The following is a 205,540-nucleotide window of genomic DNA, read 5'->3' on the forward strand; positions in this document are numbered from 1 at the left end:
CCCACCTCAGCCTCTCAAAGTGCTGGGATTACAGGCATGATCCACTGCACCCAGCCAGAAATGAACTCTTTTTGAACTTCATGCTCAGTTATTCTTGTTTAATTCACACAACCATTCTGACAGGTATTTATTATTATGACCACTTCTGTGGATTTCATAATTTCTTGTGTTTATAGCCTCACGTAACAGGCCATGTGTTTATAATATCCAGTCTGCTGGTGATATGGTTTGGATCTGTGTCTCCACAAAATCTCATGTCAAATTATCGTCCCCAGTGTTGGAGGTGGTACCTGGTGGGACATGATTGCATCGTTGGGGTGGATTTCTCATGAATGGTTTAGCACCATCCTCTTGGTGCTGTTCTTGTGATAGTGAGTTAGTTATGAGATTTGATTGTTCAAAAGTGTGCAGCACCTCCTCCCTCTCTCTCTTGCTTCTGCTCCCACCACGTGAGACACCTCGCTCCCCCTTTGCCTTCCACTATGATTGGAAGTTTCCTGAGGCCTCACTAGAAGCAGAAACCACTATGCTTCCTGTACAGCCTGCAGAACAGTGAGCCAATTAAACCTCTTTTCTTTATAAATTACCCAGTCTCAGATATTTCTTAATAGCAATGCAAGAATGGACTAATACAGCTGTTATGCTCTGTTTGTCCGAGTACTATGAAAAAAGTCTTATTACTCATAAGCAGTAGAGCTGTAATGCAAAACGATGTCCTGTATCTTAACTTTTTGAAGAGAATATGTCGCAGACAGCAGGATAAGGCAAGATGCAGAAATTTATTCTGCAAAAAAAAGTGTCCTTATTCTGAAGAGACAGATGCCTTCATAGTGTGAGAGACTAACCTAGTCCTCCAAAGATAACCAGGAAGAAAAAAACCACACTACCTAAAGTAATAAGTAGTTGTGATTAGTGGCAGTTATGGAAGAATGTATAGCTCAGCCAACAAATATTTACCACATGAGGAGATTTAGTTTAAGGCAAATACATTTGCTTAACTGACAATGTATTCTAATAAATTGAACACAGTAGGATGTTTTTACGGAAAGATGAAAACTTGCCACGAAAGCAGAAATGAGACTATATAGAGCAGTTTCACAGGATTTGCCCAACACTGTCTGGAGGAGAGAGACCCTGTATCTGACAGCCTTTAGCTTTCTGGTCATTGTGGCATGGGCTAGTTCATAAAGCTCTTCTGGGGCATTGATGAAACATCCCTCAAGACCACTTGCTTCTCTTTACTCTGATTAAATAATCTTCATACAGCATTTTGATAACTGGTCTATCCTCACCAGTACTACTGTGTATTACTAGCACAGAAGACAAAATATTGAAATAGAGAGTCTTCAGAAGTAAACTATGAACAATGGCGATTTAGTAAATCTCATAATGCTGGCGTTTCTAACTGGTGAGGAAATAATGAATTGTTCAATCAATAGCACTTAGAATATTGGTGATCCATTTAAAAAAATAAGACTATATCCCTCTCTGATAACACAGAGTTTTTTTGTTCTGTTTTGTTTTGTTTTGTTTTGCTTTCTTTTTTGAGACTGACTCTCACTCTATTGCCTAGGCTGGAGTGCAGTGGCTTGATCTTGGCTCATTGTAACCTCTGCCTCCTGGGTTCAAGAGATTCTCATGCCTCAGTCTTCCGAGTAGCTGAGACTACAGGCATGAGCCACCATGACTGGCTAATTTGCATTTTTGGTAAGGATACGTTTTCACCATGTTTGTCAGGCTGGTCTCGAACTCCTTACCTCAGGTGATCCATCCCACTCGGTCTACCAAAGTGCTGGGATTTACAGGCATGAGCCACCGTGCCTGGCCATCATAGAATTTTAAAATTGGAAAAGAGGAAACAAAACTGTCACTATTTACAGATATAATAGTGTACATTGAAAAATCTAAAAACAATGTGTCGGGACTCAGAAACAATACTTCAAACTGTGGTGCTTTGGAATGAGGAGCACTCTGGGCTTTTTCTGTTGCTTGTTTTTAAATTTTTTAACAATATTTGTGTGGGTACAAATTTGGTGTATATATTTATGGAGTACATGAGCTATTTTGATACAGGCATCCAGGGCCTAATCACATCAGGGTAAATGGGGTATCCATCCCCTCAAGCATTTATCCTTTATGTTACAAAGAAGCCAATCATACTCTTTTAGTTATTTTAAAACGTACAATAAAATTATTATTGATGAATGTCACCCTATATTTGTGCTATCAAATACTAAATCTTATTCATTCTTTTTTTTTCTTTTTTTTATTTTAATTTTTTTTGAGACAGAGTCTTCCTCTGTCACCCAGGCTGGAGTGTAGTGCCGTGATCTCGGCTAACTGCAACCTCTGACTCCTGGGTTCAAGTGATTCTCCTGCCTCAGTCTCTCAAGTAACTGGGATTACAGGCATGTACCACCATGCCCAGCTAATTTTTGTATTTTTAGTAGGAACGATGTTTAGCCATGTTGGCCAGGCTGGTCTCCAACACCTGACCTCAGGTGGTCTGCCCGCTTCAACCTCCCAAAGTGCTGGGATTACAGGTGTAAGCCACCACGCCCGGCCTAATCATTCTATTTTTTTACTCATTAACCATTCACTTCCCTCTCACCCTCCAATGCTAAGGTCTTTGAACTAAAGAAAATGAAAGGGTGTTAGAATCAGCCTCAGAACCACGGACTTTCTTAACTTCTCCTGTTTTGCCCCCAAGTGCAGGATGAAACTCTTCCTCTCTGAAGTTACCTTATCCGAAGCTCCTCCAGAAAGAATCCAGTGGTCTTTGGTCAGCTCCCTGAGACTTTCTTAACCAGGGAAGATTAAACTCATGGCAGAAGGTAAGACTGAGGGATGTCACCACACCTAAGCAGACTTTGTCAGAAGCTGTTGTCTATTCTTTGTCATAATCCAAAGAGTTTCCAAAGAGAATAATTCACAAACTATGGTCAATTCTTTGGGCCCATTCAACTCTCCTAAAAACAATTTCCTACTCCTCAAAATTGCCTACATTCCCCCATCTCTCTCTCTCCTGTGAAGAAGGGTATATAGATTCTGAACCTCGCTGGGTTACTGGGTAGTCACTCTCTCGTCATTCCCCCATGAATACAATAAACTTGCCTTTTTCTCCAGTGAATCTACCGTCGGTTAATTTCAGCAAACTCAAACCTTAAAGGGAAAGGGAAATTCCCCTTTGCCCCTAACATGCAAATTAATTATTTAGATTAATAATTGCTAGATATAAAATTGGCATATGGTTTATTTATTTTTATATTTCAGCACAGGGGAGGGAAAAATGACTTCCTTCCACCCTTTTAGGTTTTTTGTGGCTGGGCTACAAGTTAAATTACATAAGACGGATTAACACAAGAAAAACTGTATTAAAGTATGTGTGTATACATAGGAGTCCCACAAAAATATAAGACTCAAAGAAAGGCCAGATGAATAAAGCTTATATAGCATCTTAAGCTACAGAAAGAAACAGAGGCTTGGGGCTTCTGGAGGGTGGTGGTGCAAGTTACCGGAGCGTGAGAGGAGGAAACATATAGTAAATACATGGTAAATAAAGGTTGCCTTGTTATGCAGATAAGAGTCTCTCAGGGGATAAAAATTGCCTTGGAGCAGCTCTCTTCCTGATCAAAAACACCTTTACCAGTGAAAATTTATTGTATACATCTGAATTTCTTTTACAAAAGGGCAGCTTTTCAGAGCTAACTCCTGTGCAGGCAGTTTTTCTAAATAAATAGTTAATAATCAATATGCTAGAGAGGAATATTTTGGAGTGGTGCATTCTGAGCCCTAACCCCAGCAACAGGCAGAAACTGAAATGTTAAAATGATACAATTTGCAATACTATTAAAAATATTAAGTTCATAAGGAGAAAAATTGGGAAAAGATAAAGAACTTTATGGACAAAAGTACAAAACTTTATTGTGAGACATTAAGGTAAATAGAAAGGTATAGCATGTTTATAGATTGTAAGACTCACTAATTTAGATACATCAATTTTTCTGCAAATCGACCTATAGATTGGTAATTGCCTGATGGGTTGTTCCTGCCTGCTGCACAGACAAAATCAGTTCACTGAGACCACGGAGACAGAGTTTTTACTCAAATCACTCTCCCAGCAGTCTTGGAGACTAGGGGTTTTTTGGTTTTTTCCTTTTTCGTTTTTTGTTTTTTTTTTTTTTTGAGAGAAAGTCTCACTCTCTCACCAGGCTGGAGTGTAGTGGCATGATCTTGGCTCCCTGCAACCTCCCCCTCCCGGGTTCAAGTGATTCCCCTGCCTCAGCCTCTGAAGTAGCTGGGACTACAGGCACGCACCAACACACCTGGCTATTTTTAGGTATTTTAGTAGAGACGGGGTTTCATCATGTTGACCAGGCTGATCTAAAACTCCTGACTTTGTGATCCACCCGCCTCGGCCTCCCACAGTGCTGGAATTATAGGTGTGAGCCACCACGCCCGGCCAGGAAGTTAGGGTTTTTCAAGGATAGTTTGGTGAGCAGGTGGCTAGAGAATGGGTGCTGCTGACTGGCTGGGGATGAATTCATAGGGATGTGAAAAACAATCCTCGTGGGCTGAGTCTGCCTCTGGGTGGAACCACAGGACTGGTTGAGTTATGAGCCCTGGTTCCATAGGTTGCCGGAATGCAAAAGTCTGAAAAAAAATCTCAAAAGACCAACCTCAGGTTCCACAGTAGTGATGTTACCTATAGGAGCAATTGGAGAAGTGACAAATCTTGTGACCTCTGGCCATGTGACCCTTGAGCAGTAAGGGATTATAGAAAATACATTTTATAAGAATTCAGGCACATCTCATAATCCTAACTTTGCAGACTTTCATTAGTTTTACAAAGTTTTGGGAAGTGCTACTATCATCCTCACTTTAAATTTGAACTATAACTTCCACCCGAAGTAGCTTGGCCTATGCCCAGGAATGACCAAGGACAGCTTGGAGGTTAAAAGCAAGACAGAGTCAACTATGTCAGATTTCTCTTACTGTCATAATCTTTGCAAGGGCAGTTTCAGATTTAGAACAATTCCAATCAAATTCTCAACCAAGTCTTTGTTTACTTATTTTGGGAACTTACTGATTCTAGAGGATATATAGATGTATAAGAATAGCAAAGACACCTCCAAAAAAACAAACTAAAAAACAAGCTGAGAGAGTTTGTTCTACCAGAATATATATAAAATGGAAAACAATATCTTGTTACATAAAAGCCTAGTATTGCTCGTTGACGGGCAGCCTTGTTCCATGTGTTATTCAGAGACACAGATTACTTCCATCTTCTGATTCTGTCATCTCCTCATCCATTTCATATAGCTGGCAAACAGAATAGAAGGTGGAGAAGCACACTTTCTTAACTGCCTTGGCCATTTTTCACTGGCATCACCTTCAGGTAGGGAACTATAGTTCCTACCTGAGCTGTCGCTTCTCAGCATCAACTCTACACCATGCAAGGGTGAGCATAAGCCTGAGGGCAGCTAGTTACTACAGCTACAGCAATGTAAATGGTGTTGCCAGTTTCATCTTTGTCACAGATGAGATAAGAACAGATGCAATACAGTTGAAATATGAAAGTAGAGAGAAATCTAACACAGAGTTTCCCAAAAATGAGTTAGATGAGACCCAGGAACTTGTACAAACTCTCATCAGTGATTGACACCAGTGTCAACAAACTTGCAAGGAGAAAAAATGGTCAGTCCCAAAACTGGACCTAAAACACTTTATCTTCTTATTAGAAAACAGCAGCAGCATTAATAATACTATACTGCAATATCATATTTAGACTTATGGGCCAGAGAAGTGGGATGTGGAAATTAGCAATGAGTCCTAGAAGGACTATGATAATTGGATATTGGCTGCTCAAGAGATGCTGAGTAACCAAAAGAAGAGCTAACATGCGGGACAGCCTAAAAATATCATGTGAGCACACATTTAAGGAAGTCTACCCTGTGCCACAACGGTGCTGGGAGATGGACACAAAGATAACCAAGACATAGCCCCTTTCTCTCAGGAACTGTCAGTCCAGTGGTTCTGGTACCAGAGGGGGAGGACCCCCCCTTAGCAGGTGCAAAGGTGGGTAAAGTGATGATGGAGCTGTGGCCCACTAGAGGATGTTGCAAGTACAGACATCGGGATGGGGAATACTGGTTGTGTGGAGATGAGCTAGTCTTTTTGAAAATCATATTCCTGTTTTATTTGAAAAACCAATCCTCCACCTTGCTCCCGTCTGTGGCTTGGATGGACTGGCTCCACCCCAGCTCCAGTAATGAGCTACTCAGTGTGTGTGTCTCATTAGATGAGATGGGCACTTGTCCCAGTCAGAGACCTTTGCTAGGAATATTGGGGGATGAAGGCAGGACTTCATCTTGAGAGAATGGAAGATGTGGAGTTGCTGCTGTCATCTTACAGATATACAAGGAACATCTGCCTGATAGTGGGACTATGATAGAGGAGAAAGAAACAGGAAAATATAGAGAAACCATGTACTGTTTTCATCATCTAAGTTCTGATAAGCTGCTCATTAAGCCATAACAGTGTGTTATGGCTTAGGATAGTTTAACTGTACATTCAGGTTCTTAGGCCCTCAGAAGAGATCAAGTTCTCGGGGGTAAGGGGTTTCAGTTGTGCTAAGTGGCCGAAAGAAGATTCTAGAGAATTTTGTCTTAGAAATCCATGAGTGTCATTTATTCATTTCCATACTGGTAGCCTTTAATTTAATATAATTTTTATTTATTTATTATTATTATTATTTGTAGAGACAAGGTCTTGCTATATTACCCAGACCATTCTTGAACTCCTGGGCTCAAGTGATCCTCCCAACTTGGTCGCCCAAAGTGCTGGGTTTACAGCATGAGCCACCATACCTAGCCATGGGTAACATTTTAAAATAAAGTAGTCAAAATAGATCTCCTTGAGAAAATTATTATTATTATTATTATTATTATTATTATTATTATTATTTGAGATGGAGTCTAGCTCTGTTGCCAGGCTGGAGTGCAGTGGCGCGATCTCGGCTCACCACAACCTCTGCCTCCCAGGTACAAGTGATTCTCCTGCTTCAGCCTCCGGAGTAGCTGGGATTACAGGCATGCACCACCATGCCTGGCTAATTTTGTATTTTTAGTACAACAGGGGTTCCACCATGTTGGCCGGATGATCTCCATCTCCTGACCTCATGATGTGCCCACCTTGCTCTCCCAAAGTGCTAGGATTACAGGCGTGAGCCACCGCACCCAGCCGAGAAAATTATTTTTAAGCAAAGACTTAGAGAGAGAGAGGAAGTTAGCTATGCACATTGTGGGTGCGGTGTGGTTAGGGTGGCCCTGAGATAGGGATATGCCTGGTGTGTTTACGGAACAGCTAAGAGGCCAGGGAACTAGAGGAAATTGAGTGGGAAGGGGAAGAGTAGGAGATTAGTTTTGAAAAGCAAATGGTTTGGGAATATGGATCATGTAAGAGCACATGAGATTTTATAAGGATTTCATTTTACTCAGGGTGAAATGAAGAAGCACTAAAAGATTTTGAGTAGAGTTTCATGATCTGACTTATGTTTTAAAAGGACCCTCTAGCTGCTTGGGCTATCAGTGGTGGAAGCAGGAAGGCCAATGAGAATGCTTTTCCAGTAATTCTAGCGAAAGGTGATGGTGGCTCAGAATGGTGGTAGCAGTGAAGGCCATGAGAAGTGGCCAGATTCTGTGTGTGATTTGAAGGCAGAAAAAGACTTCCCTGACAGGTTGGATGTGGGATATAAGAGAAAAGAAGGTTATTCAACAATTAGAGAAAATGGACTTACCTTCTCTTGAGATGAGGAATACTGAGGGAGGAACAACTTCGGGGGAAGAGTAGGAAAAGATGATCAGTGTTTCCTGGGGACATGCTAGGTTTGATATACTTATTAGACATTTAAGAAGAAATGTCACATAGAAAGTTGCTGTACAAGTATAGGGTTCAGGAGAGAGAGGTGTACTGAAGATTTGGGCATTGTTAGAAAATTAATGATATTAAAAGTGTAGAGGTAGAAAAAGTATGATATCTCTCCTCTCCCCTCATAAGGGTCTGACACTCCTATAGCAAAAGACAGGTTAACAAGAGAAAAACATAACAAATTTACTTAAAGTTTTATGTGACTCAGAAACCTTCAGAATGAAGACCCAAAGACCCAGGCAAAACTGTCTAGATTTATGCTCAGGTTCAGTGAAGGATGGACAGCCATGTAGCAATGTAATTGGACAAAAAGGGTATGAGTTGATAGTAATAGGCTGAGGGAGGAACCCAGCACGGCCTGTCTGTTTAGATTTTTCTTGGACTCTCTGTATAGGAATTCTCCCTCCCAGCTATACAGCAAGACCCCCTCTGGAATCAGTCTTATGACCTACTATCAGACAAGGTAGGTCAGGTAATTTCTTTATGGCCAGCTCCTACACAGAATGGCAGAGGGAAGACTAGAGTAATATTTCTAGATTTTATGGGTGATTTGGGGAGAGGGGAGCAAGAGACTGGAAGACAGGAGAAGGTCAGAGAGACCTTGGTTCTGGAGGCTACTTCACGGAAAGTTAAGCCTGTTGGGGAGAAATGTCTTACTCCAAGTGCAAAGCTTCCCTCATGACCACTGTTGATGGGGTGGAAGAGTCTGGGGAATTCATTGAAGAGATATCCACATTACTGGATCTAGAGAAAGAAAATCTTGTCCTGGAGGTGAACAGGAAGAGGGTCCACATCTGTGTCACGTTTTCATCTCAGTGGAGGGAATAAGGAGAAGGAGAGTAGGGCATTGGTGTCTCAATGCCCGGAGATATTGTTCTCCTCTTAAGCATACCCCAGACCTCAGTACTTCTCGCATTTGTCTCCATCTCTCTTCGCTCCTCTAAGGACCCATCTGAGCTATTCACTTTACCACATCCTCCTTCCCTCTTACACATTCATCTCCGTATCACTCTCTTTTCTTTTCTTTCTTTTTTTTTTTTTTTTTTTGACATGGAGTCTCGTCCTCTTGCCCAGGCTAGAGTGCACTGGCGTGATCTTGGGTCACTGCAACCTCCACCTTCCGGGTTCAGGCGATTCTCCTGCCTCAGCCTCCCGAGTAGCTGGGATTACAGGCATCTGCCATCATGCTCAGCTAATTTTTGTATTTTTAGTAGAGATGGGATTTCACCATGCTGACCAGGCTAGTATCAAACTCCTGACCTCAACTGATCCACTCACCTTGGCCTCCCAAAGTGCTGGGATTACAGGGGTGAGCCACCATGCCCAGCCCCTCTCTCTTTTCTTCCTTCCCATTTCACTACTCTGGCCCTGCAGGTTTTCTTGGAAGTTTAGAGAGATTACAGACACACTCATCACATTTTTTACAGCTTTAATTGAGGTATAATTTACAAATAAAACTTGTATATATTTAAGTTTTACAACTTCATGTTTTGATATACAAAAGCACTGTGAGATAATCATCACAATCAAGCTAATTGACATATCTGTCATCTCACATAGTTACCATTTTCTTTTCTTTTTCTTTTTTTTCGTGGTGAGAACACTTGTGGTCTATCCTTTTAGTAAATTTCAAATGTGCAATACAAAATTGCTAACTCTATTCATCTTGCTAAACACTGCATCTCCTGACCCATCTCAGTTTTGAATTGTACTAATAGAATACACATAGTACTAATATAATTCTCAAAGCAAAAATATATTTTCTTTTTTTTTCTTTTTCTTTCTTTTTTTTTTTTTTATGAGACTGAGTGTCTCTTTATCACCCAGGCTGGAGTCCAAGGGCGCGATCTCGGCTCACTGCAACCTCCACCTCCCGAGTTCAAGCAATTCTCGTGCCTCAGCCTCTCGAGTAGCTGGGATTACAGGCACCCACTACCATGCCCGGCTAATTTTTGTATTATTACTAGGGAAGGGTTTCAATATGTTGGCCAGGCTGGTCTCAAACTCTTGACCTCAAGTGAACACCTACCTCGGCCTCTGAAAGTGCTGAGATTACAGGCATGAGCCACTGCGCCCAGCCACAAAAAGATATTTTCTAATACTCAGTTCTATCATTAATTTTTTTAGTGTGCTTAACAGATCACTCTACCATTACTCTTCCTCAGCTGGAAAGTGAGGGGTTGGTATAAATGTCTTTAGGAGTTCCTTCCAGCTCAGACTATTTAGAAATCCGATACTCTGGAGCATAGGTATGTGTGTATGCATGTGTATGTGTGTGTGTGTGTGTGTGTGTGTGTGCGTGCATGTGTGTGTGTAGGAAAAAATGTAAAGGAAATTTGGTTGATATTTTTGTATTGTTGGTCTATGTATATCTGATTTTCCTAAATCATTATGAATTTAGGCAGAAACAGGCATAATTATCTGAAATAAAATTATTATATACAGATTACATCATTATTTTTAAACTATGAAAAAAAACCACGCTTGTAATCTATCTTATTGTAGAGAAGATATGAGGTCCTGTCATTTAGAACTGTCATTTAATGGAGCAAGAGAAAACATTAGCGCAAACACTATGGGATGAGCTCAAGCCCCTGAGATCTAGATTAGAGGACTGGTTAATAGCCTGGGAGATAACACTCAGTCAACAAACAATAATGTAGTCATTCCTCTTCTTGGCTATCTCCCTTCCCTTCACCTACCTGTAGTCTAATAGGTGATCGGGGGCCCAAAACTCATTACATCCAAGAGGAAGCTTTGTTTGGCAGGTGCTATCTAGCCAAGAAAATCTCAGCATCACTGAACATTTACATACATTGTAATTTTTCCCTAAGCATTGGAAAAAAGAAAGAACCCAACACCACATGGGGGTCGCCATTTCATTCAAGGCATTTTTATTAAGGCTCAAAACAGGACTGTCTTGTAGGTAACCCTCGCTTCTACTGTTTTAGAGACACCGTAGACTTTCACCTGTGCTCAGGATGCAGGGTGTCCCACCACCAGACTTACTAAGTTTGTGTATTTGTGATATAAGAAACAAAGAATGTTAGCATTTCCCTGGTAGAAAAGAGAAGATAAGTGCCTTGTTTGAGGTCCCGTGTTGGTGAATAGCAGAGTTTGTGAAGTGAAACTCTAATCTTTTTTTAAGTCCATTACTTTAGATGGACAACCAAGCTTGTTCCTCTTAAGGGAAGGATGTGAGCCAAATAGGAGATTCAAAGAGATGGAGTAAGGGATGATGCTCCATGAAGGAAAATATCTGGTTTCAAAGGAAGAGCATGTCTTGACAGGGTAAGAGACCAAGAATCCCTTTGAAGAAAAGGTACCATTTACTAAAAAATATCAGTCATAGTGACTATAGTTGAGAAATAAATGAACGCTCACAAATTGAGAAATGTAGGCAAGTAGGCTATTGACTTCGGCAAGCCCGACTCTCTATCTCAGGGTTTCCCAGACATCAGGCATCCCTGGACCATGCCCCCATTCCATTTGTACTATTGACTAATATTATCTGTTTTATTCACTCTTGCATTTATACAACATGGTCCTAAGCAATAATATGCATAACATTATGGACTAATGTGTTAATTATTCACTCCCATTAAAAGAAATGCATAACAGTGAACAATTTTTACTATTTACATGTACTTTCTAACATCAGTAACTTCACTTTCCACCTGTTGTACATATTTCATAATTTTGTGTTCAGTTTCATCTATGGCTGTAAATTAAACAATTCTACCTTGGAAAATATTTTCACAGAAGAATAAAGGATCCAAGGACAGTAGAAAAAAATGAAGCTCAAGGTCAATGATTTGGCCAAGTTCATCAAATTCTGTATAAAAGAGACTAAATCATGCAAGTACTGCATTTTTATCATGAAAAGGTGCTCTAACTGTTTGCTAAGACAGTTCCTCAAATTTACCACCAAATTGATGGAAAACCTAGTTTTCATGATGATCTAGTTCCCTTTGTTCTGACTTCACAACTAAATGCAAGATGTTAAAACGTGATTTCTTCTATCTCAGATTGGGAAGGGTCCCTGAGAAACAGCGGCCCTGTCAAAATGACTTGCTGTCCACCTAAGCAGCACTTGATCAAAAGGAGACAAAAACCTGAGCTCTAGTTCTAATGCCTTCACTATGGGAAATAAGGAAAGGAAACAAGCATACTGTCTCATCGTAAATACCACAGAGAAGATAGCGCAGTAATGGAAACTACGCTAACACCTTGATGTATAAGACTGATCGTCCTCATCAAGACTTTTTTTTCCTTTTGCAATGTTTTATGCTACATATTTAATTATTTCATACATACACACACACACAAATTACCACATTAAACTTCCCCTACAAACCAATGTATGTGTTGTTGTATTTTACAGGTTATAAAACAGAGGCATAGCAAGGATGAATAACCGTCCAACTCTTTTGTTGTTGTTGTTGTTTCTTTTTAAAGAGACAGGATCTTACTCTGTCTCCCAGGCTGGAGGGCAGTGGCGCAGTATCGGCTAACTGCAGACTCTGACTCCCAGGTTCAAGTGATCCTCCTACCTCAGCCTCCTGAGTAGTTGGGATTACAGGTGCACTCCACCATGCCTGGTTAATTTGTGTGTGTGTCTGTGTGTGTGTGTGTTTTGTTTGTTTGTTTGTTTGTTTGTTTTGAGATGGAGTCTCACTCTGTCACCCAGGCTGGAGTGCAGGTGATCTCGGCTCACTGCAACCTCTGCCTCCTGAGTTCAAGCGATTCTCCTGCCTCAGCCACCCGAGTAGCTGGGACTATAGGCCCGTGCCACCACGCCTGGCTAATTTTTTGTATTTTTAGTAGAGACAGGGTTTCAACATGTTAGCCAGGATGGTCTCGATCTCCTGACCTCATGATCCGCCCACCTCAGCCTCCCAAAGTGCTGAGATTACAGGCATGAGCCACCGCGCCCGACCTAATTTTTGTGGTTTTGGTAGAGGCAGGATTTCTCCATGTTGGCCAGGCAGGTCTCAAACTCCTCGCCTGAAGTGACCCCTCTACCTTGGCCTCCGAAAGTGCTGGGATTACAGGCATGAGTCACAGCACCTGGCCCTGTACAACTCTTATAGTAAGAGCCTCAAATAGAAAATGTCAGAGCTGGTATCTGGACAAGACTATACAAAATCTATACCCGACATCGCTGTAACACAAAACTTATATAACAACTTCATTTAAAGAGACACTAACCTATATAATAATTCATTTTGTGTGAGCTCTGAAATCTTAGCAAATGCATCTGTGTGCTCAAAATGCAATGGGGATGAACAGAGGATGTTTAAGGGGTACAAATATAAGAAATGATATAAGAAATAAGGCCTAGTGTTTGATAGATCAGGAGGATGACTATAGTTAATGATAATCTACTGTATGCTTCAAAATAGCTAGAAGAGAATAATTTGAATGTTTCTAACATAAAGAAGAGGCAAATATTTAAGGTACTCGATATCCCAGTTTCCCCGATGTGATCTTTACACATTATGTGAATATATTAAATTATCACATGTACCCTGAAAGTATGTACCTCTATTATGTATCAATAAAAAGAAATAAGGCCAGGCGCCGTGGCTCACGCCTGTAATCCTAGCACTTTGGGAGGCTGAGGTGTGCGAATCACCTGAGGTCAGGAGTTCAAGACCAGCTTGGCCAACGTGGTGAAACCCTATCTCTACAAACATAGAAAAATTAGCTGGACGTGGTGGTGCACGCCTGTAATCCCAGCTACTCGGGAGGCTGAGAAAGGAGAATCATTTGAACCCGGTAGGCAGAGGTTGCAGTGAGCTGAGATCTTGCCACTGCACTACAGCGTGGGTGACAGAGTGAGACTCCATCTGAAAGAGAAAGAAAGAAAGAAGGAAAGAATGAAAGAAAGAAAGAAAGAAAGAAAGAAAGAAAGAAAGGAAGGAAGGAAGGAAGGAAGGAAGGAAGGAAGGAAGAAAGAAAGAAAGAAAGAAAGAAAGAAAGAAAGAAAGAAAGAAAGAAAGAAAAAGAAAAAGAAAGAAAGAAAGATTTTAAAAATATGCAATGGGACACGAATGCAATTTTCCAGTTTCTTAGGAAACACACTTTATTTCATCCCTCCTAAGACACACCTCTCCATAATTCCATCGGGGCTCTATTCCCATTTCTTCCCTTTCCAGAGAAGTAAAGGACTTGTTATAGTTGAGGAAAAAGGAGAAGGCTTACTTCTTTCCTCTTTCATGCCAGAAACTTAATCGAAGGGGTCAGATCTACTTATTCAATGGCTTTCAGAGGAGACATGCAGGAGGCCCCACATAAGAGGGAAGGCCTAGGGCCACCTTTCTGAGGTTTAAGAGACCAGGAAGAGCTCAGTACACCAAATATCTTTAGAAATTAGGTAAGTAAAATATTACTCAATTTGGTGCAATTTAACCTGCACCATATTATTATGACAATCTTGTATTACTTTTAATGGCAAAAATTGCAATTACTTTGGCACCAACCTAATAAATAGTGTGCATTGTCTTTCCCATAGATAGCCACTGCTGCATTAGGGAAATCTGTGTGCAGGAAGGTATCTATGGTTTGGTACCTCCCTGTCAGCAGGTTAAGAGCAAATATTGCAAGGGTACCCTGGGGCTGAAGAAATTGCAAGTGTTAAACATTATATTTTTGCACATAAATGCTATGCAAAAAGTCATTGATCAATGCAGTGTACTCAACAGTGGTTTTTACCATAAATGGAGAAGTCTTTGTCTGGGACAATATTTTACAATGTTCATCGGTTTCCAAAAAATGACTTAATACTGGGGCATAATTCTGACTATTCCTCTGAGTGGAAGTGTGCATTGGGTCTGAAAATGTGTCGTTAAATTAGGCTGCAAGACAAGTTATGCTAATAAAGAACCCGGGAGAAGTGGCTTGTGTCTGTTCAAGACAAAATCATGCTGAAGTCACAGAGAATTTTGTTTACCGTTGGCTTATACTTTATTATTCCTGCTTCATATAAAACAGTCTTCTCCCAAAGCTCGTAAATATCAAAGTAGATCTTTTCTAAAGTTCTGCAGGCAAATGAAAGTAGTTGGAAATGTACACAGGAAATCTACACAAGGGAGAATCAGAAAAATCTTATGAGCATGTTCTCAATACAATTTTAGTGATCAGGAGTGGTGGCTCATGCCTATAATCCCAGCACTTTGGGAAGTCCAGGGGGGCGGATCACTTGAGGTCAGGAGTTTGAGACCAGCCTGGCCAACATGGTGAAACCCTGTCTCTACCAAAAGTACAAAATTTAGCCGGGCATTGTGAAGGGTGCCTGTAATCCCAGCTAATCGAGATGCTGAGGCAGGAGAACTCGGGAGGCAGAGGTTGCAATGACCCAAGATCGCGCCACTGCACTCCAGCCTGGGCAACAACAGCAAGACTCCATCTCAAAAAAAAAAAAAAAACCACAATTTTAAAGGATGAATATGGTTGCAAATTGGGCAGGTTATGTATGGTCTGAGTTATTTCTTAAGACACTGCAACAAGTCTGATGCGTCATAAGCACAGATGTCTCCAGAAGCCAGGCAGGTGTCATTACTGAACAGACAGGATGAAAGTCAGGAGGCAGAGATGGAGTCAGAGAACAGCCCCGAGCTAGAGCCCCTTCCACAGAGGCAGCTTTACCCAGCTCTAATTGATACCACACAGCAACGGAGACACAGTGCACCAACCAACATCATGTGATTTTTAAAGATAAGACAGTAATGAAAACTTTTAGTGAACTATTCCAATGTCAAACTTTACCTTCCAAACCAAACATTATAAATAGCACTGTATATGCTGAAAAGAGGCACTGTTTAGCCAGGTACCTGCCCTGGGGCTGCAGTCTATGTCTTTTGCCTCATACTATAGACACTTGAGTGCAAGTCTTTCTACCCAGTGTGTCTGTCAGCATCACAGAGCGGATACTCTACGTATCATTCACCTTTACATTCTCATCACCTGCAAAAATGATCTCCACACAATATACATGAAAAAAGAATTTGCTTCATGATAAAGCTGCTAATGAATGTCGGCCAGAAGAGGACTTCAAGGCAGAGCAATATTAGCTGCGCATTGAGTCCTCACTGGGTCACCATTGTGTCCACATTTACCTAAGGACCCCAGTGATAAAATTATTGCATTTCTAAATGACAGGAAAATTGGATGGTAGTAAAAATTATGTAGATTAACTGTTGGAAGGTATATTATATCATTTAAGGGTCTAATATCAATTTTCTAATCTGAAAGCTAGACCAGATTTAACATCTCTTAGTACTCAGGTCTTACCACTGCAATTCACTTCCCACCTCTGTACAATTTCCCCACATCATCCCCTGTGCCCAGAATGCTCATCTCTTCCCTAAAGTCCCTGAAAACTCCCTGCTTATCTTTTAGGGCCCTGCTGAAATCAAACTTTTTTTTTTGAAGTCTTCCTTGTCCCTCAAGCCAAGTGATTTCCTTCACCCTCGGCGTCCCCATGAAACCATGTTCACACAAGTGTAATACAATTATGTGTCTACAATTACTTTCCTGTATGTCTCTGAGGGCCAAGAATAAATGTATGCTTTGTGTATCAAACTGTACACTTGACCTCTATACTTTCAGGAATACAGTGCTCTGTCCTTAAATGTTCATTTGTAAATACAGAACCATTTTCTTGTTAATATCACAAAATGAAACTTACCAGGAAGATGAATGACAACCCCAGAACACAGTGTTTTGTAGAAAATACCATAGGCTGAAAAGATCACAGGAATACCGAGTGCTAGGTTGGAATCTTTCATGACACCAAATGTTCATTCATTCTCTGCCAGACTTTACAACTGTCCTCGGTGTGTTTTTAGGTTGTGTAACTTTACACAAAGTGGAAGCAATAATCAGGGCAAGACTTAAGAGAAAGTGGATCCAATGCAAGAGGAGTAAAGAAAAAAATCCCTCAAGTATGTGTAGCAGATTGTTTTAATTATCTACAGAATCTTGTGCCCTAAGAAATTAATAGCTCAAGTTTCCAGCAAGAGTGGTGGATGAGATGGAGAGCATTTGTGTGAGAGAGAACCAAGGATATTACTAAAAATGAAAGGGAAGCTGGGTTTCTCCTGGGCAAACAGCCCTCAGTGGCTCTATTTGTTCTAACTACTATGCCTGCCTTCATGTACTTTGGTCATTTAGTGGCCTGCCAGAGGACAGTTATAAAATCTGTGGTCATTCTGCAGGCAGCATATAGTTTTCATCCAGAGTTTGGATCTAACCAGCAAAACTCTGTCTTACACAGGATGACTTGGAATTAGAGTCCTTATAGCAGAAAGAGCAGCAGGGCTGTCCTTGGGTATCCGTTGCTCAGCCAAGTCATCAAATAAAAAGGATGATTGCACAAGTGGACTATGTACCAATCTGTGGGTTTCTGCATGGCCAAGAGCCAGACCCTCCCTCTGGGCTCTGCTGGCCCAACCCACCAAGGGATGCTTTATTTAAACAGTTCCAAGTAGGGGAGACCAGCTGCCCCTGAACCCCAGAACAACCAGCTGGATCAGTTCTCACAGGAGCTACAGCGCGGAGACTGGGTAAGTCAACGATCCCCAGAGCTGGGACAGAAGGGGCAGCAATGGGGCAGCAACTGAGGGAGAAGAGAGCTGACGTTAGTGCTTAGGAGACGTTGCACACTTTGCAGACAGGAAGTAAAGGAAATGGGACCCCAGAGTGGCCGCAGAGGGGCCTGTGGGGTAAGACACTACAGTGTGTGTCATAACCAAGACCCGATCAGGGAGTAGTTACTTCTCTTCTTTTCTTACAGGAAACATGGTTCCAAAACTGTTCACTTCCCAAATTTGTCTGCTTCTTCTGTTGGGGCTTCTGGCTGTGGAGGGCTCACTCCATGTCAAACCTCCACAGTTTACCTGGGCTCAATGGTTTGAAACCCAGCACATCAATATGACCTCCCAGCAATGCACCAATGCAATGCAGGTCATTAACAATTATCAACGGCGATGCAAAAACCAAAATACTTTCCTTCTTACAACTTTTGCTAACGTAGTTAATGTTTGTGGTAACCCAAATATGACCTGTCCTAGTAACAAAACTCGCAAAAATTGTCACCACAGTGGAAGCCAGGTGCCTTTAATCCACTGTAACCTCACAACTCCAAGTCCACAGAATATTTCAAACTGCAGGTATGCGCAGACACCAGCAAACATGTTCTATATAGTTGCATGTGACAACAGAGATCAACGACGAGACCCTCCACAGTATCCGGTGGTTCCAGTTCACCTGGATAGAATCATCTAAGCTCCTGTATCAGCACTCCTCATCATCACTCATCTGCCAAGCTCCTCAATCATAGCCAAGATCCCATCTCTCCATATACTTTGGGTATCAGCATCTGTCCTCATCAGTCTCCATACCCCTTCAGCTTTCCTGAGCTGAAGTGCCTTGTGAACCCTGCAATAAACTGCTTTGCAAATTCATCTGAAAGTGTCTGTGTGTCTTCATTAGCCGCTCTGCTGTCATTTAGTGACAATCTACTCTAGAGATTTTTCTTCCTCTAACCTGAGACTTCCGGGAAACAGAGAGATTTGAAGATAAGAGACGCTTTCTGTCATGAAACAGCACAGTCTTATCCCTCTCCCTGCTTTAGGCTGAGAAGCTGAGGTCTCAACCGATATCTAGCAACTGTCGAAGACTCTTGCTTTGATCAAGCTTTAGTCATCTCCTCTAAACCCTCTTCACAACTAGGTCATCCTGTTGGGCTTCCTAGTCCTTCCTTGTAGAGTCATTTGTATTTATTTTTTATTTTATTTTATTTTATTTTATTTTATTTTATTTTATTTTATTTATTTTATTTTTTGAGACAGAGTCCCGCTCTGTCGCCCAGACTGGAGTGCGTGGCGAGATCTCAGCTCACTGCAAACTCCACCTCCCAGGTTCAAGCTATTCTCCTTCCTCCGCCTCCCGAGTAGCTGGGATTACAGTTATGCACCATCATACCCAGCCAATTTTTGTAATTTTTAGAGAGGGGGTTTCAAGATGTTGGCCAGGCTGGTCTCCAGCTCCTGACCTCAGGCAATCCGCCCTCCTCAGCCTCCCAAAGTGCTGGGATTAGAGGCATGAGCCACCAGTGCCAGACCTAAAGTCAGGTTTAACAGAAGTCCTCCTAACTTGGTTTATCATGAGTCTCTCACCCTCAATATTTGACCAAATTCCTTAATTCCCCCATCATCCTCCATGTGATAACTGATTCCTGACCTACCTTCAAAAAACAAAAATCCAATTACATCAACTTAGCATTGGTCTCCCTAGCCTTGATATCTCCTCTAGGTAATTTTCCATCCACTGACCCCTTCCCGACACCAACCTATAACGAGTATAGATCTCCACTTGTTTTAGTTGTATTTCACAATTGAGCCCAATTTGATACTGAGGTCCTATATGATGCTCTATGGTTGAAGTCTGGTTTTTATTGACATGATTTCTATCCCAAGAGATATAGGGGCTGCAGTGAAAAAGCTGAAAATGCACATGTTTCATTATGATTTATGAATGATAAATTTTGATAGGATTGAATGTTACAATAGAAAACACAAAAACAGAAAGTAGAAAAAGTGAAGAATGCTATAAACATGGTGAAACCAAGATAAAAATAAGTTTAGCCTCAGAGATATTCCTTTTAAATGAGCACATCAAATCTCCAGCTATTAGCAATTGTACTAGAGGTACAACCAGGGTTTGAGTCAAATGTGCAATTAGATAAATTGTTCAGACAGCAATATGGACAGATTGTAATGCTGCCTGGAGGAGAGGTGGACATCTTTCCCAAAACTTCCATACTGGGATACTCATAATCAATCCCTAATGACTAATAACCAATTTTTGATAATAATAAACTACATAATCAAATATTATACACAAATTCATTGATAGTGTTTTCTGCCAGCCTGTAAGTGCCACACCTAAAAAACTTCAAACTTTAGTGTAGTTCCCATTCGGATCACCTGGGGGAATTTTTGCACTATGGATTCGTGGGCTCCATTCCGGATATACTCACACAGAACATCTGCACATGGAGCTCAGGATTCTGCATTTTCAAGCATTTCCTCAAGTGGTTCTGAAACAACCTGTCTCCAGCCCAACTTTGAGATCCATTTTTTACCAAACTCTGGCTTCAGAAGTCTTCAAGTACATCAGAAGTAATCTCGGTGTGGGGAAATTCCAAAGCACAGGAAGCGATGATACCATTTGCATTATTACCCAGACAATTTTAGCCACACACACCTATTATCCAGCATTTATGTCTTGATTTGAGGCTTCTATTCAGTTGACCCTATTGATATCCAAGTGTACACAACTGACCTGTCAGGCTATAGCAACACTCTTCACTTATATGTAGGGAGAATTTGTACAGGGCTTAGCCGAAGTTCATCATGGGGTATGAATTGACTTGGTCTCATTGCTGTAACCCTTGGGTTCAGAAGACACTGAACAAACGCTTAAGAAACTGTTTTAGGTTAATGCATGAGGAGATATTTAACGCCTCAGATAGCCAAAGAATCATGGAGAAGGGGTTGAGGTAGATGGCCCAATAGAAGTGTCCATTGATTGCACCCCCACACATACCAGCAGAAACACCACATTTAACAACTATCTACACACAAAAAAGCACCTACATAGGAAATGAAAATCAAGTCAACAATCATAGTACCTATTTTAACTTCATATCACTGAAAGAGGCACTGAAGAGGTTAGGAAAGACAATTTTGAATCACTGAGGCCACCACTCCCCCATCTCCCAACAGCCGCCACATGGAGCTGAGACAGAATCTGAGAGCGTGGGGGAGGGACAGTGCAGCAATTGTGGAAATCTGCATTGAACTCAGTGCTGCCCTGTCACAGCCCACCCACAGAAGGAGCATTTAGACCACCTTAGCAAAAGGGGAATCGCCTATCCCAGCGGTCAGACACTGAGTTTGGGAAAGCCTTGCCACAGTAGGCTAAAGTGCTCTGGGGTCCTAAATATATTTGAAACTCAATCTAGGCCACAAGAACTACAACTACAAGGCAAGTCCCAGTGCTGTGCTGGGCTCAGAGCCAGTGGACCTAGACACCACTAGTGTGACACTTGTCAGGGCAGCTAAGGGAGTGCTTGCACAACTGCTCCCCCAACCCCAGGCAGCACAGCTCACAGCAATGAAAGTGACTCCTTCCTTCTGCTTGAGGAAAGGAGAGGAAAGAGTAACTAGGACTTTGTCTTACATCATAAAGATCAGCTCAGCCACAGTAGGATACAGCACCAGTCAGAGTCATGAAGCTGCCATTCCAGGCACTAGACACACCCTGCACCAGAAGAAAACCCACTGCCTAGAAGGAAAGGACCCAGTCCTGCCAGGATTCATCACCTGCTGACTGAAGAACCCTCAGGCCCTAAATAACCAGCAGCAATACCCAGTAGTACACTCCATGGGCCTTGGGTGAGACTCTGAGATATGCTGACTTCAGATGAGACCCACCATATTCACAGCTGGGGCAGTCATGAAGGGACAATTCTTCCGCTCGAGAAAAGCAGAGGGAAAAGTAAAGGGGACTCTGTCTTGCAGCTTAGGTAGCAGCTCAGCTACAGCAGGGTAGAGCACGAAGCAGGCTCTTGGAGTCCCCAATTCCAGATCTTGGCTCGTGGTTGGCATTTCTGGACCTGCCGTGGGTCAGAGGGGAACCCACTGTCCTGAAGCGTGAGTCCCAGGCCAGGCAGCATTCACCACAAGCTGACTGCAGAGCTCTGGGGCCTTAAGGGAACATTGGCGGTAGCCTGGCAATACTCCCCTTGAGCCTGTGGTGGAGGTAGCCACAGGGAGAGGCTCCTCTGCCCGTGGAAAGGTAAGGGAAGAGTGAAAGGACTCCATCTCATGGCTTGAGTGCAAGCTCAGCCACAGTACAACAGAACAGCACGTAAACTTCTCAGGTTTTTTACTTTGGTCCCTGGCTCTCAGATAGTACCTCTGGACATGCCTAGGCCTAGAGGAACTCATCATCCTGAAGGGAAGGACACAAGCCCGACGGGTATTGTCACCTGCTAATTGTAGACCTCTAGGGCCTTCAGTGACCATAGGCAATAGCCAGGTAGTAGTTACAGAGGGCCTTGGGTGAGCCAGAGCTATGCTGGATTCAGGTCTGACCCAGCACAGTCCCAGTGGTGGTGACCACAGGGGTGTTTGTGTCACCCCACCACCAGCTCCAGGCAGCTCAACACACAGAGAGAAACATCATTTGTTTGAGAGAAACATCATTTGTTTGAGCGAAAGTAAGGAAAGAAAACAAGAGTCTCTGCTTTGTAATGCAGAGAATTCTGAAAAAATTCTGGAGTTTAAAATGCAATCGACACACTGAAGAATTTCATGAGAATATCTTAATAGTAGAATTGATCAAGCAGAAGAAAAACTTCGTGAGCTTGAAGATAGATGAGTTGAAAAATACATTATCAAAGGACACAAAAGAAAAAATAATGAAGCACAGCTACAAGATCTGGAACATAGCCTTCAAAAGGGCAAATTTAAGAATTATTTATCTTAAAGAGGCAGTAGAGAAAGAGATGGGGTAGAAAGTTTATTCAAAGGGAAAATAACAGTGAACTTCCCAAAGGTACCAATATTTGAGAAAGATACCAGTGTTTGAGTGCAAAAAGATTAGAGAACACCAAGCAGATTTAACCCAAAGAAGACTACATCAATGCATTTAATAATCAAATTCAAGAAGTCAAGGATAAAGAAAAGATCCTAAAAGCAGCAAGAGAAAAGAAACAAATAATACACAATGGAGCTCCAATATGTCTGGTGGCAGACTTTTCAGCGGAAGCCCTACAGGCCAGGAGAGAGTAGCATGACATATTTAAAGTGCTGAGAAAAAAAAATTACCCTAGAATAAAATATCCAGTGAAAATATCCTTCAAACATGAAGGAAAAGTAAAGGCTTTCCCAGACAAACAAAAGCTGAGAAATTTTATCAACATTAAACCTTTCCTATAAGAAATGATAAAGGGAATACTTCAATCAGAAAGAAAAAGACATTAATGAGCAATAAATAATCACCTGAAAGTATAAAACTCACTGGTAACAGCAAGTACATAGAAAACACAGACTATTATAACACTGTAATTGTGATGTATAAATCACTATTATCTTAAGTGGAAAGAAAAACACGAACTGATCAAAAGTAACTACAACAACTTTTCAAGACATAGTACAATAAGACATAAATAGAAAAACAAAATGGTAAAAAGTGAGGGAATGAAGTATAGGGCTTTTTTTTTTTTTTTTTTTTTTTCTGAGACGGAGTCTCGCTCTGTCCTCCAGGCTGGAGTGCAGTGGCGCGATCTCGGCTCACTGCAAGCTCCGCCTCCCGGGTTCGCGCCATTCTCCTGGCTCAGCCTCCCGAGTAGCTGGGACTACAGGCGCCCTCTACCGCGCCCGACTAATTTTTTTGTATTTTCAGTAGAGACACGGTTTCACCGTGTTAACCAGGATGGTTTCCATCTCCTGACCTCGTGATCCGCCCGCCTCGGCCTCACAGAAGTATAGGGTTTTTATTAATTTTCTTTTTGCTTGTTTATCCATCTGTTTGTTTAAGCAATCAGTGCTAAATTGTCATCAGTTTAAAATAATGGGTTATAAGATATTGTTTGGGGGCCTCATAATAACTTCAAATCAAAAAACATAAAACAGATACTAAAAAATTAAAAGCAAGAAATTAAATCATACACCAGAGAAACTCAATTTCACGAAAAGAAAGACAGGAATCAAAGAAAGAAGGAGAAGACAACAAAACAACCATAAAACAAATAACAAAATGGGAGGAGTTAGTCCTTACCTATTAATAGCAACATTGAATGCTAATGGACTATCCTCTCCAATCAAAAGATATAGAATGGCTGAATGGTTTAAAAAAAAAGACTCAATGATCTATTGCCTACAAGAAACACACTTCACCTATAAAGACACACAGAGACTGAAAATAAAGTGATGGAAAAAGATATTCCATGCCAATGGAAACCAAAAAAGAGCAGGAGTAGTTATATCAGACAAAATAGATTTCAAGACAAAACCTATTAGAATAGACAAAGAAGGTCATTATATAATGATAAAGGAGTCATTCAGCAAGACGATATAACAATTGCAAATATATATGCATCCAACTCTGGAACACCCAGATATATAAAGCAAATATTATTAGAGCTAAAAAGGGAGATTGGCCCCAAATACTGGATAGCTGCAACACCCCAATTTCACCATTGGACAGATCTTCCAGACAGAAAATCAACAAAGAAACATTGGGCTAAATCTTCACTATAGACCAACTGAACCTAGTAGATATTTATAGAACATTTCATTCAATGGCTGCAGAATACACATTCTTCTCAGCCACATGGATCATTGTCAAGGATAGACCATATGTTAGGTCACAAACAAAATCTTAAAACTTTCGAAAGCATTCAAATAATAACAAACATCTTCTCTGACCACAATGGAATAAAACTGGAAATCAATAACAAGAGGAGTTTTAGAAACTATACAACTATACAAACACATGGAAATTAAACAATATGCTCCTGAGGCTGAGGCTGCAGTGAACTATGATCACGCCACTGCACTCCAGCCTGGGTAACAGAGTGAGACTCTGTCTCCCCAAAAAATAAACTAATAATAAAATAAATAAACAAATAATGGGCAAGATATCTGAATAGACATTTCTCAAAATAAGACATATAAGTGGCAAACAGCCATATGGAAAGGTGCTCAACATCACTGATCATCAGAGAAACACAAACCAATACTACAATGAGATATCATCTCACCTCAGTGAAAACAGCTTTTATCCAAAAGACATGCAAAAAAGAATGCTGGCCAGGATGTGGAGAAAAGGGAACTCTCGTACACTGTTGGTAGAAATGTAAATTAGTACAACCACTATGGAGAACAGTTTGGAAGTCCCCGAAAAAACTAAAAATAGAGCTACCACAAAATCCAGCAATCCGACTGCTAGGTATATACCCAAAAGAAAGAAAATCAGTAGATCACACTATTCAGCCACAAAAAAAGAATGAGATCCTGTCATTTGCAACAACATGGATAGAACGGGAGGCCATTATGTTAAGTGAAATAAGTCAGGCACAGGAAGACAAACTTTGCATGTTCTTACTTCTTTGTGGGAGCTAAAAACAAAAACAACTGAATTCATGGAGATAGAGTAGAAGAATGGTTACCGGAGGCCGGGAAGGGTAGTGGGGTGATGCGGAGGAAGCGAGGATGGTTAATGGGTACAAAAAAAATAGAAAAAAAGAATAAGACCTAGTATTTGTTAGCGCAACAGAGTGAGTATAGTCAATAATAATTTTATTGTACATTTAAAAATAAGAGTATAATTGGATTGTTTGTAACACAAAGGATAAATGCTTGAGGGGATGAGTACCCCATTTAACCTGATATGATTATTACACATTGCATGCCTGTATCAAAATATCTAATGTACTCCATAAGCACATATTCTTACTAGGTACACACAAAACTTAAAATTTTTTTTAAAAAGAATCAAAGGAACTGGTTTGAACAGTCAAAAGACAGTTGTTGCCGGCTTCTGTAGTCTAAGCCACTGAGGAGGCAGAGGCAGGATGATCACTTGAGCCCAGGAGATGTGGGCTATAAGTGCGCTTAAGCCGATGGGGGTGTTCATATTAAGTTAAGCATCAATATGGTGACCTCCTAGCAGGAAGGGACAACCAGGTGGCCTAAGAAGAGTTGAACCAGCCCAAATCAGAAACAGAGCAGGTCAAATCTTCTGTGCTAATCAGTAGTGGGATCATGCCTATGAATAGCCACTGCACTCCGGCCTGGACAAGATAGTGAGACTCCATCTCTAAAGATCAAAACAAAACAAAAACCACAGCTACTGCCAAACAATTTATAAAAGATACACTGAAGGATTAACCAAGATCCCAAAAGATAATGGTGTTTTACAAGCGGCAGGAAAATGCCATTAGTAGACTGAATCTATCGTATAATTTCTCACTATTCTCTGGGATTGCTCACTCAACTTGCTTTGGCTCCACGTAGTATCAGCTGCACTGGCTACAGCAAGTGTAATCTAGGCTAGAGATTTCAAGAGAACCTCATTCCATGTCTAGTTGATCTGCTGAGATGACCAGAACACTGGGGCCTCCATCTACTCTATCTTCACCATCCAGAGCCTGTGCTTAGACTCTTCTGCAGCTATAACAGAATACTTGAAACTTGGTGATTTAAAAAGAAAAGAGGTTTATTTGACTCAGGTTGCTGGAGGCTTGTAAGTTCAAGCAGCACAGCACCAGCATTTGCTTGGCTTCTGGTGAGGACCTCCTGTTGCGTCACAACATGGCAAAGAAGTGGAAGGGGTAGCAAACAAGCTGGAAAAGGGATGAAACAAAAGACATAACCTGGCTTTATAACAACTCTTTCTCAGCCCGGGTGCAGAGGCTCATGCGTGCAATCCCAGCACTTTGGAAGCCCAGGAGTTCCAGATCAGCCTGGTTAACATGGTGAAACCCCACCTCTGCCCCCAGAAAAACAAAAATTAGCCAAGCATGGTGGCACATGTCTATAGTCCCAGCTACTTGAGAGGCTGAGGTGGGAAGATCATTTGAGTCTAAGAGGCAGAGGTTGTAGTGCGGAGGGATCGTGCCACTGCACTCCAGCATGGAGACAGAGTGAGACCCTGTCTCAAAACAAACAAACAAACAAACAAACAAAAAAACTCCTTCTCATAGTAACTAATCCATTACTAGGAAAACTAACCCAGTCTTCCAAAAATGCATTCATTCGTTTATGAGAGTGGAGCTCCCATGACCCAAATATTTCTTAAAAGATCCACTACCTCTCTATACTGTTAAAATTGTAATTAAATTTCAACATGAGTTTTAGCAGGAATAAACCACATCCAAACCATACCAACCTCTCCCTCTATGTGGTCTCTCCAGTAACAGAGCCCAATCTTCCTTTACATGCTGCTCAAGGCTCCAAGGCAGCTTGGAATAGTCCAAGCAGCAGCAAGGACTATACTTAGGGGTGTACATGGTCACCCTTTACTGAAGTCAAAGTAACCCCAAAGTCTTTGGGTCCGAGTAAGTCACAAAGTCAAGCCAGGGTCACTGTAACAAGGGAATCACAGAAAGGGATGGATGATAGGAGGCATTAATGATTGGGGCCATTCTGTAATAATTTGCAACAAACTAAGTCAACTTCATGGACGTGTGAACAGTGAAGTCACACGGGACGGAGCCCATGCTTGATTTAATGTTTCAATGTCATCATTTGAAATTTCTAAACACTTTTTGAAGAAGAGAACCCACATTTTCATTCTGCACTAGGTCCAACCAATTGTTTAGCATGTCTGACCACGGATATGTTATTATGCATTACCCTAGGTGCACCCCACCCCTACATTATGGGTCCTTCTCAACACAGGCTCTATTCATGGTTCTCTTGTCAATGAAGGATGGATGTAGCATAGGGCAAGAATACTGATTCTGGCTGCAGGAACCTGGAGGCCAGCCTGCTTGAGTTCAACTCTTGTCACTGAAGACTCCACCCTCACTTTTTTGATCCCAGTCAAGCAGGAGATTCCTATTGACAGATGCTCTGAACCACCTGATGTTACAAGTTATAACAGGGCTGACTCATCATATAGAAAATATATTAAAATCAAAGCCATGATTGACAAAGGGAGCATAGGCTGGGCACAGTGGCTCACGCCTATAATCTCAGCACTTTGGGAGGCTGGGCGGGGGTGGTGGATCACGAGGTCAGGAGTTCGAGACCAGCCTTACCAACATGGTGAAACCCCATCTTTACTAAAAATACAAAAATTAGCCAGGCGTGGTGGTGGGCATCTGTAATCCCAGCTACTCAGGAGGCTGAGGCAGGAGAATCAGTTGAACCCAGGAGGCAGAGGTTGCAGTGAGCTGAGATTGTGCCATTGCATTCCAGCCTGGGCGACAGTGCCAGACTCTGTCTCAAAAAAAAAAAAGAAAAAGAAAAAGAAAGAAAAGAAAAAGAAAACAGAAAAAAAAGAAAAAGGGGGCATCATAAATGAGGTGTCTCTCATACTTAGAGATGGCAGGGCAATAACAGAAAATACTTCTATGGATCTCAAATCTGCAGTTTGCTAAAGGCAAACGCATAGGCAAGATTCACTGAGTTGGACACAAGAATGAGGCATCAGTGATCACCACATAGGCTTAGTTTCTTCTAAGGCATCTTAACAGACAACACAGAAAATCCTCACTCAATATGACCTTATGGGACTGCTCAGTACAAGAGCCCCATTCTGAGATTCTGAGGAATCATTCTGGGTCATTGATTGAGGGACCAAATGTAGATGTTTTGACATGACAAATCAGCTCCAACCAACATCCCCTTCCCACTGCCTAGGATATTAGCCTGATACTGGGACAATCTGTCACAAAGTCAAAGCACAGCAGTAGCTGCAGGGTGAGTAAGAACTCTGTTTCATCAGGGGACAAACCCCATCTCATCCACACACCCTGACCCTCCACCCAGTATTCTTTAGGATCAGGTGAGTAAGAACTCTGTTTCAGTGGGGGACAAACCCCATCTCATCCACACACCCCCACCCTCCACCCAGTGTTCTTTAGGATCACCTTACCACCTGAAAGTTTCTAAGAACCATAAAAAACCTTTGTTTATGTTGATTATTCATATTTACTTATCTCATTAGAAATTAGAACTATTTTTTAAATAACTATTAATCATAAACCAGTTAATACAATTATTACGTGTAAATATAAAGATCATACTTTTTGAAAAGTAACTCTGTTTTTTAAAACAAAAAAAATTAAAAGGAATGGCATTGTTTTACATTTTCAAAATTTCTTTAATGTCTGAGTCTATGTAGACATCTGGACACTCATGTCTGCCTGGCGTTCAGTCTGTTACACTATGTCGTTTTGCTGAATTGTATAAAGAGAATCTAGCCTCACACAAATGGGTGGTTAGGAAGGAAGCACCCCATGGATACCCCAAAAAGGGTTTGAAGACCACCAGCATTCTTGGGCCACACTTGACCTAATCAGAGCATTCATCCCATTTCAGAGGTCCTGGTGGGTTATGAGATGGGCCCTCGAAATAATCAGACATTGGCTGGGAATGTTGGGGGAAGAAGGCAGGAGACTTTTTCTCCTCTGCTTATTTCTGAGATAATATAAGGTTTTGGGGCTGTTGCAACCATCTTGCCAATATGTAAAGGACGTATGCCTGAAAAGTGAACTAAGATAGAGCATAGAGGGGTACGGAGAAAGAGTGTATAACTGGTTTCTCTTTTCATCATCTGAGTTCTGATAAGCTGCTCATTAAGCCATAACTGTCCCTTACTGTTTATAACAGTTTAACTATACTTTCAGATTCTTAGGTCTTGAGAAAGACCAAGTACTTGGAGGGAAGGTGTTTCAGGGTACTAAAAAGCAGCAAAGAAATCATAAAGAATTTAAGATATAAATCCATGCTCTGTTATTTGTTCATTTTAATATGACAATCATTTTATATAGGTATCCTTGAGAAAATTACTTTTGAGCAAAGACTTACAGGGGATGAAGAACTTAGCCCGGCACATGCAGGTGGGGTGGGACTAAAGTAGCCATGAAGCAGGCACATGCCAGGTATCCTCAAGGAACAGTAAAAGGTCAGGAAACTAGAGGGGAGTGACTGAGAGGCAAAAGAGTAGAAGGTGTGTCCTGAAAAGTGCGTAGGAGGACACATTACATTAGGGCACAGGAGATTGTAGGGATCCCAGCTTTTACTTAGTGAAATGTGGAAGCTCTATGGGGTTCTGAGCAGAGCAGCAGGACCTGAGTTATGGTGTAAAAGGATCACTGTGGCCACTGTGGTTGATGAAGGTGGAAGAAGGGCACAGTGACGGGGTTTTGCAGTTCTGCCAGTGGGAGGTGTTGGTGTCTCAGACTTGGCGGTTGTAGGGGAACCAAGAATCAGTAATCAGATCCAGGCATGTTTTGAAGGTAGAAACAACAGTATTTTCCCATAGATTAGCTGGAGTATGTTAGAGAATGAAAGCGTAAAGAATTATTTCAAACCACTTTGGTTTTCACTGAAAACGATGGAGTTATCTTCAACTGAGATAGGAATTCCGAGGAAGGAACTGGTAGATGAGGGGATTTGGGGAGATGATCAGTGTTTCCACTTGGGATGTAAAAAGTCTGCAACATACATGACACATCCATGTGGTGTTATCAAATAACAAATTGGATGCAAGAGTCTGCAGTTCAACCAAGAGAGCTGGGCTGAAGATTGGTTTGGGAGTTGATGGCATTTCATCCATTGATCCCACTGATGAAAACCAAGAGATGTCATGTGGATCAAGAAGAAGCCCACCACTGACCCTTAGGAAGCTCCAACAACAAAATTCCAGGGGGAAGAGGAGGGACTCACATAGGAGACTGAGAATGAAAGCCCTGTAGGGTAGGGGACAGGCCAGGGGACAGCAGTGTCCTACACACTGAGAGGCAGCCTGACTATCTGCCTTAAGGGCACCACGACTGAACTTGATGCTTTTCATCCCTGTTTCTATCACAGGAAGCTCATTCCCAGATCATCCCAGGTGGAGGCAGTGATACTATGTTAAATGCTTCTGATAGATCAGTAAAGTAAGAATGGAAAATTGACCCAGACAGAGGCTGGGGCTGTGGGGAATGGTCTCATTCCAAATGTCAGGGATCCCCATGACCCAAACTGTTGGAGGACAGGAGTCTGGGCAGTGGATTGAGGAGACTTTTCCAAGTTCTTGACCTAGAGAAGACAGTCTCCTCCAGGAGGTGAGAAGAAAGAGCGTCCACACTGGAGTCATATTTTCCTCCCAGAGGAGGGAATGAAAAGGAGGAGAGTAGAGCATGTATGTCTCCCTTCCCCTGAGACGCTGGTCCTCCTTTTCCATTACCCCGGCCCTCCATACTTCACATGAACTGTTTTTGTCTCCATCTCTCCTCACTCTTCTACAGACTCATCAGATCAACTCACTTGACAATTCCTCCCTCCCTCTGAAGCACCCATCTCCAGTACCTTCCTTCTCTCTAATCCCCCTCTTCTGCCCTGCCCTTTCTTGTGGAGACCTCTACAGATTACCCATTCTATTTCCTTCCTGGGGCTGCTAGAATGAAATACCACAGACTAGGTGGCTTATACAAGAGAAACTTATTTTTTCACAGTTCTAGAAACCAGAAATCCAAGGTGTATTAGACAGGGTTCTCTAGAGGGACAGAATATTAAGGATATATATATATTTATGTATATATCTGACCCACCCCACCTTCCATGTCCATGCTAATGGCAGGGTGACCTACTCAGAGCAGTCTTCAGTAAGTGACTACTTGAAATGCCTTACTGCAGTTCTCCTCAGTGACCTGTAAGAGGGATTAAGGGACTCCCCTGTGGCTGCATCCACAGCCATCAAACCTACCTTCGCTGGGCCTCACCAGTCTCTGCTTGGCCTTTCCAGATGGTCATGGCCCCAGGCTTGTGAATCATGTCTGAGTTCCTCTGTTGTTTTTCCAGGAAGCTGGCATCATAAGGCTAGTCTCTGTCTGACAAACTAACGCCTCCAGTCACCTCCCTGGATATGCCTTTCCATCCCTGCACTGACATCCCAGGCCCAGACCAGAGCTTCACCCTCAGTCCGTTGCACCCTACCTGCTTATAAAGGTTGACTAACTGACTTGTATCATACAGTTAGAGTTAGGGCTGGCACTCTCAAAATGCTGTCCGCAGTCTAAGCACTGTGCCAAGGAACTTTTGTTTACAGAAATGCAAACGTACAGATGTACGAACTCTATTTCCCGTGAGCTCTCAGGTCTCAATGGCCACCTTCAATATAACTGTTACATGCACTGGGAAACAAAAAAATGTGTGTTTTAAAAAATAAAAATTGTGGCCGGGCGCTGTGGCTCACGCCTGTAATCCCAGCACTTTGGGAGGCCGAGGCGGGCAGATCACGAGGTCAGGAGATCGAGCCCATCCTGGCTAACACGGTGAAACCCCGTCTCTACTAAAAATACAAAAAATTAGCTGGGCGTGGTGGCCGGCGCCTGTAATCTCAGCTACTCAGGAGGCTGAGGCAGGAGAATGGCACGAACCCGGGAGGCGGAGCTTGCAGTGAGCAGAGATCGCGCCACTGCACTCCAGCCTGGGCGACAGAGCGAGACTCCGTCTCAAAATAAATAAATAAATAAATAAATAAATAAATAAAAATAAAAATTGCAGTGGTCTAGTACCAAACCCACAACATCTCTGAGGTATGCCTGTAGTATGCAGACATCAAAATAGAATGAGGTATACTCTTGCTACTAGCGTGAAATATGTCTAAAATACATTGTTAGTGGAAAAGAGGTAATGTGTAGAACGTTGTGTATAGAATGTTACTATTTGTGGGGGGGGGGAATAGGAAATAAACACTCATCTATATATATATGTCAATGAGTTTATGAATATAACATGTAGATATGCATAGACAGTAAAAAGATATAAACAAACTGCAAATTGTTGCATCTGGAAAAGAAAAGTAGGATGTCTTCATCCTTTTCGCTACATTTGCCCTCCTAATATTTGAATTTACCTCTGCCATTTGCATTTACAACGTATCTGTATATGTAAAAGAAAAATCAAACAGCCTACCTCATTGTAGCCCTTTCTGAGCCTACTGAGGAATGGTCCCTGGTAATAGAAAGTTTAAGAACGAAGCTGTGAATTTCAATTTACAGTTGAATTTCACAACTGTAAACTACTCTAGCGATGCAGCATAGACTTGACCTCCAAACCCCAAGCCTGCAGCCCGCGGCAGACAGGCCGAGAGTGGGGCAGCCGTCTCTCCTTCCTCGCCCTGCCCTCCTTCTGCACATCCAGCCACCTCCGCAATGGAAAGCTCGTGGCATACAGCAGGCGCTCATTATTTGAAGCCTCTTCATTCTCCTGCTTCCTCGGTGGTTAAGGAGGCTTTTGGAAGTTCAAGTCCGTCTCAGCTAAGAACCAGGAGACACGGCTTTGGTGCCTCTCGGCCCGCTGGGTCTCGGCGGCGCAGCGTCCCCTGCCGGCCACTGTGGCGGCGGCTGGAATCAGCCTCAGCACTTAAGGGGCCGCGCGGGAGGAGTTGCCCCACCTCCAGGCAGCTCTTTCCAGAGCAGTGAGGGCAAGTCTGGGGATTATCTCCATAAAGGAAGCGAGGTGGCTCGGTGGAGGGGCTTCAGATCCCCTTCCCAGGACCCTGTGACCCGCCATCGGAAGAGAGTGGACCTCATTCTATTTCAATGTCTGCATAGTACAGACATTTGCTGTGGGCAAATCGGACCCATGAGCCCAGAGAGCATCATCCCGGGAAAGCTTTCCCGAAGCACAGGCTTCCCTGCACCACCATACACGCGCACACCCGCACGCGCTCACTCCCCCAGCCCTCCTCCCCTCCCTCACTCCCGCCCTGGAAGAAGCGGGGAGCTGAGGGGAGAGGTGGAACCAGCAGAGAAACGGGCCGGGCAGGAGCCCGCACCAGCCCGGCTTGGGACACCGCAGCCGCTCCTGCCCTCTGCTGGCTGGAAGGCGCACTTACACATTGCGGTCATCGCGGATCGCCGAGGGCCGCTGGTGCCGCTCTGCCGCCAAGGACGCTCAGCCATTGGAGTAGAAGTGAGAGAGGCCGCGGGCTGAGTAGAGAGGGGTGAGGATTCCGGAAAGGAAGCATCGTCAGGAAGCGCTGAAGTTCCTACTGATAAAGAGGGGGTTGGGCCACCAGCAACTTGTCACATGAGGAGTGGGGGTTTTCTGCATACCTTAGTGAACCTATCAGTCTAGGACTCGTGGATGGAGACTCGGCCACACCAGCAGCTGGTAAAGGCTGTCCTGGGGCCCAAATCCGTCAGTGACTCTGACATCTCAGGGACAGTGTGTGGTGGCTATAGTGCTTTGCGAAGTTGCTGCCGGGAGTTAGGCAGAAACCTCTTAGGCTGTTCAGATCCCTCTTAACTAAGGGGTTTTAGTGCTGTGAGTATTCCCACAAATGGGTCCCTGTAGTACAATTATTTTGCAGCATTCATACGGCCTACTGGGGCTCTTGATTTGAGGAGCCTTATTCAGCAAACATTTCTTGAGTACCTATGTGCCAGGTACGGTTAGAGGTATGGGAGTCATCAGAGAACGCAGGACATACGTACAAAAAAAATCTCTGCTTTCACGGAGGTCACATTCTAGTGACCTAGACACATAATGTATACTCACAGACAATAAACATATATGTAAATTACACAGACTGTTAAGGTGATAAGCTCTATGGAAAAAATAAAGCAGGAAGGAGAATGGGGGAAGCAATGGGTAGCTTTTTTTTTTCTCTCTTTGAGACAGTCTGGCTCTGTCACCCAGGCTGGAGTGCAGTGCAATCTCGGCTCACTGCAACCTCCACCTCCCGGGTTCAAGCGATTGTTGTGCCTCAGCTTCCCAAGTAGCTGGTGTTACAGGCGTGTGCCACCACACCCAGCTAATGTGGGACATGTTAAGTCTGAAGGGTCTATTAGACCTCCAAGTGAAGATGTCAAATAGACAGTCCGATGTACTAGTCCAAAGCAAGAGAGCTGGGCTGGAAGTATGTATTTGGGAGTTGTTAGAGAATCAACAGCATTTAAAACCTTGAGACTGGATAAGATCACCAAGGGATAGTGTGCAGATAGAGAAGAAGACCTATGACTGACTCCTGGGGACCTCTAACATCAAGTTACCAGAGGCAAGAGGAAAAACGTGTGAGGAGCCTAAGAATGAAAGGCCTGGATGGTAAGGAAAGAGCCAGGAGACAGGGGCATCCCAGAGACCATCACGCAGCCTCGACATGACTGCCTGCATTGAGGAACCAGGACTGATCTCACAACGCTTTTCGTCCCTATTCCTGTCACAAGAAGCCCCATTCTCAGGTCATCCTCATCAAAAAGGAGGGAATTATCCACTGTGCCTAATACTGCTGAGTGGAATATTAATCTGTTGGGGTGGGAGGTGTTACTTCCAATGCAAGGAGTGCCCCCACAACCCTCATAACTCCTACTGATGGAGCTGAGGAGTCCATTGAGAAGATTTTTTTTTTTCCGAGATGGAGTCTCGATTTGTCGCCCAGGTTGGAGTGCAATGGCGCAATCTCAGCTCACTGCAACCTCTGCCTCTCAGGTTCAAGTGATTCTCCTGCCTCAGCCTCCCCAGTATCTGGGATTACAGGTGTGTGCCACCATGCCTGGCTAATTTTTGTACTTTTAGTAGAGACGGGGTTTCACCGTGTTGGCCAGGCTGATCTCCAACTGCTGACCTCAAGTGATCCACCCGCCTCGGCCTCCCAAAGTGCTGGGATTATAGGCATGAACCAACATGCCCAGCCTGAGAAGGTTTTCTAAGTGCTGGGCCTTAGAAGAAGAGAATCTTGTCCAGGAGATGATTAGAAAGAGGGTCCACATATGAGCTGTGTTATTTGTTCTAGAGGAGGGAGTGAAGCGATGGAGAGGAGAGCATCTACATCCTTCAGATGAAAGGAAGCTCCCTTCCCCTGATCCCAGACCCCAGATCCTCAGGATTTCACATTCTCCCCATCTCTCCTCACTCCTCCAAGTACTCACCTGAGGAACTCACTCTGTCACATCCTTCTTCCTCTGACGCACCCAACACCATTGCCTCCCCGCTCTACCCTGAGTCTGCACATTCTCCTGAAGAGCTCCACAGCTTACACACAGACACACCTCATTTTTTTAACTGCCACATAGTACTAAGGGAATCCCAATAGTAAGGAATTATATGTTTAATTCCCAGTTCTAGCACTAATTTTCTATGAGGACTACCATTCTGGTCCTCAGCTATGAAATGTAGCTTGGAATAAAGGACCTCACAAATTCCTTCTAGCTCGGACTCTTGTAGTTCTTTGAAGCCCTCATAAGGAGTGTGTGTGTGTGTGTGTGTGTGTGTGTGTGTGTGTGTGTGTGTGTAGAGGAATGTCTACGGAAAATGCAATCTACATTTCTGAAATTTTTTACTATGTAGATCTGTTTTTCTTAAAATACTATACCTAAATCCAGAAAAAAATCACCTGATTAACTAAAATAAAATTATTGTCCTATATATACATGTATGTATGTATGTTATTATTGCTGTTGTTGCTACCTTAAGACTATCAAGAAAAACATTTAACTATTACATTGCAGTCAACACAGAAATCCCTATTTCTTTTCCCTTCTTCAATAGAGCAAGAGAAAATGTTAGCACAGAAGACAGTAAGATGATCTTACACCTCTGAGATTATTTAGGTTTGAGGTTAGTACACTGGGGGATATCAATCAGCAAACAGTAATGTAGTCATTCCCATCCTTAGCTGTCTCTATCAGCTTCACCTACCTCATCTAATAGGAAAACAGGAGACCTAAAAGTCATTAAACCTAAGAGGAAACTTTGATGAGTGCTTTACTGCCTAAAATATCTCAGCATCATTCAAAATGTTTATCCCTCATGGTTTTGCAAGGAGTGTTGGAAATAAGGAAGCCACTCCCTCTTTGGCACACCTATTTCACATAAGGTAATTGGGATTAAGCCTCACAACATGGTCCAGTAGGTAACACTCTACATACTTTTCTAGAGCTGATACAGGCTTTCGTCTGTGTCCACGATCTAAGGTCACCCACCATCAGGCTTATGTTTGCGTATCATGCAGGGTTTTAATGTTTCCCTTGTAGAAAAGAGAAAACGCCAGGCGTGGTGGCTCACGCCTGTAATCCCAGTACTTTGGGAGAACGAGGCGGGTGGATCACCTGAGGTCAGGAGTTTGAGACCAGCCTGGCCAACCTGGTGAAACCCCGTCTCTACTAAAAATACAAAAATTAGCTGGGTGTGTGGTGGTGGGTGCCTGTAATCCCAGCTACTCGGGAGGCTGAGGCAGGAGAATCATTTGAACCCAGGAGGCAGAGGTTGCAGTGAGCAGAGATCGCCCCATTGCACTCCAGCCTGGGTGACAGAGCGAGACTCCATCTCAAAAAAAAAAGAAAGAAAAGAAAAAAAAAAGAAAAGAGAAAACAAGGGCTGAGTCTGAGATCACAAGGTTGGTGAATAGCAGAGCTGTGAGTCAGACTCTGATATGTTTTTTTTTTTTTTTTTTTTGAAACGAGGTCGTGCTCTGTCACCCAGGCTGGAGTGCAGTAGTGGGATCATAGCTCACTGCAGCCTCAACCTCCCGGGCTCAAACAATTCTTCATTTAACCACAGATTTGATGTACTGATTATTCATTTACATTAAAATAAATATATAACAACGAACACTTTAAATGTGTATCTGCATACCCTAACATCGGCTATCTCACTTACCATCAGCTGTACATGCTTCATTTTTTCACATACAGCTTTATCTTGAACTTTAACTTAAAAAATTCCACCTGGAAAATGCTTTCACAGTAAAAGACCCAAGGACAGTATAAAAAAATGAATCCCAAGGCCAAAGATTTGGTCATATTTATCCAATTCTGTTCAAAAGAGAGGCTGAACAGGCAGGCTCTATATACTCATCATTGTGAAAATGACAAAATTGTTTACTAGGACAGTTCCTCATATTTTTCATGGAGTTAACAAAAAAAGTAATTCTTGTTTTTTCTTTTTGCTCTGATTCCTTGAATAAAGTAGTATATTAAAATGTGATTTTCAGCAGGGCATGGTGGCTCGTGCCTGTAATCCTAGCACCCTGGGAGGCTGAGGCAGGAGGATCACCTGAGGTCAGGAGTTTGAGACCACCCTGGCCAACATAGTAAAACCCCGTCTTTACTAAAAATACAAAAACTAGCCAGGTATGGTGGCGGGCGCCTGTAGTCCCAGCTACCTGGGAGCCTGAGGCATGAAGATCACTTGAACCTGGTAGGCGGAGGTTGCAGTGAGCCAAGATCATGCCACTGCACTCCAGCCTGGGTGACAGAGCGAGACTCTTTCTCAAAAAAAAACAAAAACAAAACAGGAGGTGATTCTCTGAGAGTCTCTCTGAGCCCACTCTGGTTCAGGAGGCTGCCCAGTTCAAAAACAAACAAAAAAAGGTGGTTTTCTGTGTCTCAGATTTAGTAAGTGTTCCCAATAAACAGGGCCCAATGGCCGGGCGCGGTGGCTCACACCTGTAATCCCACCACTTTGGGAGGCCGAGACAGGTGGATCACGGGTTCAAGAGATCAAGACCATCTTGGCCAACAGGGTGAAACCCCATCTCTACTAAAAATACAAAAATTAACTGGGCATGGTGGTGTGCGCCTTTAATCCCAGCTACTCAGGAGGCTGAGGCAGGAGAACCACTTGATCCTGGGAGGTGGAGGTTGCAGTAAGCCGAGATGGCACCACTGCACTCCAGCCTGGCAACAGAATAAGACTCCATCTCTAAATAAATAAATAAATAAATAAATAAATGCCAATGACTAACCTATCTCAAGTCAACCAAAGCAGGACTTGGTAAAAAGGAAGGAGATGAAATCTGTTTTGTGACCTTTGCTTGCTAGCCACCCCCAGTCTATAAAAGATCTTACAAAGGCCTAGACAGAGGTATGATTTTCCTCTGTCATACCTGATTACATGATAGTTACATTCCCAGCAAACTCTTTGCATTTTAAAACCATGCAAAATAAAAGGAGTTAGGGTAGAAGCTCAGATAATTCTAAGCTGTTTTCTTACCTACATCAGCAGCCAAGAAAACAGTGATAAATTGTGTAGGCCATGTACTAATTCTTTATTTTACTTTGCTATACTCTGAGCACACTTGTTCCCTATCCATTAAATACTAGCACTGATCTCCTCTCCACTTATTATAGTTACCAAAAATATCTCTAGAAATTTCAAAACCACAAAATCACTTAAAAAAAAACTGGTCTAGAAGTAAGATGAAAATCTGTGTAAAATTACATTTCCATTACTGTGTCGTTATGTGATGAAATAGGAATAGTTCAAATTGTATGTTAGCCATATCCTCACATCTGAACAGTATATATTTGATATCCTAAGTCTTCCACTTTTTTTTTTTTTAAGAGATCGGGTTTGGCTATGTTGCCCAAGCTGGTCTCAAACTCCTGGCCCCAAGCCACCCCTAACCCTGCCCCACCTTGGCCTCCCAAAGTGCTGTGATTACTTGAGCCACTGTGCCTGGCCAATCTTCGTTTACTTTTAAGGGATTCTAACAATGTTCAAGTATTTATTTATACAACATACATATTCCAAGTTTAACAATATGCCTGGCTTTCCTCTAGGCACTGGGGATACAAATCTGAATAGGGACAATTTGTGCCCTCGAGCCCTCTCTAATTAGAGGACTGGAAGCTTACAGGCAAATATGATATACAGAGATAAGTGAGCATTCATAGAGTTTTTTAAAACCTAAATGGCATAACACACACAAAATGTTCCTGTAACACAGCGAAGTGAGTTCCTTCCCATTACCTTTTGAATTACATAAAACTGGCAAAGAGATCCCCAGGACATCTCTAACAAGGCCTCCTATGCAACAGCCTTCCTCAATGAGGCCCAGCCACCGACCCATCCCACCTGCCCTATGCTCAGGGCAGGGGTGACCTGCTCAGTAAGTGATAACCTCAAATACCTTGCTGTAGTCTTGCCTCAGAAGCATCTAAGATGAGGAGGAAAGGACTGCTTTGTGGCCCAGATAGAATCAGACTATCTGTGTTCTTTGGTAGAAGGTGGTGTTGAAGACATTAATGCCTTATTTCCAGGAGAGAGTCCATGTCAGCATTGTTTGAGAGTTGAATTGACACTAGATTGAGGTAGAGCCTCATCTGGCAGGAGTGGAGTCAGGTCATTTGCCTGTTAGTGGGCAACAGAAAGACAACTAAAACTGATTGGAAGGAAAAAGCAGGGAGAACCAGGACTCTCCTTTCCCCTCTGCCCGTTATCCTGATCCTACTGTCCCAAAGGAATGTCTGATAAGTCATCTTCACAGCAGCCAGACTCAGGGCAGTGAGAGTCCATGAGGGATTCTAAGCTCCTTGTCTTTGAAGGGAGTGTGGGTAATCAAAGGAGAGTAAAAGTCCCTCCTGGAACATATTCTTTCCTGTCAATAACCAAATAGAGGATGCTTCCCCTTTATCACCCCGGCCCAGCTGCTGCTACTCTGAAAAGACCTAGGCGCATCCAGAAAGAAGTCTTTCAATAAACACAGTTTAAATAAATCTCTGATGTTGTAATAAGCAGCCTGATGCAGAAATCCCCAGTTCTGACTTGTGGTGCTTACTACAATATTATAAAAAGTCTGTAGCTTTGAAAAGGTGATGTGATCCCATTAAGATGTCATGAACTACGGAATTCTTTCCCCCATCTCTTCAGACATCCAGTTCTACAATTTTGCCTTGTTTTTTTGTCTGATGTCCCTCACATCCAACCTGGCCCCCCACAAGGTACTTCTTTCCACTCGGATCACACCAATTAGCCACTGAACTCTACATCCAACTATTCACACTGAGATGTAATCAAAGGTTAACTTTTACATGCTTGATTTTACAAGGTCAAGAAGAATTCTTAACCTAGTGATGGCTCGAGTACCTGAAGTATTTTTGAAAAAGTAGGAGGGAACTTACAAACTCTTCCGTTGTCTGCCATATCCATTCACTCACTTAAATTGTTTATAAGACAATAAAACACATAAAAGCAACATTTTCACCAGGCCAATCACCTCTCTCCAGCCTCATAATGATTAGCCTACATCCCTGTATCCAGATTTCCCTAAAATTAATAATGGTGCATTTTTACATTCACTTCTTGATTTTACTCAGCTCCATCCTGGAACATTAAATCTGCCTTGGCTTAGCTATGCTAGTTTGCACTTGGCCCTTCCTGATGGCCATGGTCCAGGCTTGTAAATTATGTCCAAGTTCCTCAGTTGCTGTTCCCGGGCCTGGGTGGCATGGAAGGTCCTGATATCTGCATCAGCCTTAGCTCATGCTGCTCCACATTGCCTGACTCTTTATCTTCAGAGCCATCCCTTACTGTCAACTTTCCTATTTAATTCCTGAAACATCATCAAACAGGCCAAGATATGCTTTCATTTGGTACCTTCAGGGAAGATATGCAAAAGGCCCCATACAATAAGGAAGGTCTAGGATCACCTTGCTGAACCCAAGAGACTAGGGAGAAGTCAGTACACGAGGTGTCTTTTTTTTGTTTTTAAAGACATGGGGTCTCATTATGTTGCCCAGCTTGGACTCAAACTCCTGAGCTCAATTGATTTTCCCGTGTCAGCCTCTTGCATAGCTGGGACTTAAGGTGTGTACCACCATGCCTAGCTCCCAAATGTCTTTTGAGCTAAGGTTAGTTAGCTCCCTCCATTCATTGCAATTACATTAACCTGTACCATGTTTTATGAAAAGCCTTCATATGGTACCCGCAAGTAGTATGTATTTGTCATTCCCATAGATAGCCACTGCATTAGGGAAAGATGTGTGAAAGAAGGTATTGACCGTTGGTACCTGCAGGTTAAGGGCAGATACTGCAAGGGTACTTCACAACTGAAGAAATTTCAAGTGGCAGACATCAAGGTGGCTTTGAGCAACCCTGTGGCCAATGTCCTCAACAGTTGTTTTTACCATAATGCAGAAGATCTTTCCCTGGGACTATATCTTACCACGTCCCTTGATTATAAATAATGGCGTAATGACATTATCTAATAATTTAGAGGCTGCTGTGACACTGATTTGATGCTAAAGCTAATGAAATAATAGAACAAGCCCATATTTAGCAGCCTTTTGATATTAAAGACAAACTCATGCTAAAAACCCAGGGTACTCTCCTGGGTTTTCAGCATGAGTTTATATTGATTCCTGTGTTTATATTGATTCCTGATTTAAACAAACAGGTCCTTAGCCCAAGATCTTTCCTATCATTTGGTTTTAATTTTGAGGCAGTGGAGGGCAGTTAAATATATGCAGAGGGACCTATAAAAGAAACAATCAGCCAGGCAAAGTGGCTCACACCTGTAATCCCAACACTTTGGGAGGCCACGGTGGGAGGATCACTTGAGCCCAGAAGTTCAAGATGAGCCTGGGCAACATAGCAAGATCCTGTCTCTACAAAAATAAAAACTGTAAATTAGCCATGCATGGTGGCATGCACCTATAGTCCCAGCTACTCAGGAGGCTGAGAGGAGATGATTGCTTGAGCCCAGGAGGTTGAGTCTACAGTGAACCATAATCATGCCACTGCACTCCAGCCTGGGTGACACAGCAAGACCCTGTCTCAAAAAAAAAAAAAAGGAACAATCAAAAAATCTGTTTGGAGGTGTGCTTTGAACACAATTCAAAGAAGAATGGTCAAGGATCAGGGAGAGTATTATCTGAGTCATTTCTCAGGATGCTACGATAAAAATCTAATGCATCTGGCCGGGTGCGGTGGCTCACGCCTATAATCCCAGCACTTTGTGAGGCCGAGGTCAGGAGATAGAGACCATCCTGGCTAACATGGTGATACCCCATCTCTACTAAAAAAAACAAAAAAATTAGCTAGGCATGGTAGCGGGCACCTGTAGTCCCAGCTACTCAGGAGGCTGAGGCAGGAGACTGGCGTGAACCCGGGAGGCAGAGCTTGCAGTGAGCCAAGATCGCGCCACTGCACTCCAGCCTGGGTGACAGAGCAAGACTCCAACTCAAAACAACAACAACAAAAAAAAAAAAATCTGATGCGTCATAAACAGAAATGTCTCCGGGAGCCAGGTAGGTGTTGTCACTGACTGAACGGACAGGAGAGAGGAGTGGAGTCAGTGGAGACCCCTGAGCTTTTGTCTTAAAAGCAGCAGTGGCTGCTACTTAAGAAGACATGACTGGCCAGGTGTCACTGCTCACACCTGTAATCCCAGCACTTTGGGAGGCCAAGGTGGGCAGACTGCTTGAGCCCAGGGGTTTGAGACCAGCCTGTGCAACATGGCAAAACCCCATATCTACAAAAAAATTACTAGTTGGGTGCCACCACACTACATGCCTGTAGTCCCAGCTACTAGGGAGGCTGAGCTGGGAAGATCACTTGAGCCTGGGAGGTGGAGGTTGCAGTAAGCTGAGATTGCACCACTACACTCTAGCCTGGGCAGCAGAGTGGAACTCTGTCTCAAAAGAAAAAAAAAAGAAGAAGAAGAAGACACGACTTAAGAAGTGACTGCTATTCAGCTTTAGTTGATCATCACATTGAGCTAATGGTGGCCCAGTATGGCCACATTTTTAGCTATTTTAAGGCAAGTCAGGAATCCAAATTTTTTGGTTTTTTGGTTTTTTGGTTTTTTTCTTTGAGATAGAGTCTCGCTCTGTCCCCCAGGCTGGAGTGCAGTGGCACAATCTCGGCTCACTGCAAGCTCCGCCTCCCAGGTTCACGCCATTCTCCTGCCTCAGCGACGAGTAGTTGGGACTACGTGCGCCCACTACCACACCCGGCTAATTTTTTGTATTTTTAGTAGAGATGGGGTTTCACCTGTTAGCTAGGATGTTCTCAATCTCCTGACCTTGTGATCTGCCCGCCTCGGCCTCCCAAAGTGCTGGGATTACAGGCATGAGCCACCACAGCCGGCCAGGAATCCAAATTCTTTATGTGAAAATCTCCATTTGGAAAGGTTGCCACCATATCCAAAAATTATTTTAAAAATAAATAAATAAAAGCAAACAAACAAAAAACACTGCATAGGCCAATCAGAATAGGTCTTGAGCCAGATATATCTGCTGTGACTGTAATATGTGAGTTTAGCCTCATGTTATAAACACTTGAGTACAGCTCGTTCTACCCATTGAGACTATATGCATCACAGAGGGACTACACTACACCTCAGTCCTGTTTACATCCTCATCACCTATAAAACTGCATCCCACACAACATATATTTTCAAACTTGCAGCCAGGCATGGTGGCTCATGCCTGTAATCCCAGCACTTTGAGAGACTAAAGCAGGAGGATCACTCAAGGCCAGGAGTTTGAGACACACCTGGCAACAAAGCAAGACCCCATTTTTCCAAAAAAATTAAAAAATTATCCTGGCATGGAGGCATGTTCCTATAGTCCCAGCTACTTGGGAGGCTGAGGCAGGAGGATCACTTGTGCCCAGGAGGTTGAGGCTGCAGTGAACTATGCTTGTGCCACTGTACTCCAGCCCGGGCAACAGGCTGATACCCTGTCTCTAATAAATAAATGAACGAATGAATAAACTAATTAATTAATTAATTAAAACTTGCTTAATAATTTAAGGAATTAAGGAATTCCACAGAATGAGATGGCTAAGTCCTATTAGCTCTACCTTCAGTCCTGTTCAGGTCAATATTTGTGTCCATATTCATATAAGGGCATTAACAACAACATTGCATTTTCAGATGACAAGAATGTAAAAATATAGTGAAAAATATGTGAATTAATTTTGTTGGAAGATTACATACAGTTCAAGGGTCTAATTCCAATGTTTCTCACCTAGAACTTGACCCAGTGATTTAACACCTCTAACCACTCACGCCTTCCCTACCTTCAATACACTTCCCCATCTCTGTACATTTTCCCATGCCAATCTTTTTGCATGCACTGTCCTTCCCTTCCTGAATGCCCCAGCAAACCCTTGCTCACCCTCATGACCCTGCTCAGGTGGAGCCTCCTTGTAGAAACCTTCCTAGACCCAATGGGCAAAGTAACTTCCTCCATCTCTGTGCTCCCAAAAAGCAATGTTCATATAAGTGTTATTGCTTCTATCACATATTTAGTTTCTCTGCTTCTCCATAAGCTACTTAAGGACCAAGACTACGTTTCATGTATCTTAATATATCCTGTGACTAACACAGTTTCAGGAATAGAGTGCGCAGTACATAAATGCCTCATTTATAAAGATTAAATTCCCATTTTACATAGTGAAATACAAGCCTAGGAATGTAAATGACAGCTGTGTAGAAAGAAGCACAAATGTGAATGAATGCAAGATTTTGGAAATCTAAGTTGGAGTTGTTTATACATTAGATATTCATTCTTTTTTTTTTAATCAAGAACAAACTTTGTTGAACTTTGTACCCTATTAACAGAAGTTAAAAAAAAAAAAAAAAAGAACAGACTCTGTTTTACTAAACCCTCAGCTGTTGTCCCTCCTTCCCAGCTGGGGCTGTGACTGGAGCCCTTTTCCACAGCCTTGCTGCATCTTCTCCTTAGCACCTGTTCCACCTGCCAGGAAGTAGCTAGTTTCCATGTCTCTGTGCTCCAGTTTATGGGCTCCTCCCAGGTCTGACCATCAGCAGCCTCCTCCTCATCTTCCTTTATACATAAGTCCTCAGGAAAAGGTATGCTGGCCTCTGGTTCTGAAGCCACCATACCCTTATCTGGCTTGCTATCTTGTAGCAGCTTCACGGTTCGTAGCTGCATGTTCAGAAGCTCTTACGGCTCCAGCCAGAGTAGTCACACACTCAAAAAGGGGGTCCAGCGGGGCCACCAGATTGTCCAGGTGCTGCTCTGCCTGGATCAGCTGTTGCTCCAACTGCAATGGGTGCTTCTTGCCTGACTCCTCTTGGAGAACTGCAGCTTCATCTTTCCCCTGTTGTGGAAGAAAAAAGGGGCAATACTGCAGCAAAATTGTTCTGCTCCATCACCTCAGTCTCCAAAGCCAGTAAAGAGAGGAGTGTCATTTAAGGTAGAGAATGCTATTGGGATTTTACCTCAGAGAATCACAATTACTTCTAGTCTAGTTCCTCACCCAGCACATGAAGCAACATGTCATCGTGTCCCACACATGGTCATTCGGTCTGCTGAAACACCTCCAGGAATGAGCAGCTCTCTCGCGTTTGATTGAGCTCTGGTTGTTAGACAGTTCATATACAAAGCCAGAATTTGTCCTTCATGTATCTTCTTTCCATAGCCCTGATTAGAGCCTTCCAAAATAATGGCTCTTCAACGTGATAGTTCCTCAGGAATTTGAAGACAATGGGCATACCCTTGCTCCCTTTCCTGAGTTTTTTCTGGTTTAATATCTTTGATCTTTTCAGTCAGGGCTCATTTTGCATAGTTTTCTCTGGTTGCTTTACTGAACATATAGCGCTCTTAAGGCAGTTCTGGGAGACAAAAATTCTCCAGGAATGTTCTGGTCAGTAGATAAAGCACAACACCTTGTTCCTACCATTGATTTGGGAAGTAGGTTGTTGGTTGTCACATCACACCATAAACTTATTAGTCAACGGGTAGGCCTAAGTCTCTCTCATAAGTGCTGCTGCTAAGAAATATCTTCTTCCAGACTGTACTCACGCCGAAGGATAGAATTTACTAAACTATCCTTGTTAAATTTCATTATTAAATCCAGTCACTCATCCTAGCCTGTCATGTCTACCTGGGATCATTATTAGCTATCTCTTCTAGTTTCATACATCAAAATTGGTTCAATCGGTTTTATTTTCTAATGCAAATAAACAATAGGGTCAGGGCTGAAGATACTGTCCTAGAAAGTTTACTTTCCAAAATGTACCATCAACTCATATTTAAGGGCCTCTCTCCCTAGGAGAACATGAGACCACTTGATGTCTTGAACTCTAGAAACACTATGGTTGCAGCAATCAACCCCTTGTGCCACAGTTGGCCCCACTTTAGTAGTATGAACACTAGCTGAGTGTCCAGCTCCACCAGTTGCTGCTCTGGGTGACCTCAAGCAAGTGGCTACTCTTTATCAGATTGTAGGAAAATTAAATGTGATGGTCATTATTCATTTACAGTTTACCACGTGCCTTCCACATTCAGCCTTACCTCGCTGAATCCTTAAAATTACTCTATAATGTTGGAGGCCAATCAACTATTATCTTCATTTTACAGACAGCGGAAACTGTATCTTGCTCTCAGTACTATGGTGCCCCCATGAGAGATGCAGACTCAGGGCACCCAGACCCCCAGCCATCTCTGCATCTGCAACACTTATACAACACAAAAGCCACAATGGCTGAAGTGTACAGCATTCCCAAAAGCAGCACCCTGGCCCTGGCCCCCTCATGCTGGTCCTTGAACAGCAGTTGCCCGCATTCTGTGGCCCCAGGGCCTACATGGGCCGGGTTCCCTGTGGAAGGAGGGCAAAGTAGATATTCATTCTTTTACAGATTTTACATAAAGATCTGTGTTTTTTTTTTTTTAGGTTTATGTTAGTTGACATGGAATGGAGGCATTAATCAGGTCAAGACTAAAATCTAGAGAAGATAAATCCAATGCATATGGAGCAGTGGAATCACTTCAGGAGGAACTGAACAGACTGCTTTAATTCACTGCAGAATTTTGAACAGCAAGAAATCCAAAGACTCAAGTTTCCAGCATAGAGGTGTGATGAGATGGAGAATGTTTGTATGAAGAGAGAAACAGGGGTGTTGCTAAAAACAAAAAAGAAGCTGGGTTCCTCCTTGGAATGGCCCTCCCTTGCTCTACTTGTTTTGGGTTTTAGGCTCCCCTTTATACAACATGGCTCTTTGGAGTGCTGGAGTAGGATTAAAAAGAAGAAAGAGGCCAGGCATGGTGGCTCACACCTGTAATCCTAGCACTTTAAGAGGCCGAGGCAGGTGGATCGCCTGAGGTCAGGAGTTTGAGACCAGCCTGGCCAACATAGAAAAATCCCATCTCTACTAAAAATACAAAAAAAAAATTAGCTGGGTATAGTGGCGCACGCCTGTAAACCCAGCTATTCAGGAGGCTGAGGCAGGAGAATCGCTTGAACCCAGAAGGCAGAGGTTGCAGTGAGCCGAGATCATGCCATTGCACTACAGCCTGGGCAACAAGAGTGAAACTCTGTCTTAAAAAAAAAAGAAGAAGAAGAGGAAGAGGAAGAAGAAAGAGGAGGAGGAGGAGGAGGGAGAGGAAGCTGAACTGGCTTGTAGAAGATTTCATAGATGTCTGATGCCCACAGTACTATCAGAGCTTGAACAAAAACAGCTCCACCAAATTCAAAGTAGAAATTTGGAACAAGATTTGAACAAGAAAAAAAATACCACTTCCCATAACACAGTCTCCTCCTCTCCTAGCTTTAGCCCTTAACACAGAGTGTGGCACATCTAACATGGTCAGTAAAGAATTCCACCAACTCAAGAACGAAAAATAAACTCCCTATCATGGATAAATGTCTTTCCCCATTATATATCTTTCTTTCCTCTTTATCTTCTCTTTCTTCATCCCTTTCTTCTCACATTTTTTCTTCATTTTCTGTATAATAGCAAGTCTCCTAGGCCAGGTGGCTGTGCTGGCCATTCCCAGTAGTTCTCAAAAACACAAACAGATCCTTCTGGAAAGTTCTGTCTTGAATTGGTCCCTGTTGCAGGACAGTACATTAGAAATGGTATTTCTAGAAGGCTTGGAGAAGTAGATGATAAGCCAGAGTTTCCTTCTTGGGATTCCTCTCCCGAGTCTGAACTGGAAACCATTGACCTAGTTGTTAAACAATGGAGGCCCCCAACCCAGAACATTTTAATGGGATAACTTTTAGATTTTCTTGAGAAACATGAACTGAGAATAGAAAGACTTCTACATTCTCTCACTGCCCTGGCCATTCCGGTCCCTATTTCAGGGTCTCAGTCCCTCAGGAGAGATATACGAGACCCCCAATGGGTGTCCAATCCTTGGATTTTCCTCTAAGACTTTATCCATGTGTTAAGAGTCCACAATGCACCTCCAAAGAAGCTCCTGTGTGACCACCATTCATCTTCTGAGGATATCAGCGATCCTTTCATGCCATCCCATGCCAAGACTAACACTGCTCTGTGGTGATCCCCCATCCTATATCTGTAGGAAGCCATGCTGGGTCTGCCCGAGCCAGAGTTTTCAAAATCTATAATCCCTCCAGAACCTCCTTGCTTTCCTCAACATAGATTTTTGCCAAAGGAGATCAGATCCAATTGGAAGATCCCTCCCCCGCAGCAGAATACTTTGTAATTGGATTAGTCTCAACAGCAACAGTAGTTCTGGCCTTGAATATGAGTTAATCAGCCAAGTCACAACACAAGAAAGCTGACTGCACCAGAAAACCCTGTACAATCCGTGAATTTCTTCATGGTTGAGACTCAGATGAATCATCATGTTGATCTGACTCATGCTTCTCCCTGCCTTAGGCCAAGAGACTGAGGCTTCACCTGGGATCTGCCTCTTTCCCACTCAAGAGTCAAATGAGCCCCCAAGGAGTAAGAAAAAAATGTGATTGATTCTGATTTGCACCCCAGTCTTTTTTTAATTTATCATAAAGAATCAAATATTTACATTAGAAGATATCTTGTGCTGTGAAAAAAAAGGAATAAAAGAAGGGAGGAAGAAAAGAAGTGGGAGGGTGGGAGAGAAAGGAAACAATAGAATAAGGCAGGCGCGGTGGCTTACGCCTGTAATCCCAACACTTTGGGAGGCCAAGGCCAGAGGATCGCTTGAGCTCAGGAGGTCAAGACCAGCCTGGGCAACGTGGAAAGACCCCATCTCTCGAAAAAAATAAAAAATTAGCCAGGCACAGTAGCATACACCTGTCGTCCCAGCTATTCAGGAGGCTGACGTAGGAGAATCGCTTGAACCTAGGATGTGTGGCTGCAGTGAGCCATGTTCTCACCACTGCACTCCAACCTGGGTGACAGAATGTCACCTGTCTTAAAAAGAAAACAATAGGCTAGAAAAAAAAGAAAAGAAAGCAGTAAGTGACATAAGACCAAGAGGAAAAAGGGAAACTTGAGCATCATCTGTCCTCCCAGTGGCCTACGGAGGGAAAAGAGTAGACACTTAGCTTCACAGTCCACCGCAAATCAGGCAGGGTCACTTCTGCAAACACTGGTAACCTACTAAAACCCAAGCACAGAATAAGACAGACACTGAGATTCAGAGATAAAGTCAAGATGGCTCCTACTGTTGCAGGGGAACTAGAATGACTCAGAATCCCAGACAGGTCATGTTTGAAGAGGCCATTCATTCACTCCCATTGAGGTGAAAGTTGCATCCCTTTCTCCCTTCTCTCCTTCTCTTATCCTGGAGCGCAAACATTGTGTGGAGTGCAAACATTGTGTGGAGCCCCTACATAGGCGCGGTGGCTTATGCGTTGGAGTTGAACTACTATGAAGGTACTTGAGATCTGGTGATTCCCTTGGATAAATTTCCTACAAGGAATCATTTCACAAAGTTTTATGGACAGAAAATGCCCATAATTTGGATGGTGGCTTTTGGAGCCGTGACATGATCTCAGCTATATGAATAGAATTATAAGGACAAGATGCTGAGGGATTTACTCAAGAGCTCTGACTAGCTGACAGTAGAATCTTGGCAGATCTTCCAACACACACATCTAGTATGGCCCAATCTTCAGAATTATCTGTGCATTTGGGCAAGAATAGGCCCCATCGCCAGCACCCTGGCATTTGGGCAAGACTCGCACAAAAAATGAGGGATGGCTTCAGGAGTAAGAACCTTTGAGACGGCCTGGGTTGTGGACTTAATAGTCTGGAGAGATATCAACAGGTATCAATTTAATTTAATGGTTCCATTCCTCAGATATCTCTAGGGCAGAGTCCTCAGCCCAGGGCACACACAGAATCACGACTCTGAACGTGAGCATTCTCACTGGAGGGGTAGAGGTCACTGTGGTGACCCTTTTGAGCACCCAGGAAAGATTCCCAGGTAAAAGGAGGACTGAGGAAAAGCTGGAAAAGAGGCAAGTGTCAGCCTAGGATGTGTCAGTGGGCCATGCATTCATCTACAGGAAGGGCGGTTCCGCCTGGAAGAGGCAGAGCGGCCCTTCTCCCCCTGTCCACCCATGTCTCCTCACCCCACCTCACCCCGAGATGAGGAGCCCTGAGAGAGCTGGCAGGCTGCAGTCGGTGAGGTCTGCAGATTTGGGGAAGAAGTCGAATAAGGTAGAGAACCACAGAAGGAAAGTCCAATTAGGGCGCTGGGGCCTGAGATCATCAGGCCCTAGCCTGATGACTCAGGAGTCTAGCCCTCCAGATGAACTGGCTGGTTCCACACACAGGTCAAGTGGATGTGCTGGGAGAACATCCTAAACCTGTAACGGAAATTAGGGGGCCAGGAGCCCACAGAAATCACACACTGGGTGAGCTCAAGTGTTCGGAGACTGAGGTAGCAGTTGTCCACTGTCAGGTCCCGAAAGTAGATATCGCCTTGCATATGCCATTTATCCTTCTGATGCTCTAGTGAATGAAGGTGTTGATGAGCTTGCAGACTCTGGAGACCATTCCCCTATGCTATATTATCACGTCACAATAGTGGCTGGACCCACCTGAGATTCTGCACCTCAGGTAATCAGACGGCTACTGTCTAAGTCCTGGGCCTGGGGGAAACACTCTGACGTAGCAGCAGACACAGGAGGGTCCCCGTCAGAACCATGTTTTCTGTGAAGTGGGGATCAGTCCTTTTCCCTGAAGTACCTAGCACATAGGTGTTCTCAGTAAGTGTTATGTTAGCTTACTAAGAAGACTGGTCTCATTTGAAGAGAAATTAACAAATGTAAAAAAATAAATAAACCTATTAACTAGGTTTAATATTTATCAAACTATTAACTATTCAATAATCATTTAACTATTAATTTCTGTTTTCTTCAGTCGCTTAAATCTGATTTTTCTCTTCTTTCCGTTACTGCAGTCTCCCTTTTTCACACAGGGAAACAACCCAAGACTCAGAGTTCTCCGCGGAGGAATGCAAAGAACACAGGAAGTCAGTACTCCCAGAAACAGTCTTTGCTGGCGCGCTCACACCCAACCCCATCCCGCCCCCGTCCCGTCCCGCCCCGCCCCACCCCACCCTCTTGATTTCTGGGGCCGGTGACCAGGCCCAACGCAGCCTTCAAGTCGGCCCAAACACGGTTTCTGCCTCAAGGATTATTTATATAACCATTGCTTATTGGCTGCTGGCAAACACTCGCTCTTCTCGTTGGCTGAAACTGTCGGGAGAAGTTCTGCGAAGGCTGCTCCTTGCGGCGTTGGGACTGAGGGTCACAGGCACCTGTATTTCCGTTTCCGGTTCGCCTCCGGAGCCATGGCGGCGGCACTGAAGTGTCTACTGACATTAGGAAGATGGTGCCCCGGCCTTGGAGTGGCTCCCCAGGCCCGGGTGAGTGCCTACATTCCCTGCTGTCGGAGAGACTCTGGATCTGCAGAGACATCTCCGCGCAGAGGAGGAGCGCTCCTGGCAGCCCCCGCCCTAGCGATTGCCAGCAACTTTCCTTTCTGCCAGGAAATCAACCTACCTTTCTCTGCCTGCAGGCGCTCGCCGCCTTAGTACCCGGAGTGACCCAGGTAGATAACAAGTCCGGTTTCCTGCAGAAGAGGCCTCATCGCCAGCACCCTGGCATCCTAAAGCTGCCGCACGTGCGGCTGCCACAGGCACTGGCTAACGGTGCCCAGTTATTGCTACTTGGTGAGTAACGGCGGGAAAGCGAGAAGAAACGGGACTGGACCTACATGCAAGTGATTCCGCTTTTCGTCTTTGGCCCATAGGGAGCGCTGGGCCCACTATGGAGAATCAGGTGCAAACACTGACCAGTTATCTCTGGAGCAGACATTTGCCTGTAGAGCCAGAGGAGTTGCAAAGACGGGCTAGGCATCTTGAGAAAAAATTCCTGGAAAACCCAGGTAGGACTTAAGAATAATTAAAAAGTGGGCGAGATTGAAATATCGGTTAGAAATGAAGAGTAAGAAATAATTCTACAATCTCTCAGATACTGAAGTCTCTTATTTGACTTTCTAACCAGAGCAGCAGTTGTTACAATGATGCCTTACTAAAAGAAGGTAGATTATTTTAGAGATTGCTTAGGTAAAGGTCAGAATGTCCCAGTATACTGTTTTTTGTTTGTTTGTTTGTTTTGTTGTTTTGTTTTTGCTTTGAGACAGAGTCTTGCTCTGTCACCCAGGCTGAAGTGTAATGCTCGATCTCGGCTCACTGCAACCTCCGCCTCCCGGGTTTAAGTGATTTTCCTGCCTCAGCCTCTTCAGTAGCTGGGATTACAGGCGTGCACCACCACACCCGGCTACTTGTATTTTTAGTAGAGACGGGGTTTCATCATGGTGGCCAGGCTAGTCTCGAACTTCTGACCTCAGGTGATCCGCCCACCTTGGCCTCCCAAAGTGCTAGGATTACAGGCATGAACCACCGCGCCTGGCTACCAATATACTGTTAAAATCTAGATATTTATTTTTTTCTGCAAGTCCACTGGATTAGGACCTTCTAAGTTTTTATTCAGGTAAAATAAAGTCCCTGGATGGTCCCTGCCCAGTACTGAAACCCTCTTCTGGGATAAGAGGGTAAATATAATTCATCAAGTTAGTTTCATGATTGTGAGCTCCTTGACACTACCATTTATTCATCTTGCATTCCCTGCACACCTCACAGTACCTGGCTCACAGTAGTTCAGTAGATACTTGCTAAATAGTACTGAACTGAACAGTCATGAGACGTAGATTTTCAGATTTCTTTCCTCTCCATAGGAATAGTGGAGATCATCAAAACCTTAAATTTTGGAGAAGTGAAGAAATCCAAAAAATAATGTCCTTGGCCTACCCTTTAAAAAAAATTTTTTTTTTTTGAGACAGAGTCTTGCTCTGTTGCCCAGGCTATAGTGCAGTGGTGCGATCTCAGCTCACCACAACCTCTGCCTCCCGGTTTCAAGTGATTCTCCTGCCTCAGCTTCCCAAGTAGCTGGGAATACAGGTGCACGCCACCACGCCTGGCTAATTTTTGTATTTTTCGTAGAGAAAGGTTTTCACCATGTTGGTCAGGCTGTTCTCAAACTCCTGACCTCGTGATCCGCCTGCCTCAGCCTCCCAAAGTGCTGAGCTTACAGGCGTGAGCCACCGCACCCAGCTTACCCTTTAAATTTGTATCACACTTTCCTTTAATATAAAACAAACCTGTGGGACAGGATTGGTTAAGCTGAATAAACCATTCTTATAAATAAAATGCTATCTGATACAATCTGTTAGTGGTAGTTGTTACCGTTAATTCTTGCCTGAAACTTTTCTCTAGGTTTGTCGTCTCCCTTGAGCTTTAAGGCTTTTCTTAGGTGGAGTCGGGGAGGACTGGGTGGGCAGTATATTCAGATATTGGATCTGAGCCCTGTTCTCCCTAGGTCCTGACTTCCAGTCCTTGTTCTCACCACAGACTTATCTCAGACAGAGGAGAAACTTCGTGGAGCAGTGCTACACGCACTACGTAAAACTACCTACCATTGGCAAGAACTGAGGTAAGGGGGCCCAGAAGAGGTGCACAAGAAAGCAAAGGTAGACTTTAGAAAGAGAGTTGGGGGAGTACAATTACACAATCAATTTAGTATTTTCTTTTATATCACCTGACCTTAAAAGGATCAATTTAGTATTTGAAAAAGCTAAAGTACAAAGTTTTGAACACTGAAGTTTGAAAATTTAGTGTTTGTAAGTCTCCCCAGGACCCTTTTGTATTGGGGAGTGAAAGGCCTGAGCTGGAAGAGCCCTTTCCAAGATGTCATTTTCTAAATCTAGAAGGTAATTATGGGATTAAGGTTATTTACTAGTATGTACAACTCTGTGATTTTAATGGCAGCTACACTGAGGGACTGAGCCTGGTGTATATGGCAGCAAGACTGGATGGTGGCTTTGCAGCAGTCTCCAGAGCATTCCATGAGGTGAAAGTCCCTTAACTTCCAACCTGAACTTTTTGACCATCAGTTCCCTATTCATAAAGTAGTTTTCTAGGATGGGGATTCTTGGGACATTGCATATGCATTTTTTTTTTAAAGAGGATCTCCGCTGGACATAGTGGGCTCCTGCCTGCAGTCCCAACTGTTTGGGAGGCTGAGGCAGGAGGATTGCTTGAGCCAGTTTGAGGCTGCAGTGAGCTGTGATCTCCACTGTACTCCAGCCTGGTGACAGAGTGAGACCTCATCTCTTAAAAAAAACACAAAATAAAGACGTTCTCTTTATCCTGTGAAAGCTTTCTGTGACCCAAGAAAGGTTTAGAATCACTATTTTAGGAGATTCTTATCCCATAAGGTATTTGTATTGAATCTCAAAAGGCATTCACATCTCACATCCTCTGTGATAGCCTCCTAATTCACATTTATCAAGGTCCTAAATAAGTATCTAATTACCCTACTGTGGGATGTTGTATATTTCTTCAGATCCGGGCTCGAAATCCAGCATTTCAGCCACAAACTTTGATGGACTTTGGCTCAGGTACTGGTTCTGTCACCTGGTGAGTAACTTTCTTCAGCCCTATCTTGGTCAATTTTAGCTCTAGAAAGCCATACTTACACCACTCCAAAATTAACAGACTGGAAAACCAGAGGGAGAATAGGCAAGTTGGGAATCTATAATGTTTCTTCCATCAGATTAGGCAAGGCAGAAGAAGGTATATGGATTGGGGCCAGAACTTAAAAGAAATGTCAAGTAAAAAAAGGCGCATGTGTAGAAAAATTAAAAAGAAAAGGAATTATCAATCAAAGTTGTTTTTGCCTACAAATAGTATTTTGAGTCTACCTTTTTTTTTTCTTTTTTGAAACGGTGTCTCACTCTGTCGCCCAGGCTGGAGTGCAGTGGCACAATCTCGGCTCACTGCAGCCTCCACTCCTGGGTTCAAGTGATTCTCCTGCCTCACCCTCCCGAGTAGCTGGGACTACAGGTGCACGCCACCACACCCAGCTAATTTTTGTATTTTTAGTAGAGACGGGGTTTCACCATATTGGCCAGGCTGGTCTCTAACTCCTGACCTTGTGATCCGCCCACCTTGGCCTCCCAAAGTGCTGGGATTACAAGCATGAGCCACTGTGCCCAGCTGAGTCTACCTTTTTTTTTTTAGGAGTTGTAAATAAAACAAGAAAATAACACTATTAGTTATTTTATTACTAACTATACAACTACTTTAACATAACACTCTCTTTTCCCAGGGGTGGGGTTGGGTGTAAATGGGCCTCTTGTAGAGATGACTCTTGGTCATGGGAATTGGTGATTTATAATAATTTTGCCATCTTAGGGCTGCTCACAGTATTTGGGGCCAGAGCCTACGTGAATATATGTGTGTGGACAGATCAGCTGCCATGTTGGTTTTGGCAGAAAAACTACTGAAAGGTGAGTGCAAGAGCACTTCCAAAGTTGAGGGAGTTAAGAAAGCAAAGGGGTACTAGTAAAAGTGTTTTACTGGGAAGTAGAGAAGAGGGTAAAAATTAAGATGAATCTGGTTTACTTTTAAAGTTATAGTCAAGCAAAGGGTGGTATTAGAGGTTTCTGCTGGACTGAGGATGGGTTGGGTAAGAATCAAAGGACAGGAGGCCTAATATTCTCCCTGCCCTTTTTTTTTTTTTTTTAATTAGAGGTAGGGTCTCCATATGTTACCCAGGCTGGTCTCAAACTCCTGGCCTCAAGCCATCCTCCCACTTCAGCCTCTAGGGTAGCTGGGATTACAGGCACGCACCGCCATACCTGGCTCATCCCTGCCCTTTTTGATATACACTTTACCTATTCTTGGGGCCATGTTTCTTATCTGGATATCTCTTCAGTTTATACCTAACTTCCTACACACTCACAGTTGCCTCTTCTTTTCTCCACAGGTGGTTCAGAATCTGGGGAGCCTTATATTCCAGGTGTCTTTTTCAGACAGTTTCTACCTGTATCACCCAAGGCAAGTGGCAGTGTTTAGAATATTCTAAATGTGGAATGTGGCAGATGGAAAACTATGGCTTGAGCTTTGCAGCCCAGCACTGAGTGTTAGAAGATAAAAGAAATTTAGCGGCTAGGACTTTGTTGTATTCTTGGGATGTAGAGATGTTGAGTCTGTCATGTTCCTTGTCTTGGTCCTCAGGTGCAGTTTGATGTAGTAGTGTCAGCTTTTTCCTTAAGTGAACTGCCCAGCAAGGCTGACCGCACTGAGGTAGTTCAAACCTTATGGCGTAAGACAGGTCATTTCCTGGTGAGTTAAAATTCCTTGTTCTCCTTAAGTCTTGAAGCAGCTTCATGGATTTCATGCCTTTGCTCCTCTCATTGTCTTTATTCTTCACCATTTTTCTCCTTCATGGGTTTCTTTATCCCTCTTTGAGGGTCTCCATCCTGATTATGTAATGCCTATTTCTTTTTAGGACTCCTTCTCCCTCTATGATTGCTCTTACACAGCTACTGACATTTATACTTTCGTGTAATTCAAGTCTTCTGCATATTTTCCCCTTTTGTGAACAGGTACTGGTGGAGAATGGAACAAAAGCTGGGCACAGCCTTCTCATGGATGCCAGGGATCTGGTCCTTAAGGTAAGGCTTCTTCTTCCCTCACTCCCCCACCCATATGGCACCAATTACTGTTACTCTCTTGAAAACGAAAGAGACTGTCATGTATTGACAAGGGTGGCTCTCAGGAAACTGGGCGTATGAAGTCATTATGATACAGAGCAGTGGTTGGCAAATGAGAGCCTGTGGATCAAATCCGACCTGCCACCTGTTTTTATATAAGCCATGCTTATTTGTGCCTCTGTTGTCTGTGACTGCTTTCACACTACAAACAGCAGAGTTGAGTAGTTGGGACAGAGATAGATTTTGCCTACTCTCTGGCCCTTTAAAAGAAACTTTGCGGACTCCTAATCTAGGGCATTGCTGAGCTAAGAACCTTGTCACTGGGGGAGAGTATGAGCCAGTGTATAATCATAAATTTAATTGTCCTGGAGTGGGATTTTTTTGAGAGTGGAGGTTGCTGACAAGGGAGAGCACCGTACTATGTGCCAAGTTCTTGCCTTTCTCCTGCAGCAAAGAGAAAGTTCTTTGTTTGGAGTATTAAAGATGCAGCCAGCTTAATTCAAAGGACATAGTCAATCGTTATTAGAATTGAGTGTTAAAGGAGTCCTCAGTTTACTGAGTGCAGAGATTGAATTATGAAAATAGACCCTTGGCCCAGCTTTATTTCTTTTATTTCCTTTGATTTCAGGGAAAAGAGAAGTCACCTTTGGACCCTCGACCTGGTTTTGTCTTTGCCCCGGTGAGTATTACTTCTGCCTGTCCCACCACACGGATCTGAACTTAGGCGTGGCCGGGAAATGTAAGATGGTAAAGCTAAGCCACTCTCCACTACTTTGTGTTCCTATCCAGTTCCTACCTAATGATTCCCCTGGCTCTTCCTACCCACTGCTCCTGTCCTCCCTTCTCCCTGGCCCCTTTTGACTCTATTATTCTCAGTTTTTAAGTTTTGTGATTGATGGCTCTTTTGTCTTACCTCATTTTTTTATGTGTTCACAGTGTCCCCATGAACTCCCTTGTCCCCAGTTGACCAACCTGGCCTGTAGCTTCTCACAGGCGTACCATCCCATCCCCTTCAGCTGGGTAGGTACCTGGGGATATTGCAGCAGGAAGCAAACATCCTGGAAAAACAGGAAGAAAAAGAATCAGAGTTAGGAGGAGTTGGATAATTTGTAGAATAGCCTGGAGACTTTAGGGCCTACATGTATATGATTTATACATTGTAAAAAAGGACTGCAGGAATGGGGAAGAAGGGACTGTACAAACTTTTTTCCCATATCTTTTTCTTCTAAACAGTCTCTATGTTCCTTATCTTAGAACAAGAAACCAAAGGAAGAAAAGTTCTCTATGGTGATCCTTGCTCGGGGGTCTCCAGAGGAGGCTCATCGCTGGCCCCGTATCACTCAGCCTGTCCTTAAACGGCCTCGCCATGTGCATTGTCACTTGTGCTGTCCAGATGGGCACATGCAGCATGCTGTGCTCACAGCCCGCCGGCACGGCAGGTATGGGGGGTGTGACCAAAATCAGTGGGATGTGGCAGGAAGCTGCAGCCCACGCCAGCATCTGTTTCCACAGGGATTTGTATCGTTGTGCCCGTGTCAGCTCCTGGGGAGATCTTTTACCTGTGCTTACTCCGTCTGCGTTTCCTCCATCTACGGCTCAGGATCCCTCTGAGAGTTGATGAGGATGTGTAACAAGTATTTTCTTCTATCGTGCCTGCCAGGGCTGAAGCTGCCTGGTATCCAGGAGGGGAATGCTGGTATCCCCATATGTCTGTGTTTGTTTGAGATTTTTAATAATAAATAATAAATTTTTGAAGAATGGAAGTGGATTTTGTGATTCTTAAAAAGTGTAGAAGCTGGGCACGGTGGCATGTGTCTGCATTTCCAGCCACTCAGGAAGCTGAGGCAAGAGGATCACTTGAGCCCAGGTGTTAAGGCTACAGTGAACTTTGATTGTAACACTGCACTTCAGCATAGGTAACAGAGCAAGACGTCCTCCCTTAAAAAAAAAAAAAAAAAAAAAACATGTAAAAGGTATAGTTAATTATCCTGGCCTATCCTGTAATGAAGAGCTTCCTCAGATTTTTGGTGCCAGGCTTCCCACACAAATCTCAAGCTCGCCCTCTCCTATTGTGGCAGTTCAGAGCTCCATAAGCTCTTCGCTGTAATGATGAATGTGTAAGCTGATCATTAAAGCAGAAGTAGAAAAACCAGATTTCCATAAGCCCTTTGCTATAATGATGAATGTACAAGTTAAACATTAAAGCAGAAGCAAGAAAAATGGATAAGGAATCGGGGGAAACTGGTGCCTGAGTACGAAAGCCAGAATACAAAAAAAGCAAGCCCTTTAAAGCCCCACCTATACTTTCTCTACCTCAGATCTAGCTGAGTGATAAAAGCATTCCTGCACATACAACCCATCCCAGGACCAACTTAAGATTAAGAAACTTCTGTCTGCAAGTACTCACTCACTATGGTGGGATCAGCTGCAAAGCGAACTGTCCCATGCTCATGTTGATGGTTTTCTAGATACTGCCAACATGTTAGCTCTTTCTGGTGCCGATGAATTTCAAACGCGAACAGACACCCTTGATGTGGGTTTGCTAAGAAAATAGAAGAACAGGAAGAAAAGTTGCCAGGTTCAGACATCCCAGGGAAAAAGAAGCGTAAACAGCATTAGCAATCAGTGACTGATGATAATGCTGCAATAATGGGAATGGTTTTATTTCTAAATCAAATCGTTTATTGCTTTGTTTCTAAAAAACAAAAAAAAAACTTCTACCTGCAGACCCCTAGTTTAGATTAATTAGGAAACATTCCCGCAGGTAGTCATAGAGCTTGAATTGTATATAAAAGCTAAAGAAAAGCTTGTAACTTTGAGTTGGTCTGGTGTGCTACTCCGACCTCCCTGTAATCAGTTGCAGAAATAAACTCCCGTCTTTCCCAGTCTGTCTGTCTGCATCTCATTACCGGACCACAAGAACAAGCAGCAGGACCAGTAACACTGTAAGAATCATCCAGTAACACTGTAAGAATACTGCTTCTACCAGAGGCCAGGACTTCCCTAGGAAAATAATCTGGAGTAGCAAGGAAAGCTGCCTCCAGAGCTCTGAGAACTGGCTCAACAGGTCTCAGGGTTGTTATGTGGGCCACCTGAATAGGGGAATCAGCAGCTGCCTGGCCTCTTGTACTAACGCCTTCCCTTCTGTCTTTCCCAGGGTCCCTCAGCTACCCTAGAGTATGTATGGGAAATGCCCCAGACATTTCCATCAAGAGTGATTCCCATCAGAACTGAATCTTCTACCCCCACCTCTCTATATCCAGGTAGAATCCTCCCATTCACTCAGTTCATTTCTGTTTTCCCCTAAGCCTTGCTGTTTCAGGGCTAGAGCAGCTTCCTTTGTCTTAAACCTTAAATGTCTTTTTTTCCACAGTTCTTACCAGGAAACAGGCACAGTTAGAAGTTGTAACAGTATAAATGTTGTAATACCAGACATCTCAACTCATTCCTCTCAAAACTGATCCCAATCAAAAGAGAAAGAAAAAAAACAAATCAACTTACCACTAGACATTTCCATGCCTGGAGCTATTTTTCTGGGGTTACAGGAAAGGGTAGTTCCCTCATGTGGGTACTAGTTCCCACAGAGTAGCACCAGCACCACCTCTCAGCCCCACCTCTTTACCTCCAGGTGGCCCCAAATCTCTGAAAGCGGGTGGTTCAAGTATCAGCATTGCAACCTATAAGACTTGGGATGAGGTGGAGAGGGTATGGAAGGCTTAGATCAAACGTCCTGAGTGAGACAGGACCAGATTGTCCCCAGTACAAAATAGCTGGGAAGCAGCTACCATAGACTTTCCTATTTTGGATTAGACCAACCCCAAGCACATGAACTAAGACTATCCGTAGCTCTTGGATTAGTCATGCCATTGAAGAGGAGGAGAAGACGCCACTGGGCTGTGCCTGGCAGGGAGTCTGGAGTTTCTGGTTTCCAAGCTCAGGAAGGCGTGAACCAGGGGAGGGGCCTCCATGCAGGGGGAGGGCTAGAAGCTGGGGCAGGATCTGTCAGCTCTGCAATGCTGCAGAAGCAGAAGCAACACAGAAAGAAGATACCAACAGCCTCCTGAAACTCACGAGAGTGGACACTCCAGTGTTGACCACCTAAGATACCACTCCTGCTCCAAAGATTACAGCTCCCTTGTCATTCTGACTCCTGGGCTTACCCTACACCCCAGAGATGGAGCAACTACTAGGAATAAAACTTGGCTGCCTGTTTGCCCTGTTGGCTCTCACTCTGGGCTGTGGCCTTACTCCCATCTGCTTCAAATGGTTCCAGATTGATGCAGCCAGAGGTATAGCCCTACCCCATCTTTGTTCCATAGCCTGAGTCTCACCTCAACCCTGTCCTGATACCTTGCTCTGATTCTCTCACCATCCCCAACCTTGGGATATTGAGTGCTGCCTGCTGCTCTTTACTCACCTTTGTCTGTCTCCTCAGTGTCAAGTGGGTTGTAACTTCTGCTTTTTATTAGGTCATCACCGGCTAGTCCTCAGACTCCTGGGCTGTATTTCTGCTGGTGTTTTCCTGGGAGCAGGGTTCATGCATATGACTGCTGAAGCCCTGGAGGAAATTGAATCACAGATTCAGAAGTTCATGGTGCAGGTGAGAGCAGAGATTTCAAGCCGCAGGTCTATGAGGCCAAAATGATAAACAGGACAAAGGGAAGAGAGCGGGAAAGTGATGGAGCCAAGGACATGGGTGGAACGACAAGGAAAATGACAGCTCTTGTGTGGGATGGTGAAAGCAAGTCAGATTAGGCTTTAAGGAAAACAGAATTGCTGAAGGGACAGCACAGGAAGCTGTGCTGCTCCATCCCACATCTAATTTCTGCTGCTTTCTTCTTAGAACAGATCAGCAAGTGAGAGAAATTCTTCTGGTGATGCTGATTCAGCTCATGTAAGTACCTCCCACCATCCCCTATCTGGAGAGTGAGGAGAACCAGAGAGGCCTTTCATATCCAGACCCTTTTGAGAGGAATACATGAGGAGTACCAAGAATCCCTTCTGCTCCCTAGCTCAGACATCGTAGAGGAAAAGAGGAGCAAATCCAATCCTTTTGAGTTTATAGAATGCCAGGGAAAGCCCTTGTTTTACTCTTTCATTCTTTCCCTGGATCCTCTGATATACCTCACATCATTTGCCCATGTTTTTAACTCTATTGAGATTCTGTCCCTTAGCCCCTCTGGCAGTCTTTTGTTGTTGTTGTTTTTCGTTTGTTTGTTGAGATGAAATCTCTCTGTCGCCCAGACTGGAGTACAGTGGCACAATCTCGGCTCACTGCAACCTCTGCCTTCCGAGTTCTAGTGATTTTCCTGCCTCAGCCTCCTGAGTAGCTGGGATTACAGGCACGTGCCACCACACCTGGCTAGTTTTTGTATTTTTAGTAGAGACGGGGTTTCATCATGTTGGCCAGGCTGGTCTCAATCTCCTGACCTCAAGTGATCTGCCCACTTCAGTCTCCCAAAGTGCTAGGATTACAGGCATGAGCCACTGTGTCCGGCCCACTCTGGCATTCTTGTTGTTGCATGGCCATGTCTACTCTTGGCTTCATTTCCCCTACCCTTTTTTGTGTTCTGTTACCACATTTTCTCATTCTCTTCAATCTCCCAATTCCATGTCCATCCAATGTATTGCCTACCCTTCCTTTCCATCTCACAGCCCTTCTTTTTGTTTCTAGATGGAGTATCCCTATGGAGAGCTCATCATCTCCCTGGGCTTCTTTTTTGTCTTCTTTTTGGAGTCGCTGGCATTGCAGTGCTGTCCTGGGGCTGCTGGAGGATCGACAGTGCAGGACGAAGAATGGGGTGGGGCTCATATCTTCGAACTCCACAGCCATGGACATTTACCCTCACCCTCAAAGGGTCCCCTCCGAGCCCTTGTCCTCTTGCTGTCACTCTCCTTTCACTCAGTGTTTGAAGGGCTAGCTGTGGGGCTGCAGCCGACAGTAGCAGCTACCGTGCAGCTCTGCCTTGCTGTCCTGGCTCATAAGGGGCTTGTGGTGTTTGGTGTAGGAATGCGGCTAGTGCATTTAGGTACCAGCTCACGATGGGCAGTGTTCTCCATACTATTATTAGCTCTCATGTCCCCCCTGGGCCTAGCCGTAGGGCTGGCTGTGACTGGAGGGGACTCTGAAGGAGGGCGGGGCTTAGCCCAGGCTGTGTTAGAGGGTGTGGCAGCTGGTACCTTCCTGTATGTCACCTTCCTAGAAATTCTTCCACGGGAGCTAGCTAGTCCTGAGGCCCCTCTAGCTAAGTGGAGCTGTGTAGCCGCTGGTTTTGCCTTCATGGCCTTTATTGCCTTGTGGGCCTGAGAGATTCCTGGCTTTTCTGATGGACCTATTTAGGACAACCTCTCTATCCCCAGGGAGACCTCCCAAATGGCTTTGACCCTCAGACATTTCTTTACTCAGACTAAATAGCATTCAGTAGGACTGGACTGGACCCCAGGTTTCCTTTACATGAGATCCCATTTCTCACCCTGGACTAAGACAAAGATATTTAGGTTGAGCAGCTATTAATTGGAGAATTGGTACAGAGACGCTCCAGATTTTATTCTTATCCCATTTATGCTACTGTGTGTAATAAAATGCCCATTTTACCCTCCTTCAGCCATTCTGGATTTCATTTCTCCTGGTTGCCTAGATGCTACCTGGCACAGGAAGTGGTGGAATGGGGAATGGGAAGGATGAGTGTTGAATGCAGTATTTTATTCTGGAATTAGGGCTCCTAGCCATCCTGTCAGTTGCAGCCACACCCCTAGACATGGCACCTTGCTAAAATTCCCCTCCCACCTTACCCACTGTAGTTGAGAAAATGAGCCAGTTCCCAGCATTTAAAAGGAAAGAAAGTTAAAAGCCAAAATGACGTGGATCGATTATGTTCCTACACTTACCATAACCACCCCATTCCCAGTACCCATTATCAGCCACCGATAACATGTCCAGGCTAAATGGAGATCAGGCAGAATGGAACCTATCTCCATTAGGTTCCTGTTTTTTCACACCGAGCCCTGTGTGGCCTCAGGGACACTATTGCTCTTCTTTGAGCTTCTATCTCCTTCCAGCTGCCTTGTGTTGAGGGATTAAAAAGCAGTGTGCTTGGAGAGGGAGAAAGGTGCTAGATATTAAAATAAATGCCTGGGATGATTACTTGGCTCTTGCAGGACTCACTGGCTTTTCTCCTGCCTGTCTTACCAATTGTCTTTCCATCTAAGTAACCCCTACAATGTGTTGTTTCTCTTAAAAACTGCTGAGGACAAATACGAAAGCAGGTTAGCTGGAATTGGTAGGAACAGGATGGCTATTGCATAGCCCCCAACTCATGAGGTGGAGGAATATCTCAAACTTAGTGGAGAAATGGGGAAAGAGAAAGTGTGCCCTGTGAGTTCAGTTACCCTCACAAGTTGGCCCTTTCTAGTATTTTCAGCATGGAAGCCCAAGTACCTTAACATGGACATTCATTCTTCTTCTCAGTCTCTGTCTCCTTTCCATCCTGTTCCCCTTCCTACAAAGTAAGAAATACAAGCCTCCTCATAAGCCCAGTTTACACACCCAGAGATCAGTGAGAAGGCCAGCTTCAGGCAAAAATGATACAGAGAGAGAGAGAGGGAGAGATGATAGATATGTCTAACGCAGGAAATCATTTCCCTAAAGCACCATAGTATTGTGTTTTCTTTCCATTTAGCGTTAAATGCAGTAACATGTAATACACTCAGAACAGTTGTCCAGTGTGTAGTAGTTTCTACTGTAATAGTTTCTACACTGAACAATGGCTATGTGCCAGGTACTATTGTGGCAGGCCAGGTTTCACTAACGCAGGCCTCCATCACATTTTCGTCTCACAGCCCTTCTTTTTGTTTCTAGATGGAGTATCCCTGTCACGGGCTTATTTTGTTTCCAGTCAAGCAAAACAAGGGGCTTATCTCCCTCACAGATCAGCATATGAGATATGCTTCAGATATGTTTGCCTGTCAGACCCATAAACACAACAAGATATGCCAGCTGCAATGGAAGAGAAGCCCTGTTTCAGTTCGTGGATTACAGACTGCAACTGGTTAGGTTAAATATTAAAAGCTAAAAAAAAAGCCGGTGCCTATACAAAGGCCGTCATGTAACAAAAGCCCATCAAGAGTTTTGATTAGGCCTTTCCTGGCAAAACTTAAAGCATGACAAAATAACGAAGGAATTCTTACCAGGACCCATTTAGGATTAAACAAGTTTTATTGAGGGTCTGAAGAAACTCCCCAGGCCTCCACAAACAAGTTTACTGGGCATCTGAAGGAACTCCCCAAACCTCTGTGATTTAGCAGAAGACAAGATAAGGGTAACCACCCCAGCATCTAGACCCATTTAGATTAAGCTTACTGAGGCTCCAGGAGTAGGTCTTCCGGACTCAGACCTTAGTTATAGATGAAAAGAAGTTAATCACTTATGTCTTTAGATGAATGCACGCTTACACGTAGACATATAGCTTAGAAGGTATATAAGCTCTGAAAAACTTTGTAATTTTGAGTTGGTCTGGTGATAATTTCCAGGCCTTCTCCCTGTAACCGATGACAGAAATAAAAACTCTCTTTCTGCCCAGTTCATCGGCATCTCATTATTGGGCCACGAGAAATAGCAGCGTGACCCTCTGTTTGGTCTGGGAACAAAATTTGGAGAGCCAGCCAGGAGATAAGGATAGTGCTGCCTTCAATGGCCGGCAGCTTGCGACGAGACAGTCTTCAGGAGGATCCCAGCAGCTGTGGGGTGAGGTTTCCCCCGGGGACCCTCCAGAGGGCTGGTCCATGTGCAAATCTGCACATCCCTTTCACTACTGGCGAAGAACAGAGGTCAGGAGCGGAGAGGCTCAAAGGGTGAGTTAACTGGATCATATGCCAGGAGCCTATTGTTTTCCTATCTGGGCTTGTGAAGCCATTTGTCCGGTACCACCAAGGGAAGCAATAGGGCTCGTTCATACGCCTGCTTTGCATTTTGGTCGAGATCAGGTTTTGAGTTAGTTTTGAGTCTCTTTTGCCTGACTGCACTCCCCCTTGAAATCTGTCTCCACTTGTTTGTGTGTCTGTCTTGTTCCTTTTGATACCATGTAAACTTGAAAACGGGAAGTATTGGGTCCATTCCTGCTGGGAGGCCTCTGGGAAGGAGAAAGGTTTTTTTAGAAGCTCAATAGTTGAGAGTCAGCTTAATTAAAAGCTACCATCCAAAATGTGTATGCGTATATATGTGTGTGTGCATGTTTGTATTTAAAAGGCCTTCATGTTTTTGTTTATTTCTCACCTAGGACCTTGTTTTTTTGAGCAAAAGTTTTTTCTTCACAGTTGACTGAATCCTGTTTTCTTCATTAATGGCTAGTACAACAGAACCTACTCTGAGATTTTTAAGATAAATGTAATTTAGATGCTAGAAATGTCTTTGTTTGAAAAAAAAATTAAGTGCACTGTAAAAGCATCAAATGGTCTAGCCTCATAATAATTCTCCCCTTTTGAAAACCCAGGATTCAGTGTGGGGTCTGCCCAGAGCTCAAAGGTCCAGTTAAAAAATAGGAAAAGGAAGGCTTATGAATTTATAAAATATACTTCTATTGGCATGACTAATACGTGTAGGTATTTATGTCTTGTGTACACCATGTTTCACTACTGAAAAATATAAAAGAGTTGTAATTTACTGACTCAAAGAAAAAATAAAAGCACTTACAAACTTTAACAGAAAAAAGGAAAGACTAGTCAAGTGCTTTTTCAAGTTTATGTGACTTAAGTAAAATCCTTAATAAATAAGCTAGCTTTAAAAATTATTGGTAAAGTAATATTAGAAATCTTAAGAGTTGCCAGCATACATTTTTGTTTGCATTTATTGATCAAGCAATTTCATACTTATCTCTGCCAAATACTATAAAGTGTCAAAATTTGGCATGGAGGCTACAAAACTATAACCCAGCCCAAAACAGAATGATCTTTGCTTGTGTAGTTTTTAAGAATAAAACATTAATATTGGTTTAATGAAGATAGCTACATCTTGAATTATTTAGTAAAATACTGTAACTTCTGATCTTGTGGCCTTAGGCAGTCTAGTCCACAGACATGAAGAAAGTTTGTTCTGGGAAAGGACTGTTATCGTCTTTGTTTCAAAGCTAAACTATAAACTAAGTTAATAAACAAGAATAGCTTGTAGATTAGACGCAAAATGGAGTCAGGTCAGATCATTTTCACTGTCTCAGTTATAATTTTGCAATGGCGGCTTCAAAACTTTAAATGATGACTATCGTAGTTTTCATAAATAATCCAGGTAAACGATTAAAATAATTAGATAAATGCAATTGGATAAATACTTGTAAATAACTTGTCAAAATTTAGAATCTAAAATTATATTAAACAACAGATATCTCATTATTTGGGTATTTTCCAATAACAATATATTGTAGGAAAACATTCTTTCTAAAGATTGTGTCTTTTTTAAAGGGTAACTAATTTTTGTCTAATTCAAAGCTTATTTAAAGATTATATACAAAACAAGGTAAAAGAAACCAGGGAATAAAAGAAATATAAAGAAAGCTATAAAAATAAATAGAGTTTTAAAGATTATTGGTGAAATAAAAATATTTTCAAAAATGTAAGCCTTTGGTCTAAATTATGCAGGTCAAATATTACGTTTGCGAAATGCTTTAGTCCATAAACTGCTTCTTTGACTTAAAAATTGTTCAATTTATTTTGGCGGGTTAAATTCTAGATAAGGCCTGGGGACATGTAAAATTAGCCATGCCCCCTAGCTGTGCAAAAAGGTATTAAAGAAAAGAGAATTTATATAAGAAAGGATCTTGTTCGTGCCACTGCACTCCAGCCTGGATGACAGAGCAAGACTCCGTCTCAAAAAAAAAAAAAAAGAAAAAAAAAGGATCTTGTATGGTACATTCTTGTCCTAAAGTAAAATAACTGCTTGTTTAAAGAGAGGGATGTTTAGGACAAGTCAGAAAGTCAAGACATGTCAGAGATTGTGTAAGTCATGAAAGTTTTTTGTTTTGTTTTGTTTTTGAGATGGAGTCTTGCTCTGTCACTCAGGCTGGAGTGCAATGGCACTATATCAGCTCACTGCAACCTCTGCCTCCCGGGTTCAAGTGATTCTCCTGCCCCAGCCTCCCGAGTAGCTGGGATTACAGGCACCTGCCATCATACCCAGATAATGTTTGTATTTTTATAGAGATGAGGTTTTACCATGTTGGCCAAGCTGGTATTGAACTCCTGACCTCAGGTGATCTGGCCACCTCAGCCTCCCAAAGTGCTGGGATTATAGGCATGAGCCACTGCACCTGGCCTGTGAAAGATTTATGAAAGGGAATTTATGCAAGAAATGTTGTACAATTTAAAGGTGATTAGGCCTCCTAAATGCTTTATAAAATGCTACTATGGCTCTTAGCTGTACAACTTGCCTGCTTTACACCTAGGTAAGGCCTGGGACACATGGAGTTAGATGCTGGAATAAGTCAGACCTTATCTGCACTTCTGTCTAGGTCCTAGGCTCCACACCTAGTACACAGTTAAAATCCCAGACTTACCAAGGTTTTCACCAAAAGTAAAGGTTGCTAAGAGTTAACGGTGTAACATGTATTTTAAGACTACTGAAGAAACAGTTTACATGCCAGGTGTGTAAGGAAAGTAAAATATACTTTTGGTAAAAGATTATAAGGATGCATGAGATTGTGGATTTCTGCCTAGATTAAAAGGTTAAAGGATTGTTTTAAATTGGATACAATAAAGATAAAGGTTTAAGCAAGTTGTGGAAGGTTAATTGTAGAGGAAATTCTGTGTGTAAAATATTGGCTAAAGTTAAAAGGGAATCATCCAGTTTTTTCTGTAAATCGAGCATTGAAATAAAAGCACAATGGGATTCTCTTAGAGCACTAACTTGCTCTTTAACAAAAATTGTAAAGGGTTATAAAAAGTCTATAAAAATCTTACCTTGTGGTGAAACATTAAAATTGGGTAAACATGTCTATAAGGATTTATTAAGAATTGGGTTTAACATCCATAGTACACTAATGTAAAGGTGAAGTTTGGCTTATTTGGTATGAAAATTATACAGGAAGCATTGTCAAATATGAAATGGTGTTTGGCTTTCTTTGGGTTATATTTGTGTAAATATGTTATTGGTATGTGTTCCAAAGTTATGGGAGACTCCTATAATTCTGATATATCTTAGTGTATGTTATCAGTAATAATTATAATTGTTATGTTAAATTATTGTGTGCCACAGAGGTAACAGATTTTCTTGTCAGTTGTGTCTCTTTTTTTTTTTCTTTTTTTTTTTTTTTGAGGCAGAGTCTCACTCTGTCACCCAGGCTGTAGTGCAGTGGTGAGATCTCGGCTCACTGAAACTTCTGCCGCCCAGGTTGAAGCAATTCTCCTGCTTCAGCCTCCTCAGTAGCTGGGACTACAGGCACATGCCACCACGCCCAGCTAATTTTTGTATTTTTAGTAGAGACAGGGTTTCACCATGTTGGCCAGGCTGGTCTCGAACTCCTGACCTCATGATCCACCCACCTCAGCCTCCCAAAGTGCTGGGATTACAGGCGTGAGCCACCGCGGCTGGCCGTCAATTGTGTCTTTAACTATGGCTACCCTAAACATTTTTGTTATCTGTAAGCAATTGTTGTCTTGTTTTCATCCTCTTTTGAAGGTGGTTTTATAATCAGCTATAAAGCTCTAACAAGGCTGAGCGCGGTAGCTCACGCCTGTAATCGCAGCACTTTGGGAGGCCAAGGAGCGTGGATCACCTGAGGTCAGAGTTCAAGACCAGCCTGGCCAACATGTTGAAACTCCGTCTCTACTAAAAATAACAAAAATTAGCCAGGCATGGTGGTACATGCCTGTAGTCCCAGCTACTCAGGAGGCTGAGGCAGGAGAATAGCTCAAACTCAGGAGGCAGAGGTTGCAGTGAGCTGAGATCACACCACTGCACTCCAGCCTGGGTGACAGAGTAAGACTCCATCTCAGAAAAAAAAAAAAAAAAAAAAAAAAAAAAAAGCTGTACTAGGTGCTCTTGATTGCAGATTTCTGATAACTTTTGAGATTGTGACATCAGAATAGAGGAAAACGTTCAGGACTCTTGAAGAGCTAAAATTTTCATTAATATCAAGCAGGATAGGAATTAACTGCATGAACTGAACTAAGAGGAGACTGGAGTGATTTTGTTGACATTTTGCTTAGAATATTGCTAATCTTTTGTTTTGCTTTTCAAAGTCGAAGAAACTTTTCTTTTGAGCTATTGACAGCTTTTAACAATTTAGTATACTCCCATGAACAAAATTTAGAGCATACTTTTTTCTCTCTACTTGATTTTCTCCAGAATTTGGAAACTGTCTGTGAGTATTCTTAAGTTATGGCAATAGAGTTATTCGCATAAGTGTAGTAAGAATCTGTTTTCTTTTGTAACAGGCCACAATTGGAAAAACGTTATTTTTACCAAGGCTTTGACTGGAATGATGCGCTTTCCTTTAAGGAATCAAACCTGACTTATGAACCCAATAAAGCCCTTGGGAAACTGCCCTCATATTTTGTGTACACAGTCCCTGTACAGGGTTTCTGACCTGTAGTAAGTAAAAAATGTCACTTTCTGACAGGGCAGGAACCCTAAGGTATCTTGGAACCTCAAGAGGAGAGGAATTCACCCAACTCATAGGTATTTGATGGTACAAATCCATGGCTGGGTTTGGCTTTAAAAAGGTCTTATGTCAGATTCCTTCTATGGAACAAAGTTCCATGAAAGCCAGTTCAAAAGGCCTATGTGAAAAATAATTATTCTTGCTGCACTTTATGCAAATAATCTGGCCAAGTATAATAAAGCTAACCAGTCCTATCATGATTTGTCTTTTAATAAAAATGGGAAACTGGAGAAAGAAAAATTGTTTCAAAACTATAGTACACCTGTTGTTAAATTCTAGTGTTGCCTGGTGTTTTTCAGTTTTTATTATTTTCTACAGTTTGGATTAAATTCTAATTTTTCTGACTACAAGTCTGCAGATAATGTTTTCAATTTTTTCCTTTTGCTTTTCCTTTGTCCCCATTTTTCCTAACTGAAAATCATTGAAACCTAAGCTGTGCTTTCTTAAAGCCCTGTGAACGGAAGACTAGACAACTTACATTTCAGAAGAAAACAGCAGCAACCTATTTATATGTATTGCTGTTGCATACTATTATGTTTCATCGGGCACTGCCTCTAATCCCCCCAAACAGAGAGCGCTACTGGGAACAAATCGACCTCTTCCACCCCAGTGCTGCGTTCAGTGCCCCATAACGATGACCCTCTCTCAGCAGGAAGTAGCCAGAAAGATTACAATGCCCCATCTCCCTACGATTCTCATGATAAATAAATATACAAGCATGATAGAAATCATGCACAAATTGACAGTGGGGATTGTAGCAGGCCAGGCTTCACTAATGCAGGCCTCCATCACAACTGTTTCAGTACTGACTGGGTAGTTAAGTTAAATATTAAAAGCCAGTGCCCTTATACAAAGGCTGTAATGTAACAAAAGCCCATCAAGAGTTTTGCTTAGGCCTTTCTTGGGCCTTAAAGCATGACAAAATAACGAAGGAATTCTTAACAGGACCCATTTAGGATTAAACAGGTTTTATTGGATGGCTGAAGAAATTTCCCAGGCCTCCACAAACAAGTTTATTGGAGGTCTGAAGGAACTCCCCAAACCTCTGTGATTTAGCAGGAGACAAGATAAGGGTAATCATCCCAGCATCTAGACCCATTTAGATTAAGTAAACTTACTGAAGCTCCAGAGGTAGGTTTTCCGGACTCAGACCTTAGTTATAGATTAAAAGAAGTTAATCACTTATGTCTTTAGACGAATGCATGCTTACACGTAGACATATAGCTTAGAAGGTATATAAGCTCTGAAAAACTTTGTAATTTTGAGTTGGTCTGGTGATAATTTCCAGGCCTTCTCCCTGTAACCGATGACAGAAATAAAAACTCTCTTTCTGCCCAGTTCATCGGCATCTCGTTATTGGGCCACAAGAAATAGCAGGCCAACCCTCAGTTTGGTCCAGGAACACTATAGTGTTGCTTTCACATACATTATCATTAAGAATGACACCAAACCAGGTGCTTATTTAAAGAAAGGAGGAGGCTGGGCATGGTGGCTCACGCCTGTAATCCCAGCACTTTGGGAGGCTGAGTCGAGCGGATCACTTGAGGTCAGGAGTTCAGCCCCAGCCTGGCCAACATGGTGAAACCCTGTCTCCACTAAAAATACAAAAAGTAGCCAGGCATGGTGGCGTGTGCCTGTAGTCCCAGCTACTCGGGAGGCTGAGGCAGGAGAATCGCTTGAACCCGGGAGGTGGAGGTCACAGTGAGCCGAGATCACGCCACTGCACTCCATACTGGGCAACAGACCGAGTGAGACTCTGTCTCAGAAAAATAGAATAAAAATAAAATAACGAAAGGAGGGGATGACCCCCTGTGTATAGAATGCTAAATACCACACAGCTACACACTCCCATTTGTTGCTTCTAGTTCTAGTCAAAGACTACTTGAAACTCCTAGAAAGCAATAATTTCCTTAGACAATCCACAATCCCTGGGGGCTTGGAATGTAAATGGATGAACAAATGCCTGAAGGTACCTGATAAACTCAATATTTCATAACCTCAACAGGTAGACATTATCTCCACAGTAAGTCCAGGGAAACTGGCATTCAGAAAAGTTAAATAATTTGATCACAGAGCTAGCTGGGTTTCAAGCCCATGTTTCCGTGATTCTAAGAAAACTTCAATGTATAGATTCTCTTCTCCCTCATTACCTTTTCCTTACCACATCCTCCCATCTCCCCAGCCTATATGTTAGGATCCCAGAAGAAAGCAGATAGTACATTAGATGATTGAGGTGATATTAATAAAGGGAGTATTTAGGAAGGTGTGGGTTTGAACAAAGCAACAAATCATGGGGCAACACCCTGGGACTGAATAAAAACAATGCTATTACCTAGGCTGAAGAGAAGGGAGCAGTTGTCAGAAACTAGACAGGGCCATCCAACACGAGCTGTGGCCTTTGGTGGAGGGATGCAGCCAACTTGCAGGGACCCAACAAGGAGGAACCAGGGGAAAAAATTTACTCTCCTACTCTTTGATCTCCTGCCAAACCCAAACAGAAGCCAGAGGACAAAAATCTCTGTTGGTGCATTGCAGCCAGGTAAGCCTCATGGGGCACAGAGCATAATACCCAGATGTAAAGGGGCAAGCAGGTGTTCCACATACCATCCATTCTCTGCTACTTTCAACTTGAGTGATCTTGCTAGGACTTTGGGAGGGGTGAATTGAAAGGTACAAATGTATGTGAAAGCTAGAGAGCTATTTCTAGTACAGAGGATTTGTATGGCTGCAGAAAGGAGACTTAAGGAGAAGTACATTAGACTGTTGGAGCTCCTCACCATGTTCTGGGTCTCTACCGGCATTTGAGGTAAATGAGGTAGAGCTTGGGATATGTCAGGCATAGGTGGATGAGTCCTGAACTTTCTGCCTCCTTCTATCCCAGGAGCCCTTGGATTCCTGCTTTAGTCTCCTCTGTCCTCAGCCATCAATGCTTTCTTTCCTTTCCATGGCTATTTCCTTTCCTTTTTCCAAAATTCTTACCAACCAGGAACAGAACCATCTTTAGTTTGAACCATATTGTTTCAAGAGCTAGAATAAAACTAGAGAATGGCTCATGTAGAGAATATCAGGGAGAACATCAGGACTAGGAAACTGAAATAACCTTTTGATTGTTTTCAGAAGATATGAATTCCCAGCAAGGAGCCAGAGAGGGTTATACGGAAGCAGAAGATGAATGTGATTTCTGAATGAGATTAAAACAAGAAAGGCTGGAATAAGAACAGGCATAAGAACCCTAGGACAGGAAGGAGAGCCGAGATGCCCAGGGCATGGTGACTGCAAACCTGATTCAGGAGTAAGCCTTGATTCACTCAGCCCTAAGAGATAGCTTATAACAAATGGTAACTAGAATGGTGAGAGCTGAAAAAATAAAAAAAGAAGGAAAAGGCGAGGCACAGTGGCACACGCCTGTAATCCCAGCACTTTGGGAGGCCAAGGCAGGCGTGTCGCTTGAGCTCAGGAGTTCAACACCAGCCCAGGCAATGTGGCAAAACCCCATCTCTACAAAAAAAAATAAAAAATATATATATACACACAAAAAATACAAAAAACTAGCTGGGTATGGTGGTGCACACCTGTAGTCCCAGCTACTTGGGAGGCTGAGGTGAGAGGATTGTTTGAGCCTGGGAGACGGAGGTTGCAATGAGCTGAGATTGCACCACTGCACTCCAGTCTGGGCAACAGAGTGAGGCTCTGTCTCCAAAAAAAAAAAATCAGAGGAAGGACGTGCAGGATGGGAAAAGGGATGAGGGAAAACCAATTGGAATAGTCAGGAGAGGATTTATGTAGAGCATTCTCAAGTCTCCCCAATCCCTGTCCTCTGTCCCTACCCCTCATTCTCCACTCCACACATGTACTTTGTATATACTTAAAGAGGAAGAATATAGAACAACGATACCTCCAACTGCCCTCCTAGAGCCAGCATTCCATTTCTGCCACCAGTACATTTTTCTCTAAAGTAACCCTTTGGAACTCATCTTTCCTTTGCTTTCAAGCTGAGGGTTTGATTTGAATATTGCAGTTGTAGGATGACAATGTGTAAAGAAAGAGAGATGGGGAATAGCATCAGAGAGAAACCAGAGTTTTGGGAGTAGTGTGGGAGGTCAGTCAGAGATCAACACACAAGGACAAGACACATCCAGGAACAAAAACCAAAGAGCTCCAGACAAACTCTTACAAGAGTTTGTGCCACTTCACCTCACCCTGAAGGACAATTTTAGAATGTCTTGCCACCCTCACTGCAAGAAACAGTCCCTTGCTCCTGCCTCTGGTCTGATAAGGTACAAGGAACAGCTGCCAGAGTGTGAGTGGGTTTGTATGTGTGAGTGTGACAACCAGCCAGACACCCTCACGTTCCCCCTGACTGACCTGAGCGGGGAGCCCATTGCCACTAGCAAGGGGGAAGCCAAAGAGGTGCAGAGAGGAATGACACCTGAAACCCCAGGCACCAGTGTGGGAATGCTTATAAAATGCTGGTTGTTGATTTTTAAAAATTTTAAATTGTGTTCTTTGTTACTGTCTTCACAGTTGTTGAATGTCAAGTACACAGGACATTCAACTTTTACTATGTATTTATCCAATTAGTGGGAAATTCTGATGTTAGTGAGGAGAGAGGGTACAAACAAATGACATTGCTCTGGGCACTATTTGCCCTCACCATACCCTGGCCTCTAGTCAGAACTGACTCTCACTTTCTAGTTAGTCCTAAAATTGCTCTAGAAAGGTGGTGTCTCCCAGCCAGGCACAGTGGCTCATGCCTGTAATCCCAGCACTTTGAGAGGCTGAGGCGGGCGGATCACTTGAACTCAGGAGTTTGAGACTAGCTTGGACAACATGGGGAAAACCTGTCTCTACCAAAAAAATAAATAAATACACACACACACACACATATATAGACACATATATTTACACTATATATACATATATACACATATATATACATAAATACACATCTATATATACACACACAAAAATATATATATTTATATATACACAAAAAGCTAGCTGGGCATGGTGGCGCACACCTGTGGTCCCAGCTACTCAGGAGGCTGAGATTGGAGAATTGCTTGAGCCCAGGAGGCAGATGTTGCACTGAGCAGAGATTGCACCACTGCACTCCAGCCTGGGTGACAGAGTGAGACCCTATCTGAAAAAAAACAAAGAGAAGAAAGAAGAAAAAGAAAAGAAAGAGATAAAGAGAGAAAGAAAGGAAGGAAGGAAGACAGAGAAAGAAAGAGAGAAGGAAAGAAAGAAGAAAAAGAAGGAAAGAAGAAAGAGAAAGAAAGAAAAAGAAAAGAAAGAAGAAAAAAAGAAAGAAGAAAGAAAGAAAGAAAGAAAGAAAGAAAGAAAGAAAGAAAGAAAGAAAGAAGGAAAGAAAGAAGAAAGAGAAGGAAAAAGAGGAAGGAAGGTGGTGTCTCCCACTCCAGTATTTTCCCTTACCATTCATATACTCTCTTATGGCTAACATCCATCCCTCCTACTGCAGGTTCAGTGTACCATCAGAGACTCACCCTTTAAAATCTCTTCGTGAAATCCAGAATTTTCAAGCTGAAACCATAAGGCTCTTTTCACTCTGTTCCGGTTTTACTCTCTTTCCCATTGAATCTTCTCTTAGCTGTCTTGGGATTTTGTCCCTAAAGTCTGGGAAGTACTCACGTTCCTTGACAATAAGGGGAAGAGAGAAACAGGGGTCCTAAACCTGAAGCAGAGACAAAAAGTAGGGAGTCTGTGGTTCTGCTTCTGTAAAATCACCTCTCCTCTCCTCTGAGAGGAGACCAGCTCTGATCTTGAAAATTTTGAAAATGGTCAAGATCAATGGCCAACCATGATATTAGGACCTCCTTCCTATAGAGCTACTACACAGAACCACAAAGCACAATGGAGCTGTAAGACCGAGGAAACACCAAGGGACCTGGGAACTGGGGAAAGTTATTAAGAACCATGTCAACCACAAGGGGGCACTGTGACCCCATGGGCTAAACTGGAATGTTTAGCTGATTGACATGGAAATGGGACATGGAATATGCTCTTGATTCTTGAGCTTTTCGTCGCTCTCCAACAGAGTAGAGAGGTCAGTCAAGGACAAAACCCCCACCCCACGACTAGCTCCCAGCAGAGGGCATCTTTCTCTCTACCAAACTCAGATTTCTTATGCAGAGACATCTATGGGAAAGACACACAGTCATCACCCATTTGACACACCCACCTACATGATAGATGTGTATGCACACACTCACCTATCTACACATACATGTAATGTGCTCCCATTTGTAGAGATTGCCCTGCTGACAGTGTTATCTATGTAGGCAGATATGCAGAAAAGACTTGCCTTCCCATCCATAATACACAACAGCAGCTATTGCCAGTAAAGATTGATGCTGGTTATAGGTTTTTGCCTTTTCCTTGTGTTTTTCCGAGAAGCTAGTTGGTCCCCACTGATTCCAATTATGCCGCTTCTTTTCTTCAGTGTGGTGCTTCGCACTCTGCTGCCTGCCCTGCGTGTGGTCACCCAACACCCTCAGCATCCAATAGCGAGCTCCATAACCCTGTTTGTTACCCAATACCTCCGCTTCCCCTTCTGACCCTGGCCTACCACATTTAAAATAGACCCAGTTCTATGAAGGACAGTGATGAAATGCTCAAGAATCAAGGGCATATTCCATATCCTATTTCCATGTCAATCAGTGTGTCAGCACCAGACATCAAGTGCATTAGTCCTCAGCTCAGTTTCATTGAGGAAAGGGTATAATTGCCTGTGGAGTTTCTGTAAAGCAATCTAGCAAAAGACCTTGTAATAGTCCATCACAGTAGTGTTGTCAATAATGCTACAAGGTGCCTCCTCATTTTTACTTCTTGTGCCTCAAGACCCTAAGAATCAGCCTGCAACAGCTGCAAAATAAGAATTCCTCTTCATTGTTCATAGTTGTGAAAAAGCTTCCTAATAAACCACAAACATAGACTTAATTAGCTCCCAGATCCCTTGGATTCCATGAGGGAAGAGGAATTCTCAAGATAAATCCTCCTTTTTGCTGCACCCCTCCTGAAAGAGTCTTCAGATCAGAATGAACTATGAGCAGCCCACCCCTTACAGTTAAGTTCATGCACCCTGGTCTACTGATTGCACTAAAACATCCAAAATGGAATCTAGGTGACCCCCTAGGGAGGATCCTACAGGAAGGTGGGTCTCAAGATATCCTTGGGCACTTCTGTCATCAGTCTTCTTCAATTTTTTTTTTTTTTTTTTTTGAGATGGAGTCTCACTCTGTCGCCCAGGCTGGAGTGCAGTGGTGTGACCGTGGCTCACTGCAACCTCCACCTCCTGGGCTCAAGTGATCCTCCCACCTCAGCCTCCCTAGTAGCTGGGACTACAGGTGTGCACCATCAAGCCCAGCTAATTTTTGTATTTTTTGCAGAGACGGGGTTTCACCATGTTCCCCAGGCTGGTCACAAACTTCTGAGCTCAAGTGGTCTGCCCACCTCAGCTTCTCAAGTGTGTTGGGATCACAGATGCGAGCCACCTTGCCCAGCCTCTTCAATTCTTTCTTAAAGGTGGTGATGTTGGTGGTATCTCTGAAATCCTGTGGCCTTTCTCAGTTACCCATAGTTGATAAGGAAGTCTCCTAAGATCTAAATGGTTCCTCTCTCCCAGGCTTAAAAATACTACAATATCAAGGCAACACCGTTGTATTGGAAAAGAGCCAGTTTCTATGTGGTCATATTTTGTGAAGTGCCTATGCCACAAAGGCCCTCTCCCAGGGTTTATATCACTTTGAGAAGAGAATATGAGACGTGGACAGGGAGAAGATAGGAAGAGGAGCATGATGCAGGCACACCTAGACAAAGAATAATAACGGTACTCAGATTCCTCTACAGTTTATTGTTATAGCAGAAGTTGTGGGAGACGGGAGGGCACCCTCCACACATACTACAGTGTGGTCAGAGCCCCAGGGTAGCCCTTTCCACCCTATGCCAAGCCCCAAGCAGCCCAGCCCAAGCTTAGCTCCCTCCCCAGTCCCACTCTAGATGCACACTGAGCTACCAAAGTTAGTGCAGCCAAACGGCCCCAGGCCCCTTCCTGTTGCCCCAGCACCAATCCTTCCCCACACTCGTTCACTGCCCGCCAACTCCCATTCCAACTTCCTTTTTACACTGGATGTTTCTATCACATCCTGAGGACCACTAACCCACCAGCAAGTCTCCCCCTGACACACATTCACGTAGGTCCATACCCTTCAGAGTCCTAAAGGGTTAATGAGAAGCCACCTCAGCTTTGGTGAATGGAGCCCCAGCCCCAAATCCCCTCCCCTTGCAAATATGGGACAAGTAGGGAGAGTCTGATGGAGGCACCAGGACAACTACAACAACCTCTTACCCCTCAGCTATAGACACCTAGATCAGGACAGAGGATGCATATGCCCTCTCCACCTTAACATCAAAATGGGGGAGGAGGAGAATTTAGGGGTCTGGGTCCCTAAGAGATATTAGGACATCTCTTCCAGGAGCTGGGGGGAATCACGGGTTAAAGGTCAAGGTTAGGGTAGCAATCAAAGATCAAGGTCATCTCCCCGCATGATCTGCCCTTTTTCCCTTGCTTACGGTGGCCCAATGCCCCTTCAGCACCTCCCAGGTTAGCTCTGGGGGAGGTGAGGGCTGGGTCCCACTCTAGGGCAACAAGGGCCATTCAACAGGAGACCTCCATGGTGTGCCCCGGGGGCCCCGAAGAAAGAGTTCCAGACTCGCTGCTCTGGGACAGGGTGCGAGAGCGGGACCGGTTGCCATCAACGGATGCTGCACTGGTCAGAGAGGCTGTACGAGACCGGGACAGGCGAGTCATGCAGGATGAGGCCACTGTGGAGACAGCACGATGCACAAGCAGTCAGAGAGGAAGTGGGGAAGGGGGGCTGGCGACTCAGGGTGTGGTCCTTGGATTATGGACTAGTTATAACTAAGCCAGGGGATCAACGAGCTCGATTGGGCAGATAGCGGTGAGTCCAGGCATTCACCTAAAACGGTTCCACCCCGTCAGTGCCTATCTCTCCTCTAGTGCAGCAAGCTCTTGTCCCGATACTCACTGTAGCCCATGCCTTGCAGGAAGTACTTGAAGGCCTCGGTCAGCTTGCCTGGCTGCGGAAGTAAGAAGAGGCGAGGGAGACGGTGAGATGAGGTTAGAGGAAGAGCTGGAGCCTGAGGCTGCGGCACTGTGGGGCCGGGTGTGTGGCAAAGGGCAGAGCCCAGTGCCACCGGTATCCTATGTCCCTTCCCCATCCCATGGACGGCAGCGGCACTCACCTGAGTCAGCTGGGGCTGACCTCCGGAGTCAGCCATCTGTTCAGGAGAGCACCACCCAGAAAAAGTGAAACACACATAAATGAGCCATGCAGAGAGGTGGAAAGGGTCTCTCTTCCCTAGCTTCTTCACTCTAGCCCCTTTGTTTTGTTCTTCGTTCACCCCATTTGCTCCCATGCCGGGCCCTGGAGGCTTAGCAGCTGCATGTAGAGAGGATATATGACTGTGGACGGGGGCCCAGGAACAGGTTACTGACCTTGAGGAACGAGGTCTGGGTGGGGTCCAGTTTTGAGTTACATTCCACCTGGAGTAAGCAGGAGGCTGAATGAATGAGGTCACGCCCACTGTGGCGCCTCCCCCGTAAGGGACCCAGGAACCCAGACCCCAGTCCCTTTTCTATCAGCTCCCTACCCAGTTCCTCCTTACCAGGAATCAAATTCTTAGTGCCCCAAAGTTGATCTCCCTGTGCCAAACAGGACATCCCCTTGGCAAGATACTCTTCTGACCACCACTTTAGGACCCCAACCCTCCTCCCTCACTCACCCCAAAATTCCCTACTAACCACTGCATCTTCATGAGGTGCTTGGTCTCCTACCACCAGCATCACAGGACACCTAAAGACACAGTGTTGGGGAGAAGGCAGTGAGCCCCTGGCACTCCCTCACTGGCCTCTGCCTAGGAGTGCAGCTGGAAAAATATCTGGCTCCAAAGAGGAAAGACACTTCTGTGTCTCCCTGCTGATGCCACCAAGAGGATTCAAAGGGGGAAGACCTAGAGGGAAGTGATTTACCAAATAGGATGGGGTGGGACATGACAAGGAAGTTCCCTGGCAAAAGATTCTCCTTCTTCTAAGGGACACAAGCTCCTAGGGAAGATCCAGGGAGACAGGCAATGCATTATCTCTTAAAGTCTTACCTGAGGGTGATATCACCTCCACGCTCAAAGTTCAGGTCTCGGCGGCTAGAAAGGGGTTAAAAGAGTAGGAATTTTAGGTGGGCAATGCTATCTAACCAGATATAAGCTATCTCTCCCATGATGGAACTATCTTTGTCTAAAAATTACGGTCAAATCTTGGTTATTAAAGGTGGAAACCAAAGGAGAAAGGGGCAGGCAGGCCCCAAGCACAGCCCCTATAGTCACTTGTGCCCTAGATCCCTGGTCAGAGGGCAACAAAAGGGGAGGAAGGACACAGGACACAAGATCATCTTACTTCTGGGAGTCCAATAATCCAAAGGAGGTAAACAAGAGAAGGGGGACAGCCCCTTGCAATCCTTCCCACTGACTCTGTCCTGAAGCTGCCCCCATTGCACACTAAATGCTGCATTCCTTGCACATTGCACACTACCCAGACTTCCCTCTCCTCCTCTGTGCCTCCCCCATGACGCCCAATTACTGCTTCTGCATTTCTCTCACATGCATACACACACAGCCCACCCACTTGTTGTAGCTGTTCCAGTACAATTCAATGTTATCCAGGTTGGGTGCATGTGTAATGATATTTCTGTACTTTTGTATCAACTCAGAATTTCCAGAGAGCTCTTCCTGAAGGAGAGAACAAGGAGAAAAATTAGGGATGGAAAGAGAAAACAACAATTACTGGAGGAAAAGAGGTAAGCCTTCTTCCTTCCCCAAATCCTGTCCCAGCTAAGGAAGTTAGCCCAAGCATTCAAGTTCCCTGCTGCTCCCGTCGACTCTTCTACATCTCCTACACCCACTTACCTGGCTGAAAAGATGTCCAAGGATCATCTCCGGAATGGAAGAGGTGAGGCCTGTTAGCTATGAGGAGAAGGCAGGTGAGAAAGTTCAGGGTATTGGCCAGGCACAGTGGCTCACGTCTGTAATCCCAGCACTTTGGGAGGCCGAGGCGGGTGGATCACGAGGTCAGGAGTTCAAGACCACCCTGGCCAAGATGGTGAAACCCCATCTCTACTAATAATACAAATATTAGCCAGGCGTGGTGGCGGGTGCCTGTAATCCCAGCTACTTGGGAGGCTGAGGCAGGAGAATCACTTGAACCCAGGAAGCAGAGGTTGCAGTGAGCCAAGATCAAGCCACTGCACTCCAGCCTTGGCAACAGAGTGAGACACCATCTCAAAAAAAAAAAAAAAAAGAAAAAGAAAAAGAAAGTTCAGGATATTATAAGAGACTCAGGCAAAGTGACAGCTTCACTTTCCTGCCCCTTTACTCCCTCCTTGAAGTTCAGAGTCCATCCAGTTAGGCTATCTACCAGAGCCTAACTGGATCCATACGAGGGGATCCCCAACCGTAGGTCTCAGCACACAGGCCCCTCCAAACCTTGTGGGCTGCCCAATCCATCCAACCCTTGGCATTGGGATCAATGTTGATGAGGACAAGACCTTCAACAGTGTCCGGGTGGTTAAGCTGAGGGACAGCAGAAGGAAGGAAATGAGAAACAGGGCATGGCCTTATCCCCTCCCCGCTAAGCTCGACCCACTCCTGGACTCCCACAGGGCCTGACTCCCCACCTAGTGCCCACTTCCTCCCCCAAACAGCACTAATAAACAGTATTCTCCTAATCAGTCTGGACCCTCCTTTCCCTCCTCTGGGCTTTTTATTTCTTACAGCATATCTCGCCAGGATGTAGGCTCCAGCTCCAACACCAACTCCAATTATTGTAGAGAAACTGTGAAAGGGAAAGAAATATACGCCTCATGGGATCTGCTGTCCAAAACCTGCCACAGCCCATCTCTTCAAACTCTTCACCCTCCCTCCTGAGTCCACGGGCACAAAGAAAGGCAGACACGGACCTTTCTTTGGAGGACGCGAAAAAGAAGGGCCCAAGAAGCCAAAGGTTGGCACGGGTAGTCAGGGTAGATACCTGAAGTCTATCCCCAGCTTTCTGCTGGAGAGCTAGTGTCTTAAAAACAAACACCCATCCACCAGCCAACCAACACACTGTTTTCCCATATAGATAGCTCTTTGTCCATTCTCAATTTTCAAGAGCCAGTTCAACTTGTTCTGCTTTAGTTCCTGGTTCCTCTAGAGGAACGGGAAGAATGGAACTTAAAGCAAATGTGAAAACAGACACAATTTTAGTGAACAATGGAGAGAATGAGGAAAAGAGTGGCAAAGTGGTGAACCAGAGCTGCTGAGCCCTGGTGCCTAGGAGAAGCTTAGCTAAGAACAGCACCCAGGGGCCAGCACCTCCCTCTGAATACCAAAGACACTTGGTCTGGTGTTCTCTTCCTTCCCCAACTCTCTCTCACCCGCAGAGCTCCCCATCCACCAGGTGTGGGCATGAAGGAGAGGGGAGTGGGAGAGAAAGAGACAGGTCTATCTGGTTCCTCAGGGATTATGTCACCCCCTTTCATTCCTCCCTGACTTTCTGATCAGAGAAGGCCCTCCTTAGCCTGAGGCAGGGCCAAGCATAGACCCTTTTCCTTCCCTCCACCCATTAGGGCTATTCTGTTGACTCTGGCCAATTTTCCAAACCCACCACCTTTTCTCAATAATCAAGGCGGGAGCATGAAGGAAGAAGATATATTGAGTTCAGAAGCTGAAACTGGCTCAGGAACCACGGTGAACCTGGAAGTTCTAAGGGTCTCCTTGTGCTGGAAAGAGAACTCTGGTTTGGAGGGGTTCCCAGGCCTCTCACTTTAGGTACTGCAGGACGCAAGGGATCATGTCTGCAAGCTGGTCCAGAGATGGGTACTGATATCTGGAAAAGAGAGGCATGTTAAGGAAGATACCAACCTGCCCTCACACCCCCCACCTCAGGATGTCCTACTCATTCTCTCCCAGAATAACCACTGCCCTCCCTTTCCTCCTCCCCAGTCGAACCTTTCCCGCACCTGTCCTGTTCCTCACAGTCTGGTGAAGCAGTAACGACCTAACTCTTACCCCAAAGGGAACACAGGGGCTCCCTCTTCCATTCCAGGGGCATCCACATGAACCCGCACAAAGTTCTGAATGATTTCCTGCATGTCCTCGAACTGAAACAGTGGCTGGAAGCAAGATTTATCTAAAGAGAACCCACATCACCTCAACAATAGAATCAGACAGGGACTCGTGTCCCCCAGTCAGAACTCACCCTTCCTTTCATGCCACAGTCAGACCAGGAGAGAACTTCTCCTTCCCACACTGACCCCTCCCCTCCCTCTGGGTTTCATTTCTACCCTTCCCCCACAGCCTCTTCCCAGACAGGAGTGGGAGATGAATGAAGGTCCTTACAGTTGAGTCCCACATCGTGGTAGGTAAGGATCGCTGGGCGTTTGGGTTTGGGGGTGCCATAGACAGTGAAAGTGACAGAGCCGTATGGTGTCTCCACAGAGTGAGTCTGCAGGAAAACAGGGCACCAAGAGCTAGGCTCAGAGGAGACGAGGCCAGAAAAGGAGCAACACCAAGGTCAGGGAGCTGGGAGTGGGTGGGCAAGAGGGAAAAGGGAACAAAGAATTAAAAACAGGATCAGCAAGAATTGAGGAAAACATGATACCGGAAGATGAGTTTGAGGATAAGAAAGAATAATGAAGATTAGAGAGAGAAGAGGAGGGGAAGGAAGGAGAGGGGAGAGATAGGGAAGGGAAAGGACTAGAATAGAAGGAAAGAAAGCAAAGAGAGAAGAGAGGGCCAAGCAGAGGCCATCCTTCTACTGGGGAAGAGGACAGCCCCTCCTCCCACCTTGGGACTGCCCCCACACTGTTACCTGTCCCTGGTCCAGGAGGATTCGGGCAGCTAACTCAGCCTCCTGGAGAGACACACACGGATTCACACAGAAACACATGACCATGTGGCGTCCCAGATGGAGAGACAAACAGACAAAGAGAGGCAAGTAAAGACAGACCAACAAATGACCAAAGACAGAAAGAGATTGACAAAGAGAGACACGGAAAGGATGAAGGTTAGTGTAGTGACGAGACAAGGGCCTGACTCCCAATTATAGTGTATGGGGAGAGAGACTAGGGTAGTGGTGAAGCAGTGGTGTGAGTTAGAATAAGATCAGTACGCTTGGGAAGTTAGAAGGCAAGGGGGATGCTTAGAGGTCTGGAATTTGGGCATGGGAGTCAAACGGTCTCTAATAACCTTGGCCGCCTCAGGCGTCTGTCCTGGCAACAGTGGCTTCTCCTCTGTGATCTGCACCTCCTGCAGCTCCGCCATGGTGGCCTGGCAGGATGAGGAAATGAGACTGGGAAGTTGTCTCTACATCCCCACATCGCCTCAAACACCAGGCTTCCTCTCTCAGCACAGGAAGATGCAGGGAACAGAGGGACCCAGGGGTTGAAGACTACTCTAGAACACACAGAGGGCCTTTCCTGCCCCCAGCTCCGTTTCCAGGCTGATCGGTGGAAGCTTTGGAAGAGGAATCAGGACAGCCCTTCTCTTGATACTCACCATCCCCACTGCCACCCTCAACACCACACCTCCAGACCCCTCCCTCCTCTGCCCTGGACCAAAATACCAGGGTGGGGCAGAAGTGTAGCTCAGATTTCTCGGGCTATATTTAGGGGCCACCCCACACTCTCAGGTAGGGAGTGAAACTTGTAGCTCAGTGACTGAGTATTCTAAAGGACAGGGTACCAAAAGACGGGACTGTGAGAGTTCACAATTGACCATGACCTTCAATTAAAGCCCCAAAGTCGGCAGCTCAAAGGGGGCTAAAAATGACCAAAGCAACATGACCAATGGGGGAGGTGGGGAAAACAACATAAAAGGGACATCTGTCCAACCAACCCAATGCCTCCCTTCCTCCCAAGACCCTTCCTCCCAACTCTGAATAAACTCCGCAAGTTCAACATTAGTGGGTGAGGAGCAGAGCACCTGGACAGACCTGCACAGGAAGGAGCCTGCAGCCTGCGGGGTGGGGTCACTTACTGGGCTCCTATTGGCTGGATGCAGTGGGATTAGGGGTCAGGGTTCTCACTCCTTCTGACTCTGGGGTCTGAGAAAACACAGCAACGAGGTGAATGACATGGGAGACAGACCTGGGGTCTTTCAGGGACGGAAAGCCTCAGCCAAGACCCAGACTCCCAGGGTCATCAACCTCCTCGGGTCACTAACCCTCCCCAGTGTCTGTCTACCCCTAAGTCCAGAGAACACGTCCTCTCTAGGCTCGAGCCGGAATCAATATAGGCTACAAGGGCATCAGTTCAGGCTGCGCGGAGGAGAGAAGGAAGTGCTGATGTGGAGGTAAGAGGGTGGCCCTGTCAGAACCTCCGGATTCGAATCCCGGCTCTGCCACTCCCAGTGTGACCTTGCCCCAGTTAGTTACTACATTTGGCCTCAATTTTCTATCTGCAGGGGGACTAAACGCGGGGGAATAGGGGATCCCCAAAATTTTTGACAGCTCTCCAGTAAGAGGAGGGTAGCAGAGCATGGCTGTTTCCCTCCACAATTTAAAAACAAACACAAAGATTGGTGCCGTCGCTTCTCTCCTCTACTCAGTCTCCGTGTAGGTCCCACGAGTGGAGAAAGGGAGAGGAGAGCGGTCCCACAATCTTCTCCCGTTCTCCCCCGACGGCCCGCGAAGGCAAGCGCCATCGGGAAGGGATGGGTAGGACAGAGGAGACCGGCCGGGCCCAGCACCCGGAACCCGTCCCTACGAGTCCCTACGCAGCCCGTCCGCGTGGAGACTGACACCCTTGCGTGGCCGGTGCCAAGCGCCCCGGACCTTGCACACAACCTCGCGCGCACCCCAAACACGCCCTGCAGCTCTTGGAGCCTCAGCCTTTGTGCGCAGCAACCGAGCGCCCGCTCCGTGCTGGCCCTTTCCCCCGAGCCTCCAGCTCCAGGGGACGCGGATCAATCACACCGCCCGCCGGCCCGGCTGGCGCCTTCCAGGCCCTACGGCCCCTCGCCTGCCCCTCCCCCTACCTGCTGCCGCCGCGGCCGCTTCCACCTTCACTTGCCTTTGACTCGGGCCCGCCCCGGCTCGGGCTTCCCGCAGACCCGCCCCCGGCCCGCCCCAGCCCGCCCACGGGCGCTAGGCTCCCCGCAGACCCGCCCCAGACCCCCAGTAAACACGCCCCCCCTTTCACCCCGCCCAGACTGCCGCTCAGGAAAGGGTTGTGCTGGGGCCGGGGGGCGAGGGGCGGGCGGCTGGACGCTTCCAGGCTCTGCTCGGCTCACCAAAACATTCCACCACCCCCTCCCCGCATTGGGGCGGTGTGGGGAGTGCGGGGATCCCTCAGCCCTGAGAGGGATCCCTCGGCTGCCCTCAGCACCGCCCCATCCACGACCTGGATCTGCAATTGCACTCTGGCTCCTTCCTTCGCCCCCAGACTCAGTGGTGGGAACCGGTAGTGGGGAGACGAACCCGGGATACTGACACCCCACGAGTTCGACTCCCCCCGCCCGAACACAGAGAACTAGATTAAGAAAGGAGGAGGTGGGCGGGACCGCCGCTGAGGAGGCGGGGGTCTCGCCGGCTGGCAGGGGCAGGTGTGCTGGCGCCGAAAGGGGGCACGGGGGAACGTCGAGGGCGCAGGAGTTCCGACTCCCTCGTGCCCAGAGTCCTGGTACCTCTCCTCTCTTTGCTGCGTCCCGACGCCTGCTCTCCGGCTGCTCCGGGAGAAGTTGGACAACAAGGCGGGGAGGTGGGGGCGGGGAATGCGGGGGGCCGCTATAAATAGAGGGCGATCGCGGGCAGGCGGGGGGTGGGGAGAGGATGGCCAACAGGGACTCTGGGGTCAATGCCTCAAGGGGCGCGGGGGAGGGGCCGGGGACCCCCAGAGGCTCTGACTCCTGGGTAAACAGGCGCAGGGGCGGAGTTAACCCTGCGGGGGTGGAGTAGGGGCTTGGGGAGGACGCAGTGTCCTGGGCTGGGACCCAAGAGACCCTGTGGCTTCGCCGCTAACCCCTCCCAGTCCGGCCCAGAATAGGAGACCAGCTCAGGCCCGCTGAATCGCAATGCCCGGGGGATGGTCTCAGGGTCTGCCGCGTCCCTCTCGGTGCCCGAGTGGGTTTGCCACTGTAGACTTTACACACACACGCACACGCACACACACACACACACCCTGGAATGAGCTCTCCTTGTGCCCCTCGGAGGAAGGCTCCCTGGAATGAGTTAGTTGATTAAAAATGTGGCTTAAGGGAATTCGAAGTTGTTTAGGCAAAAGGAAACCTGACTGAATTTCTCCCCACCTGCCCCCCTTGTAGCTCCCCCAATCCCAGGATCATATCCACCCCAACCCCCTTCAGACTGGTTCCTGAGTTGCCATTTCGGGGGCTGGGCGCCAGGCCAGTCAGGAACAATGGCCAATGGAACTTGAGCTGCCAACTGCAACACCAGCACCGACTGCCCCCCCAAGACCCCCAAGTTTCCCTGCCCCCTCCTGCCTGGGAACCACCCTCCCACCACCACCCTCACCACCCGCAATACCCCTCCCATCCAAGGAACATCAATGCCCCTTTCATCCCCACTTGGCAGGGTCTACTGGAAAGAAGGAGAGGCCAAGAGGGAGGAGGTGACCCACAGTAGGAAAACTGGTCGGGCTAAAACCCAGCCTTCAACAACCCCAAATCTAAGGAGCTCCCCCTACATCCCCCAATTTGGAGCACCCAACTTTTCTTCTGTTCCTTTCTCCCACTCCCTTTATAACTTTTTCCCCAGAAACTGGCACAGAAGCTGGGCACCCTGGCTCCTCTCCTAGTCCCCTCTTCCCTCTGGATGCCAGTTTAACACTCTCCTGGACAAGGAAAAGCCTGCTGGAATAAGGGTCACAGCCAAAGGTGCGCAAGACAGGAGAGATCTCATCAGCACCAGAGGAACCTGGGGAGAGGGAGAGCCTCGAGTGAGAACTTTTGCCTGCAGGCTTTTCTTTGTCAAAAGTCGTCTTACTTGGAGTGGGGGAGGGAAGGACCTGAAGGTTCCAGCATCTAAATTCGTCTCTGGGTCAGGATGACTCAGGGGGAACCTGATAAGGGGCCTACGCAGGGGCGCAGGGCAGGCAGGAGATGGGAAATTTCCACTGACATCCATTGGCTTCCTAGACCTTGGGGTCCCACCCAGCCTGCTGCAGGCAGAAGTAAGGCTGGTTCTCCCCTAAGATATGGTTCTTCCATGTCAGGGCAGCTCCCAGCCCAACCAGGGTGTAAGTGTTGCAAGGACAATCTCTGTCTAAACTCTTTCCCTTTGGCCAGAGCAGCTTCACACTATACCTTCAAGTAAGCAACAGTTTTAAGTATCTGTTATGTGCAAGCCACTGTGTAGATGAAATTCAAAGTGTGCATCTGGTCACACCCTCTCTAGACATTTGTGATGAGAAATGACATTTTGACATTTGTCAAGAGAAGGTACAAACACAGGACAAGTTATATATAAGATCAATCATTTGGACAGTAAGTCCTATAGCAGTAGTTTCCCACCCTTCTCAAGTGGGAGATTAGAGATTTCCAACCCCACATAATAGGTATAGTATCCCCTGATGGAGAAAATGCAAACTATGAATTCATCAATACTTTGAAGTAAGTTTCTGTCACAACATCTGTAAATGCGGTAATACCTACACATGCAAGGCATATTATTTACTCAGTTCACACTCACTCTTTATACATACAGATTCTAGGGCCCTTTGCAAGATTTCAGAAATCCTCACGCCAGGAGGCTGTGGCCCACAGTCTAGAAATCATTATCTTACTATAATTCAGAGAAGGAAAAGGGCTTTGTTCCTAGGATGAACCACCAAATGAGAAGTGCAACCATGGAATACTTGAGTGGGAGTGAGGGGCATTCTATCCAGGCACAGAGAGAGCATGAAGGACAGTTTGGAGGCAGAAACATTCAGGTTACTTTGGAGAACTGAATAGTAGCTTCCCATGTATTATCCCCTAATACCGTAAGGTTAGTGTTATCGTCCTCACTGTACAGATGAGAAAATTGAAACTCAGAAATGTTTAGTGAGTTGCCCAAGTCCACTCAGCTAGTAAATGACATATCTAGGATTCATTTCCCCACCCCGGTCCATTCCACTCCAGGGACTATGCTCCTTCCACTCCCAAGTAGCCTGTCAAGTGTATAGCAATTAGGCCATATGACCCCAGCTGCAGAATAATCTGGTTCTTAGGTTTTTTGTTTCTTGGGGTTCTTTTTGTTTTGTTTTGTTTTGTTTTGTTTTTGAGATGGGGTCTCTCTGTCAGCCAGGTGGGAGTGCGCTGACACAATCCTAGTTCACTGCAGCCCCAAACTCCCGGGCTCAAGCAATCCTCCCACTTCAGCCTCCTCAGTAGCTGGGACTACAGGTGCATGCCACCACTCCCAACTAATTTTTTTATTATTATTTATTTATCTAGAGACAAGGTCTCACTTTGTTGGCCTCCCAAAGTGCTGGAATTATAGGCATGAGCCACTGTGCCCTGCCCAAGAATAATGTTGATGAGAGGTGGGTGATGTTTGGTAGGGTAGATTGGGGCCTAGTTAGTTGTATAGGTCCTTGAATGCTAAGCAAAAAGATTTAGCAATGAGAAGCTATAGTATATCTTGAGCCACAGAATATTCTTGAGCAGGAGTAATAAAAAATACTGTTTTGTGAAAATTAATCTGATGGGGAGGAGGTAATAGAGATGGATTATGGGTGGGTGGGAGTGAAGAATTAGATTTAGAAAAGAGATCATTTAGAAACCAGAGTAGTCATCCAACTATGAGATGATAAGAACTTGAATAAGGGTGGAAGCAATAGGAATGGAAAGAAAGGCATAGATTTGTAAGACAAAGAAAAAAAATAGAAAGTGGTGGCATTATTAGATGGGAAAAGGAGGAAAGTCACCAGTCTCGTTGCTCTGTTTTAGGATCCGTGAGGTTCATCTATCTGTAGTGCTTCTGGCCAGAGAAAAGGCCGAAGAGAGAAAACCCTGAGGAACATCTTTGACCTGCATAGAAACTTATCTGAAGATTTTCAGAATCTGAGCCTCACCCTCAGTCTATCCCAGTTTTATCCTGACCTGTCCACATCTGTTATACTCCAAGGCTTGCTGGGCCCAACACTGGAAGCTATTTAATGTTTCTATTGCGACTGGCCTTTTAAAGCCAGTGGGATTCTCCATGCTACACTTGAGCCTGGAGACTAGAAAACATGACAGCCTGTTTTCATTAATCCGTTTTCATTAACTGCTGTGGTCTGAATGTTTATGTTGTCCACAGATTCATATATTAAAATCCTAACTCCCGGCTGGACGCAGTGGGTCACACCTGTAATCCCAGCACTTTGGGAGGCTGAGGCAGGTGGATCACTTGAGGTCAGGAGTTCGAAACCAGCCTGGCCAACATGGCAAAACCCCGTCTCTACTAAAAATGCAAAAATTAGCCAGGCATAGTGGCTGGGCTAATCCCAGCTACTGGGGAGGCTGAGGCATGAGAGTCGCTTGAATCCTGGGACTGGAGGTTGCAGTGCCCCAGGATCATGCCACTGCATTTCAGCCTGGGCAACAGACAGCGAGACTCCATCTCAAAATAAATACGCAAATAAATAAAATAAAATCCTAACTCCCAAAGTCATGGTATTAGGAGATGGGGCATTTTGGGGGGTGATTAAGTTTTATGAGGGCAGAGCCTTTCTGAATGGGATTCATACCCTTATAAATAGGCCCAAGGGAACTCATTCACCCCTTCTACCATGTGAGGACACAGCAAGAAGGTGCCATCTATGGACCGGAAAGCAGCCCTCACCAAACACTGAATCTGCCAGCACCTTGATCTTAGACTTCTCAGCCTTCAGAGCTCTGAGAAATAAATGTCTGTTGTTTATAAGCCACCCAGTTTGATATTTTGTTCTAGCAGCCCAAACAGACTACAACACCTTCCCTGGGCTCGCCTCAGCTTCTGTTGTGGGGCAGAGCATAAGGCAATTTGACTAGGACCCAGAGGATGGGTAAGCTTGGCTGAAATGATGGAAATGTGATCATCTGAAAAGGTCAGAAAGTTGGCAGTTTGCTCAATTCGGCATGCAAGGTAGGGAGACCAAAAGCCCCCTCCTTTGAAGGCAATGGCTGTAGCTGGGGCCAGAAGTGATGTCACATAACCACTGCTGAGGTCATAGAATCTTCCCTCTCCTCCCTCTGTCTCCTCATTGCCACAGCCAACCGGCTCCCACATATCTGCACACACTTAAATACAAAGGCCGGGAAGGGTCAGACCACCATCCGGGTACTCTAAGGTACATAAAAGAGGTAGGGGAAAGAGAGGATCATTCAGTAGGTAGGATCCACACTGGTATCTCCAATGCTGGGAATGGGAGACTCATGCTGTAGTTGCGTAGGTGCAATGGGAGCTGGGAGGGAGAAAGGAGAGAGCAACAGGGAAGAGGGGAGCTGTTCCTGTTGCTGACTGATTTTACCATAACACTCATCCTCATTACTCCACAGTCCTCCCTCCCCCTTCTCCTTCACCCCCAAGTGTCTCCCACGACTGCCCTCCCCGACCTCTAGCTGACCATGGCATCAGAGGCAGAAAAAACATTCCATCGGTTTGCTGCGTTTGGAGAATCATCAAGCAGTGGCACTGAAATGAACAACAAGAACTTCTCCAAGCTGTGCAAAGACTGTGGCATCATGGATGGCAAGACAGTCACCTCCACGGACGTGGACATCGTGTTCAGCAAAGTCAAGTGAGGAGCCAAAAATATGGAGGTGGGGGTGAGAAGAACCTGCGAGGTAGTTGGCCACGGAAGGGTTCACGTGGTGGAACATTTGCAGTGGGCCTACCAAGCACCACAGGGTACCTGGCGCTGTGCTATCCTTTGTCTTCGAGACACTCACTGATTGATAGGACAAAAGAGGCCAAATCTGAGTGAGGCAAGAGTTGGACCTTGGAAGGTAATGCATTCATGCTCCAAAGTTTCTGGATTTCTGTCTAACTGACCAGGGCCAAGAACGCCCGAACCATCACGTTTCAACAGTTCAAAGAGGCAGTGAAGGAACTGGGCCAGAAGCGCTTCAAAGGGAAGAGTCCAGATGAAGTCCTGGAGAACATTTATGGACTCATGGAGGGCAAAGACCCAGCCACCACTGGCGCTACTGTGAGTGACAGCCTTCATCCCCTTGACCCTACTTCCCTAAATCCCCATTGTTCCAGTCTACCCTCCCTAACCCTGCCAACTGTGTGACTGTAGAGACAGGGCCGAAACAGACTTTAGAGATCATCTAGACATTCCAGAAGTCAGGAAAATGTGGCCCAGAGAAGGGAAGTGACTTGCCCAAGGTCCATGGCTATTTTAATAGTAGATTTAGACTAATTTCCAAGTGTCTAGTATCTGAGCCAGGCAATTAGGGCTTGGTAGCTTTTGGAGGACATTAGTGTAGAGAATTTGGTACCTGATGCCCACTCCTCTTCCAATTCTTATTTAGGGTTTAATCTCAGGCCTCCTGCCTCTCACCTACTCCCTTTTTTAATTGTCCTGTCTGAACTAAAAGCTCTTTCTACAGTGGATATTGAGTCGGGGAGTGGGAGTGAAGTCCTCAGGCAGCAGCCTAGTCAGAATAACTCCTCTGGAAACAAAAAACCTACCCTCCCTCTGCACACGCCACACTCATTCCCACACCACACTCCTCCTCCCCCATGAGTGAACGGCTCTTACCAGAGTACCTGCCCACAGCTGTATCTGGGCCCTAAGAAAGCAGCACCCCATGCCAGTGGCAGAGCAAGAGCTCCAAGCACTTGTTCTAAGTATCTCGGGCCATCTTTGGGGAAGGGATATGACAGCGTAAGGAAAGGAAGAGAGCTCAAATCCATCCCTGGCTTGCAGAAAGCAACAACAGTGGGTGCAGTGGACCGTTTGACAGACACCAGCAAGTACACCGGCACCCACAAGGAGCGCTTTGATGAGAGTGGCAAGGGCAAGGGCATTGCGGGACGGGAAGAGATGACTGACAACACAGGCTATGTGAGTGGTTACAAGGGTTCTGGCACCTACGATAAGAAGACCAAGTAGAGAGGAGCTTCATCTCAGCCTGCTAGCCCCCTGACCCTGCATGTTTAACACCAGGGAGCTTGGAAAACAATAAACATCTGTGTGTGCAGCAGCCAAAATCTCTGTCTGTGAGGGACAGATGAGCCTACTAGTGTAGAGAGAGGGAGAAGAGGCAGCACAGGAGGGTGGGTTCTCCACCACACACCCTTCGCTCTGCTTAGCCTTATGCCTACCAGCCATCAGTTAGCATTCCTCCTCAACAGCTGCTTCCAAGAACAGGATGGAAGAATATATTTGGAGTAAAGAGATGAACCAGATGTGGAGGTAAAAGTATCTACTACTTGTGTTCACACATTACTGATATCCACCTCTCCACCCCCACCCCTCAAAAGGGTGTAGCAATTCCTCACGTGATGGACTATGACTATATCACATATTAGATCCTTCCCTGTCCCTCCACCTTCCTCATCTGTTGCAATTCAGGTTTTTTGGGTGGAGGAGTAGAAGCCAGCTAAGGTTGCCTGACTTCTATTACAAATTTGTTCCAGAGCTGGGGTAAGGGGAGAGTCTATTTTCAACACCCAGCCCAGAACTAAGTTTTACCCCACATCACCTCCATCATGGGGCACATGGGACAGAAGAGCTTACTGACTGCTAAGGGTAGCTCAGGAAGATGGCCAGATGAGGCAGGCTGCCAGGATTCCAAGAGCAGGAGTTCTGGTGCACTGAAGAAAAAGCAATTAAATCACAACAGAGTCAGATGTGTGTTATTAACTTTTTATTTTGAATTGATTATGGGTTGACAGGAAGTTACAAAAAATGGTACAGAGGGGGCTCGTGTGCCCTTCACCCAGTTTCCCCCAATGGTTACATCTTACATACTCAGATGTGGTTTTAGAAATTTATGTTCGATTAGAGCCGGGCCTGCCTCATTCGCTGCCTGGTCAGGGGCAGACTCTGGAGTCTGGGGGATTTGGGAGGAGCTTCTGGAAGAGAAGGGAAGCAGGAACCTCTGGGGAATGGGTGAGAGAAGATACCTTGAAATGCCAGTGAGCCAAGGTAAGAAGACTGGAAGAAAAAGAGGTTGGAAAAAGGAAGGCAGGGTGACTACGGTTGTTGGGAGTGTGGGGGAGACAGTCCTAGGCTCCATGGTAAGAGGAAGCAGGAGAGGACAGTTATATGAAGGGAGAAACCATGATTTCACAGAGAGAAGCAGGCTGGAAACTGGGGGTTGTGGGGAAGTGAGGCTAACATGAGTCTGAGGGCCTCAGGGAGGTTCCTATAGCTAGCCATATCCCCTGAGTAGGTGGGTGAGTGGAGGGAATTATAAGGGAACTGGGGGAGGCTGACATGAGAAGGCTGGTGGGGATGGGGAGGTGAGACTCGGAGCTGGTGCCTGTTGCCATGGTGTGAGCTGAGGCCCTGGGCCTCCATCCAGGACTTAGGATCTGGCCCAGTGGGTGGACAGTCACTGCCAACTGGACACAGTCAACTTCTTGGGTGGGTTTTACTGTCTCTGGGAGAGGAAGGATGATGAGGAGGTGGGGGCGAAGAGGGGGTAAACAAGCTGGAAAGAACCTAGAAGATAGCACCACTTTGCATGGTGATCAAAGCCCTGGACATTTTCGCACCCACCTGGTCTCTTGGGAGGGGACCCTGCCTGCCTCGTAAGTCAGGAAGGAAGTCTTGTTACAGGGATCAGAGTGTTGGAAATGGAGACAGCTGGCCTGTGGTGGTAGAGGTTGGGGAGTGGCTCAGGAATTAAATTCCCGAATAGAGACCAGCGATACCTATTGGATCAGCTTCATACTTGCGGGAGCAGAGTAGGTAGAGCTTCTGGTTGGTTAGGGTGCTATTGTAGTAGCAGCTAGTGGGTGGCTGTTGGTGGCTCAGGGAGCAGACCGTGATGGGGAGGGAATCCTGGGTGAGTGTGCAGTATTCATTGTAATTCTCACAGAAGCTGTCACTATACTTGCAGAACTTCTGGATGGCCTTCCAAGGGGCATGTATCACATAATGGATCTTTGGGCAATCTGAATTTTGCATCTTGCCTCGCATATAGGACATCAGACCATTACAATAGCCCCGGAAACCCTTTGGGTAGTTAACCCTGGGATAGTCAATGCTTAAGGTATAGAAGTTCCTGCTGCCAATCTGCATCTTGATGTCCATGACCAGAGTTGGCCCCAGAACAAGCTGGAGGAAAAGGAGCCGGGTCACAGCTGGTGCCATTCCTCCTGCTGGTAGAGTTAAGGTGGTTGGGGGCAGCAGTGGGCCTGAAGTGGCTGTCTGCCACATCCCAGAGCCTCCAGCATTCCCAACCCAACAGTACTTTAGAGATCATCTCACCCATAACCAAGTTCTCATGACCCAGAAAGAGGAGATGCTTGCCCAAGGCCACCCAGACAACCAGCCACCTTCAGCCAGCCCTGCTCCCCTGGTCCACCACAGAATCTCAGCCTCTGCAGAGTCCGTGAGCTACATTTGCAGAATAAGAGCTCTAACTGGTCCTTGGGTGAGAGACTCTTCCCAAGAGTCCTTGGGCCCCTGGCACTCCTGCTAGTAAAAAATGCAGAGAAGAAAGAAGGAGCAGGCTGACCTGACAATTCTCTGGCAGCTGGGAGGAAGGACAGGAGCTGAAGATAGCTGGGTAGGGACGTGTATTCTTCTTGCCAAGGCCAAGACAGTCAAGAGATGAGGAGAGGCTAGAAAGGTTTCTAGGTAAAAATCAGTCTGGGAGGAGGGAATGTCCCCGAGTTTGATGAGCCCCTGTGCTAAGAGGGTTGGATGGGTGGGAGGAAAGAGGCATTACTATCTGGTCTCCTCCTCTACAGTGTCATTGGAACACTTACTTCCAATCTCCTTGCCAAAAGTTCCTAAGTGCCTGGGCTTTCTTTGATGTTTTCTCTGTTCCATAGCCTGTGCTCTCGTGGCAAGGTGAGTAGGAAAGCACTGTTATGTTTCTGAGGAACAAAGTGCTTCTTATTCCTGACCCTCAGAGAACAGAGCATTCGCCACTTTGTCATCCCACTCACGGGAGCCCAGGAGGGCATGTACTCAGGGGCCTCCCACCAAAGTGCTGGGCTGAGAATCAAAGACCTCCATGTGGACTCCCCACGGTCCCTATCAGCCTTACTCCTGTCACACCCACAGCCTTCACCTGTGACCTCAGGCCCTGTCAGAGTTTGAGCACTACTGGAAATCTCTGCATGCTGACTCTGAAGCCTCAAACTTGGCAGTTTGGATTTGAAAGCATAACCTGAACATGAAAAGCTGTGGATGCCAGAGCCTGGCATGATCCGTTTCGTACTGTTGGTTGATCTCTGAGTGGTTTGCCATGCTGGGGAAAGGGCCACGCTCCTATCTTTTTCATCAACATCTTCCCTTTCATCAGAATCAAAGAGCCAGCTCCCTGGAAACTGCTAGCTCTTGCCCTTGACTTCCACAGGTCACTCAGCCTTGTTAGTCTGCAAGGTGTCTTCCAGATTTGGGGCCTCCTCTTAGGAGAGCCTTTTTACCTTTGCTGGGCAGCAGAAAAGGGGAGTCAGAACACAGAAAGCTGAGTGCTCCAACACCCTCAGTATAGCTCAGGAGGAGGGAGTAAGGCCGCAGAGAGAAAGATTGGTGTTCCTCATGTAGAGCCCCCTAAACTGGCACTTTCTGACAGCACAAACCACAGTCCAAAATGGAATCCATCCTCCCCATAACTTGTTTCTCTTCCTGTTTTGTCAACTCAGTTTCCCTGGTTACCTATGCAAGAAACCTGAAAGTGATCCTAGACCCCTCCACCTCCCCAATCCCAGCTACGGGGAGGCGGTCCTGCATGGTGGTTAAGATCAAGGCTTTTGAGTGAAACAGACCAGGAATTGAATCCTGCCTCTGCAGCTTACAAACTGCACACCATCTATCTGTTTACGAAACCACTGAAAGCTTCCTTGTTTCATCTGTTCATGAGGATAGTATTTTTTACCTCACGGCAGTATGAGGATCCATTAAGATGTATATCAAGAGTTTTTAGACCAGTGCCCGGCACATGGTGAGTCCTCAGTATGAGCCTGAGTCCATCAGTCACACAGCCCTGACAATCTTAAACTTTTCCCAAGCCCATCTCTTCCATTCTTATTTCTTCCTCAGTGGATGCTCTCGTCTCGCCTGGACAGCACACACACTCCAACTCCAGTAAGACTCAACTCAAATATATCTCTTATACAACTTCAAGAGAAAAAGTGTGATCCCTTCTTTCGTCTAAAAGTCTGCAATAGCTTGTTTCTCATAGGGTAGGGGTGCCCAGTCTTTTGGCTTCCCTGGGCCACATTGGAAGAAGAATTGTCTTGGGCCGCACATAAAATACACTATCACTAACGATAGCTGATGAGCTTAAAACATGCAAAAAAATTCATAATGTTTTAAGAAAGTTTACGAATTTGTGTTGGGCTGCATTCAAAGCCATCCTGGGCCACATGTGACCCGCGGGCCATGGGTTGGACAAGCTTGTCGTAGGGTATAGTCCAAACTACATCTCACAGGACATAAGACTTCCCATGATCTTGCACCTGCCCATGTGTACAACTGCATCTGCATCCCTGCCTGCTTCCCACCTTGTCCCCCACCTCCTCTATGCCCTATCTGCTGCTGTCTCCTCTACCTGGAACCCTGCTGCTGCACCGTTCCTCGCCCCCATCTATTCCATGGTGCTAGCTCATAGAAAGACTCAACCCAGAGGTCCCACTTAGAAAGCCTCTGCTGGGAAGACCTCGCCAAGGAAGTGGGCACCGTCAAGCAAGTGAGGATAGAGCCCACATGGGCAGGTGGCTCATCTGTATTCTTCAGGCTGCTCAACAAGACAACACTGAGCGGGTGCCAATGCAGGGTGTCGCCTGAGCCTGGCTGACTCAGGCCTTTGCTTTGAGGAAGCCAACCACATTGTGGTCCCTGCCTTGAATCATGCCACCTCTTCCCTGGTCCCTCAAGGCTGCAGCTTCCCTGAGAATAGAAAGGGACTTTTTATACCTTTTGTTCTTCCTCTTCCTTCATTCCCCAGCCACCCATCACCGCTCTTCGCTCCCCCCACCCAACACCACTCACTTCTGCCGCACAATTACAGAAACTGAACAGCACATTATAGAGGAAAGCATTCAGGACTTAAATGATTTAATGATGATGAGCCTTCGGCTTCCCAACTGCAATCCTGGTGATCTGTTCCCTAAAATCCTGTCCTAGAGGTGCTGATGCATAAGATTACTTCATCCATTCTGACAACCTCATCATGGTGTCATGTGCTCCGTAAGCCTGAGATTAGTGGGATTGTTACCCCATTACACCGGGTTTTACATACACAAGCATTTCCCTAGGGATGAAAAACTAAGTTCTAGAGTGACAGTGGCTTGCTCAAGGTCATATGTCTAATTCAGTAGTTCCAGGGACAATTGGATAATGTCTGGAGACATTTTTGGTTGTCACAACCAGGAGTTGCTACTGGCCTGTGGCCAGGGATATTGCTGAACATCCCACATTTCACAGGACAGCTCCCATAACAAAGAATTATCCAGACCAAGATGTAAATAACACTGAGGTTGTGAAGCCCTGGTCTAAATAATTAGCTAATCAAATTTCTTAACCAAAGCAGACTTACTTGTATCTTATGTATTAAAAAAATGATAAACATCTGGGACATCAAAATATTTTTGTTAAACAAATGTTGATTGTAATGGTGCTGATTCTACCAGAAAAATGTGTATTGATAGTTCACCATTGAAACAATAACTGAGTTGTTTTTCCTGTAAAGATGACCCTCTGCATGTAATCATTTACACATTCTCTCCCTTCCCTCCCCAATGGTAAGCATTTATAGAACAACTGGCTAGGGTGGCAGGTGCAAGGGTGACTCCCTATGACTGAGGAGAACCCCAAAATTTTGCTCTGAGTGGGCTCACCATGATCTCATTGGCATTATCTTTTGCCCTGTCCAATTCAAGTTGCTCAAACAATATACTGTGTCATGGACAGTTCCTGGGCTGTCCTTGAACCTGAAGGATTGCCTCAGCCATCTCAACCTTCTTCTCATAGCATCACCTCAAACCCAGGGCTGAAGTCTAGAAGCCGCATTGTCACTTCCTCATCTGTTAACCATCTCTGTGGGCTGGAGGCAATCCCACCTCAGACTGGGATCATTCAGGAGCAGACGGAATGCCTTCTAAAAGTTGAATCAGTTAGGGTCACTTATATGCAAGGCATTATGCTATATACTGTGAAATGTGCAAAAGAAATGTAACGGGTGGTCCTCATCTTGTGGGAATTGACAGTCTAAGAGAAAAATAATACATACACATGAAGAAATAACCAGTGATTCAAGGCAGAAAATTATACATTCTGAAGACAGTAAATGCTGTAGGAATTTAGAGGTGAGAAAGATGTCTCTGAATTGGGAGGGTCAGAGAAAGTTTTCCTGAAGGGTCACCCTGGCTTGGAAATGGATCTCATGGTGAAGTTAGAAGTTCAGTGGAGATAAAGAGGATTATGAAAGACATGCTTGAAAAATGGGGGGAAACCGGTCTGGCTGGGGTTGAGGCACTCAGTGGGAGAAAAATCAGAGATAAAGTTAGAAAGACAGGTTTGCCCGATTGTGACAGACCCTGATTACCAGGCTAAGGAAATGATACTTTGCTCTGTAGATAAATGGGGAGCTGGGAGGGCTTGTGAGACAAGGCCCCAGTGAACCCCCAAATCAGTTTCCTCTTTCCTCCATCCTGGCTTGTCTAAACGCATTGGTCTGGGAGCCAAGGATTCCAAATTTCTGTCAGTGCTGCCTCCTCCTGACCCACAGCTGTTCCAGGAAAGGTCATGGGAATTCAAGGACCTGAAGAAAGTCCCACATCTGACCTCAACTTGCTGTATGTTTCACTTTCTCAGTCTACAAAAATGAGCCCATTACCTTTATTTATCAAAGGACCAACAAAATTAGGATAACAGAACTTGGATCTGCTTTTGCTTGGAAGGGAACTCTCACGGGCTTTCCATTGGTATCCAGAGGCTGTGTGGAACTCCGGAAGGCAGAGAGGCTTGGCTCTGAAGGGTAGGCACCAATCCAGGCCCGGCCCTCCTCTCTCCCTTCCCCCTTCACTCCCTCCCAGCACAGGCGAGAGGAAGCAGCAGCTGTTGTCCTGTGGGGAAGACAGGCAGAGGTCCACCTGGCACTGTTGGGATTTTCACAACACCCGCCCCAACTTAAACACACACACAACAGCCTAAGGAGAAGCTGGGCCAACAGAAGTGACTTCGACGATAGAATGAGAAGGAAGCAGGGGTAGAGATTGCTGGTGTAAGGGACTTTTTCTTCCCTTCTGTCTTCTCTCCCACTGTTTTGTCTTCTGCTCTTGCTCTCTCTCTCAGAGTCTTTCTTCTCCTCCTGTGAAACTCCTGAACCAGTCCCTGGCCTGATGCCTGAATCTTTTTGTTCTTCCTAAACTTGTCCCCCTTCCTCCATCTTTTTCTGTTGCCCCATGAATGCAGTGAAGCCAAAATAGCAAAATCAGCCTACCAAGTACAAGGTGAAGCAGATCTTGGAAGCTGGATAATTTGGGCACACAAACAAAATCACCTCCCTTATCCAAATAATTGAGGCAAAACAAAGATTTCAGTTGAATTGCACGTATGGTAGGTACGACTCAATTTCGATTTTCATGTGCAAACTTAAAACCTTACTCTCTTTTCCCTTTGGACTGAAGCAGCAGGGCCATGTTTATTTCACTTTCACACAGTCCTAAGGCAGCCTTCTACGCAGCCCAGCATACTCGAGTTGAAGAGCAAACTAGGATAATTATAATATCAGGAAAACACAAGTGTAGAGGGAAATTTAAATCATGGCTTGAAAACATCCCACTCTAGGATAATGAGAAGTAGAAAGGAGACCAAGCTAGGCATTCAAATGAGCTTGCAGCCTTCCATCCAGCCTCCACTCCAAAGGCTAGACTGGCCTGTGCTGATACACATTTGATACACAGCCTGGTTTAAACCGTGGATTTTATCTCCTAACATTCATGTTTCTACGGCAGCAGGGGCATAATTCTCTATCCAGAACTTCTATCCAGAAGTTCAGCCTGCAAAGTTTGGGATACCTTAACAAAGAAGTGAACAGCTGCTCCCCCAACCAAGGCCTCGCTGAGGACAAACCAGAAGAGCCAGAGGCCTGTGTGAACTTGTTCTTGATTCTCTTTTGCCATCTAGTGGCATTTCTCATCTCCAGCACCACTTTTGCTTCTAAAGATCCTTCATCCTGACCCCCAACCCACAGCTGTGCTGTCCAGCTACTAAAATAATGTCCTCCTGGCCTCAAAACAAACTCCCCATCCTCCTGACTTAGAATCATAAATTCTGGACCAGAACACAAACTTTATGATCAGGATGGGTTGTGCGACTTCTCCACAGTTATAATCCACACAACAGCCAGGTAATCCTTTAAGCTGACACGTTCTTTATTCATCTACTTAGAACCCTTCCAGGGTTCCCTACTGTGCTTGGAGTAAAAGCCACAGGCCTTCAAATGGTCCGTAAGTCTTCCCAATGACCTGGTCTCTGGTCCCTCTCTGAACTCTCAGTTACCTGCTCCAGCCACACTGGACACACTGCTGTTCCTCCAACACCTCAGGCATCTGTCTGCTCTGGGGCTTTTGCAGTGCTAGTCTCTTCACTTGGAACATTCTTCCTCCGGATAATCACAAGTTCACTCTTATCTTCAAGTCTCTGCCCCAGAGTCAGCGATTTCAACGATGTTACGTAAAATTACTGACCACCAACCCCTATACTGTTCTACTTTTTTCCCTAGCCATTATCACTTTGAGCAAAGTATACGTATTTTTTTTTACTGTCTTTCTCCAATGGAATGTAAGCTCTACAAAGGCAGGGACTTTTGTCTTTGTTTTTTGTTGTTGTTTGTTTGTTTGTTTGTTTGTTTTTTGAGACAGGGTCTCACTCTGTGACCCAGGCTGGAGTGCAGTGGTGCAATCATGATTTTCACTGCAGATTTTATCTCTCAAGCTCAAGCAATCCTCCCTCCTCAGCCTCTGGAGTAGCTGGGACCACAGGCATGCACCACCATGCCTGGCTAATTTTTCAAATTTTTTATAGAGACAGGGTTTCGCCACATTGCCCAGGCTGGTCTTGAATTCGTGGCCTTAGGCAATCCTCCTGCCATGGCCTCCCAAAGTGCTAGGATTACAGGTGTGGGCCACCGTACCTGGCCATTTTTGCCTTTTTTGTTCAGTGATATATCCCAAGTATCTTGACACTTAGTAGATGCTCGATAAATGTTTGTTGACCACATGAATGAAGCATGCCCAAGATTCTGAGATTGCCTACTACTTACAGGTAAATTCTGAAAACAAAAATATTCCTCATCTCAGTTTTACAGGCCTTCTCACCCACAGAGGGTGATGCTTCTCTGCCTTGGTGTCTCGGTTCTCCTGAGTGTCATATTCCAAGCTCACAAGAGCTTGGAGTAGCACTGACCCAGATGCTCCACACAGCTGTAACCACCACAAGGAACAGGACATACAAGGTGAAGGAAGCACTAAGGCAGGATGTCGAGAGCAGCAACAGCATTTTAAACACAAACATTTGGGCAGTATTAAATTTTTGCAATTTTCAATAAAAAAGGGAGGGAACAAGTGAAATTGAGAGGTGTTGGCTGCCTTCTCCAGCTAAAGCCATGTGGCCTTGGTTGGTACCTGGAACTGGAGAGGCCTGTGAATCATTGTGGAATGGCTTCGCTATTGGGGATGGTGCCAGGCCTCGTGACAGTGATGATTCATTCACCCACTTCCCTCGTGTCTGTTCCATCTCCTCCGAAAGATAACCAGTATCTCCAGATGACAAGGAACCAGACAAAGCATCTTTCTAGGCTGTCCTATCTGTGCCTCAGGTCAGAGAAGAAGCAACCCTTAACACCACAGTGATTGACTCTTCCCAGGATCAAGGGCCAGAAGTGTATATGAGAGGATATGAATGACAACTCTTCCTGAAATTGATTTCAGTTGACACCTGGGTCAGGTGCTCTATTAAAGAGTCATTAAAATCATGTGGCCAGGGAACAAATACAGTCTTCGAATGTGACGATTCAAGCTTCCTCATTGCTGAACATGTTTAGGCAGGTACAGGCATCCTTAGGTGTCCACGTATTTGGGACATGTAAGTGGAGAGGCATGAACCTGATTCATTTCCTGATCCAGTGATGCTCCCAGCCCACCCCCAAACAGACACAGCGTAGCCCGGGCCAGCTCTTAAGGAGTTCAGGAGTGAGAAGAGGCCCTCAGAGATCTGACAGCCTAGGAGTGCGTGGACACCACCTCAGCCCACTGAGCAGGAGTCACAGCACGAAGACCAAGCGCAAAGGTGAGGCTGTGGCAGGATCTGGGGAGGAGTGAGGACAGAGAAGGAGGGATGGGTTCTGATCCTGAGAGTACACTCAGGTGAGCGATAAAATGGATAAAGGAGGGACTGGATTTAGGGGAGATGAGGACACGCATTGGGGAAAGGGGAGAGTGATGTTGGGGATGGAGGCAAAAAATGAAAAAGAATGGGAACACAGACGAGATGGGAATCGGGAGAGGATGAGACACAGACACAGGAACATGGAGACACAAAAGGGATGAGACTTAAGGGAAAGGGGAGAGGACAAAGAGTGACAGGCAACAGGGACAGAATGAAGGGAACAGAAATACAAGATGAGAGATGGGGCCACAGGGTTGTTGTTGGGGCTGCAGTGGATGTGGACACACAGAAGAAGAGGCAGAGATGAGACACAAAGTGAGGAAAGGAGACAACCGAGTAGGGAGATGGGTGACTAGCTCATATGAGCAGGTATAAGAGGACTAATTTCTCAACTGAACACCTCTGTCCCAGCGACCCCTGCCCTCCATCCTGACTGCTCCTCCTAAGAGAGATGGCACCGGCCAGAGCAGGATTCTGCCCCCTTCTGCTGCTTCTGCTGCTGGGGCTGTGGGTGGCAGAGATCCCAGTCAGTGCCAAGCCCAAGGGCATGACCTCATCACAGTGGTTTAAAATTCAGCACATGCAGCCCAGCCCTCAAGCATGCAACTCAGCCATGAAAAACATTAACAAGCACACAAAACGGTGCAAAGACCTCAACACCTTCCTGCACGAGCCTTTCTCCAGTGTGGCCGCCACCTGCCAGACCCCCAAAATAGCCTGCAAGAATGGCGATAAAAACTGCCACCAGAGCCACGGGGCCGTGTCCCTGACCATGTGTAAGCTCACCTCAGGGAAGCATCCGAACTGCAGGTACAAAGAGAAGCGACAGAACAAGTCTTACGTAGTGGCCTGTAAGCCTCCCCAGAAAAAGGACTCTCAGCAATTCCACCTGGTTCCTGTACACTTGGACAGAGTCCTTTAGGTTTCCAGACTGGCTTGCTCTTTGGCTGACCTTCAATTCCCTCTCCAGGACTCCGCACCACTCCCCTACACCCAGAGCATTCTCTTCCCCTCATCTCTTGGGGCTGTTCCTGGTTCAGCCTCTGCTGGGAGGCTGAAGCTGACACTCTGGTGAGCTGAGCTCTAGAGGGATGGCTTTTCATCTTTTTGTTGCTGTTTTCCCAGATGCTTATCCCCAAGAAACAGCAAGCTCAGGTCTGTGGGTTCCCTGGTCTATGCCATTGCACATGTCTCCCCTGCCCCCTGGCATTAGGGCAGCATGACAAGGAGAGGAAATAAATGGAAAGGGGGCATATGGGATTTGTGGACACAGCTGTTTCTGTTCCTGAACTAGAAGTCTTCCCCAGCTCTGACGTGGCAGTGAGGTGACCTGAAGGAAAGAAAAATATAAATAAATACCACTTCATATTTGTATAGAATCCTCTAATCCCTTGTGACATAGACTTGACAGGGATTGTATGCCTTCTTTATGGATGAGGAAATTAAGGTTTTAGAAAGCTTAATGAATTAAAGAGCTTGTCTAATTAGTTAGTAGCAGAACCTGGACTTGAACCTAGGTCTCCTTGCTCTAAATACAGTGTACCTTCTACTCTACCAGTTGCGCAAGAAAGAAGTCACTGTTACAGAGGCAAGCGGTGAACTAGGTAAGAGTTCACTCATGAAGAAACGAGTGCTCTGAAGAGCCAGTTACCCTGTGTTGGCTGCAATAAAGGTCATTACCTCTCTAGCCAAGAGATTGTTTATGAGGTGCTCTGGCATTTTATTCCTTCTCTCTCTTCCTCTCTAACTGCCCCTCCCGTTTCTCTAGACCACTGCTCTTCCAACCTAGGCCCTGGACCTGGCTCTGGCCAGATCCCCTTGGCCTGAAGACATAAGGTAAAGGGAGTGTCTGAGCTTCATCCCCCAGATCCAGGATCACATTTCCTTTGACCTTAAGGGACTTCCGTGGCCCTGAGCCTGCTTGTCACAAACAGGCTGGTGGGAGCTGCCAGAGCTTCCTTCCTCCTGATAATGATCTCCCCTGCCTCATTGCTACCCTGGCTCTCCACTCTGGCAGTCTGCCCAGGCCTGAGGGGTTGAGATGCGAAAATGCCATTTCCCTGTCCCCCTGGGCTACAGATACCATTTCTCTCGTTCTGGGGACTGGAGCTGGAGAAGGTATGGCTTGGTATTGGCCAGTCCTGATGGTCTCTCCAACATTGCTTGACCAGCACCATCCCCTTCTTTCTTCCTTTATCTCAGTCCCAAACAAGCTGCATTGTGTCCCATGCCTGTTCTATTTCAAACCCAAATTCATTATAAGACATTCCCAACCCTGCTGAGGATTCCACTCTACCTATCCCTCCCCATCAACTCCTGTGCTTTTTTACTACTGACCAGAGTCAGAGTAAGCTTTGGAGCCAGACAGAATCAGGTGTAAATCCTGACTCCCGTCTACATGACCTCGAACAATTGGCTTGTCTGTTTCTCTACAGCAAAATGTGAGGAATCCTACCTGCCAAATAGGATTCCAGGTAAAGATGTGGAAATGCTATCTATGAAACGCTTGTCAGCCCCAAGTACTGACAGGTGTTAGATCATAACTAGTAGTAGCAATATCCATCTTTGGAAAACACGCAGACCAAGGCAAATACCCCCACTAAGGTCTCCCGAGAGACTTCCTTCTGCCAGAGTGATGATCATGAGTGGGTTAGAGGACAAGCCCGCAGGCAGAGTCCTGGGAGGGCAGCCAGGTTGTCTGAGATGATGAGGAGAGAAAGTAAGGAAAGGATGATTAAAGGAAAGGAGAGCAGATCATTAAACAGTTCTAACAGAATGAGGGCCAATAAGTGGATGAGTTGGTCACAACAGCCAAACGACTGAGTGTAAAAACAAATGTTACCTGAAAACAGAACATTGCCATCATCGAATGGACTTCTGGGATTCTTGAATAAATCTGAAGTTTATCCAAAATCTGAATTTGTTTTGAACTCTTGTGGTCAGTATACTACATTTACCATCCTAAAGAGATGATTTTCACTTGTGGTGCACAGAAAAGCAAGATACTTGGGGCAGCCGATTTTTCTCTTCATTTTATTCTTTTTTCACAACTCTATCTTCTTTATTGATGATCTTTCTTATGGATAATATGGTTTTAGAGACATTCTCCTCACAAAATTTAAAGTGGCTAAAATTATGCCTTCAATGCATCCTCCCAAAATAAGAAGAATTTCCAACTAAAACTTTTTCTTGAAACTTGACCTAATATAGCATTAAAAGTTGACCTAAATAGCATTAAATAACTAGAAAGTTCTGAAGTAACCTGTGGTGATACAGGTCAGAATAGTTGTAGCCTTGGGGAAGTATAACTGTGAAGGGGCATGGGGGAGCCTTCTGAGGACCTGGAAATATTCTATTCTTGGTCTGGATATGTTTCCTATGTGAAAGCTCATTGAACTGTATACTTAAGATTTGTTTCAAAAGGCAGCAGGTGGTCATAAAAATAAATAAGAAAAAAAGATTTGTGTATTTTATGTAAGTTATATCTCATTTTCAAAAAAGTCTTTCAAATATGTATACTTCTTAAGGGATTATTTTATTTACATAATAAATCATAATACACCAATCAATTCTAAAAAGAGTAATTAAATCATAGATAGAATTATGATATAATCTAATTTCTATTGTTCTGTTCTGTACTATTTGTTAAATTAAATACTACTTGTGGTGTTTATTAAATTGTTGTAAATACATTGGGCTCAGCCAGGCACAGTGGCTCTCACTTGTAATCCCAGCACTTTGGGAGGCCTAACCAGAGCAGCTTACTTGAGCCCAGGAGTTTGAGACCAGTCTGGGCAACATAGTGAAACCCCATATCTACAAAAAATACAATTAGCTGGGTATGATGACACATGCCTGTAGTCCCTGCTACTCCAGAGGCTGAGGTGGCGGATCTCTTGAGCCCAGAAGGTTGAGGCTGCAGTGAGCCATGATCTGCACTCCAGCCTGGGCACCACTGCACTCCAGCCTGAGTAACAGAATGAGAGCCTGTCTCAAAACAAATACATACATACATACATACATACATACATACATACATACATACATACATACCTTGGTCTCAGAAAGTACAGTTGGCTTTTGAACAACATGGAGGTTAAGGGTGCCTAGTGTACAGTCGAAAATCCAAGTATAACCTTTGACTCCCCCAAAACTTAACTACTAATAGCCTATTGATCACCTGAAGCCTTACCAATAACATAAACGTTCAGTTAACATATATTTTGTATGCTATATGTATTATGTACCATATTCCTACAATAAAGTAAGCTAGAGAAAAAAAAGGTGTCATTAAGAAAATCATAAGGAAGAAAAAAATATTTACTATTCGTTTAGTGGAAGTGGCTCATCATAAAAGTCTTCATCCTCATTGTCTTCACGTTAAGGAGGCTGAGGAGGAGAAGGAAGAGGAGGGGTTGGTCTTGCTGTCTCAGGGATGGCAGAAGCAGATGAAAATTTGAATGTAAGTGGACTTGCACAGTTCAAATCATTGTTGATCAAGGGACATAAGGTTCTCCCTAAAGTTATCTAGCTAACACACTCTCTTCTATTATTTATATTATCGGTCAACTAATTTCCTATTTTTTAACCATGTGGAAATTTTAAATAATTGTTTCATATATAAGCTTTCACAACAATTAATAATAGCATCTTTCTTAAAAATAATAAATAATAATAAATACCCATTTATACTTCCACTGGCTGGTAGAATTTCAATATAATAATTTTTTTTTAAGCTCACAAGGAAAATTTCACTCCAGGTTACATCTAGAGTACTCACCAATATTTGGAAGTAACTATTCAGATATTAACAATAAATCCAAATGGCCTGGCCTATTCTTATTAGTGGTGCCCTACCTGAATAGATTTGTCACTCAATCCTTCGTGTGACCTTGATCACAGCCAAGTTAAAGGATGCCAGGAATAGTGATGAAATAGGAATTTGACTATTCAGCCTTCCAAAAGCCAAAGCTGAGATACAAGAAGATAATAATTTGGGCCAAATACCAAGGCTGGCTGAACTGTGATGCATTCCTACTTGAAAGCTGAAGAATGGGAAAAGGAGAATGCTTAATTATGAGATATTTATGTTTCTAGGGCTGGGAGCTTGGAGAGAGGAGGATGGTGTCCAGGGGAGCTTTGCCCAGTCTTGTGCAGATGGACTTAAATTGTTTCAACATGGAGTAAAGGAGCGGAAATGGAGTTCAGTAAAGAAAGTAAACCAAGAACTGGAGCTAGATGAGCTGGCTCTCCTAGAAGGGAGACTATCTGAGGTAGACTGGGGAGGAGACTTTTCTACATGACTCTGGTTCCCAGAAGTCTCCACACACTGAAGTAAATGAGCCCTAGACACCATGAAGAGGGCCAACAGAATCACTGTGAAGAGAAGGATCCTCAGCTCCAGGGATTTCCTCTGCCTACACCCTGCCCTTAAGATCAGGACCCTTTGGCCCTCTTCATAGTGTCTGGGGCTCTGGGGGATAACCCTTGAGCTATGGCACCAAAAAACATACCAGTAGCAACAACATCCAGGGGGCCTTCTCTTCTCCTTGGGAGAGCTTCAACTCATTTCATCACATTTCTTCCATGCACCTGCACAACTGGGCTTCCAAAAGTGCTTCAAAGACTTCAGAGCTTCATTCTAATGTCCTCCCCCTACCCCCACCCCACCATGAATGGGCAAAAAGAAGAGCAGTTATAGCTCTTATCAGGATGCTTACCTGTGCAAGACTCCAAAACCAGTAAGCTTGGGAACATCCACGGAGCCACAGGGACATGAGAAAGCCCACATTGCTAATGAGATCTTGTAAGAAGTCCACAGTTCATAAGAGGAAAGGTAAATAAAAATGTGTGCTCGTGATGAAAATACACACTGTGATAGAACGCCTCTTAGCTTAGGGAGGTGGGAGTTTCCCCATCTATATAAGCTGATCTCAAACTCCTGAGCTCAGGTGATCTACTCTCCTCAGCCTCCCAAAACTGCTGAGATTACAGGTGTGAGCCAATGCGCCTGGCAATAATGTTACCAACAGATGGTTTTTGGGCTTGAATACCTTCAGGGACATGGATCTTCACTACCACTTCACAAGAGTATAATGTGGATTAAAAGTAACAATACATATAAAGCACTTAGTACAGTGACTAGCATGTAGGGAAAGTTTGAATGGTGTTAGCATTTCTATTTATCATTGTGGTGTCAAATGTTGAGTGGTCAAACCTGTGATGAATGGAGCAGGCCTGACTTCCGTGACAGAAGAACAAAGGATTTAAACAAGGGAGGCCAAACTCCTCCTCATCCGCCTCTTGCCAAAAAGCTCCTAGCCAAGAGTAGATAAGGGAAGGTTCAAGGTCAGACAAAAAGGACAATATGTATTAGTTTCTGTAGATAAGGTTATTTGGGAGGAATGGATGGGTACTTTGAGTTGAAGGAGAAGTAAAAGGGGGCTTTGGAGAATTTCTGTTAAGATTACTTAAGGGAAGTTTTTCTCCTCTGCAACCTCTGTGAATTTATGAATCCAAAGATATGAAAATAAGTTGGAGGACTTAGGACCACTAACTTTTGAGGGTGCCCTCTGTATTCCCTCCCATCCAAAGGATTTGATTATTGCAGCAATTGATGGAGACAGGGCTCTAGTGACATTTCCAACTTCCCCTCCTGAGATATTTAAATTAGTCCTTAGGAAGGCTTACTATCCCCTCACTTCCATCGTGGAAGCCTCTTATATTTTTCCCACCCTCTGATTCAGCTCCATTTTCTGGTTCATTTTTCATCACTCAAAACCTCCACCAACGCCTGTGACTCATGTCCAGTGGATTGGTTATAGCAGAAAAACATTGTGGTCATTACTTTCTATGGTTTTTTCATAGAAACTTAGTTGAACTTACACATTTAAAACATAAACTAACTGTGGTGTGAATTAGTACAAATTCCTGCTTGGGTCGTGGCATTTAGCACAAGATGAAATTTCCTATCTCCATGGCTTTAGGGCTCTCCCAGTAGTAATCATAACATTATAATGCTGCAAGACATCTTGTCCAGTGTTCTCGGAGATCATCTAGTCATGCCTTCCTCATGTTGCAAATGAGCAAAATAACCCTGAGGACTTAAACACTTTGCCCAAGATTACATGAATAATTTAGGCAAGAACTCGGGCTTTTTTGAACAAGCCTTGTGATATTTACAAAGTGGCATTCAATATCAAATGGATCTCAGACATCTTTCTTCTTTTTTTTTTTTTTTTGAGATAGAGTCTTGCTCTGTCACCCAGGCTAGAGTGCAGTGGCACGATCTCGACTCATTGCAACCTTGTTGAGCTTTTTGGCCTCCCAGGTTCAAGCGATTCACCTACCTCAGCCTCCTGAGTAGCTGAGATTACAGGTATGCACCACCATGCCCGGCTAATTTTTGTATTTTTAGTAAAGACTGGGTTTCACCATGTTGGTCAGGCTGCTCTTGAACTCCTGACCTCATGTTCTGCCTGCCTTGGCCTCCCAAAGTGTTGGGATTACAGGTGAGCCACTGTGCCCAGCCCAGATATCTTTCAAGATCAAATCATACATGGACTGGCAAATCAATCTGCAAATGGGCAGACCCCCGGATTTGAGACAAAAGCATGTTCATCCAAAAGAGTATTAAGTGCCCGTAATCCTGACACGTTGCATTTCTGACCTTCACCTGAATGCTCATATTGTATCATTGAGATGGGAAAAAAACAGTACATGAGGAATTGATGGCAAACTAGTCAAGCATGTCCCTGGCCGTGCCATTGGCTGCTGGAAACATAAATAAGGATATGCAACAAGAAAAAGGGCCTGGACCTCCCATCTGCTACTCCGGACCAGGGTGAAAACATTACAGAGATCCTGTTTGGTGGAGCTCCGGGTGGGCCTGAGATATCCCAAGCATTTATCTTTGGTAAGGGTTACCACTTTTTACCCTTGAATTTGGCATATCCAGAACAGGATCTTCATGGTCAACTAGAACCTGCAGAGCAATGCTTCCCAGAATTTCCCCTGAAGTGCTAGTAACCACAGAGGAAGATGAACTAAAACACCTAAAGTAGTGCCCAATGAGCTTGGGCTTTCTCTGAAGCTTCTTTCACTTAACTAATATTTATAAAATAGCCGTGCATATGAGTGTTTTATATGCTATCTTTAAATTTCATTTGTGGTAATAATAATAATGGATCAATGTCAATTTCCCCTTTTTGGTGGCTGTACTGTGGTTATGCACACGAGAGTACTTGTAATTAGGAAATAGTCACTGAAGTATTAAGGGGTAATGAGCATCATGTCTGTAACTTGTTCTGAAATAGCTCAGAAATGTTAATAATTGGGGAACTGGGTGAAGCATATAGGGGAGCTCTGTGTATGCTTTCTGAAACTTTTATATACGTTTTAAATTATTTCAAAGTGAAAATGCTAAAAAAATTTAATGTAACTCATTTGAATTTTTCTATCATACAAAGTTATTTTCTGTAAAAATAATGCCTTAAATTACTCCCCATCCCCTAAAAAGATGGTTTTAGTAAAATTGTAAAGAACACATTTATCTTGTGACTTTGTGTACCCTCTGCACACATCTGTGTTCCACCTGGGGTAGCAGTACACTGGCTCTAATGTTTTCCTTAACTTGCTCTTTGTGGATTTCTGTCTCTGACCAGTGTTTCTTTTCAAGAACTGGTTGAGGAAGATAGGGTAGTCATGGGGCTAGGGCATTGGAAAGGTCCTTTTCATGCTGAAAAATGAGAAAATAGACATAGAGCACTTGGAACAGTGACTGGAACATAGAAAAGCCTCAGTAAATGTTAACTATGATTGTTTTTATCGTTATGACCCCTATCATTCCTAGCAGGGCTGAAGGCTGCACGCAGCCTTGTTGTGGTAAGTCAGAGGTCTCAGGAGGGCAGCCGGCCTATGAGGGGAACTGGCGTATCCAGGGAGCCATATGCCTCAGCTCTGGTTGGGTTGAAGACTACATCCTCTCCCTCATGAAGATGAATCCAGGAGTGAGGAACAAAGGGAGACAGTCCTCCCGCAGAGACAAGCTCATAGTGCAAATGGGCACCATAGGAAGGCCTCAAAGAACTACATAGAAAAGAAAAATGGACCTGGCAGGAGACAGGGTTAGCCACTGGAAACAGAGGAGGGCTTCCCAAAAGGAATGTGGCCACTGGATTCCATGTGATGGAGCTCTGCTTCTCAGAGCCATAAACCAGGGCCCAGACCACAGGTCTGTCACCACCAGGAGGCTGTTTGAAGGTTGAAGCTTGAAAAACCCTATGGGGGTGGCACTTGTAGTTCAAAGACGACCCTCGTGGTACTGCTGTCCTTCAGGCCAGCAAACCAGGCAAACTTCTCTGGCACCCTCGCTCAGCCCTCCTGGGGTATCCTGAAAGAATGGGTCTTTGGGAGATAGTTGCTTATTCTCTGCTCCCCTTCTTTCAAGGCACCTTCAGAGTCTACTATTAGGCCTCTCCTTCATACTAGTAAGGTGCTGGCTACTTACTAGCACTTTGATGTTTTTTCTTGTGTCACACAAGTGTCAGAACCAGGGGGCATTTTAGACATTATTCAACTGAAACTCCTTGTGTTATAAATAGTAAGAAGACTGAGAGGATCAGAGTGATGACTGAGTTCAATGCACGGTTACTGAGTGCTCCTGTGAGCTAGCCATGTGCCTGGCACTATGAAGACAGAGAAGCACGGAAGGACCTGATTCCTGTCCCACGAGTTTACCGTCTAGTTGGGAAGACTGGATGCTCTTACTGGATGAAAGAGTTAAATAGCAAAACAAGGTAGTACACGATTTAGAACCCAAATGAGTGATACTATGAAACAGTTAATGCTAAAGGAGGTTAGGATTTGTACGGCAAGGTTCGTAAATGTGATCCTGAGCAAACTCATATGGTCAAGATGAGTTCTAAAGGATGGATAATATTTGAGGGAGGACTTGCAGGGAAGAGGGAAACAGAAGCAAAGCTGAAGAGAGCAAAACATGTGCTGGAGACAAAAGGAAAATCAGGTTATTAGGATAGAATTTGGTTAGAATAGTTTGTGTTCGGAGGGAAGATAGGGAGGCCACTCATACGGAATGGGTAGACTGGACGCAAGGTGAGTAGGAGAAGGCTTTGATTCCAGGCTGGGAAGGCTGGATGTTACCTTGCAAGCAAGAGAACCACTGGAGATAAACAGATGATCTTTAGAGAAATGATGCAGGAAAAGGAATATTTTAACAAGATCCATCCAACATTATTATACATGCTCAATTAAACTCAGGAGAAAGGGTAGGCAAGGAGGCAGTTAGAAGGTGGTGAGAGTCATCCAGACAGGCAGTGGAAAGGGAGAGAAATACGTACAAGAGAACCAATAAGACTAAGTGACTCAAGTGCCCCTCCATACTTTGATCATGCTAAGTATTCAGTCTGTTAGCCTACTAATCGATATGGGGATGAAAGATTAGAAACAGTCAAAGGAGACCAGTATTTTCAACTGGAAGCGCCAAAAACAGAAACAGGGGCCTTACAAGGGGATAATCAGGTTTTGAGAAAAGTTGAATTCTCAGACAACAGAACTGGGTGCCTGATATAACTGGTAGGTAGTGAAGATTCATGTCACTGAAGGTATTCAAGCCCAAAAACCATCTGTTGGTAACGTTATTGCCAGGTGCATTGGCTCACACCTGTAATATCAGTACTTTGGGAGGCTGAGGCGAGTGGATCACTTGAGTCCAGGAGTTTGAGACCAGTGCTGGCAACGTGGCAAAACCCATCTCTACAAAAAATAGAAAAATTAGCCGCACTTTGGCCGGGCGCAGTGGCTGACACCTGTCATCCCAGCACTTGGGGAGGCCGAGGCAGGTGGCTCATGAGGTCAGGAGTTCGAGACCAGCCTGGCCAAGATGGTGAAACCCCAGCTCTACTAAAAAATACAAAAATTAGCCAGGCGCGGCAGTGGGTGTCTGTAATCCCAGCTACTCAAGAGGCTGAGGCAGGAGAATCGCTTGAACCCAGGAGGCAGAGTTTGCAGTGAGCCGAGATCTCGCCACTGCAGTCTAGCCTGGGCGGCAGAGCAAGACTCCGTCTCAGAAAAAAAAAGAAAAGAAAAAGAAAAATTAGCCACACGTGGTGGTGCAGGCCTGTAGTCCCAGCTACTCAGGAGGCTGACGTAGGAGGACCACCTGATCCCAGGATGTAGAAACTACAGGGAGCCATGATCGTGCCACTGCACTCCAGCCTGGGTGACAGAGCAAGACCCTGCCTTAAAAAAGAAAAAAAAAATACACTTCTGATCAGAGCAAGAGCTAAGATTCAATGAACTCGGAAGTGCCTTCCTGCTTTGATATTCTATGAAACTGGGTCCATGTAAGCTAGTGAAGAGCCTTGCCCAAGGTCATGCAGCTAATTAGTGAAAGAGGTGGGACCAGAATTCAGGGCTATTCATGTCTGGTTCAGTATTCTTACCACTAGACTATTTTAACTTTGATTGTAGTCTGAGTTGTACTCTCAGGGGTGACCAGAAACCCCATATAAAAACAAGATCAGTAAAAATTGGCTCTGAAATGAAACAAAGCTGCAGCACGGCCTGACACAGTGTACAGAGTGTAAATTTGAGGATCAGATCGAAGTGGCTCTGTCACTCACTCCTGTATGGCTGTGGGCAAGTTACTCAACTCCCACACACACAGACATTGTTTCCTTACCTACAAAATAAGCATAAATATTTCTATCTCATGGGGATGCTGCAAGATAAGTAAGGAGATGTTTTTAGATAGATTGATCACAAAAGAGATAATACACACACACACACACACACACACACACTGCTGAGTTCAGTGTCAAGAACATAGTAGACATTAGAGATGGCATTCAGTCTTCTTCTCTTGTGATCTGGTGGGAACAGGCATTGACCAATCAGAGCCAAGACTGGCTCATCTCCATACCAGTGCACACAAGGTGACTCTTAGCCCACAAGAGGAGGAAATGTTTAGGCCAGCCCTGGGCTCCTGCTGCCATCCCCACTCTGTCACTTCAAAGGCTGGCAGCTTGGGTCTGTAACTGTTAATGAATTATCAATAAACAGGAAAGCAGTGTGGCAAGGAAAGATAACATGAACTTTGGAGCCAAACAGAACCGAATTTCAAATCCCGGCCCTGCCACTTACTAAATCTGTGGATCTTAACCTGCCAGAACCTTAGTTTCCTTTTCTGTAAAATTGGGATAATATTGTGGAACACACAATACAGTTTATATATAAAGTTGTACACAAAGCACAATGCTTTGGCTCGTGAAGCACCTTTTAAAATGAGGTTCTTTACTTTCCACCAAGAACCTAGAACTGTACCGAGCACATTTTAGATGCTAATTAAATGATGCTTGGTAGCATCTCTTTCCTCCTGCTGCTGCTGTACAGCCCTGTGCTGACCTGAACCATAAGCAATGCGGTGTATGTTATCCTGGCTGCCTTTAGTAGGTAGTAAATAGTATACTCTATCCTACCATACTCCTAAGCATTTTACCACTCGCCACACTACTTTGAATATGTAAGATATATATTCCTCATTCAATATTGTTTCTGCAGAAATGTATCTGAAAAGATTTTTAAAGTTTTACTTTTGAAATTATTTGACTGCAAGTAAGTTGTGACTGGCACTGTTCCTTCTGCATTCAAGGTTTCCAGGTACTTAGGAATTCCTACAAAATTAGAAAACTAACCAAAGATTGTTTTCCAATGTAGTGAGATTTTTATGTGTCCCAAATTTCAAAATAAGTGAAATCAACTTCATGCTACTTTAGTAGCAGGTAAGTAAATATTTTTTATTTGATTCTATATTTGACTTTTCCTGTATTGGAGCCAATATATTTTTCCCAGTCTCAAATGTTGTAGGCCCTTAGAAACCTCCCAGATTCTAAGCACTGAGCCTCAAGTGCTTAATGGATAAAACAGCCCTGAGGCTGTGGCAGTGGGGAAAACTCATGATGAATGACTAGGATCAAAACACACAATCAAAGGAACCCCATTCCCAGGCCTCCCTGAGTGAGGCTGGCCAGCTGCATGGGCCAGTACCTACTTCAGGGAAAGCATGTTTGCAACGTATTTGGAATCAGAGCTTGCAAAGTCTCTGGTCAGTCATCTTGGTTGGCAGTAAACGTTTAGGCCAGCCCTGGGCTCCTGCTACCATCCCCACCCTCTCATTTCAAAGCTTGGCAGCTTGGGTCTGTAACCGTTAATGAATAATCACTTGGTAACCCTTCCATCCCAATGGGAGAGGCTCAGCTGAGGGCCTGCAAGAGAGAAATGACTTCCTGGGACAGGGTGGTGGGAGGGAGTAGTGCAGAGGGAGGGAAAGATTTGTTCCCTGCTGCCCAAGTCAACTGCTTTCTGGGTAATGTTTTCCTGGGTTCAAAAATCAATGTTTTGTTTGCTTTGTGGGGAGGAGTGCACGAAGGGATCCCTGCTGTGGAAAAGGTGAGTTCTACTGGCAAACAAGGCTCCTCCACCATGTTTGCCTGAGATGACAAACATCTCAGAATTTTTACATTCAGAAATGCAGATACTAGGAGCCTCGGCAAATTTTGCCATTTTGGAGAGCACTTTATCCCAAAGGTGGAGAAGTTACACAAATCCCAGAGGTTGAGAGACTGAGGGGAGTCCAACACACTATCGCCGACCTGAGAAACTGCAGTGCAGAGCCAGTTCCCCAACTGCAGTCATTTGCTTTAACCCTTGACAATTTTCACAATATCTGCTTACCACCCCTATTATTTTAATAATACGCTAAATATATATTTACTCATTTATTTTAAATAATTCTTTTACAATGAAACTGAGTAATGCCATCTTTCAAAGAATACTAGTGTTACTTTGTAAACAGAAGTAAAAATAAATGTAATGAATATCATCTAACTTTTAAAAATTCTATCCAGATATTGTTTTCAGCTGAAAACTCAGCCTGAGGCCTGTTGTCGTTATTGAAAAGGAGGAGAAACAAACACGGGAAAGTGTAAAAGAATTCACCTTCTTGCTCTAAGAGGAGACTTTCTCTTAAATGTTTTTAGAAGGGTCTGAAGAAATTAAGGCAATGAGCACACACCACCTAAAACCACAAACAGAGACACACTCACTCTGCTCTGCTCCTATGGGAAACTCTTTCCTCTTTCCTTTTTAGCTTGGCGCCAGCCCAAAGGGATGGGTTGAACATCAGGAAGCTCTTAGCCCCAGCTCTGCCACTCACTCGGCGGCCTTGGAAAGAGTACTTGCCCTTGCAGGAACTCAAGCTCCCTCATCTTTAAAATGAGGGAGTCAACTGAGATGAACTCTAAGGTCCCTTCCAGCCCTGACCCTCTATCCTTCCAAGACATTCTCCAGCAGGGCAAAATGTCAGGCATGGAAAGAACCCAACTCGCCATGCTGCTTTGACAGCTGGAGCTGCGATCCCTTCACTAGGAGTGATCATTTTTTCTAACTTCAGTGAGAAACTGGGCCACAGAATGGGGAGGAATGCATTTGACTCCACGACCTTAATAACAACTCTTTCAGGGACACCTAAGCTAGTCCAGCAGAGTGGGGTATTGACCTTTCACATGTTTTTCTTCAAGATTTAGTTTCTCTTAACCGGGCGCGGTGGCTCACGCCTGTAATCCCAGCACTTTGGGAGGCTGAGGTGGGTGGATCACCTGAGGTCAGGAGTTCAAGACCAGCCTGACCAACATGGAGAAACCCAGTCTCTACTAAAAATAGAAAAAATTAGCTAGGCGTGGTGGTGCATGCCTGTAATCCCAGCTACTTGGGAGGCTGAGGCAGGAGAATTGCTTGAACCTGGGAGGCAGAGGTTGCAGTGAGCCAAGATCGCGCCATTGCACTCCAGCATGGGCGACAAGAGCGAAACTCCATCTCAAAAAAAAAAAAAGATTTAGTTTCTCTTTGTGATTTCTCACAGTCTCAGAAAAGATACCTGGGAGTGTGGGAAGAATAGGAGTTAGGGAACTTGAGAGGTCCTGGTTAAAATCTTGTATTTGACACGCTCTAGCTGTGGGATAATAGGAATTTTCTTAACTTTCCTGAGCCTCATTTTATTCATATATATATATATATATGTGAGAAGGTAATCATACCCATAAAACTATTGTGAGAGGTAAAGAAGGTAAGTGTTTATTAGAGGCACAAAAAGGCACATTATCTGCTGGTACTAAACAATAGAATGCCAGGGGTGTTCAATATCTTAGGCTGCACATTGCCCTGCAATAACTGGCTTAGGGTATGAAATTCTTAGAAGGACTAACAAGACTCCCCCATGATGACCTATTCATCCACCTACCTCCTCACTCTGTTCCACTGTCTCCCTTAAGAGAGATGGCACCGGCCAGAGCAGGATGCTGCCCCCTGCTGCTGCTGCTTCTGGGGCTGTGGGTGGCAGAGGTCCTAGTCAGAGCCAAGCCCAAGGACATGACATCATCTCAGTGGTTTAAAACTCAGCATGTGCAGCCCAGCCCTCAAGCATGCAACTCAGCCATGAGCATCATCAATAAGTACACAGAACGGTGCAAAGACCTCAACACCTTCCTGCACGAGCCCTTCTCCAGTGTGGCCATCACCTGCCAGACCCCCAACATAGCCTGCAAGAATAGCTGTAAAAACTGCCACCAGAGCCACGGGCCCATGTCCCTGACCATGGGTGAGCTCACCTCAGGGAAGTACCCAAACTGCAGGTACAAAGAGAAGCACCTGAACACACCTTACATAGTGGCCTGTGACCCTCCACAACAGGGTGACCCAGGGTACCCACTTGTTCCTGTGCACTTGGATAAAGTTGTCTAAGCCCTGGTGCCCACGTTCCACCTCACACTCTGCAGACTGTATGCTGCTGCTTTTCCTCCCTCCAGTTCGTTATTAATCCTTGCTCCCCACTGCAAATGCCATTTCCCTCCCACACACTCAACCTCACATACTCTTGGTTTCTTAGGGAGTTTTACAGACGCTCCAAACGATGAAAGAAGAGGGCAGATTCTCTTCAGCCTTTCATTGTAGCTTACTTTGCAGCCCTTCCAGAGTCAAGCACTCAGGATCCCCACAAGGATGGATCTGGGTTTGGTGAGGCCTGTGGCTCACCAAAGACCCTCTTAAAGAAAAAGAATATAAAATTACAAACGTAAATAAGTCAGATCCTTGGAAGGGCTGTGGCTGGACAGTCCAGGGAGATCCCAGACAGGGGTAATTATCTAAGGAAGGAAGGAAGGGGAATCTCTGCTGTGTTCCCTGTGTTGGGCAAAGAAATGCATCTGATCTTGCTGTAATAAAGACTCTGCTGTTGCTGATGGAGTGTGTGTTACTGTCTTGGGGTAAGTGGAGAGGTTTGGAGCTCCAATTCCAAGGCCCTGAAAAGGCCCTGAAACACTTACTTCTGTGAGGCATCAGCTCCACCTGCCTTGCAGGCCGGAGGGAGAGCAGCACCCTGAGCAGGCACAGTCTGGGAAGCTGGCTTGATTCTGTCCTCCAGCCCCTTGAGGGCTCTCTGGTGGCCCCCTCTCATGTGAAGGGGTAGAGTGACAGGAAGGACAGGCTGAGCCCTGGGATGCCAGTCAGGTCTGAGGCCTGACCCCCTTGTGTGTGCGCAAGACCAGAGTTCATGTTTCATCGACGTGACCCAGAGCAGGACCCTCAGCGTTCTGGAGTGAACTTCCCTCCTTGGGGAATTTCAGAATCAGGACCTACTAGGAGTCCTGATCTGGTCTTAATCATTGCTGAAGACTAACTGTGGTAAAGGAGCAGTTTTATATGCAATCGGCCATAGACCAATACTTTTGTAAAATACAATACAATGAATTACTAGAAAATGAAATAGAACATATAACTATAGAAAATACAAGCTCAATTGTTTTATTACTAGATTCAATTTATATAAAATACTCTGTCAAATTGCCATAAAAGTTACTGGGTTTTTTTGGGTTTTTTTTTTCTTTTGCTTTTTGTTTTGAGACAGGGTCTCACTCTGTCACCCATGCTGCAGTGCAGTGGCCCAATCTCTGCTCACTGCAGTCTCGACATCCTGGGCTCACGTGATCCTCCCGTCTCAGCCTCCTGAGTATCTGGGACTACACGTGCAAGCATGGCACCGCACCTGGCTAATTTTTGCATTTTTTTGTAGAGACAGGGTTTCACCATGTTACCCGGGCTGGTCTCAAACTCCTGGGCTCAAGCGATCCCTCAACTCCTGGGCTCAAGTGATCCACCCACCTGGACCTCCCAAAGTGCTGGGATTATAGGCGTCAGCCATGGCGCTCAGCCCATAAAAGTTTCTTAATGTTTCCTCTCAATTTCTGTACTTGTATTGATAGATATTCACAGAGAGAAAAACATACACATATTATACACATATACACACACACATACCTACATACCAACATAAGGCACACACATACACACCCCCATATGCATATACATACAGAGGAACACATAGTCACAACGTGCACCTGTGTGCACAACACCCACACCTACTCATATACTCACACTCAACAAGACACCCCCTCTTCTTCCCCATGCTATCTCTGCCTCCTTATTACACCTCCCTTCCCATATTTGGAAAGAGAGTTTCCTACACAGGCTATGATTCAGAGTAAGGAAAGGATGTCTGGTGAAACGTGAAGTGGCAGAGAAAGCATAGAATCCAGAAATTCAAAATCCCAGCCCCCTTCTATGCTTTCTAGAACTAGAACTCAATGCAGCCTCTCACACCAACACCATCTCACCCCAAGCGTAGTTTCCCCCACAGCCTCCAGCCCCCTCCACATTGCCCTGCCCATCACTACCACTATGCTGCCCACCCTCGTGCTTATAACCAGGGAAGACATCTGGAAGTGAGACAGAAGCAGCATTCTTCCATCCCCTGGCTTCTTCCCAGTGTTGCGGGCAGGCTCCACTTCCTGCGGCTGCGCCTTAAATGACGGTGTTTCCCAGGGTCCTGTTCTGAGCTCTCTTTTCTTCCCACACTGTACTCTACTTGAGTGACTTGATTTACTTCCATGGCTCCAACCACCATTAACCTACTCCCAAAGACAGGTATATCTCCAGCCCAGAGCTCCCAAAGTCCAGTCATACATGTCCATCTTCATACTGTTACTAGCCCAGTCAGTGTCCCACAGGCATCTCAACCCAAAACACTCAGAACTAAGTTCATAATCTGCCTGGCTTCCAAACCTGCCCCTCCCTTCTCCTGCAGCCTCTCAGTGTTCGTTAGTGGAAACATCATACTCGATCATTCAAAGTCCTAATCTAAGACACACCTGTGTCAACTCGTGCTTGTTTGTCTGTTTCTCCAGTAATTGCCCACCTTATCCCAGGAACTACCTCAAGAGGACATAAAAGTTACTGAGTTTTATTTTCTTTTGTCCAAATAGCACTGGGTTCCTAACGTGTGCTCAATACACATTACGGCCTTGGAGGGGGCCGTGATTTGGAGCTAGGCAAATATACCTAGGTTGGTACAACCGCAGATTCACTACCTTGTTGAGAGGGCGAGATTAAAGAGTACATACGAAACTATCAAGTAATAAGATAGAAAAGAAGAAGAAACCAAATGGATTCTGTAACGTTTTTCTCCCATCTCCCCTAGGGTTTCATTCATCCCAAAGTTCATTCTCTGTTGAATGTTAATTTTCCCGTTGGATATTTCTGGCACAGCATTAGGTCTGTAGCCAGGGTTAGGCAACACCAGGAGAAGTTCAACCATTCAATATCTGTAAGAGTTGTGGCCCCGGAAGCTGGGAAGAGTGTGAAAAGCATTCAGAGTAGAATGAATCGTTAAGGAGACTAATTATATCCAAACAAGTGGGGGTAGCAACCTGGGTAGGAGTTTCTGACTTCCTTGTGTAGGCTGAAGAATTAGATGGCGTGTAACTGGAATCTAGGGGTCATGGGCTGTAAAACTGGCCCACTCTGAGGGTAATGACACAGCACCCATAAAACAGGGCTCAGTGGTGAAGCTGGGACCACAGAAGAGCTGCCCAATAGCCTTGGGACCGAATCTCTACTGGGTGTGTTCTCTGGGCCCCTGAGAACGTGTTTCCAAAAAATCACTTGAGAAGGGGCTCCTCAGCCATTTGGGAGGACATAAATATTTTCCAGTGGGTAAGTATGTTCTAACATCCAGAAAATTTAGAATTAAGTATAGAAATGTTTAAAAGAATCAACACATAGCGTTAACATGTTTGTATTAAGGAATTTGTATTAGGCTTGTCATTCTAATTTAAAATGCACATGGTTTGAAATGAAACTTTCCTTTAAAATTAGTTTTGGATCATGTAAGAAAACATAGAAATTGAATCATCCTATTTAGAAATTGTTAGATTTATAAAGGTTTTTAAGTATTCAGGAATGTTTTGCTGGTTAGCTCAAATGCCCAAATTACTTTATAAGGACATGGAATATATATTGAATTTATAAAATATCTCTTTTAATGTTTAAAGAGTTTCATTAACTACTTACAAATAAGATCAAATAGTCGGTGAATACAATTCTTTAAAGTGATTATTAGAATTTATTTCTATGTAAGTTAAACATAAAAGCTTAAGGAAGCTGATTTATAACTTTAACATAGGAAACATAAGTGTTAAAAAGCCAAGTAGCCTCTAAATACTCTTTGTTGGACACAAAAGAAACATTTTAAAAACTCACATTGACACTACAAGACCGATTCATGTTCTATGATATTTTCATCTGTACTGCACAGTGGGCTTTGGTGATTATATTTTCCGGTGTTAATATGTTTGTTGATTTTGCTGGGGCGTTTAGTAGGGAGGGAAGCTCAAGGCTCAGGCTCAAGGGCATGCGACTGGCAGTGGAGCCCTCAGAGTGGAACCTGGACCTCTGTCTCTCCTCAGCATTCTCCTCCCTCTGCACTGTGCTGCCTTCAGTTGGGTTATTTTTCTGACTTGGGAATGGGAGTATTATATCCTAGAAAAACTGAGAAAGGTGAGCAGGGTTTGCCTGAGGCCCGTGTAGGGGTGGCAGAGGATTTCAGCAAAATATACTCCCAGAAAAAGTAAAACTCAAAGGCTGTGGTCAGGTCTCCACCCTTTATAGGGACTTTTCCTCCTTGGCCAAACTTGGAGTTTGAGACTACTTTTACTAAGTAGAGTAGCTTTTAAAATGTAAACAAAACAGGCTGGGCACAGTGTGTGTGTGTGTGTGTGTGTGTGTGTGTGTGTGTGTTTTGTTATTTGAGATGGAGCCTCACTCTGTTGTCCAGGCTGGAGTAGTGCAGTGGTGCGATCTCAGCTCACTGCAACCTCCACCTCCCAGGTTCCAGTGGCTCATGCCTATAATTCCAACACTTTGGGAGGCTGAGGCAGGAGGATCAATAGAGCCCGGGTGTTCAAGACCAGCCTGGGCAGTATAGTGAGACCTTGTCTCTAAAAAAAAAAAAAAAAAAATTGTTTTAATTAGCCAGGTGTAGGGGTGCACACCTGCCTGTAGTTCCAGCTACTGGGGATGCTGAAGTGGGAGGATTGCTTGAGCCCAGGAGGTGGTGGTTGCAGTCAGCTGAGATTTCACCACTGTACTCCAGGCTGGGCAACGGAGCGAGACCCTGTCTCAAAAAGGAAACAAAAGCAAAAACAAAAAACGGATTTTAAGCAACCAGTTTCTTCAGTAAATTAGAGTGCCTGCCTAAAAGTGGTGTGTATGTGTGTGTGTGTATGTGTGTGTGTGTATATAAACACACACGTGTTCAGGGTGAGGAAGTAAAGTTCTGTTAATGGAATTAGGAGTGCTATATTCCGCCAATTACAGATCTTTTGGGATTCCAAACTCCTCATCTGAAGTGCAAATATCTATTGGCACAAATAAGATAATGTAACAATTACTTGGAATCAATCACTTAGGTGTTGGATTTGGCTTGGGGTTATTTGGAGGCAAGGCAAGGATATAGGTTTTGTAATTGGGGGGTCTTATGCGTATGTTCAACATGGGCAGAGACCTGGAGGTAGACACTAAGTACAAAAAAAAAGGAAATGTCAAGGAACTAGAGACAAAGTTTTATCCGCTGCTTGGCAGTTCTGAAGTCTGGAGGATGGGAATGACTTCACGCTGTTGGAATTCCTAGATTGTCTGCTCCAGAAGACTGACTCTGCTGGGGGTCTGCCAATGAGAGCTGAGGCCACTGCTAGCTATAACAGGCACAGGTTATGTCTTAATAAATGTTCATTTAACAAAATGTGGTTTTGGAGCAAAGGGCTGGGGGTAGGAAAATGTACAGATCACAAATCTGGAAAGCTTATAAACAATTTCTTTAAAAGCTCTCTCATTATGCTTAAAATTTTTCAGTGAGAGGGAATTTACCTATGGAGATAGCTTGTCCCATTTTCAGGCAACTCTAAGTATTCAAAACTCCCTTACATAGAACCGAATCTGCTTCTTTATAACTGCAACAATTCACTGATGCCCTACCGCTTTGAGCCATTCAGAGTAAGCCCAATTCCTCTTCACAATCAACCTTTTTAATATTTTAAGAGTGTTTCATGACCCCTGCCCTCCACATATTGCCACATCTGGCAGTAACAAATGTTATAAAATGGCTCCTACCATTTGACCCAATAATTCCATTTTGTAAAATATGTCGAATGGGAATAATTCAAAGTGCGGAGGAGTACATTTCTACAAATCTTTTTATACCTTTTCTTCATACAATGGAGAAAAGTTAAACATAATATAAATTCCCTAAAATTGAGAGTGACTAAATGAATAGTGAACAACCACTTGATGCCTTTTTTTTTTTATTATTTTTGAGACAGAGTCTCTCTCTGTTGCCCAGGCTGCAGTGTAGTGGCGTGATCTTGGCTCACTGCAACCTCTGCCCCTTGGGTTCAAGCGATTCTCCTGTCTCAGCCTCCCAAGTAGCTGGGATTACAGGTGCACACTGCCACACCCAGCTAATTTTTGTATTTTTAGTAGAGACTGGGTTTCGCCATGTTGGCCAGGCTCGTCTTGAACTCCTGACCTCAGGTGACCCGCCCACCTCGGCCTCCCAAAGTCCTGGGATTACAGGTGTGAGCCACCGCACCCAGCCTACTTGATGCTTTAACTAAAGACAATGTAGGCAAAAATTATACTTATGCGTGGAAATATATACGGACAATGCTACATGAAGAAAGCAGAACACAAAACTGTTATTTTCAAATGGGTTACAACTACATGAAAGAGTTTCTGGGTTTGTACATCAACAAAGTCCATAAGCGACTTTGGAACCTTTCCAGAAGTCCCCCTCCAAACCATGCTTCCTCCAGACTCTTCTACTACAATAAGCCTACATCTGAGCCAGATGATGGTCCACATCTGTCTTAAATTCTGTCCCGTGGCCGGGCATGGTGGCTCATGCCTGTAATCCCAGCACTTTGGGAGGCAGAGGCAGGCAGATCACCTGAGATCAGGAGTTCGAGACCAGCCTGAGCAACATGCTGAAACCACATTTCTACTAAAAATACAAAAATTAGCCAGGCCTGGTGGCGGGTGCCTGTAATCCCAGCTACTTGGGAGGCTGAGGCAGGAGAATTGCTTGAACCCAGGAGGCAGAGGTTGCAGTGAGTCGAGATTGTACCACTGCACTCCAGCCTGGGCGATGAGCAAAACTCCATCTCAAAAAAAAAAAAACAAACAACAACAACAAAAAAATTCTGTCCTGCATGCCTTCCACTTGCAAATATCCTCCAACAGACAAACAAACAAACAAAAAAAACCTCATGAGGACTGATTCCAGGAAGACAGGAAAGCAGCTGACCCCAAGCCTCTGCCTTGCCATTCCCACCTCTCACTTGTTCCCAAAACCATTCCTGTTCTCTGGAGCTTTCTGCCCTCCTTTCAGTCTTCACTTGGATTTATGATCTCTTTTGGGAACTGGTCAGACACTAGCTGAAAAAGCAGTGACAAAATAGACAAGGTCCCTCATTTCATAAAGTTTATTTTTAAATTATATGTGGTAGAAAGGTGAGTCTATTATGATAGACAGAAAATAAATACATAATCAATAGAGAAAAATGCTATGAAGAAAATACAACAGAATAACATTATTCAGAAAGACAATGGGTGAGAGACCACTTTAGACCAGGTGGCCAGGGAAGAAGACCTTTGAGACTGTAACACTTTAGTTAAGACCTGAAGGATGACAGCCAGTCACTAGAATCGTGAATGAAAAGAAAGCTCCAGACAGAAGGAAAGAAGAGCAAAAAGGTGCCAAATTAAGCATCTTTAGGAATAAGTAAGGCATGTTTAAAGAACTGAAAGAAGGGGCCGAATGCAGTGGCTCATGCCTGTAATTCCAACACTTAGGGAGGCCAAGGTGGGCGGATCACCTGAGGTCAGGAGTTTGAGACCAGCCTGGCCAACATGGTGAAACCCTGTCTTTACTAAAAATACAAAAATTAGCTGGGTGTGGTGGTGCAAGCCTGTAAACCCAACTACTTGGGAAGCTGAGGCACCAGAATCACTTGCACCTGGGAGGTACAGGTTGCAGTGAGTCCAGATTGCAACACTGCACTCCAGCCTGGGCGACAGAGCAAGACTTTTTTTCAACAATAACAACAACAACAACAAAAACCTGAAAAGCTGAAAGAAGTCCACTGTGGCTGCAGGGTCACTAGTGGCTTAGCATAATGTCACCACAGGGCTATGGTAAAAGATGAGGCAGAAAAGAAAAGGAGAGATAGGCAGAAAAGGAATCATGATGCAAATGGAAAGCCATTAGACGGGGTTGATGAGATTTATTTGGATCTTTTTTTTTTGGTTGTGTTTTTTTTGTTTTTTTTTTTTGGAGACGGAGTCTCACTTTGTCGCCAGGCTGGAGTGCAGTGGCACGATCTCGGCTCACTGCAACCTCCGCCTCCCAGGTTCAAGCGATTCTCCTGCCTCAGCCTCCCAAGTAGCTGGGATTACAGGCATGTGCCACCACGCCCAGCTAATTTTTGTATTTTTAGTAGAGACAGGGTTTCACCATGTTGGGGTTTCCCCATGTTGGCCAGGATGGTGTTGCTCTCTTGACCACGTGATCCACCTGCCTCGGTCTCCCAAAGTGCTGGGATTACAGGCATGAGCCACCGTGCCCAGCCTGATTTATTTGGATTTTTAAGATTACTCTGGCTATGGTGCAGAGAATGGCTTATCAGAAGGTAAGAGTGGAACAGGCAGACAAGTGGGGAAACTAATGTGCTAGCACAGGCAAGATGCTGGTGGTATGGACCTTGATGACACTTAGTTCGGAGAAGACAAGTTGTTAATTTTTGAAAAAATATTACCAATCAAATAAAACCAAAACCAATGAAAAATTAAACCATAAATAGAACTGATATATATTTACATATCACACAGATTTTTTACCCTAAAATAACTGGGATATTGATCCCCAGATTCCTTGGAAGGCAGAGCTAACAAGAACACGTGCTCTCAAGTCCGTCCCTAAAATTCCCTTTGTGGTCCTTCATTAATTCCCCCTAACTTGAGGCATGGGGCTGAGGCACAGCCCTAGTCACTGCTACTCTCCCAGGGAGAAATAGTGAGCAGCCTAAAACCCCAACCCTCCATAAGATGGCAGTCATAGCTCTTGGTGCACATAAACCAGGCAATAAGCAGTACAGACACAGGTGTTTCTTCCACCTTCCCCCGTATTAGGATAGCACTAGTTTTCCATAAGAACCATACTGGAAATGTCTTCGGAATTATTTTAACTATTAGTCTATAACAAGTCTAGAAAAAGGTAGGTTTTTTTTTTCTCTGACCCACGGGGACATATCTATCACTTTTAGAACCTCAGTGCTGGCTTCTACAAAAACAAATTTAACTTTTTTAGCCTGATGGTTTGGTGGCAGAAATGGTGATGTGGTGTTTAAAACTCTTCTTTTATGAACTTTGACAGCTTAGATGAGACCCTATAACTTACTGGTTGCGACTGAAGCCTCTGGCGTCAGACAGCCTGGGTTCACATCCTGGTTGCTCATTTACTGTGTAGCTTAGAGAGAGTTTATTAACTTCAATAAGCTGCAATTTCTTCTGTAAAACAGGAGTTTGAGAAGCCCCAAAGAGTCTTAAATGGGTGAAATATGGTAAGAACTGTTTGTGAATGAGAAGGCTTCTAAGTCTGGTCTATTCCCAGCCTCTAATTTCTCCCTTATAACTTTACCCTTTCATATTCCCCCACTAAAAACACACGTATCAACACATACTCTGTTGTGTACACACGTACACACACACACACACACACACACTTTTAGGTAAGAGCCTGCATTCTTTGGAGAAAGTGGTATTTAACTGCTGCAACCACATGTCACTTACTTACTTAAAATAAACCATTGTAATTTAGCACAGATTTTAAAACTCCTGGAAAGAAGGGGTAACTGCATCCCTGATTCTCTATCCAAACTCCCTTACCCCACCAGCTCAAAAACTTTCAGTGGCTCCCCTTTTTTTTTTTTTTTTTTTTTTTTTTTTTTTTTTTTTGAGACGGAGTCTCGCTCTGTCGCCCAGGCTGGAGTGCAGTGGCGCGATCTCGGCTCACTGCAAGCTCCGCCTCCCGGGTTCACGCCATTCTCCTGCCTCAGCCTCCCGAGTAGCTGGGACTACAGGCGCCCGCTACCACGCCCGGCTAATTTTTTGTATTTTTAGTAGAGACGGGGTTTCACCGTGTTAGCCAGGATGGTCTCGATCTCCTGACCTCGTGATCCGCCCGCCTCGGCCTCCCAAAGTGCTGGGATTACAGGCGTGAGCCACCGCGCCCGGCCGGCTCCCCTTTTTCTCCATGAAAAAAAAAAATGATCCACTCCCTTTTTCCAGGAGTTTGTGGACCCCCATAGCCAGATTAATTTATATTCCACTACCTAAGAGTAGTGAGCCTTGGAGTCCAATGGACAACCTTGGACCCTACCAAGTGTTCCCTAAACAATTTGCTGCAGTTTAAGGAATGGAAGGCCTGGTGAGGAAAGGTTCAGACACTCTCAACACCGAGAATAGATGAGCTAGGTTTGAGACAGGTGAATAAGGTTTTTTAAACACTGGCCCCTGTAACCCGCCCCTGGGCAGTATTTACGGAATGGACACCAGGGGGTAGCAAAATCTCACTCTCCTAGCTCGCGGGCCCTCGTAATAGAGAACCTGGAGAGTGTCGGTGACTCGAGGGTCCCCTAGCCGGGTGTTAGAAAGAGCTCCAACTCCACGGCTCTAACTGTGCGGGGAAGATGGTTACCGGGGCTTGTTGCCATAGGTTCTTTTTTGACGCATGGAGCAGAGGCCTCTTCTTGCCTCTAAGAAGGATGAACACTTGCTCTGTCCTTTTCCAGGCTCAGCGGAGCGGAGAAAAAGGTGGAGGTTAGCGTCCAGAGGAGGTGAGAGAAGAGCAAGTCACCTTGGCGGCACCCCCGCCTCCCCTCCCGCTGTTCCAACAACTGCCCAGAGGCTCCGGCCTCCGAGGAACTGCAGGCGAGGCCAGACGTTTTCTCATCATCGCCCTCCAGCTGCAGGGGCACACGCGTTCACGCCCCTCCGGGGACTATTCGGCTTTCCGATCTCCTCTCCTCTCCCTTCCGTCCACCCTTTAGAAGAGCTCACGGAGCTGCGGGGCTTCCCGGTGCCTGCTCAGAGGCCAGGCAGGGCATCTCCCCGCCGTGCCCGTGCCTCCCCCCGGGCTCCTGGGAGACCCCCCATCTGGCCTTCCTTTCTCATTCAGACACTGTCGGGGGACGCTCGGGGTTTGATGAGGGAGTGAGGCTAGAACTTTCGTAACTAGCCCACCCTGCTTTGTCTCCTGCGCCAGATACCCACCCATTCCCATGGCCACGAGCCCTAGCGGCCCTGCGGGACTCTATAGCCACCCCAACAGAAGGAAGGGGCTGGCATCCAGTACCGAATCCTCGAACTGGAGGCCTGGTGCCTTCCCTCTTCTAGCCGAATAGAGAGGTAGGGATGCGGAAGGGAAGGGCCACGGAGGAGAGAACTCAGAAAATGTCCGGCGAAATGCACGCCCCTACATAAGCATCCCGATCCGGGAACCCTGCCCCCTTGGCCAGGATGTCCGCCCCCTATCCCAAGCCTTCGCTGCTCCCTAACTCCCGCACACTCCCGCCTTCCCCAGGCAACACAGAGGAGCCCATTGTCAGCCCAGAGATTCCAGGCCCGAGGAGATGGAGGGAAAGGAGGGCGGGCAAGCCCCCGGGGGGTTGGGGAATCCCCTGATTTCCCGGCCCTCCGCTCTCTGCTAGGCAGGCAGGGGCCTGAAGGTCTCATTTGAGCCCTGGGTCCTGCCAAAGTCTAGAAACCGTTGAGAGAAGAGGATCCCGGGCGAGTTAGAGCGGGGAGGCTTTCCAGCCGCAGGAAGACCCCAGTTCTGGGAAGGGGCGGCCCAAGGGAATTCACGCACGCCCCAGCCTTTGGAGCATCCCTTGCCGAGGCTAAACTGATCCCGCGGGGAGCGAGGCCGTGGCGGGAAAAGAGGGGCATCCTCGGCTGGGCGGGCCTCCGAGGGTCAGGGTCGAGGTTACCCGCTGGAGGGCGGGGCGGAGAAGAAAGAAGGTTGCCGGTGAACGGGACGGATAGGCTGGGGACGCCCGGGGAACGGCAGAGATCTCGGCGCGGGAGACAGAGTCCCGGCAAGGGGTCCCGCGCGGAGGCGGGGGCGGGCGCTGAAGGGCGGGGCGGGGAGGGGCGGCCGTCTCGGCCCTCCCTGGCGGGGCCCCGCGGCCTGGAAGCCGGAGCGGGCCGAGCCGCCACCGCGGCCGGAGCTGTCCCTTAGCCAGACCCGGCGAGACACGAGCGGCGGGAGGGAGGCGGTGGCGCGCCCGGCCCCGCCCGCCCGACCAAGCGTCGGACGCGGCCCGGCGCCGAGCCATGGTGAGTCCAGCGTCGCAGCCCCCTGGGTCCCCTCGGCCTTCGCGCAGCCCGCTCCGGGCCCCCAAGTCCTCAGCCTGGTGCCTCCCGAGCCTGCCTCGGACTGTTCGGCCCCTCTGGGACTCTCCTCCCTCCCATCCCCCCTTCTTCGATTTGTCTGTCTGCCCGACTGTTTAGCTCTGTCCCCACCGGGTATTGCCCTCACCCTTTCTTCCTCCTCTCCTCCGCCTCCTCCCCCATCCTCCCTTGGGTCTCTCCCCTAATCCACACACCTCCCCGCTCCCCGCCCTCCTCTGTCCTGACCTGTGCCTTCCTTTCCTGGAGCTTCCCTCCCCCTCCTGGTCCGAGCTCCTTACCCGCGGGAGACCCCTGCGGGTTGGTCCTGCAGCGACCCTGGAAGAGGCCCGGCCCCTCGGGTCATGAGAACTGACCTGCATGGAACCACCATTTTCCATCCCTGTCCCCAACCCGGTGAGGCAGGCCCACCCATCCGGCCCTAGGGGACTGGCCACAGCTGTGGCTGGGCCGGGTCCCGGGGCATGGCCAAAGAGGGAAATTCCCGCAGAGAAAAAGAGCTGCCTCAGGATAGTTGGGGGTGCTTGGGGGGGAGCTCACAGTACCAGGGGGCGTGACACTGCCAGAGCCGACCAGAGTTTGCGGAGGAGGAAAGTGCCCCAGAGCTCTTGCTGCAGGGAACTGAAGGGCTGCCTCAGGGCACTCCTGCTACAGAGGGGAGGGAACACGAGCCGGAGCTCCCTGCAGGGACTAGGGGACCCTGGCAGCAGCAACTTGGGGCGCTGGACGCTGGAGGGTACGCTAAGGAGAAGCCCACACCAACAGGAGTGAACACTGCCCTGGGAACTTTCACTGCAGAGTACTCTGAAGCACCGCTGCGAGAGTGGGCACTGCCAGAGAGAGCGCCCACTGCAAAGAGGGCGGGGGCATGGCCAAGGGGCCGCTCGCTGCAGAGTGGAGGAGGGGGAGAGGCCTTGCCAGGGGGAGCTCACCGCAGGGAGTGGAGGAGGGGCAGGGGCACTACTGGGGCCGCCCCTCTACGGAGGGAAGGGCACCCTCTGGCAGGGAGGCTGGAGGAAAAAGAAAGAGGAACTGGGCCAGGGAGAGCTGACTCAGTCTCTCTGGTCTCCTCTCTGGTCCCCGCCGGCAGGAGGCTGGGTCTCCGTGCTCCCGCCCGCCGCCTCCCTCCCCAGACCCCTCCTCCCCTCCTGCCGCGGCCGTTTCCTGTGGCTGAGACTCTCGCTCAGCCATGAGCTCACCGCCCCTAATGGGTTGCAGCTGCCTCGCTGCTCAAGCCCTAGCTCCGCACTCCCTGCCTTGGAGCAGACGGCCCCACTCTGCCTCACCCCCGCCCATCTCCACCTTCCCCCCACCCACGCGCACTGCGTCCGCCTGGTCCCGGGAACACTGGGGGTCTGTCTGCTCGCCCACACACCTTGGGGCCGGGTCTGCGCGCTGACGCACTGAATGTCCCGTCTCTGGAGTGGTTGCCCTAACTTCCCAGACGGTCAAGACAAACGGGCAACTCTGGATGGAGCTCAGAGAAAAATAAGCTATTTTGTTTTATGGCAAAGGCAAGGTATGGGGGTAGGGAAGGTAGAGACCAAGGTAAAGGCTGCATTGAGTATCCCCTTCCCCATTTACAGCAAAAAAGAAAAAAAAATTCCAGTAAAAGGGACTTCAAAGACTGTCTTGAAAAAGAAGTTTGCAAAGGAATAGCCCAAGGGGTGGTTGTTTAGGTTAGGAGTTGGAGAAAGACGTCTCATTGACTCACTTAGGGAGGGGAGTCTGGATGAAGCAGGGCTGAGTCTTTTTGAGACTCCTAGTGGAGGTTGGCAGAGAGAGGTCCCACTGGAATCAGAAAAGATCAGCTCGAATGCGCACCATCAAGGCCTCCTCCTCCCTTCCCACAAGTTCCTCTTGTGACTTTTTTCTCTTTCAACTGCCCCCACCCGATTCTTTGTAATCCAATCCCACATGCTCTAAGATTGGGTGATTGCTTCAGAGCCACTGTGGGAGAAGGAAGAGGGATGCTAGAAAGACCCAAGACAGTCACAGACAGTCTTTCCATCCTCCTCTTTCCACCAAATGACCATCTCTAGCATATAAATGAGCATCTCTCTTTCACCAAATGATCATCTCTGGGACATAATTGTGGGTGATGGCACCTCCACCTAAGATGGGGAGCCCTGGATGGTGGGTCTTATGGGAAGGGATTTGCAGGATGGCTGTGTGGAAATCTCCCTCATCCCCTCGAGTTCTCAGCCATAAGCTCAGTCCCCTGATAGCCCAGAAGCCTGTCTTTTCTCTCCTGGGAAAGATCTATGCAATCACCCCAACTCACGAGCACCCGGAACAGCCCTGATCAGGGGCATTCACAACAAATTCTCCCTGGATCTCCAAAGCCAAGGTCTCAGAGCGGGAGTGTTGAGCGCCCTGCCAGGTTTGTGCACTCTGGCCCAGCCCCACTCCTGTTCTGGGCTCATCAGCCAGCATTTCCTGAGTGCTCACTTTTTGCCCACATTGTACAATCGGGGCTTTGGAGAACACAGCCAACCCCAGACCAGTGCAGCTCCCAAGGAGCCATGATTGGGTGATCTCTAGGGATCTGTAGCCTGGTCCTATCTCTACAGGAGCCTGAGCCAGTGGAGGACTGTGTGCAGAGCACTCTCGCCGCCCTGTATCCACCCTTTGAGGCAACAGCCCCCACCCTGTTGGGCCAGGTGTTCCAGGTGGTGGAGAGGACTTATCGGGAGGACGCACTGAGGTACACGCTGGACTTCCTGGTACCAGCCAAGCACCTGCTTGCCAAGGTCCAGCAGGAAGCCTGTGTGAGTGGCCGTGCATCACTATTCTGCCTTCCCCAAGATCCACTGCCACACTCTACAGACTAGCCAGGCTGACTAATGCCCCCACTAACCTAGAGATACAGCCTCCCTTGAAACCGATCTCTCCAGAATCACTTAAGCTTCATTCTCTGACCTCTCACAAACTTTGACCTTCACAGGCACTGACCATTCAGATGCTAACACACACACACACACACACATTCATCTTCCCCAAATTCATCTTGACCCCAATACTGACCCCCAAAGACCCTAACTCTCCAGACCCAATTCCAGACATCTTCTCCCCCTCATATGAATTTCTCAAGACACTAACTCCCCCGTACATTAGTCAACAGAGATCATTCATTTCTACAGATATAAAGACTCCTAAGAGTCTTTAGCTTCTCCAAGACAATGGCATCTGCTGACCATGTCTTGGTAACGATTCAGTTCTTACCCTCCCACACATGGAACTAGCTTCCTGAAGAATCTTCCTACTACTGGGAGACCGATCAGTCCCAATCCCTTCCTCTCTGCCACCTGAATACCCCAAATCTCCCCTCCTGCTCTCCTGAGAGTATAACCTTCCAGGCATAAGGCTGGTCCTGCCTAGGGTGGGCCCATTCTAACTGCCCTCTCCTGCTGGTTTCTTCAGCAGAGGCCTGAGTGCAGCCTCCCACCTCTCTCCCCAGGCCCAATACAGTGGATTCCTCTTCTTCCATGAGGGGTGGCCGCTCTGCCTGCATGAACAGGTGGTGGTGCAGCTAGCAGCCCTACCCTGGCAACTGCTGCGCCCAGGAGACTTCTATCTGCAGGTGGTGCCCTCAGCTGCCCAAGCACCCCGACTAGCACTCAAGTGTCTGGCCCCTGGGGGTGGGCGGGTGCAGGAGGTTCCTGTGCCCAATGAGGCTTGTGCCTACCTATTCACACCTGAGTGGCTACAAGGCATCAACAAGGACCGGCCAACAGGTCGCCTCAGTACCTGCCTACTGTCTGCGCCCTCTGGGATTCAGCGGCTGCCCTGGGCTGAGCTCATCTGTCCACGATTTGTGCACAAAGAGGGCCTCATGGTTGGACATCAGCCAAGTACACTGCCCCCAGAACTGCCCTCTGGACCTCCAGGGCTTCCCAGCCCTCCACTTCCTGAGGAGGCGCTGGGTACCCGGAGTCCTGGGGATGGGCACAATGCCCCTGTGGAAGGACCTGAGGGCGAGTATGTGGAGCTGTTAGAGGTGACGCTGCCCGTGAGGGGGAGCCCAACAGATGCTGAAGGCTCCCCAGGCCTCTCCAGAGTCCGGACGGTACCCACCCGCAAGGGCGCTGGAGGGAAGGGCCGCCACCGGAGACACCGGGCGTGGATGCACCAGAAGGGCCTGGGGCCTCGGGGCCAGGATGGAGCACGCCCACCCGGCGAGGGGAGCAGCACCGGAGCCTCCCCTGAGTCTCCCCCAGGAGCTGAGGCTGTCCCAGAGGCAGCAGTCTTGGAGGTGTCTGAGCCCCCAGCAGAGGCTGTGGGAGAAGCCTCCGGATCTTGCCCCCTGAGGCCAGGGGAGCTTAGAGGAGGAGGAGGAGGAGGCCAGGGGGCTGAAGGACCACCTGGTACCCCTCGGAGAACAGGCAAAGGAAACAGAAGAAAGAAGCGAGCTGCAGGTCGAGGGGCTCTTAGCCGAGGAGGGGACAGTGCCCCACTGAGCCCTGGGGACAAGGAAGATGCCAGCCACCAAGAAGCCCTTGGCAATCTGCCCTCACCAAGTGAGCACAAGCTTCCAGAATGCCACCTGGTTAAGGAGGAATATGAAGGCTCAGGGAAGCCAGAATCTGAGCCAAAAGAGCTCAAAACAGCAGGCGAGAAAGAGCCTCAGCTCTCTGAAGCCTGTGGGCCTACAGAAGAGGGGGCCGGAGAGAGAGAGCTGGAGGGGCCAGGCCTGCTGTGTATGGCAGGTGAGATGACACGGAGTGAGGCTCATGGGGCAAGGGCCAAAGCAGGTCGGGCCTATGGGAGGGGGCAGGAGGAGGAGCAGGGTTAGGCTGGGAGCAGAACAACCAGAACCATCTTAACTTCAGTCCCATGTTTCTGTCTGTGTCTGTGCAGGACACACAGGCCCAGAAGGCCCCCTGTCTGACACTCCAACACCTCCGCTGGAGACTGTGCAGGAAGGAAAAGGGGACAACATTCCAGAAGAGGCCCTTGCAGTCTCCGTCTCTGATCACCCTGATGTAGCTTGGGACTTGATGGCATCTGGATTCCTCATCCTGACGGGTCAGTGGGCATCAGTGGGTGAAGGGAAACAGGACTGGGAAAGAGAAGCAATTGGGTGGGCTTGGGGACTGGGGGAGGCAGGGTGGAAAGGAGGTAGGCATGGACTGCTCCCAGCCAGGACAGCCTGGCCATTTTGTGTCTTCAGGAGGGGTGGACCAGAGTGGGCGAGCTCTGCTGACCATTACCCCACCGTGCCCTCCTGAGGAGCCCCCACCCTCCCGAGACACGCTGAACACAACTCTTCATTACCTCCACTCACTGCTCAGGTAACCGAGGCCCAGTCCTGGCACCCTGGACACTAACCTCCTGATTCATGAGGACCCTCACCTCCTTCTTCTCAGGACACTGACCTTCTGACCTCTAAGGACACCTACTTCTTCAACCTTCAGACTTCAAGCCATTGACCTTTGGCCTTACTTACCCTGACCTCCAGCTTCATATCTTCACTGATCTTCAAAAGCAACACTGTTGACTTTCACTCTCTTCCAACCCTACCAAGATCATCAGGACATTGGTTCACTGATTCAACAAACATTTATTGAGCACTGAGTACCTATTAGGCACCATACTACAGGCTGATATTGAATGCACGCCATTTCAGAACAGAATTCTTAATTTTCCAGACCTTAATCCCTTGACCTAGTAGCCATATGAATATAGACCCCTGACTGCTAGGTGACTTCCTCTTGTACACACACCCCAGAATTTGGCCCTTTGCCCATTTCTTCCCAAATGTACCGGCAACTAATTTCTCCTCAGGACTATTAACTAAAAACAGACCCCGTATGTCTGCCTTGCCTTATCTGCTATCCCCCAAAACACACACACAGCAGCCTCCTTGGCTCTTCCTGCTCCCGCAGGCCTGATCTACAGACACTGGGGCTGTCCGTCCTGCTGGACCTTCGTCAGGCACCTCCACTGCCTCCAGCACTCATTCCTGCCTTGAGCCAACTTCAGGTAACCACCCCTCAAACAGGCAGTTCCCCTGGATCCTAACTCTTCACCAGTGGCCAGTCCAGGACACCCGATTGCCCAGTTTAGGGTTATTCTTTTCTGCCCTTAGGACTCAGGAGATCCTCCCCTTGTTCAGCGGCTGCTGATTCTCATTCATGATGACCTTCCAACTGAACTCTGTGGATTTCAGGTTTGAGCCCTTCATTCCCATCTAGTTTCCCATCAGTAGTGGGGAGAGGAGAAGAGGCTGGCTGGAGCCCCAGGCTGGTTTCTGAGTCCTTGGGTGCCCAGGAAGAAACCCCCTGCCTTACCCTCTACAGGGTGCTGAGGTGCTGTCAGAGAATGATCTGAAAAGAGTGGCCAAGCCAGAGGAGCTGCAGTGGGAGTTAGGAGGTCACAGGGACCCCTCTCCCAGTCACTGGGTAGAGATACACCAGGTAAGCTTCCCCTCTACCACCTAGCATGCTGGGAGCCAGGAATAACCCAGCTGAAGACATTCTAGGAGAGAGGCCATGTCCAGGACATACCATGAGGTTGCAAAAAAGTGGTTTCCATTCCATTCAATTCAACAAGTATTTATGGCTCCCAAATCATGAGGAAAACATGTGCACTGTGCCATGTTCTACTGGGGAGATAGGAGGAGTATGATAAATTATTATAATTATTATTTTTAGACAGTCTCACTCTGTCACCCAGGCTGGAGTGCAATGCTTCGATCACAGCTTACTGCAGCCTCGACCCTCTGGACTCAGGCGATCCTCCCATGTCAACCTCTTGAGTAGCTGTGGCTACAGGCATGTGCCACCACACCCACCTAGTTTTTGTATTTTTTTTTTTTTTTTTTTTGTAGAGACGGGGTTTTGCCATGTTGCCCAGGCTGGTCTCAAACTCCTGGACTCCAGTGATCCACCCGTCTCAGCCTCCCGAAGTGCTAAGATTACAGGCATGAGTGACTATGCCCAGCCAAATAAATTCTTAATATGACATTAAGTAGTGTATGATTTTTGGTGGGAGATAAATCATGAAACAAGTAGAGAAGAGTGCAAGATAGTGTCATTGGGTTTCTGGAAAGCACTGAGAGTCAAAAGGCTGGTTCTTGTTCCAAATTACTTTACCTCACTTGCAGAAATAGTGCCCTTTCTGTATCCGCTCCTTGCACCAACATCCAGGCCTCAGGATCCTCATCAGCGCAGTATAACAATCACAATATAATTGCTAAAGGTCCTTCCAGCACTTATCTCATGTAATTCTATGAATATAAGTGTTGTGAGTATTCAAGAAGAGAGAAATAAACATGATCTGAGCTGAGTATGAAAGAGGGGTCTGTAGATGGTCTCTAAGCTTCGCCTTTAGTGTCAAAGGGGAAATTGACATGAATAGGCAGAGAGAGGGGGTGTGACAGGGGGAAGCCCCACTGAAGACAGACAGGAAGGTCACAGTTACCAAGCTGTACAATGTGCCAGGCCCACGTTAGTTGCTAAACTGGCATCATCTCCTTAAAAATCACAGAAGCCTTTCTTATCCTGACTTTACAGTTGAGGAACTGAAGTTCAGGAAGGTTTCTGAACCTGCCCAACCTCATACAATTAGTTAGCAACAAAGTCAGGAACTGAATTCAGCATTGCCTCCATAAAAGTCTCTGGGGCTACCGCACCCCAACCCTAGGGCTTAAGTTCCTTCTTAAACTCTGATCCTCAACTCCATCCCTGCATGTGGGTTTCAGGAAGTGGTAAGGCTATGTCGCCTGTGCCAAGGTGTGCTGGGCTCGGTACGGCAGGCCATTGAGGAGCTGGAGGGAGCAGCAGAGCCAGAGGAAGAGGTATGAAATGAGATGGGACAGTGGGGGGATGGGATTGGGATGGGGCTGGGGTGGAGACTCTCTGGTGGAACCCCAACTGGCAACTCCTCCCTATCCCCAGGAGGCAGTGGGAATGCCCAAGCCACTGCAGAAGGTGCTGGCAGATCCCCGGCTGACGGCACTGCAGAGGGATGGGGGGGCCATCCTGATGAGGCTGCGCTCCACTCCCAGCAGCAAGTACGAAGTATGGGTGTGCGGAGGCAGGTGGAAGTGGGAGGTGGAGACACAGCTGAAGGCTGCCAACAAACCTTAGCTGCCAGACCATTCTTACTGTGCATGTATCTGGGCAAGATACTATGCTTTTACACTTACTGTCTCATAACCCTCACAACATCCTTATGTGCCATTTACTATTACAAATGAGGATTTGGAGGATCAGAAATGTTAACTGTCTTGGCCAACATCGGTCAGTAAAGAGTCAGGATTCAAACCAAAGCAGTCAGGGTTCAGCCCATGCTTTTGATCCATGCTGCTATGCAACCTCTCATGTTTGCATCCCTCAGAGGCACGGAAGGACAGAATTGAGGGGCTCAACAAGGGAAATGATTCATTCTTCTCTGCTCCTTCCCAAGGCTGGAGGGCCAAGGCCCAGCTACACTGTATCAGGAAGTGGACGAGGCCATTCACCAGCTTGTGCGCCTCTCCAACCTGCACGTGCAGCAGCAAGAGCAGCGGCAGTGCCTGCGGCGACTCCAGCAGGTGAGCCAGGATCCCCACGTCCCTCTTACTCAGCCTGGGAGTGTGGCCTCCAGCACCTTTCCCGTTGGTACTTATAGTTGATGGTGTTCTTCTAGCCTGGCTTGGTTGAACGCCCCTCCCTCCTCCTCACATTTGTTGGTCAGTGTGAGATTGAACAAGAGGGTGGGAGCATCATAGCACCAGTAAAGAAAAGCCAGATCTTCCCCTCCCCACTGTTTACACTTGATCGAAAATGCTGAGAGATTGTGAGAGATGCTCAGCTGCCCTAGGGGATTCTGAAGAGCTGATCAACTCTGGAGTGCCTACCACCTTAGCTGAAAAATAATAAAAGTCTATTGATACCAGCTCATTAGTTATACTGCCACACACACACCCTTAACTCCTTATGCGATGTCATCCCTCAGACCTGAGGCCGGAAAGGTCCCACCTCCCTCTCCCTTGGAAGGAGAGAGCATTGAAAGCACCTAAGAGGAACTACAGGCTTCTTTGTGGGGAAGATTCAGGAATAAGGCTGGCTTCTCTGAACCTTGATTCTTCTCTCCTGGGGTTAAGAGCCCCATAGGGATTTGCTCTCCACCCTACCATGTGGGGTAGAGGGGGCTTTGAAATCTGATTGTTCCTCCTTAGCCCCGAGCATGGTGAATGGACACTTCATGGACCTGTACGTGGGCATCAGGGGAAAGGTCACCTCAGGGCCGGTGCAAAAGCGGGGGCCAAGACTTTCTGTTTCCTAGGATTTCTTCATATTGGCTTCCTCTAAGCCAATATCCTAGAGATGGGTTGCATCTCCTCCTGTTTGCTTACCTGCTTGTTAGCTGTTTCCCCAACTGTTTAAAAACAAGATTTGGAGTCTAACGTGCTCAGCTTGAGTTCTAGTTCTGCCATGTGTAAGATGTTGGACAAGTCATGAAGCTCCTCTGAGTTCCCAAGTCCTCATCTATAGAATGCGGATGGTAACAATTAACTCACAACGTGGTCAGAAAGATCAAGTGAATTCAGCAAAGGACTATAAAAGTGGTTATTGTTGGCACTGGCTATTAGGAACAGTCTCAGACTTCTCATCCTCAGGCTGTCCCACCCCCAGCTTCCAGCCTTTCTTCAGAGGAAAATATTACCATCCCGTTCTGGTCAAACATCTCAGAACCAGCATGAGAGTTCATATAGCCTCATATTAGGAAATTAAAGCCGGACACACACACACACACACACACACACACACACACACACACACACACACACCCCTTCTGTACTGTTTCTCCAGGCTTGGTCCCTGGGACCGTTTCTCACCAGTTGCCAAGGCTTGGTGAAGGCCGTCAGTCATCCCTATGACCCTCATCCTGCTTTTGGTTCACCCCAGTTTGATGTACTTCACCCTCGGACATAGCCCTGGAACTTTGACCCACTCCCTCAGTGCTTCCCATCAGCCCAGCTTCCCTCTCATCTGCCTTACCAAAGATTTCTTACTCGGTTTCTCATCTGACCCTTGTGGAAACTATTACCATTCACTGTTGTCATTCCCACATTGCAGATGAGATGCAATAGTTCACTCAAAGTTCTATAGATTGGGGTGGTGGGGCTGATGCTGGATCTCAGCCCTTCCTTGCCTTTCCACTCCATGACCCCCTGCCCTCCCACCCCATCTGCCTCAGGTGTTGCAGTGGCTCTCGGGCCCAGGGGAGGAGCAGCTGGCAAGCTTTGCTATGCCTGGGGACACCTTGTCTGCCCTGCAGGAGACAGAGCTGCGATTCCGTGCTTTCAGCGCTGAGGTCCAGGTGAGAAGGGGCTGGAGGGCAGGTGAGAGGAGGCAGGGGGAGACTACCTAGGAGTGAGGACCAGGTCTGAGCGCAGCCTCCCTTCTCCAGGAGCGCCTGGCCCAGGCACGGGAGGCCCTGGCTCTGGAGGAGAATGCCACCTCCCAGAAGGTGCTGGATATCTTTGAACAGCGGCTGGAGCAGGTTGAGAGTGGCCTCCATCGGGCCCTGCGGCTACAGCGCTTCTTCCAGCAGGTGCATGCAGAGCCTTTTCCTTCTGTGCCCCCCCATTTCCATTTATTCACTTCCTTTCTGCCTGGAGAGGCTAATCAAGTTGTTAAAAGTGGAGGCTGAGGGGCCCATCTCCTAGGTTTTTGCTCTTAGCTCTGCCACCTCCTTGCTGAATGGCATGGGGCAAGATACTAAACCTGACTGTGCCTCCATAGATCTACCTCACAGGGCTGCTGTGGGGATTACACGAGGCAATACATAAAAGCCCTTAGCACAGAGCCTGCCACTCATAAATGTCGTATGAGTACCGGTTATTCTTTTATATAGGCTCTTCCATCTCCATACCAACTCCGAGTGACATGGTTAGGCAGTGATGGTGGAACAGTGAGAAAACAGGAGAGTGACGGGCATTGGGAGGCCACAGGCAAGAGGACAAGGGCTGTCACTGGGCATCCTTCGTGAGCAACACAGGCCCTTACCCTTTCTCTCCCATCCCCAACCCCTTTGACTTCGTAGGCACATGAATGGGTGGATGAGGGCTTTGCTCGGCTGGCAGGAGCTGGGCCGGGTCGGGAGGCTGTGCTGGCTGCACTGGCCCTGCGGCGGGCCCCAGAGCCCAGTGCCGGCACCTTCCAGGAGATGCGGGCCCTGGCCCTGGACCTGGGCAGCCCAGCAGCCCTGCGAGAATGGGGCCGCTGCCAGGCCCGCTGCCAAGAGCTAGAGAGGAGGATCCAGCAACACGTGGGAGAGGAGGCGAGCCCACGGGGCTACCGACGACGGCGGGCAGACGGTGCCAGCAGTGGAGGGGCCCAGTGGGGGCCCCGCAGCCCCTCGCCCAGCCTCAGCTCCTTGCTGCTCCCCAGCAGCCCTGGGCCACGGCCAGCCCCATCCCATTGCTCCCTGGCCCCATGTGGAGAGGACTATGAGGAAGAGGGCCCTGAGCTGGCTCCAGAAGCAGAGGGCAGGCCCCCAAGAGCTGTGCTGATCCGAGGCCTGGAGGTCACCAGCACTGAGGTGGTAGACAGGACGTGCTCACCACGGGAACACGTGCTGCTGGGCCGGGCTAGGGGGCCAGACGGACCCTGGGGAGTAGGCACCCCCCGGATGGAGCGCAAGCGAAGCATCAGGTGAGATCCCAGCCCAACTGGTGCTAAGAGGCGGAGCCAACTGCCCAGTAGGAAAAGAAGATGACATTGTTGGGGGTACTGGCTCCCTCCCACACCTCCTCTGCCACTCCTATTGTGCCTGCAGTGCCCAGCAGCGGCTGGTGTCTGAGCTGATTGCCTGTGAACAAGATTACGTGGCCACCTTGAGTGAGCCAGTGCCACCCCCTGGGCCTGAGCTGACGCCTGAACTTCGGGGCACCTGGGCTGCTGCCCTGAGTGCCCGGGAAAGGCTTCGCAGCTTCCACCGGACACACTTTCTGCGGGAGCTTCAGGGCTGCGCCACCCACCCCCTACGCATTGGGGCCTGCTTCCTTCGCCACGTGAGTGATCCCCTCAACTTCTTCCAAGTGCTCTCCCTTCTCTGTTCCAGCCTCATCCATCTGTCCCTCTTTCTCAGTACCCACGGCCCTCTCCTCCCATGTGTGGTCCATGACCTTGGGGCCCAGCCCTGTTCTGTGGGCACTTCTGCCTCTACTCAGCCTCTGCGCCCTGCTCTCAAGAGCTGCCTGGACTATGCTCTCTCCACAGGGAGCCCTTCCCTCCCTGGTAGGCTGAGTGCTCCCTGGTGACCCATCCCTCATTTGGGCTACAGAGAGGATAGAGAGGGGGAAGAGAGAGGCTTGTCTGCAGCGGCCTCACCGGGGACTCCTTATCTGTTCTTTACTGGCACAGGGGGACCAGTTCAGCCTTTATGCACAGTACGTGAAGCACCGACACAAACTGGAGAATGGTCTGGCTGCGCTCAGTCCCTTAAGCAAGGTAACTTTTTCTCCAACCTTCAGGAGAAAAGTAGAGAGGCCAGAAAGACCTAAAAACCCACCCAACAAATCCCTCAGGGCAAAAAACTGGATATGCCCAGGAACATCACCTACCAATCATCTCCTAGAATTGCCGAGGGTGGGACAAGCACCGGACTGGTGAGGCCAGGTTCTTATCCAGTCCACCTGAGGGACTGGGCAGGACTCCTGTTTCCTCTGGGCCTCTATTTCCACAGCTGGTAAATGGGGGCAATAGTCACTATAGCCAGCTCACAGGGAGGATCTAAGCATCAGAAGAGCTCACATCAAAAGACGTACAAGTGACTAAAAGTTCAAAGGCAGTGGCCGGGCGCGGTGACTCACACCTGTAATCCCAGCACTTTGGGAGGCCGAGGCGGGTGGATCACGAGGTCAGGAGATTGAGACTATCTGGCCAATATAGTGAAACCCCATCTCTACTAGAAATACAAAAAAAAAAAAAAAATTAGCCAGGCGTGGTGGCGGGCACCTGTAGTCCCAGCTACTCGGGAGGCTGAGGCAGAAGAATGGCGTGAACCTGGGAGGCGGAGCTTGCAGTGAGCCGAGATTGTGCCACTGCACTCCAGCCTGGGCGACAGAGCAAGACTCCATCTCAGGGGAAAAGAAGAAAAGAAAAGAAAAGTTCAAAGCCAGAAAGTAAAGGGGATTACTATTTTGATTCTTCTTCCATTTCCCTTCAAGATATAGACAGTGATTGCTGGCCTGCAGGCCCCCACCTGCTTTCTTTCCAGGGAGAATGGTTTTGCCTTACTTTAGGGAGCATCTGGGCTTCATCTATACCCAAAAGCCTAGGGTATCACCCACCTACCCCCCAACCCCTGAGCTTGGCCCCCAGAGGCTCCACCCCTCCCCTCATCCCTGTCTGTGTCCTCAACCTAGGGCTCCATGGAGGCTGGCCCTTACCTGCCCCGAGCCCTGCAGCAGCCTCTGGAACAGCTGACTCGGTATGGGCGGCTCCTGGAGGAGCTCCTGAGGGAAGCTGGGCCTGAGCTCAGTTCTGAGTGCCGGGCCCTTGGGGCTGCTGTACAGCTGCTCCGGGAACAAGAGGCCCGTGGCAGAGACCTGCTGGCCGTGGAGGCGGTGCGTGGCTGTGAGGTGAGGCCCTAGCTCCAGTCACTGCTGCTCAAACTGCCCAGCCCTGGCCTCAGAAGCCGTGTAGGTTGGTGACAGGAGAACCAGGCTCCAGGTCAGAGGGCTCCAGGCTCTAATTTCTAACCAGCTGGGTGGCCTTGATTGAGTCACTGAACTTCACTGGACTTCACTTTCCTCATTTGTAAATAAAGAAGCTATGTCCTCCCAACATCCCATGTTCGTACATCTGCCTTGTACTCTCCTGTTCCTTTCCTAATTGTTATCTTTCCCCATCTACCCCATACTTCCTCCTGCACCTCAACACCCAACACATACCTTGTCTCGTCTACCTAGTCTTTTTCCAGCCCTGAGGTTCCAGAACATGTTGGAATCCTGTATCCTCCTCTGGAATAGACCTATTTCCCTTTCAGTTCTTTGCTGATTCTCTTCCTGGATCCCCAGCATGCAAAGGCTTCCCCACAGGTGGCTATAAACCCTACTATGCAGAGCACCTTGCCGTCTTCAGAGGCAGGGCTGTGCTGCTCAGCTGGGTGCACTGTGCATGGTGACCAGTTGATGGACCCTAGGCTGAGGGCTTCCCTGACTTCCTGACTCTACCTGAGAACCAGTGCATTAGGCCACTTGCCCTATAAATCTATTTTTGCTCCCTGTAAAATACAAACAAAGGGCCCCTGGGCCAACCACTTTTCCTTTTCCTTTCTCCAGATAGATCTGAAGGAGCAGGGACAGCTCTTGCATCGAGACCCCTTCACTGTCATCTGTGGCCGAAAGAAGTGCCTTCGCCATGTCTTTCTCTTCGAGCATCTCCTCCTGTTCAGCAAGCTCAAGGGCCCTGAAGGGGGGTCAGAGATGTTTGTTTACAAGCAGGCCTTTAAGGTACGATTCCTGGAGTGAGTGGTGGAGGTGACAGGAAGTCATTCTCTTCTTGAGAACTCAGGATGTTCTGGAAATTCAGCCCCAACAGAGGTTCAGAATCTGCATCATCTAGAATAGGCTTTGGCTTGTAATCGACTATCGAGTTAGGGTGTCAGGGGATGTTAGAAGTCCCTGTCTTTGGTCTACCTCATGAGGTTTTCCTTATCATTCATGCAGAACACTTAGGAGGCATTCCAAACCAGACTAGAAGAGGGACTTTCCCACTAAGGACACACATGCCTTTGGAATTAGGGGTGGTTCCTAGGGCATGAGGAGAAAGCACACTATACTTTGACTAAAGAATCCAAGAAGAGGGAGGCCTTGCTTTAGGGAAACAGCCTTGATATCCAGATAAGCATTTATAGCAACCTATGGTCCTGGATCAGGCAGTGTGGAATGGATTCTAAGGGTTTCTAGACTTTGTACCCCCTGCACAGAGGGTAAGCATAGAGTATAGCATAGAGGAAAAGGCCTGGATCCAATTCCGGCTCTAATAAGCTGTGAGAAGCCTTTGTGGAAGTTGCTTCATGTTTCTGGCCTCATTTCCCCTTCTGTAAATTATGTTTGTTACGAAGACTAAACGTAGAGCACTTGGCACGTGATAGGTGTTGAGCAAACGTTTACTGAACATCTATCAGATGCCAGGCGAAGCCCAGTGCTTGCCATGTGGCGCCACCCAGCCAGGACTCACTCTGTCTTCACCCGCTGCCCTCTGCTCTTCCTCAGACTGCTGATATGGGGCTGACAGAAAACATCGGGGACAGCGGACTCTGCTTTGAGTTGTGGTTTCGGCGGCGGCGTGCACGAGAGGCATACACTCTGCAGGCAACCTCACCAGAGATCAAACTCAAGTGGACAAGTTCTATTGCCCAGCTGCTGTGGAGACAGGCAGCCCACAACAAGGGTACTGGGCAGAGCTGAGGAAGGGGGTGCTTGGAGTCAGGGTTATAGCAGGAAGTTTTCTGGAGAGTGTGCGAACTGCTTGGGAAAACAGTTTATAGGATGAAGAAAGAATGGCTTATAATAAGATTCAAGATTTGGCTTGAGAGATTACTGAAGTAGAAATGAGCCTAAGATATACCAAAAAGAAAGAGAAAGCTGGCAAATTTCCGGGAAGCAAGAGCAAGTAGGGGCCAGGTGCAGTGGCTCATGCCTGTAATCCCAGCGCATTTTGGGAGGCCAAAGTGGGAGGATTGTTTGAGGCCAGGTGTTCAAGACCAGCCTGGGCACATAGTGAGACCCCGTTTCCACAAAAAATTTTAAAATTAACTGGGCATGGTAGTACGCACCTATAGTCCTAGCTATTTGAGGGGTGAGGTAGGAGGATCGCTTGAGCCCAAACGTTCAAGGCTACAGTGAGCTATGGTGGTGCCACTGTACTTGAGCCTGAGTGACAGAGCAAGACTCTGTCTTTAAAGGATTTTTTTTTTTCAAATTTTTTAATAAAGCAAATGGCTGGGAAAAAAGGTGAGAAACTGCTCGCTTGGATTTAAGAACTGCTGCTACTTGCTGTGTGACCTGGACTAGTTTTTTGTTTGTTAGTTTTATTTTTATTTTTGTTTTTTTGCTGGGCTTTACCTTGGTTTTAATTTTCTGAACTTCATTCTGCTCATCTGAAAAATGAAATACTAATGTCTTCATCTTAGTGTAATAGGGATGATTAGGTAAGGTCAAATATATGGAAGCATCTTGTAAACTGTAAAGGTATGTAAAAATGTGAGGGTTTGTTTTTTGTGTGTGTATGTGCTCTTAATGCCCAAGATGCAGAGTAGAAATTAGGCAGCTGGGATGCCAAACAGCCAGGATGCAACATATTGGAGAGAAGAGCCAGATATCTGAGGAGGAAGTCACACCATCATTGCCATCCATGTTGTGATAGTCAACAGAAGGAGTAAAAAGAGACATCAGAGGAATGAAAGGGAGGAATGAGGATTGGGAAGGAACGAAAAAAAAAAAAAAAGAAAAAAATCAACCATGACATGCTAGGGCTAGAGAGAAGGGCAGGAAGAAGTTGGTAACAAGTGTCCCTATTCCCCAGAGCTCCGAGTGCAGCAGATGGTGTCCATGGGCATTGGGAATAAACCCTTCCTGGACATCAAAGCCCTTGGGGAGCGGACGCTGAGTGCCCTGCTCACTGGAAGAGGTGAGGGCCAGGGTGCTGGGGGGTGGCCCCCAGGAGTGAAGACCTTGACAATGAGGATACAAAGGGGAGGTATGGTGGAAAGTCAGGAAAGGCATCTCGTCCCCAAATCAGTGGGACTGGCTGGGAGGCCCTCTGTGAGACTGAGGGTCATTCCAGGGAGCCAAGAGGGCTTTCCCACACCAGCACCCCACCCCCCACTCCCCACTCTCTGCAGCCGCCCGCACCCGGGCCTCCGTGGCCGTGTCATCCTTTGAGCATGCCGGCCCCTCCCTTCCCGGCCTTTCGCCGGGAGCCTGCTCCCTGCCTGCCCGCGTCGAGGAGGAGGCCTGGGATCTGGACGTCAAGCAAATTTCCCTGGGTGAGGCACCTCTCAAGGGGTGGCTCCCAACAGCTCGGTCATGGTGGTGATGTTCAGGCTGCTTGCTGCTGAGCAATTCCTTTTTCTAGCCAAGAAGCCCAGTTGCCATGACAACTATGTACAGCTTCCCCACCGCTAAAAGAGCCTTCCATCTGGTTGCTAGGGTGATGCTTACAACAGCCTGTTGCTAAGAAGCACTTCCTCTGTACCTCTCTCTCTAGCTCTTCTTGGGTTTCTATGGAAACTGCCTCAGCTTCCTGTTGTACCCTCCTGGTTCACCACGGCAATCCTTATAGTTTCCTGTCGCTTCTTCCCTGGTTGCTCTAATGATGCTGCTGACAATTTCCTGCCTCTTGGTAGGGGGTTCCCTTGCAACTGGATCGCTATGGTGACTCACAGCTTCCTGTTGCTATGGAGCTTTTTCTTCCCTGATGGAGCAGCTTGGTTGCTTAAGGTAATCTGGAGGGATTCTGTACTCTGCTCTCACCCTAGCTTCCCCTTCAGCCCCAGAAACACTTGACTCTTCTGGAGATGTGTCCCCAGGACCAAGAAACAGCCCCAGCCTGCAACCCCCCCACCCTGGGAGCAGCACTCCCACCCTGGCCAGTCGAGGGATCTTAGGGCTATCCCGACAGGTAAGTTCCTACAACGAGGCTGGGAACAATGTGATCTCTTTGGCTGCTTTCTGGATGGGCTTTTCTGATCATTCAACCCCAGGGGGGTTGGGGGAAAACTGTGAACTTGTGCTCCCAGCTGAGGCTACAGTCTGGATTTATTATCTTGTCTACCTTTCTCCTCTCCCCGGGACCTGGCTAAGAGGCATCAAGGTCATAGGTTAAAAGGAATCTTAAATAAGGAGTATAGTGCTGGGGTGGATGGAAAGGGGAGAATGCCAATGGCCTGGCTTGGACTTGGGTTAAAATGGCAAAACTCAGGCCAGGTAAGGTGGCTCATACCTGTAATCCCAGACTTTCAGAGGCTGAGGTGGGAGGATCACTTGAGCCCAGGAATTCAAGACCAGCCTGGGCAACATAGTGAGACTCCATCTCTACAAAAAAAAAAAAATTAAATTAGCCGGACTTTTGAGGGGTGCGCACCTATAGTCCCAGCTACTCGAGAGGCTGAAGCAGGAGGATCTCTTGAGCCCAGGAGGTTGAGACTTCAGTGAGCCATGTTTGTGCCACTGCACTCCAACCTGGGCAACAGTGAGCACCTGTCTCTAAAAAAATAAAAGTAAATAGCAAAATTCAAGGATTTTGGGTAGGAAAGAGAGGTGAATTGACAGGCTTGTGGGGAGGAATGGAGGAAAAGAGAGAGAAAGACAAGAAATATGTCCCTAAATTCACTGTAGCTTCTCTCCCCCCAGAGTCATGCTCGAGCCCTGAGTGACCCCACCACGCCTCTGTGACCTGGGTGAGTCAGCATCCCCAATTTCTACCACATCCAGCACTCCTACCATCTTGCATGTACCTTCCTTCCTGTCCCCGGCTACTTGGGAGTCAGCTTCTTCCCTCTCCCAACTCATCTCCCTCTTCTCTCCTGGCTTCTAGAGAAGATCCAGAACTTGCGTGCAGCTTCTCCTCTCAGCACACTTTGGGCTGGGATGGCAGTGGGGCATAATGGAGCCCTGGGCGATCGCTGAATTTCTTCCCTCTGCTTCCTGGACACAGAGGAGGTCTAACGACCAGAGTATTGCCCTGCCACCACTATCTCTAGTCTCCCTAGCTTGGTGCCTTCTCCTGCAGGAGTCAGAGCAGCCACATTGCTTGCCTTCATACCCTGGAGGTGGGGAAGTTATCCCTCTTCCGGTGCTTTCCCATCCTGGGCCACTGTATCCAGGACATCACTCCCATGCCAGCCCTCCCTGGCAGCCCATGTTCTCCTCTTTTCTCACCCCCTGACTTTCCCTGAGAAGAATCATCTCTGCCAGGTCAACTGGAGTCCCTGGTGACTCCATTCTGAGGTGTCACAAGCAATGAAGCTATGCAAACAATAGGAGGGTGTGACAGGGGAACCGTAGACTTTATATATGTAATTACTGTTATTATAATACTATTGTTATATTAAATGTATTTACTCACACTTTGCCTCTAAGGAGCTAGAGTAGTCCTCTGGATTAAGGTGATAAATAACTTGAGCACTTTCCCTCAACCAGCCCTTAACTAGAACACAGAAAATAAAACCAAGACTGGAAGGTCCCCTCTACCCCTCCCAGGCCCAGAGCTAGCTGACTGTGTATGAGCCTGGGAGAATGTGTCTCCTCCACAGTGGCTCCCAGAGGTTCCACACACTCTCTGAAGCTCCTTCTCCCACACTGCACCTACTCCTTGAGGCTGAACTGGTCACAGACAAACTGGGATCCAGCACAGTCCAGCAGTTCTCAAAATGAGGTCCTCAGGCCACAGTGCGTGAGAACTTGCTTGGCTGTTTGTTAAATGCTAATTCTTGGGCCCCATCAGAGCTACTGCATCGAAACCTGGGGGTAAAACCCAATATTCTGCATTTCTTATCAAACTCTTTGGGTGATAACTAAGTGTCTGAAGAGGTGACTATTTCCTGACAGAAGGACCCAAAGAGGGAAGCAGGACATAGGTAGGCAGACAGACACAGGGCCCTGTGCCTCAAGACACCTGTTTATTGGGGACACGACTCTGCAATAGGGATGACAGGAATCGTACCAAAAATAGCGACGTCTACAGGGCCCCTGATGGGGCTAGAAGGGTACAGTGCCCCCCACCCTCACCCCTTGTACAAAAATAAACTCTCACGCCTATGGACCAGCAAAGACTGGCAGAGTGGCTCCTCAACAGGGACACAAACCTTCTCTGCCAGCCCAGGGACCCCGTTCTTTGACCCTCACCTCTGCCACTTCTAAGGCACTGTGACTCCCTTGGGCTGGGTGGGTACCGCCAGCCCACCCTCCTACGCCCGCCGCGCCTTCCACCTCTGGTCCGCCTGGGGCTGGGATATGGGTCCCACGCTGCCCCCTGCTGGCTTCTCTACCCAACTACCTCTAGCGCTCCCCCGCTCCGGCGGGGTAAGCTCACTAAGCTAATCGCCCCTGAGGGCCCACTACCGTTCTTGCCCCCCCAGCCCTGCCTCTCCGGGTCTGGACAGCCCGGAGCCCTCCTCCCCTTCCTGCGAAGGACTGGGAGGGGTCTCTCCTGATGGTACTCGGGCATAGGGCGGGGACGCGTCAGCCTGGGGTGGCCGGCGGCCCCTAGCCCGGCGGCTGTGGTGCACTTGAAGGTGCAAGGCCATGAGCTCTGGGGCTCCAGTGGCGAACGGGCAGAAGAGGCAGCGGTGGAGGGCACCCCCAGGCCCGGCCTCGCCTCCCGGCCCTGCCCGCAAGGACAGGTCCAGGGGTTCGGCCTCACCGCCTCGCCCGTTGCGCAGGGTCCTCCCAGGGCTGGCGGGCTTCCGACGGGACCCCGGCCCAGCACCGCTAGAAGGAGGCCGGGGACTTGAGGCGCCCTCCACCCAGGTCGCAGGCTGCGGAGACGGCTTGGCTCCAGATTGCGGGGCCGAACCCCGCTGGGAAGGAGGCGGTGGCTCCGGGGGTGGCCCGGGGCCGGCCCCGCTCCTCTGCTCCCGGTGGTGGCGCTGTAGGTGATACTTGAGCGAGCCGGACTGGGTGCCCGCGTAGTCGCAGTGCGGACACTTGTAGGGCCGCTCGCCTGGGGAGAGTGGGTGCGATAGGGTCACGGGGTCACGATGACTGCACGCACCCACCCGAATTTCGCCCAATTTACAGACCTCATTCTCAGAACCAAGAAAGGGCACTGCGTCTCCCACCCACTTTGATTTAATAAAGGAGCGTTTCCCAAGTGATCTCATCCAGCCAAACTGAAGGCTTCGGAACAAACTTCACCTCCTAGTGTTTCGGTAGCCCTCACCTTTCTGCCCGCCCCCAGTCCCCTCTCCACGCCGGAGGCTGCCTCCCTCACCTGTGTGCACTCGCAGATGCACTTTGAGGTGATGTGCTGAGCGGAAAGATTTTCCGCAGAAAGGACAATCCTTGCCGGTGGCGCCCCGGCCCCCTTCAGGCCGGGTCCCTCCAACCAACAGCCCATTCTCTTCTGCAACACATACGTTAAGAGGAAGTCAGGGGGGCCCACACCCTGTCCAGGTGCCGCGCACCCACCCCACACCCATCCCATAGGGCTGCTTCCCCTCGGGGTCCAGGAGGAAACAAAGTCTGAGGGGTTAGATTTGTTGTGACTAAAGAGTTAAGTGTTCTCAAATGATGGCAAAGCCTCCAGGAAAACAAAACAAAACAAAACAAAAAAACTCAGGAGAAATTAAACGTAAGTTCTTTTAACAAGGAAGCTACGAGGGAGTGGCGGCGTAAGAGTCAGAGGAGGACGCGGCGTACCCGGAGAGCGGAGGGTACCTACATACCCTGCGTGGCGGTCGATCTTGCCTGGGCCCCAGCAGCAGAGGCAGAGTGCCCCGGTCCCTCACCCGGGCGCGGGTGCAGGGAAGCCAGAGAGCCCAGCGACCTGCCCCGGGCCCAGGTTTCCTCCTCGGCCTCCACCACCTCCTCTTCTTCCTCAGGCTCCTCCGCACGGTGCCGGCGAGCCCGGGCCGGGAGAGCAGAGGACAGCGGGCGGAAGCCTCCGAAGCTGCGGCCGGGACCGGGCTCAGCACCCTCGCCGTTGGGCCGGCCCTCGCCAGCTCGCAGGCTCAGGTAGCCCAAGAGGCTCGGGGGCTCACGGCGCTCGGCCGGGGTGGGAGCCGGGGCCAAGAGGAGCGCTGGGCCCAACGGCTCATAGGCCAGCAGGCCGAGGTCAGGAGGCTGGGGGGCGCGGGCAGGCCCGGAGGCAGGCCCCGGGGCACGCAGTGGGCCCAGCTTGCTGGCGTGCACCTTCATGTGGTTCTTAAGGAACCAGGGCTCCTTGAAGCAGCGGCCGCACACCGGACACGCATGATCGAAGGAGGCCTTGTGCTTACGCATGTGGCCCTTGAGAAACCAAGACTGTGTAAAGCTCTGGCCGCACACTTGGCAGCGGAACTCCGGAGGCGCTGGGGGCTCCTCGGGAGCGGCAGGAGCTGGGGTCGGGGTTGCCTCACGTTCGGGCTCCGGCTCCGGCTCCGGCTGGGGGACTGATCTGGGTTCGGGCTGGGGTGGAGGCTGAGGCTGAGGCTGAGGCGGAGGCGCAGCGGAGGTGGCCGCCAGGGGACGCTCGGGAGCCCCGTGGGCCGTCAGGCTGTGGTGCAGCAGCTCCTCCTCCTGGCTGGAGCCGAAACTGCACAGGCCGCACTTCCAGGGCCTATGCAGGATGTGCAGGTGGCGTTCGCGCTCCGCCGAGGTGCGAAACTTGCCTTTGCAGTAGGGGCAACGGAAGGCGGACGATGAAGGAGCCTGGGGCCGCGCCAGACCCTCAGTGGCAGGGGTGGCCTGCATGCCCCCTGAGCTTCGGGCTCTCCCCAGTCGGGCCTCGCGTAGTAGCGCGCGCTCTTCCAACTCCAGCAACAGGCGTGCAGCAGGACTACGTGGGCGCTCGGGCTGGTGTGTGCGCAGGTGCGAGCGCAGCAGAGCCCGCTGCGCCGCGCGGTGGCCGCAGTGAGGGCACTGGAAGGCCTGGGCTCCTGGGTGCGCCCGCAGGTGCAAAGCAAGGATAGAGTTGAAGCGGAAGCGCTTCCCGCATACAGGGCAGGGGAAGCGCCGTTCGCCTGCACGACTCTCAGACCAGCTCACCGCTCCCATCCCGAGCGACCCTGCGCTCACGGCTGGCCCGTTGGAGTATCGCTGCAGATCCAGCTCGCCGTCGAAAGCCGGCGGCGACGGCGCTAAGTGGCCGCTCGGGGCGCGGGGACGTGAGCCCTGTGGAGAAAGATCTGCGTAGAGCAAAGGGTGAAGGTAGAGCTGTAAAGGAAGCAAGGGCGTCGCCTCGAGGGCCAGAAGGACAACACGAGGGAAGGTGGGCTGGGGCCTGAACTAGGAACACAGGGTGCTACTCACCTCGGGAAGATGGGGTGGGGGGAGGTGTATGGGAATCGAGATGTCAGGGCCAAGGAGTTAACTTCTAATAATGGGAGGTCAAAGAGAGAGAGAGGTAGGCAGGAGAGGGAGTATACAGTTGTAGGTACTTGTAGGTTGAAGCCAGAGCTTCACTCACCTCCATGGACCCCCTTCACATTCTTTGGTTCTGGGAAGTGCAGGGAAGAGGAGGAAAAGCTGCTAATGAAGGCAACAGGTGCTGTGGAGCTAAAGCAAGAGACAGATTTGGAGGAAAAGATGAGCCCTAGTTTTCAGCAGTAAAGTCACTCCCTACCCCCAGACTCTCAGCATTCTGTATTCCCAAAACCAATCCATTCTCCCTACTTGCTTCTTGAGGCACGAAGGGGCTGCTATACTCAAAAACTGTACCTCTTGACTTGCCAAGCCTACAAGCCTCCCAGATAATCCAGATTTCTTCCCCAAATTCTATATTTTAAATGCATGGTCCAGAACAACCACAGCTACCACCCCACCCCCTGGCGGTGGGGAAGACCATCACAATATGCCCCTCTCCCATGTAGGTTGGGCTATGCAGTGTGGTGAGCAAATGAGGTGGGCTTGCCATGCTCCCCATTTATCCAAGTGGGACCAGTTGCTCTGAGATCCCTAACTGAGCAGCCAGCCAAACATCCTTCCAGGTTCCACAGTGCTTCCTTCTGCCCTTACCCTGTCTTTCTGTCTTTCCCCCCTCATTCTCCCTCCCTCCGCCTGGATTCCTGATCCATTCATTTCCATTCATTACAGAGACTCATTCATGCATGGGAGAGAAACACCTCCCAGCAGCAGAGTCTGAAGACAGACAGAGGGGGAGGGGCATGAAGGGGGAGGGAGCCAGAGGGAGAGGGAATGAAGAGAGAGTTGGGGGAGGAGTGGAAGTTAAGGGGCACAGCTAGCCTGGGGAAGGGGCTAAAAACTGCAAATACCGTATAGGATTCATCCCCTTGTTTCAAACCTTGGAGCCTGCAGTATGATGGGGCATCTGAGCCCCTTTGTCCAGGGCTGTTCCGAGGCAGGCTTTCCTCCTCTCTGCAGGGGAGAGGCTCCCTCACACAAGAGGAGGATTACACTGGCTCTGAGCTCAAGAGGCTGGAGTGAGGGACGGGGGGCGGGGCTGGGCCATCTGCACAGATAGGGACTCAGCACATGCTCTGAGCAGGAAAGGGTTAAAATTCTCCAGGCTAAAATTCCCTAGGCCTGGGACTTGCAGAGCTCCAGTGCTGGGGAAGGAGAAGATCATTGAGAGGAAGAGGATAGGGGTTGGGGGGGGGGGCGGGTGCTGATCCTAAGCTGCAGAGGAGTTTAGCATGAGGACTTAGAAGAAACCCCAGAATCAAGATTCATGGAAACAGACCTGGGAGGATGACCAGAAGTCATCTAGTCTACCTTTCTGCCTCATATAGAATAGTATCTGGTCAAGGCTAAATGAATGTGGGTCTAACCTTTTTTTTTTTTTTTTTTTGTCTAAGAAAGGATATTTGAGATATAAAGAACTTCCTTACAATAGGCATCACAAAACTGAAATGGGTTACTGAGAAAGAAAAAGATGCAAGCATTACTTTGCCTAAGGATCTTTAATAGAAAAGAACTGTGCCAGGAGTCAACCTGCCTGTCAGCAGAGAGAAAAGGCTCTGGAGGTCCAAGGCTTCTTTAATTTTTGACATTTAGTGGATGTGGTAAAACTCCATGAAGGGGCAGGTACCTGTTACATGTGGAATCTGGGCTATAGGATTATTATTAGCAGATGATTAATTAACAAAGTGTCCTTGTCCAAGGGTCACTAGACGACCTCCACTACCACTTAATATGTGTATTTCTGTAGCTTCAAATTAGGGCACCCACTCTCATCCTCTGGATCCTTTCCTGGGACTAAGAGCCTAGCCAGGCTTACTGAATAGTGTCACAAAAGGTGAATTAGAATAGGACTGAAGGGTACAAGGCTATTGTAGGCCTAGTCTGAACATTGATAACCCTACAACCTTTACTAAATCACTTAACCTCCCAGTTTACTCATCAGTAAAATAAGGGGATTGGACTAATTTATAGTGTTAGTCCCTTCCTGCTCGAAAAAAGTTTGTGATTCTAAGTCACAGGACTCTTTTGGACCCCAGAGAGATGTTAAAACAAATGGTCATCCCTTCAGTACCATGGAGAGTGCAGTGGGCTACCACAGAAGCCACTTGGGCCACCTCAGTACCATAGATAGAGCTATGAGGTGCTAGAGGGGCTGTTTGCCATTTTAGCATCGCAGATACAACACAGAAAAGCTAGAGCATTTTTTTTTCGTTCCTATCTGAAAACCATAGAAAAAAACCCAGTGGTACCAGAGGGATTATTTTGGCCTTTTAGATGTCACTGAAAATAGAAAGAGCTAATAGAAAATAGATGTAACTAGAAGAATTTTAATTAGCTATAAGGAGCATCCTGACAGTTACAGTTTGTACATCCTGGAATGAGTTACTGAGGCATCATATTTGGGTCCATCACATTCTGTTGCTCTCCTGGGGATTCCCGGAACATCCTGGTGTACAGCCAATCTGGTATATTCAGAGGAAGCAGATGGTGGAGGCGTGGGGCGGGGGGGCTGGGAATACTGCATGGTCATAGCTGACTAACCTATGGGCACATACTCTCATTCTGAGAAGATTCTAGGGCCCCTAAAACTGTCTGTAGGATAGCAAGCAAAATCTCTTAGGAAGCTGGCCTCATATCTGAGGCAAGAAGAGTCAGAAAAGGGCAAAGCTTCCTATCCCAAAACAAAACAACAATAAACCACTTTGCACATAGCAGTTTCCAGAACAGAAATAGAGTGATATACAAGAAGGCCCAAACTGAAGCTGAATTCCCCAGCACGGAAAGTTTCCCCAGAAGGTGGCCTAAAATCAACAAAACTCACTGAGATACCTTCTTAGGCCCAATGAAGATCTGAATCATCTCCATATCAAACCAGGTTCCAGACACCTGATCCCATGATTTTTTTCTCAGTAGGGGAAAGAACTGACAGGGACTGGGATACTATGAACTGCCTTGGAACCGAGGTCATGCATATATTGCCCCTGGACAATAATCACAGAGTTTTCTATAGTCAGGCCTTAAACACCATCCTCGAGACTTGGCCAGACAGCAGCACTGACCTACTTTCCACCCCCACTGGGAATCAGGGGTTATCTTGCCCTTATTTGGATTCTATAAGGATGCGGGGCCAGGGATAGATATCAGAAACCTTTCAAAAGCAGTAGGCCAATTATCCTTACATGCTGGGGCAGCTGGTAGGGAAGTGGGTGTGGACCACTAAACCTTACTCAGTAGAGAAGGATGGAATGGTTGGTGAAAAGACTTAGAAACAACAAGGACAGGTACATAGAAGTATTTGCTAAATGGACCACAAAGACTGTCCCTCAAGTCTTGTGATTCAAAAGTTTTTAGGGTCAAAGTGTAAGGAGCAAGGGTTCAGGACTTCTGGGGTCCAGTTGTAACTGCCTCTGGTCACCTCTAACACGATGGTTTTCCCTCTTGAGAATCCTAGACCTCCCAAATCTGCTAACAATTATGATTACCACTGCACTAGATGGGGTTAAAAGGAAAGGGAGCTTCTAGGGCGGTCTACGTTCAAAAGACTACCTTGATCACACAGACACACCAGTAGTTCACTTTTATGGTCTCCTCTCCATGGCCCTCTGAACCTCACTGCTCAGATAGCTCCTCCTAACCCGCTCCACTCTGCAGCTCACCAGCCTTTTTAGACTGAGATCTTGGTAAAGCCTCCTTCCCTCTGTCCTCACTCTCCTGAGTTAGGGACATGGAACCTCAGCCATGGACTTCAAAGGTACAGCAGGAGGCGAGAGGAAGGCACACCTGCTCACCTGCTGCCATCCCACCATGGGGAATCTTATCCCAGAGGCATGTCCTAACGCAACCCCGATTTTGATTTTGAAAGTTCTGGAAGACCTGGGTTTGGGAAAGAGGGGCATGTAGCCAGCCCTAAGTCCCTTTAAGTGGAGCTGACCCTAGAAAAGTCAGTCTTAGCACCCACGTGAGCCTCGGTCCTCAGACTGGGAGGTAGGGGCGATCAAGGGAGCCTCTGGGAAAATCCCCCTCCCAGAAATAGATTGCTAAGTAGGGTAGGACCTGCTATCCTGCCGGAGAGGTTTTTCCAGCAGCACCCCAGACCCCTCCCCAGGAAGATAAGCCAGAAGGATGATGGGGGGCAGGGTTGGGAGATAGGGAGGCCAAGGCTCAGCTACCCCCGGCCAGGAGAACAAAAGCTGAGTTACAGCCGCCTCCGCTGCTGCCGCGGGCCGAGCTCTTTGTGACACTTTGTTTGGGACGCAAAGAGGGAAGCACCCCCCATCCTTTCCCCTCCCCCGCCACCCCGTGCTTCCAGAGAGTTTGGGCTCCTTCCCCCTCCCCCACCAGCCCTACCTGGGCCGGGGGTTGGGGGGTGCACATCCACTCAGGCTCGCGGCTCTGCCGCCCCTCACCCCCAGGTCCCTCGCGCCCTGCCTTCGGGCCCCTACAAAGACACCCGCCACCTCCCCCGCCACATCCCCCCCGTTGGCCCTTCCCTTTGGTGTCTGCTCCCCCAGCTCTTCCACCTGGCCCCCCCTCCCTTGGGGCCCCCCAGCTCTCCAGGCTTCCGAGGCCGCCACCCCCACCCCGCCCCCCCAGGAGCTCTGGGCGAAGTTTGCTTGGGGCCGAGCCGGCGCCCCTCCCCCGCCCCCGCCCCCTGCACCTGCTCCGAGCCGGGCGCGCTGAGCGGGCCCCCCCTCCGGGAGGGGGGAGGGGGCCGGGGGCGGGGGCCGGGTGGCGGACGGGGGGGCCCGGGAGTCGGGGGAGCGGCTACTCACGAGCCCCGGGCGGGCGGCGGCGGAGCGGGCGGCGGCGGCGGCGGCGGCGGCGGGCGGCGGGCCGGCGGCGCGGGCGTCAGCGTTACGTGGGGCCGGGGGAGATGCGCCGGGCCCCGGCCCCCCCGCCCCCGGCCCGGCCCCCGCCCCCTCCCCGGTCCCCCGCCCCCGGCCCTGGCCCGCATTGTGTGCGGCGGGAGGCGGCCCGGCCATTAGCATGCGGGGGGCGGCGCGGCGGGGCTGGGAGCCGCGCGGGAGCCGGGCTCTGGCTCCGGGGACAGGGAGCTGGGGACCCCGGGAGCCGCGAGAGGCGGCCGCCAGGGGCGGGGTGCGGGCGGTTTGGAGACGGGGGGCGCTGTCGGAGGGAGGGAGGAAGGGAGGGAGCGGGGGTGGGGCGCACAGAGGATTCCAACAGGAGACTGGAAGAGATTTTGAAAGGTCATCTCGTCCTTCCCCCAGCCTCCAAGCAGCACTGCCCCTCCCTCCCTAAACCCGGACATACCAGGGAAGGAGTTGGCTCTGCCGCTCTTTCTGCCCCAACATGCACAGACTCGGGAAGTTCTTCCTGGGGTTTTATCTCAAAGCCTCTCCCTTACAATTTCTGTCTCTCTTTTGGGGGAGGAGGAGGGGCGATTATAGAGATAGTTAATGTCGGCCGTATAAGAAACATTATTAAAGTTACTCTTCGGTCCTTTCCGTTCTTGATAAACAATTCCTGCGCCTTCCTCTCGAATTCTATTTTCCATTCCTCAAGTCACTTTAATGGCTCTTCAATACAACAAATATTTACTGAGTGCTTACTAAGTGCCAGGCACTGGGCTCAGCGCTGTGAGGGATGAGAAAGAAGTGGTACCTTCCTTCCAGGCGATTGTAGTCTAGACTACAAACTGGTAAGTAGTATACTCAGATTTAGTCAATATTTACTGAATGCCTGTTCACCTATCTAATAGTATATAATCTTTCCAATAACCCTCTATAATTAAATTAGCCCCCATTTACAAGTAAGAAAAATGAGGCTTCAGGAAGTCTGTTTCCCCAGTGGCCTGCAGGCTCGGGGATCCTCAGTGCAAGCCCAACATCTCACATCGCCACCAAATAAAATCAATGCACGTGGGAATTGAGGAGGAGTAGACACACAGCAGTTTTCTGGATCTCTTTAAAACGTGACTCCCACTCCCCGGGAAAGAAAAGAGTAGATACAATGACCCGCCGATGTTGGCACAGCACTGATGGGGCAGGAGTGGCTTACAAAAGATCACTTGCCTCCCAGGACCCTGCCTCCCTCCTCGTACTAACTTCTAGAGTCTTCTGGCGCAGTCTCCTCTTATCGTCAACAACAAGAAATAATAATAGTGATGATGATCATAGCCACTAACATTGAGCACTTGTGTACCAGGTACTGGGCTAAGCTCTCTTCCATGCTGAAAGCAACCCCTTGAGACTGGTATTATTAACTTCCTTTTATAGATAAGGGAACAGAGAGATTAAGCAACTTGCCAAGGGCACCTAGGTAGATCTGGGATTTGTTTTGATCTATAGAGTATATTTGGGCCCAGCTGGTTCTGCTTCCGACTGTAGAAATGTGTCCCCAGCTTCCTTCTGAATAACACTTTTAGTGTATGGGCATCAGACTTATCGGTGTGACCTCATCAGCACCACTAATAGTTATTAAACACCCACCCTGAATCAACAACTCTTCACAGTCATATTGTTAGCCCCCTTTTATCAGTGAATAAACTGAGGTGCGAATAGGTAGAAAAACATATCTATCAGGACAGACACAGTGGCCCACACCTGTAATCCCAGCAGTTTGGGAGGCCAAGCAGGGAGGATGGCTTGAGCCCAGGAGTTTGAGACCAGCTTAGGCAACATTGTGAGACGACCCTGTCTCTACAAAAAATTTAAAAATTAGCCAGGCATGGTGGCATGTGCCTGTGATCCCAGCTACTTGGGAGACTGAGGCAGGATGATTATTTGTGCCCAGAAGGTGTTGGCTACAGTGAGCCATGATCATGCCACTGCACTCCAGCCTGGGTGACAGTGAGCCCCTGTCTCAATAATATAATAATAATAATAATAATAATGTATCCAAGATCACACAGATGGAGAAGCAGCAGAGCTAAGATTCCAGCTCAGGTCTGTCTGGCTATGAGGCACCTTCTCTCTCAAAAATATTAATTGTTGCAATAGCATCCTTCCCAAGACTCACTATTTGAGGACCATGAGATAGATAGATAGATAGATAGATAATGTCCAGTTGCAGGTTATCATTGAATCAAAAACAATCCCCACCATAAACAGGGTCCCCCCCATCCATTGAGTCAGTGTTCAGTTCAGAGTAAAACCTTCAAGAAAGAAGGAAGGGAGACTGTCCAGAAAGTGAGAGGCAAGAAAGCCCCTGGAATTCAACCTTACCTGGTCTGGGGGCAAAGCTGCAAGTAGTAATGACAGGGGACCAATCCAGACAGAAAGTAGGATCTCTAGGGAAGGGCACATAATTTGAGGAGGAAGCCAAAGAAAGGAGTAAGATCATATGGAAATGAGGGGGAATTGAGGTCCAGAGTGATAGTGTCCATGGGGATGAGGTAAGTGAAACCAGAAAAGGAACCCAGGATGGGCAGAAATGAGGGTAATGAGAAATGGGAACAGAGTGAGGTCGGGCTAGACATCTTGTGGAGTGAACTGAGGCCGGTATCTACCCAGGGCCACTCCCTAGATCCTTAGGCCTTCATAGAAACCTTTGCCCCACCACACCCCATCCCTGACAGCCTTCCTCTGCCAGGACAAGTTTGTCGTCTGCTCTGAGCTATCAAGCCCCTTAGGAGACCTAGGACCCAGCTGGGTCCCATCCCTTTGGAGTAGCTGCTTCAGACTAGGTAGGTGTGAGGACCTGGACCTCAAATCCCTGGATATTGGGAGTGGGCAGAGGTGTAGCTGAAAGATACGTTGTTGCATGTCCTGTCTCCTAATAGACAGAACCTATAACGCATTTTTCCCAGCCTAGGAAGCACCTAATTCTTGTGGGCAAAGGAGCCATGGAAGATAGAGCTGGTGAGCAAGAGCAGGAGAGACACAGCCTTCGTCTGGAAAAGCTACAACACTGGGCAAGGCACAGGCAGAGTGGGCACCTCTTGGTGCTAGCGGTGAGGCCAGGCTACCCCATCCCAGGTCTCAGCATGTCCACTTCTACCCAATTCAATTCCATCCATCCATCCATCCATGTTAAGTGAGCACCTACCATGTGCCAGAAACTGAGCTAGGTTCTGAATGGGAGGAGGGTAGAGGAAAACATAGAAATAAACAAGGCAAGACCCTTAATCTCCCAAGTAGCTTCCATCTTGTGGGGGAAAACATACAGGTAAGTAACTAAACTACAATATGAGGCAGAAAAAATTAAATGATACTTAATTTTTAATGATCACGTCCTTGCTCTGGGTTGACTGCTTTCCTCCACCCTGCATTCAATCCCATTTCCTGATCTCTAAAGAGGTAGGAGTTACGAGAAGGGAGGGAATCCCTGACAGTTCCTCCCCAATTACCCTACCCTTACCCCCAGGTGAGCCAGCTATGGCTGGCAGTGGTTGTGGTGCCCCTTGCTGTCTCAGTCGCCTGCCTGAACTCTGATTGTCACATGGCCACAGCGCTGCCTCTTGGGCCTGGAGCCTCAGTAAGACCCACCACAAGGGAGGGTGGAAGGTCCCAGGGCCCCTTCCTAACGGGACCAGAGCTCAACACTTGCCCTTCTCACCATTCAGGGTCTCCTCACTGGGACTGTCACTCTGGAGCTTCGCAGAGCACCCCGCCTTTGGAAGGTGAGAGGGAAGAAAACGCAGCACTGTCCTCCCACTCCCTAAAACAGACACCTACAACCCTCAGCCTAGGAAGTAAGTGGCTAAGTGTTGACTCATTCTCTCAGCTGTCACCACTGACTGGCCTCAATCACTGAGGAGGAAAGCAAAAAAGTTAAGAGGGCTTATGGCCCTGTTTGGAGGCTGAGAAGCAGAAGCTGAGTTTTGTCTTCAGCTAGGCTGCAAGTGGGGATTGAGGTTGGAATGACTCCCCTAGGCTGGGCAGGGCTGAGCTGGCTCACTGGCAGGTGCGGGCCATGATGATATTCAACACCTTCAACTTGATCTTGGGTTTCATAGTGGTGGTGGTCGAGGTGATGAAGACAGCCTTGGGGCCTGCCCCAACTGCCTCCTCCCAGGTACTGGTCAATGAAGGAGAAGGTGGGAGGATAAGGAGGCAAGAGGAGGTGGGAAGGGAAAAGGGCAGGGGCAAACAGGTGCGGGGTCCCTGCATTCTCAGCCCTGTCTACCTGCAGCATGCTGGCTTGCTGGTGCTGGAACTCAGTGCTGAGGCCTTCACCCTAGGGGGAGTGCTGGTCTCAGTGCACGCCCTATTCTTGCTGAGCCAGAGGAAACCAGGATGCTGCAGGAGCCAGAGTCTGCACTATCAAGAGCTGCAGGAGGTATGGGGGCAGGGAAGAAAGCACGAATAGCTAGCTGCCAACTAATTTTTCCACTGCCTATCCTGGTCAGTGGCACTTAAGGGAAAATAATGGGGCAGGAGAGAAAAGAAGAGGTCCTAGAATGAAACTGATTGGCTTTCTCTGGCTTTGAACATTTCTCCCCTAATGGTGGGTAAGAGGAAACTGGGAATCCAAATGATTGAGGTTAAAAGAGTGGGAAAGCATTAGGAAGCTGCCTAAATATTGGCAGGACTATGGGAAACAGGATAGAAAATTGGGCAGGAGGAAGCAGTTGTTTCTGTCTGGGGTTTCTCCTTTCTCACCTCTACAATTTGCTCACACCTGTCTCTGGTTTTCAGGGCTTCTCTGAGTTGGAAGAGGTTCCTGGTTTGGAGAATGGTCCCACGGTGGCCAGCACAGGAGCAAATGAGAGGGTGGGACAGCGGGAACAGACACGTGCTGCTCTCCTTCCACCCTGAGAGAATGCTCTCCAGACATTCCTGCATCCCACCCCACCAAACTCAGAAGCTTGCTGGGATCCTTCGAGTCCAATAGGAAGTCCGGGAGTGCCTTCAGTTTTCACTCAAAGCAGGCCCTTTTTTCGTTCCTTCCCTGTTAGGGGAAGATACACCTGGACGAGAATATATCCTCACCTCACCACCCTGAAAAGCTGCTTTCTCCCTTGCATCCATATCCTCTCTTCCTGTCACCTCCCCATACAGCTTCACATTTGCCTCATCGCACTTTTCTTTTCTGTCCACCTTTCATAATCCCATCCACTCCAAATCCCGGACCCTGCACACGCCAACTCCCTGAATCCAATTCAGGAGTGCCCCAGTTCCCCTTTCGATCCATCTCCTTTCTACTGTAGCGGAGACTACAAGTCCCAGGATGCCCCGCTAGCCCGTGACCGGCTAGGAAATAAAGAGCCTTCTCTCCGCGGTAGGGGCGCTGTTGGATGTGCTGAGTGACGCGAGGCGGGGAAGTCGGGGCCTAGCCTGGCGCTTTCTCGGACGCGACCACTGGCCCCGCGTTCGGGGAGGAGCCGGGCGGGCGGTCCTGCACTGGCGTGCCGCTCCCCCAGCCACTGCAATAGAGAGCTGGATCTGGGTCCCCAGCCCTGCGCTGGCAGCTTCAGAGACTGGCGAGGGCTCGGAGCTGACGCTTGGCAGAGCTGGGGCTTCCCAGATGCTGTCGCCGCACCCCCTCGCAGGAGGGCCCAGGTCCGAAGTCCTGAGACTTGGAGCGCGCGCGAGAAAGGGGTTGGAGATGATGAGTCAGAAGCGCGGGGCCTTTCTCGTCCCCTCCCCTAGGGCCTGGGCGCTGAAGATGGACAGGCTCGCTGGGCAGGCGGGTAGATAGGGCAGGCAGAGGGAGGGACCCTGCGACCCGCGTCTCTCCCTAACGCTTTCCCGCCTCTTGCGAGCACGCCGGTGTAACGAGCCTGCGCTGCCGCCACCCTTTATCTCCAACGCGGGAGCGGGACTGCGCAGGCTTGGCCTCTGGGCTGACCCGCCGACCTTTGATCTCGGCTGCGGTCGGGTTGCTGAAGTTCTGGCTGCGTTCACCCCCACCGTTTACGACCTTTGCAAGTGTGCAAAGATAACAGGCTCGCTTGGGCTTGGGAAAAGCCCGGGAGAACTGGGAGTCCCACTAGCAGCAGCAGCTGGGCAGCTTGCTGGCCGCTAGAAACTAGAAATTGACCACAGCTGGAGTACCAAGAGAACTCACCCCAAATTCACATAGTGCCCGGGATGGCTGTTCGCCTCACACTCATTTTTGTTCCCACTTGAGAAGGCTTCTTTCCCTAGAGAATGCTGCTTCTCCCGGCCTAGCCAGGGCCAGGCACCAGTGAGGATAGAGCGCAGCCTGGCTGCCTTGCCTTGACATTGCAGTGGCGTCCGCTGCAGCTCTTTTCTGTTTGTGACACCTTGGAAGAGTGGTAATAATCTTCCTATGACAAGGTTAAGTGTGAGTACTAGTGGGTGGGGACAGTTCTGGGATCAGGCTCTGGAATGGAGAAAAGATCTAGGCCTTCTGCATTTCTTCCTCTCCCCCAGTCTAATTGCCAGAATAATGGAGAGCTCATGTCTGCAGGGCCGATGAAACAATATTTTTCTTGAAAGTCAGAAGGTGGTGGTAGATGAGGAAGCTGAGGGAAGAAAATTAACAATTTGTTCTGTTTTCCAGGTTTTAGTGATGTGATCAGATTAGATATTGCATTCTAGTTCCAGAGAAGCTTGATGACCATGGAAATTAACCTCTATCAGTCAGATTAAGCTAGGCTCTGCTGTGGTAAATGCCAAATCACAGTGGCTTAAGACCACAAAGGTTTATTTCTCATACTACGTGTCCAAAGTAGGCTGGCAAGGGATTCTGTTCATTGCAAATGTTTCCTCCCAAGCTCATGGAGCGCCACCATTTTGAGATCCTACCCTGTCCCTATGAAGGTTAAGGTTACCCGCCCCGCGCCCCCCGCCTCAGAATGTGAAGTAAGCATGAAGAATTGTTCATGGACTCTTAAATGCTGCCCTGAAGTGATACATTCATGTCACTTCCACCCATTCAATGGCCAAAGCAAGTCATATAGCCACACCCAACTTAAGGAAGGCCAGAAGGGCAATGCCTGCAAGGAGAGGGGAAGCAGAAATACTTCATTAAAAGAAACATAGTTGGGCGGGCTCGGTGGTTCAGGCCTGTAATCCCAGCACTTTGGGAGACCAAGACGGGTGGATCACCTGAGGTCAGGAGTTCGAGACCAGCTTGACCAACATGGTGGCCGTGTCTATTAAAAATGCAAAAATTAGGCCGGCATGGTGGTGGGTGCCCGTAATCCCAGCTACTCGGGAGTTTGAGGCAGGAGAATTGCTTGAACCCAGGAGGCAGAGGTTGCAGTGAGCCAAGATCGCACCACTGCACTCCAGCCTGGGAGACAAAGCGAGACTCTGTCTCAAAAAGAAAAAAAGAAATGGAATTAATAATTTGTGATGATTTTTGAACAGCTTAGCAGTTGAAATTTATCTGTTCCAGCAGTTATGCCCATACCTACTTCTTTGGTTTGGTTTCATGAACCCCTAAGTTCTTACTAGAAATTTTTCCTCAAAAAAATAATAGGACTGGGACTCAGGAAACCTAGATTCTAATTTTGTTGCTTGGGCAAGTCAAACCTCTCTGAACTACATTTTGTGCACTTGGAGGTTATGGTAATATTTATTCTGTCTACCTTACTGGAGTATCAAGGCTAAAATAAAATCACACAAGGAAAAGTACTTTAAAACTATAAACCACTTCAGGGGTTAAAAATAAATTGCCTGTAGAGGTAAGAAGTAGTTTAAATGATAATTTCTTAAAACTCAAGAGCCAGTTCAGCTATAGTTCTTCAATCATCAGTCTGCATTAGATAAACATAGTAGGAATTCAGGTTTTGGATATATGTTACAGTTCATGTAGACCTTGCAAAGTCCAAGAGTCTTCGATTAAATATTAAATTCTTAAAACCTTTCTGATAAAACCTTTTTCATCATATCCCTCTAGGGCATTGGTTCTCAGAGAAAGGTCATTTCGTTCCCCAGAGGATATTTTGCAAGGTCTGGAGACATATTTGTTAGTCACAACTGAGGAGTGGGGGAGGAGGGAATATGTAACAATGGAAGGCGCAGTAGATGAGAAGTCAGATTTGGGATTTAGTTCCAGTGCTGCTAATGCCGCTTTCCTGTGCATTATCCTCTGCCAGCTGCAAGCAAAGACTATTGGAGACTTGTCCTGTGTTCCTCATTATTCCCCCTCCACACTGCCTATTGCCACAGTCCCGGGCTGCTCCATGACAGCGTTCTGCTTTGCTGCAGTGATTCCCAGCAACCACTGTATCTGCCTCTTTCTTCATCAGTTTGGCAGCCTCTGTGGAGGTCACTCATTTTACTTGAATGGGAACTTCACTGAAAGAAGAAACTGACAAGGTTTCTGCTGACGTCAGTTTTTAAAGGCCGTGACCCCTATCTATTCTTTTAAACATTAAAGAAATCCAGTTCATGATATGTGGCTTCATATGCAGCTGTGGCACATTGGTGGTCGGGAAATTCTCCATGTGAATACATTTTACCCTCATTTCTTTGAAATTCTGTCATTTATTCTGGCTTTTAATACGTGATCATAGACAACTGACAGTATTTCACAAATGAACTCTTTTCCGTTTCTGAATCTGCCTTTTGGCAAGATGGCTCAGGTTTTGTGTCCAGGGCTGTGTCCTCTGCTGCCATCTCGTGGCCTCTTGGCTGCCCAGGTTGAGGTCTCACAAAGTGCCTTTCCTAAGGTAATGGCATTTGGCAGTGGCTTAGTTGGGGAAAGACTCTCCTCTCCATGGTGTGGGGCGCTCCCCAAGTTCCTCCTCTGCAATGGGCCCCTGAGGGCAGCAGCACACTCGGCCTGGCTGGAAACCTGGGCCTCACAATGAGGCAGGAGGCGGAGGGCCCCTCCTGGTCTTCTGCAAACCCTTGGGCCTCTGTGTCTGTTATGCAGTCCTGGCCAGGAGCCACCAAATTCAGTGAACCCAACTACCCAGGGGTAATTGAAGCTGACCGCGCCTGCCTGGCCTGAAGAATGCAGTCTCTTGCCCCTTGCCACCTGGGACTGGGATGCTCTTAATTTCAGTAAGAAATGAAGAGTCTCCCAACAGGTTTCTGGATTCTAGGCCCACACAAAATGGGTCTAGACAAGAAAACAGAAGGGTGTGTTGCTCTGCGTCCACACCCTTCATCCTGGCGGGCCCAGCCAGTGCTGCCTCAAATTTGACATTTGATTAATGGGCTGGCGGGACAGTGGCAGTGGTGTTCTCACTGAGTCACTGTGTTTCCTATAAATATGACAGGATCTATGTACTACAGTGATCAGAGGTCCATCTCCAGGGAACTGGGAATGTGAGATACTGCCCTGACCTGGGCTGCTGCTGCTGGTGACTAAGCAGTGAGCACAGGAGGGAAGGCAGGAAAATGTTTTTAGTTGCTATTTTTTTCATTGTGATAACATGTGTGTATACACACACACACACACACACACACATATGTATATATATATAACTATATATATACCTATATAGTTAAAATCTTCCCATTGCTAACAAATTCATACAACTTTCCCCTAGTTGTTAGCCCCCTCTCCTGACTCCACCCAGCTCCCATAACCCCTAATCCCAGCCTTCTCAAAAAAAAAGGAGGAGGAAGAGAGGAGGAGGGGAAGGAGAAAGGAAAGGAGGAGGAGGTGGAAGAAGAAGAAGACTGCTTTTGGTGTTTGCTTTAACCTGATGTCCCCATTATAATAATTCAGAAGGAAAGGCCTGCTCATATAATTTCCTACGGCCTCAGGCCAGAGACAGCCATACTTACAGGTAAATTGCTACTAGGCTGGCTTCTCCTTAAAATTCAGGTGCCATTTACTATCATCTTCTGTTTCTTTTATGTTTTTCCTTGTTTGCCTATTTTTTTTTCTGACTTATTTCATTTATATTTTGTGTTGCCTACTTTTCTTGGTTCCACTTAGCATCTGAATCTTTGGTTTATTTTTCTTATCAGAAGCTTTTCCTAATTTCTGTCCAGAGTTAATGAATTTTCTTTGTTGATTCTTGACAGTTTTCCCTTGCCATCCATAAAGTTTTCTTGTTTTTACCCAAGTCCAAACTACTAAAATATAATTTTATTTGCTTTGCCTCGTTATATGCTCTCTTTATATATAAAGAAAATGCTATGTGCTCGCTCTTATTCCTTTTTGGAGAGAGGGTCTGGCTCTGTTGCCCCAGGCTGGAGTGCAGTAGCGCGACCTTGGCTCACAACCTCCGCGTCCTGGGCTCAAGCCGTCTTCCCAGTTCAGCCTCCCAAGTAGCTGGGACTACAGATGTATGCCACTACATCTGGTTAATTTTTGTATTTTTTGTAGAGAAGAGGTTTCACCATGTTGCCCAGGCTGGTCTCCAACTCCTGAGCTCAAGCAATCCACCCAACCAAGCCTCCCAAAGTGCTGGAATTATAGGCATGAACCACCGCGCCCGGCCCACTCTTATTCTTTATGTAAAGCTAAAGTCATAGCACAGGAGAAAGAGAATTTATGCTTTTATAAGCCTCAAAGATAATTATGATGAAAAGAAATTGTTCTTTGCGTAACTAAGAAGTGAAACTGGGTCCAGTGGTTACTTGTTATAGAGAGGCCAATTTTAGACTGAAAAATAGAAACTGAACACCTTTCAAAAGATGAAATGCTTTCAAGTTGGGCTCTCAGCCTGTGGATATGTTAGAGCTGTTTTGTGCAATAAGCTTTCTCATGCAATGACAGGTTATTGAAGCAAATATTCAAATATCAGCTGAGTGGTTGAATTAGATGACTTTTAATTTCTCTGCCAACACTCAGATTACATTGGCTTTTCAGCCGTGATGATGTTTTTTAATTGACCCATCCATACTCTCCAATGTCTCGCCCTGGACAAAATTGTAAAATAAGATGCTGGTATTCCTCTAGTCCCTAGAACTGAATGTATCCATCTTGGCACCATTGATATTTGGGCCAGGTAATTCTTTTTTATGGAAGACTGGTGCATTGTAGAATGCTAAGCAGCAACCTTGGGCCCTACCTACTTGATGTCGGTAGCACCCCTCCCTCCAGTTGTGACAACCAAAAATATCTCTACACATTGCCAGATGTCTCCTGGGAAGCAAAATTACTTCTTTCTCTGAAAAACAATGCCTTAGAAGGATATGATAAGAAAGGTTTTAAGAACTTAATGTCTAATTTCTCAAGATCTTTGTATTTAAAAAGACCTGCGAAGATCTACCATAACCAAACAGCACATCCAAAATCTGAATTCCTGCCCTAGCTTTTGCCCCCCACCCCATTTTTCTGAATTTTCTGTGTTGTATTATTGTAACCACATCAGGCCAATCTGGTTCAACTTTTATGTAGCAAAGTTGTAAGTTATTTCTCGGTTGCCATGGACCCCAGGTTGAAAGTCCTGTAACCTGAGCATGCCCAGATGAACACATGTTCTACCACAGGGGAAACCTGAGTACTCAGACCAAGAAGGGTGGGGAGGACTGAATTGAGAAGCAGACACCGCATAGCAGGATCTAGAATCCAATCAGATGAGCTCTGGCATCACCCCATGGCAGGATCCAGTCATATCATGCCTCCTGGCATCATGTCATTGCAAAATGCAATCAGATCACACCTCATTACCCTACGCTTATAAAATCCAACCCAACCCCCAGCTCAGAGAGGCAGGTTTGAGCATTTCTTCCTATCTCCTTGGCAGTTAAATCATGTTGCTTCTCTGCTTAAATGCTTTTCGGTCCTCCCCATTGCCCACAAGCTTAAGTCCAAGCATTTTAAAATGGTGCATGGACTTCTGTGATTTGGCTCCTGCCCACTCTTCGGCGTCATCTCCCATGTCCCCTCTCTTGCACTTCATGATTTGGTGATAGCAGTTTGAGGGAGGTGGCATTGATATTTTTTTTTTCCTTACCAGAGCTTTCTATTTCATCTGTTATTTCAGTCTCAGAGTACATTCAGCATAGTGCTGCATTAGGACAGCATACAAAGGGATCAGTGTCACTTCCCAACTCTGTTAACTCTTCCAATGAAGACACGCAGGGATAATGGTCTTTTAACATACCTGGCAATTTTAAAGTTTTACGCTGACATTGAGAACATCTCACTGGTATTTAAAACTTGAGCTCTTTAAATGTATAATTTGTTTAATCAAATTGCACCTTCTTTTTTACACTTTGCAAGTATGTCATAGTAAATACATTATATTTAATTAAGCAACTTGCCCTAGTTTCTGTATTGGGGATTTTAACATCATTGGTTGGATCTTTTGTTTTGTCATCTTGCTATTTTTCAGAATCTTGAAATAGCACGTTTCCATGATGTCTGTTCTCTTCAGTGCCTGTGGAAGCATACAAAAAATATGATGTCTATTCCCCATTTCTGGTCTTCCTGACTCTGAATTAACAGTTGTATCTTCAGTGTTGACTTCTTGGACTTGTTCCTTGGTTGCACAAGCCTCCTCAATATTTTCTCCAAAACTGACATTTTCTTAACTCTTTATTGGTAGAATATCTACAACTGTGTGTCACATCTCTTCAATAGGTTGAGCCCCTGCCAGAATGGCCTTCTCATAGATTGCGAGAATACTTTCAATAGGACTTGGGGTTGGTTCAGTATGTGCAAGACATATTCAATATTTTACAAGATTTTTGGCATCTGGAATATTTTTAATCAGATCGTTCAGTGTGACCAGTATTTCTTCTTCTGCGCGTCCTTCATTAATTAGGTTTAGGCATTCAGAAAATGTGTCGCTTACCTTTTCAGTAAATAATTTTTGTTCATCTTCTGCCATGGTAGTCCAAAAGGACCCAACTGGTTTTTCATTTTGTTCTTAAGGTTCATACTAGGTAACTATTCAGTTAGGAGGCCTTTTCAGCACTCTTTCTTTGCCAGCTTTCCACTCATTCAGATGAGCTTTTCTCTCTTCTGAGTTTTCTTTGGATTGAGTTGATCTACTATCAGCAGTTGGTTTTGCTATAGTATATCTTCACTGGTCAATAGGTTTTGATTTTTCTATCAGTTTGGCATTAGAAGATGAAGCACAAGTGGGAGCGGTGGCTCACACCTGTAATCCCAGGACTTTGGGAGGCTGAGGTAGGAGGATCCCTTGAGACCAGGAGTTCAAGACCAGCCCGGCCAATATAATGAGACCCTGTCTGTAAAAAAATAGTTGTTGTTTTTTTTTTGAGATGGAGTTTCACTCTTGTTGCCCAGTCTGGAGTGCAATGGCGCAATCTCAGCTCACGGCAACTTCCGCCTCCCAGATTTAAGCAATTCTCCTGCCTCAGCTTCCCAAGTAGCTGGGATTTCAGGCTCCTGACACCATGCCTGGCTAATTTTTGTATTTTTAGTAGAGATGGGGTTTCGTCATGTTGGCCAAGCTGGTCCCGAACTCCTGACCTCAGATGATCCGCCCACCTCGGCCTCCCAAAGTGCTTGGATTATAGGTGTGAGCCACCGTGCCTGGCTTAAAAAATAATTTTTTAAAACAGTAAGATGAAGCAGGCCTGGCTACGATTTCACATGCTATTTTCCTTTTTCTTTTTTCCTTTTTAAAACTTTCTTTATTTTGGCAACCACTTGTCCAAAAGATCAGATGCACAATCTTCTTGATTGTGCCTTATCTCTTTTCTATGTCCTGAGAGGAACTGGTTTTGACCCTAGATAAAACTGTTTTTGATTGTAATAATTCTTTTCTATGAGACCTTTTCCTGATTGTAAACAAGGCTGAGATTCTACCGATGCCTTCTTTCACAGTGTCCTGGGTATTATTGGATGACTTCTAATAAGAGATCACACAAACTTAGCACTACATTTGGTGTACCCCAAGTTACATTTAGTGTAACCCAGGGTCCTTGCACACACTGTGAACAAGTACACACTGTTGCACCTTGAGTTTTTGTTGTTTCAAAAAGTTCCAGGAAGAAGCAAAACAAAACCCATTCGATCCAGAGATGCCCTCTGAATTGGAGATGAATTTGGCAAACTCCCCACATTACCATACAAAAAGTTCCACCCAAGGAGGAGTATTTTTGCCACTTTCTATACATGTGATATATGAAGAAGCATGATTGATGACTGTACTCCACCTCTACATACGATGACTCAGCTAAGCAGCCCAATACAAGCCCTGTTTTTAGCTTTATTCCGAGAGGAACTGCTTTGGGAATTATCCCCAGTATTCTCCTTCTTTGTTGCAAGTAATGAAATCCCCTTGTTAAATTTTCCTTGGTTGTGGTCATTGGACTGTCACTGGCCAAGCGACCAGCTCACCCATTGTGTGGTAACAGTAGCAGTTATATTTGAGACTCTATTACTCTTCACTGTTACGCTGCTGGTGTTTATAAGCTGAGGCTCTGTTGCTTTAGGAATAGTAATTGAAAATTTCTTTGTTGCTGCAGAACTCTCATCTTTGACTTGTAGAGGTTTTCTAAATGAATTAAACTTAGACTGAACAATTTGGCCTCAATAAGATTCTATCACAGACTTCTTGGGTGTGTCAGCCTCTTGCTTTTGTTTTTCTGCAACAATTTGTTTCTGTTTACTATTATTGTTAGGGTGAAATGTCTTACATTAATGTCATATGTTGACATTGGGGGTCATCTTCAGTTGGTAACAACTTCAGGGTTTGATTATTATCCTCAAATTTATGTGTGACAATTACTATAGTTGAATTGGTCAGTTCATTAGAAGGTTTTAAAGGAATACAATTTTTACCACCATTGTATTATTTTTGCTTCTCATGAGTCTGTTGACATTTTCTTTACCAGCCATTTCTCACTGAAGTTTCAAAATATTTCTCTCTTCTTGGAACTGGTCCTCAAATGTCACCACTCTCTGGCCTCTATTGAGGTTACATAGCTATGGTAGCCAACTTACAGATTCCAGCCCAGGTCCTTATCATTCTCAGATGCAAAAAGCCTGGACACTATCTGATTTTCCTGTTTGTATCAAAAAATGTTTTTCTTCTTAACAGATGTTTCTTGAGTCTTTGTCTTATTCGCTCTTTGAACATGAATTGGGCCTTGGAGGCCACTGCAGGTCTTGGGACATGGCTTGGGTATTTGTCACAGCCTAAGGTGAGGGGATGCATCTCCAGCTTTGACTGCAGATGTAGGACTCCTTCAGGCCACAACCAGTGAACACCGCCTAATTTTTTTTCTTGTGTAGTGAAAATCACAATTCAATATTGGGTTCCACCCATTTTGCTTTGACTCACACTGTTTCCTTAGTGCTACTCAGCAATTAGTGAAATGGTCTCTGGTACTGCACAAAATATGAAATGCTTCAAGAATTTGCATGTCATCCTTGCTCACAGGCCCTGCTAATATTCTCTGTATTGTTTCAATGTTAGTATATGTGCTACTGAAGCAAGCACTAAATTATTAATTAATATGTATGACAGACTCCTCCATCTCATCCTTGCAATTCATACTCTCCCTCTCCCTCCTTTTTTTTTTTTTTTTTTTTTGGTTCGTTTTGATTATCCCAAGGATGATGATGATGACAACACTGACTCAGTGATGGGCTGGGTGAGGGTCAGGGCTGTTTGTTGCACACATTAGTGAGATGTCAATAAAAAAACTGTTCCCGGACCAAACTGAGGGTCGGGCTGCTATTTCTCCGGGACTGATAATGAGATGCAGAAGAACTGAGGAGGAAGAGAGTTGTTTGTTTGTTTGTTTGTTTGTTTGTTTGTTGGTTGGTTGGTTTTTTGAGACAGAGTCTTAGTCTGTCACCCAGGCTGGAGTGCAATGGCATGATCTTGGCTCACTGCAACCTCCGCCTCCCAGGTTCAAGCAATTCTCCCGCCTCAGCCTCCCGAGTAGCTAGGATTACAGGTGCCCACCACACCCAGCCAATTTTTTTTTTGTATTTTTAATAGAGACAGAGTTTCACCATGTTGGCCAGGCTGGTCTTGAACTCCTGACCTCAGGTGATCCACCCACTTAGGCCTCCCAAAGTGCTGGGATTACAGGCGTGAGCCACCCTGCCTGGCCAGTGGAAGAGAGTTTTATTTCTGTAACCAGTTACAGGGAGAAGGCCTGGAAATTATTGCCAGACCAACTCAAAATTATAGAGTTTTCCAGAGCTTGTATACCTTCTAAGCTATATGTCTATATGTAAGTGTGCATTTGTCTAAAGACACAAGTGATTTACTTCTTTTAATCTATAACTAAAGTCTAAGTCCTGAAGACTTTTCCTCTGAAGCCTCAGTAAATTAGATTACTTAATCTAAATGGGTCCAGGTCTTGGGGTGATTACCCTTATCTTGTCTCCTGCTAAATCACGGAGGTTTGGGGAGTTCTTTCAGACCTCCAAAAAACTTGTTTGTAGAGGCCTGGGGAGTTTCTTCAGACCCCCAGTGAAACTTCTTTAATCCTAAATGGGTCCTGTTAAGAATTCCTTCGTTATTTTGTCATGCTTTAAGGCCCAGGAAAGGCCTAGGCAAAACTCTTGATGGGCTTTTGTTACATTCCAGCCTTTGTATAAGTGCACTGGCTTTTTTTAGTTTATAATATTTAACTAAACCAATCAGTCAGTATTGAAACAGTTGTGATGGAGGCCTGCATTAGTGAGACCTGGCCTGCCACAAACAAAACCACTAGCGGGAAGTCAAAGTCATATGATGTCAAAATAACTGAGTCAAAAATTCTTACTTTAGCATATATATTTCTTACTTCCATGCCTTATTTAGGCTGTTGTATCCAGTCCTAGCCCCACACCTGTCCTTCAGGACTCCCTCTGCTCAGTACTCACCCACTTTGGGAAGCTTCCCTTGGCCTCTGCGGCCATCATCATGATTGTGGTCTTCAATGCTCTCTTAGTACTCTATACACAGGCTATACTTAAAAAAAAAAATTATTTTTCTGTTGCCCAGGCTGGAGTGCAGTGGCATGATCTCAGCTCACTGCGACCTCTGCCTCCCAGGTTCAAACAATTCTCTTGCCTCAGCCTTCCAAGTAGCTGGGATTATGGGTGCATGCCACCACGCTTGGCTAATTTTTGTATTTTTAGTAGAGACAGGGTTTCACCATGTTGGCCAGGCTGGCCTCGAACTCCTGACCTCAGGTGATCCTCGGCCTCCCAAAGTGCTGGGATTACAGGTGGGAGCCACCACGCCCAGCAAAAATTTTAAACTTTTTATGCAAAAAAAAAAAAGAAATCACAATAATGGTAAAGTTCAAATGAAAAGTTGAGGAAGGAGGGATGACAGAGAATAACATATAGCTAAAAGATTGTTAGTATTAATATTGAAAAGAATAAAACATTGATAAAGACAAAATAGCCAATTTACAAAAAAGAAAGAAATTTAAATGGCCAATAAATCTATGAAGGATTATTTGTATTCATAGTAGTTAAATAAATGCAATTTAAAGCAATAAGATGCTGACCAGGTGCAGGTGTCATGCACATATAGTCCCAGCTACTCAGGATTCTGAGGAGGCAGAATGGCTTGAGCCCAGGAGTTTGAGGCCAGCCTGGGCAACATGGTGAGACTCTGTCTCTAAAAAATAAAAATAGGCTGGCAAGGAGATTCATGCCTATAATCCCAGTAATTTGGGAGGCCAAGGCGGGAGGACTGCTCGAGGCCAGGAGTTCTAGACCAACCTAGGCAACACAGTGAGACCCCATCTCTACAGATAAAAAATTAGATGAGATAGTGGCACACACCTGTAGTCCCAGCTACTCAGGAGGCAGAGGATTCCCTGAGTCCTTGAGCTGCAGTGAGCCATGATCTTGCCAGTATACTCCATGGCTTGGGGGATACAGTGAAACTCCATCTCCAAAAAAATAAAAAGAAAAAGAATTCAATCAATAAGGTGCCATTTTATGCCAATCAGATAATTAACATTTTCAAATGCATAAAACCCATTGTTGATGATTATGCAAGGAAATAGGCACTTTCTTATATTTCTGGTAGGACTATAAATTGGTATAACTTTAATGGAAAGCAATTTAATGACTTGTATCTACAAATTAAGAGTTGCCTACTTTGGCCCAGCCATTCTGCTTCTAAGAATTTTTCTCAGGAATAGAGTGCAGGGAGTACTTAATCCGGCGCCTGACAGGCAGGTTTGTTTCCTCCTTTAGGACTGGAGGCTGCCACCACTGACATGTTCCACCAGATTCTTGTTGGGCTCAAGAAGCATTCAAGCTTCATCCCCCTTCGTATTTATGAAATCCGGAGGTACTGGAGCAGCGCTGTATGTCCAGCATCTGGCATTGTTCAATCAAGATGTTAGCTGGGACAGAAGACATAAGTCAGAACGCTGGAAGAAACTGGGTCCCAATATTATAATAATCAATAAAGACAAAATATATTTATAGTTTATTTTATTTGTATTTTATCAATAAAGACAAAATTATATTGCATTATAATAATCTATATACATCACTTTGATGTGTTGGGAATGACACTGATTATATCTGAAACTTGGGAGAAAAAAAAAACTTTTCCCAGGAATAACCTTGGACATGTGCAAAGAGTTACTTACTGAAATGTACATTACAAGATTAATTTTAAAAGCTTAAAAGGCAAACAGTCTAGATATCCAACAGTAAAGTAACTGACTTTTTGTTTGTTTGTTTTGTTTTGCTTTTTTGAGAAAGGGTCTCACTCTGTCACTCAGGCTGGAGTGCAGTGGCACCATCCTGGCTCACTGACCTCAAGCGATCCACCTGCCTTGGCCTCCCAAAGTGCTGGGATTACAGGCATGAGCCACCACACCCAGCCTGTAGTATATTTTTAAGTGAAAAGCATACTGCATTCAATTTTTAAATTGGCAAATGACTTGAATAGACATTTCTCCAAAGAAGATATACAAATTGCCAACAAGGACATGGTAATGATGTTGAGTAGGGAATGGAATTCAAAACTACAGTGAGATACCACTTCACCACTTCACATCCACTAGAAGAGCTATTTAAAAATGGAAAATAGGCCAGCATGGTGGCTCACGCATTTAATACCAACACTTTGGGAGGCCAAGGTGAGAGGACTGCTTGAGCCTAGGAGTTCAAAACCAGCCTGGGTAACATGGTGAGACCTCCATCTCTATAAAAATGTATTTAAAATTAGCTGGGCATGGTGGCATGTGCCTGTAGTCCCAGCTACTCAGGAGGCTGAGGTTGGAGGAGCCCTTGAGCCTGGGAGGTCAAGGCTGCAATGAACCATGATCACACCACTGCACTCCAGCCTGGGCAACAGAGATCCCGTCTCAATAAAAAAGGAAAATAACAAGTATTGACAAGGATGTGGAAAAATTGGCACTCTCATATATTGCTGGTAGAAATGTAGAATGCTGCAATCACTGTGGAAAATAGTTTGGTGGCTCTTCAATAGGTTAAGCACAGAATTACCATATGACCAGCAATTCCATTCATGGGTATATATCAAATGGGTGCTCAATTGCATATGAATGTTCATAGCAGCACTATTCACAATAGCAAAGAGTGGAAACGACTCAAATATCCATCAACTGATGAATGGATCAGCAAAATGTGATATATATCCATATGATGAAATGACATATTTATTATTTAACCATGCTACAGCATATAGGAACCTATGTAATATTATGCTCAGTGCAAAAAGCAGACACAAAAAGCCACATATTGTATGATTTCATTTATATGAAATATCCAAAATAGACAAATCCATGGAAATGGAAGAGCCTATTAGGGTTAGCAGGAGCTGGGGAAAGGAGAGAGTGGGGAATGAATGCTTGCAATGGTTATGGAATTTTAAAATGATGAAGATTTTATTGAACTACTGTAGATGATGGTGATGTTGCACAACACCGTGAATGTACTAAATGCCACACTGAATAGTGCACTTTAAAATGATAAAATGGTGGATTTTATATCATGTGAATTTTATCACAGGAAAAAAAAAGCATCTTACAAAACAGTAGAGGGCCAGGCACGGTGGCTCACGCCTGCAATCCCAGTGCTTTGGGAGGCCAACGTGGGCAGATCACTTGAGGCCAGGAGTTCGAAACCAGCCTGGCCAAGCTGGTGAAACCCCGTCTCTACCCAAAATACAAAAATTAGCCGGGCATGGTGGCGTGCACCTGTAATCCCAGATACTTGGGAGGCTAAGGCAGGAGACTCGCTTGAACCTGGGAGGCAGAGATTGGAGTGAGCCGAGATTGTGCCACTGCACTCCAGCCTGGGCAACAGAGTGAGACCCTGTCTCAAAACAAAAACAAAACAAAACAAAACAAAACAAAAAACCCACAGTAGAAATGATTGGTCTTGTTTTTCTAGAAGTATATGCACAGAAAAAAAAGGTGTGGAAAGATAAATATCAAATTCCTCTAGTTGTCCCTGGGTGGTCATTTAGAACTAATGTTCTAATTTTTCTACAGCAATCCTAGATTACTCGAGTCCTTCTAAAACATGCTGTAGAATATCTAATGAAACAGGGGAAGTGGCCATCATATATTTGTATATTATTAAACCAAAACACTATATTTGGGTGATCTCAATTTTATTGCAAAAATACACATTGCATAGAAAAAAAACTACTGAAAGAATATATGCCAATATGTTATTAGTGGTTATGTTTCAATGGAGTGATCATAAGTGAATTTTATTTACTTTTTTAAAAATATATTTTCAAAATGTCTCTAGTGAATATATGTTACTTTCTTTTTTTGTTTCATTTTAATTTTTATATTTTCTTTTATTTGTGTGTATGTAACAAGGGATCACTCTGTCACCCAGGCTCTGGAGTTCAGTGGCGCAATCACAGCTCACTGCAGCCTTGACCTCTGGGCTCAGGTGATTCTCCCACCTCAGTCTCTTGGGTAGCTGGGACAACATGCGCAACCCACCATGCCCAGTAATTTTTTGTATTTTTAGTAGAGATGGGATTTCACCATGTTGCTCAGTCTGGTCTCGAACTCCTGGACTCAAGCAAGCCACCCACCTTGGCCTCCCTAAGTGCTGGGATTATAGGCATGAGCCACTGCACCCGGCCATATATTGCTTTCATAATCTGAATTTTAAATATTTTTAAAAAGATTCTCTTACATATATTGAGCTCAATATTACCAATATATTGAGTCAAAAATTCTCTTTTCTTTCCTTTTGTTTTTTGAGACGGAGTCTCACTCTGTCACCCAGGCTGGAGTGCAGTGGCATGATCTTGGCTCACTGCAACCTCCACCTCCCAGGTTCATGCAAACCTCCTGCCTCAGCCTCCCAAGTAACTGGGATTACAGGTGTGCACCACTGCACCTGGCTAATTTTTGTATTTTTAGTAGAGACGGGTTTTCAACATGTTGGCCAGGCTGGTATTGAACTCCTGACCTCAAGTGATCCATCTCTCTCTGCCTCCCAAAGTGTTGGGATTACAGGCATGAGCCATGGTGCCTAGCCCCCAACATTCTTCTTACTGGTTAAATGAAACCTTTAGTTGGGGGAAAATTGAAAGAGTTTTAAAGATAAATAACATCAAACAATTTAGAAACTATCAAAATGAAGGAGGAAGAGTGAGGAGGAGGATGTTCAGAGAGACCAGTAAACATGTGCTTAGACATTTTTTAAAAATCTGAGCTGGGAATATGGCTCACACCTGTAATCTCAGCTACTTGGGAGGCTGAGGCAGGAGGATCCCTTGAGGCGAGTAGTTCAAGACCAGCCTGGGCAACATAGTAAGAACTCCTCCCCCTGCCAACATCTCTAAAAAATAAAGAAAACAAATGCTGACCAGGTGCGGTGTCATCCATATTTAGTCCCAGCTACACAGGAGTCTGAGGAGAGAGGATCACTTGAGCCCAGGAGTTTGAGGCCAGCCTGGGCAACATGGTGAGACTCTGCGTCTAAAAAATAAAAATAGGGCCGGGCGCGGTGGCTCACGGCTGTAATCCTAGCACTTTGTGAGGCCGAGGCAGGCAGATAACCTGAGGTTAGGAGTTCGAGACCAGCCTGACCAACATGGAGAAACCCCGTCTCTACTAAAAATACAAAATTAGCCAGGCATGGTGGCACATGCCTGTAATCCCAGCTACTCGGGAGGCTGAAGCAGGAGAATCGCTTGAACCTGGGAGGTGGAGGTTGCGGTGAGCCGAGATTGTGCCATTGCACTCCAGCCTGGGCAATAAGAGCAAAACTCCGTCTCAAAAAATTAATTAATTAAATAAAAATAAAAATAGGCCAGGCATGGTGGTTGAAAGGGCAGGGGAAAAAAGAAATTTTTAAAACACCTCTTGCATAGTTGTCTAGCAGAGTCAAATATGTGATTATTGTAGGAGAGAAGTTCCTTTTGCTTTAAAGACAGGGTCACCCTTTGTCACCCAGGCTGGAGTCCAGTGGTCCAATCGTAGTTCACTGCAGCCTTGAACTCCTGGCCTCAAGAGTTCCTCTTGCCTCGATCCTCCCACTTAAACCTCCCAAGTAGCTGATTCTACAGGTACCAGCCACCATGCCTAGCTGAGGAATATCTTTCAAAAAGGGAAGAGAATGAGGACACCACAAAATTATATTAGAAGATACAGACTAAAAGTTGCTTTTGCAATAAAGTTGCTTTTGCAACACACAGAGCCAGAGAGTTTAAAAATAACTCAGAAAAGGAGTAAGAGAACTGTTGTCCAAATTTGTGGCCTCTGATTCTGGCTGGCCACTGGGTTGCAGGACTAACGGGCTGCAAGTGTGGTTTGTGTTCACGAAAACGCCTTCGGAAAGGGTCTGGGGTAATAATAGTTATGCACAATCATGTAGTATCTATAATGATAATAATAAAGATACTCATATTGTTAATAACAATACTTACATAGACCTTTGTCATGCTTAGTATTAACATATATTTGGCACTGTCCTAAGCATTTTAGTGTTTTAATTCATTTAGTCCTCACAGTACCCCTAAGAAGCAAGCACTGTTATGATCTCTGTTTTACACATAAGAAAAATGAAGCACAGGAAGGCTGAGTAATGTCTCAGATTACTAATGTCACATAACTAGTAAGCGACAGAGCCAATTTGTAACCAGGTGATTTTACTCTGGAATTCATGCTCTTAACCACTATATTTTATACTGCCTCTGCAGCCAAAATATCCCCTCAGGCAGTAGTTCACAAAGTGTAGTATAGTCCTTCCAAGAAGTCTAGGAGGTCAAAAGTATTTTCATAATAATGCCAAGATTTTTTTTTTCTTTTTTTCTTTTTTCTTTCTTTCTTTCTTTTTTTTTTTTTTTTGACACAATCTCGCTCTGTTGCTCAGGCTGGAGTGCAGTGGTGCGATCTCAGCTCAGTGCCATCTCCACCTCCTGGATTCAAGCGATTCTCATGGCTCAGCCTCCTGAGCAGCTGGGACTACAGGCATGCACCACCACGCCCAGCTAATTTTTGTATTTTTTTGGTAAAGATGGGATTTTGCCATGTTGGCCAGGTTGGTCTCGAGCTCCTGGCCTCAAGTGATCTGCCTGCCTCGGTCTCCCGAAGTCCTGGGATTACAAGTGTGAGCCATGGTGCCCTACCTAATACCACATTTTTTTGTTTGTTTTGTTTCGTTTTGTTTTACCTATTTTACTTTCATTCTGAGTATGCAGAGGAGTTTTCCAGAGGCTACAAGACATGTGATAACATCATCACTCTAATGGCTAATAGAAAATGTGCTTGTATAGTCTTGTATTTTCTAGAAGTTTCTATGTAAACTCTTTGGGGTCCTGAAACCACAAAGTTTGAGAACCATTGCCCTAAGGTAAAGGCAATATGGTTTCTCAAGAGATAATCTATACCAATTGCCAGAATTCATCCATTCATTCAGTCAGTCAGTCAATATATAACTATCAAGCACTACATTCTAGGCACTGTGCTAAGTGTGGGGATTACAGTGGTGAGAAAGAGTGGTATGGTCCCTAGACTTATATAGTTTAGTGCAATGGTCCTAAAACATTAGAGTGCAGAGGAATCACTTGGTAAGTTAATTAGAAATGCAAATTCTGGAGCTCCAGCCCAGAGATGTTGAGATCTTTAGTTGATCCTGAAGCAAAAGAACCTACATTGAAAAACATTGTTCTAGTGGTTGTTTAGCCTGAAGAGAAAACCTGGTGAAATGAAAATGATCACCATATATAAAGACCTATGTGACTCCAGAGAGCAGAATAGCTACCAATAGGTAGAACCTAACCTGAAGAGAGGTTTCTGTCCAATATTAGGAATGGTCACTCAGCTGAGGCAGTGGGCTCCCAACCAACTGCAAATTTTGAGTCCACTAGAGAGCCATCCCAAAGACATTGTCATAAGGATTCCCACATTGGAAGTGACATTTTTCCATATGACCTCTAAGCATAAGGGAATTATAACAAGAATCAAGAGGGATTGATGAATACTGTGACTTAAGAAATAAACCCTCAGAATCTCCAAAGTGATAAGTGTCTTTTGTGTTCTAAGGAGATAACTGATGGCTGGGGGCTGGACAGCCTTAGGATAGGGGCTGGATACCGGGGAACCAACCATGTAATTAGAGGGTTGGAACTTTCAGCCAGTGCTTCTGCCACTACCATAAGGAGAGAAGAGCTGAAGTTTGTGTTGATCACCAATGGCCAATGAATCAATCATGCCTATATAATAAAGCCTTCATAAAATCCCAAAAGAACGGTGTTTGGAGTGCTTCACGGTTGCTGAACACCGAAGGGTGGGGTGCCCCCAGGGGACAAGGAGCTTCCATGCGTCTTTCCCCATACCTTGCCCTATGTACTTCTTCATCTGGCTGTTCATCTGTATACTTTGTAATACTCTTGCCAATAAATCAGTAAACATTAAGTAAGTGTTTCCCCGATTCTGGGAGCTGCTCTAACAAATTATCAAACCGGAGATGGGGTCAAGGGAACCTCCAATTTATAGCTAGTTGGTCAGAAATTCCAAAGATCCAGACTTGCCACTGGCATCTGAAGTCTGTGGGACTGAGCCCTTAATTTGTGAGATCTCACCCTAACCCCAGGTAGATAGTGTCAGGACTGAATTAAATTGTAAGACACCCAGTTGATGTCAAAGAATTGGTTGGTATGAGAGAGAAGCTCACATATGTTGTTCCACAAGTGTTATGTTGACAGCATAGTAGGAAAAAACAATTTGTCTTTTTCCTATTACACAAAAGATGTAACTGATTTAATGCACTGTTTAAACCATTCCTTTTCCCCAACAAACTGTGTCAAATCAAATGATAACACAAATTCTAAAGTGAACACACAGGCTAGAACAGGCTATAAGAGCTGGCCAAAGTTCAAGGACTTTGAGGGTGAGAGAATGAGGACTTTGAAAATGAGAAAAAAGTGGAACAGCTTCCCAGACTTTCCCATGTTACTCATGGAATGGCACCTAAAGTTCAGTGACTTCATTAGTAAGGGCAGAGAACAGCAGATCTTTCTTCTTTTGGGGACCTCGGGAGAGAGTGTTTATCAGACTTAGTCACTACAACTAACAACACCTGCATTCTAGGTTCATATATTGTTTCTGTGCCATAGAAATTCAAAGTAGTTATGAAACACATACGAAGCATCTTATATAACTTGGCTAGTTCTCAGTTTTGTTTCTTGCTGAGCTATTCGGCCTAGTCAAGATTTCAGTACAGAAAATTTAGCCATGGCCTACATACTTTAGGGGGTCTACACGCATGAACATTAACCCTTGGAAGCAAACACTATTATCTCCATTTTAGGAATGACTATAATTAATTTTATAAGTCACTTTATATTTCACTGGGAAAATAGAAGAATCCAACTGAAAACTGATTCATCTTCCCTTACCAAAGCTATCAAACTACTTGGATCTGTAGCCTGCCTACCTTCTCACCTATTACAGTAGATAAATTTTTCTCACTACTATCAAAGACCAATCCCCCCATCTGTATACTAAACTCCAATCTCTCTTCTTTATTCACAGATTTTGCTCCTCTGATTATACCCTCTCTGTTCTGCATCATCAAGCTCTTCCTCTGTAGGATTATTCCTATTATTCTAAAAATATGTTATAGTATCTCCCATCTTTATAAAAAAGGTTGTTTTAGCTGAAGGATTTCATCACCACCAGATGTGTCTTACAACAAATGCTAAAAAGAGTTATTTAAGCTGAAAGAAAAGGATGCAAATTAGTAACACAAAAACATATTAAAGTATAAAACTCACTGATAAAAGTAAGTACAGAGTCAAATTCATAATACTCTAATACTGTAATTTTGGTATATAAGTCACTTATATCTTTAGTATGAAGGCTAAAACACAAAACTATTAAAAACAATAATAGCTGATTAATTCATTAAGGGATATTCAATATAAAAAGATGTAAATTGTGGCCGGGCATGGTGGCTCACGCCTGTAATCCCAGCACTTTGGGAGGCCAAGGAGGGTGGATCACGAGGTCAGGAGATCGAGACCATCCTGGCTAACATGGTGAAACCCTGTCTCTACTAAAAATACAAAAAATTAGCCAGGTGTGGTGGCAGGCGCCTGTGGTCCCAGCTACTTGGGAAGCTGAGGCAGGAGAATGGCGTGAACCCAGGAGGCAGAGCTTGCAGTGAGCAGAGATCATGCCACTGCACTCCAGCCTGGGTGACAGAGGGAGACTCCGTCTCAAAAAAAAAAAAAGAAAAAAAGATGTAAATTGTGTCATCAAAAATTCAAAATGAGAAAGTGGAGTAAAAGTGTAGAGTTATTTTTGTAATCAAGGTTAAGTTATTATCAGCTTAAAATAGCCTGTTATAACTATTAGGTATTTTTATAAGCCTCATGGTAACCACAAGGCAAAAACCTATAGTAGATACACACACAAAATAAAGAGTAAAAAATCAAAACATACCACTACAGAAATCTCTTAAACACAAAGGAAAATAGCAAAAGTGGAAGAAAGGAACAAACTATCTACAAACAACCAGAAAACAATTGGCAAAATGGCAGTTAAGTCCTAGTCTATCAATTATTACCCTGAATGTAAATGTAGTAAATTATCCAATCAAAAGACATACAGTGTGGCTGAATGGATTTTTTTTTAAAAAGACCCAATTATATGCTGCCTACAAGAGACTCACTTCACCTGTAAGAAGACATATAAACTGAAAGTGAAGGGATGGAAAAAGACATTTTATGCAAGTGGAAACAAAAGAGAGCAGGAGTAGCTGTGATTATATCAGATAAAACAGACTTTAAATCAAAACTATAAAAAGAAGCCAGGCACAGTGGCAACCCCTGTAATACCAGCATTTTGGGAGACCAAGGCAGGTGGATCACCTGAGGTCAGGGATTCAAGACCAGCCTGGCCAACATGGTGAAACCCCATCTCTACTAAAAATACAAAAATTAGCTGGGCATAGTGATGGGCACCTGCAATCCCAGCTACTCAGGAGGCTGAGGCATAAGAATCACTTGAACTCAGGAGGTGGAGCATGCAGTGAGCTGAGATCATGCCACTGCACTCCAGCCTGGGTGGCAAGAGGGAAACTCCATCTAAAAAAAAAAAAAAAAACAAAACAAACTATAAAAAGAGACAAAGAAGGTCATTCTGTAGTGAAACAAGTCAATTCAATATTCAGTAAGAGGGTACAACAATTGTAAATGTATATTCACCCAACATCAAAGCTCCTAAACAGGGGTCCTCAACCCCTGGGCCACAGACCAGTACCAGTCGGTGGCCTGTTAGGAACTGGGCCACACAACAGGAGATAAGCAGCAGGTGAGCAAGCATTACTGCCTGAGCTCCACCCCCTGTCAGATCAGCAGTGGCATTAGGTTCTCATAGGAGTGCGAACCCTATTGTGAACCCTGCATGTGAGGCATCTAGGTTGCGCACTCCTTATGAGAGTCGAATGCCTGATGATGATCTGAGATGGAACACTTTTATCCCAAAACCATCTGTCCTCCCGCTACCCACCCATGGAAAAATTGTCCTCCACGAAATCAGTCCCTGGTGCCAAGAAGGTTGAGACTGCTGCTCCTAAATATATAAAGCAAATATGGATAGATCTGAAGGGAAAAATAGACTATGATACAATAGTAATAGAAGATTTCAATATCCCACTTGAAGCAATGGAGAGATCATTCAGACAGAAAATCAATAAGGAAACATTGGACTTAAACTACACTCTGGACCAAATAAACTTAACAGATATATACAGATTTGACATACATTCAACAATGGCAGAATACACATTCTTCTCAAGTGCACGTAGAACATTCTTCAGGATAAATCAAATGTTAAACCACAAACACTAAGTCTTAACAAATTTATGAAGATTGAAATTATCTCAAGTGTCTTTTCTGCCTACAACGGTATAAAACTAGAAATCAGTAACAAGAGAAACTTCAGAAAATTCACAAATACATGGAAATTAAATATTATGTTCCTAGAAAACTAATGGGTCAATGAGGAAATTAAAAGGGAATTTAAGAGGCCAGGCACAGTGGCTCACACTGGTAATCCCAGCACCTTGGAAAGCCAAGGCAGGAGGATTGCTTGAGCATAGGAGTTTGAGACCAGCTTGGGCAACACAGCAAGACCCCAATGTCTAAAAAGTCGGGGGTGGGGTGGATTAAAAACATCTTGAGACAAATGAAAATGGAAACATAACATATCAAAATTTATGAGATGCATTAGCTGTTTGTGGTGGTGCACACCTGTAGTCTCAGCTACACAGGAGGCTGAGGCAGGAGAATAACTTGAACCCAGGAGTTGGAGCCTGCAGTGAGCTATGATCACACCACTGGACTCCATCCTAGGTGAAAGAGTGCGATCCTGTCTCTCTAAAAAACAAAAACAAAAATTTACAAGATGAGCAGCAGAGGTCAATAGCAATAAATGCCTAAAAAGAAGAAAGATCTCAAATAAACAATCTAATATCTCATTGCATTTCAAGAGACTAGAAGAACAAGAACAAACTAAGCTCAAATTTAGTAGAAGAAAGAAAATAATAAAAATATGAGTGGAAATAAATGAAATAAGAGACTATACAAACAAAAAATATTAACAAAACATATTAGTCCATTTTCACACTGCTGATAAGATACCCAAAAATGGGCAATTTACAAAAGAAAGAGGTTTAATGGACTTACAGTTCCACATGGCTGGGGAAGTCTCACAATCACGGTGGAAGGCAAGGAGGAGCAAGTCACGTCTTACATAATGAAAGCAGGCAAACAGAGAGCTTGTGCAGGGAAACTCTGCCTTATAGAGCCATCAGATCTTGTGAGGCTTATTCACTATTACAAGAACAGCACAGGAAAGACCTGCCCCCATGATTCAATTACTTCCCACCGGATCCCTCCTACAACATGTAGGAATTCAAGATGAGATTTGGGTGGGGACACAGCCAAACCATATCACAAAATGAAGAGTTTGTTTTTTAAAAAGATTTCAAAATCAATAAACCTTCAGCTAGATTAAGAAAAAAAGAGAAGATTCAAATAAATAAAATCAGGCCTGTCACAGTGGTTCACATCTGTAATCCCAGAACTTCGGGAAGCTGAGGTAGGAGGATCACTTGAGGCCAGGAGTTCAAGACCAGCCTGGGGAAAAAAGCAAGACCCTGTTTCTACAGAAAATAAATAAAATTTAGCTGGGCATGGTGACTTGTGCCTGTAGTCCCAGCTACTTGGAAAGCTGAGGCAGGAGAATTCCTTGAGCCCAGGAGTTCAAAGCTGCAGTGAACTATGATCACACCATTGCACTCCAGCCAGGGTGACGGAGTGAGACCCTGTCTCAAATAAATAAATAAAATCAGAAATGAAAAAGGAGATATTACAACTGATACAGTAGAAATAAAAAGGATCATAGGAGACTATTATAAGCAATTATATGTAAAACAATTGGATAACCTAGAACAAATGGATAATTCATAGACACATATAATCTACCAAGATTGAAGCTTGAAGAAACAGAAAATCTGAAGAGACAAATAACAAGTAAGAAGATTAATAATAATAATAATAAATCTTCCATCGAAAAGCCCAGGACCTGATGGTTCACTGCTGAATTCTACCAATAATTTAAAGAACTAATACCAATCTTTCTCAAACTCTTTCAAAAAAATTGAAGAGGAAGGAATACTTTCAAACTCATTTTATGAGGCCAGCATTACCCTGATACCAAAGTCAGATAAGGACATTACAAAAAAAGAAAACTACAGGCTGATATTCCTGATAAACATAGATGCAAAAATCCTCAGTAAAGGTTCTCACTTATCTGTGGAAGCTAAGAATTAAAACAATTGAACTCATGGACATGGAGATAGAGAGTAGAAGAATGGTTACCAGAGGCTGAGAAGGGTAGTCAGGGTGAGGGGAGGGGGATGGTTAATGGGTACAAAAAATAGTTAGAAAGAATAAATAAGACCTAGTATTTGCTAGGTAAATAAGACCTAGTATTTGCTAGGTAAAAACAGAGTAAAAGATTATCTAATTGTACATTTAAAAAAAACTAAAAGAATGTAATTGGATTGCTTGAAACACAAAGGATAAATGCTTGAGGTGACGGATACCCTATTTACCTTGAGGTGGTTATTATGCATTACATGCCTATATCAAAATATCTCCTGTAACCCATAAATATATATACCTACTATGTACCCACAAAAAATTTAAATTAAAAAAACCCTCAACAAAACACTAGCAAACAAAATTCAACAGCCCAGAAGAAAAGATGATTCACCATGATCTAGTGGGACTTATCCCTGAGATGCAAGAAAGGTTCAAAATACACAAATTAATAAATGTGATACAACACATTAACAGACTGAAGGAGAAAAACCATATAATTATTGCAATAGATCCAGAAAAAGTATTTTACAAAATCAACATCTTTTCATAATAAAAACTCAACAAATTAGGTATACAAGGAATGTAAGTCAACACAATAAAGACCATATACAACTAACCCACGACTAACATCATACTCAATAACATCATACTCAATAAGGAGAAGTTGAAAGTTTTTCTTCTAAGATCAGGAACAAGACAAGGAGTCCCCCTCTGGCCAGTTCTATTCAACGTAGTACTAGATGTCCTAGCTAGAGCAATAAGCCAAGAGGAAAAAAACAACAAAATGCATCCAGATTGGAAAGAAAGAGGTCAAATTGTCTCTGTTTGCAGATAGCACGATCTTATATATAGAAAATTCTAAAGATTTCACAGAAAAACTGCTGGCACTAATAGATTAATTCAGTAAAGTTGAAGTATACAAAATCAATTACAAAAATCAATAGTGTTTCTATACACTAACAGTGAACTATCTGAAAAAGAAATCAAGAAAACAATCCCATCTGCAATAGCTACAAAAAAAAGGCCAGGTGCAGTGGCTCATGTGTGTAATTACAGCACTTTGGGAGGCTAAAGAAGGAGGATCACTTGAGCCCAGGAGTTCAAAATCAGCCTGGGTAATATGGCTAAACCCTGCCTCTACAAAAAAAAAATCAAAACATTAGCTGGGCATAGTGGCACACGGCTGCGGTTCCAGCTACTCAGGAGGCTGAGGCAAGAGGATTGCTTCAATCCAGGAGGCTGCAGCTGCAGTGAGCCATGTTCATTCTACTGCATTCCAGCCTGGGTGACAGAGTGAGACCCTGTCTCAGAAAATAAAATAAAACATGCTGGGCACAGTGGCTCTCGCCTGTAATCCCAGCACTTTGGGAGGCTGAGGCGGGCAAGGTCAGAAGTTCGAGACCAGCCTGGCCAACATGGTGAAACCCCATCTCTACTAAAAATACAAAAATTAGCCAGGTGTGGTAGTGCACACCTGCAGTCCCAGCTACTCGGGAGGTTGAGGCAGGAGAATCGCTTAAACCTGGGAGGCAGAGGTTGCAGTGAGCTGAGATCGTGCCACTGTGCTCCAGCCTGGGTGACAAGAGCAAAGCTCTCTGTCAAAAATAAATACAATACAATACAATAAAATACTTAGGAATAAATTTAACCAAGGAGGTGAAAGATATAGATGTTGAAAACTATAAAACCTCGAGGTGGTTCACGCCTGTAATCCCAGCACTTTGGGAGGTCGAGGCAGGTGGATCACCTGAGGTCAGGAGTTCAAGACCAGCCTGGCCAACATGGAGAAACCCTGTCTCTACCAAAAATACAAAAAATTAGCCGGGCATGGTGGTGGATGCCTGTAATCCCAACTGCTTGGGAGGCTGAGGCAGGAGAACCGCTTGAACCCAGAAGTCGGAGGTTGCAGTGAGCTGAGATCTCACCATTGCAGTCCAGCCTGGGCAACAAGAGTGAAACTCCATCTCAAAAAAAAGAAAGAAAGAGAGAGAGAGAGAGAGAGAGGAAGGAAGGAAGGAAGGAAGGAAGGAAGGAAGGAAGGAAGGGAGGGAGGGAGGGAGGGAGGGAGGGAGGGAAGAAAGGAAGGAAGGAAGGAAGGAAGGAAGGAAGGAAGGAAGGAAGGAAAGAAAGAAAGAAAGAAAGAAAAATTGAAGAAGACAAATAAATGGGAAGATATTCATGTTCATGGAGTAGAAGAATTAATATTGTCAAAATGTCCATACTATCCAAAGAGAGCTACAGACTCAATGAAATCTCTACCAAATACCGATAACATTCTTCACAGAAACAGAAAAAAAAATCTTGAAATTTATAGGGAGCCACAAAAAAACCCCTAATAGCCAAAGCAATCTTGAGCCAAAAGAACAAAGCTGGTGGCATCACACTGCCTGACTTCAAAATATACTACAAAGTTATAGTAATCAAAACAGCATGATAGTGGCATAAAAACAGATACATTGACCAATGGAATAGAATAGACAGCCCAGAAATAAATCCACATATTTACAGCCAACCAATTTTCACAAAAGATGTCAAGAACACACATGGGAGGAGGACACTCTCTTCAATAAACAGTAGTGGGATAACTAGATGTCCACATGGAGAAAAATAAAAGTAGACCCTTACCTCACACTATATACAAAAATCAACTCAAAATAAAGACTTAGGCTGGGCGTGGTGGCTCATGCCTGTAATCCCAGCACTTTGGAAGGCCAAGGCGGGCAGATCACGAGGTCAGGAGATCAAGACAATCCTGGCTAACATGGCGAAACCCTGTCTCTACTAAAAATACAAAAACAAAATTAGCCAGGCGTGGTGGCGGGCGCCTGTAGTCCCAGCTACTCAGGAGGCTGAGGCAGGAGAATGGCGTGAATCCAGGAGGCAGAGCTTGCAGTGAGCCGAGATCGCGCCACTGCACTCCAGCCTGGGTGACAGAGTGAGACTCTGTCAAAAAAAAAAAAAAAAAAAAAAAAAAACACCTTAAACATAAGACCTAAAACTGTGAAACTACTGGAAGAAAACATACAGGAAAAACTCTATGACATTGCTCTGGGCAATGATTTTTTCAATATGACCCAAAAAGCACAGGCAACAAAAGCAAAAATAGATAAATGGGATTACATCAAACTAAAAAGCTTCTGCATAGCAAAGAAAACAGTAAACAGAGTGAAGAGACAACCTACAGAATGGGAGAAAGTATTTGCAAATCACGTATCTGATAAGGGATTAATATTTAAAATATTTAGGGAACTCAGATCAACAGCAAGAAAACAAATGACCCAATTTAAAAATAGGGCCAGGTGCAATGGCTCACTCCAGTAATCCCAACAGTTTGGGAGGCCGAGGTGGATGGATCACTTGAGGTCAGGAGTTCAAGACCAGCCTGGCCAACACGACAAAACTCCGTATCTACTAAAAATGCAAAAATTAGCCAGGCGTGTTAGCACATGCCCATGGTCCCAGCTACTCAGGAGGCTGAGGCAAGAGAATCGTTTGAACCCAGGAGGCAGAAGTTGCAGTGAGCTGAGATTGCACCATTGCACTCCAGCCTGGGCAACAGGAAAAATATAGGCAGAGGACCTGAATAGACATTTCTCAAAAGAAGACATACAAATGGTCAGCAGGTATATGAAAAAATGCTCAACATCATTAAGCAGTGGGGAAATGCAAATTAAAACTACAGATAGCTATCACCTCACAACTGTTAAAGTGGCTGTTATCAAAAAGACAAAAGATAAGTGTTGGTGAGAACGTGGAGAGAAGAGAACCATTGCACACTGTTGGTAGAAATGTAAATTAGTACAGCCATTATAGAGAACAGTATGGAAGTCTGTATTAGTCCTTTCTCGCGCTGCTATAAAGAACTACCTGAGACTGGGTAATTTATAAAGAAAACAGGTTTAGTTGACTCACAGTTCTGCAGGCTATACAGGAAGCATGGCTGGGGAGGCCTCAGGAAACTTACAATCATGGTGGAAGGCGAAGGGGAAGCAGGCACGCTGGAGAAGAAGGAAGAGTGAAGGAGGAGCTGCTACACACTTTTAAACAACCAGATCTCATGATAACTCACTATCACAAGAACTTCGAGGGGGAAATCCACCCCCATAATCAATCACTTCCCACCAGGCCCCTCCTCCAACACTGGGGTCTACAATTCCATATGAGATTTAGGTGGGGACACAGACCCAAACCATATCAAGGTCCCTCAAAAAAATAAAAATATAATTACTGTATGATCCAACAATTCCACTTCTCGGTATAAATCCAAAAGAATTGAAATCAGGATATCAAAGAGATATTTGTGTGCACCTGTGTTCATAGTAGTACCACTCACATGGAAGCAAACCAAGTGCTATCCATGGATTAATGGATAAACAAAATGTGGCATATATATGCAATTGAATACTACTGAGCCATTAAAAAGAAGGAAATCCTGTCATTTGAGACAACATGGATGAACCCGGAGGATATGATGTTAAGTGAAATAAGCCAGGCACAGAAAGACAAATCCCACATGATCTCACTCATGTGTGGAATCTAAAAACGTTAAACTCGTAGAAGTAGAAAGTAGAATGTGGGATACCAAGGGCTAGTGTTGTGGTAGGGAGGGAGTTGGGGAGATGTTGGTCAAAGGATACAAAATTTCAGTTAGATAGGAGGAATAAGTTAAAGATATCTGTTGTACAACATGGTGACTATAGTTAATAACAATACATTGTATCCTTGAAACATTCTAAGAGAGCTGATTTCAAGTGTTCTCACCACAAAATGACAACTGTGAGGAATTCCATCTTAATTAGCTTGATTTAGCCATTCCACTATATATACAGGTTTTAAAACATCATGTTGTGTATATACAATGTTATCTGTCAATTTAAAAAAAGCAGCTTTTCTTTTTCTATCACGACACTGCCTCTTTTCTTTGCTCTCCTTCTATGTCAGTGGGAATTAGGTCTAGTCACATATAACAGAAAACCCAAATTAAAGTAGCATATATAAGATAGGGTTTGTTTTCCTCTATGTGAAAGAAGTCGAGAAGTGGATATTATAGTTCCATATAGTCACTAGGGACCCAGGCTCCTTCTATCTTCCTTCTGTGTCATCTTTAGTGCAAAACTTCCATCCTCAAGTTCACCTTATGACCCAGTATGGCAATTCTAACTTCAGTCTTCATTTTATCTTAGTTCCAGGCAGGAAAAAGGAGAAAGTTGGGGGCAGGGAGTGACAAAGGAAATAAATCCCTGGCTTTTTTCCACACCACTGTCCTAAAAATATTTTTATTAATTACCTCCATTTCCCTATATTTCGTATTAAATTTTCTGTTCTCATCTGATAGAACTTTCAGTGACATGTGATATACTTGACTTCACCATACTTTTTGAAAGAATGCTTTCATCTGTTATCAGAGACTCCACATTCTTCTGGTTTCTTCTTACTTCATTGGCTGCTGCTTCTTAGTCTTCTTTGTTGGATCCTCCTTGTCTTCCCAATTTAAATATCAATTGCCTCTGGCTACATTTCTTGGTCCTCTTTTTTACATACACTATTTCCCTAATGATCTCATCCAGGCCCATGATGTTAAATACTCCCTTATGCTGCTGATTTTATAAGTTTGCAGGTCCAGACTTCTGTACTGAACCCCAGACACATATGTCATCTCCACTTGGGTGTCTTATAGGGGTCTCCAGAAACATAGCATGACCAAAAGAGAACTTTTTTTTTTTTTTTTTTGAGACGGAGTCTCACTCTGTGGCCCAGGCTGGAATGCAGTGGTGTGATCTCGGCTCACTGCAACCTCTGCCTCCCGGATTCAAGTGATTCTCCGGCCTCAGCTTCCCAAGTAGCTGGCATTACAGGCGTGCACCACCATGCCCAGCTAATTTTTGTATTTTTAGTGGAGATGGGGTTTCACCATGTTGGCCAGGCTGGTCTCGAGCTCCTGACCTCAGGTGATCCACCCACCTTGACCTCCCAAACTGCTAGGATTACAAGCATGAGCCACCACACCCGCCTCCAAAACAGAACTTTACATTCCCATCCTAAAATAAATAAATAAATAAAATAAAAATAAAAATTCTACTTTATTATTTCCCATCTCAATAAATGACATCACCATTCATTACAGTTGCTGTGGCCAAAACCTAGGACTCATGCTTGGTTACTTTATTTTCCTTCCTTTCCTGTCCTGTTTATGTCCAAAATATATCCCTAGCCCAACAACTCTTATATCTCAAATGTTCTTGCCCGCATCATCACTATGTCTTGTCTGGTTTATTTTAATAACCTCCTAATATTTTTCCTTCTTCCAGTTTTGTTTCCACTAAAGGTCAGGCTTAATAGTTACAGAAAACAGACATTAACTGACTAATTTAAGCAGAAAAAGAAATAAGGCTGGGTGTGGTGGTTCACACCTGTAATCCCAACACTTAGGGAGGCCAACGCAGGAGGATCACTTGAGTCTAGGAGTAGTTCAAGACCAGCCTAGGCAATATAGTGAGACCCCCATCTCTACAAAAAATTTTTAAAAACTTAGGCATGGGGATGTGTGCCTGTAGTCCCAGCTACTTGGAAGGCTGAGGTGGGAGGATCTTTTGAGTCCAGCGGGGTGAAGCTACAGGTGAGTCATAATCGTGCCACTGCACTCCAGCCTGGGCAACAGAGCAAGACTCTGTCTCAAAAAAAACCAAAAAAAAAACAAAAAAAAAAAAAACCAGAAAAGAAAAAGTTTGGAGGAATACTGCCAAGGAATTTGGAGACAACTGTGTACAGCATTGGTAAAGTATATAGTAGGATGCAGCAGATAAAATAATTGAGTATTATGCAGTTGTTAGAAGCAACATATTGCAGCTCCTTAAAACAGCCTCTGAAGATACCATCCACAGCGGTCTAGGATGTTGCCATGAGTTTTACTGTGAAGCCAAAGGCAACAACTGTTCCAAAGCAAACCTGCAGAAAGGGGGAAGCAGAATTTTAAGAAGCCTTTCTTCACTCTCACTGCTACCCTCTGCCCAGACCACAGTCTACCCTACCTTCCCCTGCTCTTCCCACTCCCATCTTCTCCCACTCCTTCTCACACACTTCAGTGCAAGACAGTCTCTAGTTTTCCCTGGGGTTTCTTACAGAGGTAGTGGTAATGATGGTTAATTCCTGGAGTCTATGCTTACCTCTTACTTTGTATTTTCTGCAGGACTGATTTCAGAAGAAGCAGCCAGCAACCTGAGTTCACTTGCCATCTTAGCAGTCGCAGGTGTGTTCTGATTCTTCACAAGTTCCTGCATATTGGAGGATGCATTGTTACTGAAAGGAGGGGTCGGCCTAGAGATATTTTTAAACCCCAAATTGCACAACTTATAGAAAGCTGATTTACTGCCACCAGTGCAATAATTACAACCCTGGGAAGGGATCTAGAATGCATCATGGATTAAGAGTCATCTTAATTAACTCAACAAATACAGTAACTTGGCTAGTTATTGTAAGTCCCCCATGCCACTAGAAATAAAAATGGGGGGAAAAAGCTGTCTCTGCCCTCTAGTGGAGAAGGAGAGGAATTATCTTATACTTATAATATTGGAAACTTAGATAATTCCTTTAATAGAAGTATGCACAAAGTTATTAGGAGTATTAATGCTTAGCAAAAGGATGTCTTCACAGGAAGGTAGCGTTTCAGCAGAAAACTTGAAGAATGTGTAGAAATTTTCAAAGGAAAATGTTACAGGCAAAGAGTACAATATGATCCAAAGAAAAAAGGCTTGAGGAAATACAGTGTATTTTGGGAAACACAAATAGATCAGTGTTTCTGGAGCATAAACTCCGAGAAAGGTACCAAGAGATGAGATGAATGAGAAGGCAGCCCTAAGGAATTTAGGCTTTATCGTATAAGTCAATGTTATCAACTTTAGAGAAAATTTTAAGAACAGATTAATTTTAATTTTAAAAATTAATAATAAGGGTAAACCACAATTAAAAATAAAAGCTCCCTGTGATCCCAGCACTTTGGGAGGCCAAGGCGGGTGGACCACGAGGTCAGGAGATGGAGACCATCCTGGCTAACACGGTGAAACCCCATCTCTACTAAAAATGCAGAAAAATTAGCCGGGCATGGTGGCAGGCGCCTGTAGTTCCAGCTACTCGGGAGGCTGAGGCAGGAGAATGGCGTGAACCCGGGAGGCAGAGCTTGCAGTGAGCCGAGATCGCACCACTGCACTCCAGCCTGGGCAACAGAGCGAGACTCCATCTCAAGAAATAAATAAATAAATGCTAAAACACATTCCTTTCATATCTGTGGAAGGGCTAATATTGTTTGTACCTATTACTAGGGTATAATGATTAATTATATGTGTCAACTTGACTGGGCCTGGGGGTGCCCAGATTAAACATTATTTGTGGGTGTGTCTGTGAGAGTGTTTCAAGATTATCCTTTGAATCAGCAGACCGGTAAAGTAGATTGCTCTCCTCAATGTGAGTGGGCACCATCCAACTTGTTGAGGGCCTAAATAGAACAAAAGGCAAAGGAAGGAGGAATTCACCCTTTTTGCTGCCTGCTTGCCTGAGTTAGTTGGGACATCTCATCTCATCTTCTGCTCTCTGACTGGGATTTACACGTCTAGCCCTCCTGGTTTTCAAGCCTTCAGATTCAGACTGAATTATACTGCCAGCTTTACTGAGTCTCTAGCTTCCAGATAGCAGATTGTGAGATTTCATAATCGTGATTCAATTCCTAATAATAAATCTCTCTCTCTCTTCTGCCCCCACTCAGTCCCCCCGCTGTCTCTCTGTATATATATAGTCATAACCCAAACAATGGTGTTTTGCTCAATGACAGACCTCATATACGATGCTTGATCCATAAAATTATAATGAAGCTGAAAAATTCTATCGCCTAGCGAAGTCATAGCCCTCATAACATCATAGCACAACCCGTTTCCTTTTCTATGTTTAGACGTGTTTAGATACACAAATATTTATCATTGTGTTACAGTTGTCTACAGTATTTGGCACAGTGACATGCTGTACAGGTTTGTAGCCTAGGAGCAACAGGCTATACCGTATAGCCTAGGTATGTAGCAGGCTATACCATGTAGGTTTGTGTAAGTACACTGTGTGGTGTTCACACAATGATGAAATCACCTAACAGGGCCAGGCACGGTGGCTTACGCCTGTAATAGCACTTTGGGAGGCTGAAGTAGGCAGATCACCTGAGGTCAGGAGTTCGAGACCAGCCTGAACAACATGGCAAAACCCTGTCTCTACTAAAAATACAAAAATTAGCCAGGCATGGTGGTGCACGCCTGTAATCCCAGCTACTCAGGAGGCTGAGGCAGGAGAATCGCTTGAACCCAGGAAGCAGAGATTGCAGTGAGCAGAGATCACGCCACTCCAGCCTGGGAGCCTGGGAGACAGAATGAGACTCCATCTCAAAAAAAAAAAAAAAAAAAAAAAGATATCACCCAACGATGTTTTTATTAGAATGTATCTCTGTTGTTAAGCAATGCGTGACTATATATGTGTATATATATGTGTGTGTGTGTGTGTGTGTGTGTATATATTGATATATAGATATAAATGGTTATATATGTATGTGTATACTGGTTCTGTTTCTCTGGAGAACTCTAATACACAAGAGTGTCTTTATACAGCTCAGTGACATATAGAGAGCCACATTCATTTCTTACTCTAGGTAACATTTGTATGTTTTTTCTCTCAAAGAGTTCTAGATATTAGTAAGAAATAGACCCAGAATTTATGCTTTATCAGATACTTAGCATTTCACAGGAATCTCAATTCATAAACTACAGTTTGCAAGAAGTATTTTTAAATTTTTTCATTGCCAAATAAAGCAACCATTTAGAAAAAAAATGCATAAAACATAAATGTTTACCTTAGTGAACACCCTTGCATGCAATGAGTACCCAGTTCCAGAAGTGGAACAATCTCAGCAACCCAGTAGCTCCCCTTCTGCCCTTTACCAGTTGGAGTCACCTGCCTCTCCCCAAAAGTAGTCATTTTCTTGAGTTTTATGGTAATCAATTCTTTACTATTTGAATCCTTTTTCCACCTAATCTGAGAACTTTGTATAAATGGAAATATATATATCTTTTAGCGTCTGGCTTTGTTCACATAAGACACAAAGTTGTGGTTAGCTATAGTTTGTTCACTTTCATTGCTGTGGGGTATTCTAATGTATGAATGTATCATAATTAATTATCCATCCTGTTGTAAATAGACATTTAGTCTGTTTCCATTGTTTGGTTATAATAAATAGGCTTGGCTGGGCGCGGTGGCTCACACCTGTAATCCCAGGACTTTGGGAGGCCGAGGCGGGCGGATCTCGAGGTCAAGAGATCGAGACCATCCTGGCCACAATGGTGAAACCCCCGCCTCTAGTAAAAAAAATACAAAACTTAGCTGGGCCTGGTGGCACGTGCCTATAGTCCCAGCTACTCGGGAGGCTGAGGCAGGAGAACCACTTGAATCTGGGAGGCAGAGGTTGCAGTGAGCTGAGATCGTGCCACTGCACTCCAGCCTGGGCAACAAGAGCAAAACTCTGTCTCAAAAAATAAAAAATAAAATGAAATAAAATAAAATGGCTTATCTGAACATTCTTCTACATGTCCCCTTATGTACATGGTCACATATAGCTGTTGGGTGAATATCACAAGCAAAGCTGTTAGATCATAATATATGCTTATTTTCCTTCTTTTTTTTTTTTTTTTTTTTTTTTTTTTTTTTTTGAGACAGAGTCTCGCTGTGTCGCCCAGGCTGGAGTGCAGTGGCACAATCTTGGCTCACTGCAAGCTCTGCCTCCCGGGTTCACGCCATTCACCTGCCTCAGCCTCCCGAATAGCTGGGACTACAGGCGCCCGCCACCATGCCCGGCTAATTTTTTTGTATTTTAATAGAGATGGGGTTTCACTGTGTTAGCCAGGATGGTCTCGATCTCCTAACCTTGTGATCCGCCTGCCTCGGCCTCCCGAAGTGCTGGGATTACAGGCGTGAGCCACCGCGCCTGGCCAATATATGCCTATTTTCAACTAAAACAGCTAATGCCAAGCTGCTCCAAAGTGCTTATACAAACTTACACGATACAGGTTTGAAACTTCCAGTTGATTCAAATCCTTGCTTTTGCTACTCAGGTGAATATATAGTTGGATCCTATTGGTGAGTGGGTAGTATGATTCAGTCTGAGTCTGAATATATAGTTGGATCCTATTGGTGGGTGTGTGAGTTATGAGTGTTTTCTTGATTACTAATAAATGAGATATCTTTTTTGGATTTAATGACAATTTGAATTCTTCTGTGAAGTGCCTGTTCCTCTAGTCTATTTTTTTACTAGGCTATTTATTTATCTTTTTCTGTTTGGTTCATATATTCTGGATGCTTATCAAATGTTTTCTTCCACCCTTTGGCTTGTCTTTCTTTGCTTTTAAAATGTCTTTTAATAAATTGAGATTTAAATGTTGATACAGTCAAATTTAGTCTCTGCCTTATGATTTGTAATATTTATGAACTGTTTTAGAAAGGTTTTCCTGTCTCAGAGACATGAAGTTATTTTTGTATATTATTTTCTGATAGTTGTATTGTGTGCCTTTCTCACTGAGATCTACTGTGAACCTATATTTAAATTTTGTATACGTTTTGACGAGATTTTTGTGTTGGGTGTGTTGTGTGAATTTCCGGTTTTATTGGTCTCCTTATCCATCCTTGCACCAAAACCACATTGTTTTAATTACTGCAGCTTTATCATAAATCCAAGCTAGTAGACTATGTTCTCCCACCTTATTTTTCAAAGCATTTAGGTTATTGTTTGCCATTTGCATTTCTATATGAATTGTAAACTCAGATTATAAGGTTCCATTAAAAAACTATTGTGATTTTAATTGGGATTGCACTAAATCTGTATATACTTTATCAGTTTAGAGAGAATTGATATCTTTTTATAATAATTTAGTTTTCCAATTCTTGAACATGTATATTTCTCTACATATAAGATCTTCTTGACAGGCGCGGTGGCTTACGCCTGTAATTCCAGCACTTTGGGAGGCTGAGGCGGGGGGATCACGAGGTCAGGAAATCGATACCATTCTGGCTATCACGGTGAAACCCCCTCTCTACTAAAAACACAAAAAATTAGCAGGGCGCGGTGGCGGGCGCCTGTGGTCCCAGCTACTTGGGAGGCTGAGGCAGGAGAATGGCGTGAACCCGAGAGGCGGAGCTTGTAGTGAGCTGAAATCGCGCCACTGCAGTCCAGCCTGGGCGACAGAGCGAGACTCTGTCTCAAAAAAAAAAAAAGATCTTCTTTACTTTCTCTCAATAATATTTTATATTTTAAAAATAAGAGGTCTCACCCGTATTTTATAATTTATCAGTATTTGATACATGTATTCTATCGTAATATCTTTTTTAGATATTTTGTAACTGTTTATTGCTGCTATATAGAGGTACAACTGATTTTTGCATATTGACCATGGGTCCAGAAACCCTGCTTAACTCTTAAATTTATTTAGTCTAAATCTAAGCCAGGCACAATGGCTCATGGCTATAATACCAGCACTTTGGGAGACCGAGGAATGTGGATCACTTGAGCCAGGAATTTGAGACCAGCCTGGGCAACATAGCAAGACCCTGTCTCTACAAAAAATTTAAAAAAAAAAAATTAGCCTGTAGCCCCAGCCTGTAGTCCCAGCTACACGAGAGGCTGAGGTGGGAGGATTGCTTGAGCCTGGGAGGCAGAGATTGTAGTGAGCTAAGGTTGTGCCACTGCACTCCAGCCTGGGCAACAGAACCACACCCTGTCTCAAAAAAATAAAGTAAAATACGACAAAAAAAACTCTGTATGTTTTCAATTGGCCCATTTATTTATTTTTAATTTGTTGATGTATCAAACAAATTTACGGTTGGTGCAAAAGTACTAGCAGTTTTTGCCATTAAAAGTAACAACAAAAACCGCAGTGGCTTTTGCACCAGCCTAATAAACTCTGCTGTGCAAAAAGAACAGAAGATAATATGCATTGCAATGAACTTTATAGTTCAATTGCATGAAGGCAACATGCCATATATGAAAAAATTAATTGAACTACAATTACTAAATATTTTAAAAAGCTTACTAAGATGTATTTTATTTAACAATGTGGAAAGCTAACAACCGTCAGGCCGGGAGCGGTGGCTCATGCCTGTAATCGCAGCACTTTGGGAGGCTGAGGCGGGTGGATCACGAGGTCAGGAGATCGAGACCATCCTGGCTAACACGGTGAAACCCCGTCTGTACTAAAAATACAAAAAATTAGCCGGACGTGGTGGTGGGCGCCTATAGTCCCAGCTACTCAGGAGGCTGAGGCAGGAGAATGGCGTGAACCCGGGAGGCGGAGATTGCAGTGAGCCGAGATCGCGCCACTGCACTCTAACCTGGGCAACAAAAGTGAAACTCTGTCTCAAAACAAAAACAGAACAAAACAAAAAATGCTGCTATGAACATGGGTGTACAAACATCTCTTTCAGAGCCTGCTCTCAATTCTTTTGGCTATATATCCAGAAGTGGAATGGAATTGATGGATTATATGGTAATTGTTTTTGCTTTTTTTGAGAGTCTTGCTCTGTCACCAAGCCTGGAGTGCAGTGGCACAATCACAATTCACTACAGCCTTGACTTCCCAGGATCAAGCGATCCTTTCACCTCAGCCTTCCAAGCAGCTGGGATTACAAGCATGTGACACTAAGCCCAGATAATTTTTATTTCTATTTTTTGTAAATACAGGGTCTCACTATGTTGCCCAGGCTGGTCTCAAACTCCTGGGCTCAAGTGATCCTCCTGCCTTGGCCCCCCAAAGTGCTAAAATTATAAGCATGAACCACTGCAGCTGGCCGGTAATGGTATTTTTAATTTTGTGAGGAACTGCCATATTGTTTGCCACAGCAGTTGTACCTGTTGCATTCCCATTAACAGTGCACAAGGGTTTCCATCTCTTCACATCCTTGCCAACACTTTTTATTTTGTTTTCTTGATAGTAGTCATCCTAATGCATGTGAGGTGATATCTCATTGTAGTTTTGATTTTTATTTCCCTAATGATTAGTGATGTTGAACAACTTTTCATGTGCTTATATTCAAATCTTTTGCCTTTTTTGTGGGGGGGGGGAGCAGTGGAGAGGGTCTCACTCTGTCACCAAGACTGGAGTGCAGTCATGTGATCATAGCTCAAGTGGTCCTCCCACCTCAGTCTCCTGAGTAGCTGAGATTACAGGTGTGCACCACCATGCCCGGCTAATTTTTATTTTTATTTTTAGTAGAGATGAGGTCTGACTATGTTGCCCTGGCTGGTCGCAAAATCCTGAGCTCAAGTGATCCTCCTGCCTCGGCCTCCCAAAGTGTTAGGATTGCAGGTGTATGCCACCACACCCAGCCCTCTTGCCCATTTAAAAATAGGTTTTGGGGATTTTTTTATTTTTATAATTTTTTTGTTTTAATTTTTGTAGGAACATAGTAGGTATATATATTTATGGGGTGCATGAGCTATTTTGGTACAGGCATGCAATGCATAACAATCACATCATGGAAAAAGTGTGCATCCATCCCCTGAGGCATTTATCCTTCATGTTACAACCAATCAAATATCCTTCATATTCAAACAATACTCTTTTATTTTTAAATATACAATTAAATTATTATTGACTACAGTCATCCTGTTGTACTATCAAATGCTAGGCCTTATTTATTTATTTAAATTATTTTTTTGTGCTCATTAACCATCCCCACCTCCCCCACCCACTACGACCCTTCCCCACCTCTAGAACCATCCTTCTACTCTCTATCTTCATGGGTCAATTGTTTTGCTTTTTAGCTCCCACAAATAAGTGAGAACATGTGATGTTTGTCTTTCTGAGCCTGGCTTATTTCACTTAACATAATGACCTCCAGTTCCATCCATGTTGTTGCAAATGACTTAATCTCTTTCTTTTTTATAGCT

General features: G+C 45.8%; 11 protein-coding genes, 3 long non-coding RNA genes, 1 other non-coding gene and 5 pseudogenes across 72 annotated transcripts, besides 26 other annotated features; 9 read left to right on the forward strand and 11 right to left on the reverse strand.

Moving 5' to 3' along the window:
- Positions 1 to 17,448: 17,448 nt before the first annotated feature.
- On the forward strand, positions 17,449 to 18,398 carry RNASE2 (ribonuclease A family member 2). Its single transcript, NM_002934.3, has 2 exons — positions 17,449 to 17,498; positions 17,729 to 18,398. Exon 2 carries the CDS (start codon positions 17,734 to 17,736, stop codon positions 18,217 to 18,219), a length of 486 nt encoding a protein of 161 aa, NP_002925.1. The 5' UTR covers positions 17,449 to 17,498; positions 17,729 to 17,733; the 3' UTR covers positions 18,220 to 18,398.
- RN7SL189P (RNA, 7SL, cytoplasmic 189, pseudogene) lies at positions 25,541 to 25,829 on the forward strand (annotated as a pseudogene).
- Positions 33,074 to 33,763: an enhancer, noted in NCBI's record as "H3K27ac-H3K4me1 hESC enhancer chr14:21439271-21439960 (GRCh37/hg19 assembly coordinates)". NCBI's record gives its function as "activates a minimal SCP1, AML or CMV promoter by ChIP-STARR-seq in primed H9 embryonic stem cells {active_cell/tissue: H9 hESC(primed)}" and the evidence as "EXISTENCE:reporter gene assay evidence [ECO:0000049][PMID:30033119]".
- Positions 45,051 to 45,527, reverse strand: LOC100130571 (coiled-coil domain containing 107 pseudogene; annotated as a pseudogene).
- Positions 51,589 to 51,718: a silencer, noted in NCBI's record as "silent region_5575". NCBI's record gives its function as "represses an Ori minimal core promoter by ATAC-STARR-seq in GM12878 lymphoblastoid cells {active_cell/tissue: GM12878}" and the evidence as "EXISTENCE:reporter gene assay evidence [ECO:0000049][PMID:35858748]".
- On the forward strand, positions 51,942 to 58,997 carry METTL17 (methyltransferase like 17). Of its 2 annotated transcripts, NM_022734.3 has the most exons (14): positions 51,942 to 52,039; positions 52,192 to 52,345; positions 52,426 to 52,560; positions 54,086 to 54,167; positions 54,503 to 54,584; positions 55,080 to 55,153; positions 55,931 to 56,025; positions 56,505 to 56,575; positions 56,756 to 56,863; positions 57,127 to 57,195; positions 57,863 to 57,913; positions 58,171 to 58,254; positions 58,489 to 58,673; positions 58,747 to 58,997. In NM_022734.3, the coding sequence occupies exons 1-14, from the start codon at positions 51,965 to 51,967 to the stop codon at positions 58,850 to 58,852; spliced, it is 1,371 nt and encodes a 456-aa protein (NP_073571.1). In that variant the 5' UTR covers positions 51,942 to 51,964; the 3' UTR covers positions 58,853 to 58,997. The 2 variants fall into 2 exon arrangements, with proteins under 2 accessions (NP_073571.1, NP_001025162.1); NM_001029991.2 differs by having other exon boundaries at positions 58,489 to 58,997.
- Positions 52,469 to 52,518: an enhancer, noted in NCBI's record as "active region_8098". NCBI's record gives its function as "activates an Ori minimal core promoter by ATAC-STARR-seq in GM12878 lymphoblastoid cells {active_cell/tissue: GM12878}" and the evidence as "EXISTENCE:reporter gene assay evidence [ECO:0000049][PMID:35858748]".
- Positions 57,799 to 61,125, reverse strand: LOC101929718 (uncharacterized). Its single transcript, NR_110139.1, has 4 exons — positions 60,736 to 61,125; positions 59,642 to 59,776; positions 58,794 to 59,172; positions 57,799 to 58,292 (listed from the first exon to the last, which is right to left on the reverse strand). It is a non-coding gene; the product is annotated as an uncharacterized LOC101929718 (long non-coding RNA).
- Positions 58,091 to 59,290: an enhancer, noted in NCBI's record as "MED14-independent group 3 enhancer chr14:21464288-21465487 (GRCh37/hg19 assembly coordinates)". NCBI's record gives its function as "activates an origin of replication core promoter dependent on BRD2, BRD4, P300/CBP and CDK7 cofactors, and independent of MED14, by STARR-seq in HCT116 cells {active_cell/tissue: HCT116}" and the evidence as "EXISTENCE:reporter gene assay evidence [ECO:0000049][PMID:35650434]".
- Positions 61,255 to 63,833, forward strand: SLC39A2 (solute carrier family 39 member 2). 2 transcript variants are annotated; one of them, NM_014579.4, is made up of 4 exons: positions 61,255 to 61,523; positions 61,704 to 61,834; positions 62,078 to 62,128; positions 62,909 to 63,833. In NM_014579.4, exons 1-4 carry the CDS (start codon positions 61,409 to 61,411, stop codon positions 63,539 to 63,541), a joined length of 930 nt encoding a protein of 309 aa, NP_055394.2. In that variant the 5' UTR covers positions 61,255 to 61,408; the 3' UTR covers positions 63,542 to 63,833. The 2 variants fall into 2 exon arrangements, with proteins under 2 accessions (NP_055394.2, NP_001243517.1); NM_001256588.2 differs by having other exon boundaries at positions 62,083 to 62,128.
- Positions 61,314 to 62,513: an enhancer, noted in NCBI's record as "BRD4-independent group 4 enhancer chr14:21467511-21468710 (GRCh37/hg19 assembly coordinates)". NCBI's record gives its function as "activates an origin of replication core promoter dependent on BRD2, P300/CBP, MED14 and CDK7 cofactors, and independent of BRD4, by STARR-seq in HCT116 cells {active_cell/tissue: HCT116}" and the evidence as "EXISTENCE:reporter gene assay evidence [ECO:0000049][PMID:35650434]".
- Positions 78,725 to 132,834, reverse strand: NDRG2 (NDRG family member 2). 27 transcript variants are annotated; one of them, NM_001354569.1, is made up of 17 exons: positions 88,260 to 88,272; positions 87,639 to 87,666; positions 85,992 to 86,058; positions 85,203 to 85,283; positions 84,354 to 84,459; positions 84,024 to 84,144; positions 83,779 to 83,841; positions 82,746 to 82,806; positions 82,458 to 82,544; positions 81,882 to 81,938; positions 81,601 to 81,704; positions 81,078 to 81,122; positions 80,725 to 80,776; positions 80,419 to 80,466; positions 80,166 to 80,201; positions 79,949 to 80,000; positions 78,725 to 79,724 (listed from the first exon to the last, which is right to left on the reverse strand). In NM_001354569.1, the coding sequence occupies exons 4-17, from the start codon at positions 85,275 to 85,277 to the stop codon at positions 79,558 to 79,560; spliced, it is 1,074 nt and encodes a 357-aa protein (NP_001341498.1). In that variant the 5' UTR covers positions 85,278 to 85,283; positions 85,992 to 86,058; positions 87,639 to 87,666; positions 88,260 to 88,272; the 3' UTR covers positions 78,725 to 79,557. The 27 variants fall into 27 exon arrangements, with proteins under 27 accessions (NP_001341498.1, NP_001341495.1, NP_963293.1 ...); NM_201535.2 differs by lacking the exon at positions 88,260 to 88,272 and adding an exon at positions 84,826 to 84,867 and having other exon boundaries at positions 78,734 to 79,724; positions 87,639 to 87,714; NM_001354559.2 differs by lacking the exon at positions 88,260 to 88,272 and adding an exon at positions 84,826 to 84,867 and having other exon boundaries at positions 78,734 to 79,724; positions 85,938 to 86,058; positions 87,639 to 87,714.
- Positions 81,477 to 82,676: an enhancer, noted in NCBI's record as "BRD4-independent group 4 enhancer chr14:21487674-21488873 (GRCh37/hg19 assembly coordinates)". NCBI's record gives its function as "activates an origin of replication core promoter dependent on BRD2, P300/CBP, MED14 and CDK7 cofactors, and independent of BRD4, by STARR-seq in HCT116 cells {active_cell/tissue: HCT116}" and the evidence as "EXISTENCE:reporter gene assay evidence [ECO:0000049][PMID:35650434]".
- On the reverse strand, positions 85,276 to 85,348 carry MIR6717 (microRNA 6717). Its single transcript, NR_106774.1, has one exon. It is a non-coding gene; the product is annotated as a microRNA 6717 (primary transcript).
- On the forward strand, positions 86,261 to 98,314 carry TPPP2 (tubulin polymerization promoting protein family member 2). Of its 6 annotated transcripts, none has more exons than XM_011536420.3 (5): positions 92,179 to 92,266; positions 92,475 to 92,716; positions 92,974 to 93,127; positions 94,282 to 94,342; positions 97,756 to 98,056. In XM_011536420.3, exons 2-4 carry the CDS (start codon positions 92,544 to 92,546, stop codon positions 94,327 to 94,329), a joined length of 375 nt encoding a protein of 124 aa, XP_011534722.1. In that variant the 5' UTR covers positions 92,179 to 92,266; positions 92,475 to 92,543; the 3' UTR covers positions 94,330 to 94,342; positions 97,756 to 98,056. The 6 variants fall into 6 exon arrangements, with proteins under 6 accessions (XP_016876455.1, XP_011534722.1, XP_011534720.1 ...); XM_011536418.2 differs by lacking the exon at positions 97,756 to 98,056 and adding an exon at positions 94,567 to 94,777; XM_017020966.2 differs by lacking the exons at positions 92,179 to 92,266; positions 97,756 to 98,056 and adding an exon at positions 86,261 to 86,306 and having other exon boundaries at positions 93,854 to 94,777.
- Positions 86,856 to 87,145: a silencer, noted in NCBI's record as "silent region_5576". NCBI's record gives its function as "represses an Ori minimal core promoter by ATAC-STARR-seq in GM12878 lymphoblastoid cells {active_cell/tissue: GM12878}" and the evidence as "EXISTENCE:reporter gene assay evidence [ECO:0000049][PMID:35858748]".
- Positions 94,780 to 96,769, reverse strand: RNASE13 (ribonuclease A family member 13 (inactive)). Its single transcript, NM_001012264.4, has 2 exons — positions 96,618 to 96,769; positions 94,780 to 96,258 (listed from the first exon to the last, which is right to left on the reverse strand). The coding sequence occupies exon 2, from the start codon at positions 96,248 to 96,250 to the stop codon at positions 95,780 to 95,782; it is 471 nt and encodes a 156-aa protein (NP_001012264.1). The 5' UTR covers positions 96,251 to 96,258; positions 96,618 to 96,769; the 3' UTR covers positions 94,780 to 95,779.
- Positions 101,100 to 101,264: a silencer, noted in NCBI's record as "fragment chr14:21507297-21507461 (GRCh37/hg19 assembly coordinates)". NCBI's record gives its function as "represses an EF-1alpha promoter that drives an FKBP-Casp9 reporter gene in an ReSE screen in HepG2 liver carcinoma cells {active_cell/tissue: HepG2}" and the evidence as "EXISTENCE:reporter gene assay evidence [ECO:0000049][PMID:32094911]".
- RNASE7 (ribonuclease A family member 7) lies at positions 104,324 to 106,195 on the forward strand. The gene is made up of 2 exons (NM_032572.4): positions 104,324 to 104,404; positions 104,915 to 106,195. Exon 2 carries the CDS (start codon positions 104,955 to 104,957, stop codon positions 105,423 to 105,425), a length of 471 nt encoding a protein of 156 aa, NP_115961.3. The 5' UTR covers positions 104,324 to 104,404; positions 104,915 to 104,954; the 3' UTR covers positions 105,426 to 106,195.
- LOC105370398 (uncharacterized) lies at positions 108,359 to 110,657 on the reverse strand. 5 transcript variants are annotated; one of them, XR_943587.3, is made up of 4 exons: positions 110,557 to 110,657; positions 110,224 to 110,306; positions 108,828 to 108,892; positions 108,359 to 108,470 (listed from the first exon to the last, which is right to left on the reverse strand). It is a non-coding gene; the product is annotated as an uncharacterized LOC105370398 (long non-coding RNA). The 5 variants fall into 5 exon arrangements; XR_001750626.2 differs by adding an exon at positions 110,017 to 110,103 and having other exon boundaries at positions 110,224 to 110,657; XR_943588.3 differs by adding an exon at positions 110,017 to 110,108 and having other exon boundaries at positions 110,224 to 110,657.
- Positions 119,784 to 120,417, forward strand: RNASE8 (ribonuclease A family member 8). Its single transcript, NM_138331.2, has one exon. It carries the CDS (start codon positions 119,855 to 119,857, stop codon positions 120,317 to 120,319), a length of 465 nt encoding a protein of 154 aa, NP_612204.1. The 5' UTR covers positions 119,784 to 119,854; the 3' UTR covers positions 120,320 to 120,417.
- Positions 123,226 to 152,210, forward strand: ARHGEF40 (Rho guanine nucleotide exchange factor 40). 8 transcript variants are annotated; one of them, XM_017021434.3, is made up of 25 exons: positions 123,226 to 123,625; positions 130,816 to 130,860; positions 135,007 to 135,204; positions 135,894 to 137,142; positions 137,294 to 137,461; positions 137,607 to 137,727; positions 138,322 to 138,418; positions 138,525 to 138,605; positions 138,736 to 138,852; positions 140,139 to 140,234; positions 140,335 to 140,450; positions 140,846 to 140,972; positions 142,622 to 142,744; positions 142,835 to 142,978; positions 143,471 to 144,081; positions 144,206 to 144,440; positions 144,793 to 144,879; positions 145,797 to 146,012; positions 146,715 to 146,885; positions 147,651 to 147,828; positions 148,963 to 149,067; positions 149,282 to 149,425; positions 149,918 to 150,060; positions 150,792 to 150,838; positions 150,976 to 152,210. In XM_017021434.3, the coding sequence occupies exons 4-24, from the start codon at positions 136,269 to 136,271 to the stop codon at positions 150,831 to 150,833; spliced, it is 3,996 nt and encodes a 1,331-aa protein (XP_016876923.1). In that variant the 5' UTR covers positions 123,226 to 123,625; positions 130,816 to 130,860; positions 135,007 to 135,204; positions 135,894 to 136,268; the 3' UTR covers positions 150,834 to 150,838; positions 150,976 to 152,210. The 8 variants fall into 8 exon arrangements, with proteins under 8 accessions (XP_016876923.1, NP_001265458.1, XP_011535239.1 ...); NM_001278529.2 differs by lacking the exons at positions 123,226 to 123,625; positions 130,816 to 130,860 and adding an exon at positions 132,266 to 132,361 and having other exon boundaries at positions 138,498 to 138,605; positions 149,930 to 150,060; XM_011536937.4 differs by lacking the exons at positions 123,226 to 123,625; positions 130,816 to 130,860 and adding an exon at positions 132,266 to 132,361.
- Positions 130,564 to 130,663: a silencer, noted in NCBI's record as "silent region_5577". NCBI's record gives its function as "represses an Ori minimal core promoter by ATAC-STARR-seq in GM12878 lymphoblastoid cells {active_cell/tissue: GM12878}" and the evidence as "EXISTENCE:reporter gene assay evidence [ECO:0000049][PMID:35858748]".
- Positions 132,199 to 132,418: a silencer, noted in NCBI's record as "silent region_5578". NCBI's record gives its function as "represses an Ori minimal core promoter by ATAC-STARR-seq in GM12878 lymphoblastoid cells {active_cell/tissue: GM12878}" and the evidence as "EXISTENCE:reporter gene assay evidence [ECO:0000049][PMID:35858748]".
- Positions 132,429 to 132,498: a silencer, noted in NCBI's record as "silent region_5579". NCBI's record gives its function as "represses an Ori minimal core promoter by ATAC-STARR-seq in GM12878 lymphoblastoid cells {active_cell/tissue: GM12878}" and the evidence as "EXISTENCE:reporter gene assay evidence [ECO:0000049][PMID:35858748]".
- Positions 132,990 to 133,611: an enhancer, noted in NCBI's record as "H3K27ac hESC enhancer chr14:21539187-21539808 (GRCh37/hg19 assembly coordinates)". NCBI's record gives its function as "activates a minimal SCP1, AML or CMV promoter by ChIP-STARR-seq in primed H9 embryonic stem cells {active_cell/tissue: H9 hESC(primed)}" and the evidence as "EXISTENCE:reporter gene assay evidence [ECO:0000049][PMID:30033119]".
- Positions 133,289 to 133,588: a silencer, noted in NCBI's record as "silent region_5580". NCBI's record gives its function as "represses an Ori minimal core promoter by ATAC-STARR-seq in GM12878 lymphoblastoid cells {active_cell/tissue: GM12878}" and the evidence as "EXISTENCE:reporter gene assay evidence [ECO:0000049][PMID:35858748]".
- Positions 144,453 to 145,652: an enhancer, noted in NCBI's record as "CDK7 strongly-dependent group 2 enhancer chr14:21550650-21551849 (GRCh37/hg19 assembly coordinates)". NCBI's record gives its function as "activates an origin of replication core promoter dependent on BRD2, BRD4, P300/CBP, MED14 and CDK7 cofactors, with strong dependence on CDK7, by STARR-seq in HCT116 cells {active_cell/tissue: HCT116}" and the evidence as "EXISTENCE:reporter gene assay evidence [ECO:0000049][PMID:35650434]".
- Positions 146,611 to 147,810: an enhancer, noted in NCBI's record as "BRD4-independent group 4 enhancer chr14:21552808-21554007 (GRCh37/hg19 assembly coordinates)". NCBI's record gives its function as "activates an origin of replication core promoter dependent on BRD2, P300/CBP, MED14 and CDK7 cofactors, and independent of BRD4, by STARR-seq in HCT116 cells {active_cell/tissue: HCT116}" and the evidence as "EXISTENCE:reporter gene assay evidence [ECO:0000049][PMID:35650434]".
- Positions 148,747 to 149,291: an enhancer, noted in NCBI's record as "H3K4me1 hESC enhancer chr14:21554944-21555488 (GRCh37/hg19 assembly coordinates)". NCBI's record gives its function as "activates a minimal SCP1, AML or CMV promoter by ChIP-STARR-seq in naive H9 embryonic stem cells {active_cell/tissue: H9 hESC(naive)}" and the evidence as "EXISTENCE:reporter gene assay evidence [ECO:0000049][PMID:30033119]".
- Positions 149,292 to 149,834: an enhancer, noted in NCBI's record as "H3K4me1 hESC enhancer chr14:21555489-21556031 (GRCh37/hg19 assembly coordinates)". NCBI's record gives its function as "activates a minimal SCP1, AML or CMV promoter by ChIP-STARR-seq in naive H9 embryonic stem cells {active_cell/tissue: H9 hESC(naive)}" and the evidence as "EXISTENCE:reporter gene assay evidence [ECO:0000049][PMID:30033119]".
- Positions 149,587 to 149,736: an enhancer, noted in NCBI's record as "active region_8099". NCBI's record gives its function as "activates an Ori minimal core promoter by ATAC-STARR-seq in GM12878 lymphoblastoid cells {active_cell/tissue: GM12878}" and the evidence as "EXISTENCE:reporter gene assay evidence [ECO:0000049][PMID:35858748]".
- On the reverse strand, positions 152,039 to 166,684 carry ZNF219 (zinc finger protein 219). Of its 3 annotated transcripts, none has more exons than NM_001102454.2 (5): positions 166,473 to 166,684; positions 155,548 to 155,636; positions 153,827 to 155,252; positions 153,373 to 153,504; positions 152,039 to 153,102 (listed from the first exon to the last, which is right to left on the reverse strand). In NM_001102454.2, the coding sequence occupies exons 2-5, from the start codon at positions 155,551 to 155,553 to the stop codon at positions 152,498 to 152,500; spliced, it is 2,169 nt and encodes a 722-aa protein (NP_001095924.1). In that variant the 5' UTR covers positions 155,554 to 155,636; positions 166,473 to 166,684; the 3' UTR covers positions 152,039 to 152,497. The 3 variants fall into 3 exon arrangements, with proteins under 3 accessions (NP_001095924.1, NP_001095142.1, NP_057507.2); NM_001101672.2 differs by lacking the exon at positions 166,473 to 166,684 and adding an exon at positions 160,773 to 160,823; NM_016423.3 differs by lacking the exon at positions 166,473 to 166,684 and adding an exon at positions 160,274 to 160,617.
- Positions 152,241 to 153,086: an enhancer, noted in NCBI's record as "H3K27ac-H3K4me1 hESC enhancer chr14:21558438-21559283 (GRCh37/hg19 assembly coordinates)". NCBI's record gives its function as "activates a minimal SCP1, AML or CMV promoter by ChIP-STARR-seq in primed H9 embryonic stem cells {active_cell/tissue: H9 hESC(primed)}" and the evidence as "EXISTENCE:reporter gene assay evidence [ECO:0000049][PMID:30033119]".
- Positions 153,087 to 153,931: an enhancer, noted in NCBI's record as "H3K27ac-H3K4me1 hESC enhancer chr14:21559284-21560128 (GRCh37/hg19 assembly coordinates)". NCBI's record gives its function as "activates a minimal SCP1, AML or CMV promoter by ChIP-STARR-seq in naive H9 embryonic stem cells {active_cell/tissue: H9 hESC(naive)}" and the evidence as "EXISTENCE:reporter gene assay evidence [ECO:0000049][PMID:30033119]".
- Positions 154,536 to 154,745: a silencer, noted in NCBI's record as "silent region_5581". NCBI's record gives its function as "represses an Ori minimal core promoter by ATAC-STARR-seq in GM12878 lymphoblastoid cells {active_cell/tissue: GM12878}" and the evidence as "EXISTENCE:reporter gene assay evidence [ECO:0000049][PMID:35858748]".
- Positions 154,892 to 155,186: a silencer, noted in NCBI's record as "tiled region #8150; HepG2 Repressive non-DNase unmatched - State 25:Art, and K562 Repressive non-DNase unmatched - State 7:EnhWF". NCBI's record gives its function as "represses a minimal TATA promoter and a strong SV40 promoter by Sharpr-MPRA in HepG2 and K562 cells {active_cell/tissue: HepG2 | K562}" and the evidence as "EXISTENCE:reporter gene assay evidence [ECO:0000049][PMID:27701403]".
- Positions 159,038 to 159,539: an enhancer, noted in NCBI's record as "H3K27ac hESC enhancer chr14:21565235-21565736 (GRCh37/hg19 assembly coordinates)". NCBI's record gives its function as "activates a minimal SCP1, AML or CMV promoter by ChIP-STARR-seq in primed H9 embryonic stem cells {active_cell/tissue: H9 hESC(primed)}" and the evidence as "EXISTENCE:reporter gene assay evidence [ECO:0000049][PMID:30033119]".
- Positions 160,299 to 160,799: an enhancer, noted in NCBI's record as "H3K27ac hESC enhancer chr14:21566496-21566996 (GRCh37/hg19 assembly coordinates)". NCBI's record gives its function as "activates a minimal SCP1, AML or CMV promoter by ChIP-STARR-seq in primed H9 embryonic stem cells {active_cell/tissue: H9 hESC(primed)}" and the evidence as "EXISTENCE:reporter gene assay evidence [ECO:0000049][PMID:30033119]".
- On the forward strand, positions 160,798 to 165,686 carry TMEM253 (transmembrane protein 253). Of its 12 annotated transcripts, none has more exons than NM_001146683.2 (8): positions 160,798 to 161,160; positions 163,039 to 163,146; positions 163,270 to 163,413; positions 163,827 to 163,937; positions 164,026 to 164,082; positions 164,367 to 164,477; positions 164,595 to 164,741; positions 165,101 to 165,686. In NM_001146683.2, the coding sequence occupies exons 3-8, from the start codon at positions 163,306 to 163,308 to the stop codon at positions 165,218 to 165,220; spliced, it is 654 nt and encodes a 217-aa protein (NP_001140155.1). In that variant the 5' UTR covers positions 160,798 to 161,160; positions 163,039 to 163,146; positions 163,270 to 163,305; the 3' UTR covers positions 165,221 to 165,686. The 12 variants fall into 12 exon arrangements, 11 of the variants coding, with proteins under 11 accessions (NP_001140155.1, XP_011535380.1, XP_011535381.1 ...); XM_011537078.3 differs by having other exon boundaries at positions 163,053 to 163,146; XM_011537079.3 differs by having other exon boundaries at positions 163,053 to 163,146; positions 163,275 to 163,413.
- Positions 165,259 to 166,003: an enhancer, noted in NCBI's record as "NANOG-H3K27ac-H3K4me1 hESC enhancer chr14:21571456-21572200 (GRCh37/hg19 assembly coordinates)". NCBI's record gives its function as "activates a minimal SCP1, AML or CMV promoter by ChIP-STARR-seq in primed H9 embryonic stem cells {active_cell/tissue: H9 hESC(primed)}" and the evidence as "EXISTENCE:reporter gene assay evidence [ECO:0000049][PMID:30033119]".
- CKAP2P1 (cytoskeleton associated protein 2 pseudogene 1) lies at positions 172,874 to 175,176 on the reverse strand (annotated as a pseudogene).
- On the reverse strand, positions 175,601 to 175,707 carry RNU6-252P (RNA, U6 small nuclear 252, pseudogene; annotated as a pseudogene).
- LOC112268132 (histone demethylase UTY-like) lies at positions 180,310 to 186,887 on the reverse strand (annotated as a pseudogene).
- Positions 180,952 to 181,246: a silencer, noted in NCBI's record as "tiled region #11184; K562 Repressive non-DNase unmatched - State 24:Quies". NCBI's record gives its function as "represses a minimal TATA promoter and a strong SV40 promoter by Sharpr-MPRA in K562 cells {active_cell/tissue: K562}" and the evidence as "EXISTENCE:reporter gene assay evidence [ECO:0000049][PMID:27701403]".
- A 10,457-nt stretch (positions 186,888 to 197,344) lies between the features above and the next one.
- LOC105378175 (uncharacterized) lies at positions 197,345 to 197,838 on the reverse strand. The gene is made up of 2 exons (XR_943589.2): positions 197,745 to 197,838; positions 197,345 to 197,526 (listed from the first exon to the last, which is right to left on the reverse strand). It is a non-coding gene; the product is annotated as an uncharacterized LOC105378175 (long non-coding RNA).
- Between the last annotated feature and the right edge of the window lie 7,702 nt (positions 197,839 to 205,540).

Source organism: Homo sapiens, chromosome 14 (assembly GCF_000001405.40).
Source record: "Homo sapiens chromosome 14, GRCh38.p14 Primary Assembly".
Lineage (NCBI taxonomy): Eukaryota > Metazoa > Chordata > Mammalia > Primates > Hominidae > Homo > Homo sapiens.

What these genes read in the sequence shown, in the direction of transcription:
- RNASE2 (NM_002934.3), top strand. Translation starts at nt 17,734, where the DNA reads ATGGTTCCAAAACTGTTCACTTCCCAAATTTGTCTGCTTCTTCTGTTG.
- METTL17 (NM_001029991.2), top strand. Translation starts at nt 51,965, where the DNA reads ATGGCGGCGGCACTGAAGTGTCTACTGACATTAGGAAGATGGTGCCCC. An exon ending in TCTCCAGAGCATTCCATGAG is followed by an intron (nt 54,585 to 55,079) that starts GTGAAAGTCCCT and finishes ATATTTCTTCAG; the next exon opens with ATCCGGGCTCGAAATCCAGC. An exon ending in CTGGTTTTGTCTTTGCCCCG is followed by an intron (nt 57,914 to 58,170) that starts GTGAGTATTACT and finishes ATGTGTTCACAG; the next exon opens with TGTCCCCATGAACTCCCTTG.
- SLC39A2 (NM_014579.4), top strand. Translation starts at nt 61,409, where the DNA reads ATGGAGCAACTACTAGGAATAAAACTTGGCTGCCTGTTTGCCCTGTTG. An exon ending in CCAGATTGATGCAGCCAGAG is followed by an intron (nt 61,524 to 61,703) that starts GTATAGCCCTAC and finishes GCTTTTTATTAG; the next exon opens with GTCATCACCGGCTAGTCCTC. An exon ending in TTCAGAAGTTCATGGTGCAG is followed by an intron (nt 61,835 to 62,077) that starts GTGAGAGCAGAG and finishes CTTTCTTCTTAG; the next exon opens with AACAGATCAGCAAGTGAGAG.
- NDRG2 (NM_001354558.2), bottom strand. Translation starts at nt 85,277, where the DNA reads ATGGCGGAGCTGCAGGAGGTGCAGATCACAGAGGAGAAGCCACTGTTG. An exon ending in TGCGTCCTGCAGTACCTAAA is followed by an intron (nt 82,807 to 83,778) that starts GTGAGAGGCCTG and finishes TCCCTTTCACAG; the next exon opens with TTTCTCTACAATAATTGGAG. An exon ending in CACCTCATGAAGATGCAGTG is followed by an intron (nt 80,626 to 80,724) that starts GTTAGTAGGGAA and finishes TGTTTGGCACAG; the next exon opens with GGAGATCAACTTTGGGGCAC.
- TPPP2 (XM_017020966.2), top strand. Translation starts at nt 92,544, where the DNA reads ATGGCATCAGAGGCAGAAAAAACATTCCATCGGTTTGCTGCGTTTGGA. An exon ending in ATCGTGTTCAGCAAAGTCAA is followed by an intron (nt 92,717 to 92,973) that starts GTGAGGAGCCAA and finishes CTAACTGACCAG; the next exon opens with GGCCAAGAACGCCCGAACCA. An exon ending in CAGCCACCACTGGCGCTACT is followed by an intron (nt 93,128 to 93,853) that starts GTGAGTGACAGC and finishes CCTGGCTTGCAG; the next exon opens with AAAGCAACAACAGTGGGTGC.
- RNASE13 (NM_001012264.4), bottom strand. Translation starts at nt 96,250, where the DNA reads ATGGCACCAGCTGTGACCCGGCTCCTTTTCCTCCAGCTTGTTCTGGGG.
- RNASE7 (NM_032572.4), top strand. Translation starts at nt 104,955, where the DNA reads ATGGCACCGGCCAGAGCAGGATTCTGCCCCCTTCTGCTGCTTCTGCTG.
- RNASE8 (NM_138331.2), top strand. Translation starts at nt 119,855, where the DNA reads ATGGCACCGGCCAGAGCAGGATGCTGCCCCCTGCTGCTGCTGCTTCTG.
- ARHGEF40 (XM_011536937.4), top strand. An exon ending in CTGCCTTGAGCCAACTTCAG is followed by an intron (nt 138,419 to 138,524) that starts GTAACCACCCCT and finishes TTCTGCCCTTAG; the next exon opens with GACTCAGGAGATCCTCCCCT. An exon ending in CTGAACTCTGTGGATTTCAG is followed by an intron (nt 138,606 to 138,735) that starts GTTTGAGCCCTT and finishes TACCCTCTACAG; the next exon opens with GGTGCTGAGGTGCTGTCAGA.
- ZNF219 (NM_001102454.2), bottom strand. An exon ending in AAGATCGACCGCCACGCAGG is followed by an intron (nt 153,505 to 153,826) that starts GTATGTAGGTAC and finishes TATGTGTTGCAG; the next exon opens with AAGAGAATGGGCTGTTGGTT. An exon ending in GCATCTGCGAGTGCACACAG is followed by an intron (nt 153,103 to 153,372) that starts GTGAGGGAGGCA and finishes CACTCTCCCCAG; the next exon opens with GCGAGCGGCCCTACAAGTGT.
- TMEM253 (NM_001146683.2), top strand. Translation starts at nt 163,306, where the DNA reads ATGGAAGATAGAGCTGGTGAGCAAGAGCAGGAGAGACACAGCCTTCGT. An exon ending in GGCACCTCTTGGTGCTAGCG is followed by an intron (nt 163,414 to 163,826) that starts GTGAGGCCAGGC and finishes CCTTACCCCCAG; the next exon opens with GTGAGCCAGCTATGGCTGGC. An exon ending in CTCTTGGGCCTGGAGCCTCA is followed by an intron (nt 163,938 to 164,025) that starts GTAAGACCCACC and finishes CTCACCATTCAG; the next exon opens with GGTCTCCTCACTGGGACTGT.